Source organism: Suncus etruscus, chromosome 20 (genome assembly GCF_024139225.1).
Source record: "Suncus etruscus isolate mSunEtr1 chromosome 20, mSunEtr1.pri.cur, whole genome shotgun sequence".
Classification (NCBI taxonomy): domain Eukaryota; kingdom Metazoa; phylum Chordata; class Mammalia; order Eulipotyphla; family Soricidae; genus Suncus; species Suncus etruscus.
The window spans coordinates 24,613,328-24,876,093 of NC_064867.1; the positions used below are offsets into that span (position 1 = coordinate 24,613,328).

At 40.0% G+C, this 262,766-nt stretch overlaps 3 protein-coding genes, 2 non-coding genes and 1 pseudogene across 6 annotated transcripts; 3 read left to right on the forward strand and 3 right to left on the reverse strand.

Annotated features, from left to right (window-relative positions):
• The first annotated feature begins 22,633 nt into the window (after positions 1-22,633).
• Positions 22,634-158,487, forward strand: ANKRD28 (ankyrin repeat domain 28). 2 transcript variants are annotated; one of them, XM_049766131.1, is made up of 28 exons: positions 22,634-22,687; positions 68,946-69,029; positions 84,174-84,252; positions 102,113-102,183; positions 106,537-106,737; positions 108,133-108,220; positions 112,419-112,561; positions 117,141-117,353; positions 118,809-118,887; positions 120,766-120,880; positions 128,520-128,602; positions 130,617-130,680; positions 132,968-133,039; positions 134,872-135,012; positions 137,345-137,456; positions 138,071-138,097; positions 138,443-138,517; positions 140,772-140,973; positions 143,127-143,214; positions 143,402-143,519; positions 146,380-146,599; positions 148,313-148,400; positions 148,488-148,571; positions 149,468-149,613; positions 150,288-150,370; positions 150,760-150,842; positions 152,035-152,126; positions 156,616-158,487. In XM_049766131.1, the coding sequence occupies exons 1-28, from the start codon at positions 22,661-22,663 to the stop codon at positions 156,894-156,896; spliced, it is 3,159 nt and encodes a 1,052-aa protein (XP_049622088.1). In that variant the 5' UTR covers positions 22,634-22,660; the 3' UTR covers positions 156,897-158,487. The 2 variants fall into 2 exon arrangements, with proteins under 2 accessions (XP_049622088.1, XP_049622087.1); XM_049766130.1 differs by lacking the exon at positions 22,634-22,687 and adding an exon at positions 67,829-67,960.
• On the reverse strand, positions 34,959-35,044 carry LOC125998533 (uncharacterized; annotated as a pseudogene).
• Positions 158,488-162,520: 4,033 nt separating the features above from the next.
• LOC125998302 (U6 spliceosomal RNA) lies at positions 162,521-162,627 on the reverse strand. Its single transcript, XR_007491893.1, has one exon. It is a non-coding gene; the product is annotated as a U6 spliceosomal RNA (small nuclear RNA).
• A 14,674-nt stretch (positions 162,628-177,301) lies between these two features.
• Positions 177,302-186,392, reverse strand: BTD (biotinidase). The gene is made up of 3 exons (XM_049766155.1): positions 186,132-186,392; positions 179,581-179,730; positions 177,302-178,720 (listed from the first exon to the last, which is right to left on the reverse strand). Exons 1-3 carry the CDS (start codon positions 186,375-186,377, stop codon positions 177,548-177,550), a joined length of 1,569 nt encoding a protein of 522 aa, XP_049622112.1. The 5' UTR covers positions 186,378-186,392; the 3' UTR covers positions 177,302-177,547.
• A 21,991-nt stretch (positions 186,393-208,383) lies between these two features.
• HACL1 (2-hydroxyacyl-CoA lyase 1) lies at positions 208,384-244,739 on the forward strand. The gene is made up of 17 exons (XM_049766139.1): positions 208,384-208,529; positions 208,869-208,973; positions 216,011-216,051; positions 216,838-216,918; positions 219,197-219,269; positions 222,117-222,194; positions 224,505-224,599; positions 225,541-225,653; positions 226,545-226,680; positions 229,144-229,249; positions 232,370-232,453; positions 233,632-233,733; positions 235,082-235,236; positions 237,095-237,253; positions 239,987-240,094; positions 241,785-241,971; positions 244,588-244,739. The coding sequence occupies exons 1-17, from the start codon at positions 208,440-208,442 to the stop codon at positions 244,618-244,620; spliced, it is 1,746 nt and encodes a 581-aa protein (XP_049622096.1). The 5' UTR covers positions 208,384-208,439; the 3' UTR covers positions 244,621-244,739.
• Positions 229,825-229,905, forward strand: LOC125998426 (small nucleolar RNA SNORD45). Its single transcript, XR_007491996.1, has one exon. It is a non-coding gene; the product is annotated as a small nucleolar RNA SNORD45 (small nucleolar RNA).
• Positions 244,740-262,766: the final 18,027 nt, after the last annotated feature.

Genomic DNA, 262,766 nt, shown 5'->3' on the forward strand with positions numbered 1-262,766 from the left:
CCATTTGAAAACACTGGACTAACCAATAGCATTTTCCCTAATTTTCCTTATGAACCAAGCACTGATTTGGGAGGGAGATGAGCCATCATCATCTTCCATGTGAAACATTTGATAAGGCCTTTACCCTGGGACCAGAGGTATGTTCTCATGGGTCCAAATCTGGACCAATGACCTGAATTCCTTTCTGGGTTTGATTTTGGGGTGAGTGTGCTGCAGTATGGGACCCCAGTCTTCTTTTTTTAATATAATTTTTATTTTGATCATAGTGGCTTACATATTGTTGACAATAATATTTTAGGTACATATTTACATAAAATCAGGGGGGATTCCCATCACCAAATTGTCCTCCCTACTCCTCCGTTTTTGTCCTACCTCCATATCCTCTTCCCTCACACCCAGGGCTGCTAGAATATGTGGTCCCCTCTGTATCTAGACTACTTAGTAGTCTTGCACCTGTTTGGTCTTGGTGCCTCCCTTATTTCCCCCTCTAACTGGGAGGCAGGACTAGCTAGTTCAAGTTGCATGGTTTTGTTTGAAGAAGAGAAAAATAATAAACTGGGGTAAGAGTCTAATACGCCAAAAATGGGCGTAATCCTTCTAGAGGCTCTCATCATCGATTTGAGAGACAAAGGAGAAAAAGAAGGTGAAACACTCCACCACTACGAAAAGAAATGTCAAATATCCAATTAGGACTCCAACAATATCGATAAGCACCACAAAAAACCCAGAAAACAAAACAAACAAACAAAACACCATGGTCTTGAAATAAGAAACATGGCATAGCACATAAAGAAAGAAAAGAAAGGAAGAGAAAAAAATAAGTATAACTGCGGACACCTAGTCTTCTTTTTTAAGTCTAGAATTCTGGTTTCCAGATTACCATTTCTAACCTGTTTCATTGGCTCAGAAGAGGAACGTGGGCACATTTTGTAAAGAGGAAGATGTTGTTTTTCTAGAATGGAGGAAGAGTGATGGTGGTAGCCTGAGAGGTGGGTAGATGAGAGATTCCTGGCAGCCTTTGGCACAAACTGGAGGAATTACACACTTAGATGCCTCATGCTCCATCATAGCCAACTTTCTGACTGCAAATATTTTTTTACTTCTGTTCTCCTGTCTCTCATAAAAGTAATACGAACCCTATACTGAATGTTAAACAGTTTGTATTTAGAATGGTAGAGTGGTTTTACTTTTCGATCTAGACCCTGACTGATACATTTTCTATGTCGCATTGTTTTGGCTAATAAATTTTAAGGAAGATTAGCTAGAAGGCAGATCCTTTTTCCTAAGAAGGAGACTCTAAAACAGACAGACCCTATCTGCCCCTGGATGACAAGGCATTTGGATGTGGTTCTGTTACAGCTGTCACAATTAGCTGCCAGCCTGAAATAGTCTGTGTACCAAAGGAAAGGGCAGAGCCCAGAGAAATGGCTTGTAAGAGGAGCTAAAACCCTGATGTATAATAAATTCAATTGGAATTGACATAAACTTGTTCTTTAAGGAAGCAAATAGCAAAATAGTTTGATGTTGGCTGCTATGTTGTCTGATGAGATCGTACATAGAGTGCATAGAAACTTTCATCTGTTTTCCATCAAATCCCTTTTAGATGCCCATCCTCTAGACCAGTAGAAACTATAATCGTTTCTCCTTCAGTGTCACACATCACTGAAAGTAAGTTATTGTTGGCATTTGCATATGTATATGTAACATTATGTACTTACTCTTTCTCAAACTTCAATTATATTTTAAAATATAGCTACTTTGTCAAGGCATTAGTATAGTTTGATTGATTCAAATATATATGTATATACACATACATATATATATTTGGTTTTGGTGTCACACCCGGCAGCGCTCAGGGGTTAGTCCTGGCTCTACGCTCAGAAGGCCCTACCTCCATGTATCTCTCCAGCCCACAGACAGAAACTCTCTTGAAGAGAGATGTTACATTTTTTTGTTTGGTTGGCTTCAGGACCATAAAATATATTTAAGTCAAAAATATATTGGAGGGGCTGGAGAGATAGCATGGAGGTAGGGCGTATGCCCTGCATGCAAAAGGACAGTGGTTCAAAACCCGGCATCCCATATGGTCCCCCGAGCCTGCAAGGAGCAATTTCTGAGTGTAGAGCCAGGAGTAACTCTGAGCACTGCCGGATGTGACCACCCCCCAAAATAAAAAAGAGAGGTTCTAATATGAACAGAATGCAAGTAATATGTGATCCATCTAGCTTATTTTCAATTTTCTAGAGGCCAAATGAAAGAAGTGAAATGAAACAATGAAATAAAAAGACAAGAATGCAGTGAGGGCCCGGAGAGATAGCACAGCGGTGTTTGCCTTGCAAGCAGCCGATCCAGGACCAAAGGTGGTTGGTTCAAATCCCGGTGTCCCATATGGTCCCCCGTGCCTGCCAGGAGCTATTTCTGAGCAGACAGCCAGGAGTAACCCCTGAGCACCGCCGGGTGTGACCCAAAAACAAAACAAAACAAACAAAAAAAAAGAATGCAGTGAAATGAAAAGAATAAGAAATAGAAGTAAAATTGTTTTATTTAGAGAAATATGAGGAGGAAAAGAAACAGAGATATGCTATACGCTCATGAGCGAATGCTGGTTTCTCGGGCGGGGGGTGGGGGGAGAACATATTCTTAGACTGAGATGTGAGTGAACCCAGGATGAAGAATAAGCAGAAAAGAAAACTCTTGCAATTTGGGGCGGGGGAGTGTTTGAGACATACTTGGTGGCTTGGTGGTGCTCAGGGGGACCATATAGGATGCTGACGATCAAATTCAGGTTGGCCACAGGCAAGATAAACACCCTATCACTGTACTATTACTCTGGTAAAACTCATGCAATATTTCTCAAAATTCTGTCCTACAGATTATGTTATATATTTTAATATGTACTCTTATTCTCAGAGGATAATATATTTAGCTATTGGCCTCAGATATCTCCAGCCCAGGACTGGCACCACAGAAGCAGATTGAAACGGACTCCCCCTATTTTGTGGGCAACAACTGTCCATCCTGGTGATTGTGCTTCTCTTCATTGGATATTGGTTTCTCCACAGCCTCTGCTCTGTCAGATCTTCTACCCATCTATTTTACTACCTTGAGTTTTCTCCAAAGTCCCCCTATAGTAATAATTAATTTTAAAAGACTTGCTCCACTTTCCCTGCGAGGATAGGTATCTCGCTCTTTAAATTATATTTATGAAATCCATACTGGCTTTCTTGAATGCAGTGGTGCTCAAACTTTAGCATCTGCAATACTTGGACAGCTTGTTAAAAAAAAGCATAGTCTCATCTCCTGAGTTTCAAATTGTTAGCTCTAGGCTGTGTGGGTCAAATATTATTAAAAGTTCTTAGGGGTTGGCTAGACTAGGGACCAGGGACCAGGGTTTGAGAATCATGGTTATTCATTTCCATGGAGAAAGGAGATGAGAAGTTTCAGATATTTGAAAGTAAAATAATTGGTTTTGTTTTGGAGTCATATCCAGTGGTGCTTGGTAATATTGGCTTTGTGCTTTTGAATCATTACTGGAGGAGGGCATATGGGTTCTGGGGATCAAACCCAGGTGTGTGCAAGACTAGTAGTACCTTGCCTGCTGTACTCTCCTCTGGATCTTTTTTTTGGGGGGGGGGCACACTCTGTGTTGCTCAGGGGTTACTCCTGGCTGTCTGCTCAGAAATAGCTCCTGGCAGGCACGGGGGACCATATGGGACACCAGGATTCGAACCAACCACCTTTGGTCCTGGATCGGCTGCAAGGCAAACGCCGCTGTGCTATCTCTCTGGGCCCTCCTCTGGATCTTAAAGTAAAATAATTTGGGAAAGTGAAAAGCATCTGATTATATCTTTCTTTCAAAATAAGCTAAGCCCAATTCTATGGTTCTTCTTTCCTTAGAATTAACATTTGGCATATTCCAACATGCCAGTCCCTGAGCAAAGAAACCATATTCATCTGTCCTTTCCTAGATCTTTTGTTATTCCATGGTGTTGTCATGTGTGCATGCTGACAGTTGTATGTTGTCATTATGGTAATCTCAGACTTCCTTTCTATACCCTAACTTCTCATAGTGGTTATTAAACACAAGAGTGTAAAATGATTGAGTAAATGATTGATACATTGATACATGTTTTGAATTAAAACAGACTCTTAGAATGTCAGAATTTTTCTAATTCTGAGACAATAACAACCCAGGAAATTATTAAAACAAACAAACAAACAAAACCCAAAAGCAATAATGACATCTGGACCTCCAGAGAACTCATTATAAGTTAAAAATAACTTACAAAGTGTCAATCATATACAGTTTTAATTGGTATCATAACTTTTTGAAAACAATTTTACATGAAACAAAAGCTGTTATTTGGAGGGACAGAACTAGGCTGAAGAAACTGGTTTAGGTGACTTAGAACATTAGGTCTCACAGGTTCTCCTTTTATCATTTTGGAAAATTTCAAAATAATAGAAAATAGGTGCCAGAGTGATAATACAGTGGATAGTAAGTAGATAGGGTACTTGCTTTATATGAGGGTTCAGTCCCTGGTACCAAGAGTAATCCCCCAAGACTTACCAGGAGTGATTCCTAAATGGAGAGTTGGGAGTAAACTCTAAACATTGGTAGGTATGTTCCCCCACCCTATTGTACTTTAATTTTTTCAAGCTTCAAATTATTACAAAATATAATGAACCTTCATAAACTAACGTCTGATTCAATAATGATCAATTCATGGCTAATCTTGTCCAATCCACAATTCTTCAACTTTTGTTTCATTTTGTTTTGGCTACACTCAGTGACGCTCAGGGGTTACTCTGGCTATACACTCAGAAATCGCTCCTGGCTTGGGGGGGGATCATATGGGACACAAGAGGATGGAACCACGGTCCCTCCTAGGCTAGTGCAGGAAAAGCAGACACCTGTACTGCTTGCGCCACCACTCCGGCCCCATCTCCAACATTTTTATACCTGTAGACTAGCACCTATCTTGTATACCAGTTCATGGACCAGACAATTATAACCATAACAATAGACTAGCTGTTTTTAACCTTTCTATGCCGCTAGGCCATGAACAATCTACACTGATGGCTTTATCTATAATCTCTCTAATCCATGTAATCCTTCTGAGACATTTCCTAGTGTTTATCATTTTATATACAAAAATTTCTGTATGTGATATGGATAGAATTCAGTGCTATATACATGACTGTCATATATAAAGATCTGGGTTTACTTCTAGAATTGTTACCCCTCAATTTTCATTGTATATCTCTAATATATGAGATTCTTTTGACAACATAACAATGCTATCATTATTTGAGTCAAAAAGTCCTCAAGTGATCAAATATCCAACCACAATATTAAATTTTCACATAATCTGTTATATTACCAGCTATGAGGAAAAAAATCTTACAGTTTGCTGCAACTTGGATGGAATCTAATGGCAATATATTAAGTGAAGTGAGTCAGAAAGTAAAAGATAAATACCAGATGACCTCAGTCTTGTGGAGCATAAAGAAAGAAAGAGTTGGATTACATAATTCCCAGTGGAACTAAGCCCTGAGACATGATCAATAGAACTGGGAACTGTGGAAGCTCATGAAGTGGGCAGAGAGATGGGGCTGTGTGAGACTGGCCTCCACAAAGGTGGAGGATTCTTGAAACATTGGTGAAGGGATAGTGTAGCATCTCTGCAAGTATCAAACAGTAACTTCAGTACTATTGCAAATTGAGAATTATATGAAAATTAATAAATTAAAATATAAAACTGGTAGTAAGTAGAAAATGTGGTGGGTATGTAAGAATACTCTGTAAAATTTTGTGAAATATTTCAAAATACAAAGGAAAGACATTTTAAAAAATACTTTTAAGGGGCCGGAGAGATAGCATGGAGGTTGGGTGTTTGCCTTGCATGCAGAAGGATGGTGGTTCGAATCCTGGCATCCCATATGGTCCCCTGAGCCTGCCAAATAAAAATGTATTTAAGGGGTTGGAGAGATAACATGGAGATAAGGCGGTTGAAGGTGTTCGCCTTTCATGCAGGAGGTCCCATATGGTCCCCTGTGCCTGCCAGGAGCAATTTCTGAGCCTGGAGCCAGGAATAACCCCTGAGCACTGCTGGGTGTGACCCAAAAAACAAAAAAACAAAAAAACAAACAAAAACAAAAAACAAAAAACAACAACCTCATATCAGGGGCCAGAGAGATAGCATGGAGGTAAGGTGTTTGCCTTTCATGCAGGAGGTCATCGGTTCGAATCTGGTGCCCCATATGGTTCCCTGTGCCTGCCAGGAGCAATTTCTGAGCCTGGAGCCAGGAATAACCCCTGAGCACTGTCAGGTTTGACCCAAAAACCAAAAACCAAAAAAAAAAAAAAAAAAAACCAACAAAAAAAAACAACCTTATATCAGGGGCCAGAGAGATAGCATTAGCATGGAGGGAAGGCCTTTGCCTTGCAGGCAGAAGGACAGTGGTTTGAATCCCAGCATTCCATATGGTTCCCTTAGCCTGCCGGGAGCAATTTCTGAGTATAGAGCCAGGAGTAACCCTTGAGCGCCACTGGGTCTGACCCAAAACCCCCCAAAAACAAAAACAAAAACAAACAAACAATACTTCATATCACACCTAAATCCATAGATTATATTAAGAAAAGCATAGGTAAAATGCTTAACATTGAATCTAGAGTTATCTTTAATGATCCAATGCCATTGCCAAACAAATGAAAGCCAAGATAAATAAATAGAACTACATCAAACTAATGTGTTTCTGTGCCTCAAAGCAAATGATGACCCTCCTGCTAACCTGAGAGAGACTATTTGCTCACTACTCATCCAATAAAGGGTTGATACCCAAGATTTATAAAGTACTGGTTAGAATTTTACAAGAAATCAACCTACCCCATAAAAAATTGGAGGGGGGGTGCGGAGTGGTGGCGAAGGGATAGGGCATTTGCCTTGCATGTGGCTGTCCTAGGATGGACCCAGTGTCCCATATGGTCCCCCAAGTCAGGAACGATTTCTGAGCACATAGCCAGGAGTAAGCCACTGAGTGTCACCGGGTGTGGCCCAAAAACAAAAAACAAACTAAAACAAAATTTGGAGGGGGGTGAGGGACAGATGAACAGAAAGTTCCTTAAAGAAAACATACAGATGACCAAAAGATATACAAAACCAAAACCAAAACAATGACAAAACACATCCTACATCACTTACCATCAAAAAGGTAAAACCGAAAGTTGCAAGGCTTTTTAATTTTATTTACTTATTTATTTATTTTTGGTTTTTGGGCAACACCGGGTGATGCTCAGGGGTTGCTCCCGGCTATGCGCTCAGAAATTGCACCTGGCTCGGAGTACCATATGAATGCCTGATATCGAACCTAGGTCCATCCTGGGTCAGCCACATGCAAGACAAATGCCTACCGCTGTGCTATCTCTCCGGCCCTGCAAGCTTTTTAAAAAGGCCTAGGCCTACAGTGTTTTTCTGTGGCATTTGTCTGCGAAACCCCTTCTCAAGTTCATACAGTTAGAAAAGGAAAGGAGATAACTCTCCATCTTTTAATGGGAGGAGCAATAAGTACACAGACAGTGGAAAGAAATTATTGAAAAGTCACCTTTGCAAGTAATCTATTACTGAGCCCAACGGTATACATACTTTCAAAAGACCGTAAGTGTTTGCTTGATTCTTGTCTTCCTCAGAAACCACAAAGGTGATGAGCAGTGAAATACCTTCTTATCTGCCTGTATTCACTGTGTACCATGATACAGTTCAAGGCAACCCAAGATGGAGAACAAATGGTCAAGGAAAAGAAAGCCTTGCACTGATCACTTATCTAGTAGATAAGTATAACAGCTAGTGTACTGACTTACTCTACTTGGGCTTATCCAAAAGAATTCTTCCAGGCTCAGAGAAGAGTGGTGAAAACCCATAAGATTCTAACTGTTGTACCTTCTGGGAAACAGATCAGAAAAAGGGATGAAGAGACACAAAGAGAATGCCTTGTCCTCAAAAAAGTTACTATGTAGTTCAAAGCAGGGAAGACAAGGAATTGTAATATAGCTAGATACCAACAAAGATAAAGTCATGACAAATACAGCTTTATGTAAGCAGAAGGAAATAAACATAGGTTATAATTGCACTTGATTAATCTCTACAGGGTGAACACAGAGGTTGAGACAATTAAAGAAGTAGGGAAAGGGGTCCGAGAAATAGCATGGAGGCAGGGTGTTTACCTTGAATACAGAAGGGTGGTGGTTCCAATCCCAGATTCCTACATGGTCCCCGAGCCTGCCAGGAGTGATTTCTGAGTGTAGAGCCAGGAGGAACCCCTGAGCGCTGCCGGGTATGACCCCAAAACAAAACAAAAAGTAGGGAAGTTCAGGGGAAAGGAATCTTTTTTTTTCTTTTTTCCTTTGTTAGGAATCTTGAAAAGTCTTGTGATGGATCATGCAAGAGCCAAAGAATACTGCATAACGGAAAAGGCATGGAAGGAATAAAAATCTTCCCTTGTGGGAGCCAGAGAGATAGCACAGCGGTAAGGCGTTTGCCTTGCACGCAATGGACCCAGGATGGATAATGGTTTGAATGACAGCACTCCATATGTTCCCCTGAGCCAGCCAGGAGCGATTTCTGAGCCAGGAGTAACCCCTGAGTGCTGCTGGGTGTGATCCGCCCCCCCAAAAAAAAAAAAACTTTTCTTGTGTGTCTGATGACACATATTAGTAGGTCTGAAGGGAGGAGAAGCTGTGTTCAAATTAAGATGTCTTCTCAATTTGCTGAGGGAGGGAGAAAGACCAATTTGTTTGTTTTTTGTTGTTGTTACTTGTTTCGTTTTGGGATCATACCTGGGAATGTTCAGGGATACTCCTAACTTAGGGTGTGTGTGTGTGTCACTCCTGATTGTGATCAGGGGAACATGCAGTACCAGGAATCAAGCTTTTGCCTCACGTATGCAAAGACTGTACTCTGTAGCCTGTTGAGCTATTTCTTTTGTGCCCAAAGTGAGGTTTAAAATTGACAAATCTACCTGGTAGGTAATGCAATGAAGCAGGGTGACTTTGGTGTCCCTAGCCGTATCACATTCTCAGGTCCTTTCCCTGATCTGACATCCCAGTTAGCCAAGAATTACTGGAGGGGCCTCTAAACCTCTTGAGCGCCACTTGGGAGCACCGCCCACCCAATAAATAGATATTTTATTCAAAGGAGAACACTGTGGAGTATTATGACAGATATTCAAGGTTTAGTCCTTGGCTCTCAGCTACATACTTTCTCTTGGTGATATCACTCTGTCTTACAGCTTTCTATAGCATTTAAATACCAATGATTCATCAAAGGATATCTTCAGCTCTGACAACTTGTTATGCTCATATATCAATCATTTAATGTACATATATAAACCTGGGGTTATGGATTAGCAGTAGAGCACGTGCTTGGCATGTGTGAGGCCCTGGGTCAATTCCCAGCACCTCTGTCCACTCCTTATGTGTGCATAAGGGCATGTGCATGCGCGTGCGCGCGCGCACACACACACACACACACACACACACACACATACAATCTACATATCTACTTGGAAATCTAAAAAGAATTAGAAGCTTCATACACTCAAAACTTAATCCTCTCTTTTCTCTGGAAAAATGCATACTTCCTTCTTCATCTTCATCAGAGGGACCACCAGCATCAAGTCAGTAAAGTTAAAACCTGAAGTCTTTCCCAATTCCTCTCTTTTTTCATATTCCAGATGCAATCCATCAATGTGTCCTAATATTCTACCTCTGGAATACATCTCCAGTTCTCAGAATTTCTTCCCTAGCATCTAATTACCATCACTTCCTAACTCCTTTCTTGCTTCCTCTCCTGCTCCCCCAGCCTACCCCCTCCCCACCACACCTATCAGAATAAACTGAAAAATAATGTCATGGGACAACTATTTCTTTATATCTATCTATCTATCTATCTATCTATCTATCTATCTATCTATCTATCTATCTATCTATCTATCTATCTATCTATCTTTTGGTTCCTGGGTCACACTTGGCAGATCTCAGGGGTTACTCCTGGCTCTATGCTCAGATATCACTCCTGGCAGGCTCAGGGGACCATATGGGATGCCGGGATTCGAACCACCGTCCCTCTGCATGCAACGCAAATGCCTTACCACCAAGCTATTTCTCCAGCCCCAGTCATGGAACAACTTTGATTAAAACCCTCCAATGGTTCATCACAGAAATTCAATGAGAATGAAAATATCTAATCTTAATTTATAAGGTCCTATTTTAGATCGACTATTGATTAACCCCACCTTATGCTACTCTTAGCCACAATGATCTTCATGCTACTGAAACATGCTGAACTTGTCTCTTCTTTAGCAACCTTACCTTAGTATGGCTGAATTTTTTTTCCTTTTTAAGGTCTGAGCTCAGATGGCACCTATTGAGAGATAGCTTTCCTGAGTAAAGAAGTCTACAGTTAACATTTTCTTTCTTTTTTTTTTTTAACAGTTAACATTTTCTAACCAAGGAACAGAAATGACTTTAGCAAATGATTTCAGCTCGTTACTGGGGCTCAGCTCCAGTAAAACTTACATTCTAAATGAAGAAAATGCCAGTAGTATATACTTCTACTGGTTTAGAGTCTTCATAGAAGTGATCATATTTTGAAAAATACATTATATATTTATTATCCTTTTTAATCCCTCTTCTCCCTCAGTATACATTAATACAGGGAGATAGGGAGATAAATATATTGCTTTCAGTGGATACTCTGGTGGAAGGTGTAAATGTATGAAATTCTATCATGAATAATATTTAAATCATGGTCTCTTACATATAGTAAACAAAAGAAGACAAAAACAAAAGCAAACACAAACAAACAAGCTTTTTGGCTCGCTCACACACTTCTAGTCCTAGCATATATTGAACCCACATGAATATGTCTTAAATGTATGGCAGAATTTGCTTGCATAGATTGAAAATTTTTAGAGTAAAATTTCAAATTTGTTCTAGATAAAAATAATATCTTCTAGACAAAGAATTTGTTCCAGAGAAAAAGTTTGTCTCTTTTTTCACAATTATATCTTCCTGAACTTTGACCTTAAATCTTGCTCCAACATTATGCTAATGTGAATGGTTTTGAAATGCATTCTTTACATTTCCACCAGGAAAATGCATGTCAGCCTAATTATTCCAGAGTGACATAGACTTCCTAGAGGGCAATGTATTTTGTATCAGAAAAAATTCTCTTTCTGAATTGTGTTAAACACTGAGGATCAGTTATGAGTACTGTGGATATTTTCCTTGTTCTTTCAGTCATCACTTAGCTAGAACCAAATGGAGATTAAGGAAACACAAAAACAACACTGTGTAAGTGAAGGGAAACAAATATGTATTAGGGCACCTACTCAGCATCGTACAGGAAATAAGATAAACAACAGTGAACCTGACTTTACAGTTTGGTGGTGGACAAGTTATGCATCTTTTATAGTTCAAATCACTCTGTAACATGATCATACATATCTTTCCAAACTTCCCTGTGAAATATATATTCTTTTATATCATAGACAATGAAAAGTTAGGCTCTGAGGAATCTTGGAAATCATGAAATCTGCATTTAACTAGCCACTCAGATTTGGTGATTTCCTAAATTTGTAGATAATTATTGGCAAGACTCAAAGTAGAATGTTCTGATCCTCAGGTCAGTGTTTTTTCTGCCTCACCACACTGCTATTTGCTGTTATTTAACTTTTCATGAGGGTATGCATCATTTTACTGTTAACTCAAATAATTTGGGGGGTGGAAGTAATTTTCCCTCTTCCTTTCTCTTTATGGTGTCTTTTCTGTAATGACTAGGTGTCATCCACACTTAGCTGCCAATACTTGAACATTTGTTTGTAGTGCACATATACTTTTTCTTTTTTTTGCTTTGGGGCCACAATGGGCTGTGCTCAGCTCAGGGCTTACTCTAGGCTCTGTGCGGTATTACTCCTGGTGGGGCTTGGAATCCTATGCAGTGATGGGGATCAAACCTGGGCAATCCTTGTGCAAAAGAAAGCACATTACTGCTGTACTATATCTTCGACACCAAGGATCAGTGCTGTGGTGCCTGAACATTCATTGCAGTACATGCAATCATACAATTGGTTGCACTGTGCTGCACAATTGCACTGTGCTGGATGGTACTCAAGCATGTTGGGTGATGATATAGGGGAGCAAGGATCAAACTCTTGCCCTTATTCTCGTATGGTATTCTTGTATGTATGTATCACTCTGCCACTGAATGATTGATACAATTCTTTTTTTCTTGGGGTGTGTGTGTATACTCAGTGATGTTCCTGGCTGTACTTGGAGAACCATATGGGATGCAGGGATCAAACATGGGTTGGACACATGAAGGCATCAGCCCCTGATACAATTTTTGAGGGCAGTGATAATAATTTGCCTCTTTTAGTGTTTAGTTGGTTTTAAATAAACAAATATTTATAAAATAAACTGCCACCAGTCCACAGTACTACTATTCCTTCCTTTTGCAACCATCTGTGATTTTCTAGTTATTTCCCCTCACTGGTTGAAAACTACCATGATTCCAGCTATTCTTGGTGACTTCAATATGTTCACAAATGATCCATCTGATACTCTAGCCACTCAGGTTTCCTGAATTCTTCATCTCCAATGATCTTTTCTTCACCTCAGTTCAGCTATTGATTGTCATACTCATCTAGGGTAGCTCCAAATCTTCATCTTAAGCATTCATTGTTTGACTAATGTCTCCAGTCTTCTAGTCTAGTGCACCTCAACAAAAGACCATATGCCCTCCCTTGTGGGCTCCAGAATATCTCAACGCAACCACAGGTTAAAATTATGTGAAAGAGGGGCCGGACAGATGGCACAGTGGTAGGGTGTTTGTCTTGCACGCGGCTGACCCAGGACTGACTACGGTAGGTTCAATCCCCCGCTATCCCATATGGTCCCCAAGCCTAGAGCGATTTCTTAGCACATAGCCAGGAGTAACCACTGAGCGTTACCGGGTGTGGCCCAAAATCTACCCCCCAAAAAATTATGTGAAAGAAAGGACTGTGGCAGGAATCTAAGGTACCAAACCAGTATGATAGAGGGGCCACAGGAATGAAGTCCAGAAGCTGGGAGCGAGGAGGGCATTTGCCTTGCAGGCGGCAGACCCGGGTTCAATCCCCATCATATATATGGTCCCTTGAGTTTGCCAGGAGTGATTTCTGAATGCAGAGCCGGAAGTAATCCCTGAGCACTGCAGGGTATGGACTAAAAACAACAACACAAAGGAAGGAATCTAGTTTAGAGGGAATGGTTGATAAAAGGTTGAAAAATACTGATCTAGTTCATTTAATTCATTTGCCAACCATTTTCAACTATGTCAGAAATTTTAATTCTTCTACCACATCAAGTTGTTTGTTTTTGTTTGTTTGCTTTTGATTTTTGGGCTACACCATGTGACACTTAGGGGATACTCCTGGCTATGTGTTCAGAAATCGTTTCTGGGTTAGGGGACCATATGGGACGCTATGATTCGAACCACTGTCAGTCCTGGTTTGGCTGCGTACAAGGCAAATGCCCCACCACTGTGCTATCGCTCCGCCTCCACATCAGGCTGTTGGTTTCTTCTTCTTCTTCTTCTTCTTTTTTTTTTTTTTTTTTTTTTTTTGGGTCACACCCAGCAGTGCTTACTCCTGGCTTCAGGCTCAGAAATCGCTCCTGGCAGGCTCCGGGAACCTAGTGGGATCCCCGGGTTTGAACCGATGACCTTCTGCATGAAAGGCAAATGATAAAGGCAAATGCCTTATTTCCATGCTATCTCTCCAGCCCCCAGGTTGTTTTTTTCTTTACAGTCATTCCTGGTTTTACCTTTCAATCTGTTTTTTTTTTTTTTTTTTTTTGGTTTTTCGGGCCACACCCATTTGATGCTCAGGGGTTACTCCTGGCTAAGCGCTCAGAAATTGCCCCTTGGGGCCGGAGAGATAGCATGGAGGTAAGGCATTTACCTTTCATGCAGAAGGTCATCGGTTCGAATCCCGGTGTCCCATATGGTCCCCCGTGCATGCCAGGAGCAATTTCTGAGCACGGAGCCAGGAAAAACCCCTGAGCATTGCCGGGTGTGACCCAAAAACTACAAAAAAAAAAAAAAAAAAACAAAAAACAAAACTCAAAAAGAAATTGCCCCTGGCTTGGGGGGACCATATGGGGCAATCAAACCATGGTCCTTTCCTTGGGTAGCGCTTGCATGGCTTACCTTATCTAGCGCCACCACACCAGCCCCTGGTCTTTTTTTTTTTTAAAGATTTATTGTTATTATTTATTCCGTATACATTTCTATTAGTTTTTTTTAGTTTTTTTTTTATTAATATCTTTAAACACCTTGATTACAAAGATGATTGTAGTTGGGTTTCTGAATCTGGTTTTCATATCTTGTTTTGTTTTGTTTTTGTTTTTGGGCCACACCTGTTTGACGCTCAGGGGTTACTCCTAGCTATGTGCTCAGAAATCGCCCCTGGCTTGGGGGGACCATATGGGACGCCGGGGGATCGAACCGCGGTTCGTTCCTTGGCTAGCGCTTGCAAGACAGACACCTTACCTCTAGCGCCACCTTCCCGGCCCCCTGAATCTGGTTTTAACATTGAAATCACTTCTTTGTGTATACTCCATAACATTCTTTATCACAATTGCCAGAAAAAACTCCATGTCTATTTAAAGCCAAGTCTTTTCCTAACTTGTCCCAATCCCAATAATCTCCTCATAGTCTGATCCAAGATTAATCCTGCCTCCTTGATTTAATGGCACTCAACTATTTGGCTACTCTCTCCTAAAATACACCCTTGTGGTTTTTGTCTTTTCTTATCCTTTGTAGACTTTGTGTACCCTACTGAGAAAATTAAGTGAATTTTGTCTTTTGTTTCAATTACGATGATTTCCAGATATTAAAGTAACCTTGCATTCCTAGAATACACTCAACTTGGTCATGGTGGGTAAATTTATTTTACATTGCATTATTCGATTTTCATAATATTTCATATTTTTCATAATATATATATTTCATATATTTCATAATATTCAGGGGCTATGGCTGGTACTATGGTTAGGAGTTGTTCCAGGAAGTGTTAGGGGACTGACTGTACATGATGCAAGGAATCAAACTAGAGTTGGCCACATGCTATCTTTTTGGTTTGATAATTTAAGGATTTACATCTTTGTTTATAAAGAATAACAGTCTATTACTTTTTGTTTGTGTGGTTTGGTTACCGGAATTGTACCTAGGTCTTGTGTATGCAAGATGATGTGTGCTTTACTGTACTAATTTGTGTGTCACCAAGTCACACTTGGTCTGGTATCTTGTGCTGTCTTCGCCTGATTTTGGCATCAAGGTAATTCTGTCCTCATGAAATAAGTAGTAAGTCTTCTCTTTGTTTTCAGAAAGAGTTTATAATAATCATTATTTGTTCTACATATCCAGTAGAATTCACAAGTGATTGTCTGGACCTGGATTTTTCTTTGTAATTAAATTTTAAAATACTAATTTAGTATGTAACTATTATATAGTAACATACAAAGTTACTACAGTATGTAACTTACTATGTAACTATTGTATAGTAGCATACAATGTTACTACAGTATGTAACTGAGTATGTAACTTTATCATAATTTTTTTCTGGTATTTTAATTCATTTTGGAAATCTGTCCATTTCATTTAGGTTGTTTAATTTTCCGTCATTCACTAGAATATTTCCTTATAATCCTTTTAATTTCTGTAGGTTGGTGGTGATATCTCTTATTTCCTGATTTGGGCAATTAGTACTTTTTTGGGCTGTTTTCTCACTCTATTTTAGGGGGTTTTAATTTTGTTGATCTTTTCAAAGAACCAACTTAAAGCACTTAATTGTTTTTCTGCTATAATATTTATTATTTTATTCCTCCTTCCTGCTTTGGGTTTAGCTTACTCTTTGTTTTCTAGTTTCCTGAGTGGAAGTCTAGATTTCTAAGTTTAAGACCTTTCTTCCTTTCTGATATGGGCATTTCAAATTACATATTTCCCCCTCTAAGTTCTGAGTTAAACGTATTTCATACATTTTGATAACATTACTTTTAATTTTCTTTCATTTTAAAATTGTCATTTCTTTGTGACTGGGCCACACTTTTTGGTGCTCCAGAGCTACTTCTAGCTAGGTGCTCAGGGAATGTTCACATTAGCATTAATGCAATTAACATTAATGAAATGGGCACCAATTCAGGGCTCTAGCTTGCAAATCATACATTCTATACTAACCTTAGTATTTATAATTTCAATCATTTTTATTTTGTTGGGACTTGCATCAGAGTATAGCAAATGATCCATCCTGAAGTGTTTCACACTCCCTTGAAGAAAATGTGTACTCTGCAGGTGGAATGTTCAATAAATATTATTAGTTAAGACAAAATGGCTAAGCAGTGCTAAAAATTTATCAGTTATTCAAAGTAGGGTACTGTAGTCTCTTTTTGTTTTTTGCTTTTGGGCTACACCCAGCGGCACTCAGGGGTTACTCCTGGCTATGTGCTCAGAAATCGTTCCTGGCAGGCTCAGGGAACCATATGGGCTGCTGGGGATTGAACCTGGGTCTGTCCAGTTGGCAGCATGCAAGGCAAACACCCTATCACTATGCTATCACTCCAGCCCATGTTTCTATTATTGGTTGTTTATTTCTCCTTTTATTCCTGCCAGAATGTGCTTCATGTATTTTTGTTATTCTTAGATGTATATACATTTATAAGTATTATATACCATATTCTAGAGGTATTAGTCCTTTATAAAAATGTATTTTTTTCTTTTTTTTGGTTTTTGGGCCACACCCGGCGATGCTCAGGGGCTACTCCTGGCTGTCTGCTCAGAAATAGCTCCTGGCAGGCACAGGGGACCATATGGGACACCGGGATTCGAACCAACCACCTTTAGTCCTGGATCGGCTGCTTGCAAGGCAAACACCGCTGTGCTATCTCTCCGGGCCCGTATTTTTTTCTTGTTGGAGTATATTCTTTAGTATTTCTATCAATGAACATCCATGAGTCCTAAATTTTAAAATGCATTAATTTTGTTCTTCTTGAAAGATGGTTTAGCTAGGTATAGAATTGTGGTTTGTTATAATCTTTCAATACTTTGCTTTTTCATTTTCTAGTCATATGTGTGGTTACTCTGGGGGTGCTCACTTCTGTGGGATTCAGTTAACTATATAGTGTGGGAGGGGGGATTGAACTTGGGAAACTTATGCATGAAATCTGTTAATGTCTATCTTAGGTAACCTGATTTATTTATTTGTGGTAACTTTTGTTTTTATTTACTTGAGTTGCCAAAATTGAACAGTGATAACTTGTTACATATTCTTACTGTGTTTGGTATCCTGTAATTTATCTCACTGCTATGTAAAGTCTTTCTGTTTGAACCTTGGCATTTTGCTTCCTTTGATGACTTAAGTTTGAAAAATTCTCTTGTTATTTTTATGGGTCTTGACTCTTCTTTATTCTTTATCTTCTTCCTCTTGAAAATTTTAAAGATATATCTTGGATCCTCTGATTCTACACTCCAGGTCTCTGAATTTATCTTTGCTGCCTCTGCAGTTTAACAAACATATTTTCCATGTGTGTATCTTTGGGCTTTCAAGATCTTGTTGCATCTAAGCTTTTCCACTGATTTAATTGGGTAACTGTGGACACACATCTTGGAATATGGGGAGGTTCCCAGCACAAGAAACTTTTGAGATAAACACTATGAGGCACTAACAAATGCTGAAAATATAGTAAGATTTGTCATGTTCTGAGCATATAGCCATTTCCCAGGATATATCTTTTTTATTCCCCACCACTTAGAATTCTGAATGGAAACAGTCTTTAAATGTAAGAACTTGCCTCTTTTGTTGCAGCTCATGATCTCCCTGGCTTTGAGAATATGGGTTGTTTCAGCATATTAGGCAGGAATAAATATCTAAAAGTTTAAAAACAGGGGCCGGAGAGATAGCATGGAGGTAAGGCATTTGCCTTTCATGCAGGAGGTCATCGGTTCGAATCCCGGCGCCCCATATGGTCCCTCGTGCCTGCCAGGAGCAATTTCTGAGCCTGGAGCCAGGAATAACCCCTGAGCACTGCTGGGTGTGACCCAAAAACCACAAAAAAAAAAAAAAAAAAAAAAGTTTAAAAACAAGATCAGGATCTGGACATTAATTTTATTTCATTTTATTAGCAATAATAGCACTTATATGAGTTTTTCAGGGTTGGAGAGATAGTATAGCAGGTAAAGCACTTGCCTTGCATATGGCCAACTCAGATTCAATCCTCACCATCGCATATGGTTTTTCAAGCCCTGTCAGGATAAGCTCTGAGTATAGGTGGGTGTGGCACCAACCCCAAACAAAATTATAAAGGTTTTTCTGTTCCTATTTTTCAGAATGGTTGTTGTGTATTTTTTGCAGCAGTGACAATAAATTTGAATGGTCCTTGGGACTCCCATAATCTTTCATATCTTTACCTTATGATTGTGAGATGAATAGGCAGATATTTAGTATTTTGAAATGGTGAAATTAAGGTACAAGTCAACTGGTGTTCAGGGCAAAGGGTAAAAGTAAATGAGGGATTAAGCAACCTCTGTCAACTATTCGCTACGTTGCCAGACACGACGCATTATAAAATATTTTCATTAATTATTGTTAATGTGAAATTTCAGAAGAGCCTAGAAGTTTCATTAGCTCAATTATAAAACCCATTAAAATGCAAAGTCAGTACATAATTTAAATTCATTCTCTCAAATGCACTTGTGTTTTCCCAAAAGATAATCTTCATCGTGTTCCTAATCAAGTTTCTGTTTTGCTTTAGATTGCTATAACTTTAACCTAGATGGGAGATTATCAGGGTTCGTGAAGCAGGAAGGAGGCAATTTATTAATTAATTTCTGGCTGGAAATATACAATGATTAACAGATTCATGTATGAATGAATGCAAACTCTTACACTCCTTGACTAAGAAAACCATCGTAGAACATGCGTAATTATTTACAAGGGTGACTTGGAAGTTGTTTATAAGATTATCATTCGACCTTTGTTATAGAAATCTCAAGTGCTTTCACAAGAACTCAGATGATAAGGAAGGGCTGGGTGACAATAACCCTGTTTTATCCATGGTAGTAGATTAAGGAGTGAAGTAAGTAGAGAAGGTAGAGCAAAATAAGCATGATTTAACTTCTTTTCTAGCCTCATGTTCTGATCAGTTATGAGCATTCCCTCCTTTTTTAGACAGCGAATATGATTTAGGATGAGGCATGGGATTTTTCAACAAGAACATCCTTTCTTTTTTTTTTTTTTTTTTTTTTTTTGGTTTTTGGGTCACACCCGGTGGTGCTCAGGGGTTACTCCTGGCTGTCTGCTCAGAAATAGCTCCTGGCAGGCACGGGGGACCATATGGGACACCGGGATTCGAACCAACCACCTTAGGTCCTGGATCGGCTGCTTGCAAGGCAAACACCGCTGTGCTATCTCTCCGGGCCCTTTTTTTTAATTTTTTTTTTTTTTTTTTTAAGAACATCCTTTCAACAGAACCAAGGCACATTGACTTCAAAGACTTCATACGCTTAATCTGCAGTGTCTTTTCATTTTTGCACTCGGAAACCTTCATTTTTATGGGGCTCCAGTTCCGCTTTTTGTTATGAGTGCAGCAGTGTGATCCACCGACAGAACTGGCAAGGTCCCCTCCTCGTCTGCCATCACGCTCCTATCGATCGTCTAAATAAAGTCTGTCCCGTGAGACACAACTGAGGCAGGGAAAAGGGGGGGGGGACTTTTTTACACTACGCCTGACGTCACACATTTGTGTTCTAACCATCTGTACCTTTTATTAAGCAGAGGCTGGAGCCGCCCGGGCGGACAGAAAGAGGCGCACAACAGATTTCTCCCACACAAGCCGGGAATGGGAAAGGAACAGCGTGCGGGCTGCACAAGAAAGAAAGAAAAGCCGATTCAGAGTGTGTGGGGGTGGCGAGGAAGGCTGCTGGGTGAAGGAGTCAAGACTCTTCTTCTGCATCCAGGGATGCAATTCGTGGCAAATCCTGCACAGCCAGCTTGCTCTCTTCTGAGGCGTTCGTTTTCTCTCGAGTGGGAAGCAAAAAGAAAAGCCATTAAGAGGGGCTAGAAGGGAGGAAAAACAATGTGCAAGCAAGGCCGGCAATGCTGGGTCTTTGAATCCAAGGATCTGACAGTCCAGTCAGGGAAGGATCGGAGGAGACCACAACCTGCTTGCATGCACCCTTCCCATCCTGAGGGCCGGCCCCTCTTTTCCCCCCATGTAGACCACCCTCCACCCGGCCCCCACATTCAGGTTCCAGCAAGCCAGCCTGCTAAGGGGCGAGGCCCAGCCAGGGCTTGCACCCCAGCCTCCACGCTCAGGCCCCCAACCCCCCAGTCACTCCCCGGACCACCTCACACCTGATTCCCTCAGCAGCCCCGGTTCCTCAAGACCCAGGGTGTATTTTCACGCTTCCCTCAGGGGATGCATCCAGGTCCCGCCCGCTCCCACAAAAGCAGGGGCCCTCCACCCAATATGTGCCCACCTCTCACGCCCATTTCGGTTCCCTCATTCATCTCTCTTCCTCTCTCCCTTCACCCTTTAGGTGCCCACTCTCGCACCTCTTTTGGTTCCCTCGTATCTCCTCTCACCTCTCACCCCTTTTGGTTCCCTCATCTCTCTCTTCTCTCTGTCATATCTCACTTCTCTTCTTCCTCCTCCTGTCTTTGAGGAAGCCTCTCTCTCTCTCTCTCTCTCTCTCTCTCTCTCTCTCTCTCTCTCATCTGTCTTTCTTCTTCCTCCTCCTGTCTTTGAGGAAACCTGCCACATTCTCTCTCTCTCTCTCTCTCTCTCTCTCTCTCTCTCTCTCTCTCTCTCTCATCTGTCTTTCTTCTTCCTCCTCCTGCCTTTGAGGAAGCCTGCCACATTCTCTCTCTCTCTCTGCCACCTTCTCTGTCTCTGTCTCCCCACAGCCAGCGTTCTACACCTCTCACGCCCCTTTCAGGGTTCCTTCAGATCTCTCTCTCTCTCTCTCTCTCTCTCTCTCTCTCTCTCTCTCTCTCTCTCTCTCTCTCCCCCCACAGCCAGCATTCTACACCTCTCACGCCCCTTTCAGATCCCTCAGATCTCTCTCTCTCTCTGTCTCTCTCTGTGTCTCTGTCTCTCTCTCTGCACAGCCAGCATTCTACACCTCTCACGCCCCTTTCAGGGTTCCCTCAGATCGATCTCTCTCTTTCTCTCTCTCTGTCTCTCTCTCTCCCCCACAGCCAGCATTCTACACCTCTCACGCCCCTTTCGGCACATTCTCTCTCTCTCTCTCTCTCTCTCTCTCTCTCTCTCTCTCTCTCTCTCTGTCTGTCTCTCATCTGTCTTTCTTCTTCCTCCTCCTGTCTTTGAGGAAGCCTGGCACATTTCCTCTCTCTCTGCCACCTTCTCTGTCTCTGTCTCTCTCTCCCCACAGCCAGCATTCTACACCTCTCACGCCCCTTTCGGCACATTCTCTCTCTCTCTCTCTCTCTCTCTCTCTCTCTCTCTCTCTCTCTCTCTCTCTCTTTCTCTCTGTCTCTCCTCTCTGTCTCTGTCTCTACACCTCTCACGCCCCTTTCGGGGTTCCCTCAGATCGATCTCTCTCTCTCTCTCTCTCTCTCTCTCTCTCTCTCTCTTTCTCTCTGTCTCTCCTCTCTGTCTCTGTCTCTACACCTCTCACGCCCCTTTCGGGGTTCCCTCAGATCGATCTCTCTCTCTCTCTCTCTCTCTCTCTCTCTCTCTCTCTCTCTCTCTCTCTCTCTCTCTCTCTCTCTCTCTTTCTCTCTGTCTCTCCTCTCTGTCTCTGTCTCTACACCTCTCACGCCCCTTTCGGGGTTCCCTCAGATCTCTCTCTATCCTCTTCCCTCTCTCTCTTCCTGAGCCCTATTTGCACACTACGTCCACGTGGGAAGAACACCCCTGAGCTGCGCTGCCCCCCCTTCCATTCCACCTCACCCCACCTTCCCTCCCCTCCCCTCCCGTCCCGCTCCTGGGGAGGACTCCGCCCCTCATGCCCCAGGCGGGCGCCCCAGAGAGCACCTGGCCGCCCCTCCCCCCGGGCGGGCGGGCGGCCGAGCTTCCCGCCTCCCGCCTCCCGCGGAGTGCGGCGCCCACCCCTCAGCGCTGCCTCCTCTCCCCGCCCCTCCCTACTTGAGGAGCAGCGCGGGGGGCGTGGCCTCGAGCGCGGCCAATCAGCGCGCGCCGTACTCCGGCCTCTCCCCCGCGGCCAATCAACGCGCGCTTTACTCTGGCCTCTCCCCCGCGCGGCGGCCAATCCGAGCGCGCGGTGGTGGGCCAGCGTGTGGAGTGTGGAGTTCGGATCGGATGCCGCCGCCGCCGCCGCCGCCGCCGAGGTGGAGCGGCATTGCCGCGGGGGCCTGTCAGGCTCTTCCGGGCAAGGGGGCGTGAGGAGCAAAGAAGGCGAGGAGGAGGAGGAGGAGGACGAGGAGGAAGAGGACGTGCCAGGTGCAGCGTCGTGCTGAGGCCGAAGGGAGAAGGGAGAAGGAAGAAAGGAAGGGAGAGGGCGGAGAGGCGATCCCGACGACGGGAATCGGCGTCTCCCCTCGCTGTTGTGGCGGCCCCTGCGGGACGGACGGGGAGGACGCCATGGCCTTCCTCAAGCTGCGGGACCAGGTAGGCGAGGCGCGGAGGGGAGGGGAGGGCGCCGGGCGAGGCGAGGCGAGGCGAGGCGAGGCGGGGCCTCGGGCTCCTGCCGCGGTGGAAGGAGGAGGAGGAGGAGGCGCTGAGGCAGGCAGGAGGCAGGCGACTGTGAATGAGGAGCCCGGGCCCGCCTGTCAGTCAGGAGCCCCACGTGTGCCGCCCGGGACTCGCTCGCCCCGCACGCAGCTGCACCCGCGCGGCACTCGCCCCGCACGCACCGCCTCGCCTCGCCACACACCACCGTGGCCCGAGGGGCGGGGCCCGCGCGCCGCTGCTGCTGTGGAAGCGCCTCCTGCCTCCTGTCAGGTAGGTTGAAGGTAAGGCTTGGGCCCAACAGGTGGTGCCACGCTCGTCGCTCTGACACTGGAACTCACCCCATTCCCTCATTCCCCCATCCCCTCATTCCCACGTCCCCTCATCCCCTCATCCCTTCATCCCCTCATCCCCTCGTCTCCTCATCCCCTCATTCCCCCATCCCCTCATCTCCTCATCCCCTCATTCCCTTAGTCCCCCATCCCCTCATCCCCTCATTCCCCCATTCCCCATCTCCTCACCCCCTCATTCCCTTATCCCTCATCCCCTCATTCCCCTTATCCCTCATCCCCCCCATCTCCTCATCCCCTCATTCCCCCATTCCCTCATCCCTCATCCCCCCCATTCCCCATCTCCTCATCCCCTCATTCCCCCATCCCCTCATCTCCTCATCCCCTCATTCCCTTAGTCCCCCATCCCCTCATCCCCTCATTCCCTTAGTCCCCCCATCCCCTCATCCCCCTCATTCCCCCATTCCCCATCTCCTCACCCCCTCATTCCCTTAATCCCTCATCCCCCCCATCTCCTCATCCCTCATTCCCCCATTCCCTCATCCCTCATCCCCCCCCATTCCCCATCTCCTCATCCCCTCATCCCCTTATCCCTCATCCCCCCATTCCCCATCTCCTCATCCCCTCATTCCCCCATCCCCTCATCTCCTCATCCCCTCATTCCCTTAGTCCCCCATCTCCTCATCCCCTCATTCCCCCATCCCCTCATCTCCTCATCCCCTCATTCCCTTAGTCCCCCATCCCCTCATCCCCTCATTCCCCCATGCCCTCATCCCCCCATCTCCTCATCCCCTCATTCCCCCATTCCCTCATTCCCTCAGTCCCCCCCTTACCCCCCCCCCCCCGCCCCCCGAGGTGACTTAGGGTCAAGACCTTGCCTCTGGTGGCTTCTTTTGGGCCCCCTGAGGTGGTGGAAGGGACCATTTAGTTGGTTTTCTACTCGGGCATGCAAGTTGCCAAGATTTGTTTTTGGTTTTTCCTTACTTTTGACATCTTGGTGCTTGCTCTCCATCCATTGTGGTCCCCTGCACACTCTTGACTGACTTAGGGAGAAGGGAGGAAGTCTAGTAGTGAATGAAGCGCCCAGGAGAGCTGAGGGGAATGACTATACTACTCACTTTGTGTCCAGGGACGGAGTCGCTGCTGTAGCTAGCAGATGATTGATTTGCACACCTCGCTCAGAACTTGGCCCTTGGCCCGAGTGACCAAGCTTTCCGAGGTCTTCCTTGCAAAAGGATTTACTGAGCGTTGGCGTTTTCGAACTTCCTTTTACAAAACGTGTTGAGGGAGGAAAGCTAAGATACACTAGGTATTGTGATAGTTTTTTCATTTTCTTGGCATGATTTAATATGTGATTCTGTGAAGCATCAGACTTTTTAGCCGATGTTAACCCTACTAAATAAGTTTTTGCATGTGCATTTCCAGTTATAAACTCCACTGCCCAATATGTTAGTCACTAGCAAATGTGGTAACTTAAATGAATTAAAAAATTTAAATTTGGGATCTCATCTCTGTCTTCAAAGCCGCATTTCAAGAACTTGGTAGATACAAATGTTTGCTCTATCAGATAAAAAGTAGAATTTTATGGTATAAAACTAATAAAACAGTTAATGAATAACTGCTATCTCCTAATTCTTGCATTACCGTTTCTTACACTTTTGCTTTTGCTTTTGCTTTTTTTTTGTTTGTTTTGTTTTTGAACCACACCTGCCTCTACTCAGAACTTCTGGCCCAGTATCCAGGTATCACTCCTGGCAGGACTGGGGGGGATTATATCTAGAGGATCTTAGATTGAAGCCAGGTAGCCCATTTATTTGTAAGAAAAGTACCTTGCATGCTGTCCTAGCTCTCCAGTCCAAATTTCTGTTTTACTCCTGGTGTGAAACTCAAGGTCTAGGACAGGTTTTCCAACTAATCTCTGCTTTGTGCTTCCTCAAATCGTAGTTACTTCAACTACAATGTTTGACTTTCCAGCCCTACACTTTCCGAGAAAACTTCCTTTTGAAAGTCACATACTTTGTGCATTAGAAACTTGAGCTTTTAAGAGTGTGTCCTGTTTTAATCAACAGGAGGTACACAAACAGAATTGTTTGTTTCATTTTGACATATATACTATATATACACAATGTATACTATATATACAATATATACCATATGCATGTATATACAGTATATACAATATACATATATTGCACCTTTGCATTTGTGTATTTAGGAATTGCAGTTCTGAATCAATTCTATTTCAGCTTTACATACTATCTGTTAATAGTGGAGTATTATGTTAGCTATTACTTATAAACTTGATCCTTGAACAAGTTAGTTAAAATGCAGGCTATCAACATGGTCCTGACCTGTGTATGTGGGAGGAAGGCATTAATTCTTGACATTGTTCTTTTCTGTATTCCTGTCTCTGTTTTAAAAGATTTTGAGCAATTAGTTTGTTTTTTTCCTTGCTTAGAGGCTTCTTTTAAAAATTTTTGGAGAGAACATTGCCACTTCCAAGCAGTAGTACCCAGTTGGGTGTGTGGATCAATGCTTCTTGAATCAGTGTTGTTTAGGCCAGTGCATAAGCCCACCAGGGCCACTCTGGTCTACCTAACTGCCTTCAGGACTGTGACAGAGACATTAGATGCTGGGGTGGGAGCGCTTAGGACTTCTGGACTCAAGAGAGATGCACCCTGATCTCTGAGCTTTCTTCAGGCCCCCTTTTAAAGTTTTATTTATTTTCCAGGGTTTGCTTTTTTTTTTTTTTTTTTTTTAACAACTTTCTAACCAAATTTTAATACTGTATTTTATGATGGTAGAAAAGCAATGGTCCCGCATCAAAGGGTTTTGCTTTACAGGCAGTGCTAAAGAAGCAGCTGAGGACATGACCACCACCAGTATTGCCGTGTGGTACTCTGCTAGGTGGGGTGGGTACAGTGTCATACAGTGCTTGGGGATAGAACTTAGGTTTTCTATGTTTCTATAATGTTATAATTCTATAATGTTAGTTTTGTGCTCTATCACTTGGCCTATCTCCCTGGCCCAGGGGGTTATTTGATATGTTGATATTTTATAAAGCTATAAAAATGATGGTCAAGAATTAAGCCTTTTCTTTTAGAGGAAAAGTATGGTTCAGTTAGATTATAGGTTCCCAAACTTGAGCCTACTGCCTCCTTTTGTAGAAAAAAAATCCCTTAGTGCTCGTCATTTGCCCTAACTATCTGAGGCTACTACTACACCCACCCCTAATCCCCTATTGCTCCAGTAAGCTCCTCTCCCCCAAAGTAAAGGAGGGAGAATATTTGATAAGTACAGAATTTTAAAGGTAGAAGGTATTTGGCATAATGTTTATCTAATCACACTTAGACTTTATAGGAATCTATTTTTTCATATTTGTGTTTTGCTTTTGAAAACACAGTATGTAGAAAATGTAAATGTGTAAAGGTTGTTAGTCTTTGTGCACAAAGCATGTGAAGGGTTCTAGGTAGGTTATGTATAATTTGCTGAGGAAATGAAGCAATTTCATTTCCAGTCCATCTAAATCAGATGGTTTCTCTTAATTGAGAGAGGGGTGTGTGTGTGTGTGTGTGTGTGTGTGTGTGTGTGTGTGTGTGTGTGTGTGTGTGTGTGTGAATGTCATATTTCTGGCTGTATTCAGTCCTGTGGTATTTGGCCTGATGATTGGTGCTGGGGGCCCTAGGTGGTTTACACCTGGGGTGGTGCTTATTAAGAGGGCTCTGTTGTTCAGCATCAAAGTTGGAGCCATATATGAAAAACTGTTAACTGTAAAGAGATGAAACAATTTTGTTTGTTTAGTGAAAGCTGAAACTTCCCTCTATTATCTTATATTAAAGTACTTATACAACAGTGTAACTCTAACAACTGTTCAACTCAGTTAATTGTGGAGTTTATTCTAGAGCTATCTTATCAGAATCTATTCTTTTTTGGATTTTGGACTACTACTAGTGATGCTGAGTTGTCAGAGAATCTAATTTGGACCTCTCATGGATGTGTCCTCAAACCCTTGAGATACCTTCCTGGCTCCATTTTTAGAATTTTTATCTGTGAAACTTTTTCTGCGGGGAAGGTACATCTCAGGACTTACTCTTGGCTCTACACTTTGGAATCACTTTTTGTGGGGTTGGGGAACCATATGGGTACTCAGGGGATTGTATCTGGATTAGCTGTGTGCAAGGCAAGCACCCTATCCACTGTACTATCTCCCCGGTCACATGATCTGTAATTTTTTTACTTATAGCATAAGCGTAAGGTGATTTGTTATATGTGTATATTATGTACATTGCAGAATGATTACCAAAATAAAATGTATTCATCTCACAAAATTACCATTTGTGTGTGTTTGTATAACATTTAAGGTGCACTTAATTGCTGGTGTGGATGTAGGGAGGAAGGGATTCTCATTAACTGTTTGTGGGAATGTAGACTGGTTCCAATATGGACATTCCTCAAAAAACTAAAAATTGAACTCCCATATAATCTAGTAGTACCACTCTTGGGAATATACCCTAAGGACCCCAAAAAAGCGATACAGAAAAGCCCTCTGCACTCCTATGTTCATTGCAGCACTGTTCACAATAGCTAGAATCTGGAAAGAACTCAATTGTCCAAGAACAGATGAGTGGATAAAGAAATTGTGGCACAGACATTCCACACAATGGCACAGTACTCAGCTGTTAGGAAAAAATCAAGAATGAAATTTGCTTATATCCGGATGGATATGGAGAGTATTGTGCTGAGTGAACTGAGTTAGGGATTCTAGGGATAGACATTGAGTGATCACACTCATTTGTAGGATATAACAAAAAAAAAAAAAAAAAACGGGCCCGGAGAGATAGCACAGCGGCGTTTGCCTTGCAAGCAGCCGATCCAGGACCAAAGGTGTTTGGTTCGAATCCTGGTGTCCCATATGGTCCCCCGTGCCTGCCAGGAGCTATTTCTGAGCAGACAGCCAGAGCACCCCTGAGCACCGCTGGGTGTGCCCCCCCCAAAAAAAAAACAAAAAAAAAAAACAAAAAACAAAAAACAACTTGTACTACTACCCAAAGACAATAGAGATGAGACCAGGAAGTTAGGACCGAGAAGGGACCACTGTGACAATAATAGTTGGTAATGATAACTCTGGACAAGAACTGGATGCTGAAAAGAAGTAGAGTGAGGTACTACTTCCTCAGTAACCTTATTGCAAACCCGTGTTTAAAAGGGAAGGGGAGATGAAAGGAGGAAAGAGAGATATTGGGGAGGGAGGAATGTGTTTTTGGGAAGCAAATGGGACAAAGTTAGCAGGTAGTGTGCACTGGTGAAGGGAAGGGTGTTGCACACTAACTGAAACTCAATCATGAACAACTTTGTAACTATCTCAGTGATTCAAAATAAATGAAAATTCATTAAAAAATGTAAAAAACTGCACTTAACTTTCTAGTATATAGCAGTATGGTGACCATTCCATACTCATATTCCTAGAATTTTTACACATCTTGTAACTGGAAATTTGTACACTTTAACTGTTTTTCAACCACCAATCTGTTGATCAGTACTGGTCTACAGGTGTGGAAAGGTTGCAAATCACTTGTCAGCACCAGAGTGAGACAGTTCAAGGGATAAGGCTCCTGACTTTTATGCAGAGGACTACATCTGGTCACCTGAGCACTGTTTGGAATAGTCCCCAAGTATCACTGGGTGTGCCCCTCTCCCCCCAAAAAGAAAAAAGAAAACCACTGATCTACTCCTTGGTTATGGCCTGGCTTGTGGGTAGATTTAAGACATTTTAATATACCAGCTGTGAATCGTAATACTTTCTAATAGGTAGTGTTTCTTTAGATCAGGTATAACCAACTTATTACTGAGATGCTGAGTTGCATCTAACTGCGTAGTTTCAGTGACTAGAAATCAGTAGAAAATGATAGAGATCATGGCATATGTTGCTGTTCAGTTTTGATTCATTGTGCTCTGCAGGTGTGTTTAATATTTTTAGAATTCCAGTTTTTTTTCTTTTTAGGAAGCCACAAATTCTTATTATTAACTAAAAATCTCTATAAATGAATTGGGTAAGTAGATTGTTATTATTAGTAACAAAAACTCTTTAACAATTGTTTATAAAGGGGCGTTTTGTAGCCACTATTTTAGATCAGGTCAAAAAATGGACATCTCAAAATCTGTTTCTATTAATGTTTTTTGATAAAAAGCCAAATGGTACTAAACTTCTCAAAAACAGAAAATTTACATGCCTTAAGACTCATCGCCTATAGTTTTCAGTATAACCACAAAGCTGTGCATCCATTATTCGCCTTAATTCCTGAACATTTTCATCACTTTAAAATGCCATTACCAAAAAAAAAAAAAAAATGCCATTACCAGGCATCCATTTTTGTGTTCTCCTAACCTGGCAGCCACTCATTTTATCTTTTTGTCTTCATTTATCATTTTGTCTTCAATTGTCTATTCTGGATATTTCATATGAATGGAATACAATATGCAGTCTTTTTTAATTTTTGTTTTTGTTTTTGGGCCACACCCTGATGACCCTCAGGTTGTGCACTCAGAAATTGCTCCTGGCTTGGGGGATCATATGGGATTCCGGGAATTGAACTGTGGTCCATCCTAAGTCAGCATGTGCAAGGCAAACACCCTACGTACCTTTTGTCCACTGCTCTGGCCCCAGAATTTAACATTTATGGTTCATCCTTTTTTTTTTTTTTTTTTTGGTGTTTGATTTTTGTTTTTTTGGTCCACACCTGGTGACAGTCAGGGGTTACTCCTGGCTTTGCGCTCAGAAATCACTCCTGGCTGGGGGGGACCATATGGGACACCCTGGGATCTAGGTCAGCACATGCAAATGCCCTACCACTTTTGCCACTGCTCTGGCCCCAAGGTTCATCCTTTTTGAAGCATAAATTGGTTATAAACTTTTAGATCTTTTGAGTTCTTTAAAAGTTTCTCCGCTTATTGCCCTGTTTTATTGGTTTCTGTAGTGACTTAAGTATAAAACCCTTATAGTCAATATTCTGAGTTGTAGAACAGGAATTAAATTGCTATACTACTATAGAATAGAATAATAGTTTTTGTTTTAATTTTGTGTAGGTACTATCATTGTGATTCTTTTTGGGTTAAGATCAATCAATTCGGGCCCGGAGAGATAGCACAGTGGTGTTTGCCTTGCAAGCAGCCAATCCAGGACCAAAGGTGGTTGGTTCGAGTCCCGGTGTCCCATATGGTCCCCTGTGCCTGCCAGGAGCTATTTCTGAGCAGACAGCCAGGAGTAACCCCTGAGCACCGGGTGTGGCCCAAAAACAAAAAAACAAAAAACGAAAAAAAAGATCAATCAATTTTTACTATGTTGAATAATTTTTTTAACAAGATGATACAAATTAGTGAATGAGTATTGGATAGATGAGAATTACTACTATATTTAAGGATACTTGCCTTTACCTTTAAGGGTAAAGCATTCTTTGATTTTTTTTTTTTCACTAGAGAAGAAAATATCCTTAAATTCTTACAGTTGGGATATAGAGTGTCTGTGAAATGTCCTGAAAAACGTTGATGCCCAGGTATTAAAATACTATGTATATGAATATATATTCTTAATTATTTGATAACCCTTGCTTTGTGTTAGAGATTATGGGAACACAGAAAGGGAGTGATTGTATTTTAGAAAGTTAGTGTGGGGAAAGGAGAAAAGGACCCTGGTACATGATCTTTTTCATGTAAGATACTTCAATGGATAAGGTTATAAAGATTGAAGGAAAATATATGGAATATGTTATTTGAAAGTTTCCTGACTTATTGGATATCTTTTGTTTGTTTGTTTGTTTGTTTTTTTGTTTTTTGGCCACACTCATTTGATGCTCAGGGGTTACTCCTGGCTAAGCGCTCAGAAAATTGCCCCTGTTGCCCCTGGCTTGAGGGGGACCATATGGGACGCCGGGGGATCGAACCTTGGTCCTTCCTTGGCTAGCGCTTGCAAGGCAGACACCTTACTCTAGCGCCACCTCGCTGGCCCCTTATTGGATATCTTATAAATATAGAACTTCATGAACTGCAGTTAATATTTCTGATAAAAAACTAAGATAATTGTAGTCAGGGAAACTCTTAAGGGTTTTGGGGGTGTTTTAGGTTTACAGGAAGGATTTGTTGACAGAAGACAGTGCGTTAAAAAGCAGTGAGGAAACAATGAAGACATGCCAGAAAGTCTTTCCATGATGATGTAGTGAGGAGATAGTTTTGGCTATGTTTGATAAAAAGGATGGGTGATAGATTTGCTAAATTAGAAACGGCTGTGTTAGTAGTACTGTGTAATACACTGGTATGAATTGGGGTCCAATCAAGTTCTAAGAAGTAGCAAAACTGCAATTAGGTTTCGAAATGGTCAATTTGGAAAGGGATTGAGAGATGAGAGAGAGGGAAGAAGGGAGAAGGGGAGAGAGAAAATATACACATATATACACATATGCACTTCTTGAGAGTTCATGATTTTTATTAGCTGCTCTGACACCCAAAAGTTAAATAACGTGTAAATGAGAGTTTTTCTAATAGATGACTGACAATAAACAGGCATAGCTAAATGTTATATCTCTAATCTCAGAACATAATAAATGAAGTTTTTAGTGCATCAACTACCAAACAAGTTTTTTTTTTTTTTCGGGCCACACCCATTTGATGTTCAGGGGTCTACACCTGGCTAAGCACTCAGAAATTGCCCCTGGCTTGGGGGGACCATATGGGAACGCCGGGGGATCAAACTGTGGTCCTTCCTTGGCTAGCGCTTGCAAGGCAGACACCTTAACTCTAGCGCCACCTCGCAGGCCCCCAAAACAGAAGTTTGAACAGAAATGAGTATATCTTTAATTAAATACACCCTTTAAAGGAGAGCTTCTTAAACTTGTTTGTCTTGGAGCCCCTTTCTGCCTGGGAAATACTTTGTATTGCTGGCTGATTTTGAATTTTGGATCTGTTCTGTTACTGCTGTAAACATTTTCATGACTACACCCACATTAATATATAACACCATATGAAGTTCTGACCCATAGTTTTTGTTGTTGTTGTTTTGTTATTGTTTTTGGTCACACCCAGCTGTGCTTAGGGCATACTACTGGCTCAGTGCTCCTGGTGGGTCTCCAGGGACAATAAGTGGTGGAATGATTATAGGATGTTCAAGGCAAGTGTCCTACTGTCATTACTGTAGCTCATGCCCCTTTTCCCACAGTTTGGGAAGCGAGGCCTTAGGATGTATAATTAATTATATCAGTGGCTCACAGATGAGTGTCTTTTTGGAAGTGAGGATGGAGGAGGGCCACACTTGACAGTCCTCAGGGTTTTTCTCTGGCTCAGGCTCAGGTTTTACTCTTGTTGTATGAGTGACCATTTGTAACGCCCAGAATTGAACCTTGCTTTGGTGTTTGCAGGGGAAGGGCCTTAACCCCTGTGCTATCTCTGGCCTCTCAAAAGAAAAACGGTTTAGTCATTGTACAGTACCACTTAGGGAATTAAATATGAAAATGTTGTTTTTGTAAATTAATCAAAGTTTGGTTAGATACATTTTAAAATGCAGAGAATTCAAGTAAATTGAGTTGCAATAGGTTTTTGGCATTTTGCCATTCTTGTTTTTACTTTTCTTGTCTAATGTAAAATTTATAATCAAGTACCGTTCTTCACCTGGGCTGGAGTGAGATATTCCTGGAGAATGTTATGTGCTTAGAGAAAAGCCAAAGTCTTTGCTTTGGCAGTAGAGGGGTGTTGGGCATGTTACTGTAGACATCCCATATCAAGTCAGTTATACACATAATATTTCTAATTCAAACCTAAAATTAATGAGCTCTTATTTTGTTTTTTTTGGACACAACTGCCATCTTTCACTGTTATCAAAATGGTCAAAACAAAGGAAAAGAGAAGAGGTGCTCACTATATGTTCTCTAGACCTTTTTAGAACACATGGAGTTTTTTCTTTCATAAACACTGTTTAGAATGGCATGCCCCAGGAGCCGGAGTGGTGGCGGAGTGGTAAGGCATTTGCCTTGCATGTATCTGACCTAGGACAGACCGTGGCTCGATCCCCCGGCATCCCATATGGTCCTCCAAGCCAGGAGCGATTTCTGAGCACGTAGCCAGGAGTAACCCCTGAGCATCACTGGGTGTGACCCCCTCCCCCTAAAAAATGGCATGCCCCACAAGTGACCATGGCAAAAACTGGGAGACTAGGGCCGAAGTGGTGGCACAGAGTGTAAGGCGTCTGCCTTGAGCTCGCTAGTCTAGGACGGACCGTGGTTTGATCCCCCCCAGTGTCCCATATGGTCTCCCAAGCCAGGGGCAATTTCTGAGTGTATAGCCAGGAGTAACCCCTGAGCATCACCAGGTGTGGCCCCACAATCAACCAAAACAAACAAACGAACAAACAAAAAAGAACCTGGGAGACTCCATGGTATTACGCAGCATGCTGTTGGCATTGTTGTCAACAGATAAGTAAAGGACAAGAGTTTTTCCAAGAGAATTAATGTTTATATTGAATATATTACTATTCTAAGAGTTGAGACAGTTTCCTTAAACAAGGAAATGAAGGAAAATGATCAGAAAAAATGAAACCAGAATGTTACTTGGGTTCATCTGAAGCGTCAGTTTTTTTTTCCCCAAAGAAACATACTGTGTGAGAATCAGTGAAAAAGAGCCTGAGCTGCAGGAACCCAATCTTAGGAATTCATGGCATGAGAGGGGTTTGGGGAAAAATAAAAAGACCTTTGGACTGTTAAAAAAAATTCAGTGATATCTCCAGTTCCTTTATTGGATGGTGCAATAAAGTGTTGTAGCCTTTTATGTTTGTTTGTTTTGGGGCCACACCCATTGACGCTCAGGGGTTACTCCTGGCTATGTGCTCAGAAATCACTCCTGGCTTGGGAGACCAAATGGGACACTGGGGGGATCAAACCATGGTCCATCCTAGACTAGTGCGCTCAAGGCAGATGCCTTACACTCTGCCACCACTCTGGCCCTAGTCTTCCAGTTTTTGCCACGGTCACTTGTGGGGCATGCCATTTTTTGTGGTTTTCCATATGGGGGGGCCATATGGAACACTGGGGGATCGAACCTCAGTTCGTCCCAGGCTAGTGCTTGCAAGGCAGACACCTTAGCTCTAGCACCACTACTCCGGACCCTGTTAAGCTTTTTGTACACGTTTGTGGAGTTAAAATTCTCAAGTATTTCAAGTTTAATTTTTGTTGTTATTTTTGGGACACTCCAGGTGGAGCTCAGGGGTTACTTTCAGCTTCTGCACTCAGAAGCCTACTCTTGGCAGGCTCTGGAGACCATATGGGATGCCAGGGATTGAATCCAGGTTAATTGCATGCAAGGCAAACACCCTACCTGCTGTGCTATTCCTTTGGTCCCTTGACTTTAATTTTTACCCTATTCTCCTGCGTTAGTTATTAGGTGATTTATTCCTTTCTTGTGTGATAATGAATTTAGAAAATAAAAAAAAGATACCAAGAAGATTTAGTATGTATGAATTTATATATGAAACAAATGCTGGGTGGAATTTTTTGTTTTAGTATTTAAAACCACATTTAATGTTACCGATTTAAGGTAACATTAAAACATGCAAGGGACAGTTAAGATATTTAAAAACAGGGGCTGGAGAGATAGCATGGAGGTAAGGCGTTTGCCTTTCATGCAGGAGGTCATCGGGTTCGAATCCTGGCGTCCCATATGGTCCCGTGTCCTGTTGTTCTCCCCCCCCCCCCCCCCCCCCCCCGCCTGCCAGGAGCAATTTCTGAGCCTGGAGCCAGGTATTACCCCCTCAGCACTGCCAGGTGTGACCCAAAAACCACAAAAAAAAAAAAAAAAAAAAGATATTTAAAAACAAATTCGTCAGTTGAATCTAGATACCAGAACTTGAGCTTTTTTTTTTTTTTTTTTTTTATTAAGCCCCGCAGATGCAAGGCCTCAGAATTGTTCCTCTTCACTGAAATCTTTAGTAAAAGGCGAAAGAATTTTACTATCTGAAGAGAAACCAGAGTATGAGAAGCTTTTCGATTCATTTAGTTTGAGGTCAACAAGATACTACAAAGGTTAAGGCGCTTACTTGGCTTATATACTTGTGGTCAACCCTACTTTCATTCCCTACACTTCTTGTCCCTCTTTCCTCCCCATTCCCTCTGGAAAAATACTTAGTTTGTTATTCTTATCCTAAGTTATTCAGATTGTGTATCTTTTGTCACTGAGTTTTAGTACTTTTCTTTCAGAAAATTTGTTTATTTGTTGTCATAAAGTTGTTTAGGTGGGGCCATAGTGATATAGCAAAGCATGCCTGGCATCCCTTGTGGTTCCCAGAGTCTATCAGGAGTCATTCTGAGTGAGGAGCTGGGAGTAACCCTGAGCGCTTCTGGGTGTGGCCCCAAAACAATAGTTGTTTATAGTATTCTTGAGATTGAACCTGGGTTGGCTGTTTGTAGGGTTAGCGCCCTACCTGCTGTATCATTGCTTTGACTCCTAGTATATTCTCATTCTCTGTCTCTGTCTCTGTCTCTCTTTCTCACCCTCCTCCACACTTAGCTGTGTTCAGTGATCACTCCTATTGGGTTCAAGAGACCAAATGGGGTTCCAATGATCAAATCAAGGTCAGCTGGGTATTCTTGATTTTGAAATTTTGTCTTCACTCCTTTTTACGATTTTTTTTGTCCCTTACCTCTAAAGCAGTGGTCCCCAAACTACATTTCGTGGGCCACATATTGTATTTGTTCTTATTTTGTTCCTTCACTTCAAAATAAGATATATGCGGTGTGTATAGTAATTTGTTCATAGTTTTTGTTTTTACTGTAATCTGGCCCTCTAATGTTCTGAGGGACAGTCTGAGGACCAGTGCAAAAAGGGTTGTTAATTATGCTGGTCTTTTTACTGATTATTATTTTCCTTTTTTTTTTTTTTTGTGGAGAATTGTTACTGGTAGTACTCAGGACTTACTCCTGGCTTTGTACTTAAAATTCACTTCTGGTGGGGCTGGGCGGTGGCGCTAGAGGTAAGGTGCCTGCCTTGCCTGCGCTAGCCTTGGATGGACCTCGGTTCGATCCCCTGGCATCCCATATGGTCCCCCAAGCCAGGAGCAACTTCTGAGCGCATAGCCAGGAGTAACCCTTGAGCATTACCAGGTGTGGCCCAAAAACCAAAAAAAAAAAAATTCACTTCTGGTGAGTTTGGGGGTGGGACCATATGGGATGCTAGGGATTGAACATTATGTGGTATGGCCCACTGCACACAAGGCAAGCTCCCTACCCATTATACTCTTATTATTATTATTATTATTTTATTTATTTATTTATTTATTGGTTTTTGGGTCACACCCAATGGCGCTCAGGGTTACTGCTGGTTCCATGCTCAGAAATCGCTCCTGGCAGGCTCAGGGGACCATATGGGATGCCAGGATTTGAACCAATGACCTTCTGCATGAAAGGCAAACGTCTTATCTTCATGCTATCTCTCCGGCCCCCCATTGTACTCTTTCTGGCCCCATTTCTTTCATTCTTTACTTTGAGTCTCAGGTATAAAATAAAAAGGAAAACATCTCTAGTTTTTGATAGATCTTGCAGTAGATGAATTGATTCTTGTGGTTATCAGCTTCTCATCAGATGCTTTTTCCCCTTTGTGTTATGGAGACTTGTTTATGAACTACTTCCATGCATTTGCTTAAGGTTGCCTTTAGGAATATAGGGTGTGTGTATACATATATATGTATACATACAATATATACACATATATACATATCCTCTGTGTAGCTGATAACTACAAGTATATATGTGTATATATCTGTATATGTATATATTTACACATTTTCAAGAATTTAACAGTGTTTTCACTGAACTAATGGAAGTAGAATTAAATGAGAGAGTTCACCTATTTAATCTGGAACTTAATCTTTTTCAAACAGTATAAGGGTATAGTTTTGCCCAGGAAAGTATCCCTATTATCTTTTTTGGTTTTTGTTTTTGTTTTTGGGTCACACTCGGCGACACTCAGGGTCTACTTCTGGCTCTGTGCTCATAAATCACTCCTGGCAGGCACGGGGGACCATATGGGATGCTGGCACTCGAACCAGCAGTCTGTCCTGGATCGGCTGCATGCAAGGCAAGCTCTACTGCTGTGCTCCAGTTCCTCTATTATCTTTAATAATAGTGGACAGTTAAATAATTGTGATAATTCTGAATTCTGAACAGATATGTCTAAGATCAGATCCTAGTATCTATATGCTCTGTTTTGCTTGTTTTTATTTTTCAGATTTATTTTTTTGGAGTCAGACTTGGTGTTCAGGGACTGCTTCCAGCTCTGAGCCATGTAGTGCTAGAGATGGAACCTGGGACTCCTTCATTTAAAAAATGCCTGTGTGTTCTTTAAAAGCATCTCGGTTTTATTTATTTATTTATTTATTTATTTATTTATTTATTTATTTTTGGTTTTTGGTTTTTGGACCACACCTGGTGATGCTCAGGGGTTACTCATGGCTATGCACTCAGAAATCGCTCCTGGTTTGGGGGACCATATGGGACGCCGGGGGATCAAACCGCTGTTTATCCTAGGCTAGCACGGGCAAGGCAGATGCCTTACCCCTTCCTTGCACCACTGTTTTGGCCCCTTCGTTTATTTTTATGTGCCCTCACAACATCAAAAAACATTGGTATCTCCTTGTCTGAAACCCCGTAATGTGCATAAGGTACACACTTACATACATCCTTACTGAAAGATAATTTTATTTCCTTTCACCACTTTTGAAATAAGTAACCTGGCTTACTCCCTTAGAAGAAAATTTAGTTCAGAACTGTTTGTTCCAAGTATAGCTTGTAAATAAGACTCAGAATGCTTTCCATCCGTTAAAGTTTGGAATGTGAGGTGCTGGAGCTAAAACTTATTTCAGTGCTTTTATTTTGTAAATTTATTTCCCAAAGTGTATTTTTACTATTATTGGGTGTCATAACTGGCATGCTGGGGTCCACGATCACTCCATGTGGTGCTCAGGGTGACAAGGGTGCAAGAGACTGAACTCAGGGGCTCCCTGAGTTTCTTCCTTTCTTCCCTCATTTCCTCCCTTTCTTCCTTCCTTTAAATAAAGTCAGATTTTCTAGATGATTTTTCTGCAGAGTAGTGATTCATGGTGGTAAGAGGACAGGAGTGTTTTATCTTACAGAGAAGAGTGAAGATACTTCTTTTTTTTTTTATTTGAACACCTTGATTACATACATGATTGTGTTTGGGTTTCAGTCATGTAAAGAACACCACCCATCACCAGTGCAACATTCCCATCACCAATGTCCCAAATCTCCCTCCTCCCCACCCGACTCCCGCCTGTACTCTAAACAGGCTCTCCATTTCCCTCATGCATTCTCAATATTAGGACAGTTCAAAATGTAGTTATTTCTCTAACTAAACTCATCACTCTTTGTGGTGAGCTTCCTGAGGTGAGCTGGAACTTCCAGCTCTTTTCTCTTTTGTGTCTGAAAATTATTATTACAAGAATGTCTTTCATTTTTCTTAAAACCCATAGATGAGTTAGACCATTCTGCGTTTTTCTCTCTCTCTCTCTGACTAATGTCACTCAGCATAATAGATTCCGTGTACATCCATGTATAGGAAAATTTCATGACGTGAAGATACTTTTTTTTTTTTTTTTTGGGTCACACCCGGCGGTGCTCAGGGGTTACTCCTGGCTGTCTGCTCAGAAATAGCTCCTGGCAGGTACAGGGGACCATATGGGACACCAGGATTCGAACCAACCACCTTTGGTCCTCTCTTCGGGCCGAAGATACTTCTTAACAGCAAAGGATAGCAGCTAAAACTCAGCAACAAAGAATCCTGTGTGTTGATATGTGAGAGGTTAAGAAACATTTCATTAAAACAGAAGAAAAACTAAAACTGGAAGAAAGCATTGGTGGTTACTGTGGAGTTTAACAGTTAAGTTGTATCCTATGTCTGTGTTAATATCCACTCTCTCGCACTGTCTCTGAGTCTGTGTCTCAGCCTGAATACAGTAAATTGGATTTATATACTGGGGGGACTTTGTGGGTCCTAGTTTGTTCCAAAGGGACCATAGGTTAAAAATTGTGTAAATGGGGAGCTGGAACAATAGCACAGCAGGTCGGGTAGGGCATTTGCCTTGTACGCAGCTTTCCCTGGGTTTGATTCCTGGCATCACATGATTCTCCAAGCCTGCCAGGAGTGATTTCTAAGCACAGAGCCAGGTGTAACCTCTGATAACTGTTGGATGTGCTCCAGAAACAAACAAAAATCACAAAAATGGTGGTGGGAGGCTAAAGTACAAAAGCAGAGGCCAACTGGGAGGCTACAGGTAGAAATCCTATAAAAGGGATGGAGGGGTAAAACTGGGGGACTACAGGGCTAATATGACATGGAGCCACAGAGGGATGTGAGAAGTAAAGAAAACAAAAGTGACTGAGGAAAGAATCAGAAAAAGGTTGAGAAGTAGTGTTCTAGACTTTGATTATTACTAAAGTGAACTCAGCAGAGTTGCTATATTCATGATAATTGTTTATCACCAGTAGTCAGTACTTAGTGAAAGAATGCAGATTCAAACCAGCAGTAGGAATAGCTCCACAAGGGGCAGGTTCCAGGGCATTCCAGGTCAGAACTTCTGTTTGCCTTCTCCCAGTGGAATTTTAGAAACTGGACTTAGGTCCCAACAGTCATTATAATCTGCAAGGAGTAAAAACCCATTAGGATAGTTCATTTGAGCTTTAGTGTCCAGGGTTTTTTATTAGGGTTCAGTTACATAGTTACATATGACTAATTAATTCCTGTAGCTGAACTTAGTGTGAGCCCTTTCAGATATGTTATCTGAAATTGCATGGTTCAAAACCCTCACTGAAAACTATATTATAGGTTGTTGATGTGGCCCAAGGCACCCAGGTAAACAAAGACCTGGGTTTGTTAAACAGGACCTTTGAAAGGCTTAGAGGTACTTCCCAGTATTTGAGCAAAGTACTTTGGGCCTGCTGTTTTGGAAACAAATAACTGCATTAAAAATTTTAATATAATTATAGAAGTATGATTTACAAAGTTATTGATCGTTGAGCTTTAGACATATTTCCACACCACCACTGTCAGCTCCAACTACCAGTGTTGCTCAGTTGCACCATTCTCTGCCCCCACACTCTAGCTGAGAGACTCTTGGAGCTTAACTTAGGGTGTTTTCTTTTCTTTTTGGTTTTTGGGCTATACCAGGTGACACTCAGGGGTTATACTTCCTGGCAGGCTTGGGGGACCATATGGGATGCTGGGGATTGAACCCTGGTGTGCTGCATGCAAAGCAAATGCACTCCCTGCTGTGCTATTGCTCCGACTTTAAGGGTGTTTTTTTTTTAACTTTATTATTGATTGATTGATTTTTGGGCCCCACCCAAAATTACTCCTGGCTGTGCACTCAGAAATCACCCCTTGTGGGCTGGGGGACCATATGGGACGCTGGGAATCAAACCAGGTCTCTTCCTGGTCAGCCACATGAAATGCAGATGCCCTACTGCTGTGCTATCTATGTGGCCCTTCTAAGGGTGTTTTCTTATTTGAGTTAGGACATTTATATACCCAAATTGTGTGTATTAGAGATTTATTGGTACATGTAACTTGTTCTCCAAGGGGGTCAGTTGAACCCCAGGAAAAAACTGTTCTCATAATAACAATGTAGTGCTCTTTTACCTTTGTATTAATGGCAATAAAGGTAATAGTGAGTAAAAACTGCTGATATCTTAATTAGGAATGAAGGTCAGTTGGTACCAATATATATCTGGTAGTTTGTTTTCTATTGCCATTTACACATAGTCAAAGAAAATGTTCACTTCCACCTAAGACTGTTGCATACAAATTTTATTACAACTTGTCCCTGTCTGTGTCATTTAGTATGTGACTGTGCTGGAAAAACCTTGTGTGATGGAAATTGCTAGCTGAAGTAGACTTTTTTCCCTTTCTTTCATGGTAATACCTTGAAAAAAACCAGCAATCAAATTTTGATTATCTGGACGTGGAATTTAGCAAAACAAGTTTTTGAAAAGAATGGATAAATTGCAAAGAAGCAAGACTGTTGGCATTGATTGTATATGGTAATACTTGAGTTTTCTAGAAAAGACAATTTGAAAAAAAAGTTTGTTCTATCTATCTTGAGCCTGACAACTCTGTAGTATTTAGCAAAAATAATTAAAGTCAATTTTTACAAAACTCTTTATTGGAAAGACCAGGTTCACACAGTTGGTTTTGGGGCTTCACCAACTTTATTGCTGTGGGCTGCACATTCTTGATGTGCTTACACACACTTTTTGTTTGCAGTCCTCACTGGGACTGAACACATTTCTTGTGTGGATTTCACCAGTCTACTGCACAGCTGGGCATCACGAATGGAAAGGCCCTGGGGATTGTAGTCACCATGCAGGGCAGTGCTGGGGATGCTTCACCTCTGAGTTTATCCCAGGGGTGCTTAAATCTTTTCTGATAATATTGACAGGGATACTGATAAATGTGACTTTTTTTGTGTAAATAATATGTGTTAGTCGTTGGAGGACCTGAACAACCTGATGGATCAGTTTTTTCCAGATAATCAACTCACTCTTGTTATATATAATTAAACATAGACGTGAACAAAATACTTTGAATTCAGTATGAAATTATAAAAATTTCCACTGATAGTTTCATGTTCACATGATCACTTTTAAGAAGCCATTTGGAAGTTTATAAAGTATTCAAGCGAGGATATTCCTAATTATGTGAAAAGGTTTAGAAAATATGTTACCATTTTCTGGTTATGGATACAGATATTCTGTGAGTTCTGCTTTGAGCTTGGACTGAAAATTAACAGCAGATTATCAGCAGAAATGGAGAAACTCTAGTTAGCTAGATCTCTTTTTTGTTTTTGTTTTGGGGACTACACTCACCTATGTCAGAGGGGACCTGGGTGAACCTTGTGAAGGCAAGCACCTTACCCTCTGTACTATCTATTCAACCAGTAGTTTCTAGTAAGCTCTAAGTTATTTTTAGGGATTGGGGCAATCACTCAAAGGGCTAAAGTGCATGCAGAGTCCCTGACTTGATTTCTGGCACATGGTTCCTTACAGGACTGCTGATTAGCCTCGGTGGCCCAGCACTGCTGTGTGTCTGAGCTATTACTGGCCCAAGTTTCACTGGGAGTGACCTCAAGATACCGTAGCAATACTTTGGAGACCCAAGAAGGAAAAAAATATATAGTTTTCATAAAATTAGATTGGTAACATGTAAATAACCATGAATATAAAACTTTTATGTTTTTATTTTATGTACAGTGAACATCAATTTTAAAACTCTGACATTCTCAATTTAAGAGTGTAAAATTATTTTGAGACCAATTATTCATTATCAGATAAACTGCCAAGTTTGGTGCCTCACATATTATTGAACTAGTCTTTTATCTTTTGATCATTTAAAAGGACATTCGGGGCCAGAGTGATAGCACAGCAATAGGGCATTTGCCTTGCACATGGCTGACCCAGGACAACCCGGGTTCAGTTCCCAGCATCCCATAAAGTCCATCAAGCCTGCCAGGAGTGATTTCTGAACACAGCCAGGAGCGCCACCAAACACAAACAAACAAAAAATAAAAGGACATGTATCTCTGAGGCTTTGTTGGAAAGTTCTTGTTACTTAGGTTTGAGTGTATGCATGTATAAAAAATAGTTACTGTAATAATAATGTAATAGTTAATAATATTAATGTAATAGTTAATGTGATATTTTTTGGTGTCAGGACTCAACCCAGGACCTCACACACAAGGTATGTACTCTACTTCTGAGTATGTATTTAATGTATGATATAAATCGAATAATTTTTGGTTAATTTTTTTGGCTTTATATATAGCTATAAAAGAATTTTGTCTAGATCAGGTAAGTGGAGATTTCCATCTGTGGGAAAAGGACCAAAGGAATTGCAAGGAATAGTAAATACTATTATTTAAAAAAAATAACTGAGGTTTAGAGGATTGAGGAGAAAAGCATGAGAGTCTTAAAAGAAGATGAAAATTTAATAAACATCCTTTTTTTTAATTTTTTTATTTTTTTTATTTTGGCGTCATACCCGGCAGCACTCAGGGGTTACTCCTGACTCTAAACTCAGAAATTGCTCTTGGCAGGCTCGGGGGACCATATGGGATGCTGGGAATCTAACCAACACGCGGGTTAGCCGCGTGTAAGGCAAACACCCTACCGCTGTGCTATCTCTCTGGCCCCTGTCTGTTTTATTTCTTTGTCATCAATTATGAATTGGAAGAAACATCTTACATCAAAAGTAATAAGAATTAAGCACAGGGTTGGAGCAATAGTAAAGTGGATAAAACACTTACATACCCCCTGAATCTGCTGGGCATGATCCTTGAGCACAGAGCCAGGAATAAACCTGAGCACTGCTTGGTGTAACATAAAAACCAAAAGCAAGCAAACAAGAAACCTAAAACAAATGACACAAAGTGGTATTTCTTTTTGTTTGTTTGATTTTGCAAAGTTGTGTGTTGGCCTACTTTAAAGCACTCCAAGTTGCCTGCAATCTTGCCTTCTTGGCCTTTTAATTTTCCCTTTTATAAACTAGAAGGTTAGCTGGAGATGAAAAATAACTAACGTTGAGGTTTTTTTGGATTATGTGTTCACACCTAAGCATGCATGTGGTGTTTTAGATTTATGGAGTACGTGGCACTTTTCAAAGTTTTTTTGTTTGTTTGTTTTGGGGCCACACCCAGCAGTGTTCAAGGGTTGGTTACTCCTGGCTCTGAGCTCAGAAAATCTCTTTGCAGACTTTTGGGGAAGGGAACAGGACTATATGGGATGCCAGGATTGACCCCAAGTTCGTCCTGGGTTGGTTGCGGGCAAGCTAAAAGCCATATGACTGTGCTTTTTCTTTCTTTCTTTTTCTTTCTTTTTCTTTCTTTCTTTCTTTTTCTTCTTTCTTTCTTTCTCTTTCTTTCTTTCTTTCTTTCTTTCTTTCTTTCTTTCTTTCTTTTTCTTTCTCTTTCTCTTTCTTTCTTTTCTCTTCTTTCCTTCTTTCTTTCCTTCCTTTCTTTCCTTCTTTTCCTTCTTCTTTCCTTCTTTTCTTCTTTTCTTCTTTCTTCTTCCTTTCTTCTTCTTCTTCTTCCTTCCTTCCTTCCTTCCTTCCTTCCTTCCTTCCTTCCTTCCTTCCTTCCTTCCTTCCTTCCTTCCTTCCTTCCTTCCTTCCTTCCTTCCTTCCTTCCTTCCTTCCTTCCTTCCTCCCTCCCCCTCCCTCCCCCCTCCCTCCCTCCCTCCCTCCCTCCCTCCCTCCCTCCCTCCCTCCCTCCCTCCCTCCCTCCCTCTTCTTTCTTTCTTTCTTCTTTCTTCTTTCTTCTTTCTTTCTTTCTTTCTTTCTTTTCTTTCTTTTCTTTCTTTCTTTCTTTCTTTCTTTCTTTCTTTCTGCGGGCAAGCTAAAAGCCATATGACTGTCCCTTTCTTTCTTTCTTTCTTTCTTTCTTTCTTTCTTTCTTTCTTTCTTCTTTCTTTCTTTCTTCTTTCTTCTTTCTTCTTTCTTTTTCTTTTTTCTTTCTTTTTCTTTCTTTCTTTCTTCTTTCTTTCTTTCTTTCTTCTTTCTTCTTTCTTTCTTTCCTTCCTTCCTTCCTTCCTTCCTTCCTTCCTTCCTTCCTTCCTTCCTTCCTTCCTCCTTCCTTCCTTCCTCCTCCTTCCTTCCTTCCTTCCTTCCTTCCTTCCTTCCATCTCCTTCCTCCCTCCCTCCCTCCCTCCCTCCTCCCTCCCTCCCTCCTCCCTCTCTCTCTCTCTCTCTCTTGCTTGCTTCTTGGGCCACACCACGTGACACTCAGGATTTACTACTGGCTATGCACTCAGAAATCACTCCTAGTTTGGGGGACCATATGGGACTCTGGAAGAGCAGAGGTCCTTCCTAGGTCAGCCGCGTGTAAGGCAAACACTCTATTGCTTGCACCACCATTCTGGCCTCTAAAGTTTTTTGTTTTTGTTTGGTTTTTGGGTCACACCCGGTGACACTCAGGGGTTATTCCTGTTTATGCGCTGAGAAATCGCTCCTGGTAGGCTCGGGGGACCATATGGGATACTGGGATTTGAACCACCGTCCTTCTGCATGCAAAGTAAACGCCCTACCTCCATGTTATCTCTCTGGTCCCTAAAGTTGTTTTCTTAAGTATTTCCTTCCCAGACTTTTCTTTCCTAACTAGTTGGTTATCTATTGCTTGCTGTTACTGTTGACTAGAACTCAACATTTGCCTTTAAATGGTTTTAATAGATGTGCCTTTAGCTCTAAGAATCTGGAAAATTTGTGAAATACAAGTATGCTTTTGAGCCAGGCCTTCAGGAAATCATCAGATAGTTCACAACATAACTACGCTACTTGAGAATAAGATCCACTACCACCATTATCTGTCCCTTTGACAAATACTCTTTCAGGAAAAAAAAAGTTTCTTATTGTTTCCTGTAAGTGAAACATAGTGACATAATTTAATTAAAAAATTTGTCTGGGCTTGAGGACAGCAATGGAGGTAAGGTGTTTGCCTTGCCTGCAGAAGGACAGTGGTTCAAATCTTGGCATCCCATAAGGTCCCCCGAGACCTGCTGTGGGAGCGATTTCTGAATGTAGAGCCAGGAGTAACCCATGAGTGCTGCTGGGTGTGACCCAAAAAACAAATACAAAAACATGTCTATATGTTTATATTATTGTGTGTATTTACATAATGCAAATACATGTAAACTGCTGTCTTATTAAAACAGTAGCAATGGTTTGCTTTGTATGTTATTTTATAAAGATTGAAGGTGTTGAATGAGTTAAAATTTTAAATGCACACATATATGGTAAATTAATAATATTTGACACCTAAACCAAGCATACTCAATGAAAAATGAAAATATTTTCTTTAAAAATACTTTAAATGCTTGTTATACTCGCACTGTTACTTGTCACAATTCAGAAACAATCTAAATTAGATCTCATACATGTTGCCTATTTATAGTTTATATTTTACAAAGTCATTACATGCACAGATTTTATCTACTATGTACAGGGTTCTCCTCAGTATATTCTCATCTGCCAGCACTGTTCAATGTATTGTATTTGTAATTGTATATGTATTTTATTGACTTGACCACTGTTCAGTTGTAATTTCCATTGTGTGTATTAATTTAGAAAATAAAGCAGTTATCATTTTGACTTTTTTTTTTTTCCTTTTTGGATATTGGGCCACACCCAGCGGTCTCATAGGGATTACTACCCGGGCTTGCTTTGAAATTACTTGTAGCATGTTCAGGGGGCCATATAGAATGCCAGGGATTGAACCTGGGGTGGCTCTGCAAGGCAAACACCCTACCCACTGTACTATCACTTTGGCCCCTATGATTTTAACTTTTACACATAAATGAGTCATGTAGAGTACTTAGGAGTGGGGTGTGTCCTTCTGGCATTTTTCAGTGAACTGGCCCACAGTTCAATGCAGGAATCTAGGGATGTGCTGCTTGGGTTACCCAGGCAACTCTAGCAGCAGGCAATCCCCTGAATTTTGGGACTTCTAGAACTGTTGTTCAGAGAGCCACGTGTAGCTAGCAAGAATCTCAATTTGCCTTGTACTCTCTCTTAGTTCCTTTTAAAGATTTTTCTTTTTTTGGGTTTTTGGGCCACACCTAGTGGCGCTCAGGGGTTACTCCTGGCTCTGTGCTCAGAAATTGCTCCTGGCAGCCTTGGGGGGATATGGGATGCTTGGGATCAAATTTAGGTCTGTCTTGTGCAAGGCAAATGCCCTACCATTGTACTATATAACTCCAGCCCCTTCAAAAAAAATTTTTTTTTTTTTAGCTTTTTTTCCACTATGATTATGCTTGTTTTTATTCGGCTCCCCTAACTGTATCCTACTGCACTCTCCTCACCTCATATGGCTTCCAAATCCTTACCTACCCACTATATTGTCTGTTTTGGGAAGTCTGCTTTAAGACTTTATATGATTCTGTAACTTTTTTAAACAAAAATATGTGAGATAAAATAAAACATACCTATGTGTTTTAGACATTGCCACCCATCACCTTATTCCATCATCATGGTATTTTTTTTTTTTTTTTTGGTTTTTGGTTTTTGGGCCACACCCGTTTGACGCTCAGGGGTTACTCCTGGCTATGTGCTCAGAAATCGCCCCTGGCTTGGGGGGACCATATGGGACGCCGGGGGATCGAACCACGGTCCTTCCTGGGCTAGCGCTTGCAAGGCAGACACCTTACCTCCAGCGCCACCTACCCAGACCCTCATCATGGTATTTTAAATAAAGGTGGATATATATGCTCTTAAGTATATGTACACATACCTACTTAAACTTAAATTGCTTCACATTGGGTGGACACATGGTAACTGATGGCTTTATTCTTAGTAATAACTCATCTGTACACGTCACTGTTACCAATTGTGTTCTGATTTTAAATTTTTGTTGAGAATTAGAAAATTGGTCTTTGGGGCAGGGGCAACACCCAGGGGTTACTCCTGGCTCTGTGCTCAGAAATCAATCCTGGCAGGCATGGGTTTATATGGGATGCCAGGGATCAAACCAACATCTGTCCCAGGTTGACCGAGTGCAAGGCAAATACCCTACTGCTGTGCTATCTTTCCAGCTCCAGAAAATTGGTCGTAAGGTATCTAAAATACTGTGAACAAATTAACATACTACTTATGAAATACTGGGCTATTTTAAGATCTGTGTTATTCTAGGATCACACTGAGTTATACTAACGAAGTTTGTGACCCATGGCAGGCCACTAAATTAGAGATTAGAGCTGATCAAATGTAAAAAAAGCAACTGTGTGGTGAGAGGATTAGGTTACATACTAGCATGAATGCAGACAGGAGACAGACTAGAGTGTAACACATACCCAATGGCTCAACTCATAATATCTATTAATTGACACCCCGATATCCTTGACTCTGAAGCTCAGTTGAGCATAAGTATGTTCGGTGGCTAATGTATCAGACACAGAAACTTCTAGTTCTGAACCCTCTCAAGCCTCAACTTATATAGGATAATAAAGAAAGAAGTTCTAAGGGTTTAGAGGCCCATCTTTGGTACCAAAGAAAAAGACCCAGAGAAATATTTACTTTACTTTGTATATCACTTTATGTGCAGGTTTTTAAATGATCAACAAATGTGTTTTTTTCCCTTCCTTTTTCATCCTCACATAATTTAACCATGAATTATCAGATAAGTTGATTTATTTTCTGTCTGTAACTATTTTTATTCTTAGTGATCTTTGAACAAGAAACTTTTTATTTTGATTAGTTTTAGTTGACTAAAATTGTTTTACAAATTAAGTTTTGATACTGTTTCTAAAATTTTTTTGCCTACTAGTATGTCATGAACATTTACTCCTATATTTTCTTCTAGAAGTTTTCTAATTTTTATATTTGTTTGTTTATTGGGGGGTTACGACACCTGGCAGTGCTCAGAGCTTACTCCAGGCTGTATGCTCAGGAGTCAATCCTGACAGGCTCAGGGACTGTAGGGGATGTTGGGATTGAACCCAGGTTGGTTGCGTGCAAGGCAAGTGCCCTACTTGCTAGTGCCCTATCCACTATGCTATGACTCCCTCTCCAAGTTTTAAAATTTTATTTTGTATATTTCAGCCTGTTGACACATTTTGAGTTAGTTTTGGCTTATGAAATAGAAATTGATAGTGGTAACTCTTATGCTTAAAATTATTTTTATTTAGACAGTATGATTTGTATATTTAATACAATGGATTTCAGGCACAGCATAGTTTCACCTACAGTTCCACCACCCTATGTTCTCATCCATCCACCATTTACCCAGATTCCTACCCCAACCTGGGTCTTAATATTTTAAAATTTAATTATTATTTGGGCTCTAAGTTAGTGTTGGATCTAGTGACTTAGATACACACACACACACACACACACACACACTTTGGGCTCTAAGTTAGTGTTGGATCTAGTGACTTAGATACACACATACACACACACACACACCCTCTAAGTTAGTGTTGGATCTAGTGACTTAGATACACACACACACACACACCCTCTATACCATAGACTTAGATACACACACACACACACACTCTATACCATAGAGGTATCCAAGGCCCCTAACACACACACACACACACACACACACACACACACACACACACACACACCCTCTATACCATAGACTTAGATACACACACACACACTCTATACCATAGAGGTATCCAAGGCCCCTAACACACACACACACACACACACACAGAGGTATCCAAGGCCCCTAACACACACACACACAGGTATCCAAGGCCCCTAACACACACACACACACACACAGAGGTATCCAAGGCCACACACACACACACACACAGGTATCCAAGGCCCCTAACACACACACACACACACAGAGGTATCCAAGGCCACACACACACACACACACACACACACACACACACAGGTATCCAAGGCCCCTAACACACACACACACACACACACAGAGGTATCCAAGGCCACACACACACACACACACACACACACACACACACACACACACACACACACACACACACACACACACACACACACACACACACACTCTATACCATAGAGGTATCCAAGGCCCCTAAACCTATGAGGTTTAGCATTTGGTTGGGACATAAAGAGAAAAACATTTATTTCCAACCTATGAGGTTTAGCATTTGGTTGGGACATAAAGAGAAAAACATTTATTTCCAAGAAATGAGCCTGCCAGGAGTGACTTCTGAGCACATAGCCAGAAGTAACTCCTGAGTGCCACCAGGTATGCTGCCCCCTCCCCCCAAAAAGAATAAGTGCTTGGCTATTTTTAATTATGCAGGCATAAAAAACATTTTTAAATACAGGTAGTTTTGTTCTGGACTTGGCATTTTTGGGTATTTGTGATGCTGGGGTTCAAACTCAGTTTTGCATGCAAGACATGTGCTTTGTCATGGAACCACAGCCCCAGTTCTGGGCATGATTATTAACTATTATTAACTATTAATTATCAACTATTAATAGTTTACAGTGCAACTCTTCATACCTACTAGCAACATCTTTAGTCTGAAACTTGTTAACATACAAAGGAAACACTGTCATTTTATTTTAATAAAAAAATAGAACTGTTGTTCAAGTAACTTTTTTTTTTTTTTTTTTTTTTTTTTGTGGTTTTTGGGTCACACCCGGCAGTGCTCAGGGGCCACTCCTGGCTCCATGCTCAGAAATTGCTCCCGGCAGGCACGGGGGACCATATGGGACGCCGGGATTCGAACCGATGACCTTCTGCATGAAAGGCAAACGCCTTACCTCCATGCTATCTCTCCGGCCCCAACTTTTTTGTATTTGCTGCCACCAAATGGCAATTAATAATATTGCTCTGTGGTACAATAGAAGATACAGAAAGTAATGCCTTAATAGTTTTGACAAAATATTTTTGTTTTTAAAACCCAATATATCCATAATATTGTTTTTTTTCTTTTTTGGTTTTTGGGGCCACACACGGCAGCTCTCAGGGGTTGCTCCTGGCTCTGCATTCAGAAATAACTCCTCGCAGGCACAGGGACCATATGGGATTTAAATATGGGATTTAAACCATCATTGAAGTAACATTAATGTTTTAGGTCTACAGATGACCTTCCACTAGTGGATAGGATGATTTCTATCTTCTAACATACTGGAAAAATGTTACTGGAATATTATTAGTAATCACTGTGACAGATGATAAAACGGGATCATCTTTGAGAAGAAATATGGTTGTCAGAATACTTTTATGTTCCTTTAAAGTCATTGCATCTAATGGGATTCTAAAATATTTTAGATCTAATTTTATTATTTTAAAATAGGAGTTTCAATATGCATGTGCATGAAAAAGTAAAAAATAATACTATGCCTTCAATGTTTAAGGAGTCACATAAATTTCATGGCCTTATATTGCTTTGTGTACTGCTAAGAAAAGTTATAATGTACTACAATCTGGGGACTTGTGGACAAAGTAATTGTACATGGGTTCTGTTTTATTTTTTTTTAATAATCCAGACTAATTTCAAAATGTAGGCGTCAGCAAGGGGATTTCTTCTGAGAACTCTGTTTATGGGTGATTGTCTTTCCACTGTAACTTTACCTTGTCCTCTTTCTTTGCATCATTGTTCTCATAATTAAAAATAAATTAAAAAAAAAAGTAAAATAGGAGTTTCACTAAAACTAACTGTTGGGATATGAGCCTAGAAAAATTATTTTATTAGAGGAGAGAAACACAAGTCGTTCAAATGGTTGATATTATGAAATTGACTAAACATTGTCTTACTTTTCTTGTTTATTTTGGGACTACACAGGGTGGTGGTCTAGTGTTACCCATCCCCTCAACTTTCTGGCTATCTCACCTGGAGAGGGAGACCCTCCCATGGCTGGGAGGAGAGGTCTGGTTGGTAATTTAAGGGGTTGCCTGGGGGAGGGGTAAAAGAGATATTCAGTAACAGAAGCCTCAGCAGGAAGCAGCATGGAGAGAGATGAGAGACAGGATGGATACAGGGGTAGCTTAGCTTAGAAGCCATGTAAGATATGCATATGGTGGTTAGGGCCTTATAATAAAGCCGCTTTCTGAAACTTCATAACTGCTGTGGGTAATTTCCTTGCCGTTATCCTGAACCCTCAGGCCCACTTGCCTAAAGGGGCATCAGGCGCCAGGCAAACTCCAGGCATTACCAAGTACTTTATAATTAATATTTAATTCAGCGGTCTAGGGCTACATCCAGTGCATGGATGTTGATCTTGGTGATGGTAATGAAGCTGTGTTGCTTTTTGAATGTAATATTAGTCACTGAAATTATTGTAGGAAACCTGAGTAAAGTTCCACATTATTATTACACGCAAAAAAATAGAGAGGGGGTCAGTGATGTGGCGCTAGAGGTAAGGCGTCTGCCTTGCAAGAGCTAGCCAAGGAAGGACCGCAGTTCGTTCCCCTGGCGTCCCATATGGTCCCCCCAACCCAGGAGCAATTTCTGAGCGCTTAGCCAGGAGTAACCCCTGAGCATCAAATGGGTGTGGCCCGAAAAACCAAAAAAAAAAAAAAAATAGAGAGGAACAAGTTGGTAAAGTGTGTGTGTGTGTGTGTGTGTGTGGTGTGTGTGTGTGGTGTGTGTGTCTCAATTTCCAAAACTACATATATAATCTTTGAGGCATTATGGTGATTTGAAATATATGTTTTAAGTATTCAGTTTCTATAGATCCAATGGTTTATATTTTTATACTTTTTAAAGTAACATCCTCATAGAGAGATATGTACTTATTATGTTATAGTTTATATTTTAAAATAGTTTTTAATTTATGAGAACATCTCATTAGCATTTCTAAAAATTAAACTGCCGTTTTTTAGTCTATTCTGAGAATTCATTCAGGATTTGGCTCATATATAAAGAAAGCAATTTAGGGTAGAGTACTTGCACTCTGCTAACATGTGTTTGATCTCCAGCATCCTTCTGAAGTCCAGCCCGTGGTGAATGGGCCTGAAGCAGGGTTGCCGCAAAGATTAAGAAAACAAGAGATATAATAAGGAAAAGCATGGGGTTCAGGGTCTCTCAGCCTTGAGGACTGAGACCCTTGACTGTACTCCACATAGGACATATATTGTTCAGGAATAATCAACATGGAAAGAAGGACATATATCAGACAAATTCCTACCTAATGCTAACAAAGCCTAAGGGGGATTTACATGTCCTATAAAGGAATGTGTGAGGAAAGAAGAAGCTAAGGGGCCCGGAGAGATAGCACAGTGGCGTTTGCCTTGCAAGCAGCCGATCCAGGACCAAAGGTGGTTGGTTCGAATCCCGGTGTCCCATATGGTCCCCTGTGCCTGCCAGGAGCTATTTCTGAGCAGACAGCCAGGAGTAACCCCTGAGCAACGCCGGGTGTGGCCCAAAAACCAAAAAAAAAAAAAAAAAAAAAAAAGAAGCTAAGGTAAAATCTGGGAGAAGTGGCAGATAAAAGACTGAATTCAGGACTTCTACCTGCTGGGCCTGCATTCATGTAATTTAGAAATTAAGAGCCCTCAGATCTTTTGCCTCTCCCCATGAGATATCAGGTCTCTAGCTAAACTTGTATATTTCTTGGATGTCTTCATATCAGAAAGTATCCCATGTAGTCCCCCTACTGCCAGGATAAACCTAGGTTCTCCTGAGCATCATTGGGTGAGGCCCTAATACAAACAGTTTACAAGCTGTGTAAATATAGACTAGGGACCCCCCTTTTTTTTGAGGGGGGTGTGTTGATGGTTTTGGACATGTGAGTCCCATGAGGCACTCAGGGATCCTGAGGTTATTTATTTCTGGTTATGATCTTAGACGACTGAGCCCAACTGTTCAGTCACTGGGTTTGGCAGTGTTGGGGGCCAATATGGCCACACCTGGTGATGTTGAGTTGGGGAGAGGAATAGTTGGAATTCGCACATATGCCAAACATGTGCCTGTGACTCCTGAGCTATCTCCCCAGCTCTAGTATTCTGAAGAGGAGATAAAATAGATTTTGAATTAGTAAGATTTTGAACATGATCTAATAATTTAGTATTTTGTTATTGGAACCATTATTTATTACAGAGTCTCTTCTAAGGACAGCACATTCTTGCTTTTGATTTTGTGTTTTCTGCTACAGGCCTGAGGTTGAAATAGAAACACTATAACTACTGCTTCTTCTGGAGGGAAATAGTATGGAATTTTCTATTATGATAGATTATTTTCCTTATTCTTTCTTCAGCAATATATGCAGTTCTAGTAATTTGTTAATTATTACTATTCTTTATTATGCCCTCTTATAATTCATATCTGAATGAATACTTAATATCAGCCAAAATTGTTTGTGGCAGACATTTATAAATGAACAGCCAGTATTCCTGTCAAAGTTTTATAGCTTAGTTATTTAAGTAGAGGTTTTAAAAATCTAAGATAACTGTCACAGCTCAAAAGAAGAAAATACTAAATAGCTGAGAATAATAGCACTGCACTAACTTTTATTTTATTCTGAAAAACATACATTTTAGATGTCCTATTTTGTCCAGTTATAGCACCATTATCATAGATTACACATAATTCATATTTGTGTGGTGCACACTAGAAACATTAGCCATTTGGTAATCATTGGGAGAATTTCAATTTTTTGATTGGCTTCTGTATTTTTAGTGAAAGTAGCTAAAACTTAGAGCACCTAGGGTTTTGGTAAAAATGCAAGCTGGTTATTGAAAGATTCTGTTAGAAAAACAGCCAAGTAATTGACTTCCTCACAGAACTATGTGTTACCTGCTATACTTTTTATTGGTTTGTTCTTGGGAAACTCCTGGGATTATTTACTGTTTACTCCTGACTCTGCACTTAGGGATCATTGCTGGGGCATATAAGGTTCCAGGGATCCAACATTTGTTGGCTAAGTACGAAGCAAAGGCCCTACCTGCTGTACTATAGCCTATAGCATCAACTTTTTATAATTAACAACAAAATAATCTTATGTTTTCAAATAGTAAAACAATTTGAACTAGACTCACAAAAAGTACTGTTATTGGGGTTTTGTCTTACTAATTATAACAAAGTTTTTTGGGTGGCCTCACCAGTAATAATTGGGGACACTGGTTTATTGAGATGTTTGTAAAACTTGATTTAACCTTTTTGACTTTGACAGTTCAGAGCTTAGACATAGTGCTTGGGACTTCTTAGCAAGTAGTGCTTGGAGTTAGGGCCACATGCAAAGGCAGGCATGTTAGCCTTTGAGTTCTATTCTCGTAGTTACCACTCATTTTTTTTTTTTAAGAAAGTTACACCAAATCTTTTACTGGAAGCTGAAATTTTGTATCTATCTATATTTTGGTGATGGGGCATACATAGTATTAGAAAAATAATAGCTTGTGATTCTCAAATTAGAATAAACGTCACACTCAAGATTCATAATTCTCTCTAAATATCCTGAATTCTTTAATGAGTTAATTGATTGTGAATACTCACCCAACTTTTCTGGATTTTCTACTGAATCTTCACTTTAAAAACAAAACAACCAAGAAAAAGAATATAAAATTTAAAATATATATGCTAATAGTTTGAAAATGAATAAAATAATTTTTGATATAAAAGAAGCCCAACAAATAGAGGCTGTACTCTTAGTTAAAGAGCATTTGTCTTGCATATTCGAGGCATGGTTTTAATTATTAGCACCATTCTTCCCCCCTTAAGTAAAATCTACAGGATGTCTCTTATTTGTTACTTTGCAGTGTCTTTTTTCTTTCTTCAATGTCTTGCTGACAATAATGCCACTGGAAATCCAACCCCAACATGCCTATTTCCTAATCTCTAGCACAGTAAAAGCTTTGGCTTAATCTTGAAATAATTATTTTTAATTATACTAGGGGATATTAGGCAAGAAAGAAGGCAGAAATCAAATCAATAAACCTGGTAATTTTAAGATATTACTGGGAAAATGATAACAGGTAGCAGTGTAACCTGTTAAGAGATAATGTAAGCTAGCTTCACAAATTTAGTGACTTTAGCCTTCTCTGTTTAAGTTGTAATTATCATCTTTTACCACTGGATGGTGCTTGTGCATTGTTATGGGAAATGTTCAACTACTGATTTCAAATCCATAATGATAAATGAAATTATTATAGTGATACTGTTAGCCATACTGATGTGCAAATTAAAACTGGTGGAACAACCATTTTGTGACTAGATAGTGAACAATTTATTTATAGAAAGATAAACCTTTGGGCTGGAGAGATAGCATGAAGGTAGGGTGTTTGCCTGGCATGCAGAAGGACGGTGGTTCGAAATGCGGCATCCCATATGGTCCCCTGAGTCTGCCAGGGAACCTTTGCATGAAAGAGGAACAATACTTGCACATATTTAATTATATTTTCTTCAGTCATGATCTTAGAAATAGTCTAGATATTTTTAAAAATTTTCTTGGGGAGGCACACCATGTGATTTTATTGGATTACTCCTGGCTCTGCATTCAAAGAATACTGGTGGAGTTTGGGGGACCATATGGGATGCTGTGGGATGATCCCACATCATCCATGTGCAAGGCAAATACCATACCTGCTGTATAGTACTATTGCTCTGCGGTGTGACCCCCTAAGCCCCTTTTAGCATTTCTTAGGTATGTACTGTCTGAGAAGAGCCAGGCTTTGAAAACAAATGGGCCCAGATAAGAATTTAGTACTCTCTTCTTAGACAAATAAAATGACATGTAATTCAGTATATAAAATCAGCACAAATTTTAGTTTGTGAAGTCAGGGTTAAAGAGTACTTTGCAAATATGTTTTGAATTGAGGACATAAAGAACTGTCAACTATTGTTAAGTTAAAATTCAGTTTATTTGTTGATCAGAAACTGAAACAGATTTCTACCTTCCTCTATTATTTTCTTTGTTTTTGAACCATGTTTGTAATGCTCAAGGACTGCACCTGGCATGTCTCTTTGGAGTAACCATGTAGTGCCTGATCATCTTACATGGCCTTCCATATGCAAAAGTATGTATCTCAGCCCTTAGAGCTATTACTCTGATCGTTTGTATATTCATTGATGATAGTGCTTTAAAACTACTCAATTAAAAAATCTTAATGATATTACATCAGATATTATAACATTACGTCATTGTTGCTATTTTATAGCCTGACAGTGTTTCCCAAAATGAATAATATTAACCTTGTGTACAATGGATTGGGGAGGACACTTTCTGTTTGTTTACTTGAAGAAGGTAGATTTCCCTGGGGTGCTGTGATATTATTGTTCTGAAAACAGGGCAGTAAGTCAGATAAGTTTGGGAGCCTCTTGTCTAAAGTGTACTCTTGTAAATGGTATTTATAAGAGGACCAACAATCATTTGTATAATTTACGATTACTAATTTTTCCCTTTTTAAAAATAAGCCTTAAGGCCGATTAAAATTTTGTACAGTACTAGTGCTTGTCATTAATTTATAATGGTGGGAAGAATCAAACTTTTTTTTTTGTGGGTTTTTGGGTCACACCCGGCAGCGCTCAGAAATCACCCCTGGTAGGCCCGGGGACCATATGGGATGCCGGGATTTGAACCACCGTTCATCCTAAGTCGGCTGTGTGCAAGGCAAACACCCTGCCACTGTGCTATCTCTCTGGCCCTGAAAAATCAAACTATTGAAATAAAATACCAGTATTTAGTTTATTTTATATAGTACACAGCATGTTGTTGATTGCCTCCTTACCAAGCAAGTCATTACTGGATTTTTTTTTAAGGTATTTAGTTTTAAATACCTTCTCTTTCATGGTTCCCTAAATCACTAGTAGAAATTTCTAATAGTATAAACTAGCTGTGATAGTATTACTTTATCTAAAGGCACCTCATGTGGAATTTTTTTTTTTTTTTTTGGTTTTTCGGGCCACTCCCGTTTGATGCTCAGGGGTTACTCCTGGCTAAGCGCTCAGAAATTGCCCCTGGCTTGGGAGGACCATATGGGACGCGGGGAGGGGGGAGGAAGGGGGAGGAAGGGGGAGGAGGGGGGATCGAACTGTGGTCCTTCCTTGGCTAGCGCTTGCAAGGCAGACACCTTACCTCTAGCGTCACCTCGCTGGACCCTCATGTGGAATTTTTAAAGTCAACATAGTTTCTTTCTTTTTTTATTTTTCAGCAGTTTCTAAGGAGACTTTTTAGAAGTCTCTTAAACCTTTCCCCTGGATATAAATACCCTGCAATATATATATTACAGATACATTAAAGTAGGCCAGGTATCTTGTGATGATGAAGTAAGCAGTGCTTTTTTTCCCTTCACTTTTCTTATTCCATTTTTGTTTTTCTGGGCCACACCTGACTGTTCAGGGACTCTTTCTGGCATGGTGCTTAGGGTATTGTATGTGGTGCCAGGGCTCTCACTGGGTTGGCTACTACAAGGCAAGAGCCTCAGTCTCTGTCCTATCTTTCTGGCTAAGTCCTATCCCATACTGAGTCTGTAGCTGAACAGAGCATAGGTCCTTTGAAATGAAATTGCATAACTGAATAGTCATTTACCGTGGAGCTAACTTTTGTTTGAGTAATATATTATTCTGGTTGATAAACCTGATATAAAGGAACAAACCATATTTTTTATTTAATGTATATGTAGTATAAAAATATTAAAAATGTAAAAGCATACTGACACATGAAATGTAAAAAACACACTTTATTGAAGGTCCACTATAATGTACTAATGAGCCTCCTGATTTTAAGATAACAATAGAATTTTATTCAGGCAAAAATTTCATAGGTATTCTTATATTATTTGTAATCTAATTAAAAACAAAATAGAAAATCGGTGATTTAATAACTGATAATATTTTAATTACCTAGACAATCAAGAATGAGACAATTATCTTCTGACAGGAAGTCATTTTCTTTTTTCTTTTTAAGTTCAGAATTGATTACTTCTCAAAGAATTGTCATAGTTTTACTTTAAAGAAATAGCCTGCCAGGAGCTATTTCTAGCGTAGAGCCAGGAGTAACCCCTGAGAACTGCCGGTGTGACCCAAAAAAACCCAAACAAATATATATAGCTTTAAAAAACATGGTTTATAAAGTGTTCTTGTCAAAACTATGAAAATCTTAAAAATTCCTTACCTGTGAACAAAGATGTACAATAAGACATTTACCTTTGCATGTAACAGACCTGGGTTTGAGCCCAGGCACCAAGCATGGTTCCCTGAGCACAGCCAGGTGTAGCTCCAAAACTAGCATAAATAATAACTCCATATCTGCCATATGTAGGAAATGCCCTTTTTTCAGCTATGGAAACTGCTATATGAAAACTTTATATAGTACTGTGTAAATAAAAGGAACTAAAGAATATGAAAAAATGTTCCAAACTATGAGTCATCACTTGGATTTTAAAATAGTTCCATTCAGTATTTTCATCTCCACCCTTTATGATTTAGAAAGACATGAATCAGTTTATTTATCCAAACATTGACTCCTTTGAAATGGAAGTAGTGTATGCAGTACCAATTTGTGTGCGAAATAACAAGTGTATACCTTAGCTACTGATCTTACTGCACTTGTGGGAATTCCGCGAGTGTCTCTAGTAATCATTGTTTATAATGAAACACAGTAAGTTACTATAGCAACCTGTTTTCAAATTGAGTTTTTCCCCCTTCCGTTTTAAAGTGCAGAAACTTGATACTACGCTTACTTCAGTTTTACCACGTTGTAGAAACCAGAATGAATTGCAAATCTTTCTTAATCTCTTCTAAAGAAATAAAAATACTGCTTGCTAAAACAAAGTTTGTATTGCACTGATTGTAGTACTGGATTGAATATGTCTTTGTGCTTACTTAAAGATGTTTAACTATGCAAATAATAATTGTATTTTAGAGAACATGTTTAATCTGGACCTCATGTGACATGGCATATGCTAGAATTGCTGCTAATTAGTATTAATTGTTGCAATTTTTCTAGAAAAGACAACTTAATTAGGATTTTAAAATTCTAATTTAGCATAATTTAGGGGAGGAAAATGCTTCTAATCTATTCTGGCCTTTGATCCAGTCAAGTGATAAATACTTATGCTTAATTTCAAACCATTTCTCTGAATAATTATTAGTAAAACTTAAAAATATATATAATTATTTAAATACAGTAGTATATGTCATCAGTTTTGACATATGAAATATGATATATTTTGTAAAGCTACCTGTGTTTCGTCTTACTAAGATTTTTTTGCTTTTCTGTATTTTGGGGTTTTTGGTTTTCTTGGGGGGGGGGTGTGCCACACCTGGTGGCAATTACGGGTTACTTCTAGCTCTGCACTTAGAAATTGCTCCTGGCAGGCTCGGGAGACCTTATGGGATGCCAGGGATCGAACCCAGGTCCATCCCAGGTTGGCAGCATACAAGGCAAACACCTTACCACTGTGCTATCACTCCAGCCCTTTTTCTGTATTTTGGGGAAAAATTGTTTTTGTTTGGGGGCAATTCCTGATTCTATGCTCAGGGCACCCTGAGAGCACCAGGAGGTTCTGGAGATTGGACACAGATGCTTCACTAAGCTCATTGAACTATCTCTCTGGCCCAGAAATAATTCTCACTCTCTAGATAATTTTATAGCCTGTGTTTAATTCTTCGGTTCTTAATCTTTTGAACTCTAAATATGAATTACTTTTTTTTTTCAATGGATCTTTTATATGACCTGCAATTTCACTTTTTGGCATCCCCCACAAACACAGAAGCATGAATTAAAAAAGATTTGTACATGTCTATATCCACTGCAGATCTCAGAACAATGGCCTGGATATGAAAACAACCCAAATGTCCAATAATAAAATAATGACACTGTGGTATATATACATAATGGAATACTATTCAGCTATAAGAAACCTTCCAGTTCGCTGCAACTTGTATGAAACTGGATGGTATGATATTAAGTGAAACAAGTCAGAAGAAAATAACAGGTGATTTCACAGATCTGTGAAAAGCTAAACTCAAGAGACAGTACTGAATGATGACAAACCATTGGACTTCAATTACAAAACAGATTAGCAAGTTGGGAGGAGGGATAAAGAAGAGATGAACTACAAGTAACAAAGATATTGGAGGAAGTTTGGGCACATTGGTAGTGGTGATGAGGAGTGTTATAACTATACAGCAAAACTATAAATGGTAAAACTATTGTAAATTTGTACCTAAATAATTGTCATTTTAAATTAAAAATAAGATATTTAATTTCAAAAAATCATATATCAAGGGTCAGATTAATATAATACTATAATATTTTGGGCAGGATGCTTGCCTTGCACACAGTTGGATCCTCAGCAGCACATATGGTCCCCCCAAACCCTGCAAATGTCCCAATTTTTCCACTTCCCACTTTAGCAGCTACCATGTTTCTCTCTAGGAGGGGGGAGACTTGGCCATACCTGGTGGTGTTCAGGGGTTACTCTTGGCTCTGCTCTAAAGTCTCTCCTGGCAGGTTTGAGGGACCATATGGGATTCTGGGGCTCAAACCTGGGTTCATCCCACATGCAAGACAAACAGCTTACCGCTGTGCTATCATTCTGGCCCCCTCTGTTTTTACTTTTGAGAAATTTCCATAGACATGAAATTAACCAATGTTTTCACTAACAGTAAATGAAATTTCCTTTTCAACTACTTCCTTTCTGACATCTCTTGCTTCCAGTATGCTTGATATATGCCATTCTTATTGATGTGATATATCTCATTACCATTTTTATTTGTATTGCCCTGATATAAGTGATAATGAACACTTTCACAAGCTAATTGGCTGTCTTTGTGTCCTCTATGTGGAAGTGTCTGTTCATCTCTCCCTACTTTTGGACGGGTTATTAGTTTTGCTGTTGTTGCTGAGCTTTGTGCTTTATATGTTTCAGCAAGGTTTTTGGAGGAGGGTTTTAGGTGTTTGGGACATACCTGGTGGTGTTCAAGTGTCATTTCTGGCTCTGTGCTCAGTGGTCACTCCAAGCAGTGCTGAGGGTACCATATGCTGGGGATTAAATTAGAAGTTGATGCATACACGATAATGTGACCTTTTGTAATGTCTTGGTGTAGTGGGTGTAGTAGAGCAGAAATATTAATATTAAACTTTTGTTTAATTAGTGCTATTAAATTTTGGTGAATGTTGTTTTAAAAATGATATTCTTTTTTTTTTTTTTTTGGTTTTTGGGCCACACCCAGTAACGCTCAGGGGTTACTCCTGGCTATGTGCTCAGAAGTTGCTCCTGGCTTGGGGGACCATATGGGACACCGGGGGATCGAACCGCGGTCCGTCCAAGGTTAGCGCAGGCAAGGCAGGCACCTTACCTTTAGCGCCACCGCCCGGCCCCCTAAAAATGATATTCTATCCTAAAGCCTTTTAGATTTATTTAATATGCTTGACTTTGAATAAGCTAAACCAAATATTACCATCCTTTAAACTTTATTAACCCCCGTCTTCAGAATTCATTAACACTGTGTTTTCAGATCATGTAGATGCTAAGATTTTTTGTCACTGCTGTGTGTTTTGAATGTGAGACCCTGCAGGTATTAATCTGGATTCAGTCACATGCATGACAAGCACCTCTCTACTATTTCTCTGACCTTATATGCTAAGATTTTTGATTAAGAATTGTAAGGTAGATTTGAATATGTTTACATGGTAGAGCACCTGGCTTGCAAGTGTGACAATCTAGGTTTAGTATCTGGCTTGATTAAAATTAAAAAAAAAAAAAGAGAATATAAAGTCCTTAGTCAACAAGACTCCCATATAATTTGCATTTACCTATTTTTTCCCCATTTTATCTGTGATTTTATTTTTCCATTGCTTTAGTCACATGGACTACCCTTTACCTCTAGTTTTTCCTTCTACGGTTATCACAATTATATACTTTTGTATGTAAGCTCCCCTAGAACAAAGATAGACTACTCATAATTTTGTTTCCTCAGACTACCAGAAAGCAGTATATAATAGATGATGAATACAGGTAGGTGACTTAAACATTAACCTGACTTGATGTTACTACACGATCTCCATTCATTTAAAATTAGTTTAGAATAAAATGTAAAAATATTCAAAATTATGACTTAATATAGGACATTTCTCTCTAATGTAAAAGTTGGGAAGTAGGCAGTCCTTTTTGGCATTTCTTTGCTATAAAATGGGGGTGGAGGGGCCGGAGAGATAGCATGGAGGTAAAGGCGTTTGCCTTGCATGCAGAAGGTCAATGGTTCAAATTCGGGCATCCCATAGGGTCCCCCGAGCTTGCCAGGAGCGATTTCTGAGCATAGAGCCAGGAATAACCCCTGAGCGCTGCCGGGTATGACCCAAAAACCAAAACCAAAAAAAAATTAAAATATTAAGTAAATTAATAAATTAAATATTAAATAATAAAAAATTAAGATAGTTTACATTTAACCTGGAAATATTTTTTTTTTTTAGTTTCAATAAGTTTTTATTGAGAATATTCTGCATGCAAGTGTCCACATAGGTCAGGAGGATACAAATAACACAACTAATAAAGCAAAATTTTTAGAGCGATATTATTTATCGATAATGTTAAATTCCGTAAAATTTGCCTTACAATGTAGAGAAAATTACATCCTGACAATGACTGACAAAGTCACAAACACTAATGTGAACATTGGCCTTTGGTCTGATCAGAGCTGTATGGAGCCAGCAGCGGGGGCTGCACACAGGGCACGCACTGACAGAGCCTAGGAGCAGAGTCCCAGAGTCCTAACTCCTGGAGTGACTGCCCCGCACACAGAAGAGCCGCATTAAAAAGTGTAGAGTTGCATGTGGCTCTTGAGCCACTGCTTGCTGACCACTGGTCTACGTGTTATAAATATGAATTTAGAAAAAGAAAAATGGAAAAAAGTAACAAAACAATACAAGAAAAAAGAAAAAAAATAAAAGAAAACCAGCAAAGCTATAACAACAAAAATACAAAAAAAATAGCAATACTTCAGCATAGGACCCATCTCTAAAGGAAAAAAAAAAGGGGGGGGGAGCTGACTAAAGAAATATTTTATTTTTTCTAATTTTTTCCCAGAACATCAGAATTTACCAAGTTCATGATAACTCATTTCAGTTATTAAATGTTCACACTAATCCTATCATCAGTAGGATTCCCTTTACCACGGCCCCCAATCTCCACTATCATAGCCTGCTTTCATGCAGCCACAAACAAATTAACTTCATATTGCTTGTTACTACACAAAGATAAATGGAGTTATCAAAACTTAGATCAACAAGGGTCATTTTGAAATGATAGTTATATCTCTTCGTGGTGTTTATTAAAGTTGGCATCTAAGGATTTCATGGACTGTGGTTGGTGCTAATTGAGTTTCTGTGCTATTGTCCAGGTCCACTGAGGTTGATAGATTACTTTCCCATCTGTTTTCCTGTGATACTACTGGCTGCTGCATCAAGGATTTATAGATTTTAAACAAATTTAGTGGCTTGAAAGTTTGATAAGGATCAGTTCTAGAGCTGAGTTTTTCTGTGGCAAAGATGAAGACTATGGGCAGGGGCTACTAGGTATTCTAGTGGGGGGTGGTTGCAGGGGGGCTGGCCAGAAGAACCCAGAGTTTTCCATCTCTTTAATTCCATTTCTCTCACCTGAGAGAATGTAGCCGCTCATATTAGGGTCCTTTCTATTAAAGGGTGTAGGAGGTGATATTATACTGCTATAGTTGGTCCAGAAAAGGGGATCTCACCCCTACTCCCTTCCTGGAAATGCCACAGATGTATCAGTAGCCCTTATTTCTTTATAATTAATATTTTAGTATGTAAGATATTTGCATGAGTTTGATTTAAAATCATTTATTATATAGCTATGGAGTTTTAGTGTCTTATGAAATGATTTAAATTCAAAATTATGAATTGAGAATGAAACCACCACTGAGGGTACCTCTCTTTTTTTTTTTTTTTGAACATTTATTTATTTGGATTTTGGGGCCACACCCAGCGATGCTCAGGAGCTCCGCCTATCTCTGCACTTCAGAAGTCTTTCCTGGAAGGCTTGGGGGACCATGTGGGATGCTGGGAATCGAAACCAGGTCCGTCTCAGGTCAGCCACGTGAAAGGCAAATGTCCTACCGCTGTGCTATCACTCCAGCCCCAAGCATAATCTTTTATATATAAACAGTTTTAACCTGTTTTAGAGTAGTCAGTGTGTAAGTTCACCTACTTATATTTAACAGTTACCTCTTTTAAAAATTGTTATATCGATGGGGCTGCAGAGAGAGCACAAGGGCCAAGCCAGGAGCGATTTCTGAGCGCATAGCCAGGAGTAACCCCTGAGTGTCATTGGTGTGCCCCCCCCCCCAAAAAAAAAACAAAAGAAAAATATTTAAAAAATTGTTATATTGAATTGTAGCAAGATTATCGTATTAAATGAGAAGGTCCTACACCTCCTACAATGAAATGTTCAGAATACTATTAAAAATGCTAGTTGATTCAGAACAAATACCCAAATACTTTATTTTCTTTGTAGTTTTTCTATGGGGAAATATTATCATCAGTATTTTAATAAAGGTTTAGAACCTTTTATGCTTGTTTTTGATACTTATTTGTAGCTTTAGGAAAAAGAGATTATATTGGGCATTGTAAGTGGTGTTATGGGGACCACAATTGAATGCTTAGGTCCTGGCTTTTAGGGAGCATCAGGGCTGTCCTGGTTGTGCTTGGGAGGCCACGTGTCTGGATTAAACGAGATTCCATGTGTGTAAAACTTGTTCCCTAAATAGTGTATTATCTCCCTGATCCTGGAGTTATAATTTCTTTGGTGAGATTCTTTGCCCCCCCCCTTTATTTTTGCTAACCAATGTATTTTTTGGTAGTATAGATTATTGAGTAATAAGGACTTTATTTATTGATATTTGGGCCATACCTGCTATGATACTTGGCTTCTAGTTCTGTGCTTGGTGGTCACTTTTCAATAAGTGATCAAAGAAAGGATTGTAAGAATTGACCTAGGGCCTCACACATGCAAGGCAAGTGTTCTACCAGTGAACCACATCCCTGTCTTCCGTAACAAGGATTTTCAACAGTTGTTTTATGTGGTCATATTACAAATTTGCGGTTTCATTCTATTTTTAGAAAGGAAAGCAGAATAACTTTAGTTCTATAGTGAAATTTTAAATGATCCATGGCACTTTAGAATTTGGATTTCTACACTGTGAATTTTATTTAATTAGTTTATTTATTTTTATTTTTGGACCATACCTAGCAGTTCTCAGGGGTTGCTCTTGGTTCTGCACTCAGAATTACTCCTGTCAGGGCTCAGGGGACCATTTGGGGTACTGGGAATTGAACCTCTGTGTGCTGAGTGCGAGGCAAATGCCCAACTTGCTGTGCTGTTGTTCTGGCTCCTATACTGAATTTTAAACTTTTTCCTTTAAGCAGTATGACTTGATTAAACACTAACTTAGAGGTTGGCAAATCATAAATCTTTTCTTTTATTTAAACTTTGGTTTTCTTGAAAAGGACACCTACCTGTCCTGGTAGATTTTTGAATAGTTTTAAAAATAAAAAGAATAAAGACTTGGGTTCTTGATTTTTATATTTTCATAAACTATTTTGCCTTCATCTGATTCTATTATGATGCTTTCACTTCAGACATAATTTTGCAGCTGTTTTTATAGGGTTAAACATTTGCTATATTGTAACACGAAAGCAGTTAAGCTGTTTGGAATTGTTTACTTGCTAAAACCAGTGTTAGTCAGCAGAGGCAGTACACCAGATTTCCTTGTGGCTTTTAGTGGAAAATGTTAAAAGCACACTCATTTTTTTAGTTATAAAATTTTCAGTTCAATCTGAATTAGTCACAGAACTGGCACAAACCTTCTAATTGTGAAGGGTGTCCAAATGGTTTTTTTTTTCTTTTTCCGCCCGCCAGCTTAGAGGAAGTTACATCCTGAGCGGTAGCCCAGATCTCTGGTAAGTGTAACATGTGAGCATTACTAGGCATTTCATCCTGCGGTTCTGCAGTCTTTGCTAGTCAGACTGTTACTCCGGTGAAGTGCTTCAGCTCAGCGTGGCTGATCCTGAGGTTCTACACATATTTTTAAGGACCTACTCATTTGGAGGTGCCAGTTGCAGAATAACGCAAGATCATCTGAGGAACAGGAAAGCATCTGAAATCTTCTGAGAAGGATAAGTGTAGTGGTTTTCACAGTGGAAGGAAACTATTGGCACAGAGGCAGATATTGAATAAAGTAGTTGGCTCAAAGAAGATGCACAGTCTGCTGTTTTTTTTCCCTTCTGAATGAAGACTTTATTTAATGGAAGCTGTATTCATGTGGAGATCAAAGGAAACATTGGAATGATAAACTACTGGGGCTTTCTTGCTCTTTTTAAATGAAAAGCCTGAAGCAGTAACTTGAGCTCAAATACGTTCTAATTCCTTCGCAGCCTGCCTGTTCTATTAGGATTCTCAGCTAGCACCATTTCTGACTGGTGCCTGTGCCCTTTTGCCGGAGCAGCCACAGACAACTGCCTGATGGAGAAAGAATGAAAGCTCTGCCTTGCTTATGCTATCGATGGGAATAAAGCAATCTGTGTGTTTTTTTTTTTTTTTCTCGTATGGGATATCTGGATTAATCAGGCTGTATTTTAGTACCAAGAGTCCTATTGTCTTTGTGGTCTGACTCATCACATGTAAATGTACTGCAGCTTTGCTATTAATGCAGAGTTGGGGTTTTTTTTCCCTGAAACACAGAGAGAATTGTCAACCTCTGAGCTTCATTTTAAGAATTTGTGCTGGACTCTAGATGCTTTTTTCCTGATAGTATCTGCAGTAAACCATTGAAGCTGAAGAAATGAAGACAAATTAGACGTGGAAACAGAATAGTGAGGTTTTATTTTTTTATTTCCAGCTCTAAGCAAGCCAGTTACTGGTTAACTATATGACCTTGCAGGCAAGAGTGTGGGTATAGCTGTAATCATCTCTGTCACAGCAGTTTCTCATTTCATTCTGCATAGTGTAGTGTTGTCATCAAAAACGGTGATCTTTTATGCAAGTCAATTTCTGTGAAACAGCAATATTTTGGTAGGGAAATATTTTTAAAAGAGCTTGTACTGGATGCAATATTACTTGTTATAATGTTGGGAGATTTTAAGTAATCCAACAGAAAATGATAGATTTTTAGGAATTTGTAAGTCATGTGGTTATAATTTTAAACTTCAGTCTTTATGATACTACTTATTAACTTAAAAATATCGGCTGTAATGTTCAGAGAATGATTCTAAGTGTTATCCAGAAGAGGAGGACAAACTACTTTTGCTCTTCCAACTGTGACTTTTATCACATAGCTTGGAATATATTATTTTAAGAGAGCGAATGAGTCGAGTATGTATTGTTGTTTTGGAGGAGGTAGAAGATGAACCTCCTGCATTCATTTCTAAATTGCCACAGGAAAATAAATCCCTATATTCTCCACCTCCTGGAAATGTATTGGTAAGATATGAGAGTTTATTACTGTATTCTACTGAACTTGTAGGGTAAAATTTTATTTTTTTAGGAGTGACTAAGTTTTCACTGGCTTCATTAAAAACCTAAATTAAAACAATATCATTGGTGTGTGGCTACTGTGCAGTAAGTATAGTTAGCATTTAAAATGCACACTTCTAAATTTTATTTCCTAGATTCTTTTAAAAAGATTAAAAAATTTGAAAATAACAGTTATGGCAGCTGGCATTCTCTTATGATTTTGTGGTGAAAGAAACTGATATAAAAATAATTTTAGGGGAGAGAGGGAGGGAGGGAAAAATAATTTTAGGAAAAATTGACTACTGCTTGCAGCACTAAGGCAGAGCCTTTTCTGTAGTTAATTTCTTTAGTTAATGGAAAAACTCATATTCTGTCCTTAGCCCCATTAATGCTATTGTTGATTGGTTTCTTATGAAACTTACTTAATAGAGGCCACATTGTGTATTAAGAAACTGTTATATTTAGAAATACATGTGTTTGCCTGTTTAGGTTTTTTGGGGCGAGGGGTCTTTGAGTAGTAATGAGTTTATCAGTAGCTGAATCGTCTTTGGATTTAAAATTTTATGCTTTTATATACTAATGCTAAGTGCAAGTTATTTTGGTGCCCCAAAGAACTTTTCTAGTATTCTACCTTCATGGGTCTTGGCTCAAACTGAGAAACTGCTTATTTGACAAACTATGTCACAATTTGAGATTCACAGTTGTATCTGGAAGGCTTTATTTTTACCATCTCTATATAATTCTCTAAGTTGTATTTTTATTAAAGCTTAGTTTTGTTTTCCAGAGGAGGAATCCAGTGCTGTCCTACAGCCTGACATTATGAAACTTTGGTTTAATGTTAAAAACTAAGTGATTATTCTTACTATAGGAAATAAAAATTTTATATTTGAAAGTTGGATTGAAATGTAGTTAGTGATAATATTAATGTTTTTATGTCACTTTTGTATTCCAGCCATCATTGGTGCAAGCTATATTTAATGGAGATCCTGATGAAGTTCGAGCACTGATATTTAAGAAAGAAGATGTTAACTTTCAGGTAAAAGTTAATTCACTCTAAAAAAAGTTTTCATATTTTTTCTGTTTAAAAGATAATATGGTTGAGGGCATTTGCCTTGCATGCGGCTGATCTGGGTTTAATCCCCATCATTCCTTATGGTTCTCTGAGCCTGCCAGGAGAGATTTCTGAGCCTGCCAGGAGAGATTTCTGAGCATAGAGCTAGGAGTAACCTCTGAGTGCTGCCCCATGTGGCCCAACCCCTCCCAACCCCCAAAAGGGGACAACATAATTCCCTAAAATTGTTTTGAGCAAAGATTATGTTGCAGAAAGGAACTATAGACCTCTGTTTGGGAGCATAGCTAAAACAACAAAAGTACTAAGTGAGGGTCCTTTAGTTTCCCTACCTTTTGCTTTGAAATTACTCTGAGCACAGCCATATTCAATATACAGTTCATTTATATTCAGCATTGGTATTTTGCCTTTGAATTCTAAAGTCTCATATTTGTGCATAATTTATATTGATTTACATAATATTTAAATACTTGGGGTTTTTTTGTTGAATTTCATTTGAAAGTAAGTTGCCGAAATCATGAACCTTCACTGTATGGAGTATGTTTTAAATAAGGGTTTATTTTTATATTTGGTGTCTGTTTAATTTGTGGGGGCAGTCACACTTCGTGGTTCTCAAGTCTAACCCTTGGCTCTGCACTAAGGGATCACTCCTAGAAGTACTCAGGGAACCATTTGGGGTACCAGGATTGAGGATTGAATCCAGGTCAACCATGTGCAAAATAAGTGCCCTACCTGCTGTACTTTCAGCTCAAAGTTTATTTGTGAAATTTGGGGGAAAAAAGATATAAAAAAAGATATGAACTTCTATTAAGCTTATATCTAACTTGTTTCTGAGATCAGATTTGCTTTTTATAACCACACTAAGAATTGTACACACAGACTGGGTCTGTGAACTATCAGTAAGAAAGAACTTTTTCTAAAAAAAGTTTTTCAAATTTAAAGATATATAGGATTTAAAATTCACAACTGACATTAGAAACAGTTTTAGAAAGAGCTGTGTATGTGGGAATTTGTGTCTCCAGTGACCAATAGTGTTTTTTCTTTACATGCATTAAGTTGATGCTGACAATATGTAATACACATAAGGTCAAATTCATTAATGTGTATATTTTTAATTGGAAACAAAAGTTCTCAGTATATTTTTCATAGATAATTCAGCCTTTTGTATTATGGAGTTGGATGTGATTGTGGTCATGATTAGTAAAGTTGCTGTTAGCAACACCAAAACAGATGACCTGAAGATGATTGTACAGCATGTTGAAATTATGTCAGATTCATGGGCCCGGAAAGATAGCACAGCGGTGTTTGCCTTGCAAGCAGCCAATCCAGGACCTAAGGTGGTTGGTTCAAATCCCAGTGTCCCATATGGTCCCCCGTGCCTGCCAGGAGCTATTTCTGAGCAGATAGCCAGGAGTAACCCCTGAGCATCACCAGGTGTGGTCCAAAAAAAAGCAAAAAAAAAAAAAAAAAGAAATTATGTCAGATTCTCATCTTTCCTCCATTTTTATTGCCATTTTATTGTGACTATTGATGGTCATATCTATTTTTCATACAAAGTATTTATCCCATTAAAGAAAATAAAATAAATAAATAAGAAAATAAAAATAAAAAAAAATAAATAAAAAAAAATAAGTTTTTGAGTTTTTGGGCCACACCTGGCAGCACTCAGGGGTTACTCCTGACTCTGCTCAGAAATTGCCCCTGTTAGACTTGGAGGACCATTTGGGATGTCAGGAATTGAACCTGGGTCTGAACCGGGTTGGCTACATGCAAGGCAAGTGCCCTACTGCTATGCTATTTCTCTGGCCCCACCCCATTAAAAATTTAAATTGCCTTTCAATAAAATGATCTGACATTGAGTAGTCATCAAAACACTATCATTATATATATTTAAAACCTTCTAGAATGGTTTACTTCTAAGTTTATATTTATCAGCAGTGTATAACTAATTCAAGATAAATAAAGGGACTGGTGATTGAATTTTTGATTCCATATTTACCGGGCAAGTTCTTAAAGTCACTTTAAAGAACCATCTCTGGGCTCTGAGATCTTATTGACATAGAATTTCTGATCTCTTTTTCTAATTGGGGGTGTCCTGGGCAAGTCTGCTTTTCTTAGGACAGAAAATGATCATAGAATCTGACTTCTGAGAAGTTTAATTCTAGTTTTTAGGTTTAAAATACTTGCTTTGCAGTACTCATGATAGCTAGAAGTTTGGATTATATACTAATCATGAATAATTGCTCTTCATTACAAAGTCTTGTAGCCAAGATTGCTTTTCTTTATATTCTCAAATTATCCTAAATTTTAAAACATTGGGAATTACTTTGAACACCAGCTTATCTTTCTGTGATGTCCTTGGGTTTTGTTTACATTTAACTAGTGTATAAATCTCCAGCCTTCCCTCCACACCTCTCATTAAGGGGTTTAGCTTCTACATTTTTTTGCTTGTAAGTTCCTCTTCTTATTTTTAACTGTCATGTCTTTGGATATCTTTGTTATTATTTATTTCTTTAGTTTTATTTTTTTTTAAGGGGGGAAACCAGACTTAGGTAGTAGGTAGGGGCTACTACTCGCTTGGTTGCTTGGGGCTTACGTCTGATAGTCCTCAGGGGAACCATGTGGTACTGATAATGGAACCTATATGTATAAGACTATCTTGCACATTGCAAGGCTCCAGCAAAGCAAGCTGTCTTCCCCAGCCCTTATTTCATGTTTTTGGGAATTTTTTTTTTGTTTTTTGTTTGTTTGTTTTGGTTTTAGGCCATACCCAATGACGCTAAGGGGTTACTCCTGGCCATGCACTCAGAAATTGCTCCTGGCTTCGGAGACCATATAGGACTCTGGGGATCGAACCCAGATCTCTCCTGGGCAGCCGTGTGCAAGGCAAAAAAAAAAAAAAAGCCCTATGACTGTGCTATCGCACCGGCCCCATGTTTCTGTCTTTTAACAACTATTTTCATTTTTTTTTTTTTAAATTGTGGCACAGTTGGGGTTGGAGTGGTGGCACAGTGTTAGGGTGTTTGCCTTGCATGTGGCTGACCTAGGACAGACCTTGGTTCAATTCCCCTGTGTCTCATATGTTCCCCCAAGCCAGGAGTGATTTCTGAGCAAATAGCCAGGAATAACCCCTGAGCATCAATGGGTTTGGCCCAAAACAAAAAACAAACAAAAACAAAACAGAAATAATGTGGCACAGTTAAATATGCATAATTAATTTAGTTGTACAGCATAGATATTTGATATTTTCTTATGTTCTGAATTGATTGCAGTAAATCTAATTGACATCTGTCACCATACAAAGTTAGAAATGTTTTGTGTGATGAAAACTTTCTTAACTTTTAAATATGTTATATATGGTATTAATTATAGCCTCTATTCTTCAGGGCATTATATACCCAGACCTTTTTCTTTTATAGCTTGTAATTTTCCAACTTGAAGTTTATGCCTTTTGATCATAATCCTTTTTTTTTTTTTTTTTTTTTTTTTTTTGGTTTTTGGGCCACACCCAGTGACACTCAGGGGTTATTCCTGGCTATTCGCTCAGAACTTCCCTCCTGTCTGGGGTTTGGGGGGAGGAGGGATCAAACCAGGTCCATCCTAGGTCAGCCTCATGCAAGGCAAACGCCCTACCGCTGCGCTATTGCTCAGGCCCCTTGATCATCTTCTTTACCTGCTTTGCCTACCTTGTCCCACAACTCCTCCCTCTGAAGATAATGAATCTGTTCTTTTTATTTAGGTGGTTGGTATGGGTTTTTTACATTTTTATGTTATTTTGCAAATTTTTCTAATTAAAGATACAGAGCTTAAAACTTGATGGTTGAGTCTAAGTTATGTAGTGTTCCAGCACTCATCCCATCACCAGTGTTCATTTCTTGCTACTAATTTCTCCCATTTCCTTCCTGTTCATTTCTCCCCTCTTTCTGCTTGCTTTTATAACAGACAACCCCCCTTTTCCTTTTAGGCACTATAATTTACAGTGCTGTTTCTGAAATCTAGATTTTGTCCAGTGTGATAATTTCCAACTTTTCTTTTCTTTTCTTTTCTTTTCTTTTCTTTTCTTTTCTTTTCTTTTCTTTTCTTTCTTTTTTCCTTCCTTCCTTCCTTCTTTCCTTTTCTTTCTTTCTTTCTTTCTTTCTTTCTTTCTTTCTTTCTTTCTTTCTTTCTTTCTTTCTTTCTTTCTTTCTTTCTTTCTTTCTTTCTTTCTTTCTTCTTTCTTTCTTTCTTTCTTTCTTTCTTCTTCTTCCTTCCTCCTTCCTTCCTTCCTTCCTTCCTTCCTTCCTTCCTTCCTTCCTCCTTCCTTCTTCCTTCCTTCCTTCCTTCCTTCCTTCCTTCCTTCCTTCCTTCCTTCCTTCCTTCCTTCCTTCCTTCCTTTTTCTTTCTCTCCCTCCCTCCCTCCTTCCCCTCCCTCCCTCCCTCCTTCCCCTCCCTCCCTCCTTCCCCTCCCTCCCTCCTTCCCTCCCTCCCTCCCTCCCTCCTCCCTCCCTCCCTCCCTCCCTCCCTCCCTCCCTTCCTTCCTTCCTTCCTCCCTCCCTTCCTTGGCCCACACCTGGTAGATCCTCAGGGGTTACTCCTGGCTCTGCGTTCAGAAATTGCTCCTGCCTTGGGGAACCATATCGGATGCTGGGGAATCAAACTGTGGTCCATCCTAGGTCAGCTGCGTGCAAGGCAAACAACCTACTGTTGCATCACCACTCTGGCCCCAATTTCCAACTATTATTGTCATATTATTGTCTTCTAACTGGAATCCCCTTACCCACATTTCTTTTATATAGTATTATTTTCATTTGTTTTTAAATTCTCACATTTGAATGTGATCATTCTATTATTGCCCTTCCCTCATTTCTGTCAGCCTGGTATTCTTCATGTCTATTCATGTATAAGTAAATTTCATTGCTTTATTTTTCCGAATAGCTTTATAGTATTCCATTGTGTAGACATACCATAGTTTCTTTATCCGCTCATTTGTTCTTGGGTATTTGGGATATTTCCAAATTCTGTCTATTGTGATAGTGTCGCAATGGACATAGGAGTGCAGATGCATTTTCTGCATTGTTTTTACTTTTTAGATTCCATATATAGATTAGATTATAAAATACTTATTTTTGACCTTTTTTTGTTTTTTGGTTTTTGGGTCACATCTGGCAACGCTCAGGGGTTACTCCTGGCTCTAGGCTCAGAAATCGCCCCTGGCAGGCTCAGGGAACCATATGGGATGCCAGGATTTGAACCACTGTTCTTCTGCATGCAAGGCAAATGCCCTACTGCTGTGCTATCTCCCATCCAGGAGTGATTCTTAAGCAAGAAATAAGCCCTGAGCACTGCCAAGTATGCCCACAAACCAATCAAACAAAACCTTATATTTGTCATATAAGATCATACAGATAATACGATGCTTTTAGGCTTTTTAGTTTGAGTGGAAGGAGGCACTTTCCCTGAAGCTAAGCAGCTACTCCTGGCTCTCTGTTCAGGGTTGTTCCTGTATTGCTTAGGGGACCATACATTGCCAGGGAGAGAACCTGGAGTTCCTGCCAACTAAATGTGCACTCTCCTATTGCTAACTTTAAATCAGTGTGACAATAATTTTATTAAATTTAATTTTGAGAATAACATTAGATATTTTGAAACATTAAGAGTTTTCAATTTGTTTTATTTTGGGGCCACATTCCCTGTGCTCAGGATTTACTTATTTCTGGTTCTTTATTCAGGGATCATTTCTGGCAGGGCTTGAGGCACCATATGGGATGACGGGGATTAAACCCAGTTTGGCTGCATGTAAAACAAGCACCCTACCTGCTCTGGCCTCCCCAAATGTGAATATTTTTAATGACTTTATAAATTTTCAGAATACCTATAGGAATTTAAATTTATAGTGTTGAGTAAACATTGTATTAGTTTTTGATTAGTTCCACCAGTCATATTTTGAACTTTTGAATACTTTGGAACACTAGATGGCATTTTTCTTAGACTATACTTGATTTTTTTTTTTTTTTTTGTATGTTTGTGTTTGGGTCACATCTGGTAGTGCTCAGGGGTTACTCCTGGCTCTGTATTCAGGAATCATTCCTGGCAGGCTCGGGGGACCATTTGGGATGCTGGGGCTTGATCCGGGTCCATCCTGGGTTAGTCATTGCAAGGCAAATGCCCTATGGCTGTGATACCACTCTGGTCCCTATACTTAATTGATTTTTAATAAAACTTTAATCTAAATTTTCATGCATTTATAATCTTTGGTCTAAGAGGCAAATTATCTATTGTAGAAATAAAACAGTCAAAAAATTAAGAACAGGTGCCGGAGCGATAGCACAGAGTGGTAAGGCCTTGCCTGAGGTAGCCTAGGGCAGACTGCAGTTCGACTCCCTGGCGTCCTATATGGTCCCCCAGGCCAGGAGCGATTTCTGAGCACATAGCCAGGAGTGACTCCTAAGTGTCACCGGTATGGCCCCCCCCCCAAAAAAAAAGTTTAAGAACAGAATGATACAATTACATTTTTTTTTTTTTTGTGGTTTTTGGGTCACACCCGGCAGTGCTCAGGGGTTATTCCTGGCTCCAGGCTCAGAAATTGCTCCTGGCAGGCACGGGGGGGGGGGGGGGACCATATGGGGCGCCGGGATTCAAACCGATGACCTCCTGCATGAAAGGCAAACGCCTTACCTCCATGCTATCTCTCCGGCCCCGATACAATTACATTTTACATAAAGAGCTTTGTATTATTTTTTTGAGATGTACCTAACACAAAAGTAAATTCTTTTAACTTCTTGAGGACTGACTTTTCTTTTGTTATAAAGAATGTAGTATTACATTTATGACTTTTAGTGTGTTTGCCCACACCAAATTTAGAGTGCTGTAAAAATTAAAAATGACTTGAATAATATCCTCCTTTTTGACCATAAACGATTTGGCTTTTCTATTGGAGGGACATATTTTTGTAAATAAAAATTCTTGTTTCTGTTCAGAGTAATAGGATTTGGGGAGTGAAAAGCCTAAACTTTTAAAATGTTATTTAACTCATATAGCAATTATTGATAGTTTAGCATTTCCATTACAGCAAGAGGTAACATTTCCAAGACCACAAATATGGAGAAACTGGAATTTTACTCATGTTTGTTTTGACAGTAATTTGGATTTTTTTTGTGTGTGTGTGTTTCGTTTTTGTTTTTATTTTTGGGTCAAACCCGGCAGCACTCAGGGGCTACTCCTGGCTCTATGCTCAGAAATCATTCCTGGCAGATTTGGGGGGGCCATATGGGATGCTGGGATTCGAAACACTGACCTTCTGCATGCAAGGCAAACACCCTACCTCCATGCTATCTCTACAGCCTCTGGAATTTATTATTTTGCCAAATAATGCCATAAAGCTTTAATGCTCAAAAATAGATGTCTTTCTCCTAAAAGTTATATCTGTGCTTTATAGACTTTACCTTTAAAATGTGATTTAAATATATTTCTACTTTTATGATGCCAAATGCAAATGAGTCGTGTCTTTCTTGGTGCCATATTTTTTTTTTTTTGTTTTTGTTTTTGTTTTTTGTTTTTTTTTGGATTTTGGGCCACACCCGGCGTTGCTCAGGGGTTACTCCTGGCTGTCTGCTCAGAAATAACTCCTGGCAGGCGCGGGGGACCATATGGGACACCGGGATTCGAACCAACCACCTTTGGTCCTGGACTGGCTGCTTGCAAGGCAAACGCCGCTGTGCTATCTCTCCGGGCCCTTGGTGCCATATTTTTGACTTGATAAAATATTTTAAAAGTTGTATTAAATGGGGGCGGGGCGATAGCATAGCAGTAGGGCATTTATTTGCCTTGCATGTGGCTGACCCAGGACAGACCTAGTTTGATTCCTGGCATCCATATGGTCCCCCAAGCCAGGAGCGATTTCTGAGCGCATAGCCAGGAGTAACCCCTGAGTGTCACCGGGTATGGCCCCAAAACCAAAAACAACAACAAAAAAAGTTGTATTAAATGAGGAGTAATTGATTCATCTAAAAAGACTGTTTCTCGTTTTTTTTTTTTTTTTCAGCTAGAACAGCTTAGGTTAAAATAAGCCTCTATAAAATAAATTTATTTAAGAATTAGCATATCTTACCTGGATCATAAAAAATATTTTTTAAGAATATAGATATTTGACTTGTTACTGAGTTTAGCTGTATTTTTTTTTTAAGGTATATTTTGTTATTCAGAAGGCTTTGGAATTTGGGGAGACGTGGTGGTTGTTTCATCTTTTGGGATTGGTTATGCCAAAGTAAAGCGTCTTTCAAATTACTGCAGTCTTTCTCAAAACCTGTGGAATTATTGAAATAAGGTTGATTTTACTTGTTAGATGAAATACTCAATATTCATATACACATACTCATCACACATGCAGATGATTAGTTTTCATTATTATTGCGATAATAACCACGAGTTATAAACTGTGATTTCAGAATTTCACCCACCCCCAGTCTTCAGTGTTCTTGTCTTTTCTTGTAAATTAACAAGAAGTGCTCTAATCTTCAAATCTTTCACGTGGCCACATGTTTCTTCTGCTGTCTGTCAGTATACCAAGCTGTTGGTGTTTGTGAGCTTACAAGACAGGCTGCTTTATTGGTGGCAGTGGGGATTGGTTAGCAGCGTATGATGCTTGGAATTTCATGAACTCGGGACCTCACACATAATGCAAGTACATAACCACTGAGCATCAGCCCCAGCTCCTGAACCTCTTCACGATAAAATCTTCATCTAATTTCTATGCAATATGAAGTAAAGAGATGGAAAAACTCACTTAATTTCTATCCTAAAAGAGAATTTCCCTGTAGTTTTATCATGCATAGAAATATCACTTCTCATTAGGGCATCAAGATTCCAACTTAAAATTTGCTCATTAGTATTAGATCCTTAAATAAGTATGTATTTTCTATGTATTGTGACTAAATTGTAGTCATTATAATGGAAGCCGGTATCTTCCACGAAGAAGGTTTCGTGAAACTAGTTGGATATTTCCAAACTAGAAAATGACAGAAAATTATTAGTGTTTTTCTTTATGTATTTTTTGTTTTGGATGTTTGGTTGGTTTTGGGGCCATATCCAGTGGCTTTCAGGGGTTATTCCTGGTTTTGTGCTCAGAAATTATTATTAACAGGCTCAGGGGACCATATGGGATACTAGGGCCTGAACTTTGGTTGCCTGAGTACAAAGCAAATGTCCTTCTCACCGTAATATCACTCTGGTCCCTAGTATTGTAATTTTTTTTATTTAAATTTTTTTCAAAGCTAATTTTTATCTAGCTTAAAATTTTTATTTTAATTTTTAATTGGGTTATCTTTATTTTGTAATACTATAAAGTTTTAGGGAATAAGTTAGCATTATAATTCTTTTTCTTTATGGGTGGGGTCCAGGTAGTCCTCCCTGGTGCTCAGGGTTTACTCCTGGCACTGCTCAGAAGTGACCACTTGATGTTTTGGGGCCTTATGAGGTGAATACAGGGCCATATACAGATATACAAGACAAATACTTTCGTAAGCCCTGTCCTCTCTAGTCTCATACTTCTTTTTTTATTGTAGTTTATTCTTTTTTTTTTTTTTTTTTTTTTTTTGGTTTTTGGGCCACACCCGGTGACGCTCAGGGGTTACTCCTGGCTATGCGCTCAGAAGTCGCTCCTGGCTTGGGGGACCATATGGGACGCCGGGGGATCGAACCGCGGTCCGTCTCCTAGGCTAGCGCAGGTAAGGCAGGCACCTTACCTCCAGCGCCACCGCCCGGCCCCTGTAGTTTATTCTTAAAGTAACATGTTATTGATATTTTGGGTTTGATATATACAAAGTTAATTGTCTGTCCACTGCCAACAAAGTGCCAAAGACCCTTCACCATTATGTTTATGTCCTCATCCTTTTCTCCACTACCCCTCAGGCTTGAGGAAATCTTTTTTTTGCCAAGGCTCTTATTTTCATTTTGGTCATTGGCTATGCCTTTTCTTTGTTTCTTTCTGTATTATATTATGGATGAGATCATCTAGTATTTGTCCTCCTTATTTAATTTTATGTAATACCCTTTGGTTCCATTCAGATTGTAGCAAAAGACAAAATTTTATCCTTAGAGATGAGAAGTATTTTGTTCTGAATATATTATGTCTTCTATATCCACTTATCTGTCATTGTGTACTTGGGTTGTTTATAGAGCTTACTTATTTAAATAGCACTGTTTATATATGTATGTGTATATATTTATGTAAACTTTCACTATTTAATGTTCTTGGGTTACATGCCAAGAAGTTGAATCACTGGGTCATAAGGTAGCTCTTTTATTTTTTTGACAGGGGGTCAGAGGTTCCATATCTGACAGTGCTCAGGACGTACTCCTGACTCTGTGGTCAAGTATCTAAGCTATGGCAAGTTAACTATTCACTGCACTATTTCTCTGGCCCCAGTATTTCTATTTAACTTTTTTGGGATGAGGGGATCACACTCGGCAGCACTCAGGTTACTCCTGGTTCTGCATTCGGAAATCATTCCTGGCAGGCTCAGGGACCATATGGGATGGCAGGGATCGAATTTGGGTCAGCCATGTAGAAGGCAAACATCCTACCTACTTGCTCTAGTCCCAGGAGCTCTTTTTAATTTTTTAATTTTTGTGAAGAGCCCATGTTGTTTATTCAGGTAATATTTCAACCAATAGTGAGAGAGGGTTAGTGAAAAGGAAACTTGCCAGCACTTACCATTTATAGACTTCATGATAGAGGTCTCCTTTTCAGCACTTTTTGATGAATCTTCTTGCTAACACTGATCATTTACAGACTTTGTTATAGAGGTTATTCTTGCAGGTGTGAGTGATATTTTTACCATCATTTTGATTTGCCCTTTAGTGGTTATGATCATTTTTTCCTCAGGCTTCTTGGCTGTGTGTCTTTGAGAAAATGTATGGTCATCGATCACTTCTCCCAATTTTATTTTGTCATTACTGAGTTTTGTAAGTTCATATATATGTCTTAGCTATTTGCCCTCTGTCATATACTTTCCTTGGTTCAGCAGGTATCTTCATTTTGGCATTTCTGTTGGCAGTGCAGGAAAATTTTAGCTTGATGTAATCATACTTTGTTTATGGAATTTAATCATTGAAGACATCTCTGAAGTTAGTTGGATAAAGAATATTCTGGGGCCTGGAGAGTTAGCACAGCGGCGTTTGCCTTGCAAGTAGCCGATCCAGGACCAAAGGTGGTTGGTTCGAATCCCGGTGTCCCATATGGTCCCCCGTGCCTGCCAGGAGCAGACAGCCAGGAGTAAGTAACCCCTGAGCATTGCCGGGCATGGCCCAAAAACCAAAAAAAAAAAAAAGAATATTCTGAATTTAGGTCTAATTTCAAGGCCCATAACCCATTTTGAATTAACTTTTGGCTATTAGATTTGAGTGAAATGAAATGGGATCCAATTTCATTATTTTGTATGACTTACCAATTTTCTCATTATCATTTATTAGAGATTTTCCTTAAACGAATGTACTTAGATGAGTTTTATTGTGTATGTTTTTTTGTGTTATTGTTGTTATTGTTACAAAGTAACCTTCATGCATCTGAGAATTTATTAGGCTTTCAGTTCTATTTTGTAGGCCTGTTTTTTTCTGGAACAAAATCTTTATATTCCAATACCACAATATTTTTTTTACTGTAATTTCCACTTTCTTTCTCAGTATTGCTTTGGCTACTTAGTCTGTTTTATGATTTCACTCAGATTTTACTAGTATTCCTGTGTCATTGAAGAATTCCATTGGAATTTTTATAGTGATTGCTCTTAATCTATATTGTGCTGAGTATCTGATTGCCAGAGTTTGCCCTTCTGATCCTGTGTTTATGAAATATTTTCTATTTATTTTATTTCTAATTCTTTAAATGGTGCTTTACTGTATTTCTCTCTCTCTCTTTTTTTTTTTTTTTTTTTTTTTTTTGGTTTTTGGGTCACACCCGGTAACACTCAGGGGTTACTCCTGGCTATGCGCTCAGAAGTTGCTCCTGGCTTGGGGGACCATATGGGATACCGGGGCATCGAACCGCAGTCCGTCCAAGGCTAGCGCAGGCAGGGCAGGCACCTTACCTTTAGCGCCACCGCCCGGCCCCCTATATTTCTCTTTTTTAAAGCTGATTCCCAGGCACTTTTTTTTTTGGACACAATTTTAAGTTGGTATGGGTTGCTTTTTTGATTTTGCTTTGGGTTATTTGCTTTGTTTTCCTTTCTAATTATTTGCATAGTGTGTTTTTATTGTAGCCTGCCAGTTTATACTGAATTGGTTCACTGTTCCTAAAAGGTTTTTGTGGAATCTTTATGGTTTTTAATGTATATTATGTCAGCTGCAAATAGTAAAGGTGTAACTTCTTATTTTCCAGTTCGAATTTCCTCCCTCCCTCACTTTTTTCCTTGCTTCCTTCCATTTTGGGGCCATGCTGGCAGTGGTCCTGGATTCCTCCGAGTGGGTTTGGAGGACCATATAGGATGCAAGGGATTGAACCTGGCTCAGCTGCATGCAAGGCAATTGCCCTCTTCCCTGTACTATCTGCCTCTCTCAGGATTCCCTTTTTCTATATTTCCTTGCCAATACTTATATCTATAATTTTTTTCAGGGTGGGGGGGGCCACCTGATGCTCAGGATTGCTCCTAATGGAGCTCAGAGACCATAGGGGTGTCGGGAATATAACCCGAGCACAGTACTATGACTCCAGCCCTGTGGGCCACACCTGGTGGTGCTAGCAGTTACTCCTGTCTCTTCACTCATGTGAAGAATAGGAATATATTTCTAGTGGTACTCAGGATACTATTTGAGATGTTGGGGAGCAAGCTCACATCGACCAATTCAAATAAGTACTATACCTACTGTACAGTTGTTCCATCCCCTAATATTTCTTTAATGTAAACCTTTCTTAGGGTATAAGGTGGTATTTTATTGTGGTCTTAGTTTGCTTCTCTTAATAAAGAATGGTTAAAGAAGATACGGCATATAGTTCCATAGTTAAACAACTAGATGAACTACTGCATTTGTAACCGCATGGAAGGAACCTATGAGAATTGCCGTTGTGAAAAGTAAGTCAGAAATATAAATACCTTAATATGATTTGTACATAAAATATCAAATAGCAAAGCAGTGGAATTGATAACCATACCAAAACAAACCCTTGAATTCTGACTTTAGACTAAAGTTAAAAGAGAGAGGGTGGATTAGGAACAATGTATGAGAGGATCCAATATACTTATGGTGGAAGGTCATTGGTGTTTAGCTGGTGAATGGCATTTGAGAACCCACATTTAAGGAAGTGTAAACCTAATATATATTATATATATTAATGTAAGCCGATGTTTCCATAATAAAAAAAATAGTAAATACAAAACAAATGAATGATAAGTGAAGTGATGTTGAACATTTTTGCGTATCCCTGGGCTATCTGGAAAAATGTCTATTCAGGTCTGTTAGCCCAAAATTGTTTTGTTGTTGAGTTATGTGAGCTCTATTTTATGAATTTTGACCTCTTGTCAGACTGCTGTGCAAATATTTTCTCTCAGTTGCCTTTAGCTTTTTGATTTCTTTGTGATTTGTCTATTCAGTCTGTTGAAAACTTTAAATGGACTAAAGAAATATGCCAAAGCCAAATAATTATTTAAATAAGTTACTTCTCTTTTTAGTCTGGATTTTAGTGGTCCAGGTTATTGGGGGCAACGCTGCTCTATCAGATAATTCAGAAGCTTGTTCTATGGTACTTGCTATGTGATTTTATTATAAGATGACATCTAAGTGATTACCTGTTTCTGCAGGTAATCAAAGTCAAGCTAGGTGGCTATTATATTGCTGGGTAGTATGCAGTCCACTACAGCTTTATTCCTAATGATAAAAGGGGTAATGCACAATGCAAAATAACTAATAATCAGTCACAAAAGCATATATTACTGTATGAAGAGGAAGGTTTTTGTTACTTGTAGTTGGCTTCTCTTCCATACAGGAAGAATATATTTAGTTTTGTTTTTTTTTTAAATTTGATTTAGTTACCATGGATTACAGAGTTATACATGATTGAATTTTAGGCATGGCATTGTTCCACCATTAATCCCTGCACTCGTGTCCACTTAACTCCATCAGTGTTTCCAGTTTCCCTCCCAACTACCAGCCTGCCTATATGACAGGTTATTTTTGATCAGTTGACACTATGGCTTACAGTAGTATTACTGATGGGGTTGGACTCATAACACATAACCACCTTTCAGTACTCTCCCTTCTTCCTCCCTTCACTAGTATTCACTTCCCTCTTTTATTGTTGTAATGTTTTCTTCCCTGCCCTTCCCCACCTCACCCTTTTCCCCCTGAGCTTTCTACTGAAGATCAGTTCTCATATTCTTCATTTCTACTGCCTTTGGGCATTTGTTTTCTTGTTCCTCTTCTGTGTTTCTTTATATCTTTTATCTCTCCCCATCTTACCAACTTCACTCAAGGTATTTCTAGATTCATCCATTTAGTAGCAGATTACATGATTTCATCTTTTGTTAAGGCAAAATAATGTTTTATTGTGATTATATACTATGGTTTCTTTATCTGGTCATTTGTTCTTTGGCACTTGAATTTTTTTTTTTTTTTTTTTACAGATTTGGGCTATTATGAATGCAATGATCATAGGAGTATGACTGGAGTTTTGGGGAACAATAATATATTTTTGCTGTTTACAAAGGAAACCATTTATTCTAGGACAGAATTCAAAACTGGCAGGAAATTTAAGGAAAACTTTTGTTTGGTTTAGAACATTGTCAAATATTCAAAAACTTTTGCTCTGACATTCTGGATACTTACATAGGATTTTAACAAGTATACTCTGGATAACATTAAATTCATTAAATTAATAGTTAAAAACTGTAGAAATATTTGAAGAAAATAGATAAAGGAAGTGTGCCTGTGTCAGCAGCATGGTCATTTTACTTAAAAAGGTTCTAAGAAACTACACTTTTATCATTTTGCATTTATGTTTTTATCTTTTGCTTGTTTTTGCTAACATGTATATAGTGTTGAATAGAACTTGCAATCTAGAACTGTGGAAGTAGTAAATTGGTTATTTAAGTTTTATTCACGTAAAGTGTTTTAAAGTTAATGTCTCACCTATCCTCCTTATCATAGGACAATGAAAAGAGAACTCCACTACATGCTGCTGCCTATCTTGGAGATGCAGAAATTATTGAACTGCTTATTTTATCTGGTACGGTAAGCTTGTGTAATAAGAACACACAATGTATCTGCTATCAAATCCTGAGTGCATATTTATTATTTATTAATGCAAGTAAATTATAAAGTATATTATAGCATATATAATGCTATAGAAAAATTAAGTAGATATGTATAATGGAGATACAGATAAATTCTGTTGCTGGTTAAGTATTCACACTAGAACTCAGTGGAGTACTAGGACACAATTGCTGTTCTCCAAGGGGGAGGTGGTCATGGCTTACAGGGGTCCTCAAACTTTTTAAAAAGGGGGCCAGTTCACTGTCCCTCAGACCATTGGAGGGTCTGACTATAGTAAAAACAAAACTTATGAACAAATTCTTATGCACACTACATATATCTTATTTTGCAATGAAGAAACAAAACAGATACAAATACAATATGTGGCCCACAGGCCATAGTTTGAGGACCACTGGCAAAGCCCTGAAGGATACAATAAGTCATATGATTGCAGATATATTTTGAAAGTGATGCCAATGAGTTTTCAGTCCTCATAATTTCAAGGATTTATAAGATAACGTAAAAGGAAACTTTCCCTTTAACTGCTTAAAATATGAAGGAATGTTAGAAATGTGTTTTAAGAATGGCTCCTATTGTGGTCATATTGTCTACAGTCTTTTTTTTTTTTTTTTTTTTTTGCTACCCCCACTGCACTCAGGTGTTATGCCTAGATCTTCTTTCAGAAATTGATGCTGGGGATCAAACCTAGGTCTGTCTTTGGTTGACTGCATGCAAGGCAAACATCCTACCACTGTGCTATTACTGTGACCCCAGATTGCCTACAGTCTTAAAACAGGCAGTCAAACAGAACTTAAAAGATTTTTTGCTGTACTCAGATTGTTGTAATTAATATTTCTTGGGTATGCATGAACATATTGGAATTGTGCTTGCATTGCTATATTTTCCAAATATATGCATAGTGAAATTAAAAAAATTTCATTTTCTGTGTAAGGAAAGCCCGTTACATAGTAATTTTATTTCCTCTTAATTAAGACAGCTTCTATTTTAATATGAATTGATGGAATCAGTTTTATATATATAATTTTCTTTCTGAACATGGTTTAAGAAATAGTTTTCTACCATCTACTTCTATTTTTCCCTCCCCTCTCCTGCTCTACTTGCTTTGCTGGGGATCCAAGGGTGTTTCATATACTAGAAATAGTGCAGTTATAGAATCTGAGTAAGACCTTTACTCTGCATTTTTAATATTAGTACAAAACTTTACTCATGTACTTTCATGTAGGCATAATAATTACATAACTCAGCTTGCAATTCTTTTTTAAAAACTCCACTCAAAATTTATATCTAAAAGAAACAATACAATTTGATTTGATTCCTCCTTTATTTTCATTTTTTTGGGCAAACCCAATCATACTTAAGAGACTTCTCCCACTTCATGCTTGAGACTCATGAAGTGCTGAGGATAGAACCCAGGACTTGAGTATGCTAAGCGTGTTATACAACCCTGCAAGCTTTTTTCTTGGCCCTTAATTTCTTCTTTCTAAAGTGATTGCATTCAGGTTGTTGCTTATACAAGGTTGACTTTCCTGTCTTTGTGTGTGATCATTCAGCACATGAAATAAAAATACGATAGTATCAGATGTTGACTTTGAAAGAGAATTTGAATGAATGGCTGTTTAATTTCCTTTGAAAAACTTGTATAAAGTACCAGATATGTATAAAAGTAATTTCAACATGTCCTTAAAAAAGGAATTTTAATATTTCATTTAATTAGTTAATAGCTATTTTTTTCTTTTATTGATTTTATTTAAAGAAAGTGCATCACATAGTTGACCATAATACATTTATTTTCAGATAAGTGAGATCAAAATTAAAAAAAGAAAAAAGGAAGAAGAGAAAGAAAATTAAAAAGAAAGAATCAAAGAAGCACAGTGGCAAGGATATTTGTGAGAATTATTGTAACTCCGAATAAAAGAAGCACAGTGGCAAGGATATTTGTGAAAATTATTGTAACTCCAATGAAGTTATTAATAAAATGGCAGAAGCCTTAGTAAACTTTTGTTGTTAGCTATCCATGTTAAATTGGTGTGTTCTTGGGGCCGGCGAGGTGGCGCTAGAGGTAAGGTGTCTGCCTTGCAAGCGCTAGCCAAGGATCAGGACTGCGGTTCAATCCCCCGGCGTCCCATATGGTCCCCCCATGCCAGGGGCAATTTCTGAGCACTTAGCCAGGAGTAATCCCTGAGCATCAAACGGGTGTGGACGAAAAACAAAAAACAAAAAATACCCAACTTAAATTGGTGTGTTCTTATAGGAATGTCATCATCAAATAAATGAAGTGGTATAGGAATTCTAAGCACTATAAGGAGGATAAGGAGAAACTATGCCACACTTGCTCCTGGGTGATGTCAACTCAAATACCGGCATACCTGAAGTTTAGTTAGATTGGTGTCTCTGAAAAGAATAAGAAGAGTGGTGAGGAAGGGCCATAGTTAAAACAGTGATTAGGCTCTCCTCCTGAGATTCCTTAGATAGACACATGACTTATTCCCTTAACTTTTCCGTGTCCTAACTCACATTCTGCCTCGTCTGTGAGCCTATCCCTCCTCACAGTGGCCACTAGTACTACCACCATCATTCTTTTCCTTTCTTATTTCTTTTTTATAGTACTTATTAACTTTTTCATAAAATTTTACTTGTTTTCTATCATTCTTTCCCTACTCTAGTATAAACTGCAAGACATGGTTCTGCTTTGCTCTCAGACATATATTTCCTAAATATTTTGAATATATAATTTTGAATATTTTGAATATGTAATAGATTCTGAACACTTAGTAATAAACATGATTTTAGCAGTCTAAATTTAGGCTCTCTCCCTTTTTTTTTTGTTTGTTCGTTTTTGTTTTTGTTTTTGTTTTTCAGGCCACACCTGTTTGATGCTCAGGGGTTACTCCTGGCTAAGGGCTCAGAAATTGCCCCTGGCTTGGGGGGACCATCTGGGACTCCGGGGGATCGAACCACGGTCCTGATCCTTGGCTAGCACTTGCAAGGCAGACAAACACCTTGCCTCTAGCGCCACCTTGCCAGCCCCTCTCTCCTTTTTTTAACTTTGTTTACTTTTGGTTCCTAGTTTCCCAAGTTTTAGTGAAACAGAAATGGGAGTGGAATCTAGGATCTAGGGTCAGAAGGGGCTCATTAAGTAAAGAGGAAATAATGGCAAATGATTTGTGTTCTGTGGATGTTGCTCAAGCTTCCTACTTGAGAGGAGACGTGGAGTCTGCTGATGAGACAGTATTACTCTTTAGAAGTAAATAAATGAATGGAAATGTAGCTTGGGTTTCCAATAACATGAACTGGATTGAACACTCAAGATGTTTCCCTGATCTACAAGTGAACTTAGAGTACAGTGCCAGGAGTAAGCCCTGAGCATAGCTGGAAGTGGCACCAAAACCAAAAAATCTAAAAAATAAAAAATAAAACTTACAATTAGAAGATAATGATGTGGGGCCGGGCGGTGGCACTAGAGGTAAGGTGCCTGCCTTGCCTGCGCTAGCCTTGGATGGACCGCGGTTCGATCCCCCGGTTTCCCATATGGTCCCCCAAGCCAGGAGCGACTTCTGAGCGCATAGCCAGGAGTAACCCCTGAGCGTCACCGGGTGTGGCCCAAAAAAACCAAAAAAAAAAAAAAAGAAGATAATGATGTATCTCCAGATTAACAAGTGAGTAAAGAAACTACATAAAAAACTTAGTTAAGGTTTTTCAACAATGGGGGCCGGAGAGATAGCATGGAGGTAAGGCATTTGCCTTTCATACAGGAGGTCATCGGTTCGAATCCTGGCGTCCCATATGGTCCCCTGTGCCTGCCAGGAGCAATTTCTGAGCCTGGAGCCAGGAATAACCCCTGAGCATTGCCGGGTGTGACCCCCCCAAAAACACACACACACACACACACACACACACACACACACACACACACACACACAAAGATTTTTCAACAATGAAAAGATGATCATCTATTTAGAAAATTAGAGAACATTAGATTAATAAGAACATTAGATTTAAACTATGTTATAAAAAGTGGATTTAATAGATATTAATGAAAATCATTCAGTTCAGACTGCAGTAGAATATACATTCTTTTGAAGAGTTGCATATAGCATAGAATATACAACATATTTTTGAATGTATAAGCAAAACAATTTACATTCTTTTTGAGTGTGCATAGAACATTCTATAGGATACACCATTTTGAGCCCACAAAACAAGTCTTCATGAATTAAAGATCAAAACATCAAACATCTTTTCTAACTACAGTTGTCTAAAACTAGAAATCAGTTAACCGATAGCCTTAAAAAGTACTGACATGGAAATTAAGCAATATGTTATGAACTATCATTGGATTACAAAACAGTGATTACCAGAGTGAGGAATGGGAAGTGAAAGCAATGAATAAAAATTATCATAGGTTACAAAGTTTAAGTTCTGGGGGTGCAGTGAATAATCAGCTTGGTGATCAGTATAACATTAAGTATTTCAAAATTGTTATGAGAGTAGTTATCACAAGAAAAAATACTCTGTGAAGTGACATGTTAATTAAATTTATCTTAATAATCATTTTGCAATATATATATATTGTCAAGTCATTTGTTATACAGCTTAAATTACTACAATATTTTGTCAGTATATCTCATTGAAACTAGAAAAAATAACTCAAAACAGTAGTCTTCAAACTGGGGAGAGGAGAGAATAGAGAGAATAGAGGAGGGGAGAAGAAGAGAGTAAGAGAACCCTGGTTTAAATCCAGAAGGGGAGAGTGTGGGAGAGCATACCAATTGAACAGTTCCATCATCAAATAAGTTTTGCTTTTATATTTCTAAGGGACATAAATAACATGGATGGCATGTTTTCTGGTGTGTTATTTGGGTGGATTGTCCTTATATTTATTTAACCAAAGGGAAAATTGCCTAATTATAGGTGCATAGAGGTCACTCTCAGTTTGGTGTTTGAGAATCACTCCCTCTGGTCTTCAGGCCTGTTGTGTTTGTTGTGTTTATGTGCAAAGCACATGCTCTAGCCCTTTGAACCATCCCCTGACCTTAATTACAAGATTTGTGACCCTCGCTTGGAAGGGTTGGGTGCACACCTGACAGTGCTCAGGGCTTACTGCTGGCTCTCTACTCAGGAATTACTCCTGGTGAGTTCAGGGGACCATATGGGATGCTGGGGATCAAATCCCACTTGGTCCCCTTACCCTCTCTCCAACACTTAAGCCTTGCTTTTTCTTTATAGATGTTACTCTAGTTGTCTTTTTGCATTTGAAGTCACAGATTAAGGTTTTCTCTGCTTACTACAGATACTCCTCACTTAACGACCAAGTTTTGTTTCAGCCACTTGGTCGTTAAGTGAATTGGTCGTTAAGTGAGAAACTGCATGTACTGTATACGTAGTACAGTATATGCATAGTACTTGACAATACAGTATTCTGAATAAGTAAAATAACGAGAAAGTGGGGCCGGCGAGGTGGCGCTAGAGGTAAGGTGTCTGCCTTGCAAGCGCTAGCCAAGGATCAGGACCGCGGTTCGATCCCCCGGCGTCCCATATGGTCCCCCCAAGCCAGGGGCGATTTCTGAGCGCTTAGCCAGGAGTAACCCCTGAGCGTCAAACGGGTGTGGCCCAAAAACCAAAAAAAAAAAAAAAAAAAAAAAATAACGAGAAAGATCAAACTGAAAACTTCAACTTGTTTTAATTTGCATAGGTACACATAGTACTGCAATGTATTACAGAACATAAAGTTAGTAAAGTAGATACAGTAAAGCACCAAAAACCACAGTACTGTACTGTAGAGTGTACAAGATGAAAAAGGATATTTAAAATAAAATAGTGGTGAAGAGATGGTGGCAAGTGCGAGCGGTCTCTAAATAGGTAGTTCGTTATGCGAGGAGTATTTGTATTTCCATCCCCGTTACCCTCCACCATACCATAGTCCAGGGGTCCTCAAACTTTTTAAACAGGGGGCCAGTTCACTGTCCCTCAGACCATTGGAGGGTCTGACTATAGTAAAAACAAAACTTATGAACGAATTCTTATGCACACTGCATATATCTTATTTTGCAATGAAGAAACAAAACAGATACAAATACAGTATGTGGCCCGCGGGCCTAGTCACTAGTCACCTAGATGCCTAAAGGAGTTGGTTCTTGGGAGATGGGGATGGATGTGGGGAGGAGGGAGAGAAAGAGAGGGGAGGAGAGGAGTTGAGCAGATTTGAGAAAAAAGACTGTGTGTCTGTTGCAATTGCACATCTGGCACTGTTCTGGGCTACTCCAGACTTTGTGCTTGGGGCCTTGGGGAAAGGGTCACTCCTAGTGGTACTTGAGGTACCATAATATGCTGACATCAAACCTGAGTTTTCTGCTTCCACTCATTGAGTGTATTGGACTCTGGCCTCAGGATTCATCTCTTTATCCCAGAAATTCAGTAATAACTTTTCAGATAAATATATTGATTTTTTTTTTTTGCTGGAGTAGAATGTAAATATATATGCACTTTTATTTCTGAAATGTAGATACTTATTTTACTTGTAGCTCCTGTTTAATCTTTGTTTTATTTCTGTGCATTTCTATTATTAATGTTTTATTTTGTTTGGGGGGCATATCTAATGATGCTCTATCTTGGTGCTCGTAAGAGTCAGATTTGAATTTTAGCATTGTTAATCTGTTTTGGGTTTTTTCTGGGTTTTTTTGTTTGTTTGGGGTTTTTTTTTGTTTTTTGGGTCACACCCGGCAGTGCTCAGGGGTTACTCCTGGCTCTACATTCAGAAATCGCTCCTGGCAGGTTTGGGGGACCATTTGGGATGCCGGAATTTGAACTACTGTTCTTCTGCATGCAAGGCAAAAGCCCTACCTGCACAATATCTCTCTGGCCCTTGTTTATCTGTTTTTATCTTTTCCGTTTAGTTTTAGATTATTTCCCTTCACCCATCTATATTTTAACAAATATACAATAGTATTATACTAGATAATATAAATAAAATTCTATAATTGGGTTATATTGTAATAGAATATTATATAAAGGATTATCTATAGAAATATAGGAATATAATCCTACATAATAATATATAATAATAATCCTATAATGAATAAAATCCATCATAGAGTTTTTTTTTTTAATTTTTGGTATTTGGATTATGCCCAGGTTGGGCTACACTCTTGGGTTGGTCTCATATGGTGCCAGGGATTGCACCCAGTTGGCTGCATACAAGCCAAGCTTTTTACCACTATGTCTTACATTATGTCTCTGACCAATGGAATTTATGTTTTAATAAGGAAAATACAGGTAAATAGATATTTTGTGTTGTAGTGATGACTGCTGTGGAAAAGTTAAAAGAAGGATATATTGAGGAGTTTCAATTGCTATTTCTTATTAGGTTACCAGAAAAGGATTTAGTGAAAATGGCAGTTGAATAGATAAATGAAGGAAGTGAGGAAGCTGGGGTTAAACAGTGCAGATAGTGTGTACTGCAACCGTATCAGGTTATGTAGCAGGTTAGAGATAAGTAAAAATAGGGTTAAGAGATGAAGCAAAGAGATGGCATAGGTTCAAATGTTGTGTGGACTTTTGAGCCATGATATGGCTTGATTTGACCCTTAAAGTGATATAGAGAATGAATTAAGAGTTTTGAGGTGCCGGCGAGATAGCATGGAGGTAAGGCGTTTGCCTTCCATGCAGAAGGACAGTGGTTTGAATCCCGGTATCCCATATGGTCCCCTATGCCTACCAGGGGCGATTTCTGAGCATAGAGCCAGGAGTAACCCCTGAGCGTGCCGGGTGTGACCCAAAAATAAAAAAAAATAAAATAAAATAAAAAAATAAAAAGGGCCCGGAGAGATAGCACAGCGGCGTTTGCCTTGCAAGCAGCCGATCCAGGACCAAAGGTGGTTGGTTCGAATCCCGGTGTCCCATATGGTCCCCCGTGCCTGCCAGGAGCTATTTCTGAGCAGACAGCCAGGAGTAACCCCTGAACACCACCGGGTGTGACCCAAAGACAAAAAAAAAAGAGTTTTGAGGTGAAATGATAGGAATTTAATTAGAACTGAATCTTTAAAAACCTAACATTGCCATAAGACTTTAAGTTGTTTTTAAATCATGTTTATTCTGCCTTTTTTTTTTAACTTTTAGGCTGGTATTTAAAATAGTTTTATTTTCATTTTTGCTTTCCTGAATTCTGCCATCTCCTTATTGCCTTTCCTTTTTTGTTGTTGTTTTTTTGGGCCTGGTGACGCTCAGAGGTTACTCCGGGCTATGTGCTCAGAAATCGCTCCTGGCTTGGGGGAACATATGGGACGCTGGGGGATTGAACCATGGACCATCCTACGTTATCGCGTGCAAGGCAAATGCCCTACTGCTTGCCACTGCTCCAGCCCCTGCCTTTCTTCTTTTTTGAGGCCTTCATAACTTTATTTATGAAAGTTGTAAAATGAAGCTAATTCTCAGATTTGTCTTATTTTCTGCAGTAATTTCCAAATATACCTGTTTTATTTTCTTTAGTATACTCTGCTCCCATACATTTTTATTATAGTTCTATGTTGAATTTTCATATTTGGAGTTTTATGCTTTTCAGAATAACTTCACTGAAGTAATGAGGGCAAAGAGTTATGTCTTCATTATGCCAACAACTCCCCACATAGGATCAGTTGTGTAACTTGTTTCTTCAATAGTTCCCAAGTCAAAATATGTTTTCTGTTAGTACAGGAGTAGAGGGGGGGAAAGTGGAGAAAAGCGGAGAGGAAAGGAGTTTCCTCTTGAAAACTCTCTTTTTTTACTTTTATTTATTTTTAGTTTTTGGTTTTTGGGCCACCCCCAGTGACACTCAGAGGTTACTCCTGGCTATGCGCTCAGAAATCACTCCTGGCCTGGGGGACCACATGGGATGCAGGGGATCAAACCGCCATTCCTCTTAGGTCAGTGCGCGCAAGGCAGTGCGCGCGCACCCTACCTACTGCTTGCACCACTGCTCTGGCCCCAAAATTCCTCTCTCTCTCTCTTTTTTTTTTTTTTTTGGGCCACACCCAGTGACGCTCAGGGGTTACTCCTGGCTATGCACTCAGAAGTCGCTCCTGGCTTGGGGGACCATATGGGACGCTGGGGGATGGAACCGCGGTCTGTCCTAGGCTAGCGCTGGCAAGGCAGACACCTTACCTCTAGCGCACCACACCAGCCCCAAAACTTCTCTTTTTTATAAAATATCTAGAATACTAGGATTTTTACCTCTTCTTGATGTGTTTGCACCTACTGATATTTGAAATAATTCAATAGCTCCTTATAGCATGAGTTCTTAAAATGATGTGGTGATTGACTTATTGAAAGTGAAGCAAGATGCCTTTATACTTAATGAATTTTATTTGATTGAAGCCGTGTACAGTGAGCATATGTTTGTCTTGCATGTGGTCAACCCAGGTTTGAACCCTGGCATCCTATATCATTCCCTAAGCACTGCCAGGAAAAAGTAAGTAACTCCTGGTGCAGAGCCAGGAGTAACCCCTGAACACTGCCAGATGTGGTTCAAAAAACAAAAACTAAAAATTGACTTGGTGAAATGTGAGGAATAAGAAATAGAGACATACTGTTGAAAAGCACAGACTGCTCAAGAGTGGAAAAAGCTTCATGATTGATTGACTCTTAACCTCTATCTCCTCCAAGGTAGTGAAGATTCCTGGTTGGTGCCCCCCTTAGTATTGCCTCAGTTTTTACTTCTGAGTCTTGAGATTGAGTTCTTTAGAGTTACTCATGTTACCTGGCTCTCTAGACCATAGGAATTCTAGGACATAGAAAAGAGAAAGGACTTACGATAAAATCCTTTAGGGGGCTGGAGAGGTAGTACTGCAGGTAGGGCTTTTTTGCCTTGTCTACGTCTAACCTGAGTTTGATCCCTGACATTTCATATTGGTCTCCCAAGCCCACCAGAATTGATTCCTGAGCACAGAGCCAGGAGGTAACCTCTGAGCACCGCTGGGTGTGGCCCAAAAGGCCAAAAAACAAAACAACATAAATACATAAGAATAAAAATTCTTTCAGAAGGCCCCAATAGTTTCCTAAAATCTTAAGAAATTTCACTTGGTTCCTTCCTCATTTGAATACATATTTTGCTATATTTGGTAGGAATTTTTAATAGTTTGGTTTGTGCTTTCAGCGGTTTCCTTCTTATATTGAAGATGCTATTTTTTTAATGATCTAGTGAATTTTTTAAGTTAAAATACAGTCTTTAACCTGTATTCTGGAACTACATTCATTGAAAATAAAATAATTAGCACACTGTAATTTGTGAATAATGGCTATAATTCTTGACATATTGTAGGTGATCAAACAAATTCTTTAATCTCTACAGTCTAATGGAAATTGCTTTTACATTTATTAGCAACTAGGGTTAAATAAAAAGTGCTTACTATTATCTGAGTACTATGTTTAATTTTTTTTCACTTAATTTATCCTCTTAAAAGAATTCTAGATTTTTTTTTTAATTTTTGGTTTTTGGGCCACACCTGGTGATACTCAGGGGCTACTCCTGGTTATGGGCTCAGAAATCACTCCTGGCTGGGGCCAGAGAGATTGCATGGAGGTAGGGCGTTTGCCTTGCATGCAGAAGGACAGTGGTTTGAATCCCAGCATTTCATATGCTCCCCTGAGCCTACCAGGAGTGATTTCTGGGTGCAGAGCCAGTAGTAATCCCTGAGCGCTACCGGGTGACCCAAAAACAAAAAGCAAAAGAAACAAACTTCTGGCTCTGTGCTTAGAAATTGCTCTTGGCAGGCTTGGGGGACCATATAGGATGCCGGGATTCAAACTACCTTCTGTCCTGGATCGGCTGCATGCAAGGCAAATGCCCTACTGCTGTGCTATTTCTCCAGCCCCCTGAACATAGCTTTTGCTAATTGTATTACATATGTAGTACACACACATAGCCCTTCCATACTGCCCACCACCAAAACCTCTACTAAAATCTCATTTAGTATATAGTAAAATTTGTATGGGCAGTAACTTCTGTTGAACTGTGAAAAGATTAAAATTTTTGGCTGCTTACATTTATGTATTTTTAATGGGAGCAATTAATTTTATGCTTGAATTTAAAACCATAGGTTTAGCAGTACCCAATTATTTCCAATATGAGATGGGTAAGTAACTACCAGGTGGAAGGCTTTTGTCATCATTTTAATTGATTGGCCTTTAATACAGTCTTTAGTGAAATGCTATGTGACTCTTACATTTCTACCATTAGATCTATGATGAGTAATTCTTGAAAGCCTGAACACAGGTATGTTAGTTTGCCAGAACTGCCAACACAAAGTACACAAATTTAGTAATTTAAATATTTTTTATTGATTGATTGATTGATTGTTTAGGCATTGTTGGCAGGGTCAGTTCGTGCTGAAAATTGTGAGGGAAGGATATGTTCCAACTTTATCCTGTTTGTAGAACACCACCTATCCTTGTGTCTTTGCTCTGTACAGATCTGTCCAAATACTTTCTTCTTATAAGGATACTATTCGTGTTTGACTAGGCCTTGCTACCCAGTGACCTTATTTTAACATAATTGCATCTGTAAAAACTGTCTCCAAATAAGGACACATTCTGAGATGTTGGGGTTAGGACTTCAGCATGGCGTAGGTAAGGAGACACAGGTCAGAGATGGCATTCATCATACCCTCCTAATACCTATTTTTTTTCTCATTTTAAAGCTATTGGCTTATTGGTTTACAGTATTATGTCTTTCAAAGGGCTTAGCGTCAGACCTCTCAGATATGTAAGAAAGCAGCTGTTGATACTCTTTTCTTTCCTCTGTTTTACTGTTTTACTGTGAGAAAGTGGAAATGGTACTGCCTTTTGCTCCCAACCTGAAGTCTGAAGTTTTCTGTTTCTTGGTAAATAGCCAAAGGAAAGCATTATTTCTAGTTTAGAAATAATGATAAAAGTATTCACTCCTGGCCAGCTCACCAAACACAAACCTTCTGTTTGATTTAAGAATAGAAGAGAGAACTATTCTTTACAAGTATAAGTTTTAGAAAATTATTTAGGAGAATTCTTTGTAATTATGTAGGAAAATAGAAATAGTTTTTTATCAGATACAGTCAGGTTGACTTTTTAAAAGATATATAGATGATGCTAATAGTTACTTTACTTTTATAATGTGAAAGTCATGTATATTTAGGACTTGAATGAATATGTGCGATTATATTGTTGTAAAATTTTATTTTTAGAGAAGGCTCAGTGGTGTGCATGCTTTGCATGCTGGAGCCTGGGTTTGATTCCTAGCACTGCCTGCTTCCACAGCCAGGAATAGCCTCAAAATTCTGCTGGGTTTGGCTCCCAAACTAAGTAAATAAAATAGCTTACTGGCTGCCTGTGGGCTGTAATTTAAAAGGCCCTAGGCACTAATTAAGAGACTACCTCGTTACTTAATGTGAAAGTAGGATCAGATATTAAGTATGAAATTATTTATTTTGAGTATTTTAAAATACGTTGTAATATTATAACTGGAAATGGGTCTTAGGATTCAGTAACGAACCAGTCCTTCGTAACAGATGAAAGAAGTCAAAGATCGGACAAACCTAAGTGACTGATCAGTGTAGCAAGAGCTAGTGAATTGCATATTGTACAGAATGAGCCTTTGAGTCAAATAGTATACAGTCATAGAATTGGAGATTTCCCCCCCAGCCCCTTATCCTGAGACATATGCACCTTTATCTCCATCATTTTTCTGTACATGTTTGATTACCAAAACGAAGGCCAAGGTTCTGGGAGACTAGCACACAGGTTACCCAGGTAATGGTGGCATAGCCATTGTTAGATCACAAGTCTAATGATGTAGTCAAGCACATACCTTACTGGATGTGACCCCACACAAATAAGAAAACAGACAAACTATCTCTTTTTTTTTTTGATAAGAGGTATTTTTTGATAAGTGTTTTTTTTTTCAATAGAAACTTAAATTTATACTATGTTCTCAACTACATAAACTTTGCAATAGAAAAAATAAGATAGTGAAAAAAGGGTGTGATTTGGGCATTAGTCATCTTTATACATTCTTTTTTCTTTTAAATCTTATTTTCTTGAAACCATTGTGATCTACAAAGGCCTTCATAGTTGAATTTCAGATATAGTGTGTCAGGGCCACTCCCACCACCAATGTCGACCTCCTTCTGCCAGTAAATCCTATACCACCACCCTTTGCCCCCTGTCCTGCCAGCATAACAAGTCCCTTTAAAGTTTAGATTGTCAGAATTTAGGTCTCTTGATTTTATTGTTGTTGACTTTGGCTTGGATATTTAGTTCTGTCCTTATTTTTTCTCCACTAATGCATCTGAGAAAACAGACGTCTTTTAAGGGCTGAGATAGAGCTCAGTAGTCTGAGGTCCTAGACCCAATCCTGCACCAGAAACAGAAAAACTAACATTTCAGAGTACTTTTTTTTTTTTTTTTTTTTTTTACAAAAGTATGGTTAAGTTATTAAAAGATTGGGGGCCGGAGAGTTAGCGCAGCGGCGTTTGCCTTGCAAGCAGCCGATCCAGGACCAAAGGTGGTTGGTTCGAATCCTGGAGTCCCATATGGTCCCCCGTGCCTGCCAGGAACTATTTCTGAGCAGACATCCACGAGTAACCCCTGAACGCCACTGGGTGTGGCCCAAAAACCAAAAAAAAAAAAAAAAAAGTTATTAAAAGATAGAATAAGAGATATCTAATCTGGATTTAAAAAATATAAATCAAAAGATGGTATCAAATAGCTAGAAACTGTTTAGGTGATCCTACAGATAACTTTTGCTTACTTGTTTATATTACTATATCGGAGGTATGGGGCTGGAGCAATAGCACAGCAGTAGGGCGTTTGTCTTGCATGTGGCCGATCCAGGATGGACTTGGGTTTGATCCCCAGCATCCCATATGGTTCCCTGAGCCAGGAGCAATTTCTGAGCGCACAGCCACGAGTAACCCCTGAGTGTTACCGGGTGTGGCCCCAAAATCAATCAATCAATCAATCTATCTATCTATCTATCTATCTATCTATCTATCTATCTATCTATCTATCTCTGTCTCTCTCTATCTCTATATCTATGTCTGTCTGTCTATCTATCTATCTATCTATCTATCTATCTATCTATCTATCTATCTATCTATCTATCTATCTATCTATCTATCATCTATGAAACATAATCACATTTCTACCCTGATCCAGATTCAGGTATTTGATGTGACTGTATAGATATTTTTTTGCTGCTTATTTATCTTAAGGGAAAACCTAGGCAATATGCATAATAGATAAGTAACAGATTTGGGCATTGAGTGAAGTATTTGAATATAATTGAGTACAACCATTTCACATTTTTTTCTGGGGGACACTGGAAAGAGCCGAAGGGAGGTTGATAAGTAGCTTGAGATGTATAATTGTGGAGCAGTTTCTGTTAGCTTAAAGAAGATAGATTGAAGGGTAGGGATACACAGTGGGAAGGGTATTTGCCTTGCAATTGGCTGACCCAGGTTGATCCCTGGCATCCCATATGATCTCCTGAGCACCGAACCTGGAGTAACCTCTGAGCACTGCCCCCCCCAAAAAAAAAGAAAGAAAGGGGGAGGGGCAATCGGTTATGAGTTTGGGAATCTCTGTTCCGAACAAAAACTATTCTAAGTGGATATGTCTCCATTGTCATGTTAGTTCTTGTGCTAGTTTTCAGCTGTTGAATGTCTTGTGTGTGTGTGTGTGTGTGTGTGTGAGAGAGAGAGAGAGAGAGAGAGAGAGAGAGAGAGAGAGAGAGAGAGAGAGAGAGAGAGAGAGGGAGGGAGGGAGGGAGGGAGGGAGGGAGGGAGGGAGGGAGGGAGGGAGAGAGAGAAGGGAGGGAGGGAGGGAGGGAGGGGTCAGGTTACTACTTTCAGGGTCTGACTTGAAATGACTGTAGGTCAGGTTACTTCTTTCAGGGTCTGACTTGAAATGACTGTGGGTATGTGAACACCTGAATCTGATGCTTGCAACAATGTTTTTTGCTCTTTCATCGTTTTTATTTTGCAACCAATCGTAATATGTAAAGCACAAGCTAATTTATCTGTGGTAGTGGAGAAAATTTTTTCTGTTGATGTCTTAGAACCCAACCATTTTTCATATACTTAGTTCCAAAGAGTTAAAACATTTGAATTGTGCTGACATGTTTTGACAAAAGGTATATCTTATGAGAATGATTATGATTAATTCTAAGATTTCATTGTGCTGAACTCCCCACAAATAAGCATCTTTAAAATAAAAGAGTCAAAACAAATTCTATCAAATTGTCTTAGTAACAAGTAACAATGTAATATATCGTTAATCTGACAGGTAATTCTTTGTTATAGGTACTCATGCTTTTTAATGAGTTTGATTTTGTTATTAGAAGTAACAAAACAGACCTTTTTGTGAAAGCTTGAAGCCAGCAGGGTTTTTAATTGTGTTCCCAAATGTATTGTGAAAATTAGATCTATGTGCTCAGAAATCGCACCTGGGTTGGTACCATAGGGGATGCCGGGGGATCGAACTGAGGGCCATTCTAGGCTAGCGCGGGCAAGGCAGACAGGCGCCTTAGTGCTTGTGCCACCGTTCTGGCCCAGTATTGATGTTTTATCTTTATATATATGAAGGAACCAGTAATAATGTGAAGTTTTCTCTCTCTATCCCATTCTCCTAACACTCAGCTCTCATTTTATGCACCGGCAACAAATTAACTAGGCAAACTGCTATCATTAATGCTTAAATTCCTTAAGCTTATAAAGCAACATAATTTTAGATTCTTAAATTTTTCCTTCTCCACATAAGATTAAGAATATGTAGAGTTGGGCCTGGCGAGATAGCACAGCGGCGTTTGCCTTGCAAGCAGCCGATCCAGGACCAAAGGTGGTTAGTTTGAATCTCGGTGTCCCATATAGTCCCCCGTGCCTGCCAGGAGCTATTTCTGAGCAGACAGCCAGGAGTAACCCCTGAGCACCGCCGGGTGTGGTCCAAAAACAAAAACAAAAAATAATATGTAGAGTTGAGAGATTGTCTAATAGGTAAGTTGGTTGGCTTGTATACAGCTGTTTCCTGGAACCCAATATAGTCTCCTATGCATCTCCAGGGTGATTTTTTTCTTTTCTTTTCTTTTTTTTTTTTTTTATTTTTGGTTTTTGGGTCACACCCGGCAGCGCTCAGGGGATACTCCTGGCTCTACACTTAGAAATAGCTCCTGGCAGGCTCGGGGGACCATATGGGATGCCGGGATTCGAACCACCGGCCGTCTACATGCAAGGCAAACGCCTTACCTCCATGCCATCTCTCCAACCCCATCCAGGGTGATTTCTATGCACAAGGCTAGGAGTAAGACTTGAACCACCAAAATGGGTTAAAAAACCAAAATAATATTATAAAGGTGCTTTCACCACCCTTTTCTCAAATTTTTATCAGCACATACAAATCCTCAGGTTTTTTTTTATTAACTGCTACATTTTAATTTCTTATTAATAATTTGAATTACATTTAGAATCCTTTCCATTTGCTGAAGCCCATCTTTAGGTCTCATTTTCTGCTTTGTCTGTGTGCAGTATTTGTCTCTTCAAAGTGTCTTGTCCTTCTCCTATATACATAAATTTAAAGTTGTAGAAAGGGACATAAGGGTGATAAAGAACTATTGAAGTTCTAAGCAGATACATGAAAGAATGGACAACACTATGCTGTTATCCCTTTGCTGTCTCTAGGGCTTCTGACATACTAAACTATAAGCATAAATGCTCTTACTATCTAAAACTACCTCAATTTTGCACGTACTTTAATATTTTAAAGTTTACCTTTATATACCAGGTACATTCATCAAGTATTAATCTTTCTAACAAACTATTGGGTCTTTATTATAGATGAATCTCAGGCTCAGAGGTATCAAACGAACTAGGGAATTAGAAAGATAGATACATGTTTTGCATGTGGATTTTACGTGAGTAGTTTATTTTCCCTCTTAAATTATATACTGCATTTGCTTTCTTACTAAGTGCATTTCCTTTCTTTAAAGGATAGTTGTGTCTATTGATTTAATGACTTCAGCAAAAATGGTTGATTTATACTTAATGCTTCAAATTTTTAAATATCTGTGTCAAATATTTTGGAAAGTTTGTGTCAAATCATTTCTTTCTCTTTCCATATTCATGTCTAGCAGTTGAATCCATTATTAGAGAACTCTTTTGATATTCTATTGCCTTATAAAATAATAAATTTATTAGTAAATATTAAATAGAATTAGTAAATATTCTATTGCCTTATAAAATAATAAATTCATTAGTAAAGAGATTTAAATGGTTTTTTTTTTTGTTTTTTTTTTTTTGGTTTTTGGGCCACACCCGTTTGATGCTCAGGGGTTACTCCTGGCTATGTGCTCAGAAATCGCCCCTGGCTTGGGGGGACCATATGGGACGCTGGGGGATCGAACCTCGGTCCTTCCTTGGCTAGCGCTTGCAAGGCAGACACCTTACCTCCAGCGCCACCTACCCGGCCCCTAAATGGTTTATTTTGTATAGCTCAGTATTATATTCATTAAGTATTCCATATTAACACGTTATAAAGTGGAGTAATGTATTTTACATTGGATATGCTCTGTATAAAGGTGTATTTATGTACACATGCTTTTTATTAATAAAAATACCTGAAACTTATGGGATAGTTATATCAATTTTTAAAGATTTTCATTTTTAACTTAAGAGTGATTATTAGCAGGAAATATTTAAAATAAATTTCCACTTTTTAAGATTGTTACCCAATTTAGAGTATATATGGCCATTATTTCAGAAGATTTATTTAAAGTATTTTATGCAATATATTTCAATGTATTTTTTTTCTTGTTGCAGGAGCTAGAGTTAATGCCAAAGACAACAAATGGTTGACACCTTTACACAGAGCAGTTGCATCATGTAGTGAGGTATGAAATCTCTGATTATGTATATTATATTAAGAAAAAAACCAGCTGGAGAGGTAGTACAGGGGTTAATACAGTGCTTGCCTTGCATTTGCATATGGTTAATCCTAGTTGTTCCCTGAACATCACTGGGTGCTGCCTTGGATTCTCCCTGAGCAATGCAGGGTGGAGTGATCTGAGATCTGGGTGATCCCAGCACTGCATCCTTAGGACCTGGCTGGCTGAGACTTGCTAGAAGGTGTCCTCCTGAGTAGTGCTTAGGAGGACCCTTCCACACCCACCCTCCCAAAAATAAAACAATTCTCAGATATCATATAGATCTACTTATGAATTTTTATTTAATTCTTTGCTTTCAAAAGATGAAAAATGTAATTGATAATATGTACTCTGGTTATTTCACTTTAAAATGTTATAAATTGGGCTGTAGCCATAACACTCACACACTCAAAACTGACCCAGGTTTTGATCCTTGGCATCCCTTATGGTCTCCTGAACTGCCAGGAGTAAGCCTAGAGCACAGCGAGGTGTGACCTCCCCAAAAAGGAAACAAAGGGTATGTAAGAGACCAAAAGAAAATTAAGGTTTTGGGCTTTTTTTTTTTGTTTTGAGATACACAGAGACATAAGCTGTATGTACATAAGATGATTATTCTCAGTTCACCTAAGGATGTAATTTACCAACACCATTTGACAAGCATGATAAAAAAGTTAATTCATCACATAAAATTGATGCATTGGGACTTAAATCCTTGTCTAACCCTAGGTCGAGAAAGGTTATTATTTCAAATTAAAGACTCTAGGCTCCTCTTCTCTCCTTCACTACTAATTTGAGTTCCATATACCTGATCTAACTAGCTAACCACCTCATGTTGTCTCCGCCATCGTTTTGTGACTCATTCTTCAATAATAACTTACAATTCTATCATTTTTCTCTGAAGGCTGATGATTCTTTTGAATATATGTTTTTGATTTTTTAAAATAATAATCCGGGGTCGGAGAGATAGCACAGCGATAGGGTGTTTGCCTTGCATGCACCCAATCCAGGACAGACTGGTTCGAATCTTGTCATCCTATGTGGTCTTCCGTGCCTGCCAGGAATAATTTGTGAGTGCAGAGCTAGGAGTAACCCATGAGTGCTGCCAGGTATGACCCAAAAACCAAAAATAAATAAATAAAAATAATAATCCCTAACACATTACTGGCTCCTCTTTCAGGTTGACTTTTTACATCTACCAGTAATTAGTTTGGGTGCCTTAATTATAGACTAGGTAGCTTGAGCAGCTTTAAATTTATTTCTCATTGTCTGGAGGCTCTAAATCTTAGATAAATTTCAGCCAGTTCAGTTTCCCACAAGGACCTTTTCTGGCTTGTAAACAAACTGCCACCTTGTCTTTGGCCCGTATGTGTTAGTGTGGAAACTCTTTCTTCATAAGAGTCACATCCTACCATATTAGAATACTAACTAAAATTCTCATTTACCTTTAGTTACTTTCTTATGACCATATCTTCAAATAATGTTAAATTTGCTGTTATGACTTTTAACATATTGCCATAGGACAAAATTAAGTTTATAGTAGGCACATCATTGATGTCTTGCATCTAGTCTGTCACTGTTAGCAACCGTCTTTAGATTTTGTCTTATCTACCATCAGCTGTTATAAACTAGGTTTTTTTCTTTCTTTTTTATGAGGGCCATCCATCTTGTCAGTGCTCAGGATTTTCTCAGGGATCACTTCTGGCAGGACCCAGAGGACATGTTGAGGTGCCAGAGAATGAATTCATGTTGGCTGCATGCAAGGGTCCTACCCACTGAACTCTCTCCTCTCCTCTCCTCTCCTCTCCTCTCCTCTCCTCTCCTCTCCTCTCCTCTCCTCTCCTCTCCTCTCCTCTCCTCTCCTCTCCTCTCCTCTCCTCTCCTCTCCTCTCCTCTCCTCTCCTCTCCTCTCCTCTCCTCTCCTCTCCTCTCCTCTCCTCTCCTCTCCTCTCCTCAACTAGATTTATTCTTTTCAGTGAAAAAATTTGTTTCAATTTTTGTTTTTGCTGATGGCACATTTTCCAGATTTTCAGAAGGTTTAATTTAAATTCCACTGTGGAAATAAATGAAGCAAACTTACCATGGTTTGAACTGTGTTTGCTCAGTTTATTAAATGATAAGTTCTTCATTTTGTTTTTCTTTTTTAATGTATATATGATATGCCTATTAATATCTCCTTGCATAGATATGGTCTTGTCTCCCAAGTTACAATATGCTCTTCTTGAGTGTGATGAATCCTCACAGTGTTTGTGCCTTTTTTTTTTTCATAATTTTGATTACAAATCTCTGTATCCTCTCATTTGTGTATGTGTGTTAAAGCACAGTTTTTTAGTAAAATTCACACTCTTGGCTGGAGCAATAGTACAGTGGATAAGGTGCTTACCTTGCATGCAGCCAACCCATATTTTATCCCCGACATTCCAAATAGTCCCTTGCATCCCACCATGAGTAATTTCTTACCTCAGCCAGGGAGTAATTTCAGAGCACCTGCCAATATGGCCCAAAACCACTACTACCACCACCACCACAAAAATCCAAAACAATAAAATCCTATACCCTAAGTTTGCAGTTTTGAATTTTGGTAAGAGTATATTTTTATCCAACTTTTTTCTCGCTCAAGATATGAAAGCTTTCTATCACTCTGGCATGTTAGTCAGATTCCTTATAGTCACTGCCTTAGAAATGAATGTTCTGATTTTTCTTATCTAGAATATTTGTGCCTGTGATAAACTTTATACAAATGAAATCCCACTTGGGGTCCAGTAGTACAATGGGTAAGAAGATACTGCCTCGAAAACTGCCATCCTGGAGTCTATCCCAGACTCCACATATGGTCCCATAAGCATTACCAGAAGTGATCTTGAGTGCAGAACCAGGTATATAATCCCTGTGGGCTGCCAAATGTACCCCCCCAAATAAATAAACAAAAGGAATCTTGGGACTGGAGAGGTAGTACAAAGATTAAGGCACTTGCCTTACTTGTAACACACTCCAGTTGGATCCCTGGCATTGATGGATGTTGCCCAGATCCATTCCTCTCACATACAACCCTTCTCAAATTCTGTAGTATGTGTTCTATGTCTTGGTTTCTTTTATTCAGCATAACATTTTTAAGGTTCCACCATTTTGTATGTACTGAATCATAATCATTCCTTTTTTATTACTGAAATCGTATTTCATTGTCTACTGAAGTGTTAGACATTGTATTGTCTGGTTTTTTGAGTTCAGTGAATTCAGTAAACCAAGCATATCAGTGTTCTCCAACTCAGTAAATAACTGGATTGGGAATATGAGTCATCTGCTAGAGTTCTATAGGTCTTTGATTAGTTGGCTAGCTGTGTCATCAAATTAATAGGTTACTGGATTTCTCTCCAATTGTAGCCAGGCCTACTAGATACTTATGCTATTACCCATATTTCATACAGTTCTAGTTTATGTTTTAAAGGCTTTGAATGAATCATGAACAGGGATTTATTTAGACTTTCTTTATAATTCGCAACATTATATTTATTTTGTATGACCAAACTCTTCACTTGCATTATAATTTTGGCTTTATTTTTTAAAGTTTTCTCTGCAGATGTTTTAAGTATGCATGTGTAATAAGATGGTTTCATTTAGCAGACAGTAGTAAGGTACATTGAATAAAGAATGCACGCCCAAGATGGCAACTACGTTGGAGTTGAAATGTATTTTTCTTCTATGCTTTTGCTGGGAAGGGCTCAGAAGCCTGAAGGTTTTCTTCACTGTAATTTCTGGGGAATGTTTACTCTGATCTCTCTGATTCAATTGTGTCAGTGTGTCTTTGAGGGGAAATTGGACCAAACCTTCATTTAAGATAGGTACAAGATCTGATTGCCCTGTATTCACTTACTTCTAGTAAGATGACTTTCCAGAAAGTGAACTTTGTTATGTTCTGGCTTTTAAAAAGTGAACTGTAAATAAATTTTATAGTTTATTAAAAAATTCCCTTCTTATGTTTGCTTTCAAAGATAAATTGTCAGTATAAGGATAATATTTTTGCTAAGTGTGATTTTGATTGTATTTTATCTTGATGTATTTCTCTTAGTTCAAAGATTTTTGTTTTGTTTTTTGGGCCAGCCACATTCAGTGATACTTCGGAGTTATTCCTGACTCTCTGCTCAGGAATTACATGTGCAAGGCAGACATCCTAACCAGTTCTGGCCCCTTAAAACACCTTTTTATTTATGGGTAAATTCATATTTATATCAGAACTGCTTTTATTTCCTCATCTTATTTCCTTTATATGTATAAATCTAAAACTACTGCCTTTTTTGTCTTAACTTTTATGATTATGTATTTTAGGAGGCAGTTCAGGTACTTTTGAAACATTCTGCAGACGTTAATGCTCGAGACAAAAATTGGCAAACCCCTCTACATATAGCTGCTGCTAATAAAGCTGTAAAGTGTGCTGAAGCTTTGGTGCCTCTGCTGAGTAACGTAAACGTATCTGATCGAGCAGGGAGAACTGCTTTACATCATGCAGCTTTCAGTGGGCACAGTGAGGTGAGTGGTAATTAAATGGTGATTCAGTCACCTTCCATTCTTCCATCCCTTAGTGACTTGCCGTTTTCAGTCATGCAGTCTGTTTAAAGCAAACAATCCTTACCTTGCTCATTTTAGTTTAATTTTTGCCCTTAATAGGCCCTAAAACCTCCTTTATGATTATTCATGATACAGCTTTCTCAAGTTTAGAATTCACCATGAATTATCTTACAACTATAAAACTTGGCCTTTGCACCTGTGTTTCATAGTCGACCTGAGGATAAAAAATACATGGAGGAAGGAGGAGGACGTAGATTTTCTGAAGCAGTGGGAAAAGTTATCTAGAAAGAGAATAGTTTCATTGTATTCCCAGATAGCAAAGGAAAGATATTGGTAAATTCACCTCTAAATTCCCAAGCTAAGAGCTAATGACTACAGAATTGTTTTTGAAATTGTTCTCAGTGTTTGCAACATAAAGAATCCTTGCCTCCTATGGTTAAGGTCATAGAATATATTCTTTTAAAATCTGGAATGCTTGGGACCGGAGAGATAGCATGGAGGTAAGGCGTTTGCCTTTCATGTAGAAGGATGGTGGTTTGAATCCCGGCATCCCATATTGTCTCCTGTGCCTGCCAGGGGCGACTTCTAAGCATAGAGCCAAGAGTAACCCCTAAGCGCTGCTGAGTGTGACCCCCCCCCCCCAAACAAAACAAAACAAAAAAACAACAAAAAAATCTGGAATGCTGTTTCCAATGGGGAACCTACTGCAAATATATGTTTGGTGGAATATAAATATTATTTTTGGTACATTTTGAGGTAAGTGACTAAGCAGTGATTTGAGGCTTACTCATTGTGATTTCTGCATTTTTTGTTTAAAATTTAAGACATTTCAAAATGAATATGCACTTTGGATTCTAATAACACTTTTTTTTTTTTTGGTGTTTGGTTTTTGGTTTTTGGGTCACACCCGGCGATGCTCGGGTTACTCCTGGCTGTCTGCTCAGAAATAGCTCCTGGCAGGCACGGGGGACCATATGGGACACCGGGATTTGAACCAGCCACCTTAGGTCCTGGATCAGCTGCTTGCAAGGCAAACGCCGCCGATGTGCTATCTCTCCGGGCCCGAATTCTGATAACACTTTTAAGAGAAGGATAAAACTTAGTAAATATTCCACATTGAGACTTTCCAAATTTGTGCTTTGTTGTTCATAAACTATTTGTAAACAAAGTGACTTCTCTCAAAGATAGTGAGCCTGACAGTAATACTGCACTTTTTCTTATTTTGTGGCATTACTTGAGTGTTAAATTAATTATTTAATCTATCTCCTTTCCTACAAGATATTGAAGTAATTATTAGAACGGCTGTTTATAAACAGTTCTATTTTTGAATTTTGATTAACCATATTTTTATTCCAGATGGTCAAATTATTGTTGTCTAGAGGCGCCAATATTAATGCTTTTGATAAAAAAGATAGACGTGCTATTCATTGGGCAGCATATATGGGTATGTATTCTTAAAATTTTTACATTTCCATTACATAAATTTTAATATTTTCATTTGGTATAATTATATTTTAGGGTAGTGAGAAGTTACATATTATCTAAGTTTGTTTCTAAAATGAAATAAATCTGGTGATGTAGTGGAGGGTCGATTAATATTGCCAGAACAGGAGTGTATTATGTTCATGTCTTCTAAAAAATCATTTGAAATTTGTTTACCTTTTAAAAGGGGGTATATTCTAGACAAAATCCTTCAGTATGTAATTTCAGATTGTCATGTTGGGGTCGGGGATCAGTCCCCCTCTCTCGAGCGGCATCTCGAGCGCTTCAAGGAAAGTCGGAAGCCATGCAAATTTGCAAAGGGTGATTTATTTTCTGGTGCCAGGGTGACACCAGGGCCAGTGCCAGGGGAAGAACCCCAGAGCAAAGACTGGAACACAATTCTCACAAGTTTTTATACAGCAAAGGTACAGCGTCACCATTCCTTATTTTACAGCTGGACTTTATCTTAGAAAAACATTTTAACTCAGGCATCCTAACTCAGTTAGGAGAAAGGAACATTTATCACAACAGAGAGACAACCATAAAAACCTAAGGGAAGTTACATATCAATAAAACCTTGGGGAGGTGGTTACATCCTTTATTATGCAGGGTAAGCATTACATCTAGGGCTGCATTCCTACCCTAAAGGATGAGGGGTGGCTAGTTTACTTTAATCTCTTAGAAGTAATCTTCTAAGACAGGCCATGTATGGATTTTTTTTCTTGTTTTTTTTCGGGCCACACTCGTTTGATGCTCAGGGGTTACTCCTGGCTAAGCACTCAGAAATTGCCCCTGGCTTGGGGGGACCATATAGGATGCCGGGTATCTAACCAGAGTCCTTCCTTGGCTAGCTGGCTAGCGCTTGCAAGGCAAACACCTTACCTCTAGCACCACCTCACCAGTCCCCCTTTTGTTGTTTCTGACTTGTGACTCTGGCTTGTAACAGAGTCAGGGTCACTGAGAGTTTTTATGAAGAATTTAGAACTTAAAGCAAAGCTGCACTTAAAAAAAAGAACTCCTTATAGGGAAAACTCCTTTTCTTTTCAGTCATTTGCTAAAGACCCATTGTTACTTTGTATGGGGATATTAATATAGAAGGTGCATTACAATTTTAATCGTCCCATATTCATATGGAAGAATAACACATGCTCTTCACACACTTACACGCACGCGCGCGCGCACACACACACACTTAAAGTAATCTAGGGGGAAAAGAATATAAGAAGCATCATAAGAAGCATCACTTATCCCAACTTTAAACTATACTACAGAGCAGTAGTAATTAAACAGCATAGTACTCAAATAAAGACAGATTCTCAGATCGTAGATTAGAAAGGAATATCCTAAAAAAAAAAAAAAGAAAGGAATATCCTAAAATATCTTCAAGTGTATGATCAATTAATACTCAATAAAGCAGTAAAAATTATGAAGTGGATGGAGCAAGGAAAGCCTCTTCAATAAATGATCTTGAGAAAACTGATCAGCTACACGCAAAAAAATGAACTAACTTCTTGTCTAAGCAAGCGGAAGCAAAGATAAACAGATGGGACTACATTAAATTATGTAGTTTTTGCTTCTCAAAGGAAATGATGACCAGGATATAAAGACAGCCCACAGGTTTGGAGAAATCATTTACCAACCAACCATCTGCTAAGGGGTTATAAGGCACTTCTAGAATGTTATTAAAAAAAAAAAATCCTATCCAGGGCTGGAGAGATAGCACAACGGTAGGGTGTTTGCCTTGCAAGTGTTGACCCAGGACCAATGATGGTTCGAATCCTAGCATTCCATATGGACCCCTGTGCCTGCGAGGAGTGATTTCTGAGCAGAGAGCCAGGAGTTACCCCTGAGTACCCCCAGGTGTGCCCCCCCCCAAAAAAAATCCTATTCAAAATGAAGAGAAGATTTGAACAGTCATCCTCAAAGAAGAAATACAAATGGCTAAAGGTACATGAAAAATTGCTCAGCATCACTAATGATTCAGGGAGATGCAAATCAAAGCAACAAAGATATTATCTCACAACACGGAAACTGGCACCCATCAAACTTCAACAACCAGCACTGGCATGAATATGGGGAGAAATGGATTTTCATTCACTGCTGTTAATGTTAATTAGTCCAGCTTTTTGGAAAACAATATGGCAGTCTTAAAAAAAAAAACGACTAGGAATTGAGCTTTATGGACCTTAGTGGTCTTTATAACTATTTTGTTTATTTGTTTGTGGGCCATACCCAGCAATGTTCTGGGTTTACTCCTAGCTCTGCACTCAGGATTTGCTCCCGGTCATCAGGGATTTATAGCTAATTTGAATTCATTTGTTTACTTAAATTTATTTAAATTTTAATTTAAATTAGTTTTAAAAAACTAATTTTTTTCATTAAAAATTATTTTAATTTTTTTTATTTTTAAATAAGATACGATAAATGATACAGGAGTGAGAAGATAAATTGTGCTTTAGAAAGGGTGTCTAACCAAATGTCTCTAATCAGTGGTCTTGAGTTACAGTAAATTAGGAAATGATACCAGTATCATACAGAAGATATTTCAGTTCATATGCAATCCCCCAAGCTACAGAAGCCAATTGCTGAAGCAGAGTTATAAACTTGGATGGGAAGAAAAGGTCCTTACGTTCCATGGCTATAAAAAAAAAAAGGAATACTTTCAGTTCTATTTTAAAGTGTAGGACTTGGAAGATGTGTAGCAGTGTTTATTTCCTTTATGCTTAGATAGCTACTTCCACATGCCTGATCTTAGTACTTATAAGTCCACATTTGACTGTTTTAAAGGGTGAGAGGTTGCCTTTAAAAAACATTCTGAAGGGGCTGGAGCTTTGGTGCAAGCAGTAAGGCGTAAGACAGACCACGGTTCGATCCCCTGGCGTCCCATATGGTCCCCCATGCCAGGAGCGATTTCTGAACTTATAGCCAGGAATAACCCCTGAGCATCACTGGGTGTGGCCCAAAAACAACCCCCCCCCCCAATACAAAACACAACAAAAATGAAAACACACCATTCTGAAGTAGCCTGATATGACTTCCAGGCTGTCAGGTCATCTCTAAAATCCATTAATTTTGGGTTGTTGTTGTTAATACCCTCATCACATAGCTGCCTAGGTTTTGGGTGAACTGTCTTCAACACTAGGATAATCTAATTAAAACAAGAAACCATATAAAAGAAAAGTGATTCTCACGCTTTCCTTTTTGACCTCCTTGCATGTTTGGGTGGGCCTGACATTCCGGCCCAGTAAATTAAGATCAGTTTTGGCTCTGGACCATTTCCTGTAACTGAAGAAGTGAGACTACAGTCTGGTCACTTCTTATGTTAGTAACTGACCACATTCAAGATTATATCAGCTGTCTGAGCCTAGTGGTTCCTGGTTCCAAAAAAGAGAGGACCTTTGAAAAAACTATCACAGTGTTAATGAGAAATATAATGCTAATTGTTTAAGCCACTGAGATGCAGGAATTATTAGTCACATCATATTGTGCCTTAGCTAATTAAGTTCATTAAAGAGATTTGATGGAAATAATATGCAGAAAGAGATTTTTAGCTCCGTGTTCTAAAGATAAGACTTTTGTTTTTACTAATTTTTTTTTGGTTTGGGATCAAACCTGACAGTGCTCCAGAGCACCATATGGTGCTGGGGTTCAAACTGGTGTTTGCCACATGCAAAGCCTGCACATCAACCCTTTGTGCCCTATCCCTAGCCCAAGACAGATCATTTGTAAAGGACTAACTGAATTCACTCCCTGGTTTCAAAGTAGAAGATACACTATGCAGAGAAAAACAGATATCTTTACATTTGACATATAAAAAGATCCTCAGAACTTACTAAAACAGCCAGAAGAGAAGATAAAGGTTAAAAAAGAGGATTATATATATATATAATATTATTATATATATAATATAACATGGTTATTATAGGATAAAACAAAGCAGCTGCTTTATTTTCAATTTATCTTGAACAGCATTTATCAAAATGGTCTTGATTTCTTGTTCTTCCTTCTCTCTAGTTGGATGATTTGTGAGTGACCTATCAAACATTTAAACTGTTTTTTTTCTTTTTTTATAGATAAATGTTAAATTATCTATAAAGATATTCAGATTATATTTTATATTTCTTTTAGGCTCATCTGTTTTGTTCAAAAATCTATTTTAGGTCACATGGAAGTAGTGAAATTACTTGTGACACACGGAGCTGAAGTGACATGCAAGGATAAGAAGTCATACACACCTCTTCATGCAGCAGCTTCTAGTGGAATGATCAATGTTGTCAAGTATCTTCTAGATCTTGGAGTTGTTGTACGTATATATATAAATTGAGCAGTATAAGTATAAAAAATGTAGCATCTTATGTGATTTTGAATGAATTGTTAGGAGTTATTTCAAATAAATGATACTCTCATATAATAATGTTTTATATCTTTTAAATAGTTATCAAAGTCCTTTACTTCATATATGGTTAGATGTATAACTTATACCTTATCTAATTATCCAAATAAGTCATTTATATTTAGAGTTAAAATTCAAGATTGAGTTTCAGTCATGTAAAGAACACCACCCATCACCAGTGCAACATTCCCATCACCAATGTCCCAAATCTCCCTCCTCCCCACCCGACCCCCACCTGTACTCTAGACAGGCTTTCCATTTCCCTCATACATTCTCAATATTAGGACAGTTCAAAATGTAGTTATTTCTCTAACTAAACTCATCACTCTTTGTGGTGAGCTTCCTGAGGTGAGCTGTAACTTCCAGCTCTTTTCTCTTTTGTGTCTGAAAATTATTATTGCAAGAATGTCTTTCATTTTTCTTAAAATCCATAGATGAGTGAGACCATTCTGTGTTTTTCTCTCTCTCTCTGACTTATTTCACTCAGCATAATAGATTCCGTGTACATCCATGACTGAAACCCAAACACAATCATGTATGTAATCAAGGTATTTAAATAAAATATATATGTATATAAAAAAAAGAAAGAAAAAGAAAAATGAAAGACATTTTTGCAGTAATTCTCAGAGACAAAAGAGATGAGGGCTGGAAGGTACAGCTCACAACATGAAGCTCACCACAAAAGTGATAAGTGCTGTTAAGAGAAATAACTATATTGAGAACTATCCTAACAATGTGAATGAATGAGGGAAGTATAAAGCCTGTCTCGAGTACAAGTGGGGTGGGGGTGGGGTGGGGAGGAGGGAGATTAAAAAAAAATTCAAGATTGAATTGATTTATTTTTGTCTTTACCATGTTCCATCCCTGAAGCTTTTTTTCACCTGTAGAGATTAGCAACTGAGACATACATGGATTATTTTTTTTCCTATGTGTCTAGGTTATTTTTAGTCTTATTTACCCAGTGAGTCTGTTATTCTTTAAATGGTGGTGGACATAAGAGAACTAAGCAGAAAAACTAAGACTTGTTGTCTATTAAGTAAAATTTACTACACTAATGTATTTGGTCAGGAAAGGTTCTTGCTTTATTTTAATATAGTTGATTTCAGAATTGATAGATGTGTAACTTTCACAGACCATCCTTTTAAACAAGTGCTTTACACCACCTACTCTTAGTATATTTACTCTTATTTTAGGTTTGGTCTGACAAGATCAGCTGGTTCTTCAAAACACAGATTAAAACCAGAAAATTAGAAAGAGAGCGGGTATGGCTCTTCTAGAGGGAGGCAGTTTAGATCAGCTGCCCATAAAACCCAAAAAACAAGAACAAGGTAGGTGTATGGTAGACACAGAATACATGTCAGAACTGCTGAGCTGAATTGACTCAATATAAGGACAATGTGAAACACTTTGTCTTAAATGAGAAAGAAGTTATAGAAAGAAAGTATGGTGGTCATGAGAGGAAGTTGTAAAATCCAAACTTGTTAAGTAGGATCTTGTAGAGCAGGGGTCTCAAACTCGTGGCCCGCAGGCCATTTGCGGCCCTCCGTACAACATTTTGTGGCCCGTGGCTGGCCTTCAGATATCGCAGTATTCGTGATTATTTGCTTACCGAATAATCGCATTAAACATTCGCATACCCCGAGCATTTTTGTTTGGGGTATGCAAATGTTTAATGTGATTTTTTGCGATTTTTTTTTCTTACTAATGCAATTTTTTATTGCGAATAGTCAGTAAGCGAAATCCCTTATGCGTCCCAGCCTCCTGCGGCCCCCAGGTAAATTGAGTTTGAGACTCCTGTTGTAGAGTATAAACAGGTATGTTTTGTTTCAATTAAGTATCCTTGATCTGTTTCATCAGAGTATGATAACCTTAATAGATTCCTGATCTAAAGGAGAAAACTCTTGGCTCTGCGCTCAGAAATTGCCCCTGGCAGGCTCAGGGAACCACATGGATGCTGGGTTGGCTGAGAGCAAGGCAAATGCCCTACCACTGTGCTATTTCTCCAGCCCAGAAAACATTTCTTATCAGTTTTGAGTTCATTCTTATGTAGCTTTTAAAATTTATTGACTATTGACTGGAAAATAATTTTTGAATTCTGAGGATAGAGTGGTTTTTAGACTAAGTACTGAGGCTCAGAATTGAACTGTGTTGCCTCCAGTTGCATGTTTGGTTTCACAGAACTCCTATAACAAGTCATATTAAACTAGTAAATTTGATCTTTGAAAGTTCTGGAATGGGAGAATCCATTCCATGTTTCTTCCTACCTTTCAGTAATGGCATCTAGATCATTTAACTAAAATGTTAGTTTTTAGTTCTTAAAATTTTTGTTACTAATAATCTTAAGACAAAATATTAAAATAAGTTGGGAACAGTAAGGTTAAAGGGCCTTGCCTCCATAGAAGACAAATTCCACTTCAACTTCCTTCTGAGCAACTGCAAATTTAGGTCTTTCCATAACCTTCATATTAGATTCACTTAAAGTACTTATGAAGTCACAGAAAGCTTTTATGAAACAGCAAAGATACTCCTTATGAGCAGTTAAAAAGAGAAACTCTTAACAGTCAAGTTCAGGGGCATACTAAGCACAAAGCTTCCATTGTCCTTTCCCCATGAAGTTTATTTTCTCACATCAAATATGATACAATATATCATACGCATAATATACTCATAATATATCAAACTCATAGTAAACAGTCAAAAAGTGAAACAAAGTTCAGGGGCATACTAAGCACAAAACTTCCATTGTCCTTTCCCCATGAAGTTTATTTTCTCACATCAAATATGATACAATATATACAATTGATAACCTAGAAAAATTCACTTCAGTTTTGTTTGCAGAATTTTTGTTGAGATTTATTACATAGGTAATTTCCTGAATATTAGATTTCTGTATCTAAGACTACTTTGGGATATTTATTGGCCCAGAGCCCCCATCGCACATCCTGTGGTTGGTTAATCAACTATGGATAATCCTACTCTGAGATTCATCCACTCTAAACAATTATATTCTGGAGCTGGAGAGAGAGTATAGTAGGTAGGACACTTGCCTTTCACTTGCCTGACTTGGGTTTCGTCCTTAGTACTATATTTGGTTCCCTAAGCCTTATCAGATGTGATCCCTGAATTTAGTAAGGTCAGGAGTAAGCTCTGAGCACCACTGGGTGTATTATAAAATTTTTAATATTTATTACAAAATAAGATACATTTTCACTATTTAAAAAATAAGATAATTATTTCTATTAGCTATGTCATAGATTCTAAGGGTCACAAAAACTTAAATACTTTGTTATAAAATAAACTTTTTAACATACCTGTTTTATATACTAATATACCTGGTGTTATGTAAAAGTTTCTTTGACAAAAAGTAGTCACAAATGGGGAATATAAGAAGCCTGCCATACATGACCTCCCAGACATTTGGACAAAGATCAATGCTTTATTTTTATTGCACAGCAGTATCATAAACTTTATAAAATACCCACCTGCTTTATTTGATACAGAAAGAGGAAATTAACATGAATTATTTTCCATCTTTTAGCATATCATTTTCAGTGTATTCATTTTGGTAGAATGTCAGCATGTTTTAACTGAAAAATACCTATTATTCAAGCTGGATACAAAATCAAATAGAAAAAAGAAAAAAAAAAAACACTGTTTGTTTCTTTTTAAACTCCATATCGCTACTCATTACCTACTTTAATCTTTTGTTACCACAAAGTCAGTAGGCTGAAAATGTGCATGGTATTGAGTGTATTTCGGAATTTCCAATTTATGGTAGTTTTTTTGATGGTCTTTTTTTTTTTTTTTTTTTTTTTTTTTTGGTTTTTGGGCCACACCCTGTGACGCTCAGGGGTTACTCCTGGCTATGCGCTCAGAAGTTGCTCCTGGCTTCTTGGGGGACCATATGGGACGCCGGGGGATCGAACCGCGGTCCGTGCGCAGGCAAGGCAGGCACCTTAGCTCCAGCGCCACCGCCCGGCCCCTTTTTTGATGGTCTTAATGATGAAAATTGCCTTTAAAATATATATAATAGTTTATGTTTTTCTGAATGATCTTCCTTGGAGTCATTCAGTTTTGTTATGAAGTAGGCATTGTAAATGTTAATCATATTTTCTGAATGTTCAAAATACTTGTGAATAGTCATTGTTTTAAAAGAAATTTAGGATCATAGGCATTATCTCTGTATCACCATTTGGTTATTTTATTTGTTTGCTCTTTTGGGGCCACTCTTGGTTGTGTTCAAGGCTTACTTCTGCCTCTGTGCTGAGAGATCACTCTTGCAGTCTTGTGTGCCATATGTGGTACCAAAGATTAAGCCCCAGTTGGCTGCCTGCAAAGCAAGCACCCTACCCATCAGTACTATAGCTCTGACACTCTTTGCTTCTTTTTCGCTTTGATTATTTGATTGCAACCACAGCATAGATAAAACAGCTCACAATAATGATTATTAGCAATACCACTTTAAGATTACTTTTTCCTCTTTCAATAGATGAATGAGCCAAATGCATATGGAAACACACCCCTCCATGTAGCCTGCTACAATGGACAAGATGTTGTAGTGAATGAGCTTATAGACTGTGGTGCTAATGTAAATCAGAAGAATGAGAAAGGATTTACTCCTTTGCACTTCGCTGCTGCGTCAACACATGGAGCCTTGTGTTTAGAACTTCTAGTTAATCGTGGGGCTGATGTTAATATGAAGGTATGAAATAAAATCTGAATTCATACTTGTATTTAGTTTAATTTTAGGGTAGTTTCTACAGTGGCAACATAGACTACTCAGCAATACAAAGGAAAAAATGCTAATACAGAAACTCAGACAAATTGTAAAATTATGCTAGTAAATGTATACACAAATATATGTGTATGTCTATTTCCATTTATAGAAAGCTTTACAATATAGTCATTGCCCGTAAAAGGATCGATTGATGTAAAATAAAAAGAACAGGAAACTTAATCTGAATATGGTAATGTTCTGTATTTTAACACGTTTTATGTTATATAGTTTAGCATTTGTCAAGACTCATGAAGTGGTGCATTTAAGATTTGTACACTTTAGGCCATATAAGTTTTCCCTTAGATGGTAGAAAGCCAGATATGAGCCATAGTTTGTGTTAATGCATACCAGTGTTTAGAGGTAATGTGTAATTTATCTGCAGCTGACTTTGAAAAGCAACAAATAATTGATAGATTTGATGAAGAGATTGATAAATGGTGGTTATAGAACCTATATATGCAATCTTCCTGGAAATTACTTCAAGTTTCCTGTTTTGAATATTTTTATGTTAGAAAACTGTTATCATTGTCTTAACACTTACAGATGAGAAAATATTTTTGGTCTCTTCTCTCTTTTTTTTTTTTTTTTTTTTAATTTTTGGGTCATACCCTGAAAGTCCCCCAAGGCATACTCCTGGCTCTGCTCATGGTGCCATATATAGTGCCAGGAATTGTTGATCTCATACTCTTATGATAAAAGAAATTCCAGAGCTATCGATAAAATAATACAGTTGATGTATAAACTATCTTATCTTGTATGCCAGTTTTGATTGCTTTGCTGTGGTGGGTTCTGTCACAGCCAGGTATGCTCAGCTCAAGGTCACATGCATACTAGAGACCCTAGGATTTGAATACTAGCAATGATCCTGCCCCTGAGCATCACCAGGTGTGACTTATTCAACCACTGATGCCATATACCCCATCTTCAATTTTTTATATCTACACCATGACTCAGGGATTAAGATTTACAAAATAGTTTATTGCTTGCCTTTTTTTTTTTCTTTCTTTCTTTATTCTTAGGGCTTATTTCTGACTCTGGTAGTGTGAAATTTTGAATAGGAAGCACATGTACATCATGGTGTGCTGTGACCAGATTGTGTGACCTACACTAAATCAAATCCTTGTACTTTGATTTCCCAGCCTATGAATTAGGAGTAATAGTAAGGATTAGACTGTACCTTCCATATAAATACTTTATAAACTGGTTTTTAATACATTTCTACTTTATGATGCACATGCTAAAATTTATTTGAAGTTTTGAACAGGTGTTACTTAAAATAGTCTTCAGTTTAAGTAATTACTTGACTAATAGTTATACAAAACAAATATCAAAAGGATATTTTGACATAACAATAATTGTAAATCTTTTTGGTTATTTCAGAGCAAAGATGGTAAAACCCCTCTACATATGACTGCCCTCCATGGTAGATTCTCCAGATCACAAACCATTATCCAGAGTGGTAAAAAGTATTTCTGTTTGTTTTTATTTCGTAAATGTAGTAAAAAAGAATTTATTTTTAATCCACAAAATGGAGTGGTATCAAGAAATTTGAGTAGTCAATATATCAGATATCATGAAAATAGTATGATCTGCCATGTATTTCATACTTTTATTAGTAAAATATATATAAAATAAACACTATTCTCCCTGAATGGAATTTATTTTTATTAATTTTGGGTTTTTAAAATATTTGCTAAATAAAAAACTGCATTATATGTTAATAGAACTTTTGCATTGATCTCTCCCTTTTTAGTATTTTTGACTATTTTTAGGATTTAAATATTGTTTTAAACTTGAATTTTTTTTATTTTAATGAATAAAATATTAGGTGAGCCAAACCTTTAAATAATAATATTTTTAATGGAAGCATGAATTTTTTATTTTCACCTTTAAATAATATTTTTTTAATAGTTTTTTTTTCTTTTTAAATGCCAGAAATTAAATTCAGGGGCCTCAGATAAGCAAAAGTTCTTTACACCACAACCTCCTTGCCCTGTGTTATTGGATTCTTTTAAAGTTAATTTATTTTTAAAAAATAAATAAATTACTTTATTTAAACATTGGTTTACAAGGTTGCTCATAATACAGTTGTTTCTGGCATTTAGTGTTCAACATCATTCCCATCATCAGAGTGCTATTCCCTCTTCCATTGACCCCAGTTTCCCACATTCTCCCTAGCAACCAAGCCTGCAAAACTGCAAGCACAAACTAATTTTATATTGTGTAAGCAATAATTTTTAAATGTATTACTTGAAAGCTCTGTTTCCCAAGTTGTATTCCAAGGAACTATTAAGAATATGTCCTCAAGATCTACAAGTTCTACAGGAACATATAGATATAGGTATAATGCAGTTTTCTATATATTGCCACAAATGTAAGTCAGATAATCAGTGAAGCATTCCACATTCTTCTTTATGATGCAGAGTGTGCGCATTCCAACTATGAATAATTGGAACTGAGAACAAAGTTCGGGGATTGTAAATGTACTCAAATATGTTTAAACTCAGTTCCTAGTACCACAAGTTCTCCTAAGTACTACTCTGCACATCAGGCACCAGGTATAACCTTGGTGGTGCTCCCGAGCACTACTGGGCTAAAGTTTTGCTCTAAAGAAAAGCGTTTGTGGAACTTAAAAGATGAATCTGTGGCTTAAAGAACCTTCTTGACAGGCTCAATGCCACTGAGACACACCCAGCGGCCAGTGGTCTAGAGTCCCCAATAAGAGAATGGAGGAAAAGTATACTTATTTTAATACAGTGGTTTGTAGATTGTGGAATCCTCTGAGTCCTTTGTATTTTTGTGTTTTGGGGTTACACTCAGTGATGCTTAGGGGGTGCTCTTGACAGTGCTCAGGGAACTGTATGGGATACCTGGGATTGGATCTGGGTTGGCCTCATCCATCATACTATCACTCTGGCCCCCAAATGTTAAATCTCATTTTATTTTATTTATTGGATTTGGAGCCACACCCACTGTGCCTAAAGGGATACTCTTGGGGATCTTGTGCTCATATCTGTCCTGGTGAGTTAGAGGACTATAGGGAGTGCCAGAAATCAAAACCAGGTTAGCCACATAAGGAAAGTGCCCTACTCATTTTACTATCTCTCTGGCCCCTCCTTTGTCATTTTTAAACCCATTAACATATTGTGCTCAATTCACAGAATTGTTTTAAATGTCCTGTATAAATCCACATGCATGATTGAATAAATTGTTCTATGAATATAATATAAATTTTTATATTCACTAGTTTGTGCTAGAATAGCTTTTTGTATTATTTTTAAATAGTAAGTTGACTTGCTCTTAAGTCCAATATCTAATACTGTACCCTTTGTTGCAGGAGCTGTAATTGACTGTGAGGATAAGAATGGAAACACCCCTTTGCATATAGCAGCAAGGTATGGCCATGAGCTGCTAATCAACACTCTCATTACAAGTGGTGCTGACACTGCAAAGTAAGTACTTACCAGTGTGTCAATAGCTATGACGGGGAAGCACGGGGAATTGATATTTCTTGTACAAATAAGAATTTTACCTTAGGATTATACTGATTACTGGAATAGTTATTTTATAAACAATGCTTTTTTCTACATTATGAGTAATAAACCATTTTAAGCAAAGTTTAATTTTTTTATTATTTAAAAACAAAAGGCCCCAGGTATTATGTTCATTTCTTTTTATCTCAATACTACCTGTTGAGAGTGGTGTTCTAACTGTTCTGGTAAATCAAAGATTCTTAGGTAGCTGCTGCAAAGTATTTTTTCTGTTTATTAATTTTAGCAGAAGAGCTTTATTTAAGGCAACTTTTAGTAGTGCTTATATATATGCTTTTTTCAACTCAGTTCTCAGGTTTGCTCCTGGCAGTTCTTGGATGACCTTGTGGTGCCAGTGGTTAAACCTGAGGTTTCTGAACACAACATGTGTACTGCAGCCCCTTGAACCCTCAGAAATTGGGGGTGAGGGCCACCAGGGCTCAGGGTTTACTCATAGATTTGCACTCAAGTAGAATTCAGGAGACTATATGGGGAGCTGGGAATGGAACCTGAATTGGCCTCTTCCCCCACTATACTATCTCTCCAGCCCCAGAACTCTTTGCGGGGGTGGGGGGGTGGGGGGTTGGGTGGGGGGAGGAGTGTAGAGTACCCATACTCGGCAATACTCAGGAGTTACTCCTTTATCTACACTCAGAAGCTGTGTGCAAGGCCCTTAACCTTCTTACTGCATCTCTACTGCCCCAGAGATAATTATTTAAATGTTTTATTCATGGGGCTTTACCTAAGATGTGTGTGAGAGCCATGAAGTCCTGGAGATCAAATCCAGGACCTCATACATATCAGGCATATGTTCTTGTGTCACGTTCCTATTTATGTATTATATATCTGTTATATTCACTATATAGATATTATTTATATTATATGTTTTTATTTAAGGTTTTGTTAGAATCTATCATTTCTTTTCCTATAAAGAAAGCACAACACCCTACTTAATGTCAGTTTGACATTCTAATGGTTTTCTTTATCACGTTTCCATTCAGATGTGTTTAGTATTCTAAGCTTTACACATGATATCCTACTATACTTAAAATTTTTACATGTTATTGATTTGGGCTGTTTTGGGGTTTTTTTGTTTTGTTTTTTTTTGGCCACACCTGGTGGCACTCAGGAGTTACTCCTGGCTCTGCACTCAGAAATAATGTCTGGCAGGATCAGAAAACCATACGGGATACTGAGAATCAAACCCAGGTCAGCTGCTTACAAGTACCCTATCCATTGTGCTATTGTTTGGGCCCCTGATTTGGACTTTTTAGGAGGTTGGGATGCTCAGGTTTTTCCTGGTTTTATGCTTAGGGATCACTCATTAAGAAACTTGGGGGCCATAGAAATTGTAGTATTGAACCTGGGTCGCTGCCATTACAAGGCAAGCACTTTACCTACTGGACACCACATCTGGAAGTTTTTCTTATCTATAGAGTGTTTATTGTATTCATTTGCCCTTAGGGGGTTGGGTGGGTGTTGGCCAACCTCATCTATGCTTAGGACTCTATCCTCTTTCTGAGTTAAGGAATAGAATCTGGGTCAACTCCATGCAAGGAAAGCATCTTATTCACTCTACTATCTCTCTGGATACTCATTATTATTGCCACACATATTTGCTTTTCATGTTTTACTAAAAATATCTCCATTTTTTTCACCATTTGCCTCATTAGATTCTTAATGGTGGTGAAAGGTCCGGAAGTCCTAATTTAGTTACCCGGCGCAGAGAAATGAAGAGGCTTATGAGTTCCAGCATATGCTTTGAAAAGTGCTTTAATACTGACCATTATGAATGGCCAGGGTCTATGGATTCCCAACAGAACCAAAAGACCACGTGTTTCCCTGATCACCCCCTTATATAGGATGGGAAGTGGGAGGGGAAGGAGAGTCCTTGAGGGCTGGACTTCCGCCAGGACAACACCAATGATTCGTGAGGTGGGGGTAGAGGTGGGGCCGAGGTAGTGACGACTTCCTTAAGGGGCGGAACACCCGCCAAGGTTGGGGGGGGGGCTGATTTCCCTTTTCAATCCCCACTTCTTGTACTGGAGGCTTCTAATCCTAGAAGCCAATGTGATTTGGGGCCTTTACTTTCTGATATTACTGGTCATAATTATTTGCATGAGCTAACCCTGCATGGGCCAATGGCTACCAGAAGTAAAAAGGCTTAGGAGGGGCCCCAGTAGGGGTATTAGATAGGGGAGAATTCCATTTCATAAAGACCATAAGGGACCATTTAATAGCTTTTTATCTTGGCCAGCTACTCTTGATGGTGCTTGATTCTGTTTTACACATTTGAAATTAACTTTTGTGAGAGTTTGTTATTTTTGTTTAGCCCCGCTAGTTCTGCTAGCCCTGCTCCCCCAGTTACCAATTTACCTGCTACTTTTGAGCACTAATGCTGGGATGTATAAGCCAAATTTTTACCACACATTTATACCCGTTCCGGAGGTAAATACCCTGGGCTAGAGGGAGCAGGCAGGACTTCTGAGCACTGAGTACCTCCTACCTGACCCAGGTTTACAGATTTGGTGCTGTTATGAATAGCAAACAGAAGATTTAAAGCTAAACAGGACTACCTTTTGACATAAGTACAGCTAGAAGAAGCAAAGATTAGATTACCTAGTTAGACAGGGACAGCCAGAGGCCAATTTTTCCCCCCACCCCCAAGAGGGAGGCAAAGGCTGAGGTTTTGCTTTACACCCCCATTTCGGCTCCCCCACCACCACATGGGAAGGAGTAGGGGACCGGAGGTAAGCGGTTCTAGTTTTACACAAGCCTACTATTGATTTGATGCCCCCACCCTTCAGTCACAGGGGTTTCCATATAGTCTTTTCACCAGTTCATCTGGGTGTATGACCTGATTAAGCCCTTTTTTAGCAAGTGCCAGGGAGAGCATTGCCAGAGTCAGTGAGTGCATTAGGGCTGAAGTGTGCCCGCCGGACCCGTATCTTGAGGGGATTCTCAGTGTGCTCCACTTTCCAGGTTTTAGATGGAAGGCGTGAACCCAGGAAGCATGCAGTTCACCTTGACAGCAGTTCTTTCCACATAGGCTCTAGTGTTTGCGAGCGGTACCGATTTACTAGATTTACTAGGACCTGGTCTTTCGGCTTCTGGGGCTTATATGCCTGTTTGAGTCCCTTTCAGACTTGGCTTTGTAGGGGGCATCGATGGCGGCCGGCCGAGCTGCTAGGAGAGTGGAAGGGGGGAGAGAAAAACATTATAAGACTCAGAAAACATTTGCACTGGGCGGGGCCCCATATGGTTGCTTTTTTTTCATAGGCTGTGAATTTCACAACGAAAATAAGGAGGTTTCTGCTGACACCATTTCTGCAACTTAAACAGCTGTTGGGGTAGAAAGCCCTAAACTCCAGTTGCCTTTTCTGCACTGGGTTAGACAGAGATGAAGAAATTTTATTTTTATTAATGACTGTTTTATTTTTTAACATTACCAAGAGAAACATAATTTTTGCTACCTGCTTTAACCTCTGGGATAGATAGGCATAATGTTATTTTTAATTGTTAACTTGGCTTATTAATTTCTGTGGCCTTTCTTTTTCCCTTATTCCCCTTATAGCTTTTTCTGATGACCATTTTGCTTTAGAGATTTCATCACCCTAGAAGTTATTAGAGGGAACGTGGTCGAAGATCAATCTTCTGTAGCTACTTCAGGCTGACAGGGGACTGCAGTTTCAATCTTTAGATAGGGTGAAATTTCATATTTTTCTAAAGGAGCAGTTAACTGGTTCACTTTTGCAGTTTTAACACCTGAAAAGGATTAGATCAATTATACAGGGGAATATTACTTAACCCACTCAGGCCTTGGAGCAGTAAATAGCACAACTTGAATGGCACAGCTGTTCTTATTGTCTGTAATGATAGCACAAATTAATCAACAGAAAACAAAGCATTTTAGCATTATAAATGAACAGTTTTGAGTTACTTCAGTTAGACTAACATTCGCATTTACAACTAGTAAGAGCATTTTTGCATAAGTTACTTCAAAGAAGTGGGTTTTAAGTTAGGCCCACTAGAATTTTAATTAGCTACCAAAAATGGTTTTTCTCTCCACCTTTACCTTGTACCTTACCAGGTATTTGAATAACTTGGCTTTTTCCTTTGCACATATACAGCACTGTTGGAGAAATCTCCATCTGGGGCACCCCCATTACTTACAGAGCTTTTCTGAGGATAGGTTGTGGACACTGCAGGTTTTTCACAGTCACTCAGGTTTGGCTAATGAGTTGGTTGGTTCAGCATGAGGTTCTTCTGGCTGGGCATCTCACCCTCTGCAGGAATTTTTAGAGGTGACTTGTCTGTTCCACTCCTCTCCAGGTTTGGAAGAGACTGACCTCGAATTCTCTTCTTCTGAGATTGAGGGGGAGAGCAGGGCCCACAGGCTGTGATGATCTTCTAGGAAAATCTTCAATTTCCTTACTCAGGCCATTTATTTCAGTCTCTCGCCGGTCTTTTCAGCCAAATGCTTGAGGATGCCTGCTTGCCACACCACCTTAACTCCAATTATTCCTCTGAAAGAGGGCTTTGGGGTCCCCTCACTAATTTTTTTGATTTTCTGTTTGCATGAGGACTACTCCTCATGCAGAGAGAAAAGCCATCTGCTTGTATCTTGTGCAAAGCAACATGATGCCATGATATAAATGGTACTAAAAGGTTCTGGGAGAAGAGAAAAAGCAAATATTACTTAAATTACTTAGATAATTTTAGAATCTCTTTTTTACAACGAAATATTTTATACATTTTTAAAACCATGACCAATTTTATAAAACCTTCTGTGATACAAATATTAATGTTCTTGGTAACATATAATGAAAAATTGCAAAATAATATTTTAATTATGCTTGATTTTAAATATAGAAATTCACTTAGTTTTCTAAACAGAAAACACCAGCAATTGAAACACCAGCAATTTACGTTACACAAATTAATGTTGAAAACCAGAAAGAATGAATGCTTACTACTTTTGGTAGAACATGCTTAAAAACACTTACACTTTTTTTTAACCTAGAGACATATTAATAATTATTTAGATTGATTATACAGATTTTTTTTTTTTTTTTTTTTTTTTTTTTTTTTTTTTTTTTGGTTTTTGGGCCACACCCGGTGACGCTCAGGGGTTACTCCTGGCTATGCGCTCAGAAGTCGCTCCTGGCTTGGGGGACCATATGGGGCGCCGGGGGATCGAACCGCGGTCCGTCTCCTAGGCTAGCGCAGGTAAGGCAGGCACCTTACCTCGAGCGCCACCGCCCGGCCCCTGATTATACAGATTTTTTATTACACATTTTTAATTTTTTTACACCACTTTCCTTTCTGCATGCAAGGCAAACGCCCTACCATTTGGCTCCTTCTCCTTTCCTTCCCTTTTTTTTTTTTTTTAAAAAAAAAAAAAAAACTTCTTCACTCATTCTTTAGCAGTGGTTCCGCTGCTAAAAATCTTCACGTGCACTGAAAAACAAACAAACAAAAATAACAACAGTAATCTGCAACATTCTCTTATATTTTTTTAAAAAAAAACTTTAAGTTAGAAATTTAAAGGCTCAAAGTTTTTTTTTCTGACTTTCAAACCATTAGCTAGATTTTTTTTTTGATATGTAAATGATCTACATTCCCCAGCCAGGTGAGGCTGGGAGGACAATGGTTTGCCCTGGGGCTTAGTGAATTTCTTCAGTCTGGAGTTTAAAAGCACTTATTTTTTTTTTTTTTTTCTTCAGCTAGAACAAAAGCGGCAGTTGCTCTTTTTGGCCTGAACACATGGCAGGATAATTGGGGATGGCAAGGTTCAGAAATTCTCCAGGGAAAATTTGTCCCTGATGGCCATTTGAGAAATCTGGGATTTGCAATCTCCAACACCCTCCGCCATGTTCCTAGCGTGGCCCTTGCACGCGCCCGCTTCCTGGTTGGGTGGGGAGCGGGTTAGGCGGGTTTCGGGCGCCCTCTCGCAGCGCCACGGGTGGCGGGGGTCGCGCGTCCCGTGGTTAGACCAAAGGAAAAAAACATAGAACACACAGACAAAAACAAACAAACAGACAAACAGTGGCGCCACACGGAAACAACCCAAACAAATGCGTTCAAGTAATCTTTTCCCAAAGTTCTAGTGTCAGAGTAAGTGGGGTGGATTGAATTTGTCTCATCAAACTTGTAGAATCGCCAGGAAGGCAGACAGGCAAAGGAGGCAGTCAGAGGGGAGTCAAACGAACATCCAGAGACACAACTGTAAAATTCACAGATTCCTAGACAGACGGCTATGCTAATAACAACCAAGTTTTTGAGCTCCACAAATCACAGGCAGACAACCTCCTAGCAGCAGCGGGAACGTCTTCCCGCCGCTCTTACTGAACCCCTGGGGTACCACCAGGGTTGTGACCTAAGCAGCCAAAGCTCGTCAACTTTTCCTGCCCACCTGGTATACGCGTCAGGTGGAGGACCACACACACCTGGAAACACATCAGGTGGAAGATCCCTTAGTCACCCGGGGGGACTCTGACCCCCCTCCGGGGGGACTCTAACCCCCCTATGAAACAAAGTCTGCTTCTACTCGGTTTCCACATCGAGCAAAGAGCTCATAACATTAGCCAAGCCACCACAAAGTCAGCTTTCCGCTGGTCACAGAATACAACATAATCTCAGACTAAGACAGACACGAAGCAAAGCGCGCGCGCGCGCGCACACACACACACACACACACACACACACACACACACACACACACACACACATCAGAACTCACCAGACACCTGTTCATAGCTCTCTGTGCCAGGCAGAATTGAGGACTCCTGGCTGGCTCGCCAAACTGAAAGGTCCGGAAGTCCTAATTTAGTTACCCGGCGCAGAGAAATGAAGAGGCTTATGAGTTTCCAGCATATGCTTTGAAAAGTGCTTTAATACTGACCATTATGAATGGCCAGGGTCTATGGATTCCCAACAGAACCAAAAGACCACGTGTTTCCCTGATCACCCCCTTATATAGGATGGGAAGTGGGAGGGGAAGGAGAGTCCTTGAGGGCTGGACTTCCGCCAGGACAACACCAATGATTCGTGAGGTGGGGGTAGAGGTGGGGCCGAGGCAGTGACGACTTCCTTAAGGGGCGGAACACCCGCCAAGGTTGGGGGGGGGGCTGATTTCCCTTTTCAGTGGGATTTTCTTCCTAGTCCAATTTCCACATAAACACTCTGTCATAATTTGAGTAATGTGTAACTGGTTTCCAGTGAAGCTACAGAACATGCTCAGCACAGCTGCACACATTAATTCCTCTTTCTCTAGCAAATCCCCTATTGACAATGGGTGCTACAATAGAATACACCCCTATTGTAGTGGGTGCTACAATAGAAAATCCCATACTCTTATAGAAAATTTTTTCTATAATAAATTTTTGCTTACTTTGAGCCTTTGGACAAATTAATTTTCAAGGTATTAAAGAATTCTTTTACTTTATTTAGTTATCTTTTTTGCTTTCAAGTGGTTTCTTTGTAATGGATGTAAATGATTGGGGTTTTTTGTTTTTGCTTTTTTGGCATTGTGTTGAGCATTCTGTCCTGTTTCATTTAGGCGTGGCATACATGGAATGTTCCCCCTCCATTTGGCAGCCTTAAGTGGTTTTTCCGATTGCTGTAGGAAACTTCTTTCTTCAGGTAAAAACAATTTTCACAAACTCCCCCCCTCCCCCGCAATAATGTATAATTGACAAGTTATTTATTTCAGGTGTACAGTATAGTTGATACTTGAATTCATCCACTTAACGTTCAAAATAGTTACTGTGTATAACCACCACTATACAATTTAGTAGTATTTCATAAGCTAACATTTTGTTTAGAGTCCCCTTTGTTTCACTTTTTAGATACTACTTTTTTCTTTGTTTTGTTTTGGAGCCACATCTCCGTGGTGTTTCTGGACTCCTTCTTGCTCTGTATTAGGGTTTGCTCTCAATGGTTTGTTTAGGAATCCATGCAGTATTTGAGAGACATGCTGGGAGATTGAGCCTGCACCTCTTTTATGCAAAGCATGTGCTTCACCCTGTTGAATTCTTTCTCTCCTCTTTTTTTAGCAAGATCTCCTACCAACACAGAGAACTACGCTGCCCAAAATAAAAGCTCAAATTATGTGTATACATATATTTTTAGACAATAATGATTATTTAGTCTTATTTTCCATGTAGTGCTAGAGAGGGATTAAACCCAGGCTTTTACATATGCAAGACATTTCCTCTTCCCTGGAGTCATATCCCTAGCTCAGTAAAGTGTCTTTTTAGTTTTTATATTTTTTCAGTACTAGGGATAAAATTTAGATCTCACAAGTAGGAGGCAAATGCTTCTAGGAACTTTGAGTTATGTTCTAGACTCCCCAACTAAGAGTTTATAAATTAAGGTATGTACATATTTATTTTTGTTTTGACACATGCTTTTTTTTGTTTTGTTTTGTTTTGTTTTTTGGCTGTTGGGTCCCACCCGGCAGCCCTCAAATTGCTCTACTCAGAAATTACTCCTGGCAGGTTTGGGGACCATATGGGATGCCAGGATTCGAACCACCATCCTTCTGCATGCAAGGCAAATGCCCTACCTCTGTGCCATCTCTCCGGCCCTGACACATGCTTTTTTTCTCTCTTCTCATAGACTACAGTATAGTATAAAGCTGTGTGATAACACAGCTGTCTCTGTGATAACGGATCAAGCCCAGGGCTGCAGATGTGCAAGATAGGTGCTTTACAACTGAGCCTCATCCATGACCCAATATCACTTTTTCCTTTTATGATTTTTATTTAAACATTGTGATTTACAATACTCTTACTCTTTTTTTTTTCTTTTGGTTTATGGGTCACACCCGGCAGCATTCAGGGGTTACTCCTGGCTCTACGCTCAGAAATTGCTCCTGGCAGGCTGGGGGGACCATATGGGATGCCAGAATTTGAACCACCATCCTTCTGCATGCAAGGCAAATGCCTTACCTCCATGCTATCTCTCTGCCCCGATTTACAATACGCTTAATAATAATAATAGAGTTTCAGTCATACAGTGTTCCACGTTCAAGCCCACCACAAGTGTTGTTATCCTTCCACCAGTATCTCAAGGTTCCCTCCCACACTAATAGCACTTTAATATGCCATAAAAAGCCAAAGAAAAATTGTGTGACACTGTGGTAATATTTTATTGTGGTGATCTGGTACAAAATCTGCAATATCTTTGAGGTATGCCTGTGGTTTCTTCTTATTGTTGAATAATCATTGTATCTTCTTATGACATTTATTTTGGTTTTGGGGCCACACCCAGCTGTGCTTAGGATTTATTACTGGTTCTGCACTCGGAAATAACTCCTGGCATTCTTGGGGGTTCATATGGAATTCTGGCACTTGAGCCCAGGTCGACCGCATACTAGGCAAATGCCCTATTGGCTGTGCTATCGCTCTGGCCCCTTTCCTATTACTTTTATATAAATAAATATTTTTTCCCATCACTTTTAAATGAGTAGCCTAGCACTTTAAAAAAAAAAACCTGGTCCTGTAGTGATTATTAATTTATTTTTAATAATTTTGTATCTGCTTGGAATTCATATTTTAATGGGAGAGTGCATAATTCCTGACATGATAGAACATTTGATTTATAATATTAAATACCTATAGTTGGTACCTAAAAGATGTGTTACTTCTTGTAGGCTTTGATATAGATACCCCAGATGATTTTGGCAGGACCTGTCTGCATGCGGCTGCAGCTGGAGGGTATGTTAACAGTGTTTTCACTTCTTTAAGGAAAAGATAATTGGTAGCCCCTGAATACTTCTAGGTGTAACCTAAAAACAAACACAAGATCGTTATTCCTGGCACTTTTCTTTTTTTCTTTTCTATTGTGCTATTAGTTCTGGGATATTACAAAATGGGGATAAGTTGTAATAAATGGTATGGGAGAAGAAAGTCCAGAGTCGTCGAAATTATTTTTCATTTTCTACATAAGTTGTTCATTGAAAAGATAGAATAAACCTGTAAAAAGAAAGCTGAGCTGGAGTGATATTACAGGATGCTTGCCTTGCACGTGGCCTACCAGGTTCCATCCCCTGTATTCCATATGTCCCCTGAACCCTGCCAGGAGTAAGCTCTGAGCACTATTGGGTATGACCCAAAAAGCAAAACCAACCCCACCTCCCCCAAAAGAAAGAAAGTGCTGTTTTCTATAAGAAAAATATTCCTGGATTAAAAAGTTTATACCCTCAAATGAAGACATCAAAACATGGAAATCTAGTTCTTTAGGTGTTTTTTAAGTCTTTATTTTAGGGAAAATGTTGATGATCTGTTTGCATTCAACCAGAACTAATCCATAGGAAGTGGAAAATTGGAGCTTGAATGTTTTAGTACTAATTCTGAGGGAAACTAGGCAGTGAGCTTGTTTGTCCCCCTTCTCCTTTCCCCTGTCCCCGTATGTTTTTTGTTGTTGTTATTGTTTGTTTGTTTTAATATTTGTGCCACACTCAGCTGTTCTCAGGGATTATTCCTGGCAGGATTCAGAGAACCATATGTGGTGCTGGGGATCAGATATTGAGGAAGCCATGTGCATGTAAGGCAAGCTCTCCAATCCATGCAGTCGACATTGAATAATGACCAATTTCAACTAAAATCTTGGACTGTAGCATGTTGCTGTTTTAACATTTCTCTTAATTTAGGTCCTAAATATGAGAAGCTATTTAAGTAGTTTGTAATTTTGTTTGGGGCCACTGTGCTCAGTACTTTAATCTAGCTCAGTCAGTGTGTAGAGATCACATGGCTGAGCTTGGTTGTCCATCTGCGGTGCTGGGAATCTAATCTGGCTCAGCTGCATGCAAGTCATATTGCCCTACTTTAGCTGCTGTATCACTTTCCCTGCCAATTAAGAGTATTTATCAAGAGGTTTTTTTCCCCCCCAAGAATTTAATCACATTAAACTCGGAGTACTCTGTGAACAATATGCTACACCAAGAATACTAGGAAGTGCATCTAAGGTCTAGAAATGGATTGAGTATATGGCTGGAATCTGGGGCCACACCCAGTGACGCTCGGGTTACTCCTGGCTATGCGCTCAGAAATCACTCCTGGCTTGGGGGACCATATGGGATGCAGGGGGGATCGAACTGCAGTCTATCCTAGGCTAGCGCATGCAAGGCAGACACCTTACTGCTTGTGCCACTGCTCTGGCCCCTGAATCTTTTCTTCATCTAAAGTCACCAAGGAACCTTCCAAATGAAACATAGCTTTCAGGGGCCAGAAAAATGGTACAAAGGTTAAGGCACTTCCCTTGCACATAGCCTCAAACCAGGTTTGATCCCCAGCTGTGAAATCCCACGTGCCTTGAAGAATTAATAAACCAAGCCAGTCATAAGAGAATCATGAAGTCAGTGGCTCCTTGCCTTCTGGTCCCATTCTACCTGCCAAGCCAATCTGAAACCTCTTTATTTACCAACCAGGAGGGGGAGAGTCAAGTGAGATCCAGATGGACCTTTACAAGTCAAAGGACTTGGTGAAAAGAAAGGAAGTTGGGGTAAATGCAGGATGTGATCTAATGCCTAGTGCCACATGTGATTCCTTGAGAACTGCCAGGCATGATCTCTGAAAACAGCTAGGAATGATACCTGTGCATCATATAGGACATGGACTCTCTTTCTCCAGTCTTCCCCACCACCTCCCCACCTTAGTACTGCCAAGAATAACCCTTGAGCATGTCTGAGTGTGGCTCTGAAACAAAAAAAAAATTCATTTTAAAGATTTCTAAGAATTATTAGGAACTCTCTTTTACAGATGTGAAATTTTTTGTGAATACTGACATGACGCATTAGGCAGTTTCTGTCAATATGTTGATGTATTAGTTATTTTAAATTTTATTAAGTAAAGTCCATTTTAATGTTTTTATTTTTCTTTAAATATAAAACATGCTATGCTCATTTTTAACTTTATTTGAAAGCATGATTTTATACTTGTTTAAATCAATTTTAGTATAAAACTGCTGACAATGAATCCTTTTAACTTTTTCCCCCCTGGATAGAAATTTGGAGTGCCTGAACCTTCTGCTGAATACTGGTGCTGCAGACTTTAATAAAAAGGACAAATTTGGAAGGTAGGATGTGATGTAGCTCCTCTTCAGAGCTTTTATGATGTTACTATTAATGACATGCTTGACTTTCTAACAGTTTAAGGTAATTAGCAATTAAACATCTTTTGCATTTGTGTATACAGAACGGAATATGAATTATTGAGAGGGTAGATTAAGTTGATAACTTCTATATATTCTCACACAGTTTTCTTTTACCTTAGCCCTTGCCTTCACATCAGAAAACCACTCACTTATAACTTTATCTTATATGGACTATTATAGCTGTTCTTATCACTCTTCCTCTTGCAATAATTTATAGTCATGAAAATGTAAAGCCCTATGGTACTTAGTTGTTTATATAGTACATACATAAGATAATTTTTTACATAATATAATTTTAATTTAGTATTTTCTCATATACATGCATGTGCTTACCAGAACCTCCATATTTTCTGTTGACTATGATTTACAGCATATAGCAGTAAAATTATAGAATCCCTTTATATCATCCTATACTCAATTTGTCCTCATTTTCATTACTCAGCACCAGGCCTTATTGTTACTATCAACTATCATAGCAGTAATTAAAGCTATAATTATTTCAAATAAGAATTGACATAGGGTGGTGTATTTGAATCATTCAAGAAAGGATTAAAAGCAGTTTGAACTGATTTGACAAATCAATTTGTAAAATATTAGTGGGGAAAAAGTAGATTTGTCGTCAAGAGTTAAAATTTTAATACCTAAGTGTATGTCAGAAAAGGGTATGTGTGCCTAAAGTAAATTAGTGGAAAACTATTTTATTCTGGAATTGTTTTGAGGAGTAGACTGTTCTAAAAGTCCTAGGATTGAGAAGGAATTAATGACAGGCAAAATCAAAAATTGCTTTGGTTGTGGAATGTAGTACTTTTGTATCTAAATTTTTTATAATTATATCAAGTTATATTCGTTTAATTTATAGAGCTGAACCATTTCTTATCAGAAATAGCATTAAGATCTTTTGAAAAATATTTTGAGTTTGGAGGCATAAACATAATTGTTTATTGTTCTTTAAGAAATATTCCTATACTATTATTCAATAAAATAAAATGTCTATATATTTTTATATTTTATATTTTTAAGAAAATAATTATGCCTCAATTGGGCCAAATTTACATGTCTATTTTTGCTCAAGAAATCTAATTATCTGCAGCTCTACCATATAGTTGTTATAACTAAACATTCTTTTTAATATTTCTATATCTCCTTACCTTTTTTTATTCTACTAAGACACAAACTGAACTTTCTTCATATGCAGTGTGGGACTTTTTTTTATTAGTAAGGGGAAGCTGTGTTAAAATGAAAAATTTCAACTTTCTTAATAGAAAATGAAGGGATTCGGTATTCTTCTCATGACTGGAATTGTTACTGTTTTGGTTTTGTTTTTTGTTGGTTTGTGTTTTTTCAGGGGGTGGGATGGCACTTCTGACTATGCTCAGAGGTTACCCCTGGCTCTGCGTTTAGGAATCATTCCTGCAGGGCCCCAGAGACCATATGGGATGCTAGTGACCAAACCTGAGTGGGCCACATGTAGGGCAGAATCTTATGTGCTGCAGTATCACACAGGCCCTGGAGTTATTACTATCTGGGGAATCTGAAATTATTTAAATCTCTTTCACTCTTAGAGATTGTCTGCCTCCTTTTTATAATTTACCCTTGTAGATTTCTCTCCAGCCTTCCAAAAGACTCAGTATATAGTAGAAAACCATCTCAAGCTTACTATAAATACAGTATTTGTAACTGGGTTGAGTTACAAACATGTTCTTACTGGCATATGTTTCTGGTTCTTTTTTTCTTACATTAACTTGGACACAAAGATCTCCACTGCACTATGCTGCTGCCAACTGCAATTACCAGTGCCTGTTTGCTCTTGTGGGATCAGGAGCAAGTGTGAATGATCTGGATGAAAGAGGCTGCACACCCTTGCATTATGCAGCTACATCAGACACAGATGGCAAGTAAGTAGCATGTGGTACTAATGAAGGACTATTATTTCTGTAAAACAGTATTTCCCATAGAAATAATATTATTGCAATTTTTTTATTCCATTTTTTCTTTGGAAGCCACTCCTGACTATGCTAAGGAGCTAGTCTCAAGGTCTCTTGGTATAGTTTGAAAGACCATGCAGTGCCAGGGATCAAAATCAAGCTCCTGTGTTTATATCATATGCTTCAGCCCACTGAACAGATTCTCTTTTTAACTTCACTTCCTCATCTTTCCTTGAGTCTCTTAAGTATTAGTATTCTTATTCCTAAGCCATAGTTATAGTTATTATTAGTACGTAGTTAATTACTATCTATTTTTACTCAGCATTTTGGAAACTTCGAGGAGCATTAAAGTTTTATTTTTCTGAATTTGAAAAACATTCCAACCACTAGGTTGACAAGTATCGGACATAATCATACTTTCGCCAAAGCAAGTTTGAAATATTTGGTAAAAGAAGAAACATTCTAGGCCTGAGAGATAGCATGGAGGTAGGGCATTTGCCTTGCATGCAGAAGGATGGTAGTTCGAATCCTGGCATCAAACATGGTCCCCCAAGCCTGCCAGGAGCGATTTCTGAGCATAGAGCCAGGAATAATCCTTCAGCACCATTAGGTGTGGCCTCAAATCCTCTTCCAATAAAAAAATTTTTAAAAAGTGTATATTTCAGAATTTCAAACTTTGACATTGGTTTTCTCAAATTCAGAAGCAACGGGATTTGAACCACCATCTGTCCTGGATCAGTTGCATGCAAGGCAAACATCTTCCCACTGTGTTAACTCTCTGGCCCCCAGCCCAGATTTGATCCTGGCACCCTATAGGGCCCCCTGAGCAAAGCTCAGGAATAACTCCTGAGCATCTTCAATGTGGTCCAAACCACACCACCACCCCGAAAATGAATTATAGCTCTACATTTCAAGCTTTCTGCTTGAAAGGTTTACAGTTGGAGCCTCTGCACTTGAACACCAAAGAGCCCAGCTACACAAACTCCTGTACTCTGCACACCACCACACCATTCCAGGTAGATCAGTCACCCAGCAGACAACTCCGAGGCTTTCTTGCAATATGATGGGCAGATTTTTACCCCTGTGGACTAAGTCCAGCAGCCTCCACACCCTCGTTCTGCCATGGCAAGCAGCCCAGCATCACTAGCTCCTGAAGCTCACAAACCACACAACAGTATTGAATTAACTAGAGAGACAAATAATTTCTAATTCAGCAATAAAATTTTTAATTACAATTAGGCATCTTATAGTACCTTTCTGAGTTATTTGAGTATTATAGGAATAAAGTATTATTTTCCCAGGAAGGTTTTTATTAATATCATTTTTAATATTTATATACATCTCAGTTGTGTAATTCAAGGTTATTGAGTTTTGACCTTGTTTTCCTAAGGGTTTTTTGGTTTGTTTAGGGACCCAATTCTTTTTAAGGGCTCTCCTGATTTAGAGCCCTGGGTTACTTTTGGTTGTGCTCAGAAGGTGATGTGGTGCTGGGGATCACATCTACACCTCCTGCATGCAAAAGCATTGAGTTTATTGAGTTAAGGTATTTGTAATGAGAAATTGCACTCAAATGTGTTCTTGATGGACTAGCAGCAGTATCCAACAAGAATGCTTACTGTTGAGCCAAGAGCGATGGTATAGTGGGGTAGGACACTTGCTTTTCACACAGTTCAATTTGACTGAGGTTCAATTCTTGTTATGCCATATGATCCCCCATGTCTACTAGGAGTGATTTCTAAGCACACAGCCAGGAGTAAACCCCTGAGCACAGATAGATGTGGGGCACCCCCCAAAAAAAATGTTCCCCAAGGGTTTAATTTACATTTAAAGAAATTGGGTGATATCACTAGATAGAGGCTATAAAAACAGCCATCAGGCAAACTAAACTTACAGATAGTCTTGGGAAGTAACTCTTTTGATTCTTTTTAAAGATTATTTTATGAACATCAGTTAAGATTTATGATGTAGTAAATTATATTTAAATAACAAAGTATTGGTCAATAAAGCAATTTGCATACAAAGGAGATTCCATATCACAGCAGTTCTGTCAGATGAGACTGAGCCAGAAAGGAATAGAGGGATATAGTACAAAAAATGCAGTGAGCACTTCACCAAGAGTACTCTTATCTATTTAGATTTGAAAGAACAGTCCACAGTTTCAGGGACAGGCACAGTTTAGGTAAGGCATAGTATAAACTATTGTTTTTACATTATTGAAGTGTGAGAAAAATAGTTTTTCAACTTGCTTTTTTTTGCTGATTAATAGCAGAATTAAACATTTTTAATATGTTTTTATACATAGGTGCCTGGAATATTTATTAAGAAATGATGCAAATCCAGGGATTCGAGACAAGCAAGGATATAATGCAGTTCATTATTCAGCAGCTTATGGTCACCGTCTTTGTCTTCAATTGGTAAGATATCTGAAGTCTTTTTTTTTTTTTTTTTTTTTTTTGATTTTTGGGCCACACCCGGTAATGCTCAGGGGTTACTCCTGGCTATGTGCTCAGAAGTTGCTCCTGGCTTGGGGGACCATATGGGACACCGGGGGATCGAACCACGGTCCGTCCAAGGCTAACGCAGGTAAGGCAGGCACCTTACCTTTAGCGCCACTGCCCGGCCCCGATATCTGAAGTCTTATGTTAAGTCTAATATAGTTAGGAAAATGAAAATAAATGTTTAAGAAACAAATTCTGCTTTGATGTTAATGCTTTTAGAATTCATATACCTCTTGGGCTGGAGAGATAGCATAGCGCTAAGGCAAGGCGTTTGCCTTGCAAGCAGCCAATCCAGGATGGACGGTGGTTCGAATCCTGGCATCCCATATGGTCCCCCGAGCCTGCCAGGAGCGATTTCTGAGCGTAGAGCAAGGTGCAACCTCTGAGTGCTGCCGGGTGTGACCCAAAACCAAAAAAAAAAAAAAGAAAGAAAGAAACAAAACTTTAAAACCTTATGATGGTAGGAACTTGTAATTAACATTTATCTCTTGAATATATATGTGTACTTCTAAATATGTTTTATTTTTCAGATTGCAAGTGAAACTCCTTTAGATGTTGTAAGTATAAAGTTATTTTCTTCACCCTCTTAATCAAACTATAAATATTTATTTGCTTTGATTAAAGTTGAGAATAGTCTCATACATGGTTACAAAGATGGTGGTATGAATCATGCATATCAAGGGGGGAGGTACATTTTTACATAACTGTAATAAATAGCATAAGCAGCATTTTCCTCAGTTTCTTAATTTATAGCCCAGTCTATGATATTTACTATACTTCTAGAATAGACTTTCTAGAACTTAGTTTTTGCTAATTTTATTATTTTAATATTTGTATTGTAATGGTCTAGTATTCTAAAACTCATTCAAACATCAATTAAAATTCTCATTTGTTCCCCTCAGTTAATGGAAACCTCAGGAACAGATATGTTGAATGATTCAGACAACAGAGCAACAATAAGCCCTTTGCACTTGGCTGTGAGTACTACCTTAATAGCCCACTTGTTTCCTTACTTACAAAGATTTCATATTGATTCAAACTAGTACCCACAACTTTTCTTCTCAGTAATAGTGATTATAAAATTAAATCATAATGAATAACCATTTTAATTTGAGATTTTCTTGAGTATTTTGTTTGGTCTTAGTAAAAGCAAAAAAATGGCTTTGTGTTTTCCCAAAGAACAACTTAAGGGGAGATGCTATCTATGGTGGACATTTTATAATGCCTTGCCTTAGTAGATACACTTATAACTTGCTAACTAGCCAGTATAGACATGTTACCCCTCCCACAAAGCCAAATGCTAATCTTACCTGGGAGGGGTTTGTGGTTGATAATAAAGAGTGGCCTGGGGGGAGTGGGGAGAGGCAGAGGCTGCAAGGAAGGAGATCAGAGAGAGGATGAATGCAGAGGAGCTGGAAGGCTTCTTAGCTTAGAAGCTATGTGAGCTTAGAAGCCTAGATAGCTCAGTCGGTAGAGTATCAGACTTTTAATCAGTGGGTCCAGGGTTTGGGTCCCTGTTCAAGCACCAATTGTTAAATTAGTTATTAATTAGTGTGGATGGATGGATGGTGAGGCCTTTGTTGTCCAGCCCAGTGCCTGCAGCCCTTTCAGCCAGCAGGTCTGGGTTCAGGATAAAGGCGAAAAAATGAGCCACAGCAGTCAAATGAAGTTTCAGGAGGCATCCCGCCTTATTACAAGGCCCTAACCACCTTGTGCATATCTCACATGGTGTCTAAGCTAAACAGCCTCTTTCTTGCACCTCTGCATCCACGCTGTCTCTCATCTCTCTCCCTACTGCATCTGCCTCTCCCCTCTCCCCCCAGGCCACTCTTAATTACCAGCCATAGACCCCCTCCCAGCTGTGAGAGGGTCTCACCATCCAGGTAGGATTAGCATTGGCTTTGGGGATGGGTAACATCAACACTACAATTTTGTGGTATTTCTATAATTTTTGTTTTCTTGGTGATTTCAGAACACTGACTGGTCAGTCCTTCAATTGCTTCTGTTACAGTTTTTGATTAGGTGGATCTGTGTATTATTTAATATATCCTTGTGGTTTTTTTCTCATAATTCATTCACTGTGCAGGACAGGTTAAGTGATAATCTTTACAAAAAAATAAGGGATAGATTACTTTTAAATATTTTAAGTGGAGTTCAGCTTAGTTCTTCCCATGCTGAAAAGTACTGTTTGTTTTAGTTTTGGGGCCACACCAGTTGTGCTGAGAGATCACTACTGGCTAAAATTAGAGGCTAAATAGTGTGGCAGTGATTGAACTTGGATGGCCACTTGCAAGGTGAACATCTTACCTTCTGTACTTCACTGCACTTATTGAGCCCCAATAAGGTTTATTTTTGAAAGAAAGCTTGTTAGGTTGGGGACAGAGGTTAAAGCAGAGACTTGGTATTTGATATCTTTTTCACTAGAACAGGAGTAGGAATGTTTATAAGAATATATATTTAGGGCCCGGAGAGATAGCACAGCGGCGTTTGCCTAGCAAGCAGCCGATCCAGGACCAAAGGTGGTTGGTTCGAATCCCGGTGTCCCATATGGTCCCCCATGCCTGCCAGGAGCTATTTCTGAGCAGACAGCCAGGAGTAACCCCTGAGCACCGCCAGGTGTGGCCCAAAAACCAAAAAAAAAAAAAAAAGAAGAATATATATTTAACTTAATGTAGCTTATTAGAAGTTCATTGATTTTTGTTTCATAAATATCTTATCTTCATATTCTCTATGCTTATGCTTATTTTCTAATGTTGTTATATATTCATTTGACTTTTCTACTTTCCCTTTTTGCCTCTCTCTCCACTGGAAAATGAGAGAATAATTCCTGTCATGTTCTTTATAATTAATAAGACATGCTGAATGGTGCCAGAGTGATAATACAGTGGGTAGGGTGTTTTTTTGTATGTAGCCAATTCAAGTTTAATCCTTGGCACCCTCTATGGTCCCCTATGCATCACCAGGAGTGATCCCTAAATGTAGAGCCAGGAGTCCTGAGCACATATAGGTGTACCCCCCAATAATATTCTATTCAGAATACTAATTTTCTAAAACTGTAAGCCTTGATTATTAAAAAATTTATATTCTATTTTTTGAATATTTAATATAGAAGTTTAGATTTTTCTCAAATACAGTAATATTTAGACAAGTTTGCTTTAAGTTTTCTAAGGAACATGGGAAGCTATTTTTATATGTACATTTTTAATTTATTTATATTTTCATTACTCTTAGGCCTATCACGGTCACCATCAAGCACTTGAAGTGTTGGTACAGTCTTTGTTAGATCTTGATGTCCGAAATAGTAGCGGAAGAACACCCTTAGATCTTGCTGCATTTAAGGGCCATATTGAATGTGTGGATGTACTCATCAATCAGGGAGCCTCAATCTTAGTGAAAGATTACGTTTTGAAGAGAACACCTATACATGCAGCAGGTATGTCAAATATATGCCTAATTTTATTTACCACTTTTTATCTAAAACTGTTCTTCAGTTTCATATATATTATTTCTGGTAATGATTTTAATAATTGTATTTGTTTTTAATCAGATAATTCTACTTTTATGGAAAAGCAAATACCAATAGTATAATTTCTTTAAAAATTATTATCTTGTTTCAAGGATGTAACTCAATAGTAGAGCACTTACTTGATTATGTGAGGCCCGAGATTCTATTCCCAGCATCATACAGATACACAAATTCTTTAGAAATTATATTTATGTTAGTGAGTCCTGCAATATTTCAGTGCAATATTTTTTTTTTTTTTTGGGGCCACACCCGGCAGTGCTCAGGGGTTACTCCTGGCTGTCTGCTCAGAAATAGCTCCTGGCAGGCACAGGGGACCATATGGGACACCGGGATTTGAACCAACCACCCTTGGTCCTGGATCGGCTGCTTGCAAGGCAAACGCTGCTGTGCTATCTCTCCGGGCCCACAGTGCAATATTTTTACTTCTTTTTTATAAAAGTTCTTTTGGATTGGGGTTTCTTTTCATGTAAAATATAACATGTTGTACCATTGTATTGTATTATATCCAGATAAGAATGATTTCTGTTTTAAAGGCTGGAGATATAGCATAGCAGTAGGGTGTTTGCCTTGCATGCAGAAGGACGGTGTTTCGAATCCCAGCATCCCATATGGTCCCCCAAGCCTGCCAGGGGTGATTTCTGAGCATAGAGCCTGGAGTGGCCCCTGAGCACTACTAGGTGTGACCCAAAACCAAAAAAAAAAAAAATTAAAAATAAATAAAAAAATGAATGATTTCTGTTGTATACAAAGTTGTGGTGTTTTGCATGTGTAGAAATGCAAATCTACATGTAGCAGTTTTGTATTATTAGCAGTTGATGGTACATAACTCTAGGAATTACCGCAGGAATATATTCGTTTTAAATAGCTAAACTTGAAGAAATCCTAGCCAAGAATGTTTTTCATTATCAGTAACAGGCTATGTTTTTGTAATTAGTTTCAGAGGCTATGGAGATTACTCAGAGTGCATGTTTTACATGAGGAATCTGACATTTAGTTCCTGGCACCACATGGTATCCAGAGCACTGCTGAATTTCTACTCTTCCTTATCCCTTCCCCCCAAATAAACACTATAGATTAATTTAATTAGTACATTTTGTACAGTGGCTCTTATAAGAGAAAGTAACAACCGTTAAAGTGTTTGTCTTATATGCAGCCTAACCAAATTTGATCCCCCAGCACTGCACATGGTCCCTCTGAACCGCACCAGGAGTGATTCTTGATCAGAAAACCAGGAATAAGCCCTGAACAAGATTGAATGTAACCCAAAGGTCCAAGTGAGGGAACCATTACACCCACTTGAATATGGAACTTAAGCTTTAATTCTAGGGGTTTTATTTTTCTTAAAAATCTATGTTTTATGTTTGGGGCCGGGCGGTGGTGCTAGAGGTAAGGTGCCTGCCTTGCCTGCACTAGCCTTGGACGGATCGCGGTTCGATCCCCCGGCATCCCATATGGTCCCCCAAGCCAGGAGCAACTTCTGAGCGCATAGCCAGGAGTAACCCCTGAGCGTTACCGGGTGTGGCCCAAAGACAAAAAAAAAATCTATATTTTATGTTTATTAAAACATAAAAGTAGAAAAAAAAAATAAAACATAAAAACATAAAACATAGAAGTAGAAAGTAGAAGTAGAAAGCCTGTCTAGAGTATAGGCCGGTGTGGGGTGGGGAGGATGGACACTTGGGATATTGGTGATGGGAATGTTGTACTGGTGAATAGGGTTTTTTTATTAAAAAAAAAAAACAACAACAACAACCCATTATGATTTACAAAGTTATTCATACTATAGTTTTTCAGGCATACAATTTTCTAGCACCAGTCCCATCACCATATGCCCTTCCCTACACCAATGTACCCAATTCTCTTTCCCCTCAGCCTGCCCCTTTTGCAGGCACATAGCAAAAATATATTCCTTGCTCCAGGAAAACATAAGAAATGGCAAAGACAGTTATAAGAAAATAAGTCAAATTTAACCTATATAAATGAAGAAATTACGATCATTTAATACAGTATTGATGCCTAATCTCATTTACATAGATAAGTTTTTAACTTTGCATTCACAGCAACAAATGGTCATTCAGAATGCTTACGGCTACTTGTAGGAAATGCAGAACCACAGAATGCAGTAGATATTCAAGATGGAAATGGACAGTAAGTTATAATAATTCTTAAATCATTTTTATATATTTGTTACTATTTTATAATTTCACATGGTATGTAACTGAATAATATCAAATAAACCTTTTAAACATAAGCATATTTTAGAGATATATTTAGGAACAGGCATTTTTTTTTCTAGAAATAGTTTGTATTGCTAAACATTTCTGTTTCTGCTCAGGACTCCTCTAATGCTGTCTGTCCTCAATGGGCACACAGACTGTGTCTACTCACTGCTGAATAAAGGAGCAAATGTAGATGCCAAAGATAAATGGGGAAGAACAGCGTTACATAGAGGGGTAAGCAAAAATACTCTCATTTCTTCATTGTTCCTAAGCTAAACCAAGCGCAGCTTTGGTTTGTTTTCTTGGTTTTTTTGGTTTTTTTTTAATTAAATTGTTGCCAGCCTTTAGCATTTTACTATTACTTTTGTATGCAACTACACAGCAAACTTAGAACAATAATATTGGAACAAAAGTTTAAAACCTCAAGTAGAGTTTGTCTTTTTGTTTTTGTTTTCTGTTTTTGGGTCATATCTGGTGGCAGCGTCGATCAGGGGTTATTCCTGGCTCTGCACTCAGAAATCACCCCCAGCAGGCTCGGGGACCATATGGGATGCCGGGAATTGAACCACCCTCTATCCTGGGTTGGCCACGTGCAAGGCAAACGCCCTACTCTAACGCCCTACCACTGTGCTATATCTCTCCAGCCCCTGACATTTTTTTGTGTGTGTGAAGTTTGACTTTTTAATTTAAAATTCCCTTTCTTTCCCTCTGTTGCTGTTTCTATGAAGACAAATTCACTTGGTTATAGCATATACTTGCCAGTGTTCACATTCCTTACTGGAAGTGCTCACGTGTATTTAGTCGTGAACCTTACTAGGGAATATTTATTTTAGCTGTGCATCTGGAAATTGCTTGCAGCACAGGAGGTTGTGGAAAAAAGAGCTGCCAGAATCACATTCAGTGCTTTCAGCCTCTCTGACACTCTGACAAGCTGGTAGGGCTTTAACCACCGAATGTGTCTCTTCCTCTCCCTTTCCCTCATCTCCTCCTTCCCCTCCCTTCTGTCTCACACACAACACACACACACACCACCGAATGTGTCTCTCCCTCTCCCTTCTCCTCACCTCCTCCTTCCTCTCCCTTCTGTCTCACACACAACACACAACACACACACACACACACACACACACACTCACACTCACTCACTCACTCTCTCTCTTTTATTTCCCCTTTTGGAAGGGGTCAGGAGAGGCAGAGCAACTTGCACCCATCAGTGCAAAGGAGCTACTCCTATTGGGTTTTTAGTACTCCCACTGGTCCTAGAGGAGCTTGAAGTGCCAGAGATTCAGTCTGGGTCTCTAACATGCAAAATATGTGCTACTGATTGGCTTCTGTTGTTTTGTTTTTAAACTAAAGATTTTTATTAAAATAATTATATTTTTCAACCTCCCCAAATATTGTTAGTAAAGTGGCATTTTGCCTTTATTTTTTTTTTTAAGCATTTGGGGAGGTCACACCAGTGACGCATGGGTTACTCCTGGCTATACGCTCAGAAATCGCTCCCGGCTTGGGGGAACCATATGGGATGCCGGGGGGTGGAACTGTGGTCCATCCTAGGCTAGTGCAGGCAAGGCAGATGCGTTACCGCTTGTGCCACTGCTCTGGCCCCCCTTTTGCATGTTTTGTTTTGTTGTTTTTGTTTTTGGGTCACACCGGCAGTGCTCAGGGGTTACTCCTGGCTCTTTGCTCAGAAATCGCTCCTGGCTGGCTCAAGGGACCATGTGGGATGCCAGGATTCGAACCACCATCCTTCTGCATGCAAGGCAAACGCCCTACTTCCATGCTGTCTCTCCAGCCCCCAGTTTTGCATTTTTTAAATCTAAGGTTTACTTGAGTAGACGTGTGTTTAAAGCTACCGCTGTATTCAGTCTATTGAAATAGAAAGATTTGATTGAGACAAAGTAAAAGCAGCCTTTTATGGATTAATTGGAAAAGAAATAATTTAAGTTCTTAATAGCTTCTTCACTTGCTTGATCTTCTTTGATATTATACCAAAACTTGACAAGTGATCATTTGTCTTGGGCCACTCCCAGTGGTGGTTAGAAGCTACTCCTGGGAGGGCCTTAAGTAGTAACCATTTTTGTCACCTTTGTCACCTTGTGAATGTCTTTTTGTTTGTTTGTAGTTAATGTTGTTATAATAGTGTTAACATTTATGCTTTTGGTAAATGGTTGCTGCATGCTCCTCCACTGCTACCAAAGTGCCAAACACCCTTTTTTCATTGAACTACAGATGCATCTTTTTCTGGGTTTTATATTATGTGTAATTTGCTTCACCTGAATCAGATCACTTCTTTGGAGGATAGGAGGCTGGTAGGTCCCAAATAGTGTTTAGCAGTGCCAGTTCTCAGCCATAGGCTGGCAGTTTGGTGTTAAGAGCCTGTGCAGGCACTGTGGTATCAGGGGTAGTACTGGTCAATCACACTGGCTGTCCTGCGGCCTCTGGGATGCACCTGATGTTGCTTTTGGACTCTGGGGTGCCTGAAATTGGACCTGGAATTAGGAGCTTGTTAGGCATGCATGCTAACCACTTCTTTTGAAAGGGGTGCAGGGTGCTCAATAACAAAATTACTAGGACAAAGAGGTAATACAGTGAATAAGGTACTTTCCTTGCCTGTGGCCAACCTGATTTAATCCCTGGCATCCCAATTGACTCCTGAGCTTGCCAGAAATGATCCCTGAGCAGTAAAGAACAAGGAGTAAGCCCCAAGCACCACCAAGTGTGACCCACCTCCCCCCAAAATAGTGACTGATAACAAGTGCCTTGATTGTTGGAGCGACATGAACTTTAAGATTTTTATATTAAGGAACCAGAGTAGGTCAATAGACTGAACATATGTTTTTCATGCAGAAGGCACAGGTTCCATTTCCAGTACCACATGGTTCCCTCTGGTGTTTATCACTCTCCCCTCACACACTCATTCCCACTGCCACCTCAAAACATTGAGCCAGAAATAGCAGTAGCCCACAGCATTGCCAAGTATGACCCAAAATACAGATAAAATATAAATCAATTAAAATATTAATTACCTATGATTGTCCTATAACTTGCCTCCACATAGTGTATTAAACTATGCAAATAATTTTTCTTTCAGGCAGTTACAGGCCATGAAGAATGTGTGGATACATTACTTCAACATGGTGCTAAGTGCTTGTTTCGGGATAGCAGGGGTCGAACACCTATTCACTTGTCAGCTGCTTGTGGGCACATCGGTGTTCTTGGAGCCCTTTTGCAGTCAGCGTCATCTGTGGATGCAAATCCAGCCATAGCAGACAATCACGGATACACAGCACTTCACTGGGCTTGTTATAATGGTTAAGTATACTTATTTAGACACAAACCTTTGTTAAATGCTTATTATTACAACAAGCAGAAGTAACTATAACATTCCTGACATTTATGTGTGACATATTTAAGACATACTTTAAGATTTATGAAAGACCTAGGAGTAATTTACCAGGTACTTAAAACTTATTCCTCTGTCCTTTGCCATGCTATAAAACTAAGATGTTGTCCAAGATGCTTATTTCCAAGATTGGATTTTACTTAAACTTTTGCTTCAGCAAGTACTTTGCACCATTTATTTTGGGGGAGGGGGGTCACATACTTGGTGATGCTCGGGGCTTACTCCTGGCTATGCACTCAGAAACCGCTCCTGGCTTGGGGGACCATATGGGACTGCCAGGAGCGATTTCTGAGTGTAGAGCCCGGAGTAACCCCTTAGGCACTGCCAGGTGTGACTAAAAAAAAAAAAAAGAATTGTGGTGGTAGTTCTCACATATCTTCTGTTTTAATTGCCTTGTTCACCAGTTGTACTCCTTTGTTGTGTTTATACACACTTGACTATGTGCTGGGATCACAGACAGCAGAACTGCAGGATCATGGCTTTATGCTTACAAGACTAGTGTGTAATTCCTCTAGGTCCAAGCTTTATATTCTTTTTATTTTTGTTTTGGGGCCACACCTGGCAGCACTCAGGATATTCTCCTGGCTCTGTGCTCAGAAATTACTCCTGGCAGACTCAGGGGACTATATGGGATACCAGGGATTGAACCCAGGTCAGCATATGCAAGGCAAATGCCCTACCCACTGTACTGTCACTTCAGCTCTAGCTTTACCTTTCTTCTCACAAACTAAAACACAACGTGAAGAGATTCTCAACTTGATAGAACCAATTCTGAGATTTAAAACCTTTCAGCTACTTAGAATCTATATTCTTACTTAGGGTCACATTTTTTGTCTTTGCTGATTGAATAGCAGGGCAGGAAAAGGCTTAACAGAATCAGAGCACAAGTTCTGAAATTGAATAGATTTGCCAAGTAAATGGCTTCATACCTTAGTTTTGGTTTTTTGTTCTTTCATTTATTAAAAAAAAAATACCTTCTTAGGTTTGTTATAAGGATTAAATAAGTTACTTCAAACTCTAGCACTTTGCTATGATCAAAATACTTAATGTGAAATAACAATAGTTATAAACCCATATTTGAAGGTTATAGTATGCTATATATTGCTATTAAAAATGACTTTAGGTGTTGGAAATCAAACCCAGAGTTTCATACATAGGAGATATTGTACATCTGTGGAAAAAGAACTCCTAATTGGTTCATGATTAGAAAGAATGATGAAATTCATTTTCACCAAAAACTTGTTTTATTAACTACTGTAACATTATCAATACATTACTTAAACAGTGCATTTAGTGAAGTGTTTATAATGCATGGAAAGTTTTCTATTTGTGTGGATTTTTTTGTTTTTGTTTTTGTTTTTTTTTTTTGTTTTTGGGCCACACCCGGTGGTGCTCAGGGGTCACTCCTGGCTATCTGTTCAGAAATAGCTTCTGGCAGCCACGGGGGACCATATGGGACACCGGGATTCAAACCAACCACCTTAGGTCCTAGATCGGCTTGTTGCAAGGCAAACACCACTGTGCTATCTCTCTGGCCCCTATTTGTGTGGATTTTATGTGGGTATATGTGGACTTTTGTTATAATCTTTGAATTTTAATATTTTGATTCTCATTCACTTAGGTCATGAAACATGTGTAGAACTTCTTTTAGAACAGGAAGTTTTTCAGAACATAGAAGGAAACGCATTCAGTCCATTGCATTGTGCTGTGTAAGTAAAGTTGGAATGAATTAGATTTGGTCTGAATAAGAAGGAACACCATTTTCTTAAGAATGACCATCTTGTTACCTCACACAGGATAAATGACAACGAAGGTGCTGCTGAGATGTTAATTGATACGTTAGGTGCCAGCATTGTGAATGCCACAGATTCAAAAGGAAGGTAGGAATTAACTGAAAGAAATGATTTTACTTTCTGTAAGGAAAACATTGTAAACTATTAGTTTAAAATTATTATTAGGGGACCTATTAATTAAGAGTTTATTTTTATATTTGAAAATGTAATTTTTTAAATCTTCCCATTAAGAGGTTTTATTTTGTGATTTGAGGGTCCAAGGTGTTGAACTATCGATCCATCCTTGACTGTATTAAGGAGGCCATATGTAATGCTGGTGATCAAGCTCAGTCAGCCACATGTACCCACTGTACTAGCTTCTGGCCCTAAAATATGTTTTAACCTGTCTTCTTAAAACTTGTAAATATAGGGGTTAGAGAGATAGCACAGCGGTAGGGCATTGGCCTTGCACACAGCTGATTCAGGACTGGTGGTGGTTTGAATCCTGGCACCCCTGGTATCCCCTAGGCCTGCCAGGAACTATTTTTGAGCGCAGAGCCAGGAATAACCTCTGAACACCACCAGATGTGACCCTAAACAAACAAACAAAGAACTTTTATGCCAAATCCTTTATTTTAGAGGTCCATTTCTCTTTTCATAGAGCACTGTTAATTTTCTAAAAAATGTCTAAAGGTCGAGAGTACATCAGTTGCAGTAGATGATGGTATTGGAATTGACCAGATGACTTTTTTCAAATTGCTCTTTATGTTATATAATTTGTGATTATGTAATTACAAATTATGTAAATTTTTAATTTATGTAATTCTTTATTCTGATGTGTACAAGTTTCATTAATGGCCATTTATATTGTCAGAAATAGAAAACTTCGTGGTAGGCAGTAAGCCTACTTGTGTTAACCCAGGCAGTAGTTTTATGTAGAAAAAATATTTTGTATATGTATAAACAGAAATGTAGCCAAGTCTTTTCATTTCTCTGATCTGCAGGACTCCTCTCCATGCAGCTGCCTTCACAGATCATGTAGAGTGTTTGCAACTATTACTCAGCCATAACGCTCAAGTCAATTCTGTGGACTCTTCTGGGAAGACACCTCTCATGATGGCAGCAGAAAATGGACAAACAAATACAGTTGGTAAAGAAAGAGATTAAGGCTTTTATCACTTAAAATAATTATTATTGTTTCAGTATAGTAATAAAATTCCAAACTTTCTGATTCCAGTTTATAGAATTTCTCACTAGTTATTTCACCACTCCTAAGATTTAAAGTCTTCAGATATGTAGAATCCATGTTCTTATTTAGGGTCACACTGTTTTCATTTAGTAAAACAGGGTAGACTGGAGAGCCTGTAGTTACCAGAGTCTCAAAGGGAAAAGACAACACTAACCTTGCTTTCAACTAACCCTGGTTTGAATTCTTCAGACCACAAACCCCTGGGCACTACAGAATGTGACCCAAATACCACCCCCAAAAAAGATTTGTGGAGCAAGAGAGATACCACATGTATGATGTATACACAAGGCATAGGTTCTAGTTCCAGTACTGCCAAGAGAAACCCCTTAGCACTGGTCAGTGTGGCCCTTCAAAAAGGAGAAAAAACAATCAATATCCAAGATCTGAAATGTTTGTTAGTTTTGTTAATGTGTGATTATAACACTGTAAAAACAATGTAAAATATCACATCTTTCTTGCATTTATGTTTTTGCAAGAGGGTTGTGTTTGTTTTCTATATTTTCTTGGGGGCGAGTTATTAGTATTCTAAGAAATGTGTTTATAAACATAAAAACTGATGCAACTTTTCCTCCCAGAGATGCTGGTTAGCAGTGCTAGTGCAGATCTGACTTTACAAGATAACAGTAAAAACACTGCCCTCCATTTGGCTTGCAGCAAGGTATGTTCCGTTTTAAGGATGTGTTTTATCATTACTTTTAACATAGGAAGCAAAGTTTTCCAGTGCACTGAATAGAGCTAGGAACCAGCTCTATTGTCTATGTCTAATGATCATCTGGTTTCTTTATTTTTAACTTTTAGAGACACATAGTAAATTAGATTTGTTTCCGAGCACAATGCTTAAGTCTAAATATGACATCTTTTTTAAAATTTCTCTAATTGTAATTATTCTTGTCCTGTAGCCATACTCTAGAACCTAGAATATATGTGTCATAGGCATATTGAATAAAGTAGTATGTGGATGACAGGGGTGCGGGGATATTTAATATTGGTATAAATCTATCTCTAACAGTATCCAGCTTTTTTAAGAGTTATTTATAATGATTTTAGGGTCATGAAACTAGTGCCTTGTTAATACTGGAAAAGATAACAGATAGAAACCTCATCAATGCAACGAATGCAGCCTTGCAAACGTAAGTTCTTTCAGTATCCAATATAAACACTTTTTTTCTAATGTGGGACCCTTGCCATCTGTCTCACAGAAGCAACTAAAAAAAAAAAAAAAAAAAAGAAGAAGCAACTAAAAAGAAAACAGTTGGAAAACTCAACAATTAAAGAACATTTCTGAAAACCCTTTTGAACTGAAAATTTATTATAGGAAATAGGAATTACCTATTTTTCAGTTATCCATAATATGATGAAAGAAAATTATGTTTTCATGTGCTTTTTTGGGAACCATGTGGGATAAGTTTATTTTCTTTGCTTAGAAAAAAATGAAATTAAAGGGTTCAGAGAAATAGTAACGTAAGCAGGGTAATTACCTTACATTCAACCAACCCAGGTTTGATCCCTGGCATCCTATATGGTCCCCTGAGCCCTCCAGGAGTGATCTCTGAGCTTAGAGCCAGGAGTAAGCCTTGAGTACCAGCAGGGCTCAAGAAAAGAAGGGGGGAGGGAATGAAATAAAAATTCTTTAGGGTTAAAAAATAATGAATCTTTTTACCCTAAGCAGCCAAATCTCTGGAGATTACTAAGTAAATTGTAGATGAATGTCTATCATTGTCCTTTCTATTCTACTTTGAGACTCGGTAAAGAAAAAGATCTTTTAATACTGATCACTTATGTATTAGACCCTAACAACAAATTTCAACTGTTGCCAAATCTTTTTGTGCAAGACTAGGTTTAACTGTTGTGCCGCATTGGTTTTGCTGTCTTCAACTCCCATCTCCAGAGCTATTAGAACTCAATTTGTATGGGTCCTAAATGACTCATACATGTAGAGCCTCTAACTCTTCACAGCTTAAGAAAAATGCTCTGACAATCAGAATTAAGAGGGGGAAAGTCGGCCAGGAAAGAAGCTTAGTGGGAGACCGTTAGTCTTAAAGGGCCTAAGTGATAGTACAGTGGGTAGAGCATTTGCCTTGGATTTTGCTGACCCTTGTTCCATCCCCAGCATTTCATATGTCCCCAGAGCAGTGCCAGATGTGACCCAAAAAGGGGGGGGGGGGGAAAGCACAACAAGAAAGGCCATTTGTCTTGGATATATTGGGCCCTCGCTTCAATCATTACATGCCCAATCCCAATTTAGGATGGCGGGACAGTGGTTATAGGGATATGGGTCAGAATGAATGTGCACACACATGTGAACATATATTTTACCCACAGACCTCTGCATGTTGCTGCGCGGAATGGGCTAACAATGGTGGTTCAGGAACTGCTGGGGAAAGGAGCAAGTGTTCTTGCAGTAGATGAAAACGGTAAGTAGGTTCTTTATTTTTTCCCTTAACATTTATCTTACTAGAGGGTTTTTATCTTTCAATCCATATTGAAGTAAACTGGGATATTGTTAGTGGTCAAAGAGGAGAGCTGGAATTAATGTGGAATAGTGCTGTGACAAGGAAATAAAGAGAAAGATAACAAGAAAGTTCATTCAATAAATGAACTTATGAAACTTCGCGTTACACTGGAGTTGGGGTCAGTCTCAGCTTTGATGATGGATGCTTTTTACTCACTGTGGCAATCAGGAGGTTTGTTCCAAGTTTTTTATTCTTGTTGTCCAACTTGTTCAAGTTTTGTTGTTGTTGTTTTTGTTAGTGGTCATCTTGGAATGCACAAACAAGTCGAACACAAGTGCTTTTCTGTTTTTCTCCGAGTTAGGATGTACTTCAATAAACAAGAGGTATATTTAAGCTCCATGCAGTTAAAGTATGTCCCAACCTGTTGCTTTTTTTATCCCACCTGGCCAAGAGAAAAATAATATTGTAGACAGAGGTGTGTGTGGAAAGACAAATGTTTTTTATAAAACTATCTAGGTGCTGTGTCTGTAATGAAAAAGTGAAAAATATTTGGCATGTTTGTTAATTCTAGTTTTATTTTATAATAACATAAGACATGAAAAAGAAATTTTACAAAAAAAAAAAAACAACATTTACCAGTGCAACATTCCCACCACCAATGTCCCAAGTGTCCCATCTCACCCCGGCCTGTGCTCTAGACAGGCTTTCTACTTCCCTCATTCAGTCACATTTTGTTATGATGGTTCTCAGTGTAATTATTTCTCTAACTGCACCCATCACTCGCTGTGGTGAGTTTCATGTCGTGAGCTGGACCTTCCGTTCTCCTCTCTTTTGTCCCTGAGAATCATTGCATAAATGTCTTTTATTTTTTTTCAAAACCCATAGATGAGTGAGACCATTCTGTGTCTATTTCTCTCCCTCTCACTTAATTCACTCAGCATAATAGATTCTATGTGCATCCATGTTTAGGAAAATTTCATGACTTCATCTCTCCTGACAGCTGCATAATATTCCATCGTATAGATGTTCCACAGTTTCTTTAGCCATTCATCTGTTGAAGGGCATCTTGGTTGTTTCCAGAGTCTGGCTATTGTAAATAGCGCTGCAATGAATATAGGTGTTAGGAAGGCATTTTTGTATTGTGTTTCTGTGTTCCGAGGATATATTCCTAGCAGTAGTATAGCTGGATCAATTAGAAGCTCAATTTCCAGTCTTTTGAGGAATCTGCATATTGTTTTCCATAAATGCTGGACTAGACAGCATTCACGTCAACAATGAATGAGAGTTCCTTTCTCTTCACATCTCCGCCAGCACTGATTGTTTTTGTTCTTTGTGATGTGTGCCAGTCTCTGTGGTGTGAGATGGAACCTCATAGTTGTTTTGATTTGCATCTCGTTGATGATTGTAGTGATGTGGAGCATTTTTTCATATGCCTTTGGCCATTTGTATTTCTTTTTTGAGAAATTTTTTGTTTCTTCTCCCTATTTTTGATGGGGTTAAATGTTTTTTTTTTCTCAAGTTCTGTCAGTACCTTGTATATTTTTGATATTAGCTCCTTATCTGATGGGTATTGAGTGAATAGTTTCTCCCATTCTGTGGGTGGCTTTTTAATCCTAGGCACTATTTCCTTTGAGGTGCAGAAGCTTCTCAGCTTAATATAGTTCCATCGGTTTATCTCTGCTTCAACTTGTGTAGAGAATGCTTTTTCCTCCTTGAAGATGTCTTCAGTCTCAATGTCATAGTGTTTTACGTACATGTTGTTCTATATACCTTATAGTTTCGGGCCCGATATCAAGGTCTTTAATCTATTTGGATTTGACCTTTGTGCACGGTGTTAGATGGAGATCTGAGTTTGCTTTTTTGCAGGTGGCTGACCAGTTGTAACAACACCACTTGTTAAAGAGGCTTTCCTTGTCCATTTTGTATTTTTTGCCCCTTTATCAAAAATTAATTGTATATCTGAGGCACAGGGCTAACCATTTTATATTTCTACTCTATGCTCCTGAGATTGCTTGGCCCCTGGGTCCCATCACTTTTTTTTCTTTTTCTCGGTTTGCAAGAAGACATAAATATGAGGCAGAACAAGCTGATTCATGTTCTATGGTTCAATAAAAAAAAAAAAAAAAAAAAAAAGGCAGGGTCCTCTATCTAGAAGCTATGAATATAAATAAAATTAAAGAAAAAGAAAGGTAAAGGGGGCAGATATTGCAAGTTTTTTGGTTGTGATTTTTGTTTCGTTTTTTGTTTTTTGTTTTTTTGCATAAGCACAGTAAACGTTGGGGAAATTAGAAAGGAAATTCCCTTGGCCTAAGAGATACAGGGTGTCTCTACCCTTGAAGCATACTGTCATGAGACTGACTATAGTCTCCAGCAATGTTAGTTGTCAAACTCCAAGGTCTTTCTTTATAATCCCAGGGGAAGTTCTCAGTTGAGGTTGTCATAGTCAGTCTTTTGTAGTTAGTGATCTTGGAAAAACCAAAATAATTTTTAACTAATAATATAAATAGTTTATCTATGTTCACTAACTTTGTTTTAATATTATTTCTTTCATCTATATTGATAATAAAATAATTTGATCTGTGACTGGAGCAATATTCTAATGGGTAGTGTGCTTGCCTTGTAAGTGGCCAACCCAGGTACAATCCTCATCACATATAGTCCCCATTACCCACCAAGAGAGAACCCTGAGCACAGAGCCAGAAATAAGCCCTAAGCATCACAAATGTGACATCCAAACAATTAATTAGTTACATATTCAGTAAAATTTTATTGAGACCCTTAAATGCCATGTATGTCTAAAGCTAATTTTCCTATATAAGTGCTATATTCTACCCTTTTCAGACTATAGTTTCTTCCCTAACAGTTCTTTTCTTTGTGTCCTGTAATCAGTTTTTGCAGGACTCATGTTATTCTCATCCATCTTTCAGTTTTTCAAAAATTTATCCCCCTTACCTTCTAACTTTCTAATATTGAAGGTTCTAAAACTCAGTCTTTGATCAGCTTTCCTAATCTACATTTATTTTCTAAATGTTTTTGACAACCAGAAGTATCTATAGACGATTAGAAAATTAGAATTAGTCATACAGAGGTTAAGTCCTTGCAGGAAACCAGCCCTGGCACTGCAAGTTCCCTGTAGCCACCACCAAGAACAATCAATCCCTGAGCATAGAGCCCTCGAGTGAGCATTACTGGGTGTGCCTCATCATAAAAATAAGAGCAAAAAGGAGCCAGGAGAGATAGCACAGCGGCGTTTGCCTTGCAAGCAGCTGATCCAGGACCAAAGGTGGTTGGTTCGAATCTCGGTGTCCCATATGGTCCCCCGTGCCTGCCAGGAGCTATTTCTGAGCAGACAGCCAGGAGTAACCCCTGAGCACCGCCGAGTGTGACCCAAAAACCAAACCAAACCAAAACAAACAAAAAAAAAAGAGCGAAAATGACTCAATTTTCTCATACCATTTCTTGTTTCTGACTTATATTCTGAGAATTCTCAAGATTTTTTATCACCAGCCCATGCTATCTCATGGTTCCATATTTATAGATTGGCCATATCAACATGGACGTCTGATAAACAGTTAAATGTAACATTTTGCTTGCTTGTCAATGTTTCTTTGCTTGTTTCTACTCTGGATAAGCCAGTGTTCTCTTTTGAACATGTACTTTTCTCTTTGTCTCCCTCACAACTTTCTAAATAAGTCTCAATAGAAAGCTATCGTGTTTCTCCAAAAAATAAAAATAAGTAGCATATACTATGGTAACTATAGAGATAGCTCAGCAGTCTGGAATGTATGCAGGAGGCCCTGTTTCAATTCCTGGTGCTGCATATGATCACTTAGCACTAGCAGGAATGTACTGGACCCCTCCCAAATGTCATGTCCGAGCTAAACTGTTCACTCTCCCCCACATTTTATCTCAGTTGGTGAGAGTTACCATCTTTATAAGGACATGCCCAATAATTGATTCATGAATCTACACATACGAGTTGTCTGCATATAGTCCTTACAGATGGATGGTAAGACTGTAATGGCCATCTGAATGAAAATTTGTCAGTTATATTCTTATTCTAGCCCATTCTCTTCTGTGAGTTAAGATGAATAAGTTGTGAGAGTTAGGCCTATTTCCTCTTCTGCAGTGTTATCTATAAGGTTCACTCTGTCACATTTTACTGCATAGTCATCATAGATTTTATGCCGATTTTTTTCCTTTGTAAAATAAATAAAATGTGACCTTTATGTGTAGGTTTGTTTTATTTTATTTTACTTGTGCTGGTTTTAATGCACCATTTATACAATGAAATACATAGTTCTATCAATTATCTCTTTCCCTACTTAATGGAAACTATTGAGTAATTCTAAGGAAACCAGTTTATTATACACCAAGCAAGAATTGAAAGCCTTCAGGCTTACTTTCTTACTCATGGAATATACTTCTTTAATTTTGTCTTTAATTCTAGGCTATACCCCAGCTTTGGCTTGTGCTCCCAATAAGGATGTGGCTGATTGCCTCGCTCTCATCTTGGCCACCATGATGCCTGTCTCAGCAAGTAACTCTTTATCATCCCTGACCTTCAATGCCATTAACCGTTATACCAACACCTCAAAAACAGTTAGCTTTGAAGCTTTGCCTATCATGAGGAATGAACCTAGCTCCTATTGCAGCTTCAACAACATTCTCGGGCAGTTCTTATATACTGATGTGGATGAGCTCAATGACTCTGATTCCGAGACCTACTAAGAAGCTGAGCCAGAGGTCCAGAAGGACATACTGACACTAATGTTTCAAACTGTGCTTCTTCAGGGAAAAGGCACTTTCTTATTCACATACAAATTCAACCTAAGAGGAAGGATCACAGAGTGAGCAAATATAAGAAAAGGATGACATTAAGAAGAGTTTTAAAGGCAAGTTTGCAAAAGGAACTCCTAGAATCTTGAAATAGACTTGACCAGAAGAAAACGTTTTGATGTCAGTTTGCTTTGTGGAACCTTTAAATTTGATTTTGCAGTGCCAGGAAAATTTGGGACACTGTGCACCCTAATCTGCTTACAACACACTGTTATTAAAGAAGAGATAAGGACACTAGATTTAATTTACCAATAAAACTATAAATTAAAAGGCAATAAAAATGTGGTACAGTAGGCATTATGTGCACAGTAAATTGCCAAAGGACCAAATAACTTAAAGGTTTGTAATAGAATGCCATTTGTGGAAACTGCAGGTGTAGGTGAGATGAGATGTTACCTAAACCAAACTTTAATATTTCTGAAAATGAAGTGAGATTTGAATTTAATTTTTTTTAAGAAAACATCTGAAAGCCTTCTAATAATGTATTAAAACATGAAAGAAAACAGGTGTATTTTTACATTTTCTTTCTTTTACATAAAATTTTAAGAATTCCAGCTTTTATAATACTAGGTTGGAAAACCAGCTGACTGGATGCAGTCGGGGTGAAAATTCTTGTAATATAGATTTGAGCTAGATTGGGCTCATGCTGTTCTTGCCCAATTTTGAATTCAGCTATTTTTGTTTAAAAAATGTAAAGAAATTCTTGAAAGAAGAAAATTCCACGAAATCAAAATGAACATTATTTTCACCCTGTTGCAGCTAAGAGGTAATGATGTTTCAGTCTCACTACTTTGGATAGAATACCTTTATCACTTATGTTACTTTGTGCCTCCAGAATGGATTGGTGAGTTGTCCTTTTTTTAGGGAAGAATCAGAAGAAAAACAATCCTTTGTTACTTGTAAGGTATCATCAGGTCTCTTGGAAGATTTTCTGTGTTGCGCAAGATTTAAAATTCTAAAGCCTTTAGGTCCTAATCACATTTAAGCATCATGTTTGTAACATGTTTGGGGAAAGAAGCTATTGCCTGCAGGATTTGAATCGCTTTCCAAATACAGAGGAAAGCTAAAAAGGCTGATGTGCAGGCTTTTAAATAACTATTTTTATGGTTCTGCTTTTACTGTAACTGTCACTTTCCCAGTGAAAACGAGTTAACATACAGAGGGGCTCTTAAAGGTCTGGGTAACGTTCCATAAATTTTCTCAAAATACCCAATTTCAGTTTATCCTTTTTGTATTGTGAAACTGGAAACTTTATGACATTGTAAATTATCAGCTGGTTTTTCTGAATATAAAGTGTGAAAACACAGAACAGTATTTTGATCTATTTGATAATTTTGTGGGGATTTTGAAGAAATAATGAGCATGTACATAGAAATAGTGACTGCTTGAATACTGTATTTACTTGCACTCTTTCAGTACATCAAGATTCCTGTATATTTTAGAGTATAATAAAACACAGATGTGAGTTGTATTTAATGAATAATGTATTTGTATCTGTGCATATTACCTAAAGATCTATAAAGTTTCTAGGGCATTGACTACTAATTTTAAGCATTTTTTTCTAAACTATTTACAGAAATTACAAATGTAATCCTCCATCTTTTCTTTTTAATACAAAGAAGTCCTAATGGACCCCTCCTCATTATTGGTGGTAGGAAGGGGAATATACATTTTAAAGACAGCAGACTACATTTTCTATTGTACCTTTTGAAAAAAAATCACTCAAGAGGATTCTAAAAGTATACGTTATGTGTGCTTTCTCTTTCCTTTTAGGAATTCTCTTCTGAATTCCCTGAGGAAATTTTCTAGAATCTCAGAATTGAAAGAGACCCTCTGAGGTTCATCCAGTCTAACCTCTTAACAAATGCAGGAGTCCCTTCTACAAGGGTGATCTTTCCACCTTGAACACTTCAGTGACTCTACCTCACCAAGCAGTCCATTCGGTTGTTGAGCAGCTCTAAGTGTTAGAAAGGTCTTCCTTAGATGACATTGAAGCTTCCCTCTCAGTAACCTCCGTCCTTGGGCCCAGGTCCATCCTCCAGGAGAACACTGAGGACATTGGAAGGATGAATCTCGCCTGCCATGTCTTCTCTTTCACAGGCTATTTTTACTCATCTGCTGAATTGATTTCCAGAAGGACTCATTAGACACACCATTAGATTCATGGCATCTGATGAAATCCAAGGTGTAGCTACAAAGAAACAAGCTGTTATTCATTTATCGTCACACATACTGGAACCTTAGATCTTGCATCACTATTTGTACATGATGCGACTTCTGAAAATATGTGTGAGGTGGGTCTTTGAATCGCTTGCTCAGCAGGAAAATTCCATTGCTTTATGATAGCATTCTGTGATGGTCTGTTTATCTTCCAGATTGATCAACTATTTCTTTAGGTCTGCACTTAATGAGGGGTAATCCCAAGGTAAATAGTACTTGAACAGTATTAGTATTGTTGGAGTAAGTCTATGGACGACTTAACCATTTGAATGAACACAGCTAGTCCCTTTATAGTTACACCTTGTATGTCAAAAGCATTCAGGCTCTGTTGTGTTTTTGATCCTCATACAGAATAGAAAAGCCTGTTTGCTTTTTTAACTTCTGCATGAAAGATGACATCTGAAATATCTGATATGTATTTTAATACCAGCTTCTGCTCTAGAACTACTTTGGGAGAAATGGTGGTAATTGCAAATGACCTCCTTTCACAAAATAAGACACTCAACTCAGTGCCATTTTAGTTCAGGAGATATCTGATAGAGCTGTCAAATGGGGTTTAATTTGGCTTATATTGGATCTTTTAAATGAAATAAAGTTTTTTAATGCAATAAACCAAGTGTCTTTCTTTTTTACACACAAACTTTACCTTATGTTAAAATATTTCATAGTATCAGTTAAAATTTCATAATTAGTTGTTAGGTTCAACTAAAATTACAGATTTCTAAATGGGCTTTTCAAATCCATTTATTCAGCAAACACCAATTGCTTGTCTATTACATGGGGAGGGGGGAATGGGCAAGGACTGACCTTGAATTTGGGATATTGCCCTCAGAGCTTACAGTTTAGTGGAAATCTAACTTGAAAGGATATAGTGTTAATTAGAATTGGAAGAAAGATGCATTGCTAAGGAAAGTCAATAAGGAATGAATATCAGAACTAGTTTCATTAAGGAACTGTAAGATCTACAGTAAAAAAATAAAAACAAAAAATGAGAACTTGTCAACATTTGAATCAGCCAACTTATGAGGGGGCAATAGGGGGGTGGGGAATAAATAAGATACCCTGGGGGTTCCATAGTGATAGTGAAGCCAGTTGGAGTCTTGCCTTTCTTGCATGTTGCCAGCCAAGATTCAATCCCCAGCATCACAGATGGTCCCCTGAGCCCTTCAGGAGCTATCCCTGATCAGGAGCTATCCCTGATCACTACTAGGTATGACACCAAAAATAAAGAAGGGACCTCAAGATAGTTGCAGAGAGAACTGACATTTCTGATGGATGTTTTATAGCACTATATGTCTAAAACAGTGTGAAACATGCCTCAGTTTCTTAAAGTGCCATGGGCTTTGAAAAGGGAAATTAAGATTTGAGAAGAGAACAAAATCAACAGTTTATAGAATTGGGATGTAGGCTAGATGGAAATAGATATCAATAGCATTCATTAACATGTTTTATGAGAAACTAAAAAATGAATATTTTGTCTTTTCATGTAAATAGGTTTTTCTCAACTATCTCAAAATCATGTAAGTAGTAATATGTAACAGATGAGGAGTAGGGTAGAGAATGAAGTAATTTGTGCCTAGTGTCACTTGGCTTGACATATAAATGTGATGTGTAGTCATTTCCACATTCACTGCTCTTAAGGCCCTAAAGAATCAACATAAATATGGTTCTTGTTGAAATTGGTGATTTTAAAGTTGTACCATATGTTTGGTTTACTAAATCTGCATTCCTTTCAGTTCTATTAGGTTTCTAATTTTTGAACCCTAATGTGACAGCAACTGATGTTTATTGAACATCAGATAGGTACTGATGGAGATACAGTTCCCATTAGGAACTGCTGGGTTCTTGATACATAGCAGTTAAAAAAGAGCTTTCCTGCCTTTCTGATCTATCAATGATAGATGCTTATGTATTTTACTTTAGCTACCCCAAATCTTATAACTTACAGAGAATCACTCATATTCTTACCTGCAGACTTAACTGGATAACTGCTTCAAATTCCATAATTTTTCCCATAAATTTGCCTTGAGTTTACACTATGCTCAGCTTCTGTACTAAAATACAGAAGTCCAGTCATTCTCATTGGTTGTGATAAAAGCTAAAAAAGCACTGCTGGTGAGATAGAACAGGTTGCTTGCCATGCACATGACCAACGTGAGTTCGATCCTTTCTAAGCACCACCATGGTGCTAATGGGTTAATTTCTGAATGCAGAGCCCATTGCAAGGTGTGACATACACTACCCCCCAAAATATAATAATGCAAAACTAGCAAATCTGTCCTCACAATTTCTGCTTCTATTTGTTTCTTTGGGGGGGGGACCACACCCGGCAGTGCTCAGGGGTTACTCCTGGCTATCTTCTCAGAAATAGCTCCTGGCAGGCACGGGGGACCATATGGGACACGGGGATTCGAACCAATCATCTTGGGTCCTGGATCAGCTGCTTGCAAGGCAAACACCACTATGCTATCTCACCAGCCCCTCTATTTGTTTCTTATCTACCATCACTACTTGACAAACTCATCTATGCCTTCACCCTTTCTGTATTGAGTAGTTCGTTTCTGTTCTTTGGGGAAGATAGATTGAGTTTGGTTATCACAGTTCATTTCATTCATTTAGTCCTGAAGTGTTGAGCCTTACCAATCATCACTGCCCATTTGTGGACATACTTGCTGTTCTCTTCTGTGTAATAGTTTAGATGAAAAACATTTCAATCAAAGTTGGTGTTTTGTTTTTCATGCTTTTGTTGCCTACGTTTAGGGTGTGTTATTCATTGGATGGAAAGAGCCCAACCAGCAAGGTCAGGAACCATTCCTACTCTATGCTCAGGATACCATATGATGCTAATATTGAACCAGCGTCTACTAAAGCATCCACATGCAAGGTAAGTGCCTTACCTTCTGTACTATCTGGCTCTATCAGTACAAAACTGGTTGGATGGTTGTGTATTTACTCTTCCAAAGATGGAAAATGAACCTATTTGCCTACCTCAAACTTCAGAAAAATATAACAGTAATTCCCCACCCTTGTGTGTGACTTTGAGTATCTTTTCTAGATCAGAAACTAATGAAATGAAGATAGAAAGTCAGGACTACCCAGTCACCACTTCTAAAACTGATAATGTATAGTCTATTCTCCATTGATGATTTCTCTATCACCTCGGTATAAATACCCTCTCTTTCCATTCTTTTAATTTTTTTGTAGTTGCCTCATTTCTCATTTCCTCTTATAAGTCTTATGTCTTCTCTGAATCTTAATTGAAATATGACCTTAAGTGCATTTTCTTTTTTTTTTTTTTAAATATGGAACGCTTCACGAATTTGCGTGTCATCCTTGCGCAGGGGCCATGCTAATCTTCTCTGTATCGTTCCAATTTTAGTATGTGTGCTGCCGAAGTGAGCACCTTAAGTGCATTTTCTTAATTTGAAAAGCCAATCTTAAAATTATTTTTTGATTTTGTTACCATACTTCAGGCTCACTCCTGAAGGACTTAGTGATCACATAAGGTATTGGGAATTAAACCTAGGTCCACCACATGCAAGACAAGTACCTTACTTGCTGTACTGTCTCTTCCATTCAATCAGAATTATTTCTTTTCATCATCCCCTAAGTTTGAAATTGCACTTTCACCTTTAAGGCCTAGTTAACCACTCCACAATATTTTCTTTTATCTGTGTGTGTGTGTGATTTCAGGGATCAGAGCTGGCTCTTGGCGCGCGCGCGCATGTGTGTGTGTGTGTGTGTGTGTGTGTGTGTGTGTGTGTGTGTGTGTGTGTGTGTGTGATTTCAGGGATCAGAGCTGGCTCTTGTCAAACCCTTCTGAGGTTTTAAATACCAGTATTACAATGCCAGATAAAGTCTGTGCCTTCAGGGAGTAATTGGTTAAGAATAACTGGATTGGGGCTGGATTGATAGATAGCACAGTGAATAGGGAATTGCCTTGCGTTCCAGGTGGTAGACCTGGGTTCAATCTCTGGCATCCTATATGGTCCCTTGAGCCTGCCAGGAGTGATTTCTGAGCACAGAACTAGGAGTAACCCCTGAGCGATACCGGGTGTGCCCCTCCCCCGCAAATAATAACTGCGTAGACTTGGGGGAGGGCTTGGGCCACATGCGGTGATGCTCAAGGGTTATTTCTGGCTATGCGAGCAAAAATCACTCCTGGCTTGGGACCATATGGGACGCCAGGGATCTAGCCCTATTGTTCAGCTAATGCCCTGTTGCACCATTCCGGCCACACCCTGCATAGATTTTTTTGAAAAGTGAGGAAGTTGGGGCCAGAGAGCGAGCACAGCACAAAGGCATTTGCTTTGCAAGAGGCCAACCCAGGACCAATGATGGTTCGAATCCCAGCATCCCTTAAGGTTTCCTGTGCCTGCCAGAAGTGATTTCTAACCCCTGAGCACCACTGGGTGTGGCCCCAAAACAAAACAAACAAAAAAAGTGAGGAAGTTATGTGCAGATAAAAGATAACTTTTTATACTCAAGGATTAAAAACTGTTTAATGTAAAACACAGACTTTGCTATATAGGTAAATCCTGAAATAGCAAACCAGTGAGTGGATAAATCCACGGAAGCAAATCTGATGGTTCTACTGATACTTGGTAATATGTGTCCTTGAGTAAGGGTTGTGAAATTAGCATACAAAGCTGGATGTTTATCAAATGTTTATAAAGCTACAGTTTTTAATAGCCTAAAGAAAAAGGTTTTAGGTCCCACAATCTGTTATGTAGTCCTAGTCTGTCCCTCTTTGAATTCATTACTTGATGTTTCATAATGTCCCTCATTGTTTCTAGTCTAGTGTCCCTTGATGCCTTGTGCTCTTTTTCTTTCTTTCATTCTCCAAACACACAAAAATAAATCACACATAGAAAAAGCAGGTGAAAACTACTTTTCCTGCCATTGCCAAGCACAAGTGAAGTGTCAAAGAAAGGTTGTCAGCCTTCAAGGTGGACAAGGACCAAAAAGGGGAAGTTACCTGACCTGTGGCCCTTTTAAAGTATTTGTATCTCAGCCCCCTCTATTTCTATTATCCATCTAGTCACCCCATATGTAGGAGAGTTTTGGTGGGGTTTTTGGGTGGTTGGTTTTGATTTTAGGTCACACCCAATGGTACTTAGGACTTAACTCCTTTTTCTATACTCAGGAATCACTCCTCGTGGGGCCCTGAGAACCAGATGGGATGCTGGAGATGGAACCAGGGTTGATTGCTTGCAAAGCAAACACCCTACCTGCTATTGTTTTGACCTTGTCGAAGAGATTTAAAATGACCAACTAATTATATTTCCTAATGCACTGCCCTTCCACTTCCATTGTTGTAATTAACCGAGATGGTTCTATGAATGTAGAAGAAATCTGGGTTGGTTGGATGTTTAGATGTTTGGCTTAACTTACTTCATGGGCAGCAAGAAATAGAGACGGTACAGTTCTCAGATTGGCTTCAGCACTAATCTCTAAAGCTTGGGCTTCATATGAATTAACCATCCTACCCCAGTGGAACTCCTGGAACCTGGAGTAATAGCAGGTTCTGTGTCTAATGTTGCTAATATAGAAAATTAACAATATTATATTATTAATGTTTAAATTAATAGCAACGTTATATTTTAATACAGAAATCATAAATCAGTTTTTCTGCTGACAAATTAATTTTGCTTGACCTATTCTTATGTAACCTGCTTTCAGCCAGATACCCCAAAGATAGTGGGACCCAGCATTTATGTGAGAAATGTTGCTTGTTTTTGAAGTTCCTTAGGCAAGAAATGCCAAAATCTAAGTATTCTGGAGAAGAGCTCAGGTCACTTACTTGGCTGTAGGTGAATGCAGAGATACAGGAAGAAATATATATGATATATATGATATATCATATATATAGGCTACATATATAGAATATAGGAAATCCACTGATATTCAGTGGCTAAGAGTCACTATAATAGTTTTATAGTTTTTGCCAAGTGGCACCTTTATAAATGGCATAACGAAGTCCTCTGAAAAGTCACTTCTCAAAAATGATGGCCAAATGGGGCTGTGGGTAGAGCGCACACCTTACATGGAGTAGTTGTAGTTTGACTATCACCATATATGATTTGCAAGCACTGCCAAGGGTCTTTCCTGAGCACAGAATCAGGAATAGTCCCTAAGCACTGCTGGGCATGACGCCAAGTTTCCCCCCACCCCCCCCAAAATAGTCTAAATCAATATTCTCAGATGTCTAGAAAGTGAAGGCTACAGACAACCTTGGCATCATTTATTCAAGAAAAACTGCTGAGTTTGAGAATAGCTTTGTGACTTTTTCGCAACTTACTGTAGTTGCATTCCACACCTCCTGCTCTGCAAGTACCCTTGACTACTGCGAGTTCACCTTCCTAGTCTAGCTTTTCAGCAACCAGAGTGAACAAATAAATCACTTTCAAAGCCTTACGCCCAAATAGGTATCCTTAAGGTTCACAGCAAGATCCTATTTCTAAGGCAGTGGAAGGAACTAAGTCATTTAGTGACTTGTATTAAAATATCCCTTCAAGGGAGGTTGTTGAGAACAATTATAGGCAAGCACTTTAATGTTGCATTTAACCTCCAGTGACGGGTAAGTGCCAGGCAAGCAGTAAACTTACAGGAAAAGCTTGGAGACAAAATCGGTTTGAGATTTCTGGAAATCCAGAATGCCATATAATACAGAGTACAGTCTGCAGACATTAAGACTGGAGAATGGCTAAATTCTTCTCTGTGGCTAATTCTGAAGCTGTGTGGAAGTGAAAGCAGAGGTGTGGTTATTAACCACTAGGCTCCAGGCCAGCTGTTTTTTTTTGGGGGGTGGGGGGTGGGTCACATCGGGCAGTGCTCAGGGGTTACTCCTGGTACTATGCTCAGAAATCGCTCCTGGTAGGCTCAAGGAACCATATGGGATGCTGGGATTTGAACCACATTCCTGCATGCAAGGCAAACGCCTTACCTCCATGCTATCTCTCCAGCCCCCTGTTTTTTTTTTGTTTGTTTGTTTGTTTAACTATTTTCTCTCATACACCATCACTTTTCTTTAAGGAAATCTCTTTCTGACAGCTAAGCTAGCTTCACTGGCCACACTTGTCAAAGAATAAAGACTTCAGGGGCCCGGAGAGATAGCTCAGCGGCGTTTGCCTTGCAAGCAGCCAATCCAGGACCAAAGGTGGTTGGTTCGAATCCCGGTGTCCCATATGGTCCCCCGTGCCTGCCAGGAGCTATTTCTGAGCAGACAGCCAGGAGTAACCCCTGAGCACCGCCGGGTGTGGCCCAAAAACCAAAAAAAAAAAAAAAAAAAAAAGAATAAAGACTTCAGAGTCATTCAGGGGACAGCACAATTGTGCAGTGGTAGAGCACTTGCCTTGTACCAGCTGAGCAGGGTTTGATGCCCAGCATCATCACATTTGGTTCCCTAAACACTGCTAAAAGTGATCCCTGGATGCAGAAACAGGAGTAAGCCCTGAATACCACCATGTATGGCCCCAAACAAAAACAAAATAATAATGAATTTAAAATATATCACTAAAGTCTAGCAGCAATAACAAATCCTAAGAGGGAGATGAGATGAATATTACCATTGGAGTTGCCAGGCTATAGTATTTTATATCTTTAATTTCTAACAAAACGGACCTCCAGAGAGCAGAGTTAAAGAGACAGAATTGGGAAAGGTAGCAAAGAATTGAGAATCATCATAACAAAAAAAAGTAATAGAACCTCAACTAAACAGAAGGTTTGAGGTATCAAAAAAGCACATTTTTTTACCAGAGACTAAATTTTGGGTTTGAGAGGGGATAGGTTGGGCTACAGCTGGCTATACTTAGGGATCCTTTGCACTCAAGGATCACTGCTGGTAGGGTTGGTAGACCATATGGGGTGCCAGGGATAAGATCTGGGTCAGTTGCATGCAAGGCAAATGCCCTACCCACCCTACTATTACTCTGGCCCCATAGACTGTAGGTTTTGTTTTTAACACCAGGATGCTCATGTGACGAATATACTGGAATTCAATCTACTATGGAAACTATAAAAGTAGACTCAATATTGCCAAGAAAGATTTTCAGAAATGAAGATAAAATCACTTTTACTTTCAGGCTGGAGAGATAGTACAATGGGTAGTGTGTTTGCATTTGGTGTGCAGCCAACCCTGGTTCATTCCTCAGCACACCATTTTCCCCTGAGCCAGCCAGGAGTGATCACTGAGCACAGAACCAGGAATAAGCATTGAGCACTACTGAGTGGATGTGGCCCCCAAACAAAAATTATGACTTCAATTGAAGAGACAAAAACAAGATCTAGAGAAAAATAAAATCTATAATATTAGATTCCAATTAAATGTAAATATTAGCATAATGGGAATTTCAGAAGGTGAAGAGAAAGGAGGGAGCAAAGACTATAATCAGAAAAGTAATAGCTGAGATAATACTGTGGATAAGACACTTGCTTTGCACGCATCTGACCTGGTTTCAATCCCAAGTACCCAATATGGTTCCTCAAACCCTACAAGGATTGATCCCTGAGCACTGTTGGGTGTGCAACCCCCCAAAAAGAAATTAATAGCTGAAAACATAAGGAAAGAATGAAAAATCTTTGTCTAAGAAACAGAAAAAGATTCAATTATTAGAATCCACAATGACCGACCTGAAGGCATCACTGTTAAATTATCAAAAAATTTTATTAAGTTTGGGGGCCGGGCGGTGGCGCTGGAGGTAAGGTGCCTGCCTTGCCTGCGCTAGCCTAGGACGGACCGCGGTTCGATCCCCCGGCGTCCCATATGGTCCCCCAAGAAGCCAGGAGCAACTTCTGAGCGCATAGCCAGGAGTAACCCCTGAGCGTCACAGGGTGTGGCCCAAAAACCAAAAACAAACAAACAAAAAAACAAAACAAAAAAAAAATTTTATTAAGTTTGAAGGCAGCTAAGAAAAAGATAAAAAGGAAAACAGAAAAGTAGCACTTGAAATCACCTCTGTCAGAGTTTTCACCAGCCTTCTCAGCAGGAACCCAGTGAGAAAGAAGAAATGGAATCACTTATTCACACTGCTAAAACTGCCTTTCAACAGTTCTTTACAAAATTATCAATAAAATATAATGGAGAGGGCTGTTCTTACAGAAACAGCTCAGAAAGAGCTCCTCATACTTTACAAGCAGGAGACTTGAGTTTGATCCCAAAACCACTAGGATATAGCTTTAAGCACTGAGCCTGAGCCTTAAGTTTGATCCCTAGATCCCCACTAGAAAGTAGCCTCTGAGTACTGTCATGTATGGGGGAAAAAAAAAAAAAAAAGCTAACAAGGATTCAAGGAAGTAGCAAGCATTAAATTAATTATGCCAAGAAATGGGCTTAGCTATACACAGAAACATTCATTTACAGACAAATACACTTTCATCTCAGTGAAACATTCTCTAGGATAAAATATGTTGAGACATATATTAAGAAGCCTTAATATTTGAAGATTCAAAAAAATCACATTAAGTTGTGCAATACAAATAGCAATTTAAAGTCTTACTAGAAGCAAAAGCTCAGGACCATATAGTGAATTCTACAAAGCTCTCAAAGAATCAATACCTGGCCTTTTAAAAAAAATTCCCGGGGCCAGAGAGATAGCATGGAGGTAGGGCATTTGCCTTGCATGTAGAAGGATGGTGGTTTGAATCCCAGCATCCCATATGGTTCCCCCAAGTCTGTCAGGAGTGATTTCTGAGTGTAGAGCCAGGTGAGTAACCCCTGAATGCTGCCAGACGTGACCCCAAAACCCAAAGGAAAAAAAAAAAACCCTCACATTGGTGAAAAACAAAACTTTTTTTCTTTAAGATACACTATTTATTTTAGTGGATGACATTTGAGATCATTGGAGATCAAATTCAGTCATTGATTATATTCAGAAGGCACAGTTCCTTCTAGATTTGATGCTGATACTGTAGTTAGATTATAAAAATAATCCTTATCCCCTTTATCTCTTGGAGTTACTTAAATGTTTAGAGATGAAAGTGATGTCTGGGGGCTGGAGAGATAGCATGGAGGTAGGGCATTTGCCTTGTATGTAGAAGGATGGTGGTTTGAATCCCAGCATCCCATATGGTTCCCCAAGCCTGCCAGGAGCAATTTCTGAGTGTAGAGCCAGAAGTAACTCCTGAGCGCTGCCGGGTTGTGACTCAGACCAAAAAAAAAAAAAAAAAAAGAAAGTAAGAAAAAAGTGATGTCTAGGATTTATTCTTTTAATAGTATGAGCCTACACTGTTAAGCCTGTAACTTGTGATAATGGTCATGGAAAATCACTCAGCTGCCCATGTAACTTGTGAGGTATTTTTTTAGCTATATAAATAGAACAGTCCTACCTGATTTATGGTTCTACTACCATCTCACAAGGTCAGTGAGCAAAGAGAAATGGATCAAGAAAAAAACAGGGCAAGTAGGTAACACTAGGGGCTGGATTACACACATACACACACACAAACACACACACACACACACACAATTTCTGGATCATATGGGAGAACCCCAGCTCTACTTTCTAGAGAAATCTCCATATTGTTTTCCATAGACATCTGAATCACCAAGAGTGACCAGGGTTCCTTCTTCAACACATCCTTTCCCATGCTGGTCATTTCCTGTCTTTTTTGTATCCTCTGCTCTTACTGGTGTAAGATGATATCTTGTGGTTGTTTTGATATGCATTTCCTGTTAATAAGCAGCTACAAACACTGAGCAAAGCGAGTCACTTCAAAAAAGGGTGTTGGGAAACCAGAGAGATAGTACAGTGCCTTATGTACTAACTAAATGCACCACCTGATCTCCAGAGCACAGGGAAGGGTTCCTGGACACCAATTGAACCCTGTAGTCACCCCCCTCTCCCTAGAGTGTGACAGATAAGCCTGTGTCAGCATGTGTCTTGGATTCAGCCCCCAGAACCTCACCCAGATATGAGTAGGGGAAGAGAAGATAATTAATTTTAAGAGAAACAGTGACAAAAGATACTTATGCTCATGCATGCCTGGATATTTCTTGCTTGGAGCATTTGCTCTGACTGCTTAGATCTGAGGAGCTTGTTTAGTACCAACATTTTGTAGGTAAATCAGATTCATTCCCAGCCCAGTGGAAATCACCTAGTAGGGGGACTAGCCACAGGGCACATTTATATAGTTTCATATAGTTACAGGATGGCACAGAGCCCTGTGTTCAAACTCTGGACTTGGACCAGAGACACCAAACCGGGTGACATTTATTAATTCACCTGCCTAGGCTCTGATCACTAAGGGTGATGAAAGTGTTCCGTGGTTCCTGCAAGGATTGGATAGTGAGTGTCCCTAAAGAATAGAGAGAAAAGGCACCAGAAAGCTTAACAGAGTAGAAGCTTTCAATGTGGGAAGCCCAAGTTTGATTCCCAGCACTACCTAGTACCCTGAGCAATGCTTAAATATGGCTTAAAATTTTTTTAGAGTAGGGGCTGGAGAGATAGCATGGAGGTAGGTCAAATTTGCCTTGAATGCAGAAGGACAATGGCTCAAATTCCAGGATCCCATATGGTCCCCTGAGCCTGCCATGAGCGGTTTCTGAGCGTAGAACCAGGCGTAACCCTGAGTGCTTCCGGGTATGACCCCCCAAAAATTTTAGAGGTGTAGCATTAAATAATTAACGATGGATCTGGATGGTGAAGGATTTTTCTCTGCCATCCCAGGCCACGTGGCTCAGCAACCCCCATCCAGCTGGCGGGTTTCAGGCCCAGGTGAATGGCGGGAATTGAACTCACTCACAGGCAGGCATCAGGAAGCATCAGCTTTATTCATGCCCTGACCACCACAGGTGTGTGGCCTATCTCATAACCTTTCATGGACTAGTTATTCTTGGCCCTGCATCTTAACTCCTTTCAGCCATCTTTCTTTGACCTCCATCCTGGTCAGAGACCAAAAGAGGCAAAGCACCTCAAGCCAGCGAGCGCAGCAGGGACCCCCTAATCCCCTGGCTCCAGGGTTTATCTCCCTATTCCAAGACCCCTCCCAGGAATGGGCGGGGTCTTGCAGGTAAGGTCACACATAATATCTGGTTCCCAAGACCCCTCCCAGAAATGGGTGGGTCTCAGGTAGCTACACCTAAATCCAGGGTGGAGTAACATAGAGGAAAATAAATGCTTCTTAAACTAATTCAAGGCACTGACTATCGACTTCCAATAATATATTAGAACACAGACTCCTTTATGCCCATACAGGGCTAGGGAAAGCGAAAGAATTCAGGTGGCATTAAAAGAATATCTGGCCAAGAAGGTCTGTAGATGATAGCCTCGTGTTTGGGCAGGCCAGTCCCCCTACATCTGTTATTAGGGAATCCTTGCTGTGAGGGTTGAACCTCACAGAGACTTAATGGAAATATTTAATTAAATCAGGTATTTACTGGTACAGGGACAAGAAATGGACTGTGTGTATCATGCACCTGAGTGCCTGGCGAGATTGCCTTAGTGCTTGTTCCCATGGCACCCAACATGCCATTGTTTCTTCCCAGGGGATTGCCTCATACCGTTCAACTCACAGGATGCTGGAGGAGAGCGTCCCTTCATTAGGCAGGGGATAGTGGTCCAGGAGCTGAAGTGCACATTCTAAACTGACCATTGTGGTGGTCTATTTACCAGGGCCATTTTCTTCTCCAAATTATTCTTCTCAACTATTTTCTTTCTTTATTTGTTTATGGGCCATGCCCAACGGTGTCGAGGCATGCAGCATGCATTTCTCTATTTATTAGAGAAGCACGCACCAGATGTGGCTTTTGGCTTTCCTGGTGCAGTGCCTAATTTTCCTCCCAAGAAATATCTGCCAGAAGGCCCGTTGGAGAAGTCAATCATTGACCCTTGCGTGGATTACTGGCTATATTTCTGGCATGGCTTTGACATTACATTTTCTCTTTTCCTTTAATTTGATTTTCGTCTCCTTTTCTACTACAGACATTCGGCCTTAGCTATCCTGCAGTCACAAAGAAATTTCAGTACCAAAGCCCGCCATAAGCTCCCCACTGGCTAGTTTATTTGTAACTGTTACTTAGAGTATAACCTGGCATCAGCAACTTGTTTTTCTGAGTCTAGCTCCATGATGGTAAACAATTATTTCCATCCCCCCAAAAATCGTTTTTCCAGCCACTGCAAAAACATTGCTTGCAGAACGGGGTTCTTTCCTCTTGTTTTTTGAAAAATCTGTTTTTTGCAAACCCAAAAACATCTTCAGCTCATGTTTCCCCTTACCTCTAGCAGGGCTCTTCCTCACCTACATCGGGTAGTTATTTGATATGTAAATTCTAGGGTCTGGTACCATTGTATTGTCCCTCCTAATGATCCTCTGCCCTTTGTTTTCCCTGAAGACACCTTGCATACCAGAGTTGTGCTTAAAATGTCATCAGCTGAACAGTAAAATTTGTTTCTTGTCTCATAGGTGTGGGTCCCCATACAATGCATTTTGTGTGGTCTCAATTATTTCATATTTCATATTTGTCTGCCTCGTGTACCCGCTCTCTTCCAGTGACGTTTTATGACCCCACTAAGGTTTTGCTTAGGGACGCAGACGTCTGCAGCACAGCAATGCTCAGGTGTTACTCCCGACTTTGCACTCTGTACTGGTACTATTCAGGTAACTATATGGGATGCCAGGGATTGAACCTAGGTCGACTGTGTGGAAGGGAAACATTCTGCATGCTATGCTCTCTCTACAGTCCCATCTCCTGAAACTGGTCTTTAAAGTTTCATGGATTCATGCCTTCCTGGACTGAAGGAGAAGTTCAGTGGCTTAAGTATTTCCTACCATCTGTGAGACACTGGGATTGAGCCCCAATACAAGAAGGAAAGGAGAAATGGGGACTGGAAAGATAGTATAGTAGGTAGAGCACTAGCCTTACACATGGCCAACCAAATTTAATCTGCAGCACCAAGTATGGTCCCCTGAACCCTTCTAAGAATAATCCCTGTGCATAGAACCATGCATAAATGCTGAACACTGCCAGATGTGACCCAAAAACAAAAATAAAAAATATATCCACTTTTGGGGATGGAGAGATAGCATGGAGGTAAGGCATTTATTTGCCTTGCATGCAGAAGGTTGGTGGTTCGAATCCCAGCATCCCATATGGTCCCTCGAACCTGCCAGGAGCCATTTCTGGGCATAGAGCCAGAAATAACCCCTGAACGCTGCCGGGTGTGAGCTAAAAAACCAAATATATGTATATTTATATATTTAAATATATATTTATTATATATTATATACTATTTATATTTATAAATATATTTATGTGATATGAATATTTATATATTATATATTTATATTTAAATTTATATATATCCTTTTAAAAAATAAGGAAGAGGGGAAAGACAGAGTTATCTTTGGGAGGGTGCGAGGGGAACACGCCTGGCTGTGCTTAGGAATTATTACCACCTCTACACTCAGGTATCACTCCAGAGAGATTGGGGGAACCCTATGAAATGCCAGGGATCAAACCCAGATCAGCCATGTGCAAGACAAGTGCCCTACCTGCTGTACTATCTCTCCAGCTCCAGAGTATATTTAAAAGTGTTTGGGCCACTATACTACTACCCATGATACTACACTACGTGGCAGACCCAGGTTTGATCCCTGACATTATGATCTCTGAAGCTCAGCCAATCATTCCTGAGTTTGGAGCCAGGAGTAACCCCTGAGTATTGCCTTGCATGCTCCCCAAAGGAGTTGAGCCCAAGACACCTCACTTAACATCCCCATTTCTCAGGGAAGCACATCACACATATGCCCAAAGTCACACACAGTTTAATTTCTTGCTTTACTGATTGTTTTACTTTCCAATAGCAAATAGGTTTGGTACCATTGTTCTGTTCTGCTTATTTGATCTATATGCCCACCCCTAGGAAAAGTCTGAAACTGGATTTTACAAGGATGTATAGACTAGAGAGGCTGAACTCAAATGTATTCATCACCAAATAATGAAATTCTTCCTCTGCAGATTCAGGTGCAATGCCCCAATGCTGGCTTTTATTATATCTTCGTATTAATATGCCGCCAGCCCTATAATTATCCTCCATGGCATTTTCTGTGTGAGTCACCCCCCAAATTCAGTGATTTAATGGAACACACGATACATCCTTCTTTGTGTTTTTGTTTTCCTTCTGGTGATGCTGAGAAATGTTGTGCACAGCAAACAGTCATGGAAGCTGCATGTTTTTACTGAAAATAAGTGTCTTTCTGGTATCTGCAAATACGGAGTCTCCTCTATCCTCTGTTTTTAAAAATAGGTACAGGCAGGAAGAGAAAAGATGAAACTTAAAATTGGACTATCCCCAAGAATTATTGGTTGTTTGTTTGTTTGTGTTTTTTTTGTTATTATATGGGAGGATGGCTGAGGAATCACTTCTGGTGGGCATTGAGGTGGATAAAAATTCAATAAATTTCTTCTCAGTTAAAAAGAAAAATAGTTGCCACATAGAAGCAGGCTGTGCTGGTGACCCATGATGGCACAGCTGTTCATTTCCCTGGGAATCAGGAGAGCAAGTTTTTGGGGTTCCTTCTACCTTTTGATTGGCTCATCTCTTATCAGGGTCAGTCTTGGTCTGATGACCAACTGGGCTAGGTGGAGCTGTGAGTTTCCTAAGGTGGCAGGTGTCACAGTAAAGGATGATGTGCTGGGTGTAGGCTGCCAGCTGCAGGGATGGGTGTGTTTAATGCCGTCCCAGAAATAAGGTCCCTTAACGGCAGCATGAACATGGCTCTTTGCCCATCGGCCTCACAGCTGCCTGGAGCGTGCGTGAGACCCCTTGCCTGAGGAGGTCCCAGACATCCGGACTCCAAATGGCCCATAGTCTGAGTCACCAACAAGCCCAGAGACTTCCTGCCTCTGGGCCACCATCAAGGTTGCTCTTTGCTTCCTCAGTATCAGCCAGGGTCACAGTGGACAAAATCCAGATCCCAGCCCTTAATCATAGTTGTCTCTTTCCTCCTGAAAAATAAGTTATTTTGCTAAGTTCCTCATCTTCCATTTGGTTCTGTAATCTGGCAACCACTTGTATAGTTAAAAAACAAACAAAAAAAATTCTTTTCTTGTTTTTGTTCTACTATTCTTTCTGACCCCTCATTTCTACTTCATGAGCAGTTTTACGTTCCAGTAGGCTGAAACTCAAGGAAAGTTCTAGAATCATACGGGCCTTCATAAATGTATGCTGTTGAAGAAGTTCTTTAAGGTCTAAATTTAGGAAGGGCCTCCCTGTCTTTCTGGGCTGATTCAAGCCATCTTGGCATGGAGGAACAAAGTGCATTTCTGAGATAACTCTGGTTTCTCTGGGGTTTGGGGCAAACATGCTGGGTGGGCGGTTGCAACCACATCCGCAGCTGCCTGTGGCTTGGCTGACTCAGTCCGTGGGTCTATGCCTGGGAGGGCTGGAGAGCTCTGTCATCTCATGGGAGAGGTCGAATAGCCTACCAGGGGGACTCCCCAGGGCTTCCTCAGGAATCTGGAGTTGTTTCTGCCTTTTCCCTGAGGACTGACTCATACGAGGACTTTTCGAGAGAGCTGCGTCAGCAGGGACCTTGCAATTGTGAAGTTTAAGGAAATGAATGGTAAAAGCTCATGCAGTGATGAATATAAGCTGTGAAGCCAGGGAAGGAAAGCTGGTCAGTGGAGCTCTAGTGTCCGGACTTCAGAAACTGGTGTGAAGGGCTATACAGAAGGGTGTGGAGAAGGAATTTCCTTTTCTGCCTTATAGCATCTTCTATACGCACATAAAACTGTTTTTAAAACCTTGGTTGGGAGCCAGACCGATTAGTACAGTGGGTAAGGAGCTTTCGGGGTTCAACCCCTAGCACTACAGATGGTCACTGAAGCCCCACAGGAGTGATGATCATGGAGCACAAGAGACAGGAGTAAGTTCTGAGCATGCTGGGTGTGGCCCAAACGCCCCAAAAACGAAGTTCTGAAAGTCATTAGGCACTGAGTGAGTCAGTTGACTCTGAAATGTTGGATACAAATATCATAGAAATAAGATAAACAAGAATCCAGAATTTATGGCAGGAGGCAATGCTCCCTTCCCCCAAACACCTGTTGAGCTGCCTCAAAATGGAGGCTGTGTTTGCAGTAGCAGTTCAGAGCCTTCAGGAGGCCAAGGCCAGGAGTTCTGTGGCACCTTCACTTCCCTCTGGCTCAATGTCCCTCTGAGAAGGAAAGGCCCTTCTGAGGTACCTTGGATCAAACTGAGCCGCATTGGGCAACTAGAAGTGTCTTGCCAAGGTTAGTGTGACTTATAATGGTCCCTGGAAACCCCGGATGAGACATGTTGTACAGAAGGAATCCTATTACCACACTCACAAACTGTCCTTCTTTAGCACCTTCCTCCTCTCCCCCACTCCTTTCCTCCACTCTGCTCTTTCCAGTTACTGAGTCTTGCCTGAAACATTTCATTATTTACTGACAGGCAGATGTGAAGACTTCCCTTCTATTTTTTTTTTTTTTTGGGCCACACCCAGCAGTGCTCAGGGGTTACTCCTGGCTGTCTGCTCAGAAATAGCTCCTGGCAGGCACGGGGGACCATATGGGACACCGGGATTCAAACCAACCACCTTTGGTCCTGGATGGGCTGCTTGCAAGGCAAACGCCGCTGTGCCATCTCTCCGGGCCCTTCCCTTCTATTTTTAAAAGCTGCTTCAAGACCCACGTTTCTGTTGCTGTGGGTGTCTCTGGCACTACTACTTTGTCTGAATAAAATTCTGGTCGCCAGTGAAAAGAAAAAGGTTCCCGAAATAGTCTCTTCTAACACAGTTTTTGTTTTTAGTTTGTGACTTACCTTCGAAAATGTCTGAGGTTTATGAAATATTTATATGCCCTAGGTGTCAGTTTAGCAATAATAAGGAAAACACTCACACACACAACCCACTGTTATGAATGTGTAAAATATAACCCAATTTATTTTATTTCTTGAAATCAACTGTCTCCTAAAAAAATTTGGAAGAGGGGCCGGAGGGATAGCATGGAGGTAAGGCATTTGCCTTTCATGCAGAAGGACGGTGTTTCAAATCCTGGCATCCCATATGGTCCCCTGTGCCTGCTGGGGCCGATTTCTGAGCATAGAGCCAGGAGTAACCCCTGAGCACTGCCGGGTGTGACCCAAAAACCAAAAAAAAAAAAATTTTTTTTTGGAAGGAAGATATGATTACCAAAAATAAAATAGGTAGAAAAATATAACTATCATTCACATTTTCTGGAGAAGAGACAATGGATTAGAGAAAATCCTCATCCCCCACTTCTTCCCACAGCTTCCAGAATGGGTTGTGGGGAGAGAAGTGGCTGTAGCCTATATAGGTGTGGGACCTGGCACCCACTTTCTCTAGTCCCTTTCATACAACCGCCCATAGAGAGCCGCTGTCACCAGGCCAGATGACAGTTGCTTCTTCCTCAGGAAATAGTGCTCCTTCTCCCAGCCTACTTGGTCAGGCCTTTCCAGGGTCATCCCTGAGGTGAGAAACAGAGGAAAGATATAGGAAGTGCTGAAGTTCCCCCACAGGTGAAACTCAAACATCCCCGAGGCCTCTGTGATCTCTTGCCCACAGCTGTCGAAGCTGAGGCCCCCACATTTGACCAGGGCACAGACCTGGAGGTAGTAAGTGCCATGCACAGTGTGTAGGCCCTCGAAGACCCCCAGGGCATACAGCTCTTTGGACATCGTGGGCCTCTGGTACAGCAAGTAACAGCAGAGGCCCCCGGAACAGACGCTGGTGAAGCCTTCTGTTTCCCACACTGGGACCAGCGTGAAGTTGTCATACATCATTTGGGCATGAAACGTGGGGGGAGAATTCATGTTCCAGGTGGTGGCGCCATCACAAAGAACTTCCTGAACGTCCTTGTCACAGTGGGGGCTGCCTGCCAAGATCTTCAAAAACTTCTTGTGGGCTGGGTCTCCTTCCCTGCTGTCACTCTGGGTCCCTGGGAGCCGCAGGGGGTTCTTGGCTATCTGGGCTATGAGAAGGTGACCTTGGAAGCTCTCTGTGTCATGGTACCAAAAGGACTGCAGGGGAGTGTGAATGCCGCTCCCTGTCATCCCCAAAGATGGGTGTTGGATGTTAGCAGCCAAAACATTGATGCCAAAGGCAATGGCGAAGGCACTCTGAATCTGAATAGCTGCCAGGAGTGGGAGCTGGTTCATCCAGGCTGTGGGGTACACTATGTGCTTCACCTCAACATCTCGGAGGAGACTGACCGCAGGATCAAAGAACAGTATGTCAAAGCAGGTGAACACGCCGAACCTGCCAGCAAATGGGGTGTCGAAGACAGTGAGATCTGCATTGAGAGGGGTGTCAAAAGCAGCCTCAAAGTAGAGATTGTGCTTGCGGTAGCGGCTCACCAGGGTTCCGTTGCTGCTCAACACAACATTGGTATTATATTGAAATCTCCCATCTTTGGGACACCGAGGGTCACTCCTGTGACATGGCTGCTTTGTCCCAAGATTGGCCACCAGGAACATGTTTCCTTTGATGGCCATACAACTTAGGCGCTGGAGGACCTAGAGGAGAGAAAAAGAGGAAAAATAAATGTTTGAATCCTACTATTTTGTTTTGGGATCACACACCTGACTGTGCTCAGGGTTTCTTCTTGGCTCTTTGCTCAGGGATCACTCCTGGCAATGTTCCAGGGACCATATGTGGTGCTGGGGATTAAATTAGAGTTTGCCATGTGCAAAGCAAGCATTTTATATCCCCTATTCTAACTCTTTAGCCCTAAGAAACTCATTTCGAGAAATTTCCCCTTCACTGAAAAACTTGAACATGCTTACACAGTCAATGTACAATAACATTCACTGCATAACATCAAGAATTTAAAACGAAGATGCATAGAGCATGCTCAACAGGATGCCAAGAGCTATGGGTAGAGAGTTTAGCAGGATAATTGTTGGAGCAATGAAGTAGGATACAGAGTACTGTGTGATGAAGGGGGGGGGGGGTTTCTTCTGTTATGTATATTCATTTCTATTTCTCTTATAAACACATAAGCATGTATTTCTCATGTACTTAAAAAACAGGATGACAGGTAAGCATGATTCTTCTATTACTAGACATCATCTTTTTAAAATTTAGTTAGTTTTTGTGGGCTTACTCCTGGCAGGACTCAGAGGATCAGATGAGGTGTCAGAAATCACAGGGTCAGCTGTGTGAAAGGCAAGTGTCCTAGATACTGTACTTTCACTCTGGCCCTACCAAACATTCTTGTGGTGCCCACTGTTAGCGCAATCTGCATTTGATCCGAGGCCCTGCTTTAGGTCTCACGTCATCAGCCTCGGTCGTTGGCCCCTGACTGGATTCCTCTCCGCACATAATTAGAGGCATGGTCAGCCTCCTGAGGAGGAAGGCTGTTGTCCTCACTTACCTCAGTTTCATTAAAGCGGTGGGGTTCTTCACACGGATTCCACCGGACTATCTGGGGATCTGGCATGAAGTCCAAGAATGGGTAAATAGATGTCCTTGTGAAGTTGAATCCATGAATGCCATCTTCCGGAAACACTATGATCTGTACACCCTGAAAGTCAAAAACATCATAGTCTGTTATTTCATGCTTTGAGGTACCACTTTATCCATTAGTTCCTTGTTTTATGCCTTCATCTGGCAACCACTGAGGAGCTGCTCTGCAGAAGGAACCAGGAGTACAAAACTTGGGTAGCAAGACTCTCCTCAGAGCCATGATCTTGGGGGAAGTCTCATTTGGCCAAATTCTGAGGAACAACCATCAACCATTCTTTGAGAGCATGTTGGGGCAGAAGGGAAAGGCAGAGCTGGGCTTAAAGGAATAGAGTTCTTTCTCCCCCTCTCCCTCCCTCTCCCTCTCCCCCTCTCCCTCCTCTGTGACTCCCTCCCTCTTTCTTTCCCTCCCTTCCTCTCTCCCTCAATCTCTCCCCTTTTCTGTTTTTTTCTTTCTAAAGAAAAAGAAAAAAAAGGAATAGCATGTACTAAACCCACAATTAGAGCGAGTTTGGAGAGAAAGCAACAATTACCAAAGGCCAGAAGTACGAGCTATTCACAGATGTGCTATCTCCAGTTTAGTGGTTTGTCACCTTCAGTGTGCATCCAAGTCAGACAGGGAACTTTTGCAAAATCACTGAAAAGCCATTGTAAAAGAATACTTTTTGGGGTTCGAAGAGATAGTATAGACTGATTTTGATCCCTAGTGCCCCATGTGATCCTCTGAGCCCTGCCAGGAATGATTCCTGAGGAGTGAAGGGCAGAGCCAGAAGTAAGCTCTGAGCACTGGCTTGTGTGTCCTCCAAACAAAACAAACAACACAAAAATTTAGTAGTGATAGGACAGTACTGTGGGCCTTGCACACAACCTGGGCCCAATACCTGCACCCTATATAGTTCCGAGTACACCCTGAGTGATCCCTTGCGTGCAGAGCCAGGAGTAAGCCCTGAGCACTACTGGGTGTGAAGCAACCTCCAGCCCCAAAATATCTGTTTTTTTTTTTTGTTTTTTTTTTTTTTTTGGTTGTTGGGTCATACCTGGAGGCACTCAGGGATCACTCCTGGCTCTGCGCTCAGAAATAGCTCTTGGCAAGCTCAGGGGACCATATGGGATGCTGGGATTTAAACCACCGTCCATTCTGGATCAGCTATGTGCAAGGCAAACGCCCTATTGCTGTGCTATCTCTCCGGCCCCAAAATATCTTATTTTGTTTAGGGTTGCCACGTCTAGAAGGGCAGATTCAATTCACAGTATGGTATCTGGTTTTGGTTTTGCAGGACTGGGGATGAAACTCGGGACCTCCCATGTGAAACATGTACTGTCCCACTGAGCCACATCCCTGGCCTCACAGGGATTTGCTGAGAAGTCCCCAAATGATTTTAATATGTTGCTATGGTTGGGACCCACTGGGCTGGGCATAAAAGCCAGTATTGGTTTCAGCAAAGAAAAGAGGCCTTGCTCCAGCATGTGGCTCCCCATTTTGGGGTGAGTCAGATCTCTGCAGACTTCTGAACACCCAGGGGCTTTTACCCAGTCCTGGGGCCATTGGGGCTTCCTAAATGTGAGGCCTGGGAGGAAGCAGCCTTCCTGCCATGTCTGCGACAAGCTCAAGAAATTCAAACAATTGGCTCTGCGTCAGGGCCTCTTTCTACTGAGGCTTTCCACTGACGTGGCTTCAAATGTCAAGCCTGGAACATTGGCCAGTGCACGGCTGTTGGAAGAGGAAAAAAGAGAAGGCATGAATAACCAAAAATAACAGGAGCTATGAGTCACTTACTTCTGGAATGCTCTCCATACTCTTCAGCCTGATTTTTTTTTTCTCCCTGATTATAAAGACATCGAAGTCTTGATGTAGACAGTAGGAATTTTAAAAATAAGAAAAATACAAAGAGTTTATTTGCCAGGGTTGATGGTGGGGATTACACCTGACAGTGCTCCTCCCAGTGCAGTGTGTGATGCTTGAGGGGGTCCACTTGGCTCTTTCTAGGGCTAGAACCCAGGACTTCCCCCAAAGCAAGTGCTCCAACCCTTTGAGCCTCCATGTAAAGCAAGAATCCTTGAACATGAAGATACTTGCTGCTAGTATCTTGGTGTGTTTCATATTTTCTTCACTATGTGAGATTATATCAAATATATGTTTTCTTATATAGTAAAATATCTCACTATTTGTATTAAATGCCAGGACACATAGTTCAAAATATCATTTGTGGGGCCAGAAAGCACCTGGTTAAGGCACTTGCTTTGCATGTGACTTAACCTGGCACCACATATGGTCCTCAGAGCATTGCCAGGGGTCACTGCTGAGTGTGAGGAATAAGCAGTGCCAGTCCTGAGCCATGCCAGTGTGGCCCAAATCCCAAAATATCATTTGTAATGGCACAATATATTTGAGAGGATGCCATGATGTAGCTTCTGTACTGGACACCTGAATGGTTCTCAAATGATTTTAATAAAAGGCAAATTAGCAGTATAGGGGTGTTCCTTAACAGGAGAACATTTGCCTGGCATGCATGAGGTCTAAGTTTGATCCACCCCCACTCCTAGCCCTGCTGGACATGAATCTGCTATAAAAATGGAGAAAGAATATGAAGAAATAAAAAAGAAAACTGTAGTGACACCTGCGAACAGGTAATGAAAACATGTCTTACTGAGTGAATGTTGCATACAAATCTACACTCAAACTCTAGAAAAAAAAATCATACAAGTGAAATATTCGGGCGAAGCTATGGAAAAACAGAAGCGGTCAACAGACATTGCCAACTAGCTTTGCTGAAAAATGACACCAGGCGCACAGAGCCCCGGCAGAAGACTACTGGATTCACTGAAAAGCAGAACTGTTGCAAATATTCTGGAAATAATACAGGATGTGGGTAGTTTCTGTTGATGAGGACACTGTTTAATAGGCTCAATCACAGATGATTTATCTCGTTTGATTTGCTATTTAATGAAAAATCCCCTAAGACAAGCATGCTATTGCTTTGTAGGACATGAGCCAGGTTGTATCTATTTCAACATTTTGCATCATTTCAACATTCATTTGGTGGGTATACTTTTAGTCTTCAAATTCTCTTTAAACCAGATTTATTATCTTTTTATCATTTGTTTTGGTTCACACCTAGAGGTGCTTAGGGATTACTTCTGGCTTTGCGCTCTGAGAGAAATTACTCTGGTGGACTCAGGAGACCCTATGGGATGCTAGAGGTTAAATTCAGATCAGCCCTGTGCAAGGCAAGCCTGCTATACTATCTCTCTAGCCCAAATTGTTAATTTTTTAAGGGGGGGTTCTCACTCCCAGTGGTGCTCAGGGGTAATTTATTACTGGCTCTGCACTCAGAAATTACTCTTGACAGGGGCCAGAGTGATATCACAATGGGTAGGGCGTTTGCCTTGTATGCAGATGACCCAGATTCAATCTCTGGTATCCCATGTGGTCCCCCAAGCACTTTTAGGAGTGATTTCTGCGCATAGATCCAGGAGTGACCCCTGAGCATCTCTGGGTGTGACAGAAAGAAAGAAAGAAAGAAAGAAAGAAAGAAAGAAAGAAAGAAAGAAAGAAAGAAAGAAAGAAAGAAAGAAAGAAAGAAAGGAGGGAGGGAGGGAGGGAGGGAGGGAGGGAGGGAGGGAGGGAGGGAGGGAGGGAGGGAGGGAGGGAGGAAAGAAAGAAAGGAAAGAAGGAAGGAAGGAAGGAAGGAAAAGAAGGAAGGAAGGAAGGAAGGAAGGAAGGAAGGAAGGAAGGAAGGAAGGAAGGAAGGAAGGAAGGAAGGAAAGAAGGAAGGAAGGAAGGAAGGAAGGAAGGAAGGAAGGAAGGAAGGAAGGAAGGAAGGAAAGAAAAAGAAAATAAATTACTCCTGGCAGGCTTGGGGGACCATATGGGATGCTGGAGATGAAACCCAGGTTAGGTGTACAAGACAAATGCTCTGATCTATTGTGCTATCGCTCCACCCCTAGGTTCTTAACTTTTTAAGAGTATTCACACAACTCTTTTCCTTCACTGAAAACAAAATTTTAAGTAATTTTGAAGTCATGCTTATATATTACACTAAAATGAAGGACTCTTCTGGAAACAGGAGAGGAGGGAGACCTGACAGAATCATGGGGAGCATGAGGAGAGCTATCCCAATCAGGGTCTTAGGCATTCACCCTCCTTGATATTTGCCATCAATTTGTCTCAGAAGTTGCTCTACCACTCACAATCACAGAGATACCCAAAAGATCTAAAAGGATGAACTGATCAACTTTATGCCCATTGCAGGATCAGGCAGAGATGAGGCATGAGATGGGGTTACCTTGAGGTGGTGGTTAGCTGATTGGCTCACCTGGAGCCTCGTCTGGCAACTCAAACAGCTCAGAGCAGCAGCAGTGAGAGGAGAGAGGCAGCTGCTTTGGTGCCACATGAACACACGTCCCGTGCCCAGAAAGGCCTGAGGTCTGAGGACGCCACCAGGGACATTGATTTCAGCAAAGACACAACTGTGAGGCGTATCCCAGGTGTGAATGACGTGCAGGTAAGTGATCCGCAAGGGAGGACAGTGTGCGGCCCTGCCACGGGGTGCGGAGGGCAGAAGAGTAACAGCACACGTGCTTCTGGCTGTGAAGGCCTGGGGTGCCAGGCCCCAGGCAGGTGCCAGAACCTTAGCCTCAACAGTGCCACAGAGCTGACCACAATCCTCTGGGGACATTTTCCCTGCTCTTCATTATCATAGAGAGCCTGAAAAGCAGGGACCCACAGTATAAGTTGGGGAAACTAGGGACACACCACGGGAAGTTGAAACAGGGGCTGTGACAAAGGCCTGGCATTCTAAAAAGTGGAGAGAGCTCAGAGAATTGAACAATAGAGGACTATTACAAAGGTGATCAACTATGGGTCACAGAGGCTGAAGAGACAGCATGGAGGAAGGGCATTTGCCTTGCATGCAGAAAGACGGTGGTTCGAATCCTGGCATCCCATATGGTCCCCCGAGCCTGCCAGGAGCGATTTCTGAGTGTAGAGTCAGGAGTAACCCCTGAGAACTGCAGGGTGTGACCCAAAAACCAAACCAAACCAAACAAACAAACAAAAAAAGCTATGGGTCACAGAAAGAACCATCTAGAAGTTCCTAGTATTCTGCACAGAGTGAATGGGCCTAAAGACTCTGGCAGCAGAGATGTTTTGGGCAGGATGGTTTGGGCAGGCTAGGCTCAGTCCAGATAGGCCAAGAAGCGCTCCCTACTCCCCTCTCAGACTCAAGGGCCACACCCCTCCTTTGGCTGTTAGTCTCCCACCAGGGCCTTTTCTCATTGGAGCATCTAGGCCCATCATGCCCCTCTCTGCCCATCCTTCCTGGCAGGAAGCTCCACAGGCCACCCCTTGTCTATCCCATTTCCTTCTGGCAGCCCTAATGCCTTAGGCTTCACATGGTCTGGCCTGGGGCCAGAATCACCCTTGAGTTAGTAGCACAGGGCAGCTGTGTGGGTGCCTATTTCTTTCATTAACCTCTGAGTGTTCAGACACACGAGAGGGAGGTGGGGTGTTTCAAAAATGCCTGTATCTATGACTACACTGTACGGGGGGATTTCTCAAAAAATGCCCGTGCAGGGCTGGAGGGTGGCTCATCAGAGCAGTTGCAGTGAGCTGGGTTTAATCTCTATCACCAACACACACACACACACACACACACACACACAAAACCCCAGGGACTGGAATGTTATTACAGTGGCAGGGCATTTGCCTTGCATATGGCTAACATGGGACAGACCCAGGTTTGATTCTTGGCATCCCATATGGTCCCCCAAGCCTGCCAGGAGCAACTTCTGAGCTCAGAGCCAGGAGTAACCCTTGAGCACTGCCTGGAGTGCCCCCCCCCAAAAAAAAAACAAAACAAAAAACCAAACACCAAAAACCCCAAGTCCAGCTCACCCCATTCAACTCTGTGGGCTGTGAGGCTGGCACCCACATCTGTGTACAACTGGCCCAAGGTTCCCTAGTTAAAACAGGAATTGAGTGGGGCCGGAGAGATAGCATGGAGGTAAGGCATTTGCCTTGCACGCAGAAGGATGGTAGTTCGAATCCCGTTATCCCATATGGTCCTCCAAGCCTGCCAGGAGTGATTTCTGAGCGTAGAGCCAGGAGTAACCCTTGTGTGCTACTGGGTGTGACCCAAAAATCAAAAAAAAAAAAAAAAAAGGAAAACAAAAACAAAACAAAGCAGGAATTGAACCTGGGGCTCTCACACTGAGGGTGCCAAGCATGCCCTGGTATCTTGCTAAAACAGGCATGGGTTGGGGGCCTTGTGTATGCTTCTTCTCACTAGCTCTGAAGCAGGCCCAGGGAACTGTACCCTGAGCTTCTCTGAGTAGCAAGAGTCCAGGCTCTTATCAACCTGGTTCGCAAGGTGCTGCTGGGCCAGTGGAACGTGGAAGAGAGCCAAAGACTGTATGCTAGAACCCAACCCCAGGTTCTCATCCAGGAGCAGCAAGCCTTGCCTTTTGGGCCGCCGCCATCACTTGTTCCTCATAGACGTCCAGGTTCTGGTTCATGATCTCCAGCGCCTGCTCTCGGCTGACAAGAGCCAGCGGGTCTGGGCTCAGGACAGAATGGTGCTCGTACACGGCCGCCACGTAAGAGTCATCCTCAGGCTGTCTGGCCGGGCAGTGCTCCCCGCTGACTCCCAGGACAACCAAGTGCCAGCCGCAGAGGAACAGAGAGAGTGGGTAGCTGGCTCCAGACATGGTGCAGGCCTGGAATCTGGAATGCAACAGGGGGCAAAGGCAAGACAGCTGAATGGAGCACCCTGCCAAGAGCCAATTCCTGCAGCTGTGATTTATTAATCCCAGCAATGAAACACGGCTCACAGGGTTCGTTCCAGGTTCCGAATCAAAGGGGATGTTGTTTCTCCCCCAAGTACAGAATAAGCCATGTTGAAAGTCTCGCTGTGTTAATTGCCTGGTTGGCGAACATTTCCCAAACATTTGCTCTGACTTTTCCGACCAACTCAGGGAGATGGCAGTTCATCATACTTCAAATGTTAAGCAATACTCATTATTCTGATTATTTTCTATAATCTTGCAATATATTCCACATCCTACCCACCATCCGTGTACGCATATGGCAAGTGGATTGTCTACCAGACATGGCTGTTGGGATCCTGGCAAAACAGTATCTGGCCATCAACACCAAACAGATTCCAGTTATCCCTGCTTTTTGTCGACTCGTTATGAATATAGATGGTGGCTCCCCTTAACACAGCCCAGTATTCTTCCTGTGGCACCGAGAAGCTGCCAACTTCTACTTTGGTGCCAGTCTCAATCCACTGTTTCGGTAAAACTAGAGCATGAGGTATTTTTTCTCACCTTACACTGCATGGCACCATTTTCCCACCCTCTTCTCTGGGACTCTCCAACCCTGGCTCAAAGAATAGCTGTTAAGAAATAATATCTTTTTTGCCGTGACAAAAGACAGAATTTTCTAGAAAGTACATTTTGTTCCGTAAAACCTACCTTCAGAAGCAAATGAAGTTTCTGTATATGTTTTATTTCCTGAGAATGGGATTGGGAAAGGGGGTGCTGGAGAAATGACTCAAAGCGCTGGAGCAATTGCTTTGCCCGTGGGAGGCCTGAGTTTGATCCCTGGCACTTTACAGTCCCCCAGCACAGAAAAGAGTTGTATCCCTGGGTTACCTGCTGGGGGTGTCCCTACCCAAAAAAGAGTAATAAACATTTTCACTGATTACAGAGCCAGGTACACCCCCAAAAAGAGATATTGATATTTTTAGTTGTTAAAAATAGTTACACATGCGTTAGAGTGAAGAGTGTGATTCTGCCCTGACAATTAATTAGTCTGGACCTCCAGCTGAAATCTGGACTCATAGACCCTGGACAAGTACATGGGGAAATTTCCCTCCTTATGCTTGCAAGTCCAGGCCACTTGCTCTGGAATAGTGCTGGGTATGACCAAGCTCCCAGGAACTCCCTCTGGAGCCAACACCCAGATGCCAAAGCATCTGCTGCTCCTCCCAAACCACACCCTGTCCAAATCTGACTCCACACCCAATGTCTGAGTCTCCTAGTCAAGCTCCCCTGGCTGCAAATGTCTTCACTTTGTCCTCTCAAAAGTTCCAGCCATAAAATGCTCCTGATTGTTTTCACCCACAGAGCAAGGATGAAGAAGCTGTGTCAGAATCCTTGCAAAATCCAAGACTTGTCACAATGCCCAGCCTTCTCCCACCCCCTGCCTGCCCCATCTCAAACTGTTACTTCTTCCCCCGGGGACTCCAAGTGCCAAGCATTCATGAGAGACACAGCAAACAATGTTTGAAGACCACAAGGGGCCTTTGAGTGGGCAGTCATGAGTTTCTGAACTAGAACAAAAGTGTAATTGAGACTTTCTTATCTGAACTTGGCCTCTGAAGACCCAGAAAGCAATATTCAAATCTGTAAATTGATTTCCCCTCCCCTCTACATTTTATACAGCCAGTCCTGGGCAGAGGTATGGGGCAGAACTTACCTCCTCCAAGTCATGATAACTCTAAGATATATAAAGTATCTGAAAGGTAGGGAAACTGAGGAAGGGGAGGCCAAGGAAACAGGGCCTGGGTAAAGGCAAGTCAAGAGCTCCTGGGGCCAAAAATGGTGGCCACAGCACCCCATCCCCTTTCAGAGCCACAGAAAACAATATTCTTCTATAGGGACACAGAATACTGGTTTATATCTCTAGTGTTTGCAATCCAGCTGGTGATTCTTGGGGTATCAGCAAGATATCATGTGTCTTTCCATATGAGAAGATGAAAGTTAAGAGTTCCAGCAGGAACCTGGGAGGAGAAGCCAGAGAGATGATTGTGTAGGAGCAAAGGGAAGTTTCTACGAAAGACTAGGCAGACACAAGAGGAACTGGGCTTCAAAGCAGCTTAAATGTGAAAGAGTGAGATTGAGGGAGATTTTGTCCCCCACCTTCAAAAACCAAGTGTATTACAGGGCAGGAAGAAGAGAATGAAACCTGCTTGGGGTGAAAGATGTCAATTAAAAAAAGGAAATATGGAGAGCATATGCTTTGAAAGGGGGAGCCCTGGGTTTGAGCCTGGTGCCAAAAGAGAAAAAGAGAAACATGCAGGAGAGAAGTGGGTTGGAGCCCAAGGAATGGACGAAGCAGTAGAAAGTGAAGTCAGAGACAGAGAAAATGGAGGTCAACCCTCAACCCTCCATTCTTGCCTCTCTAGGTGCCAGGAGGGCCAGGGAGAAGCCAATCAACTATGACCCACCCGCTAAGAATCATCCAGGGACAGGAAATGGGTGACTGGTGGGAGGGACCCTGGAAATCCTGAACTTTCAACTCCCCAACAAAAAGCCTCTGCTTCTCATTTCTGCTGGGAAAGTGACAAGGTCCCCATTAGGAAGGCCCTGGCAAGCCACACACATACACACACACACACACACACACACACACACACACACACACACACACACACGACCATCTAAATTGCATGGAAATTGAGTTTGTGGAAATTTGGTAACATGTCAATCACTTGATATTTTTAGACATGAGAAACGTTTCTTTCCACCTTGCTCCATGATTCATCTTCAGCATTAGCCGTGTTTCCATCCAAGCTGTGCTATTACAATAGCATCTTTTGCCAGGGAAAGAAAGGACGATGATTAAGGTATCATTAGTAAGATTATTCTAGAGGCAGGTACACATTTTGGAAAATTATATATAGAAGCAGCAGTCTTCTGAACACAAGGTCTTGTCACTCGGGGCTTGAAAGCGAGGATAAAAGAAGCAGAAGTGAGAGGAGCAGAAGCCATGTGCAGGGATACAACCAGAGGGAACTGCTGGTTATTAGGAAGCAATGAAAGACTACTCTGTATGTCTGTCATGATGCAGAGAACACACACACACACACACACACACACACACACACCACAAATTTCAAGTAGTTTTAAATTAATTCTTAGAACTTTAAATTTCCTTGTTGACATCATTTCACATGAGAATAAATCCCATCTCCCATTTACATAATTTCAGAACAATAAATTCCAACAGCTTTCATTTTCCAGTATTTTTTGCTCTGGGGTCTTGCCCTTTGAATAGGCGAGTGCACATGAGCCTATGGTCAGTCACCATGATGTCAGCATGGCTGGCTTTCCTGCACGTTCATCCACCAACAGAACTTCTGATGACCAGTATTCAGCTAAAGGCTGCTGAGTAGCAAACAAGGAGGCTGCAATTGCCAAAGCCAAATTGGGAAGAAACTGAATTAAGTCTCTAAGCTCCCTGAGTTAAATTGGTAACTTGTAATTTCAGTGGTGGCTTTTTTTTTTCTCTCTTTTTGAGATTTTGTAAAAATAAACAAACAAATAAAACTTTTTCCTGTCATTTTTGGGCTGGGTTTAGGGGCATATGCAGCAGTGGTCAAGAACCATTTTCAGCTCAGTGCTGATGAATGGGGTGCTTCTTGTGGTGCAAAATATATGATCCAGGCTACTAAGCTCTCTTTCTAGCTTTGATCTCATCTGATAAAAACGAAAAGCTCTTATCTGCTAAAAGGGAACAGCTAGTATGTGGGAGGGTGTTTGTATTCCATGCAGCCATCCTGGGTTTGATCTTATCACCCAATATGGCCAGGAGTGATCCTTGAGCACAAAGCCCAAAGTAAGCCCTGAGTGCTGTCCCGAATTAAATAAACATATAAAATTAAACAGATAAAAGGAAATGGCCCAGTCCTTGACTAAGGCCTATCTAAGCTGCGTCACTAGAACTTACTGGAACCTAATGGTATGATGTTTCTTTTTCCCAAACAGAAAATTATTTACACGATTCAAGTCAAATGAGAGGGGTCCCTGAAATGCCCGCATGTTTATTGTCAGGGACTTTCTAGATTTCATTTTGTTGCAACAAGAAAGTTCCAGTCCAGGAGAATGCTACAGGTTCACGACTGCCATCTTGTGGATTATTTGAACATCATCACCAGAATAGGTATTTCTTGTAATTTCTCACAATAAATTCCTATGCAATAAATGGTGTGGTTTTTTTTTTTCTACCTTTCCTCATTTACGTCCTTTGAACTTCATCTATCTTTTTTTTAAGATGGTGAAACCCAGGCCCCAAATACTTGATTTTCCAAGCTTGGTTCCCACGAAAGCTGTTCTGTGGTCGCCTTAGTGGTAGGCCTACTAGACTTTCTCAAGTTCAGCCTTTGCCAAGACAGTTTATCTGCAGCTGTGCCTGATGTACCAAGTGACATTTACAACTGCCTGGATGTGCCAAGTGAGGCGGCCCATCCGCTTGAGCAAACAGCCCTGTGTGTGGGATGTGAGTTGAACCCAAAGATCTCAGGTCTGGGGAACACATACTGGTGCCACATTGCATTGGACATGTCAGGCCAGACTAGGTGTTCTTAAGTGAAAGTGTGATCTTAGAATCATCTGGAGATAAGGAAACAACCCAATGTCCCAGCATAGATTACTAGATTAAAAAAACACGGAACTCATTTATCAGAAAAGATGAAGTCATGAAATTTTCATAACATGGATGAATCTAGAGCAGTGGTCCTCAAACTATGGCCCACGGGCCACATACTGTATTTGTATCTGTTTTGTTTCTTCATTGCAAAATAATATATATGCAGTGTGCATAAGAATTCGTTCATAAGTTTTGTTTTTACTATAGTCAGACCCTCCAATGGTCTGAGGGACGGTGAACTGATCCCTTGTTTAAAAAGTTTGAGGACCCCTGATCTAGAGAGTATGTTAGGAGTGATGTTAGAGGAAAAGAAACAGAGAATGATCTCTCACGTGTTGATATAAAGAAACCTTGTAAGAATAGCAAAGCCCCAAAGGCAATAGAAAGGAAGCGCAGGAGACCTGTTCAGAGGGAAGCTTACCAGTGGGATGGGTATGAGAGATAAGTTAGGGAGGGGAACACCAGGACAAAGGGAATACCACAGGGGAAAAGTGCCAGCCCTAGAAGCAAGCTGGGTGTGGTGGGGCAGGAGAAAAACTAGGGACATTGGTGAAAAGAAGTTGAAACTGGTGAAGGGATTTATGTTGGATCCCTGGACCCCTGACAATCATAAATATCTTTGTAACTTTGTAATATAATGATTCAATAAAAATTTTTAAAAAATGGGGGTTGGAAAGATACCGTGGAGGTAGGGTGTTTGCCTTGCCTACAGAAGGACAGTGGTTTAAATCCCAGCATCTTATATGGTCCCCCGAGTCTGCCAGGAGTGATTTCTAAGCCTAGAGCCAGGAGTAACCCCTGAGTGCTGCCGGGTGTGACCCAAGAACCAAATAAATAAATAAATAAATAAATAAATAAATAAATAAATGTCACTTGGATAGCAGAAACATCCACATCCCTGGGCTCAGTCTAGATGTTTTGATCCAAGAAGTCTGGAGTTGGGCCTGAGAACCTATATGTTTGGGAGGGCACAACCAGTGACATTTAGGGTACCATATAGGATGCCAGGGATTGAACTGGGTCACCACATGCAAGGCAAGTCAAAAGCAGATCAACAGGTCCTGACACCTATTCCCAGTACCTGTGGAGGCTGCTCATAACAGCATTATCGGGACAGAGGCAACTCATGGCATCATAGTTGTTTGTATGACCTATGGTGCTCAGTACTAAAGGCATAAGCAAAAGAACACTCTCTACCTTGGTTTAGAAAAGAGATAATTTATTAGACTTAAATAGGATGAGCTCCAGAGTCAAGATGTGCCCCAAAACTTTCATGTTACCATATTCAAAACAATGGGAGAAGTTGAATTGGATAATAATTGGGATGTCTGAGTGACAATTTGGAAAATATGGGTTTTTGTTTGGTTGTTGGTTTGGGGCTATACCTGGCCATGCTTAGAATTGAGTCTGAACTCTGTACTCAAAGGTTATTCTTGGTAATGATGGGAAGAATATGCAGTGCCCAGGACTGAACAAGACACATGCTCTGTCCACTGAGTTTTAGCTCTCAGATCTCTGGAAACTAAATTTTCACAAGGTAGCTCCAATAAAAAGATAAACTCAAAATTGGAAGTTAAACATTGAGTGCTAGGAAAACTGGCATAAATTAAAAATTTGTATCAGATGTGTGATAAAAATGTTCTAAAAGTTGAAGCAAATAAAATAATAGAGGAAACAGACTGACGAATTAAAATTACTTGCAAAATAGAAACAATCAAGGCAACACTTATACACAGGCAATGAAGGAAAACAGATTTTCAACAAGAAAACAAATAATAAACACTTGGGAAGACTCTGGACTGAAGTACAACAGTGGTGCTATTCAAAATACTAAATCTGGATAAGAAATGAAAGCATATTGGGGCTGGAGCAATAATACAGTTACTAGGGCACTTGCCTTGCAGTAACCAAGGCTGGTTTAATCCCTGGCGTTTCATAAGGTCCCCTGAGCTCCACCAGAAGTGATCCCTGAGCACAGAGCCAAGAGTAAGCCCTAAACACAGCTGTTTTTGTTTAAGTGTCAAAACAAAACAAAGTAAATTATAGTAGTAAAGTGATGACTAAAATATGGGTTAGCCCCTGAGGGGCAACTCCTTATGATATATTATGAGAAGGGAGAGCTTTAATAATTTAATGGTAATGTGGTGCTATTGGTCTGGGAGCCCACAGGGACACATTGGGTAATAATCACAAACAAATATGCTACTCCTGAACATTACAACAAAGACAAGGAAAGAAGGAACAAGGACCAGAGAGATGGCATGGAGGTGGGGCGTTTGCCTTGCATGCAGAAACCATGCCTTGCATGGTTTGAATCCTGGCATCCCATATGGTCCCCTGAGCCTGCCAGTAGTGATTTCTGAGTGTAGAGCCTGGAGCAACCCCTGAGTGTTGATGGGTGTGACCCAAATACCAAAAAAAAAAAAAGGAGGGGCCGGGAAGGTGGTGCTAGAGATAAGGTGTCTGCCTTGCAAGCGCTAGCGTAGGAAGGATCGCGGTTTGATCCCCAGGAGTCCCATATGGTCCCCCCAAGCCAGGGGCGATTTCTGAGTGCATAGCCAGGAGTAACCCCTGAGCGTCAAACAGGTGTGGCCCAAAAACCAAAAAAAGAAAAAAAAGAAAGAAAGAAAGAAAGAAGGAACAATGAGTCCCTACATGGTACAAATCACCCTGGAACCCAAGACCAAACAAACCAAACCTCAACTTATGGAGAAAGTAGAAGATAACCCAGAAATAAAACATTAAAAAAAAGTTGACAACTGGGAAAAGAAAATCATGGCCGCTGACTTCATAGGAGGTCTGGTCCTGGATGATACCTCTGTAGAATGTTCAGAAACTGGGGGTGGCAGATTCCCCTTTCTGCATGCACTACAGCAGCTCAATTCCACACCCTACGTCCTCTGATAGAAATTGTCCAGATCCACAACTTCACCTTATCAAACTTCCATGCCACCAAATTTGTTTTAGGACCATGTGGCTGTACATGGTCATGTGACACCTCAATATTTTATAATAGCGAGAAACTGGTAGTATCAAAACAAGTCTGATGTGAAAGTTACATAGCAATCTACCAAGCTCAGTGAGCCTAAATAGTTACATAGAAGACTCAACTAGCACCAAACACAGCCTACAAAATCCTTAAATACTGAGTTAGTAACACCATAGAGATTCAACAATCATTTCAAATTGACCTGTGTTGATTTAAGTTTTGATAATTCCATTTGTCTTTGTGTTATAATAAGCAATATGAAGTAAATTTATGACTGTATAGAGGCAGGATAAGGTGGTGGGTGGGAGATTAGTGACAGTGGTGAAGGAAAGGTTACACTGGTGGTGGGATTTGTGTCTGAACATTTAATATTTGAAATGACTGTTTATGAACAACTTGGTAAAACACAGTGTTATAATAAAAATTGGGGGGTGACAAATACAATATAAATAAAGAAATAAATACAAATATATCAATAACTCTAAATGTTAATGGTTTATATACATTAAAAGAAAAGGTCAGAATGGATACAGAAAGACCCAATGAGGGCTGGGAAGTGGCTCTGTGGCAAAGCACTTGTCTTTGTTCAGGAGATTGGGTAGTGTTCTTCTGCACCCCTTAGACACCTCCACACACATGGGGAAAAAGACCCAACTGTAAGTTGTCTCTAAGAAATTAACTTTAAATATGCAGAAACATGTACTGGAGAGATAGTACAGTAAGTACAATCTTGCTTATGGCTGACTTGAGTTTGATCTTTAGCACCCCATATTGTATGGTCCCTCAAGCACCTCCAGAAGTGATCCCTGAGTGAAATAAGTCAGAGGGAGATAGACACAGAATAGTCTATGGGTTTTAAGAAAAATAAAAGACATTATTATAATAACACCCAGAGACAATAGAGATGAGGACTGGAAGGATGGACCACAATATGAAGCTTACCACAGAGTGGTGAGTGTAGTTAGAGAAATAACTACACTAACAATTATCATGACAATGTAGTGAGTGAGAGAAGTAGTATGCCTGTCTCGAATACAGGAGAGGGGTGGGGAAAGAAGAAGATGGGGAGCATTGGTCGTGGAAAGGTTGCACTGGTGAAGGGGCCGTTCATTTTTTATAACTGAAACCCAACTAGAAACATGTTTGTAATCATGGTGCTTAGTTATTTTTTTTTAAAGTGATCCTTGGGGCCGGAGAGATAGCATGGAGGTAAGGTGTTTGCTTTTCAAGCAGAAGGTCATCGGTTCGAATCCCGGTGTCCCATATGGCCCCCCTGCCTGCCAGGAACAATTTCTGAGCATGGAGCCAGGAGTAACCCCTGAGCACTGCCGGGTGTGACCCAGAAACCACAAAAAAACAAACGAACAAACAACAAAAAAAAGTGATCCCTAAGCGCAGAGTCAAGAATAAGCCCTGACTACTGTTGGATTTGCTCCTGAAACCAGTAAATAAATAAATAAATAAATAAATAAATAAATAAATAAATAAATAAATATAACAACAAAAAAATAGATTAGAAAGTAAAGGGATCAATATAAAGATGGAATACTAATATTAATTTCAGACAGGATTCATTTTAGGAAAGGGTGATCTTTGCCTCTATAATTTGCATATTACTCGATTTTAAGATATACAAATTATTAGAATAATGGGTAAAAGTCACACAGACAGGGGCCGGAGAGATAGCATGGAGGTAAGGCGCTTGCCTTTCATGCAGAAGGTCATCGGTTTGAATCCCGGCATCCCATATGGTCCCCCGTGCCTGCCAGGAACAATTTCTGAGCATGGAGCCAGGAGTAACCCCTCAGCACTGCTGGGTGTGGCCCAAACACACACACACACACACACACACACACACACACACACACACACACACACACAGAAAAGTTACACAGACAGCTCTACTTCTGTTAAAGAAAGGAAGGACAAGGTCAGAAAGAAGATAAGCTTTTTATGAAATTTGTTTGCTCTATAGTCAAGATGAAGCGGTGGTCTTTGGAACCACAAGAATATTAATTTATAGAGGCTGGACATATTATAGATAGGTTCTTGCATATAATGTGGATTCTTGCATGCAGCCTAGTCTGATTCAATATCCAGTCACTGAGAACCTCCAAGAGAGACTCCGGAGCACTATAGGATGCGGCCTCCACACCCCAAGATTAAACCATAGTTGTCATTACTTGTAACTGAACAGCATTAAATGACAAACTCAAATGTCTAGCTTCAGAAAACATCTAGGTTACTAGACAAAGAGCCTTCTGGTTATTTTGCTTCTTGCCAAGAACAGACAATGTCCAGCAGTAGATATAATCACAAATGTCTCTCCTGTTTCAAGTCACCCACTGTGAGACCAGAAGAGAGAACTGGGGAGTGATTCTTACTGTAAAAGCTGGGTCCAGGATGAGTTATATTGTTTTATTTTGTTTTGTTTTTTGTTTTTTGGGACACACCTGTCAATGCTCAGGAGTTACTCCTGGCTCTATGCTCAAAAATGGCTCCTGGCAGGCTCGGGGGACCATATGGGATGCCGGGATTCGAACCACCATCCTTCTGCATGCAAGGCAAACACCCTCCTCCATGCTATCTCTCCAGCCCCTATATTGAGTTCTTGGCTCTGTAGTCCACTGGATAACAGAAATTCTAGTTTGAATAGTAGGCATAGTCTGATATTGAAAGGTGCACACTGTGCATGGGCCAGTTAGACAGGAGGGGCAGACTGGCTAGCACAAAGTCAGAAGAGTTCTTCTAGGATTAGGCACACTTTATAAACTTGAGGTCAGTCCTTTGCATTTTCTATATATGGCTCATTTTCCAAGATGCTCTGTATGCTGAATGCATTTCTCTGAAGAGTTGTCCACTTCTTGGTGGTGAAATAGCCAGTACTAATCCTGATCAAAGACTTACTAGCCAGATTCTCATCAGTACATCAGTACCAATTTAATGGAGGATCTTGGAGGGTCCCAGGATAGGGCAACATCCACCAGCCAACCCACCCCTTCACAGATACAAAGAAGAGGTTTATATAGCTTAGAATGTCCTTAAGGTCCCATTTACCACAGTAGGAAAAATTTTCATTATCTTCGGTGTTAACTGCTCTGTTAATGCAGAGACCCAAGTTGGAGACCCACTTGTGTTGGTCCTATATCTCTTGCTAGCCTCCTCACATGCAATCCCCAGTCCCATTACCAAAGGTGTGGACACAATCCCTGACCACTTTCCCACTTCTGACCCCTACCACATGAATCTGGTATCAGCGGTTGTGAATATCAGTGACACTAAGCACATTTGGATCAGAGAGTCTGTGACTACCAATACTAATGAGATAAATTTTCATGTCAGTAACACTAAGTGGTATTTCCCCATCAGTATGAAAACACATGTGTGAAAACACATTTTCCTGGAATTGCACTGTCTGTCCTACTTCTGCCATGGTTTGCTTCACTTCAATTGCACTGTTTACTGTTTCACAGTCATGACTGAGACCAGGATGATAGCTGGCTGGGTAGGACTGGTATCTCTCTTTCTTTTCTTTTCTTTTTTTTTTAAGGGTGGTATCTCTCTTTCTAGTTGATGAGTCCATTTTTCTTTACTGGTAGGCAGATGATATGCTTCCAGCGATCAGCAGGAATCCAAGATATATTATTTTGTGACCCAGAGAAGTTGGCTACTCTCTAAACTGCTATATTGTTGGATTCAGCATTGTCATTAGTCAAAATGATATTGTGAGAACCTGCCCCAATTAGAGACAATATTTGCTGGAGTAGGAGCAACAGTACATCAAGTAGGGTGCTTGCCTTAGCCACGGCCAATCCAGATTCAATTGCCAGTGTTCTCAGATGGTCCCCTGAGCCCGTGTGATCCTGAGTGATCCCTGAGTGATGAGTCACAAAAAAGCCCTGAAGACAGCCAGGTGTGACCCCAAGACAAAAATAAAACAACAACAAAATAAAAGCAAAGATGTTACTTGCTACTGATTATGTTACATGACTGCTTTGCTGTTCTAGTCCATGCATATGGTCTGAAAGGAAGGAGTGTGGCTTCTCACGCTGGATGATTCTGTAAGGAAGTTTGACATCAAGCACACGAGTGTTGAGAGACATCATAGCCTACTCATCTACAGACAAATGTGGCAGTGCTGACTCTTCTGGAAGTGGTGGAACATGGCCCAACAAACTGAGATGAATGGTCCGAAATGCACAGGCTAAGGGTGTGTGGTGTCCAGAAGTGGTAGCAAGGCAGAGGCCACTTGCCTCCAGGTAGTTACACAGCAATGTCCATCTACAGACTCTCCTCTCTACCTGAATAGGTAACTCTGGGAACTTGAGGCATGCATCTTTAGGAGCAAGGTAAGTTATTAGAACTATAGGGGCATAAATTCTTCAAGACACATAATTAGTGTGTGTACCTAATTACAAAGCATCAAAATATCTGAGGCAAAATCTGGAAGGAGAAACAGATGAAGCCGTTATTATAGCAGAGAGGAGACACTTCTCCAGAAGGCAGTGTCAGCAAGGACAGTGCTGTACTCAACAGCACCATCAACTGGCCATCTAAGAACTGGCACCTACAGACTATAGTCTCACATTATTCTGAAGATCATATGAAGATAGAAAACATTGGTTTGTTTTATTTTGGGGCCACATCTGTTGGTTTCGGTGGTTCCTCCTATTTTCATGTTCAGGATTTACTCCTTAATGTTTTTTGGGAACACCAGTGGATCAGATGCTGATTTTCAAGTAAAGTACCTCTCTTAAAGTCATGTCCTGACACACAGGAAAAAGCTGGAAAAAAAAATCTCGTTTTTAATGTAAGAAGAACAAATACCAAGAAGAAAAGAAAAAAATTAATAAAAATTGGAGCAGGGGGCCGGGAGGTGGCGCTAGAGGTAAGGTGTCTGCCTTGCAAGCGCTAGTGTAGGAAGGATCGCGGTTCGATCCCCCCGGCGTCCCATAAGGTCCCCCCAAGCCAGGAGCGATTTCTGAGCGCATAGCCAGGCGTAACCCCTGAGCGACAAATGAGTGTGGCCCTCCCAAAAAAAATTGGAGCAGGAGAAATAGAAGAAGAAGAAGAAGAAGAAGAAGAAGAAGAAGAAGAAGAAGAAGAAGAAGAAGAAGAAGAAGAAGAAGAAGAAGAAGAAGAAGAAGAAGAAGAAGAAGAAGAAGAAGAAGAAGAAGAAGAAGAAGAGGAGGAGGAGGAGGAGGAGGAGGAGGAGGAGGAGGAGTAGTAGGAGAAGGAGAAGGAGAAGAAGAAGAAGGAGAAGAAGAAGAAGAAGAAGAAGAAGAAGAAGAAGAAGAAGAAGAAGAAGAAGAAGAAGAAGAAGAAGAAGAAGAAGAAGAAGAAGAAGAAGAAGAAGAAAAGTGGCTGGAGCAATAGCACCACGAGTAGGGTATTTGTCTTGTATGTGGCCAACCTGGGTTTGATCCCCAGCATCCCATATAATCCTTGAGTCTCCCAGGAGTAATTTCTGAGTACAAAGCCAGAAATAACACCTGAGCACTGCCGGATGTGAACACGAACCATAAATAAATAAATAAATAAATAAATAAATAAATAAATAAATAAATAAATAAATAAATATTAGAAGTGGGAATCAATGAAATTGGAAATAGACAACTGATGGAGAAAATCAATAAAGCCAAAAGCTGCTTCTTTGAAAATAATAAAATTAATAAGCTTCTAACCATGCTAAGAATAAAGGGAGGAGACACATCCTTAACATCAGAAATAAAAAGAGGAATCCCTATAAAGTCCACAGATTATTAATTGAGAAACACATTTATGAACTCATGGGAATTTTGGCCAACAGTGTGCTACGGAATACCTGAAGGCTATATTGTACTGCCTTAGTGTACAGTAGGTTATCCCACCAGGTTTATGTCACTGCACTCTGATGTTAGTACAATGATAAAATCACGAACACCATCATTCTTAGAATGTATCCCCATTGTTAAGCCATAAAACTAGGAACAAACTTGACAACCTACCTGAAATGAATCCATTGCTTTATTAAAAGATAAAACACATTATAATTCACACAAGAAGAAATAGATCATCTGGATATGGCTAGAAGTACATCAACAAAAGCATTCCAAAGAGAAACTTGAGGCCCAAGGAAGGTTCACTGATGCATCTTACCAAAGAGTTGAGGAAAAAAATCATACCAATTCTCTATAGTCTCTTCAGAAAATAGAAGCAAAGAGAATACTCGCAACCTTATTCTCTAAGAACAGCATGGTCCCGCAGTTAATATCATGTTTAACCTTTACAGCAGGAGACTAGGAATATTCATACTAACATCACTAACAGAGCACAGTTATGGCCTCTCTCAATACTCCTTATTCACACTGTCCACAGTTATACATAATGTGATTAAAAAGGAGGGAAGGGGCTGGAAAATGATAGTGCAATATATAGGTACTTTGTTTTGTTCATGGCTGACCTGGGCTCAATCCACAGTACCACATATGGTCCCTGGACTCCAATGAAGAGTGATATATGAGTTTATGGTAGTAATCCCAGAGCACTTCCAGATGTGTCCCTCCAAAGCAAACAAACGAACAAACAGAAAGGACAAGAATTAGACTGGAGAGACAGCTTTTTGTTTGTTTGTTTGGGCCATACCCTGAGACATTCAGGGGTTACTCCTGGCTCTGCACTCAGAAATCGCCACTGGCTTGCAGGACCATATGGGACACCGGAGGATCAAATTGTGGTCCATCCTAGGTTAGCACATGCAAGGCAAATGCCCTACTGCCTGCGCTACTGCTCCAGTCCTGAGAGACAACTTATTAATGGACTAAGTGTATGCAAATATTGGGGACAGAAGAATATAGGAACAATATTCCTGCTGTATAATATATGGGTATTTCTTGTCTATTTATCTGTGAATCTAATACTATTCTGCAGTTTGTGTGTGTGTGTGTGTGTGTGTGTGTGTGCTTTGTTGTTATTTTTGGTCACACCTGACATTGCTCAGGGCTTCCTCCTGGCTCTGTACTCAGGGATTTCTCCTAGAGGGCTCGGTAGGCCATATCGGAGTGCCAAGAATAGAACCCAGGTTAGCTGCATGCAAATCAAGCACCTTGCCTGCTACTCTATCAATTTGGCCTCTTAAATAAACTATTTTAAAAGAAAAGTAAAAAGCATTTGAAAAATGTGGGGCCAGAGCAATAGAACAGTGGTAGGGCATTTGCCTTGCACACGGCTGACCCAGGAAGGACACTGGTTCGATTCCCAGCATCCCATAAGGTCCCCTGAGCCTGCCAGGAGCAATTTATGAGCACAGAGCCAGGAGTAAAAACCCTTAGTGCTGCTGGATGTGACCCCCAAACAAACAAACAAACAATAAAAACAACAAAGAAGGGTAAAGGAGGCTGGGAAATAGCACAACAGGCTAGAACACATTCAGGCACAAGCAGGAAGCCTTGGTTCAAATCCCAACACTACTTAATTCTTCAGGCTCTGACAGAAGTGACCCCAAGCACCAAACTGGGGTTAGCCTCTGCATCACCAAGCATAACCCCCAATCATAAAACAATAAAAAGTAAAAGGGCTGGACAGAGAATACAATGGGTGTGGTGTTTGCTTTAACTGTGGTCAACTTGGATTCAATTCCAGTACTCCAAGTCTAGGAGTTATTCTTTTTTTTGGGGGGGGGGGATGGGATGGGGGGGACCACACCTGGCAGTGTTCAGGACTTATTCCTGACTCTGTACTCCTGGTGAGGCTCAAGGGGCCATACTAGGTGCCAGGGATTAAAGCCAGATCAGCTGTGTGCAAGGCAAGCACCCTGCCTGCAGTACTATTTCTCCAGTGCCAGAAACACAGCTATGTGTGTCCCCAAAACATTAAAACAAAACAAAAGGAAAAAAGATCACAAAAAACAACAAAAGAAGAGGAGAGAGGGGAAAAAAGTGGGAGGAGGGCAGAGCAGAAATAGAGAAATAAAGTATTACTTGGATAACCTCAAGAAACTAGGAGAAAAAAAATACTATCAAACAAATTAAGGCACAAAGGAAATGTAATGCTATAACTGAAGTAGGATACAGAGATCAGGAATGAACAAAGTGAACAACATACATGGAAATATAAAACTGAAAAGAGAAGTAGAGCAAGTGCTGGACATGGAAGACAGATGAGTTGAGTCCACTATGCATATAACTGAAAAGCTCATAAAAGAAAAGACAATGCTGAGTGATAAATACCCCAAAATGTGACCCCGTTTGAGCCTTGATTGCCTGAGCACAGATATGAACTGTGCTTTGCTCCCATCAACCAGAACAAAATGAGAGAAGTCCCCATCTTCTATTGAAGTCATAAACCAGTTAAGAGTTATTCTGAGAGATCAACTAAATGCTCTGCAAAAGCAAATCAACTATCAAAAAGGTACAACTTCCCTAAGAGACTATTCAGGCAACCTGGAACTTGAGTATGAGTTTAGTGCTAGAGGAAATTTAATAAATTTCTTCACGTACAATCAGGTGAAAGCCTTTAAGAGAGGCATTGGGCCATTCCCTGTGTAGAGATATTCTTCATTCATTCTCAGAAGGCTGTCTGAGAGTGAGACTTGTGGATGTTATCTCCACTGTTGTATGGGAGGTCCTGAGCAGAGAGACCCAGTTACACCATGACTGGACTCCTGGGCTGCAGAAGCCGGGAGATAATAAATGAGTCTTGAGCTAAAGAGATAATACATTGGGTAAGTTGCTTGCTTGCAATGTAACTGGTTGGGTTTGATCACTTAGAAGATAGGAAGTCTGGGGTCTATCTCCAACACAACATGTCCCTGGATCATTGTGGGGAGCAACTCCAAGCTCCCTGGGTATGGCTCCAAAGCCCAAACAAAAAACACAACAAGGAGACAACACTAAAAGAGGGAAACAATAATCCTTCTATTTCTGCTCCAATTGCTCACAGCTCCAGTTCTGGCTTCCACTAGCATAGAAATGAAGAACAAAGGTTAAGTGCTTGTAAGTCTGAGCCAAACTGGATGCCAATCTTCTAGAGGTCACAGTTAACTGGGAAAAATTCCCGGGCAAGCACCACTGGTAAGAGGTATGAAATCTCTCCCTGATGATGCAATAATGAGTTAGTTGCTTTTCACTGCTTTTGGTTTAAGTCAATTCCTAAAGTTTTCTGTTTTATAATCTATAAATTTAACGAGAAGCAAACAAAATCATTTTAACCTGCTTTAGTCAAAAGACCATTCTATTTCCTGCTTCGTTAATATTGACCCATTATTTAAACTTTATTTCCTGCGGGTTTTCAATAGTGGTTTTTAAATAGGAATTGGAAAAAGGAGATTTAAATAGGGATCTACATAGATTTATTTGTTGTTATTTCTGCTTGCTTTTTGTTTATATTTTATAAATAAAACCTATTTTCAGAATTCTATACTGCCTCACAAACCAGCTTAATTTCTCTATTTGAAAACCCAACATTTCATACTTGCAAAAAGTATAACTAGTATTTCTTCCAAGTTCAACTCAACTTCCAAGTTTTTAAATAATCATGAGAACGTTCAGTATTGTTGAGAGTTTACAGAAATTAAAATGTAGTATTATAGTTTGGGACTCTAAGGAATAGATTGATCTTCGGAGAGCATATTTCCTCTAGTTACTAACTCTTACGCAAGTTTCAGGTTGCCTGAATATTCTTTTAGGACATTTGGACCTCTGGGTGGGTGATTTGCTCTGCAGAGCATTGTGAGTACTTTATTGTTTATCTTTTCTGTTTTGGTTTGGGGCCACATGCAGCAGAGATCAGGGCTAAGTCTGAGCTCTGCACTCAAGGATCATTTCTGGAGAGACCTAACAAACCATATAGGCTGCATGCAAAGCAAATGCTTTAACTGCTGTAGTATCTTTCTGAACTACATCCAACAGTGCTCAGGGTTTACTTACTCTTGGCTATGCCCAAGGGACCACACAGGGATTAAACCTGGTTGTGTGCAGGGCAAAATACCCTACTAACTATACTCTCTCTCTCTCTCTCTCTCTCTCTCTCTCTCTCTCTCTTTCTCTCCCCCCCACTTTAAACATTTTGCTTTTCACTATTGCTAATGAAGAGGTACCATGCACATGCACGTCACTTTATCCCCTCTCTGCAACCATTTTTTGTCAAGAGTGATCAGTTCCAACTATCACTGTCACAGTGAATGTTTCTCTATTCTAACTGCACTCACTACACTGTGTTGTGGCAAGTTTCCTACCATGGACTGATCTCTTAGCCCTCATCTCTATGCTTATGAATTTTATCACCATACTATCTTTTATTTTTCTTATATCTCACAAGCGAGTGAGATACTTAAAAAAGTATTATTCCTACCATCTTTAACACATACAAAATTAACCCCCAAATTTCACTAAATATACGCTGAATAAAATTATGTACCTTCAGAGCTGGGGAGATGGCTTGAAGGGCTGGAACATATGCTTTGCATTCCAGGGTATAGAATATGATCCCCAGCTGGCATACCAAATGCACTACTGGGAATGGTCTTAACATGCTGCATCAGGAGCAGTCCTTGAGTACTGGTGGGTGCTTCCTTTCCCACAAAAATCCCCCAATTCTATACTTAAACCAAGGAAAATGAAAAAGAAGTTATTAATATTTGCAGGGTCTGCTTAATGAGCCTTGAATAAATCACAAAAGAAGAATGTGATCCTGTGAATGGATCAAGTGAATAGAAAGGTATTGTTCTGATGCCTAAGTGATTGTACGGATCTATCTATCTATCTATCTATCTATCTATCTATCTATCTATCTATCTATCTATCTATCATCTACCTACCTATCTATCTATCTATCATCTACCTATCTATCTATCTATCTATCTATCCATCATCTACCTACCTACCTATCATCTATCTACCTATCTACCTACCTATCTATCTATCATCTACCTATCTACCTATCTATCATCTATCTATCTATCATCTACCTACCTATCTATCTATCAATCATCTACCTACCTACCTACCTACCTATCTATCATCTATCAATCATCTACCTACCTATCTATCTATCTACCTACCTATCTATCTACCTATCAATCATCTACCTACCTATCTATTTATCTATCTATCTATCTATCTATTTTTATCATTTCTGCTTACTCATTACACCTAAGAGAGAAATGTTGTGCCTTGAAATAAAAAGCCTAAAGGGGAAAGCATGGTAAACAACCTTCCAGAATTTTCCTCATGCTAAATAGCAGAATCTGAAAAATAGATTGGGAATTTAGCAATACCACTCTATATAAATTTGGGGAAACCGTTCTCAGAATTTATTTATATTTATTCTTTGGCCTTACTCCTAGTTCTGTGCTCAGATATCCCTCCCAGGAAGGGTCTGGGGACCATGTGGTGCCTGGGATGAAACCTAAGTCAGCTGTCTGCAAGGTAAAAAAATGTCTTACCCTCTGTACTCTTTGGCCTCTCAACACCTGAGTCTCATCATAACTATATATATCCTACATTACCCACATCAAACTAATCATGACTTTCAAAGTCCAAATCAACAGTATTCTTTAGCAACAATTAGGCAATCAGGCAGAATTTAATGATTGATTTAGGTTGTTAGCATGAGTGATGTTTATCTTATTTTTTTTTAAAGCTGTCTTTAAAACTTGCAAGTCCAGTTGCCTAACTTGTCTTAAGATACTAGTTCAGAAGAACTTGGGGATCAAAGCATACTAGAAGTGATTACAAGTCAGAGCCAGGATTAACCCATCAGCACTACTGGGTGTGGGACCCCAAAACCTAAAAGCCTTTCCCGTGTTTCTGATGGAGGGTGGGGATGGAAAGACATGCACTGTTACACAGGGCCTGACATAAAATGTATGGCTGTTGGACTTAAGATATGCTCTTGGATACTCACACTGTAATGACTGATATTTTTTCTGATCATCATAATTTTTATTTATGTTTATTTATAATGATTAATACAATTTTATACTGATATGCTCACATATTTATAGGGCAATATAAACTAATGACTATTAATGAAATATTTCAACATGACAGAAAATATTCCTCCAAGTTAATCTAAGAATATCCTACTTTTGTAATGACTATTGAACCTGGACATGTTCTCTGGACATTGCCTCTTGTCATGCCAGGTATAAAAGGAAAAACTTGGACCTTTGTGGGGGTGATAGTGATCAGAGCAGCACTTGCTGGTCCTTGGGGGCCAGAGATATAATATTGCAAAGATGCTGCCTACTTTGTATCTATTTCCTTTTGGCCCTAGCAGCCTTAAGCCTTTGTAGCTGCAGCCCTGACAGCCTTGGGCCTCTGCATAAGACAAATGATGAGGGGTGAGGTTTCCACAATGGAGGCAAAGTGCCCCAGACCATTCAAAGAAGTTTTGCCCTTTTCCAGAATGTTAATGTTATTTGACAGGTAAATAGGTTAAAATGTCACTTTTCTTCTGGATGGGTCTATACACACCCAGGATTATACCATTGTTAGAAGTCATGTATTTTTTTTTTTAATTTTGGGCCACACCCGGTGACGCTCAGGGGTTACTCCTGGCTATGTGCTCAGAAATTGTTCTTGGATTGGGGGACTATATGGGATGCCGGGGGGGGGGGGTGGGGTGGGGTGGGGTGTGTCGAACTGTGGTCAGTCCTGGGTCAGCATGCAAGGCAAATGTCCTATCACTGTGCCATCTCTCTGGCCATAAAAATCATGTATTTTTTCAGATCTTTTACATTTAATTGTTCTTAGTTTACTTCAATAATAATAACAATAATAATAAAAAGGCAAGTTCATGGAAGCAGTCTGGAGTAGAGTAGAAAGCAGTCTAGAGTACAAATCTCCTTTCAGTCCTAGTTCCCACATTCAAGGGTTTAAAGCTGGAAGCAGAGGATCCTTGTGAAACCCTGGGTTTAAAGCCTTTTATTTCCTTTGCTATTCATTCAGTTCATAGGACCTGAACCCCAGGCTCCTAGCCACTTTATCTATTTACACAATTACATAAAGCAACAATATACACATTGTTGCTTTAACACACTCCAAATCCTTAAAAAAAATGCAAAGTTTCCATTGTTTTGTTATCTTGGCGATTGCGTGTATTTGTATCTCTGATATATTTGAAAATATTTAAAAAGGTTATATAGTTTGAACAAAGAGAGATAGTAGGATAGAAACCTTTGACTCGCATGCCAACCCAGAGAGATCCCTAGCGCCTCAGAAATTCCTAGAAAGCACCATTGAGGAAGTCTCTAATCCCTTTCCACTCCCAATAACCTCCAAGGTTATTGGGCACAAAGGCTGGCTGTATACAAAGACTGACTATGTTCATGAAAATCTACATTTCTGGGGCCTGAGCGATAGCACAGAGGTAAGGCATTTGCCTTGCACATAGCGGACCCAGAAGTGGTTCGAATCCCAGCATCCCGTATGGTCCCCTGAGCCAGCCAGGAGCAATGTCTGAGTGCAGAGCCAGGATTTACTCCTGAGTACTGCCGGGTGTGACCCAAAAACCAATAAAATAAAATAAAATAAGATGAAATAAGATGAAATAAAATCTACATTTCTTCATCTTGCAAAGGCAGGGATGGAAAGTCAGGTAGGTTAAAAGGATGAAGTAAAAAACAACAACAACAACAAAAAAGGACCCCTTTGTGGCTCCTAATGCCGGGCAGAAACTCAGATTCAGAGTATCAGGGAGGCCAACACTCCTAAACTTTGCAAGGAAACTCTGCAGGCCTGTGGTGGTATGCATCACAGGGGTGCAGGTGGGGAGGGGTGATTTAAATCCACTCAGGGATTTTAAGTCATGCATTTATTTCACAGACCTGCAGAGTCATGAAAGTCATGAAAAAATTCCAAGAAAAGGGGAGCCAGGACCCCAAAACAGTGTGGGGTGAGTGCTCAAGGCCTCCAGGCCAGCTGGGCCTCAGGAATCAGCCTGCAATCCATTGAGAAAAACCTAAACCGGAAGTGGCTGTCTATGCCACGCCCCTTCATCTCAGCCCACCTGCAGCCTCGCCTTCACCCGGGAGCCCCTCGCTAGGGCGCTTCCGAATCGTTGGGGTCAGCAGGCCTGAGACGCTCCTTTACCTTATTCAGCATTGGTCGCTGCCTCCTGCTAGTCCCGCCTCTTGGGGGCTCTGCCAGAATCCGATTGGCTCCTGACTGAAGGACGGCAGAACGCACTTTATACAAACCCGTCGCCCCGCCCCTAAGGGGGCGTATCTTCTATGCTCCCGCCCCTTCCATCCTATTATTTAAGACAATTGGTTGCCCGCCTCCAGTCAGTCCGTCAATCTGAGAGGGGCGGAAAGGTTACCTTCTTCTTTGAGGGTGACTCCTTTAGCCAGCCAAGCCGTGGAAAGATGCCGAAAAGAGATTCGGAGCGCGGCCACGACGGAAATGAGGAGGAGGTGTCCGGCGCTAAAGTTATCGCCCAGGCTCTGAAAGCACAAGTATGAGGGGACCCCACGCGGGGTGGAGCGGAAGTGGGGGCGGGGCTTAGTCGTTGCCATGGATACGAGAAAGGGGCGGTGCCCGGACGTCGCCACGGGGACGAGAAAAGTGCGGGGTGGAGCCTAGATGTTGCCATGGGGACGATAAAAGCGTGGGGGCGGGGCCTAGACGTTGCCGTGGAGACGAGAAAGGCGTGGGGCGGGGCTTGGTAGAATGGATGGAGATGGGCCATTCCTTGCCTACCTAGCTGGGAAGGGACCTTGTGGCTGAGGTGAACCTTTGAGCTTCATTCATTCATTCATTCATTCATTCCCTTGCTTTTTTGGGTCCAAATTCAGAATGTGGAGTACATGTTTGGCATCGTGGGCATCCCCGTGACCGAAATCGCCCTTGCCGCTCAGGAAGTGGGCATCAGATACGTCGGGATGAGGAATGAGCAGGCGGTGAGTTATGGAAGCTGGGGAGACCAGCTTGGGAAAAGAAGCATGACAGTGGTCATAAAAACGTTTGGAAGACTTTCTGCCTTACTTGAACTTGACACACGTCCATCATCCAACAACTCTTGTTAATCCTGGATGATAGATGAGACACGAAGTTAGATTTATTCTAAGATGGCAAGTGCTCTCGTGGCAGAGCTGGTATTTCGAGTCTGAAGTCTCTGCTTTGTTTTAGGGGAGAGGACATTCCCAACCAGTTTCAGGGTCTATGAGGACCAGTCTAGCCATAATCCGGGGACTCAAGAGTCACATCCCATGGTGTTCAGGGGTCAGTAGAGCCCTACTCATGCTACTAGGGAGCCCTCAGTGCCAGATATCAAACATGCCCATACATGTGCTCCAGCCCTTTGCACTGACTCAGGAATCCACATATCTAACACTATCCTGTATTAGTGTCAGAATCGGGAGGCACAGTTTCCCATTTTTTAAATATTACTTTATTTCAACACTGTGGTTATTAGGTTGTTCTTAATACAGTTGTTCTTTTTTTTAATTACAGATACAAAGTTGTTTATGATTGAGTTTCAGTCATGCAATGTACAATACCCTTCTCCAGTGCACATTTCCAATGCCCCCCATCCCCTCTGCCTTGCCTCTGGGTCATCCATTTTTCTTCTCTCTCTTTGTCTTTTTCATCTTTTCTTTTTTTTTTAGACACTGGTTTGCAATGCTATTGAAGGGGTATGTATCATGCCTATTATTTTTATCTCCCTTTATCACACAATTCTTGTCCAGAGTGATAATTTCCAACTATTATTGTCATAGTCAATTTCCCATCTTTATGCTGACTGCTGTTTGTTTTCTTTTGGTAGTTGATTTAAAAACTTTTTAATTTTATATTTAAACACGATGATGCATAAGGTTTTTCATTCGATGTTCCCAAACCAACCCCACCATTTCTCCAGAATGTCCCACTTCCCCCTCTTCTCCCTTAGTAGGCACAATAGACACAAACAACTTTAACTCCCATTTCTTATTACAACAAAGTGGCAAATGAAATTGTCAAAAAAAATCAATTAAAGTTTGTGGTAATAGTTATATCTCATAATGACTAAAGTCATTAAAGATTTACTGAAGTAGTGGGTGCTGATTGGGCCTTATGTATTACTGTTTTTGTTCATTGAGCTTGGTGGACTTTTTTTTTTTAACTTTCCCATCAAATTTGCAGCACTCTTTTTTTTTTTCTTTTTGGATCACACCTGGCAGCGCTCAGGGGTTACTTCTGTCTCTATGCTCAGAAATCGCTCCTGGCAGGCTCGGGACCATATGGGATGCCGGGATTCGAACCACTGTCCTTTTGCATGCAAGGCAAATGCCTTGCCTCCATGCTCTCTCTGGCCCTAAATTTGCAGCACTCTTAATGGACTGTCAGTCCATAGGAGCTGTTGGACTGAGATAACTTGGCAACTGCGTTTGTGGGGTGGTTATAGCTGCCATACTGTCTAGAAACAAGGAAGACATGGGGATTATGCCTGCATTCACTCCAAAAAAGCTCCGGTGATATTAATCTGAGGTGTGGTCAGATTGGCATCTCTGCAAGGAAGTGCAGAGTGCACAGAGTGACAGTGATGAGGCAGGCTATTGGGAAACAGTGATTCTGGGTGATGGAAGCTGCAAGTTTGGCTTTGGCAGGATAGAGTCTTGGCCCACCTTCTCCTCCTGAGATGGCCAGCTTTGTGCTGTATTGGCCGGTGTAGCCATAATCTTTCACAGCTCAGTTTACATTTCATTCAAGAAAAGTCTTTGGAGCTGGCCCACTTCAAACATCTGGAAATCAACCTTTTTTCTTTTTTTCTTTTTTTTGGTTTTTGGATCACACCTGGCAGCATTCAGGGGTTACTCCTGGCTCTACGCTCAGAAATCACTCCTGGCAGGCTCGGGGGACCATATGCGATGCCGGGATTCAAACCACTGTCCTTTTGCATGCAAGGCAAACACCTTACCTCCATGCTATCTCTCCGGCCCCGGAAATGAACCTTTAACCAGGGGTCTCAAACTTGAGACCGGCGGGCCGTTTGCAGCCCTCTGTACAACATTTTGTGGCCCTTCCCTAGAGAATCTTTTTTTGTTTTGTTTTGTTTTAGTTGTTTGGGTCACACCTCCCAATGTTCAATGCTTACTACTGACTTTGCACTCAAGGATCACCCCGACTTTGCCTCCTGCGGCCCCCAGGTAAATTGAGTTTGAGACCCCTGCTAGAGTGCCTGCCTATTGCTTTAGAGGCTATTACCACCCTGGTCTATTTCAGTGCTCTCCTCCCTCCATCTCACTTCCTCACTTTGGGAAACACCAAAAAGAGGCTTTCTATATGTTTCATTAAATGGCATCTTTTATCTCCAAAATATGAGAATTGTACATTTTTCTGTTTCTACTTTTTGCTTTAAGACTAACAAGTTCTGGGCTGGAGAGATAGTACAGTGAGCGTGCTTGACTACAGTGGAGAGATAGCACGCTGGGATGCAGATTAATCCCCAGCATCCATATCAGGGTGATTCCTGAGTGCAGAGCCAGAGAAACCCCTGAGCACCACCAGGTATGTCCCAGAAACAAAAACAAAATAAAAACAAACAAAAAAGACTAACAAGTCTTGGGATCAGAGAGTAGTACAGTTGGTAGGGTGCTTACCTTGCATGTGGCCAAACTGGTTTCAATCCCTGACACCCCAACCCCTCCAGGAGTGATTACTGATGGCAGAGCCCAGGAGTAAGCCCTGAGCACTACAGTATGTGGCCCAAAAAGAAAAAATAATTTTATAGGTCTTGTGTTTACTTAGAACAACATTCTGTTTTTTCACCTGTGTAGGAAGGTGAAACAATTACTCTATTCAGGGGACCCATACTTTAGTGTTTTTCTAGAAGTGGAATATCCAGTTTCTTATCTTTTCCAGTGATCAGTTCTATGTGGCTGGAGTGATTGAGGGACACAAGAACTATACCCAGTAGAGCTGGAGTTGGGGCATGCAGAGATTGGAATCACAGCCAGGGCTCTGCACATGCCAGACATGTATTTTGCCATTTTAGCTATCTCTCCAATCCCTGGTTTATTTTTTACATAAGTATTTATTGAGGTCCCATTTATTATATACAAGCTGTAGTATACTACCTATATAAGGAAATTAAATCTTAACTTTTATGTTGTTCACAGCCCAAGAAGGTGGTGGGCAAGGCACAGAAAAAAAATAAACAAATTATTCAATATCAAAATTCCCCAAAAATATATGTCTGAAGAAGAGAACATATAAAGGATAGCTGCAATTTTTTTTTTTTTTGGTTTTTGGGCCACACCCGGTGACGCTCAGGGGTTACTCCTGGCTATATGCGCTCAGGCTTGGGGGACCATATGGGACGCCGGGGGATCGAACCGAGGTCTGTGTCCTAGGCTAGCGCAGGTAAGGCAGGCACCTTACCTCCAGCGCCACCGCCCGGCCCCTAGCTGCAATTTTTTTAATGGGACAAGAATGATTAATGTCTATAGAGGTTAAGTTTGTGTTGTATTTTTAAGGCCCCTTCAAGGCATGTTGGGCTATGAGACTGGATGGATAACCAAAGGGAAAGAAAGTTCCCTAAAATTGTGAAAGGAATCAGACTTCTGGAAAAATAAACATTGGGTGACATTGTGAATGTTTTTCTCAATAGGTGGGAATAAACCTTCTTGAGCTTATAGTAGGTTAAAGTGTAAACCTCGTTGGGTCTAACCATCTGCCAAGATGATTTTTATGGCAGCACAGAGTGTATATAAGCAGGTCAGTCTGACATTTTATTGCAATAGAAACTTAGTTGAGAGTCTCCTAAGGGTCCATTAGCTTTGTTGGGCTCTGGATATGAAGAATTATTATGAACAGTTTCTAGTTCTAAAGTGACTTATAACCTAGTGTGGAACCATGTACAAGTAATGTTGTTATATTATGTTGAGTACTGTGATAGGGATAGACCCCGGGTGCTGTGGAAATCAGCTCAACGTAGACTCTGAGAAAGTCTCTGGAGAAGATGATATGGGAGCTGTCTTGAAAGCTGAGTAGTCTGAGTACTCAGTAACCAGGTAGGAAAGTGAAGGCAGATACTTATGATGAGTCAGAGATTTGGGCAGGTTTGACTACTTAAATTTGGAATCCAAAAAGTCAATTTATAGAGAAAGGTACTAAACTCCAATTGGGATGTAATGAGTCTGAGATATAGAACATTCCTTGTGCATATGTCTGTCCTTTAGTCAGCTTAATGCCGCAGTAATCAAAGGGATCCTAGAGCAGCCAGAGACATGCTTCTGGGCCACTAGTGTAGATCTGTGGTAGCAGCCCAGGACCACTGTACTTGAACAACACCACCCAGCAGGTTCTGCCATTGAATTGTCTGGTCTGTTTGGCCAAGTATTGCTAAGAGTGGCCCCCTCAATCCCTTAGCACTATTCAGGATCCACCACCACCACCACCAGAATGGAATATTCACTAGTGACTGAGTTAAGGGATAAAAGCGAATGTCAGGATATTTAAGAGAATGTTATATAGGTCTAGGACTCTAGAGAAATAGAATGAAGGTTAAGGTGCTTGCAGCTGTGACTGAGACATTGGTTCAAATTCCAGCACCATAGATTGGTTTCCTGAATCCAGAGCCAGGGATGTTCCCCACCAACAAAAGAGAGTGTAAAATGTAGACTCTGAGGCATTCAGAAATCAGGTGAGGAATTGCTACCCAACTGCATGTTAGCATTGAAAGAAAAGGATAATAGGTTGTGACATGTTTTTCATCTGCCAGCAAGTATGTCAGGGATTTAATGCCAAGTATGTCAGGGGATTATATTCTGAGTAATTTGCATGTATTAAGCAATTTCATCCTCACAGCAATGCTGTGAATTATGCTTGTTCTGTAGATGAAACCAAAGTATGGTGTAATTTGCTCACTATATTCAGTAAAAGTTGGGGAGTTGGGATTTCAATTAAAACAGTATGGTTCCAAGAGGCTGCTCTTTTAAAAACAGCATGCACTTTCTGCCTATGTGTGAAGGTACTTGGTAGAGAAATAGAAATAATCAGAAAAATCTATTTTTCTTTTCTTTTTCCTTCTTTTTCTTACTTCCCTTTCTCCCTCTATTCTTCCCTTTTCTCTCTTTTTTTCTCCCTTCCTCTAACCTCCCTTCTCCTCTTTCTTCCTTCTTTTTGTTCCTTCCCCCTCCCCTCTTCCTCACTCACTCCCTCCCTCCCTCCTTCCCTCCCTCCCTCCTTCCCTCCATCCCTCCCTCCCTCCTTCCTTCCTCTGGAACCAAGGGCATCATATATACAGGGCAAGGGCTCTACCACTGATCTACATTCCTGGACCTTCCACTATTGATATATTTTACCAGAATTATATATATATACATATATATTGTTATTTTTGTTGTTATTTATTTGTTTTATTGAGCCATGCCTAGTGGTGCTCAGGGGTAACTCTTGGTTAATTGCTCGGAGTTACTATGAGAGGAGACCATGTGATTCAGGAGGTCAGACCAGGCTTTCTGCATGCAAAACATGTGCACTAGTACTTTGAACTCTCTCCCTTGCTCACTAACATAATTACTTCATGTTTTATATTTTACCTTCCGCAGCAACATTCTTGCCCTCCTATAATGAATGATAGGCAGTCCTTCTTGTTTTTTATTTTGCGTTGTTTCGCTTTTACTTGTTTGATTTAAGCACTGTGGTTACAAAATGGTTCATTGTTGGGTTTCAGTCATACAATGTGTCACCAGTGCACCTTTCTCACAACTGATGTCCCCATTCCCTTTCATCCCCCTGCCTGTCTCTAGGGCAGGCAATTTCCTCTCTCTCTCTCTCTCTCTCTCTCTCTCTCTCTCTCTCTCTCTCTCTCTCTCTCTCTCTCTCCCTCTTTCCTTTTTAAACTGTGGTTTGCACTATTATTAATGGAGAGCCTTGCATTGTCACTTTATCCCTTTGTCTATTTCTTGTCCAGAACTATCATATCAGTTCCAGCTATCTTTGTCTAACAGACCCTTCTCTACTCTAACTGCACTAACTGCTCTTTGTGGTGAGCTTCCTCCAATAGCCCTGGACCTCCTGACTTAGTATAGAAGGTGAAGTACTGGCCTTGCATGCTACTGCAGCAGCTACAATTCAAATTTGAATCCCAGGTACCACATGCGATTTCCCCCAAGCTTTGCCATGGTTCACTCCTGAGCATAGATTTAGGAGTAGCCTCTGAGCACCACTGGGAGTGACCCAACTCCCCTCCCCAAATTATGATTTATAAAATTTTAATTTGTACTTACTCCCCTTTATGCAGGTTTGTTTAAGTTTGGTACATGATACGTAAAGTTGAATGTGAAGTTTAGAATATACCCAATTTTTTATTATTCCTAAAATATGACAAAAGATAATATAGGCAAATATTCCCAATGAACAAAACAACAAAACAGAACAAAACAAAAATTGATTCTTTGAAAAGATCAGTATTTAATAAATCCTAGGTAAGATTAAAGAAGAGAACACATATTACCACTATTACAAATAAAAAAGAGCACATTCCTATTAGTCTTTATTTAAGCATAAAGTAATTATAAGAACATACTATAAGTAACAGACCATATAGGTTTTTGGAAAACCAAAAACTAGATCCTGGGCCAAAGTGATAGCACAAACAGGTGCTATCAGCCTGTGTGGGTTCAATTCTCAGCATCCCATATGGTCCTCCAAGCACTACCAGGACTAATTCCTGAGTGCAGAGGTAAGAGTAACCTTGGAACATCACTGGGCATGGCCCCAAAACAACAAAACCCCAAAACTCAAAAACCAAAACCCAAAACCCCTAAATTCCAGACCTAGTCTGTTTTTTCTTTAAATTTATAGGTAGAACATATTAAGATGAAAATAAATGGTTTCAATTTATTCTAACTTTACTACTAAGTTCTAATGTCTTCATTAATGATTTGTTATTTTATATACACTTGCTCTAAAGACACCAACATGCTCACCTCCCAGTGTTTTTCCTTTGTAGGCTTGTTACGCTGCCTCCGCGATCGGATATCTGACAGGCAGGTAAACCAAACTCTATTTTAGCACACTTTCTTTTAAGCAGAGGCTTGTAAATTATTTTCTAAGTATAACACGGCAAGATAAATACTATGGAGATTTTTGTCCTTGAGTGCTTTAAACTTTTAGAAACTTACTTCTAGGATAAAGTGTTCAAGTTCAGTTTTGAAAAACCTGGGCAGTTTTCATTAAAATGTTCTTTCAGAGATCAAGTGGCATTCATTTGCTCAGAAATTTGAAGAAACATATTTTGCTCCCCATACAAGCATCAAAATGTGCTTTTTCATGCAGTTAATTTTACTGTCCAAATATAATCACTTTAAAATAGGATGGTGTTAATAAAATACAATGTGATAATGATATATAAATTCATTTCTTAAAGGTAGGAAGTATAATCTTGTTGTTTTTTGGACCATACCCAGTGGCGCTCAGGAGTTACTCCTAGCTCTGCCCTCAGGGGTGTGCAGGCTTTGTGGTGAGGCATAGGATACCAGGAATGAAACCTGGTCATATATGCAATCAAGTATCCACTGTGCTATTTCTCTGGTCTAAAGAAAATGCAATCTTGCCTTTTACAGTCTTTTTTTTTTTTAAATCTTTCTTGTACTTTATTTTAAATAGATAAAAGTCACTCAAAAGTCATTCTAGTAATTACTTTGCCAATAATAACCAAGATTCACAAATTCTTCCTTTTAAAGTTTGAGGAAGTTGCTACATTTAACCTTAAAATGATAGGAATCTGTTAATCCTTATGAAATATTTTAAGTAAAATTAATTCTATTTTGCTTCTAGGCCCGGAGTTTGCCTCGTCGTTTCTGGCCCAGGTCTCATCCATGCGTTGGGTGGTATGGCAAATGCAAACATGAACTGCTGGTAATTGATATTCTTGAACATATTTATTAAAATATAGTCCAACCCCCATCTAGAAAGGGAAGACTTGGGGATAGCTTAGTAAACAATTATATTAAGATAATCAGGAAGAAAATGTTAAAACGCCAGTAATTTTTTTACTTAGAGGTAGAAATTGTTAATATTTTATACATAAATGTAGATATTTGTCTTGATGTGGATGTATATTGCTCTCTCTCTCTCCCTCTCTCTCTCTCTTTCTCTCTCTCTCTCTCTCTCTCTCTCTCTGTTTTTGGTTTTGTTTTGTATTGGGAATGCACCCAGTAATGCTCAGAGATTGCTCTTGACTGCACTCGGGAGTTTCTCCTGAAGGTGCTTGGGGGACAGTATGGATGCTGGGGATATACAAGGCAAGTGCTCTACTCCTACTCACTGGCCCATACTGGTCTCTAAATAATTTTTTAAAGGTTCAATATATAAATATTTGTGATATCATACATAATTAGCAAACAGTTGAAATTCTTATATTTGTTATTATTTTTGTTGTTTTTGGGTCACACCTAGTAATGCTCAGGGGTTACTCCTGACTCTGCTTTCAGATCATTCCTATTTAGGATCATAGGATCCAGGGATTGAATCCTGGTTGGCTACATGCAAGGCAAACTCTATCCATTGTGCTATTCTTCTGGCCCCTTATTAAGTATTTTTATATGCTGCTTAATATTTCACAACTCTTTGGTCTTAAACTTAACCATCTCTAGCACTTTATCAATAAGATTCTATTAATATTTTATTTGATAGCTTCTTACCATATTTTAATCAATTCATAAAATACTTAATCAGCCTAGTAGAAAGAATGTTGTTTACTTTCTTGCTATGTGTCTCTTATAGTTCCTTCTTTTTATCATTCTCTTTTTAAATTTATTTTAGGGTTGCATACTTTCTTGAGTAATTTTAGATTTGCTGTATCTTTTCTTTTCTCCTTGAAGAGTAAGAAGTGTATTGCAGTCAGGAATATAAATCACGGGTAGGGTGTATGCTTTGCAAATATGAGTCTCTGAGTTCAATTTCCAACACCAAAGAGAAAGAACCCAGAAGTTCTGAGGAATTGTTCTTATTCTTTGATTTTTCAAATACGCTTAGGAAATTCTGATCATTTGTACTTTATAAGGAAGAGGAACAATAAAAAATTCATTTTATGTAACATTTTATGTAACAACATCCTAAAGGAGTGGATGAGGGGAACATGGAAGAAAATATTTATTGTCTCTGATTTTTTCTTTTCTTTTCTTTCTTTTTTTTTTTTTTTTTTTGATTTTTGGGTCACACCTGGAGGTGCTCAGGGGTTACTCCTGGCTCTACGCTCAGAAATCACTCCTGGCAGGCTCTGGGGACCATAAGGGATGCCGGGATTCGAACCATCTTTGGTTCTGGATCGGTCACTTGCAAGGCAAACGCCCTACCGCTGTGCTCTCTCTCTGGCCTCTGTCTCTGATTTATCTAAAACCAAGGAAGATTATATCACACCAAGTTTTCCTAACTCTTTTTTGGGGATATTCAGAAGGTGTTGAGGTGGGGAGTGCAGGCTACATCCAGAAGTGTTCAGGGGGGCCGGTAGGTAGGTCATTTGCTTTGCATGCAGCCGACCCAGGCTCGATATCTGGCATCCCATATGGTCCCCAGAGCCTGCCAGGAGTGATTTCTGAGCACAAAACTAGGAGTTACTCCTGAGTGCCACCAGATGTGGGCCACACCCCCCCCCCAAAAAGAGAAGTGTTCATTGGATTACTACTGGCTCTGTTCTCAGAGATCACTCTTGTGAGACTGGGGGAGCGAACCATATGGGATATTGGGGATTGAATTTGGGTTGACTTCATTGCAGGCAAGGTCCCTACCAGAAGTACTATCTCTCTGGTGCTTCTAAATCTTTTTATCTACAGTTCCTCCTACCCTTTCCTCCCTCCTTCCTTCTTTTCTCTCTCTTCCTCTCTTCCTCTTCTTCCTTCCTCCCTTCTTCCCTCACTTTCTTTTTTTTTTCCTTCCCTCCCTTTCTTCCATCTTCTTTCTTTCTTCAGTCCTGCAGTGCTCAGGTTATCAGGTGGTGCTGGGAATGGAACCCAGGCCTCCTTCATACAAGACTATGCTCTGCCTATTGAACTATCTCTCCAGCTCCTAATTTATAGTTTTTTTTGTAAGGTCTTTGTGAGTCTCTCCCTCATTTTATTGAGTGTTTATTCTTTGTTGGGTAGACTTTTGGATATTTCACATATTATAATGTTCTTTGTAAAAACTAACCTTTCAGGCCTGTGATTGTGATTGGTGGTTCTTCCGAGAGAAGTCAGGAAACTATGGGAGCTTTTCAGGAGTTTCCTCAGGTACCATACTCTTAAGTTTCTTTTCCATTGAAGTTCAATAGAATAATTAATTATATACCATTTAAATTAAGATTTGTTATTTAGTTGTTTTTATTAGGGGGTGGCTTCCCAGACTTCTTACCTAGCTATGCTTGGCCAGCCAGGCTGGTGGTTCAATGCAAGGCCACCGGACAGTGCAGGAGTTGTACCCAGTGATACTGGGGAAGCAGGAAGGTGGACCATGTGATGAAGAGGATCAAACTCTGGTCAACAGCATGCAAAGTAGACCCCTCGGCCACTGTACTCTCTCGTGTCCTCACAGCATTAAAATTTATTGTGAAGAAATAAAACTGTCTGAAACATAAATATAAAACAATAGAAGTACTTGAGTTAATGTGAAGATAATTTTTTTTAAAACTATAGGACAATCTTTGCATGGACTGTAAGAGAAAGTAGGCTCTGCTCTTCTAAGAAATACATCTTTTTGAAAGACTGAATTAGTTATTCAAAGAAAAAAGAAGAGACAGGAATAAAAATCATTTGGGATTGTACCTGTCAGACTTTTAGAAAAGAAAAAGTTGAGAGGGGAATAAGTCCTTCTAAAAATGACTACTAGTACACTCTGGGCAAGTTTATTTTAGGAGACTTAAGGGAAATATTTTAAAAATTTTAGGGGCCAGAGTAATATACAGTGGATAATACATGTGCCTTATGCAGAACTGATCTAGGTTTGATCCCCAACATCCTATATAGTTTTCTGAGCACTACCGCATGACCAGTAGTGATCTCTGAACTCAGAGCCAGGAATAAACTCTGACCACTTTGTGGCCCCTTCTCAAAACATATTTTAAAACATGAGAAAAAAAAATCTATAAATTAATACAGTTTTAAGAATAGTTGTAGAATGTAAAAGGTAAGAATGAATGATTAGGGGCCGGAGAGATAGCATGGAGGTAAGGCATTTGCCTTTCATGCAGAAGGTCATTGGTTCAAATCCCGGCATCCCGTATGGTCCCCCATGCCTGCCAGGAGCAATTTCTGAGCATGGAGCCAGGAGTAACCCCTGAGCACTGCCGGGTGTGACCCAAAAACCACAAAAAAAAAAAATAAAAAAAAAAAAAAAAAAAAAGAATGATTAGGGGCGGGAATGATAGCACAGTGGGTAGGGCAATTTGCTTTACATGTAGCTGACATGGGTTTGATCACCAGCATCTCACATGGTTTCACACGCCCACCAGGAGTGGTTCCTGAGCCAAAAATAACCCTTGGCATCTCCAGGTGTGGCAAAAAAAAAAAAAAGATTAACTTTTAAACTATGATTATATAGTGAGAACTTAAAGATATAAGCCAAAATTTATAACTGACATACTAATATAACACCCTAGATAGGTTAATGCAAGTTACACACACACACACACACACACACACACACACACACACACACCATTCATTGTTGTGGGAACCACATGTGATTGTATGTAGGAATAGGGATCGAACTCAGAGCCTTACATACACAAGGCCTTTGCTCTACCACTTAAGCCACATAGTTGGCTCTAAAGGTTGTATTTTTATGTTTTCCAAAGGGAATTAAAATTTCATTTAATGATAAATAATAGCTATATAAAAAATGCTGATATGAGGGACACCATCACTTTTTTGTTTGTTTTGTTTCTGGGCTACACCTGGTAGTATTCAGGGTCTGTCAAAGTTTGGGGCACCACACATGGTGTTAGGGAATGAACTTGAGTTAGCAAGACAAAACCTTACCTGCTATTCTATCTCTCTGACTCCTACTGTCACTTTCTTTTTTTTTTTTTCTTGGTTTTTGGGCCACACCCGGCGTTGCTTAGGGGTTACTCCTGGCTGTCTGCTCAGAAATAGCTCCTGGCAGGCACAGGGGACCATATGGGACACCAGGATTTGAACCAACCACCTTTGGTCCTGGATCAGCTGCTTGCAAGGCAAACACCGCTGTGCTATCTCTCCGGGCCCTACTGTCACTTTTTTAATCCATTTATCCTCTCTCTAGCAGTTCATGAGTCTTTTCTCCTGTATTGTGATAGATACTGGATATTATCAAACAACCACTTGAAAATTTGAGAAATTTTCAAATTTTCTCAAGATGAGAAATTGAATTGAGTAAATAGTGTTATTTTAATTTTCTTGCTAAATCTTTGTATGACAGAAATTTGATTGTAATTTGCATAGATTTATTTATTTATTTATTTTGGTTTTTGGGCCACACCCATTTGACGCTCAGGGGTTACTCCTGGCTATACGTTCAGAAATAGCTCCTTGCTTGGGGGGACCATATAGGACACCAGGGGATCGAACCGTGGTCCGTCCTACGCTAGTGCTTGCAAGGCAGACACCTTACCTCTAGCGCCACCTTCCCGGCCCCAATTTATTTGTTTTTGTTTGTTCCTGAGTCACATCTGGTGGTGCTCAGGGCTTAATCCTGGCTCTGCACTCAGCGATATCACTCCTGATAGGGTTCAGGGAACATTGGGGTGCCAGGAATAGCAACTGAGTCTGAAACATGCAAGGCAAGCACTCTGCCTGCTATTCTCTCTCTCTGACCTTAGAATAGAATCCTTTCTTCCCTCTTTCCTTCCTTCCTTCTTTCATATGGGATACTGGATTGGCTGTATGCAAAGTAAGTGCCCTACTCACTGTACTCTCATTTCAGCCCCTTGCCTAGGTTTTTCTAAGGAAGAGTTTAACTTTTAACATTTGATCCATCCTGCCACTGAGTATAATCAAAAGCAATGACAACATTTTATCTTCAAAAATGAAAATATAATCAGAATGCTAAGTGGTTTTTGTTGTTGTTGTTGTTTGTTTGTTTGTTTTTGTGTGTGTGCCTAGGTTGAAGCTTGTAGATTATATAGCAAGTTTTCTGCCCGGCCAAGTAGCATAGAAGCTATTCCTTCAATGATTGAAAAGGTACAGTATTTAATTTCAAGCTCTTCAACTCAATTGCCTTTTCTTAATGATTCAAACCTGTGTTATTTTAGTTTCATTAGAATGAATAACAGTATTACAACGGTTAAAAATATCATTGTTACGGTTATTTACAATTGAATGTTTATTGCCATTATGTTGAGTTAACAGAAACAGATGCCAGTTTAGTTTTGGGGCTCCACCCAACAGTGCTGGGGTTCCACTTAGCTCAGTGGTTTGGGGTGACTCCGGGAAGTGATTGGAGAACCACATGGTGTCAGGGATGGAACTAGGGACTCCTGCATTCCCTTGAGCCATTTTCCTAGTCCCAGATAGAATATTTTTGAAAAACAGTTTTCATACTTTGGGTTTTTAAATTAGTTTTTTTTGTTTAGTTCCTTTTGGGCCACAGCTGGTGATACTTCTGGTTCTACATTCATTAACCAACGATTACTCCTGGTTCTGTTCTCAGGAATTACTCCTAGTGGTACTTGAGGGACTATATAGGATGCTGGGGATCTAACCCAGGTCAGCCATGTGCAAGGCAAGTGCCCTAACTGCTGTACTATCGCTCTGGATCCCTTTAAATTAATTTTTAATTGTGAAAAGGTAAAAAGAAATAGAATAAGGAAATCCTGGCTGACTTTCACAAAAGATTAGTTTGCTTTTGCAAAACTCTTCTGTAAGATCTTTTTTTTTTTTTTTGGTTTTGGGGCCACACCCAGCGGCGCTCCGGTGTTACTCCTGGCTATCTGCTCAGAAATATCTCTGGAGACCACATGGGACGCCGGGATTTGAACCAACCACCTTAGGTCCTGGATCAGCTGCTTGCAAGGCATACACTGCTGTGCTCTCTGTGGCCCCAAGATATTTTTTTTGTAAATTAAAATCTTTTCATCATTTTTGTTTTTACCAAAGAGTAGTTCTGAAAATATTGTTGCACTTAAGACTGTATCTTAGTTAATGAAACAGCATATGACAAATGGATTTGAATTAATATTTATGTGTAAAGTTACCTTTGAACTCTTTCAAAATCATTTGTTAACACCTGTTACAACATCATAATTTTAGAAAACTTTCCCAAAGCAGTTAAATTGGCTGCAGTGAAAGTTAAGATTTGGCAGACAGAACCTAGTGGAAGATCTCTAAGGTCAAAGTCTAACAGCACATGAATTTGAAAGCCCTTGCTAAAAGAAGTTATAAGGAAATAAAATTACTGAATTATAACTACCTGAGTTTGTAGATTAGAATTTAAAATGGACAAAAAGGCAAAATAAGATGAACCAATAAGCACTGGCAATAGAGTTAAGTTATGTGGGTAGGCCAGGAGCAAAGAATGAAAGGAAGAGTAGAGGAAAACAAGCGTGAAGAATTTATTCCAAAGACATAATTAGCCAAATAATGCAATATAATGCTTATGTTGGATAGATTATAATAGAGAAAAAGCTCTCTGTATCTTCTTTCTCTCCCCTTCCTCTCTTTCTTCTCCTGTTCTTTTTTCCCAAGTAAGACTTTATTTTTAATTTAATTTAATTTAATTTAATGTTTTGGTTTTGGAGCCACATCTAGTGGTTTTTGGGGGAGTTACTCTGGCCTACGTGCTTTGGGAGGGAATATCTCCAAGATGCTCAGGTGTCCTTTTAGCACCAGGGATCTAATGTAATTTTCCTGCATACAAAAATTGCACTCTAGCCCTTTAAACTAGTTTTCCATCCTATCCCAACTTTTCTCTGCCTTTGAAGCAAAAATACCTTTCTAAAGCATGGAATTAATAGCATTTCAGGGTTTTTTTTTTGAGGGGGGGGGTTTCGGGCCACATCCATTTGATGCTCAGGGTTTACTCCTGGCTAAGCACTCAGAAATTGCCCCTAGCTTGGGGGGTCCATATGGGACGCCAGGGGATCGAACCGTGGTCCTTCCTTGGCTAGCACTTGCAAGGCAGACACCTTACCTCTAGCGCCACCTCGCCGGCCCCAGCATTTCAGTTTTTAATTAAAATGATTTATTGGTCCAACCAAGGATATCCATTAAGATAGTACTTTTATCACAAATTTTTTTTTGTTTTTGGACCACACCCAATGATGCTTGGGGTTACTCCTGGTTATGTGCTCAGAAATTGCTCCTGGCTTGAGAGGCCATATGGGATGCTGAGGGATCGAACTGTGGTCCATCCTAGGTTAGTGCTTGCAAGGCAGACGCCTTAACCGCTAGTGCCACCGTTTTGGCCCCTTTTATCACAATTTTAAAATTGTCTTTGAATGAAATAATAAAGACTGAAAATTTTATAATACTTTATGTTTGTAATAAACTTAGGCCGTGAGAAGCAGTATTTATGGCCGTCCAGGTGCCTGCTATGTTGATATACCTGCAGATTTTGTAAACCTCCAAGTGAATGTGGATTCTATAAAGTGAGTGATGCTATACTGATTTTCTTTATGAGTTGTTGTTAACATAGTGATCTAAGAATTTGTTTAGCAGTTTTTAAGTTAATCTTTATGTGTTTTAAGTCCTGATGATTTAGTAGTTAAAGTGAATTCTGGCCAAAGTGAATTTTCTTAATTAAAATGGCTTTATTTAGTAATTATTTGGGGGAGTAATTTATTTTTGCTTGCTTTTTGTTTTAGGTCACATCCAGTGTTGTTCAGGCTGTCTTTACATCTGTCTTTGCACTGAGGAATCACTCCTGGCAGTGCTTGGGGACCACATGGGACGCCAAGGATATAGCCTGGGTCAGCCTCATACAGAGCAAGCTAGACTAGCTCTCTGGCCCCTGTGGGGTTAATTTCTATAAAATATTTGGAGCTGCAGAAACCCTCATTTGAAATTACTATTCTAGTATTCATAACTAATTTACCCCCATTAATAGCTAGGTTACTTAGAATTTTCATGTCAATCAAGAAATTTTGGAACTTTCAAAAAAGTTGTAATAAAAAAATATATGGTGTGGCTGGAGTGATAGCAGAGTAGGTCGGATATGTCTTGCATGCAACCAAACCAGATATGATCCCCCACAGCCATATGGTCCTCTGAGCCTGCCAGGAGTAATTTCTTAGCACAGAGCCAGGAGTAATCCCTGAGCATCCCTGGGTGTAGCCTTAAAACCAAAATAAATAAATATAGTACCATTTTGAGAACCTACAAAAATTGGTAAAATATAAATTAGTAAAATTAATTATACACATACTTACACATGTATATGTTTGAGTTTGTGGAGCACATGTTGTGATGAATTTGCAAACTGGATTAATGAGGTTTATTGGACTGTCTCATTCTGCCTTTTTACATATTGAATATATTTGCAATGAGAAGTTAAAAGTGGGCCATTGTATTGAACAGAATCTGTTTGCAGGTACACAGAATGCTGTCTTCCGCCTCCTGTCAGCATGGCAGACACCTCTGCCGTGTGTGCCGCAGCAGCTGTGATTAGGAATGCCAAACAACCCCTTCTTATTATTGGAAAAGGTAGTGTTAAATGTTATTCTGACTTTTCCTAGGCTTTTGAAAGCATGCTTATTCTTTGTAGAAATCGTCTTATTTGTTTACAAGTATCTGCTCAAATGTTTGAAATTGGAATAAGATTTCTCTTCATCTCTGTTTATTCATTTTGAAGTAATAAATTTTTCCTTAGAGCCTGGAAGTCTTGTCCACTTCAGGGTATACTATGTATTAGCACATTCTTTTGTTCTCATGAGAACAACGTTTTAAAGCATATAGTGCTTTTCTGCTCCTTTTCTGCATATATGTCTTATGTATTGTGATGATAGTATATGGACAGGATTTTTATTGATTTTTTGTTTTTGTTTGTTTTGGTCGGGACTGTGTTTATAGACATGCATTTTTTATTAGTATTTTTATTTAAACACCGTGATTACAAATATGATTGTAGTTGTATGATTACAGTCATGTAAAGAACACCCCCCTTCACCAGTGCAGCATTTCCATCACCGGTGTCCCAAATCTCTCTCCTCCCCACCCCACCCCCACCTGTACTCTAGACAGGCTTTCTACTTCCCTCATTCATTTACATTGTTGAGATAGTTCTCAGTGTATTTATTTCTCTAACTGCACTCATTCTTTGTGGTGAGCTTCATGTCTTGAGCTGGACCTTCCAGCCCTCCTCTCTTTTGTCTCTGAGGATTATTGCAAAAATATCTTTTAATTTTCTTAAAACCCATAGATGAGTGAGGCTATTCTGCGTTTCTCTCCTTCTGACTTAAATCACTCAGCATAATAGATTCCATGTACATTCATGTTAGACATACATTTAAGCCATCTCCCCAGCCCTCTGTGAATTATTAAGAACGAAGTATCCTGAGTCTAGTTAATGTGTTAATATGTTTGTTTTTCTTGTAGGTGCTGCTTATGCCCGTGCAGAAGATAGTATCAGGAGATTGGTGGAACAGTGTAAATTACCCTTTCTGCCCACCCCCATGGGGAAGGGTGTTGTCCCCGACAACCATCCAAACTGTGTAGCTGCTGCCAGATCCAGGTGTGTGGCAGCCAGGTTTTAAATACAGTGTCTTGTGGATTTTAGGCTTCTCTCTCTCTCTTTCTCTCTCTCTCTCACTCTCTCCTCTCTTCTCTCTCTCTCCTCTCTTCTCTCTCTCTCCTCTCTCTCCTCTCTTCTCTTCTCTCTCTCTCCTTTCTCTCTCCTCTCCCTTCTCCTCTCTCCTCTCTCTCCTCTTTCCTTTCTCTCTCACTCTCTCCTCTCTCCTCTTCTCTCCTCTCTCTCTCCTCTCTCTCCCCCCTCTCTCTCCTCTCTCCTTCCTCTCTCTCCTCTCTCCTTTCTCTTTCCTCTCTCTCTCCTCTCTTTGCCCTCTGTCCTCTCTCTCTCCTCTCTCTGTCCTCTCTCTCTGTCCTCTGTTCTCTCTCTCTGTCCTCTGTTCTCTCTCTGTCCTCTGTTCTCTCTCTCTCTCTCTCTCTCTCTCTCTCTCTCTCTCTCTCTCTCTCCACACACACACACACACACACACACACACACACTTTCTTTTTTTTTTTCTTCTTTTTTGGTCACACCCGGCAGTGCTCAGGGGTTGCTTCTGGCTCTACGCTCAGAAATCGCTCCTGGCAGGCTCAGGGGACCATATGGGATGCGGTATTTGAACCACCGTCCTTCTGCACCTAAGGCAAACACCTTACCCGCTGTGCTATCACTCTGGTCCTCTAGGAAAATTTTTGAGAGTCAGGGAGTTTTCTTTTTTAGATTTATCAGAACTGACTGACTGTTTTCCATCATCTTCTGATCCTTCTGCTTTTAGGGGAGAAATATTCCTTTCTTTGAATCATTTCTCATCAGTATGTAGTATTCTGTTTTTCTAGCTGCTTTTTAAGATTTTTAATTTTTTAATTGATTTATTTTTTAAAATGGCAAAAGCTTTTTTTGGGTGCCACACTACACTAACAGTTCTCAAGGCTTTTTTTTTTTTTTTCTCAAGAATCATTCCTGGTGTGTTCAGGGAAACTTATGTAGTACCTGGCATCAAAGAAGCAAAATATGAATGAGATAACAAAAAAGGAAGCAAGATGACTGTTAATATGGGTAGTTAGCAGTAAACAGTCACTAAAATGTTAGAAATTACATTGACAAAATTTTAATATGTAAAAAACTAGTAGTAACATAATCTTATATTTTTTAAAGTAATTTGGAAATAATCTATTGCCTTCAAGAAACTAATATGAAGAAAAAAGGTTAAGATTTAAGCATAAAAGATATATAACTAGGATCCAAAAGAAGAAAGACAATCAGGGTGATCTCACTTACCTATGATAGGTAAAAATAACTGGAATAGGGGCTGGAGAGATAGCATAGTGGTATGGTATTTGCCTTGCAAGAGGCCAACCCAGGACCAACTATGGTTCAAATTCTAGCATCCTCCCATATGGTCCCCTGTGCCTGCCTGGAGCAGTTTCTGAGCAGAGAGCCAGGAGTAACCCCTGAGCACCACCAGGTGTCACCCAAAAACAAAACAAAAAATAAATAAATAACTGGAATAGGAAATGTAATGTAAAAGGGGGATGCCTAGATGACCGTTGACCCCAAAGTTTAGGGAGAAGGACAGAGAAGGAAAGAAATCAATGGAACAGGGAGAAGAAGAGAAAGGACATTAAGAGGAAATGGGTCAGAGCTTCGGATGTGGGAGAATGGTGTAGCTAGACATCCAAATTATAGATTGAACAACACAGAAAACCTGAGATCTAAGCTGTAACCACCCAACTTTGCAATATACCTGCCAAGATGGTGGGAAGTGATGGGAGTATGGGAATACTGGTAGAGGGAAATTGACACTGTTAGTAGTACTGGTGCTGAAATGTTATATCCCCAAAACTCAACTATCAATAACATCATAAATCATAGTTTTTTAATTAAATAAAAATGTTTAAAAAATTGTTTTTACAGGGGGCCGGAGCGATAGCACAGCGGTAAGGCATTTGCTTTGCATGCGGCCAATACAGGATGGACCCAGGTTCAAATCCAGCATCCCATATGGTCCCCTGAGTCTGCCAGGAGCAACTTTTGAGTACAGAGACAGGAGTAAACCCTGAGCACTTCTGGATGTGACCCAAAAACAAAACAAAAAAATTTTTTTTACAAAGATGTACAACTCAGTACTATGAATAGCAAAGCAGTATCCAGCAGTGGAGAAAAGTTCAGATCTTCCTGGTATATACAAATATTATCTATGAAATTTTATAAATTGTATTTATTAATTGATTGACTGGGTTTTGGGCCACACCCAGTGATGATCAAGGGTTACTCCTGGCTCTGTGCTCAGAAATCCTGGCAAGCTCAGGGGCACCATATGGAATGCCAGGAATTGAACTGATCTGTCCTGGGTTGGCCGCATGCAAGCCAAATGCCTTACCGCTGTGCTATCTCTCCAGCCCCTGATATTTTGTAATTAAATACTTAATATGAATATGCTGTTTGTCATATCATATTTTTCCCCCACAGGGCTTTGCAATTTGCTGATGTAATTGTGTTATTTGGTGCCAGATTAAATTGGATTTTACATTTTGGACTTCCTCCAAGATATCAGCCAAATGTAAAGTTCATACAGGTACTCATACAGGAGATATTTATTACTTTATTTTTAGGTGATTGGGGTACTGTTAGCCCAGTGCTTAGGGTATTACTCCCTGACAGTGCTCAAGGGATCATGTGCTAGAGTAAGCCTGGACTCTTGCATGCAAAGCCACTTGTCCTTAATAGTGTAGAAAATACTTCCTACATAGAGGAAACCTGTTCAGCCCACATTGATGAGTCTGATCAGTGAATTCCTGTCAGTTGTTCTTTTTACTATTTACTTTCTTCTACTTTTACTTGGTTTTATGTGGGTTTTTAAAAATATGTTTTGGAAATAAACCCACCAGTGTACAACTGCTATTTCTGTTGTGTGCTGTCACAGGCTAGCTGAGTTGGCCAACACTGAGAGGGATTTTAGTTATTTGATAGGAGGATGGGAGGGAGTGAGGAGTCAGCAAAGAGTAGGTCCTCAGACCAGACACACTTAAGTAGTTGCAACTGAGTCCAATTTATTGGGAGTTATGCTTCATATTTAAGCAAAAAATTATAAATAGTAGGAAATTGGTTGGATCAAGCGTGACTTTTTTTTGCTATAGAATAAACATTATGGGTCAATGATGAGCTGGCATGTATTCTGAAGTCAAAGTTGATTATAACTTTACGATAGCTCTAGAATTACTCTGAGACCTAAGGGAAAAAAAGAATAAACATTACTTGTCAGCACAATCATCTAAACATTATATGTATATTGTAAATTCTTTGTCATCAGTTTTATTTACCATAAACAGGCATCAGAAAAGTACTTATTATTTCCTTTTGGATATGATTCTTGCTAGTCAACAGAAATCAGAAAAATACTTATTCTTTCCTCTTGGATATGATTCTTGCTAATCGACATAGTTAATTGACTTGTTAATCGACAGAGTACAGTCTCATTGTCTATTTAATATTATACCACAGAACTATTGTGGAAAGAGGCAGATGTAATTAAAAGACCAAAAACATGGGGCCAGAATGGTGGCACAAACGGTAGGGCATTTGCCTTGCACACGATAACCTAGGACAGACCGTGGTTCTATCCCCGGGCATCCCATATGGTCCCCCAAGCCAGAAGCAATTTCTGAGTGCATAGCTAGGAGTAACCCCTGAGCATCATTGGGTGTAGCCCAAAAACCAAAAAAGTAAAATAAAATAAAAGACCAGACCCATCTGTAGCCTACACAATACTAAATAAGTAAATTTAAAAAAGGGAGGTGTGAGGAGATAGCACAACTGTAGGGTGTTTGCCTTGCATGCGGCCCACCCGGGAGGGACCCAGTTCAATTTCTGGCATCCCCATATGGTCCCCCAGCCTGCCAGGGCTGATTTCTGAGTACAGAGCCAGGAGTGACCTCTGAGCACTGCTGGATGTGGCCCCAAAATCAATCAATAAAGTTAAAAAAATAACTGACTAAACATTATTATCGATTCTACCAGCTTGGAAAAATATTGTTATAGATTATCCCATCAACTTAGAGTAAATAAGGTGTGTTCCAACAAGTCTTATTTTAATGCCAGGTGCAAAGGCACACATTTTTTTTTAATGTACTCAGCATTGTTAATTCTCATCATACATTAATGTTTAGTAAGTTCATTGTTGCTATCCTGCGAAATGCTAACCTAAGGCACAGCTGGCCTTTTTTCAGCAGTGTCTGCCAGGACCACACCACCCCCTTTTTAGTGGGGAGACTTGGGCTGCACCCAGCAGTCCTGCTAGTATTTAGCCATCATGCCTGTAGGCTGGGGACTACGGCGATTTGCTAAGGGTTTCCATACATTCCAGGATTAAAGCCTCTTGCCTGCAAAGCATATACATGGACCCATTGAGCTATTGACCCAACCCTACTTTTTGCTTCATATTTTGGGAGTTTAGGGGAGAGATTGGGGCCACACCCAGCAGTGCCCAGGGCTTACTTCTTGCTCTGTGTTCTGGCGTCACTCTGGTGGTGCTCATAGACCATATGAGGTAGTTTAGCTGTATGTAAGGTAAGCACCTAACCCCTGTGCTATTTCTCTGGTCTACCTTTTGCTTCCTTGCTACTTTTTTGGGACTTCTAATATATCCCAGTCCTCTTGCAGTCATTAAGAGCTTTCCAGTTAAACAGACCTGGATTATACCTGGAAGATGTTGCTACTTTTTGTTTGTTTTGGAACCATACTTGGGGCTTATTCTTGGCTCTAAACTTAAGGATCATTCCTGACAGTACTTAGAGGACCATAGAGGATTCCAGGGATTGAACCCAAACCAGGCATGTGCAAGGTACCTCACCTGTTGTATTATCTGTCCAGTTCCACCACCACTTCTTGATTAAAGTGGATCTATTGGACAGCTAAATAATTCTTGCAGAAGCAGCTTTTTCTACTTGCCCATGACCATACAGAAATGGAGTTTTTAAATAAATAAATAATAGGAACCCTCTACACAGCGGTAGGGTGTTTGCCTTGCATGCAACCAATCCAGGATGGATGGTGGTTCGAATTCCGGCATTGGCATCCCATATGGTCCCCTGAGCCTGCCAGGAGTAATCCCTGAGTGCTGCCAGGTGTAACCTAAAAACAAACCAAAATATAAATAAATGATAAACAATCACATAATCATTTAGGACTGGTTCTCCAAATGTGGTTTCTGGACCAATATCATCTGCTTCACTTGGGAAATGTACTAGAAGTGTATGTTTTTAATTCCAGTCATATATTATTTAAGATCAATCATGCTTCCAAACTACTATTTAATAGGTCTTCTAAGAAATTTTGATACATTCTCAAATCTGAAACAGCAAATGAACTCAGATGGAATTAAGTAGAACCTTCTTTTGATTAAATTCAAAACTATGACTGAACATGTTGGATACATTCCTGTGAGTATAAATGGAAATACCAAATTTCTACAGAGTAGATTTTAGGGAAAATGTTGAGGTTTCTGACTTAGGTATAGTAATCATATAGTTCTTGTGGATTTTAATTTTTATTAAGGAATACCTTGAATTACAAATTGCCCTTATTATGTTACATATCCATAAAACACATATGATGTGTACACATCAGCCTTTATTGCTTTTTCAGAGATTTTTAAGCAAATGCGATTTATTCTTTAACCTTGTTATTTGTTTTTTAGATTGATATCTGTGCTGAAGAATTAGGGAATAATGTAAAGCCTGCTGTGACTTTGCTAGGAGACATAAATGCTGTTGTTAAACAGGTAAGAGCTTTTGCATGGACTTTAACATATTTGGATTGGTGTTTTCAGGATAGCTAGCCTTAATAATGTTTTAGTCTTTCTTGACTTGGTAAGATGTTTATTAATATATATTTTAAATACAATGTACCGTGAAATCTATTTTTAAATATAAATGGAACTTGGTAAATCTAACTCTTTGAAGAGAGCAAATTTATGTAGTTAAAGGTTTCTGGAGAGTATTATAAAGACATTGAATGGGGGTCAGAGCAATAGTACAGTGGATCATGCTCTTGCCTTGCATGCAGCTACCTGGATTCAATCCCTGGGATCCCATATGGTCCAAGCACTACTAGAAGCAGTTCCTGAGCACTGCTGAGTGTGGCTAAAAAATAGAAACAAAAACAAAGCAAAACAATATTAAGTAGACCTGAACGCTCATAAATATGGCTGAAAAAAGTAGTTCGGGGCCTTGTATGTGACCAACCCTAGTTCAGATTTTGATGATAATGGTTCCCCCAGAATCGCTGGGTGTGGCCCTGGGAAACCCTTGAGCGCCTCCAGATGCTACCCTCAACATCCCACCCACTATGATAGAGCAACCAGGGGAACCAAAACAAATGGTGAAGAAATGACTATGTACTGGGAAAATCTATCTCAGTATTTCCTTAGGCATAAAGAGACTTTTATTCCAAACTGTAATCAGTGACTTACACAGATATTATTATTTGTACATAAATTAAGGATTTCATTATGCCAGGAGATAAACTATAGCTATAATTTAAGCTATAGATCGATATTGTTAACATGATTACACAATATTTGCCTGCAGTCCTCTATCACTTATGGAAACATGGGAACACTTGATAATGTAATCTTTGGATTTTGGGAGCTGTTAACTACTGGCCTTATCACAAAGGGGTGTTTTTTTCCTTCTGGGATCAGATATTGAGGAGGACTTCAGAACCCTCCCTCTGAAGTGTGGGTAAGGTAGCCATCTGCTGAATGTTCCCATGAACCCAAATAGTTTCTCATCTCACCTGTTTATTTTCTCTCAGTTTGCTGCCAAGAGTCAAAAGCAGAAAGCCTCAGTGATGTGAAGGGCTGGACAGTCTAGCAATTTTTTCAGGAGGAATTTTATATTAATATGATTTAATTATTTTCAAAAAAAGAGTTTATGTTCCTTTTTTTATTTTTTCCAGCTTTTGGAACAATTTGTCAAAATATCCTGGCAGTATCCTTCAGAGAGTAAGTGGTGGGAAACCCTGAGAGAAAAAATGAAGAGTAATGAAACTGTATCTAAGGTAATACAGGACCCATTGAGACTCATGAGTCATCTACCTTCCTAAAAATCACCCCCTGTGCAAAATCATGCTCTGAAATGTACAGGTAGAGCTTATGGGGGAAAGAAATTAAAGGCCAAAGTCTCAAAAACTGAAAAATTGGGGACCGGGCGGTGGCGCTAAAGGTAAGGTGCCTGCCTTGCCTGCGCTAGCCTTGGACGGACCGCGGTTCGATCCCCCGGTGTCCCATATGGTCCCCCAAGCCAGGAGCAACTTCTGAGCACATAGCCAGGAGTAACCCCTGAGCGTTACTGGGTGTGGCCCAAAAAAAACCAAAAAAAAAAAAAAAAAACTGAAAAATTGGGCCAGAGAGATAGCATGGAGGTAAGGCATTTGCCTTTCATGCAGGAGGCCATTGGTTCGAATCCCGGCACCCCATATGGTCCCCCGTGACTGCCAGGAGCAATTTCTGAGCCTGGAGCCAGGAATAACCCCTGAGCACTGCCGAGTGTGACCCAAAAACCACACACACACACACACACACACACACACACACACACACACACACACACACACACAAAAACCTCTGAAAAGTTAAAATATGCAGAATTGACTACATATGACTACATATTCTGGTTTATTTTGGAATTCACTGGTTTAATGCTCTTTCTTCTCTCTCCTCTCCTCTCTTCACCCCTTTTTGTTCCTTCCCTCCGTCCCTCCCTCCCTCCTTCCCTTCCTTCCCTCCCTCCCTCCCTTCTTCCCTCCCTCCCTCCGTCCCTTTCTTCCCTCCCTCCCTCCTTCCCTCCCTTCTTTCTTTCTTTCTTTCTTTCTTTCTTTCTTTCTTTCTTTCTTTCTTTCTTTCTTTCTTTCTTTCTTTCTTTCTTTCTTTCTTTCTTTCTTTCTTTCTTTCTTTCTTTCTTTCTTTCTTTCTTTCTTCTTTCTTTCTTTCTTTCTTTCTTTCTTTCTTTCTTTCTTTCTTTCTTTCTTTCTTTCTTTCTTTCTTTCTTTCTTTCTTTCTTTCTTTCTTTCTTTCTTTCTTTCTTTTTCTTTCTTTCTTTCTTTTTGGGAGCCACATCTAGCAGTACTTAGGGGTTATTCCTGGCTCTGTGCTCAGAGATCACTCATGACAAGCTCAGGGGACCATATGGGATGCTGGTACTGACCGTGGATTGACCACATGTGAGGCAAACAACCCATTTCCTATACTATTGATCTCATCGGTGACAGATAAATTAACTTCTCAGAGTGGTAGTTTGGCAGAAATATGGGAATTTCACAGCTTTCAAATAAATTTGATAATAGTCTCTTGAGGTTTTTTTATTCTTTTTTTGTTCTAATTTGTTTATATATTTCTTAAATATTTTAGGAATTAGCTTCTCAAAAATCCTTGCCTATGAATTATTATACAGTGTTCTTCCATGTTCAAGCTCAGTTACCAAGAGACTGTATTGTGGTAAGTGAAGGAGCAAATACCATGGACATTGGACGTACTATACTGCAGAACTACCTTCCTCGTCATAGGTACGACTACCTAAAAATAAATCATGACTTATGTTAGATGTGAAACGGATTAAGAAAACTTTATACATATCCAGTGGATAAGGACAATTTTTCCCATAGTTTTTAGTTGTGCAAAGTTTCTTATGCTTGATGTGGGCATGATATCCTGTGATAATTTGTATGCTCAGTGTTTTTTATTCTATTTTACTGAAACCATTGTGACTTACAAAGTCCTTCATAGTTGGATTTTAGGCATACATTGAATCAGGCCAATCCCACTACCAGTGTCAACCTTTCTCCACTAACGTTCCCAGAATGCATCCTATATCACTACTCATTGTCCCCTGGCCTGCCAGTATAAAAGGCCCATTTTAAGTTTAGATTGTTGTAGTTTTGATCTCTTGATTCTATCGTTGTTGACTTTGACTTGGATATATAGTTCTGTCCTTTTTTATCTCCACCATTGTACCTGAGACTACTTGGCTCCTGGCCCCCATCTTTATTTCTCTATTTTTAATTTTATAGAAAAATGCAAAAATATGAGGTAAAACAAAGTAATTTGTATCCCAGGGTTTTATGAAAAAGGTGGAAGCTCCTATATAAAAGATTAAAAAGGGGTGTCTTTTTTTTGCATAGGCACAACAAAAGTTGGAGAAAATAGAAAGGGAAAACCTTTGACCTAAAAACAGTGTATCTCTATCCATGAAACATACTGCCATAGACCAACTATACGCTCCGTGTATACTAAATTATCTAACCTGGAAATCTTTTATCATGGTCCCAAGAAAAATTCTCTTCAATTATGGTTATTACATTCAGGCTTTAGTAATTGAGATCTTGGTTTCTGTACAAATCCTATGTCAAAGCCAGGGCATCACAAAGCATCTTCTGGTTTCATCACACCATTAGGTGGCAAGGCTGTTTTCATGTCGTCAGGGTGTCATCTAAACCCACCCTGAGGAGGGCAGCATTAGGGCTTTCCCAAGTAGAAGTTTAATTCCTGGTACCAGTTCCAAACATGGGATCCAACATTCGGGAGTGAATGGCCAATGTTCATTCACTGAAGCATAAGTCAAGTCACAATGGCAAATGTTCAGGGTTAAAGATCCCCCTGCAATAAAAATCTTATGAGTTCTAATTCCTATTAATAAGAACTTCTTTATGTAGGCAAGATTTTCCTTTTTAATGTGCCTATGCAAAAAGCAACAATGCCAAATGATACTAGTGGTGCATATGGGGGGTAAAAATAACAATCCCTATAACCTCTTCTAACTTAAAACCCAAGAGAAACTAAAATTTCTACTAGAATTTCCTACTAAACAAATCCAAAAAAGGGATGAGTAAACTACATCTACATAAGAAAATATCCAATAAGGATTATACTTATTAAGGACATACACCTAAAGGAATATACAAAGTAAATACACATGTCCCCTTTAAGTCTCTTGAGATAGCCTGGGGGGAGGGGAGGGAGAAGAGGAATCTAGAGCACAGCTTCAACCTGCAACATGGTCTTGTGGAGTCTGAAAATATGGGATGCCGGGATTCGAACCACAGTCCTTCTGTATGCAAAGCAAACGTCTTACCACTGTGCTATCTCTCCAGCCCCTATGCTCAGTGTTTTGAGAGAATATTCAGTCTTCTGAAATTTACCAAAGTTGCCAGTGACTTATCTTTTGTTCTGCTTATCTTTGGAGAATTAGATCCTCGGTGTAAAAATTATATATATAAAGAAAGAGAATGTTTCTATTCCCTATTATTTTTCATAATCCATGTGACTATTGCTCAAATTATGCTTTTTTCACTCCCCAAATTTCTTGCTGCATGTCTCAGAGGGTTTCATTCTAGCTTTGTGTCTTCCTCAATCTTGTCCCCCCAGGCTCGATGCTGGTACTTTTGGAACGATGGGAGTTGGTTTAGGATTTGCCATTGCAGCTGCCATTGTTGCTAAAGATAGAAACCCAGGCAAGCGGGTCATCTGTGTGGAAGGAGACAGTGCATTTGGGTTTTCTGGCATGGAAGTGGAAACCATTTGCAGGTAAAATAGCATTCTTCTGAATTAAGTCATTTCCAGAGTGAAAAATTATATACAAGGCCCACTCCCCTAAGAGGTCTCAAAACGTTCACTTCTGATACACTTTGTCTTGAGAATATTTGTATTACAAAGTCCACAGTCTTTCTCATTAGCAGACTAGTTTCATGCTGTCTGGACTCCATGCTGAACTGTGTGAGGTGGTTTTGAGGTCACTAAATATTCTAGTCTGAAAAAGCTTATTTTCTACAGAAACTGCAGACTGTGGTGGTAAAGAACGCAGCCTGGATTTAAATAATGTGGCTCCACCATTTCAGAGCCAAGTGAAAAATTATGTTACTTAACCAAACCTCAGTCTTCTCTAAAATAGGGGTAGAAGTAATAGTAGTTCTTACCACACAGCGTTTGTGAGGAACAAATGAGATAATCCAGGCACAGTCTAATAATATGAAAAGTTTAGAATAGTAACAGAGAAGCTCAGGAGTCGTACGTTTTTCTTCCCCCCATTATTATCATTTTTTGTTTTTGGGTCACATCCGGGGATGCTGAGGGATTACTCCTGGTTCTGCACTTAGAAATTGCTCCTGGCGGTTCCGGAGAGATAGCACAGCGGAGTTTGCCTTGCAAGCAGCTGATCCAGGACCAAAGGTGGTTGGTTCGAATCCCGGTGTCCCATATGGTCCCCCGTGCCTGCCAGGAGCTATTTCTGAGCAGACAGCCAGGAGTAACCCCTGAGCAACGTCGGGTGTGACCCAAAAACCAAAAAAAAAAAAAAAAAAGAAAGAAATCGCTCCTGGCAGACACGGTGGACCATATGGGATGCTGGAATTCAAACCACTGTCTGTCCTGGGTCAGCTGCATGCAAGGCAAATGCAATATTCCGTCCCTTTTTCCCCAGTTTTTAAGCTGGTGTGAAAGCCATTCTTTTCTTATTAAGAATTATCAAGGTTCTTATTAAACCCTTTGTAAGAGAATGTTTTGGGGCTTTCAAAACTAGTAAAGTCAGTACATTTTTATTATTTTTATTTTTTATTTTTTTTATTTAAACACCTTGATTACATACATGATTGTGTTTGGGTTTCAGTCATGTAAAGAACATCCCCCATCACCAGTGCAACATTCCCATCACCAATGTCCCAAGTTTCCCTCCTCCCCACCTGACCCCGCCTGTACTCTAAACAGGCTCTCCATTTCCCTCATACATTCTCATTATTAGGACAGTTCAAAATGTAGTTATTTCTCTAACTAAACTCATCACTATTTGTGGTGAGCTTCCTGAGGTGAGCTGGAACTTCCAGCTCTTTTCTCTTTTGTGTCTGAAAATTATTATTGCAAGAATGTCTTTCATTTTTCTTAAAACCCATAGATGAGTGAGACCATTCTGCGTTTTTCTCTCTCTCTCTCTGACTTATTTCACTCAGCATAATAGATTCCGTGTACATCCATGTATAGGAAAATTTCATAACTTCATCTCTCCTGACAGCTGCATAATATTCCATTGTGTATATGTACCACAGTTTCTTTAGCCATTCGTCTGTTGAAGTACATTTTTATTTTATTAATTTTATGTTATGGTTCCCTCTCCTGTCATCCTTTGTTTCCTCAAAACTTTAGTCATACTCTTCAAAATGACCTAAACCACCAGTAGATTCTGGTTCAAATGTTCCTCTGTCAGCAGATCTGCTCCTCAGGAAAAATAAGCATTACTGAATGACCATCGCATCTTGGGATTCTTATATCATTGCCACTACATTTAGGTTTTAGAAGGTATTTCATCATGGCAGGGGGTTACTCATTTCTTTTTGTCTTTCACTTTTTTTGTCATTGTAAGGGCCACATCCAGCATTGCTTAGCCTGGCTGTGTGGGCCTGATGCTTTGGTGTGTGGTCCAGAAATGCAGGGAGGATCGATTGGGCCTGACAGTGCTTAGAGCCTACCAAAGCTATACCTGTCTTACATGAAGAGGGCTAGGAGGTACCAGGAATGGCCTTGCATGTGTCAGGCATGAGCTAAACCATTCGAGCTCTCTCCTAGCAAGGCATTCTTACTGCCATCTGCAGGTCTGAGAACAAGTCAAGTAAGTTTGTCCAAGGCACATAGGAACATAGGAATGTAATCAAGTTTACCATTCCCTGTTTTTACACTTTCTTTCACTTATGTTATTTCTGATAATAAAATATCATCTCATTATTTGATATCCTTTATTTGAATAATAAGTGCTTAATGTTTATTATCCTACTATGACAAACCTCATTCTGGACAACTTTATCCATTTTTTGGTTTTGTTTTAGTTGGAAGCCTCCTTAGCAGTGTTTAGGACCCCAGGGACCACATCCAGAAGTACTTAGCCTGGAGATGCTAGGCGTGATGACTTATCAATTCTAAAGACTTCTATCACCTAGGAGCCTCAAGGACTACACCTGGCACTACTCAGGGTCCTTGCAGGGCTGGGGATCAAACTTGGGGATTTGTGCATCTCAGTATTGTGATCCAGTCCTTTGAGATAACTCCCAACCTTATTTCATCCAGTTTATTTTTGGGGATTCACACCTGTGGTATTCAGGGGCTATTGCCCTGCTCTGTGCTTCGAAGGACCATAGTGGTGTTGGAGATTTCAACCAAGATTGGTGGGATGCAGGGCCAGTGCTTAACTCCTATACTATCCTACTTTATCCATTTTTAAGATAATAAATATATTTCTTTGAAATTACTTCATGTATAATTTATTCTAAATTTTAGGTACAACTTGCCAATCATACTTTTGGTGGTGAATAATAATGGAATTTACCAAGGTTTTGATGTAAACACTTGGAAGGAAATGCTAAAGTTTGGAGATCCCACTGCAGTGTAAGTGACCTTAGACAACATACTTGCTTTCTCTCATCTGTTTTAATCTACCTTTAAAAAGTCAGCTGCTTTGGAATGTCTTTTCTGTGCCTGAATACTGTTCATTCATATTGTCCCCACTCCCATCCCCTTAATGGATGGGAACCACGTTATATAACTTCTCTGGGTGCTTCACTAAGCAGGTTCTGACTACGCAGCCTTTGAAGACATGGTGGATTAATTTGATATCTAATCTTTTTCATTAATGAGTCTTACTGCATTTATGGTTACTCCATTTTTGATTCTGACAGCCTTCTACCTTTTTACCTCAGACCACTCCTATCACCTGATGCTGAGGCACACTGAGATAGTTTGGTAACTGATGTGGACAGTGAGAGAGAGGGGAATAGATGAGCCAACCTAGGTGGGAGTGAGATGTGGCTTGCAAGTGAGACATACTCACTTATGTCTCTTGACTTCACTTGTTCTGTTGTCCTTTGCTGTTTTATAGAAACCATTTCTCTCCCCATTCTTTGATTCTTTTGGATTCATTGCCTTATTCAGTACAGTATCTCTGACCACATATGGTCATTTCAATTAAATAAAATGTAAAAATCTGTTCTTTGGTCTGATGAGGTAACTGTAGGGTTAGGGTCACATGCAAGACTCCGGTTTGGTCCCAGCCCTGTATGGGAACTTAAATATTACCACATTTAGTCCTGGAGACCTGAAAATGCCAAACACTGCTGTGTGTAGTTTTGGTGGTCTCCCACAGTTCAGGGTTCAAGCAACACCCTATCCTTGGGCCTTGGCATTGAATCATCCAATCCTGTTGGCCATACACCATCAGGAATGGCTTCCAGACTCTCTGAGCACTAATGAAAATACCCTTGCCCCCTTAATCTGTTTCTCATTTTAACTTTGATATCTGGATGACAGAGAGAGATTGAGAGAGAGAGATTGAGAGAGAGAGAAAGAGAGAGAAAGAGAGAGAGAGACATTCTGCAGGCAACGGGTAGGGCAGGAGGGAAACTAGGGACATTGGTGGTGGGAAATGTGTACTAGTGAAGGGTGTTATACATTGTATGACTGAAATTCAGTCATGAACAACATTTTGTCTGTGGGGGAAAAACTGAATTATGAATAACCTTGTAACCATGGTATTTAAATACATTAATTAAAAAGTTCTGGGCATGAAAGAATGCTTTCCAAGGACACAGAGGCAGTGCCTTTTAAGCTGAAGTTCAAATCCCCAGTGTTGCTGCTTCTTCTATCCAATCCTAGCAGCCCCGCTGTCTGCCGTTGCCACTGCCACAGAACTTTCTAGCCATATTGCGATCAGGTATGTGTGTGCCACAAAGAGAGAGCATCTGGGAAAACATCAGAGGAAATTGAGTGCAAGCCTCCATGATAGATATATACATATACATATATATATATATAAATATTACCACATTATATATATATATATATATATATATATAGCTAAGTATATGGGCAACATACAGATGTTTGAAACCTGATGAGCAACACAACTAAACTGTGTGCTGTGTGTGTGTGTATCCCAGTCATTGAAATAGTATTAACAACATCAAAGAAGGAAGGGAGAGAGATTTAGCAAGGGAGTGTCTTACAGTTTAACCTGAAAATTTTCATGTATCATTTCAGAGAAAATAGTTTTCCTTCTGTTGATCTGTGACTTTTTTTTCAGGGCCCCTCCTATCTCTCTTCTACCAAATGCACATTATGAGAAAATCATGAGTGCATTTGGGGGCCAAGGGTACTTTGTGCAAACACCAGAAGAACTCCAAAACTCTCTGATGCAGAGCCTGGCAGACACAAGTAAACCCTCCCTCATCAACATCATGATTGAGCCACAAGCTGTGCGGAAGACCCAGGTAAACAAGATTGCTAAGCAGAAATCACTCCCTCTCAGCCCTAAGAGTATCTACCAAATGAAAATACTCCATTATTCAAAGGTGGCTTTATGAGTAACAGTTCTGACTTTTTTACTTGTTCTGAGTTTGGCTAGTTTCATTTGTTTGTTCAATGTACCCTGGTTTACCTACAGAGGAGTTGTGCCTATGAATTGCTTATGGGAAGCAAAACAGGGCTAAGCCCCTTACCTCCTGGAGAGAGCAGAAATGGCCAGTAGTCTCACAAATAAATGTATCATGGCAGTTGTTCCAAAGGAAAGGAAAGAACACAGTTTTGAATGAATGTGCAATGAAGGATTTAATTTATACGGGGATCAGAGGAAAGGCATCTCAAAGGAAGTGATGTTTAAACTGATATTTGAAGGATAAATAAATCTAGCGAGCATAATCTTGAAAAAGAAAAAAGATGTACTTTTTAACTCAAAATGATATCACAGTACTATAATAATTAAAACGGTCTGTAATTAGCATAAAAGTGGAGAGCTTTGTGGTAATAAGTTTCTTAAAACTTAAAAAGTTAAAACTTAAAAAATAAGTAGGACAGAAATTCACCCACACATACATAGTCAGTTAACTTTTTTTTTTTTTTTTGGTTTTTGGTTTTTGGTTTTTGGGCCACACCCGGCGGTGCTCAGGGGTGACTCCTGGCTGTCTGCTCAGAAATAGCTCCTGGCAGTCACAGGGGACCATATGAAACACCGGGATTCGAACCAACCACCTTAGGTCCTGGATTGGCCGCTTGCAAGGCAAACGCCGCTGTGCTATCTCTCCAGGCCCAGTCAGTTAACTTTTGACAGAGGATCCACGAATCACAATGTGGTAGAAGGGAAGTCTCCTCAATAATTGGTGTTGGGAAAACATCCTAGATAGATATGAAATCAAAAAATATTCAAACTTGAATGTAGCACTAAAACCTTAAAGTCTCTGGGTTCTTGAAATCAGTTTTGTATGTAAGTTTTTGAATTTTGGCTTTAAAAGCAAAGACAATAAAAGCAAATTAAGTGGGATTACATCAAATGACTAAACTGTGTAGCAGGGATGTTGCTCACTGGGAAGAGTGTGCTATATATAAACATATATTTACACATATATATTTATGTGAGGTGTTTGGTTTGAATCTTACCTTCCCCCAAAACATCAAATTTGAAATAATTTTTGCTAGTCAGGAACATAATTGACAGGTTTTAGATTTCATCATTTTATTTATAGCTGGCTGTGTATGATCCAGTGACTGGAATGTCTCACAACCCAGGATTCCCTCCTCTGTCATCAGGCCATTAAAGTAGCTAAAGTAAAGCCACCAAGAGGTTTGGGGATCACATGTTCAGAAAACTAGTATCAAATACAGACCATAGAGACTACTATTTATTGCATCTAGCCCTGATCTGCTTCGTTTTTCTCCTCTATAATTCCATTAGAATTACCCTTATAGATGTTTTGTACTTACCACTTTAATTGGTCCTATTGGTCAGATTGCACCTCATTCCAGTGCAATTTTACATTGGTTTCTAAACTTATTGGTCGTTTGATTACTTGTGTGTCTCACAGTCCTTGCCACAGATAGGTGTACACTGGTTCTTCCTGCTCTGATGCAGTAGTTCAGGCCTTACTAAGAGGAGGGTATTAGTTTTGGGAGAGATTTCAGTGCTCTGCTCTTCTGCTCTTCTCACCCAGCTTCTCTTAGAATTGGTAGCTCTCTTTGTCTCTCTCACTCTCTTTCTTTCCTTTTTTTTTTTTTTTTTTTTTTTTGGTTTTTGGGTCACATCCGGCGGTGCTCAGGGGTTACTCCTGGCTGTCCACTCAGAAATAGCTCCTGGCAGGCACGGGGGACCATATGGGACACCGGGATTCGAACCAACCACCTTTGGTCCTGGATTGGCTGCTTGCAAGGCAAACGCCACTATGCTATCTCTCCGGGCCCCTTTCTTTCCTTTTCTTTCAAATGTATATTAGGTTCTTCCAGATTTTAGCTTGAACATATTTAAGTCCCTTTAATTCTCTGTGGTTGGTTTTTTTGGTGTGTGTGTGTGCGTGTGTGTGTGTGTGTCCCACAATATTAGGGGATCACACTGATGAGGAATCAAACCAAGTGCTTCTATGTGCAAAGCAATGTGCTTCAGCCCTAAGAGCCATCTCCTGGCCCTCATTTTAGATTGTTTGTAGGGTAAGACAAGGTTAACCAGAATGGCAACCCAGGTTCCATTCCTGGTTTCCCATTTGGTCTCAGGAATTACTGCGAGGAGTAATTCCTTAGTGAAGAGTCAGGATTAAATGCTGAATATCACAGGAAGTAGCCCCAAAACAAAACAACAATAAAAGACAAGAGGGGAAAGAAAGAAAACAACCCATATTCAGGAGAGAACACAGGTTTCTCTAGAGTGGAAAAAGCAAGTAAGCAAAGATACATGTTCAAGGAGAACACATGCCTGAGAGAGAAATTCTACAGACAGTATTTAATAGCACTGTGGCAAATATTGTTATGAATGGACTTTTATATTTCAGAGCAAGCCAAAACTGAGAAGAGCTTGAGGCCTTTATTTCTGATTACTGAATGTTTGTGGTCTTTTCTTTTTCTAGGATTTTCATTGGCTGACTCGTTCTAATATGTAAATAAAACCCCAGTGGATGATCTTGAAGACTTCTTTGTTCCCTGCGGAGGAAAAAAGGCATTTTATTTTCCATAGAAAAATTCTATATTATACAAAGAAAAATAAAGCGTTTTTGAATGACATAGTAAATTGACTAAAAGAAAAAAAAATCACATGTGTTCTACTACAGAAATAGCTAAACAAATCAGCAGTCAGTGAGCATGAATGGCAGGAGGGGAGGCAGAGTCGAAGTGATGTAGGTGTAGTGGGGAAGTTAGGGCCCTTTGGTGGTGGTGAGGGGCAGAAATTTTGTATACCAAAGCCATGACAGACAACACTACTGTAATTATGTGACCTACAATACAATTTAAATAGTATTGCCTCCAATATAATAACAACAAAGTTCAGTGCAAAAAATAATACATATATAAACAAATGGAAAGGAATCTGGAGAAGTTCCTTAGCAGTTTTCCTGAGCTCACTGGGAAGTGAATTGTCCCTCAAACCATATATATGTACGTATATGGAGAAAATAAATGGACACCTCCATGTGTATATATACACATCTGTATGTATATTTATATGGGTAGAAATGAATGTATTTCCTCATGTGTATATACACATAAGTAGAGAGGTAGAGATGAATGGATACTTCCTTGAAGAAGATTCGCAGATGGCCCCTAGACGTATGCAAATATGTTCACTACTCAATGCCAAGGAAATGCAAATAAAAATGTCAAGGAGATATCATCTAACACCAGTAAGAATCATGTATATCAGAAAGGCCAGAAACAAGCAGTGCTGGAAGGGAACCCTCTTTTACTTTATTCATAGGAATATTGTCTGGTTCAGTTTCTTTGGAAAACTGTATTGACATTTCTCAAAAAAGTTAGATATAGAAATTCCATATGACTCAGTGCTTCTTCTTGGCACCTATTCCTAAAATAAAAAAAAATATTTACTTGAAAAAATAGAGAGAGACTAGGGAGGAAGCACAGCATAGGGCGTTTGCCTTGCAGTCAGCCAACCCAGGATGGACCGGGTCTGATTCCCAGCATCCCATATGGTCCCCCAGCCTGCCAGGGACGATTTCTGAGTGCAGAACCAGGAGTAGCCCAAGTGTCGCAGGATGTGAGCCAAAAACCAGTAAACAAATAAAGTTAATAATAAAAAATATATAGAGATAGGCTGGAGAGAACAGAGGTTAAGGTGCTTGCCTGGCATGCAACTCATCCAGGTTTGATCCCCAGTACTACGTATGGTTCCTTGTGGTCCATGGGGAATGGTCCCTAAACTCAGAGCCAGGACTAAGCCCTGAGCAGAGCCAGTTATGGCCCCCAAAATGAGACAAAAAAGATGAAAGATGCATAGCTATGTTCATTGCAGTGCTAAATACAATTGTCAAGAAGAGAAAAACCAAAGTGTCTGGTGACAAATAGGTGAACAAAGAAATGCTGGTATATACAAACTTATTCAATGTAATACTATGCAGTTACATATAAGACAAAATCTTGCAGTTTCCTGCAACTTGGATGAAACTGGGGGTGACATGTTAAGTGACATGCTCTAAGTATCTATTCTTTTTTTTTTTTTTTTTTTTTTTGGTTTTTGGGCCACACCCGGTAACGCTCAGGGGTTACTCCTGGCTATGCGCTCAGAAGTCGCTCCTGGCTTGGGGGACCATATGGGACGCCGGGGGATCGAACTGCGGTCCGTCTCCTAGGCTAGCGCAGGTAAGGCAGGCACCTTACCTCCAGCGCCACCGCCCGGCCCCTCTAAGTATCTATTCTAATAATAATAATAATAAAGAACATATTGAGGGTTGGAAAGGTAGTGCAGGGCTTAAGGTACACTTGTCTTGCATGTGACCAACCCTAGTTAAAATCCTGGCCCACCATATATGGTCCCCTGAGCGCTGCCAGGAGTAATTCCAGAGCACCACTAACTATGATCCTCCCCCAAATTGAATAGTTATTGAATGATGATAAAGATTTGAACTTTGATTACAAATTGAGGGTATCAAGAACTGGGGGAGAAGGAATGAAAGGGAAGAATTAGTCTTGCCATTTTGGTTGGGGCTGAAGCGATAGTATAATGTGTAAGGTGCTGTATAAGGAGAAAGCTCTGAACACCAGTGGGTGGTGGCCAAAAATAAAAAACCAAGCAAAATAACATTCTTGGCAAGTTAGGAACCTAAATGAGCCCCATAAAGTAGTGGCTTCCAGCTTGTAGCTGTCAACCAGGGGGATCTTACAGGGAGCTGTGTTTTTTATGCTGAAGTGGGGCCCATTAGCAGGTACTCTTATCTACTTCTAAAGTTGACTATGGCAACTGGGCGGCTTGTAGGGAAAAATCTAAGGAACACTGAGCATAGGGAGTGTATGCAGACTCCTCCCTGTCATTCTTTGCCATGAACAACACTTGCCTCTGGCACTCAGCGTAATATAAGATTTTGCTGTGCAGTAAAGACTTCTGTACTCTTTAATTGAAGTATGCAACACTAGATAGTAGCCATAATTTTTTGGTAAATGCTATTTCAAGAGAAAAAATACTGCTGGTTAATAGAATGTCCAGCAGAGGTCAGTCAGAGAGTATAAAGACCAGATTGTCAATAGCAGTTTGGTGACACCGTCCATTGACTGCATGTCTTGTAAAAGCTATCTTGAAATTTCTATCGGACTTTTCCTAGGAAGGGGGAGGTATGAAATTAACCTTTCTAAAAGTAAGGCATTTGTTGCAAGTTAAAACTCAATTGAGAAGCTATTTTGCATCCCCTCATTGAATAATGAATGCTTTGATCATGTAGAATATTCAAGGAGACTTATAAATATTGAACATTGAAGGATGATTTCTTGATAAGAAAACTTATAACCCAAAGTTGGAACTGACTTTGTAGGCTAATATATCTCTCTCTATTAATCTTTCCAAACTCATTCATCCTTCATGGGACTTTATGGGGTTTTATAAAACTATCTGGAAGCTCCTAGCCCAAAGCCTGATATATAATAGACATTCACACATGCTACTGTATTTTTTTTTCCCTCTCTGTTTTATTTCAAGAGCACACTCAGTATTGCTCAGGGCATATCCTGACTCTGTGCTTAGGAATTATTCCTGGCAGGGCTTGATCTGGAATGCTAGGAATCGAACTCGGGTTAGCTGTGTGAAAGGCAAGTGCCTTACCCACTGTACCATTATTCTGGCTTCCACTGTGTTTTAAGAAAAATGCAACTTTAAGGAAAAGGGAGTTGTGTAGCATATTGTCCTGCTTAGCAGTATGATCTCACTTTTCAAGTAAGTGGCTCTTCTCAATCTAGTCAGTAATTCCTGGAGGATAGGCACTGTGTTTGTGTTTGTGTGTGTGTGTGTGTGTGTGTGTGTGTGTGTGTGTGTGTTTGCTCGGCAATGCTCAGGGGTTACTCCTGGCTATGTGCTCAGAAATCGCTCCTGGCTCAGGGGACCATATGGGACGCTAGGGGATTGAACCTCGGTCCATCCTAGGTTAGTACGTGCAAGGCAAACATCTTACCACTTGCACCACCACTCCAATCCCCCCTCTCCGTGTGTTTTAATTTCCTTATATGTCTCCTCCTTTGGGTGAGGCCAAAGGTTATTTGATGAGGATTCAGGAAAGTTGGGAATAGCACAGAGGATTTCTAGAAATTTGAATATGAATCTTTGAAGTTGCCCAGCTGTATGAAGTAAGGATAAAGGAGAAAGTCTCAAGTCTGTAACAAAGAAGAAATTGAACTTCAAACACCAAAAGAAGTTAATCCAAACATGTTTTTGTTACTGTTTTAGTTTTAAGATGCTTAGCTGGACCCATGAGGAAGTGGGTATTCTAATGAAGAAGTGGTACATGATTGAAATATCTGCAAATGTGAAGGACAAGGATATAATTTTATAAGAATAATTAAAAATTGGAATCTGGGGCTGGAGTGATAATACAGTGTGGAGTGCACTTGCCTTGCATGTAGCTGACCCAAGTTTGATCCCCAGTATCCCACATAGTACCCCCAGCTTGCCAGGAGTGATCCTTGAGTACAGAGCTATGAGTCAGCCCTGAGCACTGCCAGTATGGTCTCCAAGTAAAAAATAACTAAAAAATAAAATAAGGAGTTTTGGAACTTAAATTCTAGATGGAATTAAAAACTAGAACTCTGATATAAGTGACTACTGTATGCTGTGGAAAGTGAGACATAGACAGATGTAATTGGAAGCATCTGGTGTTTTCTGGATGTATTTTCTGCTTCTAATCTCAATAATAGGGTAAGATGGACAGAGAAACTCAAAGATCCATGACTCATGACTTCCACCTTCGAAAAGGTAAAGAGAAAAGCCCTGTGGATTCTACCTTGACAGCAAATCTGCTTTCACATCCTATCCCCCCTGGAATCTTGGGTCTTCCCTCTCTTCTCCCCAAAAGCCTTGACTCTGGAAGAAGAACCAAGCTGGAGGCTGAATCCAGGGTAAAGCAAGGTAAATAGTTACTACAGCAACTGGGGAGCAGAGCAAAATACTCCTAGAAACTTCTGAATCTTCGAGGTCTAAGGAGAATGCTTCAGGGTTTGACCCTGAAAAAACAAACCAACCAGGGTGTCTCTACCCATGAAGCATACTGTCATAAAACCAACTACAAGCTCCCGGGTCTGCACCATGTATCTGTCTGCACCTGTTTCTGTGAATAAAAACATTAGAACATTATTCTAGACCTCTATAAAGAGCAGTTGATTGAATACCTGCTCAATCTAAACAGCTGTATGTGTTGCTGCAGGTCTCGTTGACATATAAATGAGAAGATAAGCTTTTGGGTTTCTCCTCTTGCAGTTTCTTCCCTTATCCTCGTGATACTCAGGAGCCAATGATGTTCGATACAACTGCCATTTAGACCATTGTGTTTATTCGTGCAGTTATTCTAAATATCACTAATAAGTGACACCATTTTGATTTCTTCTTCTTCTTCTTCTTCTTCTTCTTCTTCTTCTTCTTCTTCTTCTTCTTCTTCTTCTTCTTCTTCTTCTTCTTCTTCTTCTTTCTTCTTCTTCTTCTTCTTCTGGCTTACTTCATTATGTAAGAACCAAGGCCCCTTGGATTCAATCACTTACCCTAGTGAAGAGTTCTTCTTGAGACAGGTTAAAAGTTTAGGTACTTTTCCACTCTGAGCTAAGGCAGAGAGAGTTAATTCAGAAATGAAACCAAGGTTGGTATCTCCAGGAATGAGAAACTAGGGTTTAGTGAGCTCGGAATGTTCTGCCTCATAAGGCTCCCTTGACAACAGAAGACTCCCTGGACAACCAAAGTTTGAATCAGAATATCCCTTGACAGCCAGGGTTTGAATCGGAGTATCTCTAGACAACCAAGGTTGACCCAGAAAAATCAGAGCTAAATTAAGACATCTATACAATGAAATGATTGTGCTGTTAATGCTTGTGATTTTTATATAAACTGCTTGAAGATTTGACTCAGGGTCCTTGTCAAAACTCCTCTGGTTGGATGAGACATGGACCTTAGCTAGCCGAATAAACTCCCCGTTGTGCTTTACATTATCGGAGGTGATCTTTGATTCTCAGTGCCATTTGAGAGTCAACTCGGGCCCTTACAATTTAACAAAATACTGTTTTTCTGCATGAGGCAGCCAAGAAGACGCCATCGAACATAATCTCGCCAGGGCCCAAACTCGGTAAGCTGTTCCCATCCAATAAGGTGGAGTCAGAGGAGCGCTCCGCAGCTGCTCGCATCTTCTAACCCATGAACCCTACCACAGCACATAGTAAAAACCGCACTATATGCGTGGCATTGGGGAAACAATGCAGGACAACCTCACATATAGAGAATGAAGATAGAAGCTCTGATAACCCGAAATGTACCAACTAGCTAGTTATCCTCTCAGATAAGAGTAGAAATATGGAGGATGCTCAGAGAACTCAAAGAAAGCATAGGTTGAGCTGAACAGACCACAAAGATAGAACACAGAAAACTCCAAACTGAAATAAGAGGATTGAAAAACTCGGTAGATGAAATGGAAAATTCAATGAAAAGCCTCTCCAACAGAGTTAGAGCAACCGAGGACAGGGTCAGTGAGCTGGAAGATGAAATGCAGAACAACTCCACACAGCAGAAGAGAATGGAAAAGAACCTTAAAGCAAATGATCAGACAGTGAATAAACTACTCAAAGAATATGAACAGATGAAAATAGAAGGGTTTTTTTTGTTTGTTTGTTTGTTTGTTTTTTGTGTTTTTTTTGTTGTTGTTGTTTTGGTTTTGGGTCACAACCCGGCAGAGCTCAGGGGTTACTCCTGGCTCCACACTCAGAAATCACTCCTGGCAGGCTCGGGGGAATTTATGGGATGCTGGGATTCAAACCACCATCCTTCTGCATGCAAGGCAAACACCCTACCTCCATGCTATCTCTCCAGCCCTGAAAATAGAAGTCTTGAATAAACTCAACAGAAACAACATAGGAACCATTGGCATCCCAGAGACCCAGGAAGAGAATAATAATAAGAGGAGTTGGAGGAAGAGGAGGAAGAAGAGGAGAAAGAAAAAAGGGAAGAAGAGTAAGAAGAAAAACAGGAAGAAGAGGAGGAGGAAGAAGAGAAAAAAGAGAAGAAGAGGAGAAGAAAGAGGAAGAAGAAGAAAAAGAAGAGAAGAAAAAAGAAGACAAGAAAAGAGGAGGAGGAGGCTAGGGATGTACATTTTAGGGTTCAGACTATGGAGGGAAGCAGGACCAGGCCTGGGAAACCATGGATTGGACACAGAGAGAGGTGATGGATTTCAGTCCTCAGTGTAGCTCCTGTTGGTTCTGCTCCTCATGGGAGTCACAAACACTTTAAGGGAGTAGGAAGGATGGGGTTGTTCCTATTTGCTTTCCATAAACTCTGCTAAAAAGTCTTAGAAAGTCTAAAGATCTTACCTGTCCACTTACACCTTGTTTTCCAGCATCAAAGTGAAATAGTTCTCCTAAGGCTAACTATGAGAAGCACAAGTTCCTCTCATGGATGGCTATAATTCTTATATAAACTTTCTGGCTCTCTGTTGACCCATCTTTATAAGGGGGTGATGATGTACCTGATAGTTGTTGGATCTTGCTGCTTCTAGAAAGACTCAGCATGGAAGCTGGCACCAAGGTAGCTTTCCCCCCTTACTTTTTATTCCTCTTGATCCCAGTCCCTTCAGAGGAAAAGGTCAGATCTAGTTGGGCCTCATCGTGGAAGCTTCCTGCTTCTGTGTCCATATGTTGACAGTACCTGTAAAGGTCATTCTTGGGGCTCAGCCACCTCCACTCTGCTCGCATCACCTTCTTTCTACACTCAGTCCAAGCCTTGGCTGCCAGTGTCAGCTTAGGAAAAGGCATATTTATTTACAAAAAACTGAATTAGCCAGGCCAGTCAGTGGATGGGAAGTCACATGCTGCCTTCCCAGACCCAATAGGCAATATTTTTAGATTATTCACTGTTTGGCTTGATCCCTGCCACTGTTCCCTCCAGTTAGGGCACATCTGAGGATTGCAGCCAAGTAAGCAAATATTTCAAGAATCACTTGCTGATATGGGAGCTCTGAGATCTCATTTGGGGGTGGGATGGCTGGAAGTGGTTGAAATTGAGCCCAGGCCAGATCCAGTGACCATTGTATCCTGTGGTGAAACTTGGGGGGCATTTTTAAGGATCTCCCAAGAGATCCCTATGGGCACAAATTGAGAAGCAGTGAAAGATGATTTCATAGCTTTCTTTTGTTTTTAATCCCAGGAACAATGATTTTGAAGTATTATCTACTCATCTATTCCTTTTTTTGAGGGGAAGGAGTCACACTCACTGCTATTCAGGGCCTACTCCCAGCTCTGTGGTGGATGGTCATTGCCAGTTAGGTTAATTCTCTATTATTTGGGGGCAAGGGGGATTCTCATCTAGTAGTGATCAGGATTTATTTCCTAAGTAAGGATCAGGGATCACCCATGCACTGCTCAAAGGCTTTATGGGGTGCCAGGACTTGAACTAATGCTGACAATATGCAAGGCAGGTATCTTAACCTCTATACTAAGTCTTCAGCCCCAAATAAAAGTTGGAAAGGAGGGTAGGTGGCAGGCTTGGGTCACACTCACCTTGCTCAAATATTACTCTTAGTTCTATGTGCAGGTATCACTTCCAGTAGTGTTTGGGTGACCATATGTGATGTTGGGAACAGAACTGGCATTGGCTCTGTGCAATGCAAGTACTTTCCCTGCTGTATTATCTCTCGAGCTTCACAAAATCTTAGAACTTGTTAAGGACAGCTCTAACAGTGATGGCTTTTCCGCTTTAGGTGGTAATTGAAGTTGATTAGGAACATTATTCTGAGGTAATGGTAATAGAAGAGAACACCACATAATTCTTTTGTAAAAAATAATCTATTTAGGGTCCAGAGCAGTGGCATAAATGGTAAGGCACCTGCCTTGCCAGCGCTAGCCTAGGATGGACCACGGTTCGTTCTCCCCACGTCCCATATGGTTCCCCAAGCCAGGGGTGATTTCTTCATTTGGTGACCAGATGTGACCCAAAAACCAAAAAAAAATTATTTAAGAACTGTAGTTAGAAAATTGGTCGTGACTGATTTTCATATAGTCGACACCACCCTTCACCAGTGTACATTTTCCACTACCGGGGTACCAATTTTTCTTCCCACTCTGTCCACCCACAGCCTGCGTCTAGGACAGACATTTTACTTCTCTCTCTCTTTTTTATCTCTCTTTCTTATTTTTGTTCCTTTTCAAAATTGTGGTTTGCACTATTGTTAATGAAGGGGTACCAAATATCACTTTTCAGCACCTTTTAGCACTCTATTCTTGTCCAGAGTGATCAGTTCCAACTATCATTATTATAGTGGACCCTTCTCTAACTTAATTGCACTCTCCACTGTTTATGACAGGCTTCCTACCATGGACTGGTTCTCTTGGCCCTCATCTCTATTGCCTTTGGATATTACTACCATACTCTTTTTTGTTTCTCTTATATCTGACACACGAGTGAGATTATTCTGTGTATCTCCTTTATCCTCTAACTCATTTCACTCAGCGTAATATCTCCACATATATCCATGTATAAGACAATTTTATGACTTCCTTTTTCCAAACAGCTGCATAGTATTTCATTGTGTTGATGTACCACAGTTTCTTTAGCTACTCATCTGTTGGTGGTCAACAACCTGGGTTGTTTCCAGTTTCTGGCAATTGTAAATAGTGCTGTGGTGAACATAGGAATGCATTGAGGGTGAGGCATGGCACCAGAGACCACCAGGGCCTCATGCAGTGATGCTGGGTGCTGAGGAATTTGGGGTGCAAGTGATCAAGTCACACGTGAACCCTAACCCCTATAGAATTTCCACAGCTCCCTACTTCCATTGTTCCTAAATTAAAAACCAGACTTTAAAAATATATCATCTCTGGAGGAGAGACAGAAAGAGGTTCCCTGCCTTCCAAATAAACAAAACCACTGGGTATATTTCTCTATTTTTCTAAATGTATTGGCAGTTACAGACCACAGGGTAATTAGTTTCAGTTCCTTGAATGTAAACCATTTCACCTTTCTTAAACAATTGGACAAATAGGATTGAGAATGAGCCACTGAAACTTGGAGTAAATCGGCTATTTATGGAACCGATTACTAATATAAATGGAGATGCTTTTTGCACATATTCTTTCCAGCAACCACCAGATTGATTGAAATAGAGCAGGAATAAAAAAATGGGAAAATCACCTTAGAAGGTCGTTTGCATTTAGATGCTATTACTCATCAGTGACCTTGATCTTGTGAAGTTCTTATTCAAAATTATTCACTTTATTAAGAAAAAATATAAAAATTCACTTTAACTATTAAGAAATATAAGGGTCTAGAGAGATAGTACCAGGGTTAAAGTGCTTTCCTTGTATACAGCAAGTTCTGGATTGATCCCTGGCACTGCAATATGGTCACACTCAGTGTGACCCCAAAACCAAATTCAAACTGACAGGTGAGGAGAGAATTGTAAAAGAAGCTTGAGAAACCAAAAGTGTAATAGGCCATTGAAGTGGGATAAGTTGGGCTACATTCCAATGGTTGTAGGGACTTACATCTGACTGTGCTCAGAGATCATTTCTGGCAGGTCTTGGAGGACCATAAGTAGTACCAAGTATCAAATTGGCAAGGCAAGCACCCTGCCAGCTATCCTATCACTCTGGTTTCTGATTGCTTTCTAAATGGACTTCAATTTGAAATGTTTTTGAATTTGCAAATCACAGGCAAATCCTGGAAGATAGTGGGCCTCGATTCTGAGACTCAATGTCCCAGTCAGGTGAAATATTATTGCAGGCTAACATCGTGCAGACCTGAGCTGTTGGGGAGACTGACGCTGAGAGAGAAAACACAAGGACAACACAAAAGAGGAGAATGTTGCCATAAAGTCCAGTTTTCAACACATGGGACAAGTGTCTCTTCAAGTGAGGGTCATGGGTGGAAGATCATGGATGGATCTGGAAACCTAAAAAATGCAACCCCACCCATCTTCCAACACTTCCCAAGTGAGAATAAATGAATAAATAAACCTTCAGACCTCTTTCTGTTTGTTTCTTGTTTCTATTTTCTCTAGGTTCATCCTGCTTGTTTATTTCCTGAGCATACATGTTGATAAAATAGTACAGTGACATGTAAATTGCATATAAAGAAGCAGGTATCACCTAATTCATGATAAGTGTATGGAAAAACATTTTTTCTCTCTCTCAAGTTAATGCTTAAAATAAAGAATCACCTGTTCTTCCCATCTCAGATTGTATCTATATATTTTGGAGCTGGAGAGAGCACTTCTCCTATGGCTGGGTATTTTTAAAGCACTTCAAATCTCCAAGGAGGGGTTCTAAATACAGAAAGATGAGCCTCTCTCTACCCACAACCCCTGTCTGTATTACTTGTTCTGTCGTGCTTGGATTGGGGGATTTCCTGGATGCAGGGATTGCAGAGACTCAGTAGAGCACAGACCTCAGAGCACTGACTGTGTTATTTCTATTAGGTTGCTTAAGAAACAGTCTGAGCTCATTTGTGGTTCTAAAATGCTCCACTGGAACCGACCTCGCATGCGGACAGGCATGATTCTATCCTTGGCACCATATATGGCCCCCAGGGCGCTGCCAAAGGTCACTCCTGAGTACAGAGCCAGGAATAGGTCCTGAACACCAGTATGTGTGGCTTCCACATCCATTTCCCTTCATAGGGATCTTCTACTCCCAATGATTGCTCTCATGGCCAAAATGATCTTTATACAACAGCAGAGAATGCTCTAGAGAGAATGTGGCAGGCTTCCTCAAAGACAGAGCGAGCTGAGGGCTACATCTTAAGAGTGTAGATATGCCAATATGCATGCAGATCACGTGTGCCTGGCAGCATGGGCTGGTAATACAAGTATGCACTCTTCCTTTGTCCAAGTTAGTTTATATAAACTTATGTAAACCGTCCCCACATGGAGTTTTCTACTTAGGTAAAATTTCATTGCTCTGGCATTGTGGAGAAAAGTTTGAAACTTTTGATTGTCTTCTTTTGATATTTTTTGCCTATAGGAGCTTTTCTCCATAACAGGGATCCAACCTCTCTGGGTCTTTGCTGGTGCCTATTCAAAGTTTTGTCAGGTATTCTGTGTCCACCAGTTGAGTTTCTACCAGATTTAGGGCTAGTTAGTTTTACTAGGTCCCAAGAACTCATTACCAACTTCACTGCAACCTCAGTTTTCCCACTTGTAAATAGGTATTCTAAGTCTAATCCTGCTTCTTCACCTGTGAACAAGAGTGGGAAAATGTGTACGGTAAAAGGAATTTTAGGAACTGAAGGAAGAGTATGAGAGGTAAGGTGAACTTGAATATGGCAATCTATGCCTCAAGGTTCTATGACAAAGATAGGAGCCCCTATTTACAAGATAAGAAATAAAAAAAATAGGGCCCGAAGAGATAGCACAGTGGTGTTTGCCTTGCAAGCAGCCGATCCAGGACCAAAGGTGGTTGGTTCGAATCCCGGTGTCCCATATGGTCCCCCGTGCCTGCCAGGAGCTATTTCTGAGCAGACAGCCAGGAGTAACCCCTGAGCAATGCCGGGTATGCCCCCCCCCAAAAAAAACAAACAAACAAAAAAAAGAAATAAAAAAATAAAATAAAAGATAAAAGGATGTGTGGTGACAGTTGTAGAAGACAACATATATATATATTATTTATTTATTTATTATTGGTTTGGGGACCACACCTGGTGGTGCTCAAGCGTTACTCTTGGCTCTGTGCTCAGAAGGTTGCTCCTGGCGGGCTTGGGGGACCATATGGATGCAGAGGATCGAACCTATCCCAGGTTTGCCACGTGCAAGACAAACACCTTATGGCTGTGCTATCTTTCCGGCCCCAGAAGTCAACAACTTTTAAAGAAAAAAGGCTAGACAAACAAATGAGTTTCTCTATTTTGGGTCTTGTAAGTGAGTGGCTCTTATATCTATCATACATCAAGAAGAATGTGGCCAAGGTTAGGTTTCTCTATGTGTATGGATGCCCTATGTGTGTATTTTTAGTTATTTTATTTAAGCACCCTGGTTACAAAATTGTTCATGATTGAGTTTGTCATAAATCATACACCATCCTTCACCAGTGCATTTTCTCCTCCACCAATGCCCCAGTTTCCCTCCCCATCTCTCTCTCTCTCTCTCTCTCTCTCTCTCTCTCTCTCTCTCTCTCTATCTATCTATCTATCTATCTCTCTCTCTCTCTCTCTCTCTCTCTCTCTCTCTCTCTCCGTCCCCCCCACCTGTGTTTGCTTCCCTCCTGTACAGTTTAGAGAAGCTGTATTGGACAAGGATCTTGTCACCACTGGGATTGCTTTTTAGGTGCAGTTGTTAAGACCATCCTAGGGAAGGTCTGTGTGTGCCCTGAGTGGGGACATCCAAAGTCCTGGTTTTAGAGCCAGTGCTGCAACCTGGACCTATTTGTTTAGTGTTAAACTCATGGGCTCTCTGGCTCTGAGATGGATCTTCCCTTTGACTCATGATCCTCCATGCATTCTGGGTCTAATGGAAGTTTGACGGGGTTGACAGATCTTTGGGCCCAGAGGATCTCAGCTGTCTCTTCTGCCTTCCTCCTATTGTCAGAGATTCTGGGCCAGAAAGCCTCAGCTTAGAGACTTTGTTTTTCAGAAACTAGTCAAGCAGGTCTGTGCTTCTCAGGAGCAGAAGGACAGGCATGGTTGGACCTCAGACATTCCAAATCCCCTTTTCCTTTATTCCTAAAGACAAGAATTATATTTTGTAAAAAAGAAAAAAAAATTTTTTTTTTTGGTTTTTTTGGGCCACACCTGTTTGACGCTCAGGGGTTACTCCTGGCTATGCTCTCAGAAATTGCTCTTGGCTTGGAGGGACCATATGGGACACTGGGGCATAGAACCACAGTCCTTCCTTGGCTAGCGCTTGCAAGGCAGACACCTTAACTCTAGCGCCACCTCTCCAGTCCCAAAAATAAATCTTTATTTAAAAATTTTAGCTTGAAAACTGGAGCAATAGCACAGTGGGTAGGGACTTTGCTTTGCAAGTGTCCGACCAGGGTTTGCCCTATGTATTCTCTGAGAGTAGAGCCAGGAGTAACCCCTGAGCACCACTGGGTGTGGCCCAAAGTTAAAAAAAATGTTTTAGATTGAGACAATAATGTTGTGTAACATATGCGTCCCAAAGGCGAGGCATGGTGAGCCTGATTTGTGTCTGTTGCCAAGTCTATGAAGTCCACAGTAATCCTAGTTTCCTCATCACACAGTTTCAGAACTTTTTGTTTGTTTGTTTTTTGGGTCACACCTGGCAGCACTCAGGGGTTACTCCTGGCTCTACACTCAGAAATTGCTCCTGGCAGGCTCAGGGGGACTGTATGGGATGCTGGGATTGGAACCACCGTCCTTCTGCATGCAAGGCAAATGCCCTACCTCCATGGGCACACAGAGTACAGTGATGATTGAGCAGGGGTGGTGAGAGAAAAGTGGAGATATTGGTAAAAGAATATCAAGTTTTTGTCATGTAGGATGAAAAAATTAGAGAGCTCAAGGTATAGCACATGTTACCAATACTGTCTTGCATACTCAACTTCTGTTGTTTTTTGTGAGGGTCACACTCAGCTGTGCTAAAGAATCAACCCAGGGCCTCATACCTTCAAGGCATATATTTTGTACCATTTGGGTCATAGTCCTGTCTCCTACTCTTGATTTTTTGTTTGTTTTAGAAGCACATCCAGAAGTGCTCCAGGGTTACCCCAGGTTTTATGCTCAGGGCCCACTCTTGGAGGTATTTGAAGACAATATGTGGTGTCAGGGATTGACCCAGTGGATTGGTCTCATGTGAAGCACGTTACCTTAATGTTGGTACTATCTTTCCAGCCCTATACTTGACATTTTTTTGAGAAGAGCAGTTTTTAATTATTTTTACTATCAAATAAAAGGGAACTCAATGAAGTGATAGTACTTTAATTAGCTTGACTATACTATTATTTTACAGTGTATACGTCTACCAAAACATCCTATACAATACATACAAGCAACTTTTATTGTTTTAAATTTATAGCTTTTTAAAAAATATTTTGAGCCCACACCTGGTGGCACTCAGGGGTTACTCCTGGCTTTGTGCTCAGAAATTACTCCTGGTAGTGCTTGGGGAGACCATATGGGATGCCAGGGATCAAACCCAGGTTGGCCGCATGCAAGGCAAATGCCCTCCCTGCTGTGCTATTACTCTGGCCCTTAAAGTTTTAAATTCAAAAACAGAAACCTTTCCCCAAATAAATGTTACTAAAACTTTTCTGCTCCTATTTTCTTTTGAAAGTATAATAGTTGCCATTCTTACACTTAGGTCTATAACTTACTTCGAGCTACTTTGTTGTGGAAGGGTAAAAGAGGTAAGGCTCATTTATTTGTATTGCATCTAAAACCCAATTTTCCCAGCATCATTTGTTGCAAATGTTATTCTTTGTAATGACTGGTGTTTCAATGAGACTATTCCATATTCTTTTTTTTTTGTTTTGTTTTTGGGTCAGACCCGACTGCGCTCAGGGGTTACTTCTGACTCTATGCTCAGAAATCACTCCTGACAGGCTCAGGGGACCATATGGGATGCCAGGATTCGAACCGCCGACCTTGTGCATGAAAGGCAAACGCCTTACCTCCATGCTATGTCTCCAGCCCCTCATATTCTTAAGTTATTTCTAATCTGAGACAGGAGTGAAAATTTTGCACCTAAACTACTAGGTCAGACCAGTTTAGTTAGTATTTCTGTAGAATCTCAGTTACATGGCAAACATGCATTTGTTAAATCTTGAGGAACATCAGCAGATTGCTGCTCTTCAGCAAACACCCCACCTCTGTACCAGGCCTGAGAGAGTAGATGTTAACTTTGATTGACTTTATTGGTGTAAGCCTGTCACAAATCTCAAATGATTTCCTCTGGACAAATCTAATAGCCTATATTATTAGATTATGAAAGATTCAGAGCCCTTCCAGGAGAGTTTGAAGAAAGATAATAGTTTCTGCCTCGGTCATTTAGGGTGACCACTTAAGAAATAGGCTCAGAAAAATCAATGATGCGTGGGGAAATGGAAATTTACAAAAAAATATTTTGTAAGTTCTGGGGGCTTTTAGATACCTCTGTACTGGAACCTTCCCCATGGGGAGAGCTATTCCTGTAATAATTATATCAGTAGAGCCTGAATGTGTGCATGTAGGTCCATCTTAGCTCCAGGTAGCTCTCTGTCCTCATTTTCTCCCACTCCCTCTGCCACTCACCAAAGCCTTCAGGCTTGTGTCAGTCATGTAGAGGCACAAAGGCACTTGAAAATGCAAGTTTCTCAGCATGGTTAGAACATAGAGTTACAAAACATTTCCAACTGTATTTTCTTTTCCTTTAGTTTGATGTGTGAGAAACATACTCATGAGTCCAAAAACTCAAAGAATAGACGTAGAGACTTGAGGGACAGTGAAAGCCAAACCTTAATTGGTGTTTTTACTAGACGAGTTACCTGCCAGACAGGAGTATTCAACCTGAGATCAGAACAGCCATTATATTCCCTAGTCTAGTGCATAAGTCCCCCCTTTGGCTCCTCCTTGGCTGAGTTTATGGAGGTTCTTCATTGGCTGAATTTAGGGAGTGCACAATTTCCCTAGAAGTCACCTAAATTTTATTGGTTCATTTATAAGCATGCCCCTGGTTGGGACTGGTTGGGTTTTCAGAACCAATTGTTTCGCTCATTTTACCCAATCTCCCCTTTGTTCTTCTGTGGTAGAAAGGTTCTCTGGGGAAATGTGCTTTCTAGAATAGGGCTAGCTTCTTTTTTTTTTTTTTTGGTTTTTGGGCCACACCCGGCGTTGCTCAGGGGTTACTCCTGGCTCAGAAATAGCTCCTGGCAGGCACGGGGGACCATATGGGACACCAGGATTCGAACCAACCACCTTTGGTCCTGGATTGGCTGCTTGCAAGGCAAACACCGCTGTGCTATCTCTCCGGGCCCTAGGGCTAGCTTCTAACTTAAAACCCTTCTAATACTGTTAGTTCAAATACTCTGTTAGCCCATTAGTCATCGTGGGGACACAAAGCTTCCTCAAACCCACGGCTGGTGCTGGTTTGTTTGGTTTAGACAACAATGGTAGACCCTTCTGTTTTAAAACTGTTCTCTTGCTTTTGAATGTGACCTTAGTAGAATGTTTGTGATTTCCAAAATGGTAGTTCTGGTCTCTGCTAGTTTTTACTGCATAACAATATATCGTAAAACTAATGGCTTAGACAAATAATTATTTTTGTTTTGGTTTTCTCATGAGTTTGTAATCTTGGTGGGATTCATCTAGATAGTTCTTCATCTGGGTCATTTCTGTGATCTAGAGACCAGAGGGAGGCCCTTGTGAATTGAATTTGGCTCATGTCCAGTTGCTCTTCTGAGATGACCAAGCAGGGTAAGTATTCCTTCTTTGTTTCATTTCCTTAAAATTATTATTGGAATTACAGCTGGCTCTGCACTCCAGAATTACGTTCAGATGGCTGGGGAATCCTAGAGGGGTTGAGGATCTAACCTGGATTAACCATGTGCCAGACATGTGCCTTACTCACTGTACTATATCTACAGATCCCCAAACACTTATTACACTTTGTTGAAGAACTGTGATTTACAGTTGATAGTTGGGTTTTAGGCATACAATATTTCAAAACCAATCCCACCATGTCAACTTCTACTAGTGTTCCATGCTTTTGTCTACCCTACCAGCCACCTTGACAGGCACATTTCAAAGTTCTGTGTTTAGTTTTGTGTTTTCAATGTTGTTGAGGATGAGCTTTGGATATACATCTATACCCCTCTCCCACATCATTGGTTTAACTGAAGCCCTGACCCCTATTCTCCCATTACTCCCCATTCTCCTCTTCTCCCTTCTGGCCTTTACTTCTTTCCTTCTCTGACCTTCTCCTTCCTATATTTTGGGGTCAAAGGTGATTTAGGTGTGCCCCTTTTACTACATTACATTTCCTCATCGAGTTATTCTATATACGACAGATAAGTGAGAACATCCTGCCAAAACACTTTTTAAATAGAAAAAGTGGGGCAAGAGGTATATAGCACAGCAGTAGTATGTTTGCCTTGCACACAACTGATGCAGGATGGATGGTGGTTCAAATCCTGGCATCCCATATGGTCCTCCAAGCCTGCCAGGAGCGATTTTTGAGCAAAGAGCCAGGAGTGTAGTCCCTGAGCACTGCCGGGTGTGACTCCCTCCAAAATAAAAACAACCCTCCCAAAGTTGTTTTGGAAAGCAAAACTCCCCACTTCCCCCTTTTACTAAGTAATTAAAGCAAATCCACTTAACATTCATCACATAGGTAAAACCTCACAGGTTGTCAGCACAGGGGTTCATCTCTGGAAATACAGTTTGAGTTCTGAGAGTTGGTTCTGTGATGTCATAGCACACCTCGCTTGCCAGTGGGTAGACAGATGCTGGAACAATCTAGAATTCTAGTTGCCCTTGAGGACTGCTTCGAGGGAACATTTGAGACTTGGCTGCCTTTTCCTCATCTCTTCAAGAGGCCACTTACCTCAGTCTCCAGAAACAAAAAGTCTGACATCTTAATTTTAATGTGGGCATTTGATCCAGTGCTTGAGATAAATATAACCCTGTGTAGTATGGAGAAGG

What these genes read in the sequence shown, in the direction of transcription:
- BTD (XM_049766155.1), bottom strand. Translation starts at nt 186,377, where the DNA reads ATGTCTGGAGCCAGCTACCCACTCTCTCTGTTCCTCTGCGGCTGGCAC. An exon ending in TGATGGCGGCGGCCCAAAAG is followed by an intron (nt 179,731 to 186,131) that starts GCAAGGCTTGCT and finishes TTTGACTTTCAG; the next exon opens with GGTGTACAGATCATAGTGTT. An exon ending in ACCGCTTTAATGAAACTGAG is followed by an intron (nt 178,721 to 179,580) that starts GTAAGTGAGGAC and finishes TCTCTCCTCTAG; the next exon opens with GTCCTCCAGCGCCTAAGTTG.
- HACL1 (XM_049766139.1), top strand. Translation starts at nt 208,440, where the DNA reads ATGCCGAAAAGAGATTCGGAGCGCGGCCACGACGGAAATGAGGAGGAG. An exon ending in GGATGAGGAATGAGCAGGCG is followed by an intron (nt 208,974 to 216,010) that starts GTGAGTTATGGA and finishes TTTCCTTTGTAG; the next exon opens with GCTTGTTACGCTGCCTCCGC. An exon ending in TTTGGAGATCCCACTGCAGT is followed by an intron (nt 240,095 to 241,784) that starts GTAAGTGACCTT and finishes CTTTTTTTTCAG; the next exon opens with GGCCCCTCCTATCTCTCTTC.
- ANKRD28 (XM_049766130.1), top strand. Translation starts at nt 67,844, where the DNA reads ATGAGTCGAGTATGTATTGTTGTTTTGGAGGAGGTAGAAGATGAACCT. An exon ending in AGTGGTGCTGACACTGCAAA is followed by an intron (nt 120,881 to 128,519) that starts GTAAGTACTTAC and finishes TGTTTCATTTAG; the next exon opens with GCGTGGCATACATGGAATGT. An exon ending in TAAGCCCTTTGCACTTGGCT is followed by an intron (nt 138,518 to 140,771) that starts GTGAGTACTACC and finishes CATTACTCTTAG; the next exon opens with GCCTATCACGGTCACCATCA.